Genomic DNA, 288,358 nt, shown 5'->3' with positions numbered 1-288,358 from the left:
ACGGCTCTGCGAGCAATATCAAAGCGCTTTGTCCCCCTGTGGCCATCTAAGTTCGTGGCAGAGTCAAAAACACCTTGTGAATCGTGACTTATAGAAGGAGAGATGGCAGTTGTCTGACACAGTGAGCCATACAAAGTTTTTTCACTACCCAGAGATTAAGTAGCTATCAAGAAGCCCAGGTCATTGGGCCTCATTCTCGGAGGCAGTTGAGAAGAATTTAAGAATGACTTTCTTCTGAACTCCACTTTGTTGGATTTAGGAAAACATTTGCCATTCTCGATAGTTTTCTCATCTGGGATTTCTTCTGAACTTCAGAAGACTTTCAGAAAGCGAAATAGCAGTAGTAAGTTTGCCGGAGTCTTCTCAAATGCGATTCCTCAATGCTATTCCTCAAATAACCACAAGATGGCCCACGCTTTCCGCTTAGACATGACTCGCCTTATGAGGTGCTTTCGTGTGGATTCGGGAGATTCCGACAGCACACGTGTCTATGGTTGCGTGCCCTTATAAGGAGCTGGTGGGGCGTGTATGTATGCAAATTCACTTTCACGAGAACGCGCATCACTTTAAGAAACTAATCCGAAGAAACACAGCTGAGAAGACTTCGGCTGCTTATGAACGCATTTTCAAGCATGCAGGAATGCGGCGGAAGTGTTTCCCCCAGTGGCGGCTCGCCCATAGGGTGCGCTGGGGCTCCGCCCCCCCGCTGACCTGACTGCCTGTTTTTCTTTTCTTTTCTTTTTTAAATAATCTCTCATTTTGAAAAAATAACCTGTGTTAATACAATGATATTGATGATTTTGCTTTAGAATGGGTTTAGAACTCTCCAAAATTATATTTACATTACATTCACTTTCAAGTTCCACGTTTAAAACGTGAACGTTTATCATTTTTGGTGTAGTAGCCAATAGGATGTCTTGCCGGGGCTCCTGGTCGATCAGCCCGTGTGTGCTGTATTTAAGCCAATGGCTCCCCTGTTTCTAGGCAAAAAAGAATACACATCCGCCAATCATCGTCGAGGAATTTTATGGGTTACGGGCGCTGAAGGCTAGAGCCCCTACCTGGTAGGGCCTACCAAGATGCACCACTGCTTGTTAACAGGTATTTTCCATTCTAGCAGAGAAGTGTTAAGCATGGCGACGTCGGATGTAGTTGTGGGAGCTCAGCTAGCCCCAAATTCAGTCAAATCCTTACATCTGCATCCCTTTGGAAGAAGAACTTTTGCGGAAAAGCTAATTGTTAAACAACTCGGACCAGACAAGCCAGAAGTGAAAATAACCCAACAGACGCGAGAAAAGGGGAAAACATACACCAGAAGCTTTTCCCGAGATTGGTTCGATCGAAAGGCATGGCTAGCTGTGGGTATGTCAATGCCATCTTTTGTTTTCTTTGCCTGCTGTTTAAAACAAGTGCGTGTGATAGACAGTTCGTGGACACAGACAGGAATGACAGAACTGAAGCATTGGTCAGAACGCGTTTAAAAACATGTGCGGTCAAGAGTGCAATTTGTTGTTTCTAAGTTGTGAGCTGTTACTGTTTCATACCAGTTAAAATAATCTTTCTTCTCATACTCATACAGCTGCAGTATACATGTCTTTAAAAAAACTAAATTGTTGTAGTAGTTGTAGTAACAAAAAACTGTTGTTCCCTAGTATAATTTATCGTTATGTGTTGGCACTTTCTATTGTTGTGTCAGATTTATAGTTTAAAAGTAGGAAAAATATACAGTCTTCTGATCTGGTTAAAACTCTAAGTTCTTGTTACTTGTGGTGAAAATACTCACAAAGTCCAGCAGACCGGCAGAGTGTGAATCAAGAAGTTTATTCAGTCAGTGCAATACCAACGTCATAAACCTGAGCATGTCTGCAGACAGTACTCCTGATACAAAGAATTGCAATGTCTTATATAGAACTTTTCTGCTGACTAGACAACATGTGCACCTGCTGAACTCTATATGACACTGGAGTGGGTCTTATCAGTACTCCCCAGAGACCTCTAGAGGAGGAGTACTGAGGCCTATGGCGACTCGCGTCTAACATGTTAATTTTAAAGACTTTTGCAATCATTTATCACTGTAGTATCTCATGCTATGTTACACCCATATCTTGGTACTTATTATGAACATTCTATTGATTCATATAGTATTATCATTTTTCACATATTGAACAAAAACTGTGCGAGTCGCATGCAGTCTACATAGGCCGCCATGTTATCGTACTCCTCGGTGTGTGTGTGTGTGTGGGTGTGTGCGCAGGCAGGGTCCGTGGGCGTCTGCCTCTGTACTTCTGCCTGTGTGTGTGTGTGTCTATGTTTCTGCCTGTGTGTGTGTGTGTCTCTATGTGTATGCGCATGTATGTGAGTGAGCGTGTAATTGTATAAGTGAGTAAATGTTTGTTTGTGTGTGTACATCTGTAGATGTTAGTAGGAGTGTGTGGCCAGCTCAGGACTTAATATGAGTGTGTGTTAATCTCTGACTGTGAGTGGGAGTGTGTCCATCTCTGTGAGTAGTTAATAATATACACACAGATAGTAAGATTTAATTTACAGATTTTCCACCACACTATCTGGACATGGACCATAATAAACATGTAACTTGTTCATTATCATTACCTGTGAAACAGTTGATTTCTACATGGCAGATATATTAATATTGTCTTTAGACCATTGGTATTGACTGGTTTGAGTTATTTTATTGGTATAGGCAAGGGGCTGTTTTAAAACTGAGCAGCACTTCTCTGCATCAACAGCTCACGTCTCGTTTTTAATTTATTGGCCTACATGAAATAGCGAACAACAAATTTATCATTGTGAATGATTTGGGATCTCCGGCTGGCCACCCGAAAATGCACCAGAATGCAGGAAATCACATCTACGAAATTCTAAAATTTATGGGGGAGAACCCCCAGACCCCCCGCTCAAATAGCCCCACCAAAAAAAAAAATCACCAGCCGCCACTGGTTTCCCCAACGTTGTTTTTTAGGGAGTCGTGTAAGAAACATTTCAGAAGAATTTCAGAAAATGATCGAGAAAGAGGCCCATTGTTAGTAAGCTGGTAGGCTAACTACCCACACAGTGAAAACCTGCTAGCTTAACATCGCCTGGCATTTTACAATGGAAACATGTTTTGAAAGTTGTTAGTGTACAGCATGTTCATTTTGCTTGTATTAAATCTATCCCTAGCGTCTGCAATCTTTCGACCAGTGTGTTAGCAGCAGCTTGTCTTGTTGAAGCCAGAAGCATACAGCTAACCTGCCCACATAATGGGACAATTATCACCATTATATTAACTGGTGATAAGTAGGCCTTGTTGTATTTTAACTCATTCATGAATGTAATATTGAATAAGAATTGGACTGCGGATGCTGGACCATAGAACACCTGAATAGACAAAAATAGTAACACAGAATGGCTGCCCATGTGGAAAGACTGCAGCAAGGCAGGAAGGCCACGAGACATAGAAAATCTCTAGGCCTTCTCCTCTGAAAAGTTCAAGACAACCGAGAGGAGAAAAGTCAGCAGTGTGAAAACTGTCCAGTCTGCAAATTGTTCGAAACCTTTCAGCAAAAGAGTTCGATGTGGTTAATTCTTAGAAGTAACAAGGACAGAGGTGCAAGGAAGAAGAGATGTGGTTTGTCCTTAGTTCATCTGCCTGATCCCGCTTGTCTTAAGAGTCTGCTTAAGAGTTTTTGAGGTGCTCCATGGACCAGCTCAGCAGCAGTTAACTTCTCTGAAAAAAAGCGTTAAGTATTTTCACACCTGTTTGACTTGAGAAGTTTCTTGAGAAGCTTCTAGAATTTTCCACAAGATATGATATGATCCCTCCGTCAACTAAGCATGGTTAGTGTCTGTATTAAATGGATGAATTATTGTGCAGGAAAAACAGCAGCTTGAAGCTACAGATCTAGAGCTGGGTGAGGATGAATCAGCATCAGGGGTTCAGGTGAGACGTTGAATTGTCCATTTTGGTAAAGATTATGTGGGATATTTTTGTATGTTTAGATGAACATGGATTAACTCATCAGTATGAAAGTCTCACTTTTGGAAGGCAGACCAGGCGGGAAGCAGTAGCTTAGCTACTGACATGATTAACTGGCGTTAAATCAGCACTAAAGACACGACACTGGCACATTCCAAGAAACCCCCAGTGAGGAGGGGGTCTCAGGGGGTCCACACACACACAAGGGTACCCAGTGAAGAGGTGCATGGGTACCCAGCGAAGAGGGAATAAATATGCTGATTGGTTTTGTCAATCAGCCAAACAGAACAGACGACATGGAGATATGGGCCTTGAAAAGGTATGCAGGACGTTCACACAGTGATATGATCCATGGGCATACCCTTATTGTAGCTTATTACACGGCTCTTTTTAATGCTGTAGAATGCTCCATTCACTTGAATGGGGCTTCCCAACGTTCTGCGGTCAGTTATTAACCGATACCTGACCGTTGCTATGCAATAATGGCCGCTGTCAAGGAAAGTGGCCTTTTTGCCTCTGATTCAAATCTTTCGTAGCACTCCGCAAGTAGTACGGTAACTTATCAAGGGAGTTTCAGTGGACGGTTTAGCAGCTGTGTTCTAAAGAATGTTCAACTGTCTTTGAAGTTCAACGTCTTTGGCGAACTATTTCTCTGCTTTTTAACACTACGTATAGTAACAAATACATTGTAAAAAGACACACTGTGATGAGTTATTTTTTTGTTTTGGCAAGTAACCGTATAATAAGCGGGATAATGTATAGAACGCCGGTCAGAACGCAGGTCATTGTTGGGAAAATAAGCCCCTTCAGGGTGAAGCAACACCCCTCCGCTTCGCGTCTGGGTGCTGATCGCCCTGTCGGGCGACAATGACCTGCGTTCTATACATTATCCCTTACTTATCGATTACAATAAAACTTCAGATTCCTGCATCCAGTCTCTGGTCTTCTTTTTGAAAAAAAGTGATGTCAGGGCTCTTTCTTGGGAACTTCTACCTGCTCTTTGATAAATTCTACATTTCCTTATGCATAAAACCTTTTAATTCATATTTAGCTGTCTCTGTCACCTGTGGACATTTTGTGGTCTTGTTTTTAGAAAACAGGCCTCTCTGTTTGGCCTGACCTCTCTGCACGTAGGCCTCTCTGCCTGGCCTGACTTTCATCGGCAGAAAGTAACCCCCTACCTGGCGGCTCCAGAAACCCCATAGTGTTATTTTAAACATTATTTGTTAAATTATATGTTATCCTTATTGGAGCCTGGAATGAAGTAACTCCAACTGCTGTGTGTAGCCTTTTTTCGGAGCAGTAGGCTTGTTTTAAGGATAACAAGCTAAGCTAAGCGTGCTTTTCAAGTGCTCAAGCGTTTTGAGTGCTTTCACGGTTAACCCTCGTAGTTTTAGGCCACACACCTCATTTTGACTTTTCAATACGGAACCAAGTCGCAGTCTACCAACAGCCCTTTAGTAATGTCTTATAGTCAAGATACGAGAAAGGACCCCTAGGGCAACCAGGTGATCACCTAAACGTGCTCCCATCTAGAGAGAGAGAGAGGCAACTCCCTTTACCAAAGCGATCTTCTGGCGATAAGGCAGAGACGATTGAAGGAGACTAATGAATTCGACTTTGTGTATAAAGGGAGGTGGGTACAGTCAGACGCGGGGAGAGAACTCAAACCATTAAAAACTCAAAACCAAGGTTTTGTATTTAAAAGCTTCTCAAAGTTTTATTACAATAAGTACAACAATATAAGCACAAGTTAACTTCTTACTATTCAGATAAATGTGCCTCCTGTTCAAACCAAGTTTCTCACTAAAGATAGTTCTCACGAGGTATTCTAACAGTCTGCACTCAGCTCTATCGTATGACGCTAGAATCTCTACCAAAGAAGTTTCCACCAAAGTCAGAGAGTGAGCCACTTGCGTGCTCCCTTTTTATACTTTTTGCAGCTCTTTGCAGCTCTGTAAGCTACAGTTTTCACCATATTAGGTAAACCATTATGGTGGCTAGAGTCTTGCTTGAAACATACATGTCCTCTGGTTCCCTGTTTTCTCTATTTGAACATTTCACAACGACACTCAAGGCCCCATTGTACATTTCCGGACCCAGCCTGTTCTTTCTGCTCTGCCTCGCACATTTCACTCAAGCACATTTTTAGCACAGCATGTTTTACTCTATCAATGGCTGTTTCCTGGCTTTTATTTTACTTTTAAGCAGTTTCAGCAAGCATACATCTTTATTACATTTTTTTAAAACATGGCTTGGCTTTGTTGATAGTGAGGTATGTTAGGGTTGGTTCTTCTACTGGCGGGTCCATTTCTTTGTGTTTCATTCAACAAAACATATTATGTTTGGGCTACAGATAGCTCCTTTAACTTAGACTTGGGCTTCTGTCACATTTGTTGGATCTGTGTTTTCTTCATGTCTCTTATAAAAACAGCACAAAAGAGCACTAAAGATATATTTAGCATCCTTCCTCATGAGCACATAAAGTAGAGAATCAAATAGGGGGTTCAATGCTATGAGAAATCCACAAATAATTCTCCACTTAAGGCTAGAAGCATGATCAATAATTACAGATGATAATTTATCAATAATCAACCTCACTATATATGGTAGGAATAAGATGGTGTAAATACAAAGAACAAGACCCAGGATTGCCTTAATCTGTCTCTGGTCATAACGAGGTACTGATGTCTTGGAGAGGGCCTTCCATGTCCCCACAAAAAAGAACACCACCAGGGGGTAAGGCAGCAGCAAAAGCACAAGCACAACCTCAAACAAATAGATGCTTGTGATGGTCAAGATGACAGACCATATGCAAACAGCGACAGACACAAACACTGATGTCCTCAAGTTTCGCATATTTCGGTACCTAACAGGGTGAGCGATCATTGCATATCTCTCTGCAGATATACACTCCATGAAGCAAATGTTAAGTGCCACACCAAACATGTAGATCAACTCGAATGTAAACATTACTTTAAGCAAATGCATTTTTCTTAATATACCCAAAATCATTCTGGCAGAAATTTGAATCAGATCAGAAATTAAGAGGTTTATAACATACACAGGAGCAACATCACTGGTTTCGACTTTAGATTGCAATCCATAAATAGCCACGCTTATTACAGGGAGTGCAACAGCGAAAATTAGACAGTGAACGATCAAGGCGATGTTGTAAAAGTGATCTAAAATCACTGTAGGCCCAGTGTTGTTGTATGCTGATGTCTGGTTGTGAAGTTCCTCCATTTCAGTTGGACTCTTTGTCTGTAGAAAGATCAAATTACAAAAGTTCTAGACATCCACAAGCCTTTACTCACATCAACTTTTACACTTCTGAATATATTCATGTGCAACTAAAAAGAAACCACTTAGTTTAAAATGCTGTATTATAAAACATATATACTTTTCCTGGACTGAGAGCATTTCAATGTCCAGAGTCAACATTTCCAATTGTGGTGGTAAAATGTTTGGTGATGCTGTATGCTGCACTGTGGTTATAAGGTTCTTCCTCTTTACAGATAGAACTTGTGCTCCTTGTCTCTAGGCAGATAAATGAGAAATTCTCTTTGATTGGCTGGCAGGTGTCCCAATATTTCTGTAAAACAGGACACCTATAAAGTAGATCAGGTAAAGAAGTTGTACTGGAATCTTAAATTAACAAACATTAACTCTCAACTTTTATACCTTTTATATCATCAGGATATATTTATTTGCAAATAAAAACTTAAAATTGTTGATGGTGTCATAAATTATAAGTGTCACTGTGAGCTCACCTGCAGAAGACTTTACCAGGTGTGTCCTGATGAATGTATCAATGAGGAGCCTTTCAGGGAAGATATTTACACACCACGCATCACCACATCTCGTCAGTCTTCACACCGATTTGAGCTGCAGACACAGAGCACAGTGGAAATGATTTGAATTCTTTAGAAATTAATATGTACTAGACTTGGTCTGTATCTCTGAAACCATTGAAGATTCTTGCTTTAAATGTCATCTTCCATCTTCACCACTCAGAATTGTATAGTGTTCTAGCTGTACAAAAAAAAACAGAAAGTTGCGCTGCAATGCAGGGCGGTTGTATGGTGTTCGTCAAAGTTTTTTTAATTTTCTCAACAATATCATATACTAGTCCCACATGGCTTTTATGGAATAAAATGTTAGCGTTCTTAGGTGGGCGTGTCACTTCTGGGTAGCACCCCCTGAAGTGCGGTAGGCTCTAAGCATTTTTTGGTAATTGCTTGACAACCACTAGTTGGCAAGTTGGCCTCTAGAAGGCGCATGACCCTAGATAAGATTCTTCGATGGATTAATAAAAGGCTGAAATTCAGTGCTTCATTAGCCAATATCTTATGACGTAAAGAGTCAGACTTCACCAAATTTGATAAGCTGTGTCACTACTACATTCTTTTGACGAAGGCCAAATTTCCTGAAATTTCATCCGTAGGGGGCGCTACAACTGACACATTTCAATAGTTGAAAATTGATCAACATTTTTTTGGCAAGTTGGCCATAAAACGAGTTGTGTGATCACTGGATAGTATAAGTAATATAATTGTGTGTGTTCTCAATTCAGGGGGTCCCTCTGCCAGGGGTACCCACTTCCAAGTTGGTAATAAATATGCCAACACTTTTTCAGGGTGTGATCAAGTTTATCTAAATTTGAAGGGGAAACACACAGGCAAACATCTCAGCAGTCAGCCTAACCACAGATGTAAGTACATACTTACTCACTCCAAACAGCAGAAGGCCTAACTACAGATATCAGTCAGCCTAACTACAGATGTAAGTACATACTTACTCACTCCAAACATCAGTCAGCCTAACTTCAGATGTAATTACATACTTACTCACTCCATACAGCAGTCAGCCTAACTACAGATATCAGTATATACTTACTCACTCCATACATCAGTCCGCCTAACTACAGATGTAAGTACATAAAAAATCACCACCAAGATGGAACAAAAAGAAATAAGAAACAAGTTGCAGCTTGCATGATATTTGCAATGTGCTGAGCCTGACAAAACCTGCTGCTACTTTATTTTTGTGACGAACATTCATTTTATGTCATCAACAAGAAATTGAATAAAAGTACATTGACCCTGATGCAGCACCTCATTAACACATTTGACTTGTATGTTATTTCTCATACCAGTTACTAGTTTACTGATATTTCAGCGAGAAGAAAACACACACACACACAGAGACACACTCATTAACACACACACGTACACACACGCAGGAGGACACACAGACTTTAGTATCTATCTGAGTCATACCAAGGGTAGCTTTCACAGGAAGCATTTAGTGATTGACCAGAAAAGATTTGTAGCATCACCCACACTTGCAAGGTGTTAAACATGAGAAAACTACTCAACAGTTCATTTTGCGCAGCTTAAGGTTTACTATAAGTTAAAGTTTGGCTTGTTTGGTTGAAAATATTTTGAGTTACAAATAAGATATCGAGTAAAAGTACATTGTTCTGATGCAAAATATAAGTTTTGCTTTTAACTTGTGAAAAGGCCAATATCAACTTTACAAGACACTTATTATGCAATCTCCAATTGCAACTGGATCAGGTCAGGCAAAATCAAACCCGTACCCTTACAATACACCTAATTCAACTTCTGTGACTTTTTATAAAAAAAAAAAAAAAAAAAGATTATTGTAAGAATCATGGTGAGCTTACCTGTATACAGTTCTCCCAGCTGTGTCTGGTGAAAATGACTGTGAAAAGCCCTCCAGTGAGTATAAACACACTCAACAAGCCTCACAGAAGGTCCTGCAAAAGCCCTCCAGTGAGTATAAACACACTCCACAAGCCTCACAGAAGGTCCTGCATGTGCTCACGAAAGACTCTCTAGAGCCTTCTGGCTTCAGTTCACAAGGATGGTAGAAGTAAAAATGATGTCAAGATGTCACTGATGCCATATCAAACAGGAACAGGAAGTGTTTATCAGTTTGACCTCAGTTTCAGTATCACCATGACACAAGACCAGCGTTCAGGCATGGAGCCAGAGAAAACCTGTTGCTATGGCACTTATTTGAAACACACACATTTACACAAGCTATACTGTACATATACATACAAACACTACTTTTGCTACTAACCGTAATTTCCAGACTTTTATCTTCAGTTTATACATTGATTTTGTCAAATGTCTGCAGTTCTTCGTGCAGCCTATACATGGGAATGCACGGTAACTCTGACAGGTAGAAAAGATCTTTCTCCCTCTTTCACATAGGAATCCCATTTAAAAGAAGATGGGATACGTCATATAGTGTATACATGTACAGTGCTGCTTGAAAGTATGTGAATCCTTTCAGCAGTTTAGAGTTTTCTGTTGTTTTACCATTATTTTTCTTTTTTATCAACACCAGTTTTCCATATATGAAATGGCAGGTTTATGTTTATCAATTGCATGTACTTGTTTAGAGGGAATTGTGTGAGAGCAACAAAACTACATGAAACATGGAATTAGTGTATGTGCAAAAGTAAGTGAATCCCCAGCTGCATAGGTAAAGTAGGTAACAGATTCAGCTTTTCACATTTGGAAATGTGGTGTTTTGAAACACATTTAATTTGTCAATTAAGCAAACCAATCAAATGAGACATCCTTAGGAAAACCACCCAAACTACTGTAGTGCCAAGGTGTACCCACACAGATGCAGAGAGGAAAGGAGATATCCAAGGACATCAGGAAGAAGGTACTGACAGCCCATCAGTCTGGGGAAAGCTATAAGACCATTTCCAAAAGATTCAAGCTCCATCCATCTACTGTAAGACAAATAATTACAAATGGAGGGCATTCAACATGACTCTATGGGGCGGCGTTTGTAAAATGTTGCAGGTTGAAATGTCACTTTTTCAAACATTTAGAGAGATATTCATGTAAATTCATGCAATAATTTTTCCAAGGATAATGTTTGGCAGTAACACAAAGTTGTTGAATAACATAAACGTTTCATCTAAATGTAAATGTTTAATATAAATGTTAAATGTAAATATAGTTCAAGTTCAAAGTTCAAAGTTCAAAGTTCAAAGTACTTTATTGTCATTGCCACAAAGACAATGAGACAGAAGGGGCAGCAACAGACTTCTTCCAGGGCTAAATAATAATAAATATCAATTAATAAATAGATTAATAAATATCATACATTAAAAAAGCAATATACTACATATTGAGGTGCATCAAGTGTTAGAATACAGTCCATGGGGGGCGGTGCGGGCTGGGCCGGGGGAAGATGAAGGGGGGGGGGGGGGGGGTTGAGCTGTTGAGGAGCTTTGAAGGGGGGTGGGTGAGCTGTTGAGGAGCCTTATTGCACAGAGATAAAAGCTCTTTGCCATCCTGGAGGTGCGTGCCTTTTTTGATCTGAACCTTTTCCCTGACGGGAGTAACAGGAACAGATGATGGGCAGGATGGGAAGGGTCTGTGAGGATGCGTTTAGAGCGCTTCAGGCAACGGGAGGAGGAGTTGGAAAAGATGTCGGGCAGCTCTGCTCCAATGATCCTTCCCGCTGTTTTAATCAGCCTCTGGATGGCTGCCTGCTCCGCCTTTGTGCAGCTGTAGAACCATACATTCAGGCAGTACTGTATGTTAGCACACTCTCTACAGCGCAGCGGTAGAAGTTATACAGCAGCCTCTGAGGAAGGTGTTCTTTCCTCAACTTCTTTGGGCCTTCCCCAAAACGGAAGCTGTGTTTTTGACCCAGGACAACTCCTCCGTCAGTGTCAGACCCAGAAACTTAACAGAGGTGACTCGCTCAACCTCTTCACCGTTGATGTAGAGTGGGAGATGGTGATTGTGCTGGGCAGACTTCCGGAAGTCAATGATCATCTCTTTTGTTTTCTTAATGTTGAGACTGAGGTTGTGCTCTGAACACCAGACTGCCAGGTTTCCCACTTCTTGCCTGTAGGCAGCCTCATCGTTGTTGGAGATGAGGCCAAGCACTGTTGTATCATCTGCACATTTGAAGATGTAGTTGGATGGGCAGGAGGGAGTACAGACATGGGTGTAGAGGGTGTATAAAAGTGGGCTGAGCACGCAACCTTGTGGGGCGCCAGTGCTGATGGTCAGATTTGAAGAGTGATGCTTCCCCAGTTGTACACTCTGTGTGCGAATCGTCAGGAAGTCCAATACCCAGTTACACAGTGTAGCATTGAGGTTTAAGTCCTGAAGTTTGGAGATGAGTTTGCGAATACGGATGTAAGTATTCTCTTAACGTAATAAACGTAAATGTTCAGTGTTATATATAAATGTTAAATATAAGTGTTAAATGTAAAATATAAATGTTAAATGTAAATGTAAATGTAAATGTAAATGTAAATGTAAATGTTCAGTACATGTCAGACTTGAAGACTGAACCTTACAATATTTACGGTAATTGGCTTTCATAGTTTTCACGTCATGTCAGAGTTAACAGCATGCAGGCAAGAAATACATTTAACACCTGTCTACCACTGGAACTTATACAGGAACTGACCATCTTTCATTCAAGGTTATTTAAAACCCCCGCTTTAAAATTGTCTGACCTATAGGTAGTAAAATGCCAGACAGTTGTTGATCGGTTGGCTCTTCAAATAGGCGAGGATACAAGCCTGTATTGTGTTTTTATCGCATTAAAATCCGCCCACGTTGTTGCCAGCTGATTCTAGACGTCTTCTGTGTCAACTTTTCTGAGACACGCAGTAAGGTAGCCTTATTTTTGGAGCTTGCAATAAAAGCAGTACTAAAGGCTGTACTACCCATTGTAGTCCCGTCACTGAAAGCTATGAATTACCGTAAATATTGTAATGTTCTGTCGTTCAGTTCTGCCGATGGCGCTGTTCTGCAGAAAGCTCAATACATTCGTACTTTGCGGTATATATACAGTGGTGGCCAAAATTATTAGAACACCTTACACATCTGAGAATATTGACCTTTTTTTGTCTCCGAAACATTATTTAATTTCATAATGTAAATGAAACATGCAGATGGTTGTTCTGAGCACAACAAATATCAGATGAAGTGATTCCTACTGTTTTTATCCACTTTTAACTCTAATATTTGGTACGCCCACCTTTGGCAGCAATTACAGCAGCACATCTCTCTGGCATAGAGTCAATATTTCTTGAGAACTTCAACACTAATGTTATCCGATGCCTTCTGCAACTCAAGCCAAAGGCTTTCCTTTGAATGTACACTAGATTTGTCCAGTTTATTTTCCAACTCGCCCCAAATTTGCTTGATGGGTTTGAGGTTCGGACTTTGAGGGGGCCGGTCCATAATTTTCAATGTTCCAGAAGATTCCTTCTGCCACAGGTCGTACTGGCAATAGTTACAAGAATGTTTAGGGTCCTTGTCCTCTTGGAAAATAAATCCAGGCCCATTAACGCCACTCCCAGAAGGTACTCCATGCCTCACCAGAATGTTATGGTATACTTTCTTATCCATGATGCCATCAATTTCGCCAAAGTCATCTGTTCCCGAGGATTAAATGGCACACCATAATACTACCCCCTCCTTGTCTAACTGTTGGCTAGACACTAATTTTTATATCTCTCCCCCTCACTTTGTTAAACATACACTCTTCGCTTGTTGCCAAACTATTCAAACCTGGACTCATGAGTCCACAACACTTTATACCAATCTTTCGGTACCACTTTACAATAAGACTCCATTATAAATGGTTTATAAATAGGTTATAAATAGGTTATTAATGAGGTTGTAAACCCTTTGTAAGTCATTAATAAGCCCTTATAAATGAGTTATAATCACACTTTTTATACATCGATGCGGGCTCACTATTTCGGAAGATCCCCATCTTGGCAACCCACTGTCTATCCCTTAACTGGCTCCTCTACTAGCCCAATTGCACATTCCCTACCATTCTTGGTATTAGCCCTCAGGAGGGGGGGTGGGGGGTGACAACGTGTGCCCCCCCCCCCCAACATTTTTTTTTTTTTTTTAGTAACATGGGACGCACACTATGGTCTTATCTGGGTTTCCAGAGCTGAAGTAGAACAACATGTTATTTGCTATGTTGTGTCTGGATGCTACTGGATGTCCTAAAATTTCCCTCTGGATTAATAAAGTATCCATCCATCCAAGATCAAGTTACTGCTTACTACTCATTTCAGAACAAATCACCCTTTATTAATAATTTACTAACCTTTATAACGGGCAAAACGGAGTCTTATTGTAAAGTGTGAAACACATGATCATCTAGAAATCAGTTACTTACCTTTATAACTGGCAAAACGGAGCCTTATTGTAAAGTGTGAAACAAATGACCCTTTAGTAATCATTTACTAAACTTTATAACTGGCAAAACGGAGTCTTATTGTAAAGTGTGAAACAAATCACACTTTATTAATCATTTACTAACCTTTATAACTGGCAAAACGGAGTCTTATTGTAAAGTGTGAAACACATCATCATCTGGTATTCAGTTACTTACCTTTGTAACTGGCAAAACGGAGCCTTATTGTAAAGTGTGAAACAAATCACCCTTTATTAATCATTTACTAACCTTTATAACTGGCAAAACGGAGCCTTATTGTAAAGTGTGAAACAAATCACCCTTTATTTATCATTTACTAACCTTTATAACTGGCAAAACAGAGCCTTATTGTAAAGTGTGATACAAATCACCCTTTATATATCATTTACTAACCTTTATAACTGGCAAAACAGAGTCTTATTGTAAAGTGTGAAACACTTCATCATCTAGTAATCAGTTACTAACCTTTATAACTGGCCAAACGGAGACTTATTGTAAAGTGTGAAACACATCACCATTTACTAATGTGTAAGTAAGCTTTATAACTTCCCTAATAACACATTCACAAAATGAACAGTAAGACAACAACAAAGATATTATGAAATCACATTTATTTACACCATTCATTTAAACTGTCTTAACTAAAACTGCGTAGCCCTACTCTATGGTAATTAACAAAAAACAAAATGTCCTTGGGCTCTTAAAAAATAAATAAACAATCTGTATGACAGAGGGGAAGGGCATACACATGGAGTTTGAAAGAGTGTGTGTGTCAGACATAAATAAACTCATTCACACTGGAAAGGCTTTTCTCATATCTTTCAGCAGGCGTCCTAGTGGCCCATCAGGGTGACCAGAGCCAAGCCATGATGACCATTCAAGGACCTTGAGGTGTTCCTCCAACAAACTCTCTGTGCGATTTCCCCTAAGTCTACGCACTTGCCCTTTGATGGTCACCCAAGCTCTTTCCACATGTTGGGTATGACTGCCAGACTGGGGATTCACAAACCACCTGCTGTGGTTTACAGTGTAGTGTTTGTACCCCAGGTTTCCTAGCACGTTTTTGTATGCCCTCCACTCATCACTAATAATTCTACTTCCTGACTTCACATGCTGTCTTATCACAGGGACAAGGTGGCGTCTTGACCTTTTTTCAACTAGTTTCAACACTAGTCTCCGCCTTTTGTCTCGAACTCCCACCATTCCAAAAACCCATTTCTTCCTTCTCCAGGTTCTGCCAAATCGTCCCCGTGCATACTAAAAAAAAAAAAAAAAATCACAACATAATATCAAAAAAATGTACACAAATTACACCAAAAATCTTTGTACAAAATGCCATACTAGTTATCAGGGGCATTGTATAACATCCTTTATTGATGATTATACAAAAATTGTCCATATTGATAACTCCAGCAATACAAATGTTTGATTATCTTGTACAACAGAGCCCAGTGTATAATACAGACAAGATTTTTAAAATATATGAATTATTAAATAGTTCCCATTAAACAGATTTTCATTTAACTGCCGAACATGAATCGCCCAGAAGCTCCCAGACACAAATACTCAATACAAATAGTTTACTTATATTACATTGAAGAAGGTCACAAATAAAAACCTTATTTCTAACTTGTATGTGTTTGTGTGTGTGTGCATGTCCATGTGCAGGCTTGGGTGATAAATGTGCATCTGACAGATGGTTGGTTATTTGGTTAGCACAAAATAGTGGTGTCTTTAAGGAGCTCACATTTTAATCAAACTGGAAAGATACAAACCTTTCGCTGATGGCGGAAGCAGCTCTCATCTATCACAACAAATTCTTTGTGACCACCAAGACACTGTCTGCTCTTCCTTCTGTGTCTGTCCATTGCGCAAATACAGACCCCTCGTATGCGTCTTGCCATATTAGTCAGGGTTCTGGAGCTGCCAGCAATACCATCATCGACCATGTCAATCTGTCTGAGCCTGAGCCCTTGTGAGAATCTGTGGTAGGGAGGAATAATATTTAAAACATTGATAAGATTTCTGTAGCCATATGTGTACTGTAACAGGGTATATACAGCAAGCCTTAAGCTACATTTAATACCTTTTTAATACCTTTTTTACTACTTTCTGATTTTTTAAAAACCATCGCAACACTGAGATGCAAGTGTTAATCAGCGACCTCCCTAATGTTTACAGTAAGTTATTTTTGTTGATGCAAAATCACAGCACAGCACCTGTAAATGAATTTCATCCAACTGAAAAGCGATGATTTTGATCTTTCAAAAAAGGAGCCAGCTCTGATCGTTCTGGAGACTTTCCCATGACCTGCTCTTTGACAGTACCTGAGAACATACCACATTTCTTTTTAAATATACAATTCATATATAATAATTATATATACTGTATGTGTGTGTGTGTGTGTGTGTGTATATTATTGTAGTGATATATTGTACACACGTCACAATGCATTACTTTTAATGAAATGACTTAGACGTGCCTTTCAATGTATTAATCTATACAGTAGTAGAAAGAATAATAATAATTAGATGAAAGAAGAATGATCACGTTGATGATAATCATAGTGTCATGTTGTTCCATTCACTGACATTGTTACGCCATATCACATACCAGATGTATTGGTCTGTCTTCATCACAGATACCATTCTCATCTTGTGGTGGCAGAGAGTGCATCTGAGCTTTTTCTTCAGAAGATGTTTCTTCTGCATCCACTTTATCAGTTTCAGTGTCCTGCGTTTTGTTTGTTTTCCCTCAATCCGGGCCAACAACTTCTTTTTCAGAGACATTTTGCTGAGGGAGTAGACACCGACAATTAACAAGATCTCTGACATACCTTTATGATAACACATTTTTACTTTTGGTATAATTTACATGGACAAACAAAACTCAGACTAGATGAAGTAGATATTGCAAGACAGTTCAACAGAATCCAGAGAAACGTGTGACAAAATTATTTAAACATTATATCATTTTTGTCATTTTATTCTAACATTAAGAAAAAAAATAATCATTTCCATCACAACACAAAAAGGTTTTTTTATATAACAAAATTATTAACATACCTTTATTAACATATATTTATTTAATGACTACTAGCTAGCTGGAGGAATTGAATGAGTAGCCTAGTTAGCATTTCGATAGGGATACATTTAACACCTACCATTTGTTTCTATTGATATGAGCCCACTATACCAGGGGTATCCAATTAAAATTCTAAGGGGTCCAGTTTAAAAAAATGTCCTCAAGCTTGGGTCCGGAGGTCTATCAAACATTTTTTTTATGACCGTTGATTTCACTGATATAGGACTGCATGTGTTTTATGTACCAACAGTCAAGGTGTGCATTATGATTCAGGGGCATATTTAGCCAATATAAGTACTTTAGGCGCTAATAGTATCAGTGTCTGTTTGGTCAACAACTTACTATCAGATCAAATGAAGGTCTACATTTCAATAATATTTCATCAGTGTGTATTGTCGTTTTCCATATTAACATTAAACATAGTGACCAGCATATTCCCTAGCAAAGTTTCAGCTACAGCACTCATGCACTCGTTTGCTCGTTGTTGGGCAGTGACGCTTTTTAGAGCATGCCATCTTTCTCTTCAACCGCGTACTGCAATGAATCTTGCTTTACTTTCCCTCTCAACTCACACGCAGGCTTTTCTTCAGTCAATTTGTCTGCAGCTCGTGCGACCAGTCCCACAGCTCGCAGCTTTAACAGCGAGCCCGTGCTGCGTAGTGTAGGCTATCATCTGATTGGCTACTGGCATTATAAAGTTTAAACAAAAATATAGCCTGCCATAAAGTTATGGTTAATTTAATGTATTTAAAGGGTTTATAAAAGTCACGCAAACATCAGTTGCTAAAACCGCTTGGTCAAAATTATTATATATATATATACATATATATATTATTATAATTTTGTATTTATTTTTTGCAATTGTGTCTCGGTCCTGTCCGCCTATTTCCGACCCCCGCACTATACAAAGATTAAAGATTAAAAGACGTATCAATAAATAGCCTCAGCCGCTGTCAAATTAAACAATGCATTTGAAGCCTGGAAAGTTCCTAGCGAAATTCACATCTAATCACAGTACCCTACGCATACAGAACCTCGTGGTCAGGTGAAAAATATAACGTTTTGCCCATTGACAAAACTGCATCACCACCAACACAATACATACATATCATATAAAATACATGTCATATGTTATAGACATTCTTGCATTTACCAATTTGAAAGTTTATAAAGTGAACCTACCGCAGAGAGGCAAACTTCTTCTGTCTGGTGTGTGGGATGGGTGAGCCCCTCTTGTGGCGCGCAGATGCGATGGACTCGATGAGCGGGAGATTTTTATTTTTTTTTAACCCCTGATCTGAAGCAATGCTTACCCTCTGGGGCAGCGTTACAAACTTAAGACTGCTGCTATGGAAACAATACACGAGCGCTATCAAGACGTCCCAAAATGTTCTTTGGGTTGAGGGGCAGTTCTAAGTGTGCCCCTAGAATTCAGCAGACAGACAATGAGAATAAAATGAATCCCTTAAAAATATGTTTGTGTTGGGGCAATCGATTTATGGTCGTTTTACATTAGGCAAAAAAACGAACCAAAAAAGATTTGGGCGCCAGAGCGAGGTAAAGTAAAATATCCAACCACAGACAATTATATAGAAACATCCAATCACAGACAGTTGCAGCTGCCTGTACCAGTCCCATCCACCGGTATATATAGAGCACACGTCCCCAGGTACCGTCTTTCCCTTTATGTGAGAATGGAGCCCAAAGCGAAAGAGTCATGTTCCGCTGGAACTTCAGCTAGTTCCCGTCCCAAGAGGACACAAAAACGTAAGGTGCCGGATAAACGAGATAGTAAGTTTTCATTGTTATTTTACTATCTAGCCAGTTTATTAAGCTACTCGGTAGCTAGCTACCTAGCTAGCAATCTACCTACCTAGATAGCTACCTAACATTACCAGCCCGCCACATAACGGTAGTTTATCAATTATAAGGTTGCTAACCAGGGTTGGAAATTAACAGAGTGGTCAAATTTGAACTTCACTAGACATTTGCAGGTGGACATAAAAGTTAATTTTAAACCAAGTTGCTATCTAGCTAAAACAAGCTATTAGTAGGGAGTTGTCTGCATTGGAGTTATTTCGGTGGCCACCTAAAGATACATTTCAGTTATAGATTATATCCTTGGCTGTAGCTGTCTAGGGGGGTTCTTATATGAAGTACATAACGTGATCCACTGCAAATATTTTTAATTGCCAAGTACTTTAAGACAAATAAATAACTGAACGATATACAGTGTTTCCCACAGAAATTTTGGAGACTATGGGGGGGGGGGGGGGGTGCGTGGCGCGCACATGTCCGGGCGGGGGGGGGGCGGGGGGTTGGTGGATGACGCGCGGCGGGCGCAGGATTTCGCAGGAGCTTCCAACTTTTGGGGGGGATAAAACCTATTATTTTTCCTGTGACCCAGCAAAACTAGGGGGGTCTGGGGGCATGCTCCCCCATAAGATTTTTTTTTTAAATAACCTTTTAAATAGTGTCCTCTAGTGGGTTTTAGGAAGATAAATTAACAACTTGAGATTTAAAATATGGCACAAATATAAACATATTGAAGAATAAACATATCCTAGATTTTGTTTGGGATTTGTGTGAAGCAAGAGCACCCTGAACCGGGAGAGAAAGCTTAGGAACAGCTACTACACTTTGCCTCCACATATTAATGTGAGGCCTCCTTCTCTGCAATGACTGATCAAAACAAAGCAGAGAAACAGACTGTGCCTGGAGAAGAGCTTGGTATCAGCAGTTGCCTCCCTTTGTTTTAGGAAGAGAAATTAACAAATGTAGATTTAAAATATGGCACAAAAATAAACATATTGAAGACTATAATGGTCTAAAGGTGCTCATTATAGTTAATGTCAGATATCCTCTGTTCAATTTTCAAACTCTCCCTCACTATATTACTTTTTTGATCGAGCAATATTCCATGACACCTGATACGATGCCAACGTGACCGTTTCAGAGTACTTAGCCGAATCTGTTTCTCTGACTGATGTATCAAAGAATGTACCTTGTGCTTGCCCAGCTCTGCTTTTAGGAACTCCTGGGCTATGTTAGCATCCAAGTTCAAGGCTTTAAAATGCGACCGTGACGTCTGCATATTAAGCAAAGGGGTTTTCCATTTCGCTCCGCAAATAATTCCTCCCATTCAGGCAAGAACGCCCGGTGTTCATATTCATACATTCGTTTAGCTCTACGCTTTGCTGGATCCATGGCATTCTTTCAGTAGCTACCGCTAGTCTGGCTAGTAACTCTCTGAGCCTGGTGCACACATTAGAATGTTTCACTTTGGAACATTAACGTTACTTGAAGACATCTCTCAAGATCGAGTGATGACAAAATATACATGAATAAATACCCCCATTCAAATCGGACAGCTTTTTGTCTGTATTTCCAAATATATTGCGAGCAAAATATGCATTTTAGATGGTTTAGATGGCCGGCAACTACTAACTGCTATCTTATCTTCAAACAGAAAGTAACGTGTGCGCATCGGGGCAGAAGTCCGCCTTGCGCATACAGAGAGCAGAGGACAATTGTAAACGCGCGATCATCTAGTGACAAAAATTACATGCCGTTGTGCAAATAAGATAAATAACACTAAGCTATTTATTGTATTTAATAAAATAACAAGCTATAGAGTATAGACCTGTTCTATAGGAAAGGTATCCTTAACTGACTTCCGTTGTGATCTGGCGCTTTATAGAAAATTAAATTGAGCAAAGTTAACCTGACCTTTCAGGGGGGGTGCCGTTTGGGGGGCGGGGCGCCCCCCTTATACAATGATAGGGGAAACACTAACATATCTCAACAGTGTTTTGTTTTCGGCACAGTCGCAGGCAGACAGCCGAACTTCGTGCTTTCATGCAATCCTAATGAGAGCGACACGAACTTCGTCTGAGCAAAAAAAAAAAAAAAAAACTTCATGTGCACGCAGAGACTATGGCGGCCGAAATTAGACTATGGCGGTGCGCCATAGTCTCGTCAATGTGTGGGAAACACTGATATATTAAGTGCCACGCATTGGAAAACAATAACGGGTAAGGGTCGTTGAGGGTTTACATATTGTAAGTGGCTAGTGAGCCCAGTCCTGTACCACGCACGCAGCACGCTCTCACGTGCACACCGACTGACAGGCTCTGTGTGCCTGTCATTCGGGGTGCACGTGAGAGCGTGCTGCGTGAGCGTGGTACAGGACTGGGCCAGTAAAGAGACAGACGGGCACAGTAATATTTTTTTTTGATGGATTTGTAAAGGATTCTGACTTAAATCATAAAATCCCCAGTGATTCCCATATATACAATACAGTATTGAGCTTTATTGTTATTCTAATTATTTCTTTTTTAGGCTCTCCCTCTGACCTAGCCCCTACGGCAACAGTCCTTCTTCAAAAGGACAAGTTAGAGATTCGTCACTTGAAAGACAAACTCGAATGGCAAACAAAAAGGATAGAGGACCTGGAGAAAGAGAGGGACTTTCTCCGGGGACAACTGGCTTCCGTCAGAGGTACATAGCTAGATTTAAATCAGCAAAGAATTTAGTTTTATGGGCATTGTCTTTATACCATGTACTGGGGGAATATATGTATAAAAAAATATTTTAGCCTTCATTTTTAGTACATTAGCCACTGCCATGATTGATGGGCTGTATTTGCCCATATAAATATCACATTGATATTTTATTTTTTTAGTGAAGGAAGAACCAGTTGGGGATATAGGTGTGGTCGATGAAATCGAATCACAATCCACATCATCCTCATCCTCATCAGCCTCATCATCCTCATCCTCCTCATCCTCCTCTTCGCCTAAGAAGCGCAAGAAGAAGAAGAAGCACCTCAAGAAGCACCTCAAGGGAGCCAAAAAGAATAAGGAGCTGAAGAAGTTTCGGCAGCGTGGTAAGTTTTAGCTGATTGTTAAAGGAAAGTGTACAGTTGCATCTCAAAAAAATTTAATTTAATTAAAAAAGTTAAAAGATAAGAGCATAGGCTTGAAACATGGGCATAGGCTTGAAACATGCCATTTTATGTGTAATGATTCTAAGGTGTCTCTTAATGATTTAAATTAGATTTTTTTTATTTTTTTACTTTCCCACAATATTCAATTTTTGTAGATGCATCTGTATGAACTGGTAGATAATGTAAATATCACACAACATGCTGCATTCTCTGGTTTAGATTTACAGTTTGATTTTGGTGTAGAATGGTAGATGGATATGCTAGTGCTTTGGAATATAATTTGATTTGTGGGCACACTAAAGAATACTAGCTGCCTCAGAAATACTAAATATGGGGTTTTGGATATAGATTTTTGGATAGCCAATGCAGCTGGTAAATGTTAAACATTGTAGAACAGATGTATACATTTGTGTGAATTGTTCGACAGCAACCAAGTCCATAGTGTTGAAGTACAATTGTCTGGTATGGTATTCTTTGCAGCGGTATGTTTTTGAGATGTGTGTAATTTTTTTTTAATTTCCTCTCCAGTTCAAACACCAGACGAAATTGTACGGCGGTACAAATCAATCCTGAAAATGTTGCGCAAGACCAAGACCATGACCAGGGCCTTTAGAAAACATAGAATTGACCGCAATACTGTTGTTTCTACATCGGCAATAGGTGAGCTGGCCTTAGCAGCTCCTGATTTATATCAGGAGCTGGTGTCCAACAGGCCAGGAGGTGGAGAAACAGTGTTGGCCTTTGCCAAAAGGTGCGATGCGGCCATTCAGCTGGATGAAGCTGCCAAACTTAAAATAGAGGGGATGAAAGCTGGGGGGACACTGCTCCCCATTAGGAGAGGCAAGCCTGTGCCAAACAAAATTTAATTGTTTAATTTGAATTCTTACATTAGCTTGATTTGTTCGATTTTATAATGTAGAGTTCACACACACACACACACACACACACACACACACACACTCACACTCTCACACTCCCTTCAACTCAGATAAATAGTTTTTATTTTTTTTAAGAGCCGAAGGAATTTTTTTTTTATGTGAATTGCCAGACAGTTTACATTTCAATATTGTTCTTGTGCAAATAAATATGTTTTCCTAATTTCTCTTGTCATACTGTTCATTTTGTGCAAGTTTTAAGCTTACTTAGTCATTAGTAGATGGTGATGTGTTTCACACTTAACAATAAGGTTACCTTTTTCCAGTTATAAAGGTAAGCAACTGATTACTATATGGTGATGTGTTTCACACTTTACAATAAGACTCTGTTTTGCCAGTTATAAAGGTTAGTAAATGATATATAAAGGGTGATTTGTATCACACTTTACAATAAGGCTCCGTTTTGCCAGTTATAAAGGTTAGTAAATGATAAATAAAGGGTGATTTGTTTCACACTTTACAATAAGGCTCCGTTTTGCCAGTTATAAAGGTTAGTAAATGATTAATAAAGGGTGATTTGTTTCACACTTTACAATAAGGCTCCGTTTTGCCAGTTACAAAGGTAAGTAACTGAATACCAGATGATGATGTGTTTCACACTTTACAATAAGACTCCGTTTTGCCAGTTATAAAGGTTAGTAAATGATTAATAAAGTGTGATTTGTTTCACACTTTACAATAAGACTCCGTTTTGCCAGTTATAAAGTTTAGTAAATGATTAATAAAGGGTCATTTGTTTCACACTTTACAATAAGGCTCCGTTTTGCCAGTTATAAATGTAAGTAACTGATTTCTAGATGATCATGTGTTTCACACTTTACAATAAGACTCCGTTTTGCCCGTTATAAAGGTTAGTAAATTATTAATAAAGGGTGATTTGTTCTGAAATGAGTAGTAAGCAGTAACTTGATCTTGGATGGATGGATACTTTATTAATCCAGAGGGAAATTTTAGACATCCAGTAGCATCCAGACACAACATAGCAAATAACATGTTGTTCTACTTTAGCTCTGGAAACCCAGATAAGACCATAGTGTGCGTCCCATGTTACTAAAAAAAAAAAAAAATGTTGGGGGGGGGGGGGCACACGTTGTCACCCCCCACCCCCCCTCCTGAGGGCTAATACCAAGAATGGTAGGGAATGTGCAATTGGGCTAGTAGAGGAGCCAGTTAAGGGATAGACAGTGGGTTGCCAAGATGGGGATCTTCCGAAATAGTGAGCCCGCATCGATGTTTAAAAATTGTGATTATAACTCATTTAAAAGGGCTTATTAATGACTTACAAAGGGTTTACAACCTCATTAATAACCTATTTATAACCTATTTATAAACCATTTATAATGGAGTCTTATTGTAAAGTGGTACCGCTATGTTTAACTTTCTAGGCTTACAATCTGAAACCATTACTTGAGGAATATGGACTTGCTTGAACATTTTACTCTACACTCTGTTGCAGCATATTTGAAGTGTAACGTACCGGCTCAAGGCACGAACACAAAGGGGAGGCCACACAGAATTTATATAATAATATTGATATAAGTTATTTATTAAAGGTTACAAATATATAAGTATCGAGTAATTATAAGCAAAACATGTGGTGAATGTCAGTGTTGTGAAATAGAAACAAAAGATGTAATGTAAAGTCAGTACAAGGTTAAAGCAAAACAAGCGACGCCGACGACAATCCACAATCCAATCCAATACAACAAACTCCACAATCCAATCTCTATCCAATACGCAAATGCAGGTAACCCAAAAACTCTCTCGACTGCCGGCTGATCAGGTGTTTTGTAGCCCATTCAATCAGCTACAACTGTCTCCCATCACCTGCAACACCTATCTCCAATCACCTGTAATGGAGAAGACAGAACAGGCATGCACATACTACAGGGCGGGGCCTAGACCCGCCAGGGTCGTAACAGAAGGCATGTGGAAATCTCAATGCGAAAGCTAGACACTTGATATTACACACAGACCTTCCTATGTATGCTCTGTATATTGTATTAAACAAAACCGTCCCTATGTGATGAATGGTCTGGAAGATATTAAAGCTTGAAAATGGATGAAAACCCATTTTGTGCCATTTTTGGCATGCTATAGCAAAGAAATGACAGCATATACCAACATGAAACTAGTTGTTTTGGAAAGATTAGATATTTGTTCTTAACATATCAAACATTGTTGATGGCGTTCCGCCTCATTCCAATGTGCTGAGAGAGATGAGCGCACTGCTGGCAGAGCAGAGAGAGGAGCTCAGATACAGTAAGACACAAATAGAGACCATGGAGACCAGACTAACAGTAAGTGAGAAGACAGTCGAGGAACAGGGAGTGGATCTCAGACAGACTGAAGCCAAACTGACAGCCAGTGAGAGACTAGTAGAATGGCTTCAGAGTGAAAATGAGGGTACATATTTGGGATTATTTTCTTAAATTAATCTTTTTGCATGCCACATGGAGTTCAGCTCAAGGCCATAATTTACATGTGATGGAGATCATTTCCAAAGACTCTTAATGACTTAAGAATATAATAATCAAGTGCCTTGTATTATTAATTACCTTATATGAATCATGTACTTATGTAAGCAGGAACATTGCTTTTCTGTGTTTCTGCGTGTGTGTATAATTTAGATTATTAGGTGCCACTTAGTCTGCATATGTGCAAGAGCATGTTTAGACCAGAGGTGGTAAGAAGGGTCGAACTGTGCTTCTTCCGACCTTGTGCAAAACTTCCATTCCTGCCTCGGACATCAGAAATCCACCACATGGTTTTCCCTGCTGAAAGCTAAACTTCTGTCTGTATAAACCTTGTGCGGTGTGTTAATCCCTGCTTCACTTTCAGCCTTACAGTGGGAGGGAGCCCGATTGCAATTGTGGTTGCCGTTGTTTGTCTAATAAATATACTTATATGCAGCTCCGAAGTCCTGAGGTAACTAGGGTGAATTTTCACCTAACAACATGTTTTTTTTTATTATGGTTCATTCATTTGTTAATTTCTCTCTCTCTCTCTCTATCTGTGTTTGTATGTTGTGTTCATTTCAGACAGTGAATCTGAACCTCACTGTGAGCCAGGTGGAGGAGCAGAGGGTTTCTCTCTCGGCCTCACTGATAACATGAGGGAGTGAGCATTGTGGTCCCTTTAATAAGCCAACCACTCTGGGCTACAGACATGTCTTCACCGAAACTGGAAATGCCTACATCCCGAATACAGGTGTGACTGTAAAGACAGCCAGGGACGGACTGGCCGTCGGGCATACCGGGCGTTTGCCCGGTGGACCGACGTGCAATATGGGCCGACAGTCCCGATTTAAAAAAAAAAAAAAAAAAAAAAAATCTTTTTTTTTCTTTTTTCCATATAATGGTCTAACCGGCTGGCCCACGAAAGTAGTTCATCAGCGGCCCTATTGACACTGGGCTGGCCCAATCACATCCCCTGGGCTGACCCAACACCAACCCCTTTCGATTTGGACCTGCCTACATAATGCATTAGGACGGTAAACAAACTCAAAAATGTTTTTTCCCCCCATATAATGGTCTAACCGGCTGGCCCACGAAAGTAGTTCATCAGCGGCCCTATTGACACTAGGCTGGCCCAATCACATCCCCTGGGCTGACCCAACACCAACCCCTTTCGATTTGGACCTGCCTACATAATGCATTAGGACGGTAAACAAACTCAAATTTTTTTTTTTCCCCATATAATGGTCTAACCGGCTGGCCCACGAAAGTAGTTCATCAGCGGCCCTATTGACACTGGGCTGGCCCAATCACATCCCCTGGGCTGACCCAACACCAACCCCTTTCGATTTGGACCTGCCTACATAATGCATTAGGACGGTAAACAAACTCAGCCTGGCCCATGGCTTGACAGGTGCATGCTAGTCTGCGGCCCATTGGCTGTCTTCTTTAGTGACTAGGGGCTCGTCCAATCATATCACCAAACACCTTCTACCTTTAGCTTGGTCGGTGCACAGAAACGCACGTTTCGTTAGAATCCTCCAGTCCAAAATGGAGAGAAAGCGAAAAGGGGGTGCAGAGAAACCGCGAGATAAGAAGAGGCTTGCTTTTCAAGCCAACGCTGCCAAATGTGCCAAAATATCAGAAATGTTTGCCACGGCAGGGCCATCATCAGCTCCCGTGGATGACAGCCAGGGAGATACGATACAACGACCTACGGTAAGCTTACTGATCATGAATTAAAACGTCTCTAAAATATGTTTGACTTAGGACCTATGTTCTATGGCCAAGTTCGTTTGCATTGTAAATACAAGACAAGTCTGGAGCAATTACACTGATTTATTTATATGTTTAGTAATTTAATACATAATAACTAGGGTGACCAGACGTCCGGATTTATGCCGGCCAGTCCGGATTTCCAATGCCCTGTCCGGCGTCCGGCGCAGCATCAAACCGGACGCATATTTGTCCTCCTTTTTGGAGTTGCACTGGGCCTAAAGAGCTGCGCTCTAGAATATTTGCCTGGATCGCAGTCTAACACATGATTGGCTTAAAGCTGTGTCTGATTAATATCTGATTGGCTTAAATTCAATTCTAACCCTATATCATTGGTTAAAAATGTAAAAAGGCTCCATGTGCTGGCTACGTCATACATATGCTGCTGGCTACATTGACAGAAACTGTTATTGACATAAGGACAGTTAAAGGCACCCAGTGCAACTTTTGAGGCTTAAAAATAAACATTCAATTTCTAGTCTTTTTTACACGTAGTAAGTTTCAATAACTCCATACCATTACATACCGACATTCAAGCAGCAAAGATGAGACGTTGTTGTGTGGCGAGAACTGATAGAAAATCGATAACAACAACAATCGTCGCCATTTTCTTTATTTTTTTTAACCTACAATAAATAAAGCAGGCTTCCAGTCAATGGAAAAATGGCTTCTCCCCACCGGCGATTGTTGTTGTTTACGATTTTCTCACCACACAACGACGTCTCATCTTTGCTCCTTGAATGTCGATATGTAATGGTATGGAGTTATTGAAACTTACTACGTGTAAAAAAGACTAGAAATTGAATGTTTATTTTTCATTGAATGTTTACATAAAGTTGCACTGGGTGCCTGTAACACACATAGAAGAAACGTGCCTAAACGCCAGACGTCTTTCAATCCAGAGTGGGCAAAAGAACACGACTTTATATCAAAAAGCAGTCGAGACTCCTTGCATGGCTTCTGCATTTTCTGTTGCTGTGACATTGACATAAGTAGTCAAGGTAAACGCGCTCAAACTTTCCTCCTCTTTCTCGTGCCAGCTGCTAATACGAGTGGACATGCTTTCACTGTATCATGCTAGCATACAATTAACGTTGTGTTGCCGTGTGCGTTACCGACAATGTAAGTGTAATTCATGTATCTGCTAGCTTTACTTTCTTTATATTAATGTTTGCAAGCACTAGCTGCTATAACTAGTAATTTATCGCAGACTTGTTCTAGCCTGTATACGACGCTAATACGGAGATCCATTTGTTTTGATATTGCTGGTAGCTTAGAGTTCAGACTGCCAGGCCATTTGTGGTCTTAGAGTGCCACCTTGTGGTATAGTAATGTGACAGCATTGCAATTACAGTGTTGCTGATACACTGATGTGCATAATAGTGAATTATATATTATACATTATTCATAACTGATAGGTTATTGTGTATTTTGTTCAGATATTTATATATTTACGTAAATTAGTACAGATTGCGAGTTATGTATATTTATGTTATATTCTGTATTTCTTTATTCTATAGAAACCACACAAACACTTACAAATACTTCTTTTAATGTATGATTATTCCACTGCAAACACTTAATGCACTTGATCAACCCGCTGGAGGTTAAACACAAATAAACCTGTTTCTACTACACAAAGTTGTATTGTAGAGGGGAGCACGCCAGAGTCCTATGTAATTATTCACAGCACCACGAAATTCCGTGATTCCGGAATTCCGTATTCCGAAATTCCGCATAGTGTCCTCCTTTTTGGTGTTATTTGGTGTTATGGATATGGTCACCCTAATAATAACAGTGAGTGTAACTGAAACTAGGTAACAAGGTACAAAATTCAAGTAACAACTTTAACAAAAAGTAACAACTTTCTACACAACTTTAAAGTGTATGATGTATATTGTATTGTATTGAATTTAGATTAATTAAGACCACCACCTTAACACACAAACTCTTGTTGAACTCATAAAGTAGTAGGTTCAGTGACGTGCGGTGAGACACCTGTACTCTGTAGCATCTGCGAGCCCGTGAATCAATGCTTCGTTGGAATCATGATGTAACGTTGTTGTAGCGGGAATACAGCAATGCTATTTTCTAATTGGCAGGGCATATGTATGATTCTAGACTTCGCTAAGCACTGAAGCGACTGAAACTGTGAATTTTGTCACATTCAGAGAAGTTAACAGGTAAAACGGGAGAAAAATAGGGCGTCTTTAGGCCGTCCTGCCCAAAAGTAGGGCGTCCCATTTCTTCTTAATTTTTAGAAGACTATAGGGCAGATGCCCTTCTAGCTAAAAGCCTGGTTGGTGTAGACATTCGAGAGACCAAAAAGACTGAAAAGGTGTGTTATCGAAATTAGTGGGCCGGTCTGGTTCAAAATGCCCGGGCCGATTTTTTGTCCCAGTCCGCCCCTGAAGACAGCCCATATTCAAACTGTAGGAATCATAATACTGTCATGATAACATCATTGATATTTCCTATAATTATTGTTATTATTATGTTTCCTCTACTGTAGGTGTCTTCATGGCTCCAGTCAGAGGTGTCTACAACTTTGTTGTTTCTGTGTATGGAAATGGTCATGCACCTATACCTTCAGCAGTCTCTCTCCATAAGAATGAAGAACACGTTGTCATTGCTTACAGTCACCAGCCAAGCTGCCATGACAGCCCCTCTAAAGGGGCTTCTCTGCTGTTGTAGCTGGGAGATGAGGTCTATGTGAAGCTGTGGCCAAATGCATGGGTCTGTGACAGCAGTAACCACCACACCACCTTCTCAGGCCACCCGCTCTTCCCCATGTGAGGGAAGAAGTATACTTATGTAGAAGTTATTGGGTGTGGAGTGACTCTAGCTGTGAGAAACAGACTGAATGGAACACACTCCTCTCCTTGTTTCCTACATGGTCACTGGGTGGGTCTGGGAAAGACTTTTAGTGTGATATTAAGTACATTATCCTTGATTGCTTTCCATATATTGTGCTGTTTGTTTCATGTTAATGTACCTTTACCCTGTTAGTATATCAGTGTGGAACTGAAAACACTAATAATGAAATGTACCTTGTCAGGCTATGTCTTTGTATATCTGTATTTTACAAAATAATATATATCTTTAAATGACTAGTTCAAATATATTTGTTACACACTGACATTCATATTTGCCATGGCGAGCCCCTTAGGTGACATCGGATAAAAAATATATAATGCGTGGCCACACAATACAAACTCGTGGCCACGAGAAAATAATGCGTTGCCACAAGATATAGTTAATGCGTGGCCTCAACATAGTTAATGCGTGGCCTCGAGATCATAACGAGCGGCCACAAGATAATTCAGTTTCAGTAGCGGGATGGTGATCGAGCTGTCAGTGATGTACAGTGATGCTATAATGAATAAAGGAAATTATAGTGTGCTTTTTATCCAAGAATAGTTTTGTCATATTGTCATGCCAAGTGTACTGTTGTGGAGATTGCAATTAACGAAGTAGAGAGAGTTTCACGTTGACTACGCAACAGCGTGTTGTTTATTTAATCATACTCCAACAAACTGATACGAATGCCATGTAACGCTGCACATGATAACAACAAACCAGCAGCGCGTCCTTAAAGAGACAGCGTCTCTAAAACACAGAAAGAGATACGGTATGGTGAATTGTGGCCATAGTGTCCACTACAATGTCAATTATAGTGATTTAAAATAAAAAATTAAATTAAATCAATTCAAACTTGTCCATGTTATCAATCAACAGTCTCTGCATGGAAATGAATGTTCTCTCTTTTGTTGGAAGTTCTCTCCTATGAAAAGCGTCTGAATGACTGAATGGAAATGTAACTGACTGCAATAATTATCTCGTGGCCACGCATTATTATTTTGTGGCCACACATTAACTATCTTGTGGCCACGCATTAACTATCTTGTGGCCACGCATTATTATCTCGTGGCCACGCATTATTATTTTTTTATCCAATGTCACCTAAGGGGCTCAGTAATTATTTGTGGTTGAAAGAGGTGTATTTTGTTAATTTGCTGTTGGCTTTAAATGTGTTTACATGTGCTGTGTTAGAAAATGTGTGTGTACACTCAGGGGCTTAACTATATACTACGCAGGCAGGCAGAGCGGTTGCACTGGGATCAGTGGGCAAAGCGGGACCACCATCGATGCGTTTCTCTGAAGTGACTGTTTGACAGTGTCACTATGTTAACGCACCTGTGATCAAAGAGGTAAAATACATTTAGAAGTGTACCTTATTCTATATATCCCCTCGAAATGACAAACTTATCTCTGTCATGGTTTTCATTATTTTGGGGCAGGGAAATAGTCAATAGCAATCTATAACACAATTATATACTTATCCAACATTAACTATGGAAGCTATTAAAAAGATTCAATTCAATTAATAATTTCTTTGGTATTTTTGTCATATACAGATATTTAATGATTGCTGGGTAAAATCTTGTTTTCCTATGTCGATACGATATAGCTAGTTTAGGCGCAAAATCTGAACCTCAAGACCGACAGGCTGACTGACCACAGCCAGAGGCACAGCACATTTGCAAGCTGAACGATGCCTTACAAACATAAAAGTGGTGATGCATGATACGCTTTTTCAATCGACAGGATAGCCAGCCCATTCAGTCTCTCCTGCTCCATGCTGTCCCTCAGGTAGGTCCTAATGAGTTTCAATTTGGAAAAGGATCACTCAGCTGTTGCCACTGTCACAGATGTCAGAAACAATAGCAGGGCAGTGGACACCTCACTGAAGGTGGATGTTACGGAATGATAATCCACAATCAGCATCTTGGCCAATTGGGAGGCTGAGGACTGTTGATCAATCTCTGCTCTAAAATAGGCCCTGAATGATAGGAGTTGTGCAGGAAATGTAATTGCTATGTATGTCCCTGTTGTAGTGGTCAGACAGCCATTTTGCCTTGTCATATAGCTCAACATCGCCTAAGAGCTGACGACCACTACAACAGGGACAAGCAATAACATCTCCTGTACAGCTGCTAGCATTCAAGCTGCCGTGCCCCAATTGAACAGGTTGTTATAATCTCGCAGTCAGGTTGCCGCTGAGCTTCTGTTTCATTGTGTATGTGTTTTTCAGATGTGGGTAAAGCTGTTGTGTGTGCCGCCGCACCAAATCGTGCCTTTTATCAGTGTTTTTAAGAACATCTCAGCACTTTGCCCGTATGTTTACATTACCATGTGTCAGAGTGCTGTCCATGTTTCTGATAGCTTTCTCTTTGACCTGTCACTTTCCCAATACAATAGCCGAAGTAACTAAATTGACCGTAAAATCTATATATTGCATTTTCATTACTTATTCGGATATATTTGTATCAGCTCACTGGTGTCCTTCTTATTTCTCCTTTCCCATTTGAGTTCATACTTGTTGGAAAATCTACTCACAGTCAAACACACACACACACACACACACACACACATACACCAAAACAAACACACACACATACACACATACACCAAAACAAACACACAAACACATAAACATACACCAAAACAAACACACATTATCTTGCGTGCTGTGAACTTCCTTGTGTCTGAAATCACCCCAGATCATTCAGTCCATGCAGGTTCAAGGGGAATTTGTCATAAATACCAGTCATGGATATGAAGATAACTGACTGCTCCCTTCACAGAAATACAATATTATCAACTCTCGCTTCTCATTCCCATGAACAGAGTTGGCACTATGTGCACTTCCTTTTGGCAAAATATGTTCTCATGGTGATACTGACAGCAGTGAACAGGAAGAACATTCTTCAGGTAGATGGAAGCTTTCCCACGGTATGGTTTCAAATATACGGTAAAACTGGCAAAACCTTTTATCACTCTTACAGTGACAGGCCCCATGGCACCATTATTTACCCACTCAAATCGCACACTGAAAAGTAAGGTTTCTTAAAGTTATTTAAAAATACAAGAAGACAGCAAGATGAACACTCAAAACGCAATGGATGCATTATACCTGAACTTACATTAAAGGCTGACTTTCTAATAATGTCCTGTAATCTCTTATAACAACATCGGCTCTTTTGATCATATCAACTTTAAAAAGGAGTGTTGGTTTTCTCTCTTTTCTCTGGTTTTGTTCAAACGTGTCTCAAAGAAAAAAAACTGTAACACTATGTATTTATTTCCTGAGGTTTGCTACCTTACTAGCTAAAGTATTAGTTTTTAATTATGACCGGTGCGGGACCAATTGCCCCTAGGTTTAGTCGGAGTTTTTTTTTTTTTTTTCTTCAGTTTCCCGATTTTCTGTCAACGATTCCCGGGACACTGAAAAACCGGGGTGCACGAAATATGGTGGGCATGTGTAGCCCCACTAGATAAGCGTGGGACCATTGATTTTCTTTTTTTGATCCGTTGCACCCCCGTTGGACTGGACCCCTTTTAAAGAGGATGGGGCGATTCAGTTTTCTGTGAATAAGTCGAAAACCGTAGGGCCTAGGAGGACCACATTTTTTTGTATGTTGGTCTTAAGAGGCCACGTCAACCATTCCACTACCACTTATTTCATGTATAGCGCCACCTAGTTACAAATGAAAAAGCAAAAATGGAGTGTTGTAAAAAATGTTAATTGTAAGTTGACAAGGTCAGAACTGCAAAAAAAAAAAAATCGAAGGTGTGGGATCATTATGACACCCTCTGATTGCACGTTAAGTTTCGTGGAATTCCGTTCACGGGGGGCATGCAATAAATTGATTTATATAGTTATACATCAACTGGCCTGTAGGTGGCGCAACACAGTTTTCTTCGAATATCCCGAGAACCGTAGGGCCTAGGAGGGCCAAATTGTTCTTGTATGTTTGTGTTAAGGGGCCATGTCAACCCCTACCATAACCAGTCATTACATGTATAGCGCCACCTAGTTAGAAATTAAAACACCACAACACCACGTACGTGCGGATGATCTTCACCGACTTCAGCTCCGCCTTCAACACCATAGTACCATCCAGGCTCATCATGAAACTACAGGACCTGAACATCAGTCCCTCCATGTGCAGCTGGATATTGAACTTCCTGACAGACAGGCCACAGGCAGTACGGGCCGGCTAGGTAACATCACCTCAACCAGTCTAACACTCAACACTGGTGCCCCACAAGGCTGTGTGTTAAGCCCACTGTTGTACTCCCTGTTCACCTATGATTGTGCAGCCAATAACAGCTCCAACACCATCATTACGTTTGCTGATGACACCAACATTATCGGCTGCATCAAGAATGGTGATGAGTCTGCCTTCAGAGCAGAGGTGTTAGGATAACAGCCTGCTGCTTAATGTAGCAAAAACCAAGGAGTTGATTGTGGAACAGGCGGCTGCAGGGAGAACATGCTCTCGCCTCTCATTGCCAGGAACAGAGATGGCGCTACATGTACTTCCTTCTGGTAAATACTGTATGTTCTCATGTTCATACTGACACCAATATAGTTAAGTAAATTATCAAATGCATTTTAACTACTTATTCAGATATATTTGTATCAACTCAGCTTTCAACTCAAAAACTTTATATCAACTTGTTGTTATATTTGTAATCGTTCTTGAATGCAAAATCTCTCTCACACGCAAAAACACATACACATATACACACACACACATTTCTGTGTATTTTGAATTTCCTTGTGTCTGAAATATTTGCATAAATATACGAAAATATTTGTTTTTGATAAAAATAACTGACTGCTCCCCTCACAGAAATGCAATATTATCAGCTCTCTCCTCTCATTGCCAGGAACAGACTTGGCACTTTGTGCACTTCCTTCTGCTAAATATGTTCTCATGTTCATACTGACAGCAGTGAACAGGAGGAACATTGTTCAAGTAGTTGGAAGCTTTCCCACTGTATTGTTTCAAATAGACCGTAAAGCTCGCTAAGCCTTTTATCACTCTTACATGTCCTTTCACACAGAGAGTGACAGGCCCCATGGCACCATTCTTTACCCACTCAAATCACACACTGAAAAATAAGGTTTCTTAAAGAGGTTTCTTAATAAGGTTTCTTAAAGAGGACAGCAAGATGGCACTAGTAATGAAACCTACCTCCAAAGACTTTGTCTGTGTACTGTACATAATCAATATGGTTAAGTACATTATCAAATACATTTTCATTACTTATTCAGATATATTTGTATCAGCTCACTGGTGTCCTTATTTCTTGTTTCCCATTTGAGTTGACGCTTATGATATTTGTCATTGTTCTTGAATGCGAAATCTCTCTCACACAAAAACACAAACACACACACAAACTCACACACAGAAATTTTGTTGCGTGCTTTGAACTTCCTTGTATCTGAAAGATTTGCTTGGATTTTAATTAAAGCACCTCACCCCAGATCAATCAGTCAATGCAAGTTCAGAGTGAATTTGTCCTAAATACCAGTCATGATTTCGAAATAACTAACCGCTCTCTTAACAGAAATGCAATATTACCAGCTCTTGCCTCTCATTGCCAAGATGAACACTCAATTCTGGACAAAAAAACTGAACGGATGCAGTATACCTAGGTGAACTTACAATAAATGCTGACTCTAAAAATGGCCAGTAACCTCAACATCAGCTCTTTAAACTTTAAAAATGAGTGTTGATATTCTCTGACAGGTTTTGTTCAAGCGTGTCTAAAGGAAAAAATATTGTAACACTACGTATTTAATTCCTTACGTGTGAGTTTTTGTATTCTAGTTTATGTTTTTGTGATGTAACAGGGCTTAGTGTACCAGCCTCTTCTTGCAGGTCAGTCTCCAGGTGAATTCAGTAAATTAACAAATAAGCCTGGGCCCTTACTGGGAGTGGGGTTATGATTTGGTTATGGTTTTAACATGTCCACAAGCAGAGGCTGCTCATTTGTGAGCAGAATTATTATAGAACGAAAACTAAGACTAAAACTAGCTGTACATTTTTTTTATTGTTTACTCAAATAGAAAAACAAGTTTTCAAAAACATGAAAACTAGATCCAACTACAATTAACAATGTGAAACAAATCAAAAACGAACTTCAATTACTAGTAAAACAGGTTTGTTACCCCCTTGATTAGCAACCGGTTGCTTTACCACTTTGTCCCGGCTGTTTGAATTCTTGAGAGACAAAGCCCTAATAAAATTCATCACAGCATCACATATGAGTGCAAAAGTGGTCATGGAGTTTGACAGCCTGTCTTTAGAAGAATGAAGAACCAGTATAAGCAGTTGTAGAAGTGATCTGATCCAGATAGGCGTTTTGTGTGTTCAGTGTAATAAGGCTCTGATTGGTGAGCAGTGGTAGTGCTCCATCCAGCCTCTGCTCTTAAAAGCATCGCTGTGCTGGATGAGGTGACACTTTCTTCACGGGGACTGAGGACAAGAATATCACCTGCATCTTTCGCTGAGATAAGGTAAGGCCACTGCTCCTCACAGAAACTTAACCTAAACATCACAGCATAACAGTGGTGTTCTGTAGTGATCTTAAACATAACTTCACACTGTGGAGAATATTTCAGAAATTTCACTAATGTATACATGCTGATATAACCATGCTTTAGATGATTTTTGAATTTTTCCTAATATGTGTGTGTGTTTGTTTCAATGTGGGGTGCGTGGCTGTGTGTGTGTTACACATTTAGTTTATAAAGCTGTGTGTTGAGCATGAAGACTCCCGGCGCAGTGCTGCTGTTGCTGTGGTCTGGTCTAGTTGTGGTTGCAGGAGTTGGTAAAGATCTCCAAGACAAAATTGCTGCCACAGCCTACACCCAACAAACCTACCAGCCTGACATCCACACTGTGCTGAGAGAGATGAGTGTACTGATGGCAGAGCAGAGAGTGGAGCTTAGATACACTAAGACACAAATAGAGGCCATGGAGACCAGACTGAGAGCAAGTGAGAATAAAGCAGAAACCACAGAGACCAGACTGAGATCCAGTGAGAATAAAGCAGAGACCACGGAGACCAGACTAAAGGAGAGGCTGGCTGCAAGTGAGAAGAAAGCTGAGGTCATTGAGACCAGACTGAGAGCCAGCGAGAATAAAGCAGAGACTTTGGAGACCAGACTGAGAGCCAGTGAGAAGATCGTAGAGGAGCAGAGAGTTGTTATTAAGGAGCTGGAGGAGAAACAGGAGGAGCAAGCAGCAGCTGTGAGAGCTGTAGGAGGCAGTGTGAACCTCACAGGGAGTCAGGTGGAGGAGCTGAGGAGGGAGAGAGAGGAGGGGAGGGTGTCTTTCTCTGCCTCACTGGTGGCATCTGGAGATGTAAATACAGGACCCTTTAACGCAGCAATTCCCCTGGTCTACAAACACATCTTCACCAACATTGGGAATGCTTACCACCCAAACACAGGTGAGAAAAGCTATTAGTAAGTGTAAGTGTGATATTAATGTACTGTAATTTGTCCTGTCATTGGCTTGAGCTGTTGCCACCCCGCCCGTGTTTTGTAAACAGATGGTCTCTGTCTGGATTTCTGAGTGTTTGTTGCTCTTTCTGTCTCAGGGTTCTTCACAGCTCCAGTCAGAGGGGTCTACCACTTTAATGTCTTTGTGTTTGGGCATTACAGTGCAAAAAGACACTCAGGAGTCTCTCTCCATAAAAACGGTGAACATATTGTCCTTGCTTACACTGACCCCAACACTGGTGGTGGCATGGCAGCCTCCAATGGGGCATCTCTGCTGTTGGAGGTGGGGGATTTGGTCAACCTGAAGCTGTGGCCCAATAGCTTGGTGAGAGACAACCATAACCACCACACCACCTTCTCTGGCCACCTGCTCTTCCCCATGTGAGGGAAGCAGTATTCTGTGTAAAAGTTATGTTGGGTGTGGAATGATGCTAGCAGTGAGAAACAGGCAGAATAGAACACACTCATCTCCTTGTTTCCTACATGGTCTCTGGGTCAGTCTTGGCAAGAATGCTGGTGTGACATAAAGTCAGAGTTTGTACTCTTTGGTTGATCAATCTGTGCTTACTGTCTGCTCTTAGTTAAACTTTTTGTTTTGGTTGGTTAATTTGATTACAGGATTGAATGGTCTGTACGTATTCTGCGGAATCAGGTGTTTTAAATTGTTATCTTCTGGAGGTTTTCCTGGATGTTAAATGACCTTTATACACTGGAAGGATGTTAACATGCATTTGCAGGCACTAGTTATGAAACTTTCCTCTTTAGGTAAAGGTAACTCTCCTTGAATGCTATCTATCTGTTATGCTGTTTATTTACATGTTAATGTCCTTTACCTACTGTAAGTGTGTCGGTGTGGAACTGAAAACATTAGTCATAAAATGTGCTTTGTCAGGCTGTGTCTTTGTATATCCATCTATTACAAAATAAAATACTTCTTCAAATATATTTTTCATGGCTTTAATGCAGCCTTAAGACATCCTACATAACATTACATTATACATAAGCGGTGTAATAGTCATGCATACTGGAAGGGGATGAATATGACTTTTATAGTTCATAGAATAGTCAAACACACATACACACACACACACACACACACACACACACACACACACACACACACACACACACACACACACACACACACACTCACACACACACACACACACACACACACACACACACACACACACACACACACACACACACACACACACACACACACACACACACACACACACACACACACAGGCCTGTGCAGGTCTAATGCAAATGGCCTATTTCAAACTCTAGTCTTAGAGCATGTGTTCATAAGCTCATGAGGGAGTATATAACATTGGTTAGGATCCCCATCAAATCCTTAGATGTACTGCATTAAAGTGGCCACTAGGTGGGGCCAGACAACCAGAAGACAGAGAGGTGCCAGTGTGAGAGTTCAGCAGTGGCTCATAAAAAGCATCCTCTTCCTCTGGCTGAGACTGTGTTGTGTGCCTATGCCTGTGTGTATGTGTCTGTGTGCATGTGTGTGTGTTTGTGTGTGTGAAGGTGAGTGTGCATGTGTGTATGTCTGTGTGTGGAGGAGCCCTCTGGTTTGTGGACTATCAGTGCTCTCTACTGGCCCTCTACTGCTCCCTGCTGGTTGATTCTTTGAAGTGCAGCATTATTTCCTCCTGCTGTGCATTAATACTGAAAGATTTTCACATAAATCAGTATTCTTTTTAACTGTATTGACTGTTCTAAAGTAAATGTAACAAGAATGAATAGGCATTTACTTGTTAAAAATAAAACCCTGGAAAAAAAAGTCCAGGGCTGCAATAATACATAAATAAAAATGAATAAAAAAACATCAACAGCATGTGTAATATAATCACTTCTACTGTACTGTGAGGGTTCTAGTCTTCCTCTCTCCTGCATTTGGTCACAAGTTCTCATCAACATCATGTCTTATGTGTTCTCTGGCGATGCATCTTGGGAAATATCCTCTGGAGTGTCTAATCCAAGCCTGATAGTCTTCATGAGAGGTGTCTCCGCACCCCACATTCATGGCATCCAGTAAAGACATATGGTCAGGTGGGTGGGGTCATATGATTTTCTTTATATTTCTATATGATTTCCGGAGAACTGGGTGAAATCTGCCATCATTCTGAATGGGTTGTTAGGTGTTTTGAAAACAGTTTGTTAGCATTTGAAGAAGAAAAAGAAATCAGATATCCAGGAAAATAAACAATAAAGGAAAAAACAAGTTAGCCACATCAAAAATCCAAATTAAACAGGAGATCAAGAGTATCCAAAAAACGTACGGAAAACCACAGGGTTAATTCCAGCGTGCTGGAACGACTGAAACTGGAGAAAAGAAATCTCTAGACCAGAGACTCTAGACCAAAGACTGAGTAACGAGAATGAAAAACAGACTGGTATAAATGCATGAGTAATGGGGCACCTGACTGTCTGGTGAACATGTGATTACTGTAAATGGCGCGAAAACAGATAAAGACAGGAAGTAAACAACAGGTGAGAGTCTTTGGCGGCCTGTAGAGGGCAAACAATGTCAAAACTCATGACATTTGCACACATCTAATTTGATCAAGCACCTCAAAACGCACCCCAATAGGTCAGCCAGTCACTTGGTAATGTGGAAGTCAAGTTAACCAGGGCCTATGGATGTTTCGCAAACATGTCACCTCATCATTAGCTATCCAACATTATCTTACTAGATTAGGAGCTAAGGGAGAAATTGGGGTTCGCTATATATTTGGAAAAGATGAGTGAGTGTTTGTTTGCTTGCCACATTTGTTTGCATATGGTTACATGTTTATGGTTGACCATGTGATGTTACAGGCTAATTAGATTGCCATTACTCTGGTTTCAGAGGCTGCAGATATGCTCCTTGGCACCTGGCACTTATTAAAGTCAGTTTTATTTGGCACACAGCAACACACGTGCACTTTAGGGTGGTGACAGCACACACACACACACGCGAGCATGCAGAAGAGGTTGGATGTTTGACCTTGATCATTTTTACTACTACTACAGCAGAGGAGGAAACTCAGTCAGCACTGGTGATCAATCAGAGGAGCCGCTCAGCTGTACAGAGATAGCCTAACTGTAAAGAGGGACACAGACATCGATAGGAGTATCAGTAGCATTCAGTATCAACCAATAATTGACATCAGTCATAAATCTGCAAAATCAATCATTTACTAAAGTCAACCCTGTCAGCCTACAGCCCATTGCCCTGACCCTTAAACAGGAGCACTTTACCAAACAACAAGGCAACATAGACGCAATAACTGACAAAAATGTACTTATTTGAGTGTATTATTACCTACTGTAAGGAGGGGGTGTTCAGTAGTGATGGGCAAATGAAGCTTTGGCGAAGCATTGAACCATTAGGCACATTGCTTCAAAAATCGGTTCATTACTTGAAGCTTCAGTAACAGCGACCTCTCCTGGTGAAGTGTCAAGGTTGCAACTAAATGAACCCAGCTAGACAGTGGCAGGAGGTATTAAGACAATGACAATCTAGTGTACAGTGCACGCACCAAATCCCCCCCCCCCCCCCCCCACACTATGTTTGTGTGTGTGTTTGTACACACATGCACCCGTAAACAAAGATTGTGATATATAAATACATTTTTGCAAATAAAGATTCATTATTTTTTGTATATTGTGTTATTGGGGAGAGTGCTTGGGGAAAGGATGTGCTTGGGGATTCGGATGTGCTGGGAAAATATGGCACAGGTTGGGTGTGTTTGTGTAACAACAGTATGGTTGATAGGGAACAGTCAGGGAAGTTTTTATGCTTTGAAGGCGCCTCTATTCAGAGACTCTTGCTAGTTGGTGGCGGCACCTGACTGGTCCGTGTGATGCGCTATGAACCACTCAGCTGGTTCATTCAGAGAATGGAGCAGTTGCTGGTTCGCACGTCATATGTCACGTGATTTTTCCGTACCAAAGCAACCTTCGAAGCAGTGGTTTGATGGTTGGTGTAGTTTATGGTTTGAATCACGTTCCGGCGCTTCAGTGTCAGACTGCCATCACTAGTGTTCAGAAGATTCACCCTTTCCCTGTTCCCTCACACTCACGGCCACGCCCCTTTTCCCAGCCTGTTAATTTCCCCACCTGGTTTCACTCACCCCCAATCAGCCTGATCACCTGCCACCCTGCCACCACCTTTAAAAGGCTACACCTGCATTCACAGCCCTTCTTTTCACACAGACTTGCGCTCTGTTCCGTTGTCCATACCCTCCGTACCTACCATCCTTAGTTTGAGTATGTAGGGTGTTCCGTTTTCCGATTTCCCATTTCCGCGTCGAAAAGAAGTATACCCAAAGGACCCGTATCTGTACTCATAACGGTCAAAACGCTGAGTGTGGAACCAGGGTACACTTTCCACACTCAACGGCCGCCATCTTGTCAACGTAGCGGAAGAGGCGGACCCAGGCAGAGCCGCTCAGCTCGAAAAAGACGAACGCGGGGCTTGTCGCGATCGTAATTTCCGGTAAGTGCACCACGGAGTATTAGATTTGGAACAGCACTCACCTGCTGAGAATCTGCGTACCTAGTGAGTGTGTACTGTGTACTGCGTATAAGTATAGGTACGGTAGGTACGGTAGGTAGGGAAAATGGAACATAGCGATGGACTTCCAAAGCTGTTTCCATGTGCTTCTTCCGTGTGCTAGTGATGGCAAAGTGAAGCTTTCCAGCCAATTGTATTTGAAAAAGGTTCATTCATTCAATGCATCTAAAACTCTATGATGACCTCTGCTGGTGAAAACGTGCAGTATGTTTCGAACCGCCTATATTTTGGCCCAGTCTCTGTGGGTTGAACATGATTGTGAAATAAATCATCTAATACATATGTGGATTCCTATATGAATAAAACTATTGTTTTTCCTGTGTGATTTGTGTCCATGTTTGTGTATTTCAATTCTCTGTACATTGGGAAGAAGTGGAACAAACACTCTGTGTGTCTTTCTGCACCTTTGTGCATGTATGTATGTGTTCACACTAGCAGAAGAATAAATAACAGAGATGAGGAGTGATATGTAAGCAATATAATTTAAAATACCTAATAATGCCTGTGCAGTTTATGGCAGTCATAGTGACTTATGTTAACTGTTTCTTGAATGTGGGAAGTGTTTTACAGAGGAGAGGTCAGTGGGGCAGGGATGGTGCTTGTCGACACGTTTGTCAAAGAATGGCAAGGAAATTGAGGTGCTTGTGAACATCAAAACTGGTTTTTATTTAGAAAAACTATTTTCTCCACAGTACTGGGGTTTAGTCTGTTTCTTTTTTTAGATACAATTTCCCCAGCCTTGGAAAAGACACGCTCACATGGCACAGACGAGGCTGGGATGCACAACAGATTCCGCGCCAACACAAAAAGATGGGGGTATTTCTCACAAATACAATTAATACACATGTATAGTTTGCCAACAACTTCACTAATCAATAGGCTATGATACAGCAAGTCGCCATTATGATCTATCAAACGCGCACATTCCTGACAATTACGCATGGCACACAGCTTTAATATTTTGATGACACTCGTTTATTCTAAAGTACAATGACGAGAACCAAACACCTGGGCCAACATTTGATTATTAGACATATGCAAAGAACTCCATTATTCCATTGGTGGCTAGCCTAAGTAAGGAACTTCATCTATGGCACGGACAGAAATGTTGACTATCAAGGTCAGTTTGTCACTATGTATTTGGTCCATGATAGTAACATTGACAACATATTTGATGATAACAACACAATTAAAACTCCGTTTTTTAATGTGGGGACCTGCTTTGCCAAAGCCTACCCAACCTCCAAATTTTTTTTTTTTAAATGTATAGGCTTAGGCTGCCTATTGCCAACCTTGTTTGGGGAAATCAAATTAAAGTGCTCCCACATCTCGGAGCGACCTCTCTTTGCCACAGGTTCCATTTTAATTGCTCTCTGCTAATTCTACTAACACGCTATGAATAAACTCTCCTGACTCGCAACACTTTCGACCACTACACTTTCGACCACCTTTGAATCGAATTGAAGCAGTCACATGAACGTGAGCTGGAATGAAGCTTCAGACGTCACTGATCACGTGATCAGCAGCAAACGAACTAAGCACCGATACATTTGCTTTGCCTTGCACTGGTTCATCTTACGACACAAGCTTCAAAGCAGGAGGGTCGAAGGTAACAACACTACCGTGTAAGTTGTTTGACCCATGTAAGTAGCTTAATTTGTTGCCCTGATCATCCTCAGTTTGTTTAGTGCTGTATTGTTTAGTGCTGTATTGCCTGTGTATGGCACATGTTGTATGCTGTGGCACCCCTTTTGTTATATGTATTTGTATCTGATTTGTATATCCTTCCCTTCCTCCTAGAAACCACACACCCTCCTACCTTCCCTCCCCACACACCCCTTCCTACCTACCTGCCTTACACACACACACACACACACACACACACACACACACCTTCCTGACATACACCTTCCTGACGTACACCTTCAGTCCTGACCACACACATCATCCTTCCACACACCTTCCTTCACCTGCCTCCCACACACACCTACCCATCCTACAGTCCTAAATAAAAACCCTGCATTGTTACACCTTGACTGGACTGTGTGTCTCATCCACCACCCCCATCGCTCTCAAGCCAGCCACCTTGCACCTCCTCCACTCCTCCTTTTCAGGGGGATTGGGGACTGGTTACAGCATTAGCTACTGTAGGAGAGTACTGGCCTCTGGCCACACACACTACTTAACACAAGACCAGCGGCACATCAATGAGCACCATAAACTGCAGCTACTCTTCCTCAGAAGGATGAAGATTTTTGTCTGGCAGTAAAATATGATTTATGCTGACATAACATCAATAACAAACCAATAACACACAACACCAATAACACACAACCCTGAGCCTGGACTTTGAGCTGCTTTTTAGAAAACAAGACGGCACATGTACTACACATCACGTGCACATCATTTATGATTCTGTTTGTTTGATGAATATCTGCACGTCCCAATGACATCACTTGGTATCATACAACCAGGCTATATATTGGAGAGCAAGAACACACAGTACACAATGGGACAAGAAGTGGAGAAGAAGAATCATCCAGTTTCAGCATGAAGACTTCTGGAGCTCTACTGGTGCTGCTGTGCTGTTGTTTGGCTGAGACGCAGCTCAGAGGAGAGACCATCAGTGAAAATGACATCACTTACCAGGGCCACTATGGTGAAGCAGAGACCAGAGAGTATGAGGTTATGGGTGCGGCACAGAGAACTGAAGCTGCTGCCACAGCCTCCAGCCAACAAACCTGCCAGCCTGACATCCACACTGTGCTGAGAGAGATGAGTATACTGATGACAGAGCAGAGAGTAGAGCTCAGATACACTAAGACACAAATGGAGGCCATGGAGACCAGACTTAGAGCCAGTGAAAATAAAGCAGAGACCATTGAGACCAGAATGACGGAGAGGCTGGCTGCAAGTGAGAAGAAAGCAGAGGGCATGGAGACCAGACTGAGAGCCAGTGAGAAAACAGTAGAGGAGCAAAGAGCTGTTATAAAGGAGCTGGAGGAGAAACAGGAGGAGCAAACAGCAGCTGTGAGAGCTGTAGGAGGCAGTGTGAACCTCACAGGGAGTCAGGTGGAGGAGCTGAGGAGGGAGATAGAGGAGAGGAAGGTGTCTTTCTCTGCCTCACTGGGAACATCTGGACCTGTAACTAAAGGACCCTTTAACACAGCAATTCCCCTGGTCTACAAACACATCTTCACCAACATTGGGAATGCCTACAACCCAAACACAGGTGAGAAAAGCTATCAGTAAGTGTAAGTGTGATGTTAATGTACTGTAATTTGTCCTGTCATTGGCTGGAGCTGTTGCCACTCCGCCCCTGTTTTGTAAACAGATGGTATCTGTCTGGGTTTCTGAGTGTTTGTTTCTCTTTCTGTCTCAGGGGTCTTCACAGCTCCAGTCAGAGGGGTCTACCACTTTAATGTCTTCGTGTTTGCGGATGGCAATGGAAGAACTTCCGGAGTCTCTCTTCATAAAAACGGAGAGCATATTTGCCTTGCCTACACTTCCCAGAACACCGTTCACATGGCAGCCTCCAATGGGGCTTCTCTGCTGTTGGAGGTGGGGGATGTGGTCAACCTGAAGCTGCATCAGAATACCTGGGTGAGAGACACTGCTAACCATCACACCACCTTCTCTGGCCACCTGCTCTTCCCCATGTGAGAGAAGCCGTAGACTGATGTAGAAGTTATGTCTGGTTGAGTGACGCTAGCAGTGCAAACGCAGACAGAATGGAAATCACTCCTCTCCTTGTTTCCTACATGGTCACTGGGTGGGTCTGAGCAATACTTTGAGTGTGACATAAAGTCAGAGTCAGAGTCTGTTCTCTTTGGTTGCTGAATCTGTGCTTACTGTGTGCTCTTAGTTAAACTCTTGTTTTGGTTGGTTAATTAGATAACAGGATTGAATGGTCTGTACATATTCTGTTATGCTTTTTGTTGACATGTTAATGTCCTTTACCTACTGTTACTTTGTCAGTGTGGAACCGAAAACATTAGTGATAAAATGTGCTTTTTCAGGCTTTGTTTATGTATATCTGTCTATTACAAAATAAAATACTTCTTCATATATATTTGTCATGGCTTTTATGCCGCCTGAAGACATCCTACATAACATTTCTCGTATATACTAACCAAGATCAAAGTAAGGGACTAGGACTGCTGTCAAGTAAACTCAGATATTCAACAGATATCATTATGGGCCCATTCAACAAATACCCTGCTTTCACCCCTCTGGCACTGGTACTGGAAGGGAGGTGCAGAGGGTTTCACATTCTCATCTCAGATTAGCGCTAGCTCCCTTAGCACAATGTACTACACATTAGAGGTGTAATAGTCATACATACTGGAAGGTGATGAATATGACTGGAGCACACAGCTCAGTAGTTATGCTAAATTAGGCATTGTTGTAATGATACTAAAAATCAAAAGCACAGACATAAAGGTCAGGAAAGTTGCACAAGGGAAAACCTATATTGGTGGCAAAACATCTTCTCATTTTGTTTGCTGTGTATAACCCCACTGGATAATGTTTGGAGGCCCTCAGTAGAAAACTGACCCAATCCCCTCAGATGGTGACATTCATGTATTGACCCCCTTTCCTTTCCACTAAAACAGCTACATGTGTGTACTATGATAGAATGATCAACTTATACTCTTCCGAAACAAATGGTTCATAGAATGTTCAAACACACACACACACACACACACACACACACACACACACACTCAAACACACACACACACACACACACACACACACACACACACACACACACACACACACACACAGCCTGTACAGTTCTAATGTAAATGGCCCATTTCAAACTCTAGTCTTAGAGCATGTGTTCATAAGCTCATCGGGGAGTACATAACAGGTTAGGATCCCATGAAATCCTTAGATGTACTGCATTAAAGTGGCCACTAAGTGGCGCCAGACACCCAGGAGTCACAGAGGTGCCAGTGTGAGAGTTCAGCAGTTGCTCATAAAGAGGATCCTCTTCCTCTGGCTGAGAGTGTGTGTGCCTATGTTAGTGTGTATGTGTGTATGTGTGACTTTGCATGCATGTATGTGTGTGTGTGTGTTTGTGTCTGTGTGTGTGTGTGTGTGAAGGTGGTTGTGCATGTGTGTATGTTTGTGTTTGTGTGTGTACGTGTGTGAGAGCTGTGCACTGAGCACTGTCGCTGGAGTAGGATCAACGTTGGCTGTCGTCTGTCAATCAGTTATTCAGCTTATTGGATACTGAAGATCCAATTGAGGAGAAAAATTACGTTACATGGTTTTCCATGTCGGATGTGAATCGTGTTTCGGTATTTGATGTGATGTAGCCAAGATGAGATTGAAAAACTCGCTGTGAGAGTATGCGCATCATAACTACTAGGAAATATTTGTGTTGAAGATGAACCAAAACACAGGTATTACAGCATAGTGGAATAAATCAATAAATGTGTTTAAGGAAAGTACACTGAGTCTTAATTTAAGTATACTTAGTATAATTGTATGCACTCATGATTCATGTACTCTAATTCAGCAATATTACGTAATGTGTAGGGATGCACCGATATGGAAATTCTTGGCCGATACCGATACCGATGTTCAAAACAACGATCTAGCCGATACCGATACCGATACCGATACCGATACCAATATTTGTTTATTTTGTTTTTGTTGTTATTCATTCACCCTTTTGTGCCAGGAAAATAATGAAATCATTATCTAAAAAGCAATGTGTTAAATTATGTCAGCCCTTTATCACTCTTAACTTTGAATGAGCACAAATTCAATCAGATTTATGAAACAATCTTTAGTTTAACTAAACTTTATTTAATATAATATCACCAGGCATCAAGACATCATTTCTACTGTAAACAGATGCTTGCAATGCAGCCTTACAAAACACAAGCATAAACCCTTAGGGAATGCCATATAAATTCAAGATTAAAACGAATATAATCAAATATTTTTCTTTAAAAACTGCCTGCCATAAACATCGGCCAGTACCATCGGTGAAAGTCAAGTTTATTACCGATAGGCCGATAACATTAAAAGAGGCAAACATCGGCCGATACCGATGTACGGCCGATGCATCGGTGCATCCCTAGTAATGTGTGTTACAGTTCCTTAACTTTTCCGCCTGTTTATCTGTCTCAGGGGTCTTCACTGCCCCTGTCAGAGGAGTCTACCACTTTGTCTTCTTTGTGTTTGGGAATGGCCATGCATCTACCCCTACAGGGGCCTCGCTCTATAAAAATGACAAACACATGGTATTTGCATTCAGTCAACAGACAGGTCAGTATGTAAAACCCTCCAACAGGGTTTCTCTGCTGCTGGAGGTGGGGGATGTGGTCTACCTGAAGCTGTGGCCCAATGCCTGGGTGAGAGACAATGAGAACCTCCACACAACCTTCTCTGGACACCTGCTCTTCGCCATGTGACTAAACATCAGAACAGACGCAGGGCTTCTGCTGCAGAGAACGGCACGGGTCACTGGTGACCCTCTCCTTGACTGGAACAGGGTAGGCTCCAAGGCAGACTGAAACATTCTACAATTTTACTTTTTTGGTTCATAGATTTTGCTTGCACATGTGAAACCCACTTAACACTTGTCCTGTGATCATATCATGTGATATGTTTGCTTGATGTTGGTGTCCTTGACGTTTTAGGTGACTATGCTGTGGATTATTTACAGGGATTGTAATGGGATGTCAGGGAGTTTTTTTTAATTCATTACACATTTAAAAATCAATCACAAAGCTATGTGTGTCATTGTAAATCATACTCTGCTAAAATAAAGATGCCAGGTTTTTTCCTGTCCTTACTGTACCTGTCTGTAACTGACTGTCCCTTACCTGTCTGTAACTGTTTTCTCTGACCCCTTTTGGATATTAGTGCTCCCTTTGATAACACTGCAGTAGTAGCAGTCTGAAGGGGAGGATTAGGTTGAGTGTCACTGTGTTATTATAGCAAACTCTTAACTTTTCTGCTATTAATATTATTTGTATTATTATTATTACTACTGCTAGTATAAGTTACTAGTTATAATATGTGTAGTAGTGGTAGCATTTGCAAAACTGCTATTTGTAGTTTTGTAATATTTATGGTAGTACATTCTCCCACATCTAGCAGGAAATACTGGGTTTCCCCACTGGGGCTGATAGTGACACAAACTTCCCACATGTCACAATCACATCACATGACGACAATCCCTCACATCCAATTGGCTGAGATCCTGGCCCTTGATTGATAATTAAAAGGAGCACACAGTCCTGTGTGAGAGAGAGAACTGGTGACACACTGCCCTCGTCTATATTTGATCAGCTGGGGCTCTTCTGAACAAGAGAGTTTAAAGAAGTACAAAGTTCGCACAGAGCGCAGAGCTGACACTGGCGAACAGCCCATAGCCAGAGCTGAGTGAAAGCTGTGTGTGTTGAACATGAAGGCTCCTGGAGCTGTGCTGCTGTTGCTGTGGTCTGGTCTGGTTGTGGTTGCAGCAGAGAGTGGAGGACTCCAGGATGAAGCTACAGGTGCAGCCCAAACCCAGCTAACCTGCCAGCCTGACATCCACACTGTGCTGAGAGAGATGAGCGTTCTGTTGGCAGAGCAGAGAGTGGAGCTCAGATACACCAAGACACAAATGGACGCCATGGAGACCAGACTGAGAGCCAGTGAGAATAAAGCAGAGACCACGGAGACCAGACTGAAGGGCATTGAGACCAGACTGAGAGCCAGTGAGAGGACTGTAGAGGAGCAGAGAGTTGTTATTAAGGAGCTGGAGGAGAAACAGGAGGAGCAAGCAGCAGCTGTGAGAGCTGTAGGAGGCAGTGTGAACCTTACGGGGAGTCAGGTGGAGGAGCTGAGGAGGGAGAGAGAGGAGGGGAGGGTGTCTTTCTCTTCCTCACTGGCAACATCTGCACATGTAACTAAAGGACCCTTTAACACAGCAATTCCCCTGGTCTACAAACACATCTTCACCAACATTGGGAATGCCTACAACCCAAACACAGGTGAGAAAAGCTATCAGTAAGTGTGAGTGTGATGTTAATGTACTGTAATTTGTGTACTGTAACTCCGCCCCTGTTTTGAAAACAGATGGTCTTAGTCTGGGTTTCTGTCTCAGGGGTCTTCACAGCTCCAGTCAGAGGGGTCTACCACTTTAATTTCTTTGTGTTTGCGGATGGCGATGGATCAAGAACTTCCGCAGTCTCTCTCCTTAAAAACGGAGAGCATATTTGCATTGCCTATACCACCCAGAACACCGCTCACATGGCAGCCTCCAATGGGGCTTCTCTTCTGTTGGAGGTGGGGGATGTGGTCAACCTGAAGCTGAGGCAGAATACCTGGGTGAGAGACACTGCTAACCATCACACCACCTTCTCTGGCCACCTGCTCTTCCCCATGTGAGGGAAGCAGAAGACTGATGTAGAAGTTATGTATGGTGGAGTGACGCTAGCAGTGCAAATGCAGACAGAATGGAAATCACTCCTCTCCTTGTTTCCTACATGGTCACTGGGTGGGTCTGGGAAAGACTTTTAGTGTAACATGAGTCAGAGTCAGAGTTTGTTCTCTTTGGTTGCTGAATCTGTGCTTACTGTCTGCTCTTAGTTAAACTCTTGTTTTGGTTGGTTAATTAGATAACAGGATTGAATGGTCTGTACATATTCTGTTATGCTTTTTGTTGACATGTTAATGTCCTTTACCTACTGTTACTTTGTCAGTGTGGAACCGAAAACTTTAGTGATAAAATGTGCTTTTTCAGGCTTTGTCTATGTATATCTGCCTATTACAAAATAAAATACTTCTTCATATATATTTGTCATGGTTTTTATGCCGCTTGAAGACATCCTACATAACATTACATGTATATACTAACCAGTATCAAAGTAAGGGACTAGGACTCCTGTCAAGTAAACTCAGATATTCAACAGATATCATTATGGGTCCATTCAACCCATCTCCTGCTTTCACCCCTTTGGCACTGGTACTGGAAGGGAGGTGCAGAGGGGTTCACACTCACATCTCAGCTTAGCACTAGCTCCCTTAGCACAATGTACTACACATTAGAGGTGTAATAGTCATACATACTGGAAGGTGGTGAATATGTCTGGAGCACGCAGCTCAGTAGTTATACTAAAATAGGCATTGTTGTAATGATACTAAAAATCAAAAGCACAGACATAAAGGTCAGGAAAGTTGCACAAGGGAAAGCCTACATTGATGGCAAAACATATTCTCTTTTGGTTTGCTGTGTATAACCCCACTGGATAATGTTTGGAGGCCCTCAGTAGAAAACTGACCCAATCCCTTCAGATGGTGATATTCATGTACCGACCCCCCTTTCATTTCCACTAAAACAGCTACATGGGTGTACTACACACACACACACACACACACACACACACACACACACACACACACACACACACACACACACACACACACACACACACACACACACACACACACACACACAGCCTGTACACTCTAGTCTTAGAGCATGTGTTCATAAGCTCATCGCGGAGTACATAACATAGGTTAGGATCCCATCAAATCCTTAGATTTACTGCATTAAAGTGGCCACTAAGTGGCGCCAGACACCCAGGAGTCACAGAGGTGCCAGTGTGAGAGTTCAGCAGTTGCTCATAAAGAGGATCCTCTTCCTCTGGCTGAGAGTGTGTGTGCCTATGTTTGTGTGTATGTGTGTGTGTGTGTGTGTCACTGTGCATGAATGTATGTGTGTGTGTGTGTGTGTGTGTGTTTATATGTGTGTGTGTGTGTGTGTGTGTGTGTGTGTGTGTGTGTGTGTGTGTGTGAAGGTGGTTGTGCGTGTGTGTATGTTTATGTTTGTGTTTGTGTGTGTATGTGTGTGACAGCTGTTCAGTTACCACACTGTCGCTGGAGTGGGATCAACGTTGGCTGTCGTCTGTAAACTAGTTATTCAACTTATTGGATACTGAAGATCCAATTGAGGAGAAAAATAACGTTACACGGTTTTCCATGTCGGATGTGAATCATGTTTCTTTATTTGATGTAGCCAAGATGAGATTGAAACACATGCTGTGAGAGTATGGGCATCATAACTACTAGGAAATATTTGTGTTGAAGATGAACCAAAACTCGTCTCAATAGTAGGTTCCTAATCTGGTTTCTGGCAAAGGTTGTGATTATTAAGTTCACAACAATTGAAAGCATCAGGTTTTTTTTTTAACTGCCTGTAAATACTTTTTTGGATCTCGGTAAGGGTAGATAAGGGTAAACTTTGTATTGTGCAGTATTGTTGTATTGTGTATTTTATGTCAGAATTGATCATTATTGGACAGGGAATTTCTGCACCAAGTGCTGACTGATATTTGGATTTCTTTGATGATGCATCCTGTGACTTAAAGTGCCCTATACTCAGCAGTTAGGGGGTCCTACTCTAAGGGCCCAGACTCAAACCAGGAGCCCTCTGGTTTGCAGAAGATCAGTTCTCTCTGCTGGCCCTCTACTGCTCCCTGCTGGTAGATTCTGTGAAGTGCAGCATTATTTCCTCCTGCTGTGCATTACGTATTATTCTAAAACTGATTGTTCAAATCCTTGATTGTGATTGGCTAAAATCCTGTAAAATCCAGCACTACCTTACAATATGTAGCCCTATGTACTAAAGTATAAGTAACAAGAGTGAATCAGAAATGCAGCAGTCTTTTCACATAGTCATTTACTTATAAAATAAACCTCCAGGGCTGCAATAATACGTAAATTAAAATAAAATAAAAAACATCAACAGCATGTAAAATATAATCACTTCTTCTGTACTGTGAGGATTCAAGTCTTTCCTCTCTCCTGCATTTGGTCACAAGTTCTCTGGCGATGCATCTTGGGAAATATCCTATGGGTTGTCTAATCCAAGCCTGGTAGTCTTCAGGAGAGAGGTGTCTCCACATCCAACATTCATGGCGTCCAGTAAGGACATCTGGTCATGTGGATGGGGGTCATAACCCTTCCACCTCCACACAGAGGATCCTCTTTGGGGTTTCGGAAGGGAGAGTATGGAGGCAGGAATAGCACTGATATCCTATGATACGCAAGGAACCATACTGTGACTGTAGCAGGGTGGTAAAACGGCACACTATCCCACACAATAACAGAGGTAGGGGAGTTCCTTGCCTCTCGTTCTCTCTCCTCCGCTGGCACAAGTCGTTAAAGCAGGCCATCCAGAAAATAAATGAGCCTCCCTTGATCCATGTTTCCAAACTAAATAATTCCCATCCTCTCTTGTCTGTTTGGTTAACAGACTAGAAATAGTACACCTGGGTGGGCTTTCATCTGAAATTGCAATAACCTGCAATTGGAATGTAAATTATTTAATTTGGTTGTAAATAATCAACAAGGATTTTTTATGTTTTTCTATATGGTTACCGGAGAACTGCATGAAATCTACCATCATTCTGTTTTGAATTTGTGTTAGGTGTTTTGACAACTCAGCTCCTCCGCCTGACTCCCTGTGAGGTTCACACTGCCTCCTACAGCTCTCACAGCTGTTGCCTGCTCCTCCTGTTTCTCCTCCAGCTCCTTAATAGCAGCTCTCTGCTCCTCCACTTTATTCTCACTGGCTCTCAGTCTGGTCTCCCCTATTTGGGTTAGTACAAATAGTTGCATCAGTAACATTTCGACTGAAACCATTTGAATCAGTTTATAGTTGTCGTAGAAAATCCAATCTCACTAGTTTTAAATGAACAATGCTGGAATAAGCATCTCACACACACTCACACATGCACGCACACACACACACACACACACACACACACACACACACACACACACACACACACACACACACACACACACACACACACACACACACACAAATAAACCTCCAAGGGTAAGTAAGGGGAGGGAGATGGACTTCTCTGCATGAGTCTACCTCAGTCTGCCCTCCTCTTCTCCTCACACCTTATTCCTTATTCCATCCCACTGCCCATCCTTTTTCCTTCCTTTTTCTACATTTTTCTACTTTTTTTGACTGGCTACACTAGCCCCTTGGACTGCCTTTCCTTTATTTAAGTATTTATATCACTGTACACTATCCCCACACACACAAGCACAGGACTCTTTGCACTATCCACACAGGCACAGGAACACTTTTGCACTACTACTTTCCACCACTTACAGCCCTGTCACATGTTAAGCACATTGTTATATGTATATGTTATATGTAAACACCCCACCCCCATGTGTACATGTTCCCCCTATGTGTATTGTTTTTGTATTTATTGTGATTTTTGTATTTATTGTTATTCATGTTTGTTTGTAAGTGTAAGCTACTTGGATGACCTTAATTTCCCTCGGGATCAATAAAGTATCCATCTATCTATCTATCTATCTATCTACATTTTAATAAGCTACAAATGATCATTTGTTTTCATACACAGTGCAAAGTGAAACACCATATAGTACAACCATCTGTACATGCAGTAAAATCATCACAGGTGTGACAAAGGAGTGAATGTGTGTTTGTGTTTTCATATGAGTGTGTTGCATGCATGCTAGGTATGTGTGCGAGTGTGTGTATGAGTGTGTGTGAGTGTGTGTGTGTGTTTTTTTGTGTGTGTGTGTGTGTGTGTGTTTGTGTGTGTGAGTGTGTGTGTGAGTTTATGTCTGTCTGTGTGTGAGTGTGTGTGTGTGTGTGTGTGTTGTGGTACCCCAAACTACCCTTGGGGTCCCACTAGAGCTAGGCGGCGACACAGGCCCCTAGGAACAGTTGTCAATGGCATATACTACTCCAGGGCGGTACTTGGCTGCCTTTAGGACCCAGGGGAGCTACCCAGGAGCTGAGGGAAGCCGGCTACACAAATTGAAAGGCCCAGGTGTAACCAATCAGTCAAGGCTGCTACTGAGTAGCAAACAGATAAGAAGGGCCAGGGTAAAGTGGGCATGAGAGAGAAGTGAGGAGGGAGCCACGCGTTGTGGTTGGTGGTTGGTGGTTGGTGGTTGGTGGTTGGTGGTTGGTGGTTGGTGGTTGGTGGTTGGTGGTTGTCTGTGACTATGACTATGTTTGCAGTTGTCTACTTAACACTGTCTTTACCTGCACACAGGACGGCTGAGGAGGTGAGAGGACAGCTGTAGCCATAAGTGCCCGTCCACCCTCCAGCCTGGAGACAGAAGACTTGTTTCAGTTATCGTTTGCCAATCGTGATTTATGAGTTTGAAGTTAATAAAATAACCACCTGGTTCACCAGAAAACCCGCTCTCCTGTCTCCTGAGCCTCGTGGGAGTTCAAAGTGTGTGTGTAGACACCTCCCCATCACATGAGGAAGAGGAATTGCCCATTAAAGGTGGTAAGGTGGCCAGTGTCAGCAGACACCCACCACCCTGCCTCCAGACGCAGGGCCACTGTATCGCCCACCTCCAGCAGCAGAGACACCCCCTGGGAGGTGTTGATGTTGTGGGGGGCTATGTGGTTGGAGGTGGCCACCACGTGCTGCTTGCCGTTTCTGTGGAGTTTGGCTCCAGCTCCGTTATATCACCTCCAGCAAAGCTGTGGTAGCTGAACTTCCCAACATCATGAGAGTGAGTCTCTATTTGAGACTGTTTTTGTAGGTGTTGTGTGTAGTGATGGGCAAATGAAGCTTTGGCGAAGCATTGAACCATTAGGCACATTGCTTCAAAAATCGGTTCATTACTTGAAGCTTCAGTAACAGCGACCTCTCCTGGTGAAGTGTCAAGGTTGCAACTAAATTAACCCAGCTAGACAGTGGCAGGAGGTATTAAGACAATGACAATCTAGTGTACAGTGCACGCACCAAATCCCCCCCCCCCCCCCCCACACTATGTTTGTGTGTGTGTTTGTACACACATGCACCCGTAAACAAAGATTGTGATATATAAATATATTTTTGCAAATAAAGATTCATTATTTTTTGTATATTGTGTTATTGGGGAGAGTGCTTGGGGAAAGGATGTGCTGGGAAAATATGGCACAGGTTGGGTGTGTTTGTGTAACAACAAGTTATGGTTGATAGGGAACAGTCAGGGAAGTTTTTATGCTTTGAAGGCGCCTCTATTCAGAGACTCTTGCTAGTTGGTGGCGGCACCTGACTGGTCCGTGTGATGCGCTATGAACCACTCAGCTGGTTCATTCAGAGAATGAAGCAGTTGCTGGTTCGCACGTCATATGTCACGTGATTTTTCCGTAACAAAGCAACCTTCGAAGCAGTGGTTTGATGGTTGGTGTAGTTTATGGTTTGAATCACGTTCCGGCGCTTCAGTGTCAGACTGCCATCACTAGTTGTGTGTGTGTGTGTGAGAGTGTTTGTGCCTGATTACCTTCAGTGACATTCTTCAGCTGCCGTAGGGAGTAGTTCATGTCTGTGACACACACGTTAACACACACACACACATAGACACACACACAAATATACACACAAAGTCAAAGTCAAAGTCAGTTGTATTATCACACAGCACACAACACCACACACATGCATTGGCGGCGACACAGGACACACACACACACACACACACACACACGCCATGCTGATGTGATGTCGCCAGTGACATTTTCCTTCTTCCTTTAACCCATCCTGAAGTCCTTGTCCTTCCTCATCCTTTCGGGTGGCGACACAGCACACACACACACGTGCATGCTGAAGAGGTTGGATGTTGGACCTTGGTGAGCATTTTTACTACCGCAGAGGAGGAAACTCAGTCAGCAATGGTGATCAATCAGAGGAGCCGCTCAGCTGTACAGTGATAGCATAACTGTAAAGAGGGACATAAACATCGATAGGAGTATCAGTAGCATTTACTATCAACCAATAATTGTCATCAGTCATAAAACTGCAAAATCAATAATTAACAAAAATCAACCCTATCAGCCTACAGCCCAGCGCCCCGACCCTGAATCAGGAGCACTTCACCAAACAACAAGGCAACATGAAAGCAATAACTGACCAAAACTAACTTACTTGAGTATATTATTACCTTCTGGAAGGAGGGGGATTGGGAACTGGTTAGGCTTAGGAAAAAAAATTTGTGTTTCCTGTTTCCCGACCGACCCTAAAAAAACTGCCGACCCTATTTTTGAGATTTCAAATTGGATATTTTAGACACATAGTTTCAGCGTAAAACTAATAAAATAATTGCTCTCTGTGGTTCTGTATGGGCTGTGGAAATAATTTAGAAAAATTATAGTTTGAGATGGATTGATAATTGATATAATTATGTGATATAATTAAGAACCCCTGGTTAAATGTGTTCTTGGTCACATGAATTTGAAAGCTGGACCAAAGTGTTTGATTTAATTCAATTACAACTAGGCCCAATACAAAGATAAGCTGTAAGTGCAGTTTGGAGTCTGGACAGTATTTTTCTCTCAACGCCTCAATAAGTAGATCTTTCCTTCACCAAGGCAAAGGTCGGTGATCTTGGGCCTAAAACGTTTGGGGACCACTGCTTTAGAGGCTTAACAGAATTATGTTCTTTGTGAGATTTGTGAATGCCCGATGGAATGGAATTAATTAGTTTGTGAAATTACTTTTGGATACTTGAACTTTTGAAAAATAATAAACCAAAAAAACTGGAAAACTTTACTCTGACTCTGAGCTTGTGGCCATACCCACGGATAGACGGTTCGGGGGCTCGGTCTGTCACAATTGTTTATAAAAAATGCTTTTTTAAAAAAGATAATCCCTACCAAACTACCCTAATTTTTTCAGGGCTGAAACAGGAAACACACAAAAAAAAATCCTAGGCCTTACACACACATTGGCTACTGTAGGAGAGTGCTGGAGACTGGCTACACACACAACTTAACTCAAGACCAGCGGCATATCAATGAGAACCATAAACTACAGTTCCTCCTCTTCCTCAGAATGATGAAGATGTGTGCCTGGCAGTGAGATATGATTTATGCTGACATAACATCAATAACAAACCCATAACGCACAACACCAATAACACACAACCCTGAGCCTGGACTTTGAGCTGCTTAGTAGAAAACAAGACGGAACATGTACTACAACTCACGTGCACATCATTTATGATTCTGTTCATTTGGCTACTAACTACTTAACAACTTAACACAAAACAACGGTATTAGAGACTGTTTACTTGGCACCTCGTCACCCATTTACACCAACACATGGGGTTACAATGTAAGTTGAACTGATTTGGATATTCAGGTAACCTCATGAAGAGACAGCTGTTAGCATATCTAATGCAGTACACTGGTCAGTGGGTCCAGGTAGAAGGCTGAAGGAGAGGCCTGAGGTCACCAGAAATAAGTGTGTGATTTTTAACTATAGTGATATTTCCTCTGTGTTTAGAATTCAGTGTCACTAAGAGGAGAATAATGTCACCACCTCTGACTGACTAGACTGCTCTGTAAAATGAAACCTAAAGCAACCACACAAGCACACTGGACTACCAGATCAGGACATCTTCATAAAACACAGAATATCAGGCATATAACAAGCACAGCTGACAAACTGTCATCCCAGTCTCTGGAGAGGCAGGTCAATCAGTGATTTTATGACACATCCACACATTGTAGACTGAGTTCAGTGAAGTCAGCAGCGGCACAAGCATCACATCACTGAGCACCATATACTGCAGCTCCTTTTGATGACATTTGTCTGGCAGTGAGATATGATTCAAGCTGCACATGAACTACACCTCACGTGTGCATTGTTTTACGATTCTGTTTGTTTGATCAATATCTGCACGTCTCAATGACATCACTTGGTAACATGCAACCAGGCTACATATTTGAGAGCAAGAACACACAGTACACAATGAGACGAGAAGTGGAGAAGAAGAATCATCCAGTTTCAGCATGAAGACTTCTGGAGCTCTACTGGTGCTGTGCTGCTGTTTGGCTGAGACGCAGCTCAGAGGAGAGACCATCAGTGAAAATGATATCAGTCACCAGGGCCACTCTGGTGAAGCAGAGACCAGAGATAATGAGGTTATGGGTGCAGCACAGAGAACTGAAGCTGCTGACACAGCCTCCACCCAACAAACCTGCCAGCCTGACATCCACACTGTGCTGAGAGAGATGAGCGTACTGATAGCGGAGCAGAGAGTGGAGCTCAGATACACTAAGACACACATGGAGGCCATGGAGACCAGACTGAAAGCCAGTGAGAATAAAGCAGAGACCGTGGAGACCAGACTGAGAGCCAGTGAGAAGACAGTAGAGGAGCAGAGAGTGGATCTCAGACAGACTGAGGCTAGACTGACAGCCAGTGAGAAGACGGTCGAGGAGCAGAGAGTGGATCTCAGACAGACTGAAGCCAGACTGACAGCCAGCGAAAGACTAGTGGAACGGTTTCAGAGTGAAAATGAGGGTACTAAATGACTTATGTTCCCAAATTAAACTTTTTGCATGTCACATGGAAGTTCAGCTCAAGGATATAATTGATATGTTTGGGTTAATTCCTTTCTCTTTCTCTCTCTCTCTCTCTCTCGCTCTCTCTCTCTCTCTGTCTTTCTCTCTGTGTGTGTTTTGTTTGTTGTGTTCAGCTCAGACAGTGCATCTGAACCTCACAGGGAGTCAGGTGGAGGCGCTGAGGAGGGAGAGAGAGGAGAGCAGGGTGTCTTTCTCTGCTTCACTGGAAACTGGTGGTCAGCATTTTGGTCCCTTTAATTTGCCAACCACACTGATCTACAGACATGTCTTCACCAACACTGGAAATGCCTACAACCCCAATACAGGTATGCAAAGACAGAGCCAAGATTCAAACTATAGGAATCATACTACTGTCATGCTTGTATCATTAAAACAATAATAGATTTTGTATAATTATTTTTCTATTTTCCCTCTACTGTAGGTGTCTTCACAGCTCCAATCAGAGGTGTCTATTACTTTTCTGTATTTGCGCATGGACATGGTCATGCATCTACACCTACAGCAGTCTCTCTCCATAGGAATGAAGAACATGTTGTCACTGCTTTCAGTCATCAGCCAAGCCATTATCCAAGTACCTCTAATGGAGTGTCTCTGCTGCTGGAGGTTGGAGACGTCGTCTATGTGAAGCTGTGGGTGAATTCTTGGGTGTATGATAATCACAACCGCCTCAACACCTTCTCTGGTCACATGCTCTTCCCCATGTGAGGGGTCAGTCCTGAACAGATTTTGGTTAGAACTAGTACAGTACTGGTAGTACTGTTGTCTGTCTGTCTGGGGCTTTTTACACCTGACAATAAAATGCATTTCGTATCCAAATTGTATCTATGATGACTAACAAGATTACATTTACACCTAGGATTAATATGCATCTCCAGTGTCCAAACGATATCAATAAACTAAGGGTTTAAAAACACAGGGAGCATCAAACAGGGGAAACATCATTGGTTTAACACAACGAGGGGCAGGTGAACACAAGGCAGACAATATTAAGGCTAATAAACGACAAGAGCAGAAACAAGTGAGCTGCAGACACAGAGACACAAGGAAGAGAGACACATGGCTAAATAAACACTGGAGCGCATGGCAACCAGGAGGAAAACGACACACAAGACTACTACAAAATAAGGAGGTGAATAAATACAAGGCAAATACAAAATAATAGTCAGATAAAAAAAGGAACTGACAGTGACAAACGCGACAGTATGTAGAATGTAGTAAGTGTGGCTAAGGTCAATATAGAGTTATAAAGTATTACAGAACTGTGCTTTCCACAATCAGTATCTAAAATGCTTTAATATAATGTTTTTTTGTCATGACATGTTGTTTGTCCAATCCAACAGTAGATGGGGCTATAGCATTAACCAACCAGAACTCTGTTTACGTATGTAGCCTCTACATTTAAAAAATATACAAACTAAATTCGAATACAAATGTTGAAACCAGCAGATCCACTGTCAATAACATTGCTGTACAAACCCATACAGTGTCATTTATGAAAATGAACCACTTCAGGGGAAACCCCCAACACCCAGATATGCTCCTTGGCACCTGGCACATGTTAAAGTCAGTTTTATCTGGCGCACACGACACACAGCAACACACTCGTGAACTTTAGGGTGGCAACACAGCACACACACACACACACACACACACACACACACACACACACACACACACACACACACACACACACGCGTGCATGCCAAAGATGTCGGATGTTTGACCTTGGTGATCATTTTTACTAAAGCAGAGGAGGAAACTCAGTCAGCAATGGTGATCAATCAGAGGAGCTCAGCTGTACAGAGATAAACATTGAGAGAATTATCAGTAGCATTCAGTATCAACCAATAATTACGTCAGTCATAAAACTGCTAAATCAATCATTACCAAAACTCAACCCTGTCAGCCTACAGCCCAGCGTCCCGACCCTGAACCAGGAGCACTTCACCAAACAACAAGGCAACATGGACACAATGACTGGAAAAAAAATATTATTATTAATGTATTGTTACCTACTGTAAGGAGGGGGATTGGGGACTGGTTACACACACATTAGCTACTGAAGGAGAGTACTGGAGACTTGCTACACACACTACTTAACACAAGACCAGCGGCATATGAATGAGCACTATAAACTGCAGCTCCTCCTCTTCCTCAGAAGGATGAAGATGTTTGTCTTGCAGTGATATATGATTTATGCTGATATATTATCAATAACAAACCCATAACACACAACACCAATAACACACAACCCTGAGCCTGGACTTTGAGCTGCTTAATAGAAAACAAGACGGCACATGTACTACAACTCACGTGCATATCATTTATGATTCTGTTTATTTGGCTCCACCTGCTTAACTCAAGACAGCGGTATTAGAGACTGTTTACTGTGCACCTCATCACCCATTTACACTAACACATGGGGTTACAATGCTAATGTAAGTTGAGCTGATTAGGATGTTAGGTAACCTCATGAAGAGACAGCTGTCAGCATATCTAATGCAGAATGATGGGCAGTGGGCCCAGGTAGAAGGCTGAAGGAGAGGCCTGAGGTCACCAGAAATAAGTGTGTGATTTGGAACGATAGTGAATTCAGTGTCACTAAAAGGAAAATAATGCTCCCCACCCCAGACTGACGACTGTTCCTGTAAAATGAGACCTAGAGCAACCACACAAGCACACTGGACTACCAGATCAGGACATCTTCATAAAACACAGAATATTAGGCGAATACCAAGCACAGCTGACAAACTGTGCCATCACAGTCTCTGGAGAGGCAGGTCAATCTGGGATTTTATGAAACATCCACACATTTAGTTTGAAATCAGTGAAGTCAGCAGCGGCCCGAGCGGCACATCAATGAGCACCATAAACTGTGGCTCCTTTTGATGATGTTTGTCTGGCAGTGAGATATGATTCATGCTGACATCACACTATTTTCACCAATAACACACAACCTTGACAGTGGACTACTTAAAAAAAAACGCACACACTACACCTCACATGGGCATCGTTTACGGCTCTGTTTACGTCCCAATGACATCACTTGGTATCATGCAACCAGGCTATATATTTGAGAGCAAGAACACACAGTACACAATGAGACGAGAAGTGGAGAAGAAGAATCATCCAGTTTCAGCATGAAGACTTCTGGAGCTCTACTGGTGCTGCTGTGCTGCTGTTTGGCTGAGACGCAGCTCAGAGGAGAGTCCATCAGTGAAAATGACATCACCCACCAGGGCCTATCTGGTGAAGCAGAGACCAGAGAGAATGAGGTTATGGGTGCAGCACAGAGAACTGAAGCTGCTGACACAGCCTCCACCCAACAAACCTGCCAGCCTGACATCCACACTCTGCTGAGAGAGATGAGCGCACTGATGGCGGAGCAGAGAGTGGAGCTCAGATACACTAAGACACAAATGGAGGCCTTGGAGACTAAACTGAGAGCCAGTGAGAATAAAGCAGAGACCATGGACACCAGACTGAGAGCCAGTGAGAATAAAGCAGAGGCTATGGAGACCAGACTGAGAGCCAGTGAGAAGACAGTCGAAGAGCAAAGAGTGGATCTCAGACAGACTGAAGCCAGACTGACTGCCAGCGAGAGACTAGTGGAACGGCTTCAGAGTGAAAATGAAGGTACCGAATGTCTGATTATGTTCCTAAATTAATCTTTTTGCATTTCACATGGAAGTTCAGCTCAAGGATATGATTTACATGTGTTTTTTGGTTCATTCCTATGTCTCTTTCTCTCTCTCTCTCTCTCTCTCTGTGTTGTGTTCAGCTCAGACAGTGAATCTGAACCTCACTGTGAGCCAGGTGGAGGAGCTGAGGAGGGATAGAGAGGAGAGGAGGGTGTCTTTCTCTGCCTCACTGGTATCATCTGATGGTGGTCAGCAATTTGGTCCCTTTAGTAGGCCAACAACACTGGTCTACAGACATGTCTTCACAAACACTGGAAATGCCTACAACCCCAATACAGGTATGACTCTAAAGACACGGTCCAGATGCAAACTGTTGGAATCATACTTCTGATATTTGTTTATTTGTATAATTATTATTCTATTTTCCTTCTACTGTAGGTGTCTTCACGGCTCCAGTCAGGGGTGTCTACCACTTTTCTGTATTTATTCATGGAGGTGGTCATGCTTCTATGCCTACAGGAGTCACTCTCCATAAGAATGAAGAACATGTTGTCATGGCTCTCAGTCACCAGCCAACCTACAGTGTAAACCCCTCTAATGGAGCTTCTCTGCTTTTGGAGGTGGGAGATGTGGTCTATGTGAAGCTGTGGCCCAATGCCAGGGTCTATGACAGCTATAACCACCACACCACCTTCTCTGGCCACCTGCTCTTCCTCATGTGAGGGAAGCAGTAGACCGATGTAGAAGTTATGTTGGGTGTGCAGTGACGCTAGCAGTGAGAGCCACAGACAAAATTAAACACTTTCCTCTCCTTGTTTCCTACATGGTGACTGGGTGGGTCTGGGAAAGACTTTAAGTGCGACATTCAGTTGATTTTCCTAAATTGCAATCCATCTATTGTGCTGTTCTGTTACATGTTAATATACCTTTACCTACTGTTAGTATGTCAGTGTGGAACACTGGTAATGAAATGTGCTTTGTGAGGCTTTGTCTTTGTAAATATGTCTATTACAAAATAAAATACATCTTTAAAAGACTAATTCAAATATGCAGTTATATTTACATGGCTTTCATGCCACCTGAAGACATCCTACATAACATTACAGGTGTATACTAACCAAGTTCAAAATAAGGGACTAGGCCTCATTATCATGTCATCCAGAAATAAGAGCAAGAGCTTCTGTTTAGTAAACTCAGATATTAAACTGAAATCATTATGGGTCCATTCAACCCATTTCCTGTTTTCACCTCTCTGGCACTTGAACTGGGAGGGAGGAGCAGAGGGGTTCACATTATCATCTCAGCTTAGCGCTAGCTCCTTTAGCATAATGCATATTACATTAGAGGTGTAATAGTCTTACATACTGGAATGCGATGAATATGATTGTAGCACACAGCTCAGTAGCTAAGCTAAATTAGCCACTGTTGTAAACATACTAAAAAACAAAAGCATAGACATAAAGGTCAGGAAAGTTGTACAGACGTAGGCCATCATTGGGGGCAAAACATTCTTCTCCATAGTTTGCTGTGTATAATCCCACAAGGTAATGTTTGGAGGCCTTCAGTAGAAAAAGGACCCATCCCCTCAAATGATGGTGACATTCATGCACTGACCCCCTTTCCCTTCCACTAAAACAGCTACATGAGTGTACTAAGATAGAATGATGAATTTATACTGTTCTCTTCTCGAATACATAGTTCAAAGAATGGTCAAACACAGACACACACACAGACACACACACAGAAACACACACACACACACACACACACACAAGCCTGTGCAGTTCTAATGTAAATGGCCCATTTCAAACTCTAGTCTTAGAGCATGTCTTAATAAGCTCATAGGGGTGTAAATAACATATGTTAGGATCTCATCAAATTCTTTAGATATACTACATTAAAGTGGACACTAGGTGGCGTCAGACACCCAGGAGTCAGAGAGGTGTCAGTGTGAGAGCTCAGCAGTGGGAACATAAAGAGGATTCTCTTCCTCTGGCTCTCCCCTATAGATGCTTCTCAGACCCTTCTCACAGGTGCAGAAGGAAACAAGTGAAAACAAACGAACAAATACACAAAATCTTTTAGATCCACGCTGGGGAAAATACCTTTGCATGTTCCTCTATAGCAATCTACTTCCACATAAGGTACAATGGGTTAATAAGACAGGAATGTGAAACATTTCATATGTTTGCATTCCTGCTCCTCCTCAGGACGATGAAGATGTTTGTCTGGCAGTGAGATTTATTCTATGCTGACATAACATCAATACCACACCCATAACACACAGCATCAATAACACACCACCCTGAGCATGGACTTTTACCTGCTTTTAAGAAAAACAACACGGCACATGCACTACAACTCACGTGCACATAATTTATGATTCTGTTTATTTGGCTACACACTACTGTAAGAGAGTACTGGAGACTGGCTACACACACTACTTAATACAAGCCTAGCGGCATATCAATGAGTATTATAAACTGCAGCTCCCCCTCTTCCTAAGAAGGATGAAGACGTTTGTCTGGCAGTGAGATATGATTTATGCTGACATAACATCAATAACAAACCCATAACACACAACACCAATAACACACAACCCTGAGCCTGGACTTTGACCTGCTTTTTAGAAAACAAGATGGCACATGAACTACAACTCGCGTGCACATCATTTATGATTCAGTTCATTTGGCTACTAACTACTTAACACAAGACAACGGTGTTGGGGACTGTTTACTGTGCACCTCATCACCCATTCACACCAACACACGGGGTTACAATGTTAATGTAAGTTGAGCTGATTTGGATGTTCAGGTAACCTCATGAAGAGAAAGCTGTTAGCATATCTAATGCAGTACGCTGGGCAGTGGGCCACGGTAGAAGGCTGAAGGAGAGGCCTGTGGTCACCTGAAATAAGTGTGTGATTTGTAACCGTAGTGATTTTTTCTCTGTGATTAGAATTTATTGTTACTAATGTCACGACTGCCTGGCTCAAGGCAGCCCTGACATAAAATGGGTCGACCACACCGTAGTGATTATTTAAAAGGGGTTTATTTACAAGAGTATAAACAATCAGCATAATGTATTCAAATGAAAGTGTCGTGCAATATGTCTAGTGTCACGCCTTGAGACCTCTGTGTCACGAGTTGGGACCTCCGGGCCTCTAGAGGCCGCACACTAGAGGCTTGTGGTTTGATTATGTGTCTACATGTGCTTCCTCTGTTTGTTATGCTTGTACATGTGCTTTTGTTGACTTCCTGTGTCTGTTTCTTTGATTGTTTCCACCTGTCTGTTTGTTAGTTAATTGGGTACCACTTTACAATAAGGGTCCCTTTATAAAGGTTTATAAATGGTTTATAAATGAGGTAGTAAACCCTTATAAACAAGTGATAACTAGTGTTTTCATTAATCTATGCAGGCTCACTATTTGGCAAGATCACCATCTTTCTATACCAACCGATTGTCCATCCCTTAACTGGCTAGCCTTAGTAAACCATTATAAATGAGTTATAACTCATGTTTTCGTTAATCTATACGGACTCGCGATTTGGCTTTCTATAGGCTGCCAACCCATTGTCCATCCCTTAACTGGCTATCCTTAGTGAACCATTATAAATGAGTTATAACTTATGTTTTCATTAATCTATGCGGGCTCACTATTTGGGTTCATAAATGGTTTAGAATTAGGTTATAAATGAGGTTGTAAGCCCTTTATAAATCCTCAGTAAAATATTATAAACAAGTTATAACTCATGTTTTCATTAATCTATGCGGGCTCACGATTTGGCTTTCTATACCAACCCATTGTCCATCCCTTAACTGACTATACTAGCCCCTTGCATAGACTCGTATTCTTTTTTCTGCACTTTCTCTTTGCACCATCCACACAGGCAGCACAGGATCCCTGGGAACCTAAACTGTCACTCCCTACCATTTATGTATCTGTTACTACCCCGCTCCTTTTGAACGTCTTCTCCCTATGCGTATGAGATTTGTATATGTTGCGTCTGTGTGTTGCACAAGTTGTTTATGCTACTGGATGTCCTAAAAGTACCCTCTGGATTAATAAAGTATCCATCCATCCAATATCAAGTTACTGCTTACTATCTTGTTAATGAGTTACAAATGTTTATAAATGGCAAAAGGGATCTTACTAATGAGCTACTAATGTTTATAAATGGCAAAAGGAGCCTTGTTGTAAAGTGTGAAACATATCACTATTTCCTAATAAGTTACTAACCTTTATAACTTGCAAAAGGAGCATTGTTGTAAGTGTGAAACATATTCACGAGTTACTAACCTTTATAGCTGGTAAAAGGAGCCTTGTTGTAAAGTGTGAGACACATGAGCATTTGTTAATGAGCTACTGACCTTTATAACTGGCAAAAGGGTGCCTTATTGTAAAGTGTGAGACACATGAGCATTTGTTAATGAGCTACTAACATTTATAACTGGCAAAAGGGAGCCTTATTGTAAAGTGTGAGACACGTGAACATTTGTTAATGAGCTACTAACATTTAGAACTGGCAAATAAGGTTCCCTTTTGCCAGTTATAAATGTTAGTAGCTCATTAACAAATGCTCATGTGTCTAACACTTTACAATAAGGCTCCCTTTTGCCAGTTATAAAGGTTAGTAGCTCATTTAAGGGATGGACAATGGGTTGGTATAGAAAGCCAAATCGTGAGCCCGCATAGATTAATGAAAACATGAGTTATAACTTGTTTATAATATTTTACTGAGGATTTATAAAGGGTTTACAACCTCATGTATAACCTAATTATAAACCATTTATAAACCCAAATAGTGAGTCCGCATAGATTAATGAAAACATAAGTTATAACTCATTTATAATGGTTCACTAAGGAAAGCCATTTAAGGGATGGACAATGGGTTGGCAGCCTATAGAAAGCCACATCGCGAGCCTGCATAGATTAATGAAAACATGAGTTATAACTCATTTATAATGGTTTACTAAGGATAGCCAGTTAAGGGATGGACAATCGGTTGGTATAGAAAGATGGTGATCTTGCCAAAAAGTTGCTGTGTTTTTAGGTGTTTGCACCACGGATGTGCGGTCAGGGGAGGCAGAGCATGAAAAGTAAAAAATATATATATATGATAAAATAAATGAATATTTCTCAACTGATCTGTGCTATATGTAATTTATGCATGATTCCAATCATTTTGAGCATTTGATATAATAAAATCATTGAATTTGAGCATGTCCTGTTCAAACAGACAGGAGACAGCGAGAAGATGAGGCAGCAACAAGCTCATCTCAGATTGCGCAATCCCTGACAAACTGGGTTGAGCGCATGCGTAGAACCTATTTAGTCTTGCTGATCTGACATTATCAATCTGCCGGAGCTTAAAGTGACGCTTCAAACTTAGCTAGAAGTTATGCTTCTCACCCTCATTTGCTAACATTCCATTGATGTAAAAGGACCACCAGTAAAACTGAATTAAATGGTATGAATGTCTCATTCTTCACATATAAAGAAAAAAAACAGCCTGTGTCACTGTGATGTGTCTCGTCGTCTGACGGCCTGACTGCATTTCTGCCGTTCTCATTCTGTTTTGATATCCTTTTTATCCGTATAGTGACCGCTAACTCCAAATGGTACCTTGTGAGATGGGCTCTAAAGTTTGTCGTATTCCAATGGTACTTAATTTTCATTTGCAGATGGCATACTGTATGTCAAGGTCTTTACTTTTCGCTGTTGAAATCCGGAATTTACCAACACTTTCGATTTGAAAGAAGACGGAGCGTCGTGTACAACCGCTTGTAATGGTGACGCCATTTTCCTTTTGAATTTGCTGTTGAATGCACGACAACAAAGCACCGCAACAAGCGCCACCTTGTGGATGTAATATGCAAATGTGATATTATCAGAGTGAACTCTGAGAAAACAATGGAGAAAACCGAAAAATAAAACACATAATTATATAATTAAATATCGCAATACTTTGCACTACTGTATCGATATAATTGCGTGAGTAAAATATCGCGATACTGAACAGAATCGATTTTTTCCCCCACCACTACTACGACAGCAACGCAGAAGTCTAGAGTAGAGAGAGAGAGCATCCATGGCGAACCCCAGCCTCTTATAGGCCAGCCCATTATATGTTCAGCACTCAGCACCCTGCAGGATAAATAAGCAACAGCTTATAAGGGGCGCAGCCCCTGGCCTGATTAGTAGGGCCGTATCACTAAGATGGGAATAATGACTGACTGGACTGTTCCTGTAGAGTGAGCAACCACACAAGCACACTGGACTACCAGATCAGGAAATCTTCATAAAACACAGAATAGGCACATAACAAGCACAGCTGACAAACTGTCATCCCAGTCTCTGGAGAGGCAGGTCAATCTGTGATTTTATGACACATCCACACATTGTAGTCTGAGATCAGTGAAGTCAGCAGTGCATCACCAGAGTGAAACATCAATGAGCACCATAAACTGCAGCTCTTTTTGATGATGTTTGTCTGACAGTGAGATATGATTCATGCTGACATCACACTCTTTTCACCAATAACACACAACCTTGAACCTGGACTGCATATGAGTTTCACCTCACGTGTGCATAATTTATGATTCTGTTTGCTTGATGAATATGCACGTCCCAATGACATCACTTGTAACAGGCAACCAGGCTATATATTTGAGAGCAAGAACACACAGTAAACAATGAGACGAGAAGTGGAGAAGAAGAATCATCCAGTTTCAGCATGAAGACTTCTGGAGCTCTACTGGTGCTGCTGTGCTGCTGTTTGGTTGAGACGCAGCTCAGAGGAGAGACCATCAGTGAAAATGACATCACTCACCAGGGCCACTCTGGTGAAGCAGAGACCAGAGAGAATGAGGTTATGGGTGCAGCACAGAGAACTGAAGCTGCTGCCACAGCCTCCAGCCAACAAACCTGCCAGCCTGACATCCACACTGTGCTGAGAGAGATGAGCACACTGATGACAGAGCAGAGAGTGGAGCTCAGATACACTAAGACACAAATGGAGGCCATGGAGACCAGACTGAAAGCCAGTGAGAATAAAGCAGAGACCATGGAGACCAGACTGAGAGCCAGTGAGAAGACAGTAGAGGAGCAGAGAGTGGATCTCAGACAGACTGAGGCTAGACTGACAGCCAGTGAGAAGACGGTCGAGGAGCAGAGAGTGGATCTCAGACAGACTGAAGCCAGACTGACAGCCAGCGAAAGACTAGTGGAACGGTTTCACAGTGAAAATGAGGGTACTAAATGACTTATGTTCCCAAATTAAACTTTTTGCATGTCACATGGAAGTTCAGCTCAAGGATATAATTTATATGTTTTTTTTGTTTGGGTTAATTCCTTTCTTTTTCTTTCTCTCTCTCTCTCTCTCTCTTTCTCTGTGTGTGTGTTTTGTGTGTTATTTTCAGCTCTGACAGTGAATCTGAACCTCACAGTGAGTCAGGTGAAGGAGCTGAGGAGGGAGAGAGAGGAGAGGAGGGTGTCTTTCTCTGCTTCACTGGTAACATCTGGTGGACAGTATTTTGGTCCCTTTAATAGGCCAACCACACTGGCCTACAGACATGTCTTCACCAACACTGGAAATGCCTACAACCCCAATACAGGTACGACTGTAAAGACACAGCCCAGATACAAACTATAGAAATCATACTACTTTCATGATGACATCATTGGTTCGATTATAGATTTTGTATAATTATTTTCTATGTTCCCTCTACTGTAGGTGTCTTCATGGCTCCAATCAGAGGTGTGTACTACTTTGCTGTATTTGCGCATGGACATGGTCGTGCATCTACACCAACAGCAGTCTCTCTCCATAAGAATGAAGAACATATTGTTGTTGCTTACAGTCACCAGCCAAGCCACGCTCCTAGCTCCTCTAATGGAGCTTCTCTGCTGCTGGAGGTGGGAGACGTGGTCTATGTGAAGCTGTGGGTGAATTCACAGGTGTATGATGATCACAACCACCCCAACACCTTTTCTGGCCACCTGCTCTTCCCCATGTGAAGGGTCAGTCCTGACGAGATTTTTAATCTCTTGACTTTTCCATTGGCGCGCACATCACCTAAACAAACAGATTGTTCAGCAGAGCCCTCAGGATTGTGTTCAAGATGTTCATTATTGCATCTCAATAGTATAAATAACGTTATGTTTTTTTTTGGGCTGAAATGTTATTTTCTTTGGCAAATAAAAATAACAAAAATGCAAGTAACCAAAGTGAAGCAACAAAACAGGAACCATTGGACAAACATGAATGTTTATGACTTTACATTTGATTATTATTATGACAGCTGAGAAACCTGTCCCATCAATCTAAATCATGGTTATATACCAGTCATAGAAGTGTAATTATAGTCATCTAAAGTGTCATCACAAGTAGGCCTATTGAATGTAAATATATCAGCCATACAGTTGATACAGAGAGAAACTTGAATATTTCATGTAGCACTTTAATGAGGTGTCAACGATAATTAGATCAAAATGAATGCACAGAGGCTTTTAGTGTACATATCGTATCAAAACTGAACTCGATGAGGCAATGCACAAGGCATGCATTCTCTCAGCAGTCATGTACTTGGCTGCTTTAATTTCTGCAAACCTCAAGATGTCACTGTTGTCGGTCTTTTGGGGCTTTTTACACCTGACAATAAAATGCATTTCATATCCAGATTGTATCTATGATGATTAACAAGATTACATTTACACCTAGGATTAATATGCATCTCCAGTGTCCAAACAGAGATCTCATGACTGTGTTCAGCTCAAATCACATCCTTCTCTCGTTGAGGGTAGTGATCCATGGAGATGAATTATTGTGTTGGATCGCTTAAAAAAAATGCTATTTGGAACAACTGCATTTTTACTTGTGTTCAATGTGGTCACAAAGCATCCCTGACCTCATGAGGTGGTTTGGCCGACTAGATTACAATGATGTTTCCCGTTTGGTGCTCCCTGTGTTTTTAAACCCTTGGTTTATGGATATTGTTTGTCTTCCAATGCTGTTTTGCCGTATATGACCTGTTCCTGTTTGTAACCCACATTGTATATAAAGATTTCTTGTTTGGAGTGCCAAGGGGCAGATGAACACAAGGCAGACAATATTAAGGCTAATAAACGAGAAGAGCAGAAACAATTGTGCTGCAGACACAGAGACACAAGGAAGAGAGACACATGGCTAAATAAACACTGGGGCGCATGGCAACCAGGAGGAAAACAACACACAAGACTACTACAAAATAAGGAGGTGAACAAATACAAAATAAAAGTCTGAAAAAAGGAACAGACAGTGACGAACGTGACAGTATGTAAGTGTTGCTAATGTTTTTTGTCATGACATGTCATTTGTCCAATCCAACAGTAGACGGGGCTATAGCATTAACCAACCAGAACTCTGCTTACGTATGTAGCCTCTACATTTAAAAAATATACAAACTAAATTGGAATACAAATGTTGAAACCAGCAGAACCACTGTCAACAACATTGCTGTACAAACCCATACAGTGTAATTTATGAAAACCACTTCAGGGAAAACCCCCAACACCCAGACATGCTCCTTGGCACCTGGCACATGTTAAAGTCAGTTTTATTTGGCGCACACGACACACAGCAACACAGCAACACACTCGTGCACTTTAGGGTGGCAACACAGCACACACACACACACACACACACACACACACACACACACACACACACACACGCACACACACACGCACACACACACGCGCACACACACACACGCATGCCGAAGATGTCGGATGTTTGACCTTGGTGATCATTTTTACTAAAGCAGAGGAGGAAACTCAGTCAGCAATGGTGATCAATCAGAGGAGCTCAGCTGTACAGAGATAACTGTACAGAGGGCCATTAACATTGAGAGAATTATCAGTAGCATTCAGTATCAACCAATAATTACGTCAGTCATAAAACTGCTAAATCAATCATTAACAAAAATCAACCCTGTCAGCCTACAGCCCAGCGTCCCGACCCTGAACCAGGAGCACTTCACCAAACAACAAGGCAACATGGACACAATGAGTGGGAAAAAAAATATTATTATTAATGTATTGTTACCTACTGTAAGGAGGGGGATTGGGGACTGGTTAAACACACATTGGCTACTGAAGGAGAGTACTGGAGACTTGCTACACACAAACTACTTAACTCAAGACCAGCGGCATATCAATGAGCTCCATAAACTGCAGCTCCTCCTCTTCCTCAGAAGGATGAAGATGTTTGTCTGGCAATGAGATATGATTTATGCTCACATAACATCAATAACAAACCTATAACACACAACACCAATAACACACCACAACCCTGAGCCTGGACTTTGAGCTGCTTAATAGAAAACAAGACGGCACATGTACTACAACTCACGTGCACATCATTTATGATTCTGTTTATTTGGCTACTAACTACTTATACAAGACAACGGTATTGGAGACTGTTTACTGGGCACCTCATCAGCCATTTAACCCACCACATGGGGTTACAATGTTAATGTAAGTTGAGCTGATTTGGATGTTCAGGTAACCTCATGAAGAGACAGCTGTCAGCATATCTAATGCAGTACGCTGGGCAGTGGACCCAGGTAGAAGGCTGAAGGAGAGGCCTGAGGTCACCAGAAATGAGATTAGAATTCAGTGTCACTAAAAAAAATAAAAAATAATGCCCCCTCCTCTGACTTACTGGACTGTTCCTGTAGAGTGAGACTTAGAGACACCATACAAGCACGCTGAACTACCAGATCAGGGACTCTTCATAAAGCACAGAATATTAGGCACATAACAAGCACAGCTGACAAACTGTGTCATCCCAGTCTCTGGAGAGGCAGGTCAATCTGTGATTTTATGACACATCCACACATTGTAGACTGAGATCAGTGAAGGCAGCAGTGGGTCCATCACCAGAGTGGCACATCAATGAGCACCATAAACTGCAGCTCTTTTTGATGATGTTTGTCTGGCAGTGAGATATGATTCATGCTGACATCACACTATTTTCACCAATAACACACAACCTTGACCCTGGACTGCACACAAACTACACCTCACGTGTGCATCGTTTACGATTCTGTTTGTTTGATCAATATCTGCATGTCTCAATGACATCACCTGGTATCATGCAACCAGGCTATATATTGGAGAGCAAGAACACACAGTACACAATGAGACGAGAAGTGGAGAAGAAGAATCATCCAGTTTCAGCATGAAGACTTCTGGAGCTCTACTGGTGCTGCTGTGCTGCTGTTTGGCTGAGACGCAGCTCAGAGGAGAGACCATCAGTGAAAATTACATCACTCCCCAGGGCCACTATGGTGAAGCAGAGACCAGAGAGAATGAGGTTATGGGTGCAGCACAGAGAACCGAAGCTGCTGACACAGCCTCCACCCAACAAACCTGCCAGCCTGACATCCACACTGTGCTGAGAGAGATGAGTGTACTGATGACAGAGCAGAGAGTGGAGCTCAGATACACTAAGACACAAATGGAGGCCATGGAGACCAGACTGAGAGCCAGTGAGAATAAAGCAGAGGCCATGGAGACCAGACTGAGAGCCAGTGAGGGATTAGTGGAACGACTCCAGACTGAAAATGAAGGTACAAACTGTCTGATTGTGTTCCCAAATGAATCTTTCTGCATGACACATGGAAGTTCAGCTCAAGGATATCATTTACATGTTTTTTGGTTCATTTCTTTCTCTCTCTCTCTCTCTCTCTCTCTCTCTCTCTCTCTCTCTCTCTCTCTCTCTCTCTCTCTCTCCTCTCTCTCTCTCTTTCGCTCTCACTCGCTCTCTCTCTCTCTCTCTCTCTCTCTCTCTGTTTGTGTGTTATGTTCAGCTCAGACAGTGAATCTGAACCTCACCGTGAGCCAGGTGGAGGAGCTGAGGAGGGAGAGAGAGGAGAGGCAGGTGTCTTTCTCTGCCTCACTGGTAACATCTGGTGCTGGAAATATAGGACCCTGGTCAACTGCAACTCCCCTGGTCTTCAGAAATGTCATATCTAACATTGGCAATGACTACAACCCAAACACAGGTACTGGAAGATCGAGTTATTCAAGGACTTGTTTAGTGTTACTGTTGGCTATATGTTCATCAGTTTGTTTAGAGATAAAGCTAGCTAAAGCTAGCTCACCTTTTGGTGTAACTCACTGTCCTAGTTTTAGGGCAACATTACAAAACAATTAATAATACAAATTTCTTTTAGAGCTATCAGAAAATGTGAATATTTTAAAGCCTTAAGTACAATGCACACTTAGTCTGAAGCCGTGGTACAGTAAAAGCTACACAGCCATAAGAGAATCAGATATTTTGAGTATGAAGAGACAACATGGTAAATAGATACATTCCAAAGGGATCTTTCGAACCCCCTCTTTCTCTCTCGAACATCAAGTTGTTAAGGTGTAAGGCAGAAAGCACTCTGCAAAGACCTTTATCCACCAGGAGACTTACACTGTTTGTATTCTATCAGACACATGGCCTGGCCAAAGCTTAATAATGACCTGCATTCCTTTTACACCTGTCTGCTTGCTACAACCTTCCCCATCGTCACAGAGAGAACTTCAGGACGGTTGTGATTTCCATGTTATCTTGTAAATGAATGTGAATGTAACCTATTCAAGTTTGGTCTTTAATTGATCCTTGTCTGACCATGGTTTCAGTGCAATCTGAAGTACCGCACATAGTTGTACCATTTGAATAGTTTTTACTTTAGGTCTGCATATTAATCAGCATCCAGCACACCAGCCACCTTAAGGGTTACTTAAGCAAAATGGCCTGGTCTCAAGACACAGGACAATACCCCTGCATTGGTTACTTGACCCAAAGGGCCTGGTATCAAGACACAGGACAATACCCCTGCATTGGTTACTTGAGCCAAAGGGCCTGGTCTTAAGACTTGGTTAGTGGAGATTCATAGAAATGGAGATTATGGTATTTGACGCCATTTTATGATAGTTGGTCTCTCACTCTCCGACTCTTGCATTTACCTGTCTCTCGGATCATGCTGTCCGTTTCTCTCTCTCAATCCGTCTCTCTATCTCATCTCTTTTATCTTATTAACTCATTCAGGTTGGGTTTAATTCAGGTTAAACAGGTTGGGTTTCTTAACATTTGCTCTATTCATGGTTTATTAGGTTTATTTGGTCATTAAGTCTATTTGGTTTAATTGGCATCCAGTCTGTTTATGCAATTGTTATTATTTACAGTTCTACTTATCCATTTAGTTTTTACCTCATATTCAGTTTCATCGATTCTCGTAACATTGAAGTTTACTGTTATTGTAGTAATAAACTATTTAACCATTAACCATTCATTTAACCCCTTGTTTGCCATGCCAATACTGTGCCACTAGCTAGATACTGCTTGGTTATATTGGAGGTAATTTAATCATTTAATGGAGTCATATTAATCGTATTTTCAGCAGTATTTACCACCCTAATGTATTCTTCTGCCCCATAAACTTTTAAGCTTAAGCCTTCCAGCCTGGAATTTTTTTGTCAATGTTGTAATGTTGTTTTGTCTGTCTTCATCTGTCACAGGTGTCTTCACAGCTCCAGTCAGAGGAGTTTACCAGTTTGTGGTATTTATTCATGGAAGTGGTCATGCGAATATACCTTCAGCAGTCACCCTACATAAAAATGGAGAGCATGTTGTCATTGCCTGGAGTCACCTAACAAGCGGCTTCTCTGGCTCCTCTAATGGAGCTTCTCTGCCGCTGGAGGTGGGAGATGTGGTCTACGTGAAGCTGAGGGTTAATAAATGGGTGTACGATGACACGGAACGCTACACCACTTTCTCTGGCCACCTACTCTTCCTGATGTGAGGATTCAGTCCTAAAGGGAATCACATCAGGAATAAAAATACACTGTATATACAGATGTCCCCTCCATAAGAATGCACAGAACCCAGGCAGACAGATGGATGGTTGAACAGAGCTGTGAGGTTTGGGCCTCTGTGGGCATTGCTCTCTATTGTTACTTCTCAACTGTATTGAGATCTCATTGTGTTATTTTTAAAGAAATAAAAATGTTGTAAAATGAAAAGAGTGAATGGGTTGTATCATGTTTGAGATCATCACGAGACTTGGAATGTCATTAATGTTCCACCTGAAAGCATCTACACAACACCTTTTCACAGTTCTACAGAAATGAGAGTTTTGGAGACATCCATCCGCCATCATAATTCAGCATCCATCCATCATCCACCATCATAATTCACCATCCATCCATCATTCACCATCTTCATCATCCATCCACCCCATCATTGTTTTGGCCAGCTTGTGTGACCGCATCATTAAAGAAGGGAAGCGGACGACAAAGCTGTAATTTCTAAATGTTATAGTATTTATTCAATCCATACAAAAGTATAATAAAAAGGATACATGTCTGGGGGGTTTAATGTCTGTCTGGTTGGGTGTGAGCAGTGTGAGGGTGGTTAGGAATTGTGTAAGTGTGTGTAAAGAATGTATAGAATGAGGTGTGCTGAGAGACAGCTGTCCACAGGTCCTTTTATCCCCCACACCTCAACCAATCGTCGTCATCCCCACTGTTGCCTGCAGGCCATGCATGGCCACTACACAGTCTGCAGGGGCGCAGGGGGTCGTAAGAGTCACCGAAAGTGTTATACTCCGACAGCCTTCTTGTCAGGTGGCACCATACGATCTGGTTGAGGCTGAGAGCCTCATTGGAGATCCTTTTGGGCTGGTTGTTTAGCCGACCTCTTGAGGTCTTTCATCCAGGTAGGCTCAATCCTGTCAGGTAGCTTCTGAGGCAGTGCATCACAAAGCTACAAGAAAATCACGCAACCATCAATTTCAACATCAGTGAAAACGCCAAAGTATATGGCTCTACTAAAGTACACTAACCTTAAGAGCTTCTCAGCATGACAGAATCTATGGAAGGATTAAAAATACCTACATCCAGGAGTCTGGTCATAGCTGTGCAAGGTCTAGCTGATGTGGCTAACAGCACCGTTGCAATGGCCTCCACGTACCTCAAAGCCTCAGTAAAGCATCTTGCTCTGAACAGTCTCCAGGCATACAGGATCTTGAAGGTCTAAAGAACAAGACCCAAAAATTAAGCTAATCTAGTGTCTGAGAAGGTGGCCGTTATTTTAAAAGAAAGCAAAAAGACTGAGAGCCATTACTTGGACATAGATTTACCAGTGAGAGACAATAGGTATTCATATACAGTATCTCCATTCTCTGGATTGCAGCATCAGAGGCAAACATCTTAAATGGCAGGCTACGGTAAAAGAGGTGGCAGATCTTGTATTACTTAACTGGTTAAGTACTTTCTTGGTTATGGTTGCATGAATGTATGTCTTTATGTCTATTATAATTATTTAAATCCCAGGATGTCTGATTAATTGATGTGAATGAAATCACCAATGATTTCTCACAAAATAAGCCCTTAAGAACATGCACGCTCTCTAAGACTTTTCTGCGTTCTTATCCCAGATAAAAAAAAAACAGTCAGGAATTTCAGAACTGTCCTGTAAGTGGAGTTCAGTTAACTGCTTTCAAGAATGAGGTCCATTGTCCGTAAAAGCTGTTCCTACATTCTCTTGAGTCCAGGCCAGGATCACAAAACTGCACAGTGAATTTCCTGGGCAGCTAGTGGGGATGACCATAGACATATATAGATGTCTATGGGGACATAGATGTCGATTTATTTCTAGGGGGGCGACAGGTGGGTTTGAGGATGTTATTAGAACTAGTTACCTTGAAATAACAAGCTAAAAAACGGTAAAAAATAAATAACTAACCGACCTTCAGAAATGGCAGAAAATCATGACTACTGGTTTACATTATATTAATATAATATTATAATAAAAACCACATAAAGTACAAAACGATTGTTCCATGTATCCAACGTATGAAGTCTCTACTTTATGAAAAATATATAGAAACGAAATTGTAATACAAATGTTGAAACCAGCAGAACCACTGGCAACAACATTGCTGTACAAATCCATACAGGGTCTTTTGTGAAAATGAACCACTTCAGGGGAAACCCCCAACACTCAGATATGCTCCTTGGCACCTGGCACGTGTTTGGCCTTGGTGTTAATTTTAACTACCGCAGTCAGCAATGGTGATCAATCAGAGGAGCGGATCAGCTGTACAGAGATAGCATAACTTTCAAGAGAGACATAAACAACGAGAGGAGTATCAGTAGCATTCAGTATCAACCAATAATTGATATCAGTCATAAAACTGCAAAATCAATAATTATCAAAAATCAACCCTGTCAGCCTACAGCCCTGTGCCCCGACCCTGAATCAGGAGCACTTCACCAAACAACAAGGCAACATGGACGCAATAACTGACAAAAACTAATTTGATTGTATTATTACCTACTGTAAGGAGGAAGATTAGGGACTGGTTACACACACTAGCTAATGTAAGAGAGTGCTGGAGAGTGGCTACACACACTACTTTACACAGATCTAGCGGTATATCAATGAGCACTATAAACTTCAGCTCCTCCTCTTCCTCATAAGGATGAAGATGTTTGTCTGGCAGTGAGATATGATTTATGCTGACACAACATTAATAACACACACAACACCAATAACACACCACAACCCTGAGCCTGGACTTTGAGCTGCTTAATAGAAAACAAGACGGCACATGTACAACAACTCACGTGCACATCATTTATGATTCTGTTTATTTTGCTACACACTACTTAACACAAGACGACGGTATTGGGGACTATTTACTGTGCACCTCATTACCCATTCACACCAACACATGGGGTTACAATGTTAATGTAAGTTGAGGTGATTTGTATGTTCAGTTCACCTCATGAAGAGACATCTGTCGGCATATCTAATGCAGTACACTGGTCAGTGGGCCCAGGTAGAAGGCTGAAGGAGAGGCCTGAGGTCACCAGAAATAAGTGTGTGATTTTTAACTATAGTGATTTTTCCACTGAGATTAAAATAATGCCCCCTCCTCTGATTGATTGGACTGTTCCTGTAGAGTGAGACCTAGATACACCATACAAGCACACTGGACTACAAGATCAGAAAATCTTCATAAAACACAGAATATTAGGCACATAACAAGCACAGTTGACAAACTGTATTCCCAATCTCTGGAGATGCAGGTAAATCTGGGATTTTATGACACATCCACACAATGTATTCTGAGATCAGTGAAGGCAGCAGTGGGGCTATCACTAGTGGGACATCAATGAGCACCATAAACATCAGCTCCTTTTGATGTTTGTTTGGCAGTGGCAGATCACTTGGTGATGTCAGCGCATATTTGAGAGCAAGAACACACAGGAGAATAAGAATCGTCCAGTTTCAGCATGAAGACTTCTGGAGCTCAACTGGTGCTGCTGAGCTGCTGTTTAGCTAAGACGCAGCTCAGAGGAGAGACCATCAGGGTGGTGAGAATGGGAAACCCTCAGGGCTGCGTACTCAGTCCCCTCCTGTACTCCCTGTACACACAGGACTGTGTGGCAACACACAGTTCCAACGTCACCCTTAAGTTTGCGGTCAACACTACCATCGTGGGTCTCATCTGTAACAACGATGAGACCGCTTATAGAGATGAGGTAAGGGGCTACGTAAAATGTGGCCAAGACAACAACCTGTCTCTCAACGTCTGCAAGACTAAAGAGATGAACGCGGACTTCAGGAATCAGCAGGGGGGGGGGGGGGGTCACAACCCCATACACATCGACGGAGCTGTAGTGGAGTCTCCGACTTCAAATTCCTCTGTGTGTTCATCAAAGATGACCTTACCTGGTCCAGGCAAGTGGACTCGGCGGTCAAAACTGCCCAAAAAGCGCCTTAGTTTGGTATGTCTGCAAAGAGAGCGTTCTCTCAGGCTGAATTACTGCCTGGTATGGTAGCTGCTCTGCTGCTGATCACAAAGCCTTGCAGAGGGTGGTGAAGATAGCAGAGGGTATCATCGGCTGCCATCTCCCTTCCGTGCAAGGCATCTACCACACGAGATGCCTTAGAAAAGCACAGAACATCATACAGAACCACAGCCACCCAGGGTATGGACTTCTCACACTGCTGCCGTCTGGTAGACGTTACCGGAGCATCAGGGCACGGACTACTAGACTTGCAAACAGTCTTTTACCCCAGGCCGTAAGGCTTTTGAACCAGCAACACTGATCATGTGGACATTCTATGGTCATCCCCTGGACACCTTTTTTTGGACAGTCATCACCATGTACATTCTGCTCCCCCACTCATACAACTCACTTACCTTACTTACTACATATTTATTTATATTATTTAATTAAATATTCTATTCTACACCCTGGACACTGCTGCTAGCCTTTCATTTAAATTGTAATTGTTGTCACTCTGTTGTCTGTTATATCTTATAAATGTATATATGTATATATTTTTTATTTTGTATGCCCATCTACGGCATAGATGTTGCCTGCCAGGTCACAAGAATTTCCCTGTTCTGATGACGCTTAGCTATTTGGTGCATGTGACAAATAAATCACTTTGACTTTGATATAACATTTGTTAGGATCCCATCAAATCCTTAGATATACTACATTAAGGTGGCCACTAGGTGGAGCCATACACCCAGTAGTCTGAGAGATGCCAGTGTGAAAGCTCAGCAGTGGCTCAGAGGGAACATAAAGAGGATCCTCTTCCTCTGGCTTTCCACCATAGATGCTTCTCAGACCCTTATCACAGGTGCACACAGTTTTGGATAGATGGAATCAAGTAAAAACAAACAAACAAACAAACAAATAAACAAAATCTTTTGATCCACGTTTGGGAAAAAAACCTTTGCATGTTTCTCTATAGTTTATACCAATCTACCTCTGCATAAGGTACAACGGGTTAATAAGACAGGAATGTGAAACATTTCATATGTTTATATTCCTCTTACTCCTCAAGAGGATGAAGATGTTTGTCTGGCCGTGAGATATGATTTATGCTGACATAACATCAATAACACACCAAAAAACACAACCATGAGCATGGACATTGAGCTGCCTTTTAGAATACAAGATGACATATGTACTACAACTCACGTGCACATCATTTATGATTCTGTTGATGTGATGAAAAATGACCTTAGGACATGGCTTGGTATTATATAACCAGGTCACAGAATATATATTTGGCTGAAAGAACAAGCAGCAGATGAGAAGAGAGAAGAATTGTCCACTTTCAGCATGAAGACTTCTGGAGCTCTACTGGTGCTGCTGTGCTGCTGTTTGGCTGAGACGCAGCTCAGAGGAGAGACCATCAGTGAAAATGATATCACTCACCAGGGCCACTATGGTGAAGCAGAGACCAGAGAGAATGAGGTTATGGGTGCAGCACAGAGAACTGAAGCTGCTGCCACAGCCTCCACCCAACAAACCTGCCAGCCTGACATCCACACTGTGCTGAGAGAGATGAGCACACTGATGGTGGAGCAGAGAGTAGAGCTCAGATACACTAAGGCACAAATGGAGGCCATAGATACCAGACTGAGAGCCAGTGAGATTAAAGCAGAGGCTGCTATTAAGGAGCTGAAGGAGAAACAGGAGGAGCAGGCAGCAGCTGTGAGAGCTGTAGGAGGCAGTGTGAACCTCACAGGGAGTCAGGTGGAGGAGCTGAGGAGGGAGAGAGAGGAGAGGAGGGTGTCTTTCTCTGCTTCACTGGTAACATCTAGTAGTGGTGAGAATTATGGTCCCTTTAGTAGGCCAACCACACTGGTCTACAGACATGTCATCACCAACACTGGAAACGCCTACAACCCCAATACAGGTATGACTGTAAAGATACATCCCAAATTTAAACTCTAGGAATCATACTACTGTCATGCTGACATCATTGATATTTTTGTATAATCATTTATCTATTTTCCCTCTACTGTAGGTGTCTTCACGGCTCCAGTCAGAGGTGTCTACAGCTTTGCTGTATTTGTGTATGGAGTTGGTCATGGATCTAGAGGTGCAGGAGTCCTTCTCCATAAGAATGAAGAACTTGTTGTCGTTGCTTACAGTCATCAGCCAACCAACGTTGTTAACTCCTCTAATGGAGCTTCTCTGCTGCTGGAGGTGGGAGATGTGGTCTATGTGAAGCTGTGGCCAAATGCATGGGTCCATTGCAGCTATAACCACGAAACCACCTTCTCTGGCCACCTGCTCTTCCTCATGTGAGGGAAGCAGTAGACTGATGTAGAAGTTATGTTGGGTGTGGAGTGACGCTAGCAGTGAGAAACAGACAGAAGGGAACACACCCCTCTCCTTGTTTCTAACATGGTCACTAGGTGGGTCTGGGCAAGACCTTTAGTGTGACATGAAGTGTATTCTCCTTGATTAATATCCATCTTTTGTGCTGTTTGTTGTTAATGAACCTTTATTTAATGTAAGTTTGTCAGTGTGGAAATGAAAATACTAGTAATGAAATATGCTTTGTCAGGCTTTGTATGTGTTTATCCGTCTATTACAAAATTAAATACATCTTTAAATGACTAATTCTAATATATTTGTTACAACACACTGGCATTCATATTTGCCATGGCTTTCATGCCACCTGAAGACATCCTTCATAACATTACAGGTATATATTTAGCAAGTTCAAATCTGTGAATGTCAAAAGTGAATTGGTTGTATCATATTTGAGATTAGAGACTTCGAGTGACAATAATGTTCCACCTGAAAGCATCTACACATCACCTCTGCACGGTTCTACAGAAATGTGAGTTTTGGAGACATTATTTATTGGTCAAGGAGGTTCATTTAAAACATCCTGGCAGAGATTAGCAATACATTAAGCCTCATTTTGACAGCATGGCATCTTCCCTTTAGCATGTGGTCCTCAATACACCTCTTGGTACTTGCATGTAGAGTGACTCTTGAAACCCCGTAGCAGGCAACAATTACAGCGCATTCTGTCACACTCAATTAAACCTAGTTCACTTCACTGAATTGTTGTACGTACTTGCCTGAACTATGAAAACTTGAGTACATTTCAGAAAACATAATTGCTTTGAGAATAAAGTAGTAAAGGGTATGTTTACTGAACACAGTATTAGTTTGTTTAATAAGAAACTACATTTCATTTTGTTAATATTTACATTTTAATCTAGTGCAATTTATTTCTACTCAGCACCACTTTTTAAACGAATTGCATTTGGAGTACATGAAGGCCTATAGTTTATGCAGACCTAAACCAAAAGGCTTTACATCTTTGATATTGATTAAACGTTATTAGTTGCAGCGAAAACGATATCATGCATTTGTTTTAATTTGAGTTCGGACAGGCCCAAGTTTTTGGCAAAAATTCAGGTACGGTGGAATTAAATCTGGTTAGACCCCTGCTTTGAGAACCCTTCGCACTCAATTTAACTAATCGTGCAGTGACGGGGGACACTCCGATTTGATTGGTCATGCCTTTTCCGTCGTGGCGATGTCAGACGCATACGCTTTTTGTTATCGACGTCTGAAGAATGCTGCAATGTGTTAGCCGGCCGGCCCAGTTGACGAGAACCTCACTTATTTTAAGCACCTGTCGATATTTCACCAACGGTTTTAGGTAAGTAAGAAAGCGCCATAGTTGATGACCATCATGCGAAAGGCTTATTAAGTGTTTGGACACGATCGACTGCTGCTTTTGAACAAGGGTGTATTTGAAAGGTAACCTACCCAACACTAGCAGGCCTAGAGGGCTAATAAAAATCCAGAGCAATGCGTTCAAAAGAATGGATAGGTTAGCCAGCTAGGTTTAAGAAACGTATTATTAGCTCTGGAACCGTAAAAGTTAATCCAGTCATTTCAGATACAAATTTCACATTGGACTGTTTATTGTGTTGTTTGCATAATTATTTCAATTTGATACTTGTTGCTGTGTATATTGCTGCAGTAACATTCGCTAGCTATGCAAGCTACCTTGCTAGCTAGTTCAGCTTAGCTAGTGTTACTATGCGAAACCTAGTGCTAGCTAATGAGCGTAGTGTCCGGGGAGACTGACGTACAACGTTACCTAAGGTTAGCTCTGGCTAGCAAGCATGTTACCTTTTTAAATAGACAATTCTCTTGTCTAAAGCAGTGTTCTCATAATAATGTTAGTGAGACGATGTAATTCCCAGCTAGTCGACCACAGCATAATGTGCCCTCTATCTACTTTATTAAATCAGGTATTTACTGTTACTTTCACATGGGTCGGTGCAAGCTAACTTTACCCATCACTGTGAAGGCGTTTTTGGAAACAGACCAGTTTTAGCTGACTTGCATTTTTCATAGGCAAAATTATAGACACCACTTAAATATAACATTGACTAGATTTAGTTGGTGATTGACACAGTTTAGCGAGCTTTTCCAAACCCTACGTGAATAGGTAGAATGCCGGTAACGTAAGATGAGTAGACGGGGGTAGGTTACATCCTCATCGGTGATAGTGCCTAGCAGCAACTGTTGTTGCCACCTTGATATTTTTAAATACCTATGTAAAATAAGTTTGTACAGATCATTATTACGGCTGATGTCAAACATTACATGTAGGCTATTGAGAGGATGTACCGTCGTGTTTGCTAGATATTGTATATCTTTCCTAACCTAAGTAATCCAAGCAGTTTTACCAGCTCTCAGTATTTGGGCCCTGGTCAGACTGCATTGATTCAATTCCCAACTAAATTGGTAGGCAAAGTGTTGATTTGCTAATGCACCCCTTGTGGAAATATCATTTTAGTACATTGTTGCCGTCACCATAAGCTGGTTGATGTCAAGTAATCAGAAAATGCAGCTTGGACCCTGTGTGGTGGGGTCAGGTTGACACCCTTTCCCCCTCTTTACTGCAGCTTTTTGTCATCCCAGGCTCTCAGCATGACAGACCCGGCCGTGAAGAGGGTTGTGAGCGAAATCATCAAATCACCAGAGGACAAGCGGGTCTACAGAGGCCTCGATTTTACTAACGGCCTGAAAGCCGTGCTCATCAGCGACCCCACTACAGACAAGTCCTCCGCAGCGCTCGATGTCCACATAGGTGGGTACCGCCTCACAAGCCCCCCTTTCTGAAAGCAGTCTCCAGAATAACCTCACTGTCTACACATTGCCGACTGTCCCCTGCCACAGGTCCTGTCTTCCATACTAAAATATTTAGTTGTTTCCCTTAGGTCAGCAGTATTGTGTTTGTTACGCAAGACAGTGTACCACGCCAGAAAAGGCCCCAACCCTATACTAATCAGCACTTTGTAGTCTTCTGTGAAATGTTAGCAGTAGTACAGAATTGGGGAAAAAAACAACTAACATAATTGTCAAGTCAGCTCTGTTCAACACTTCTTAACATTTCTGTACCCTTCAAACACACACAGAGCATGCTTCTCTCCAATTAGTTACTCAACCTCTTGTAGGTTCAGGCCCTTCTAAATAATTCAGGTATTCCCTTTGGACGGTAATTCAGTTGTCTCTTTTAGGTGGAGGCATTCTATTTATGCTTTTAGCCAGAAACCCAACATGCTCTATGAAAACAAGCAGTTCATCCATTTCTGTCAATTTTACAGTTTCTATGCAAAGCCTTTTTCTAAATGTAAGGAAGACTTTAAAAAGCGATATTGGCAGTGAAGCGTTCAGTGAAAATGAAGTGCACACACTGGGAACAGTGGCAGAGTGTGCTGGTGTGGATGTAAAAGGGTTGGGAGAACTATGGAAGTATGACCTGAATTTGTCATCTGTTGTCTCGGATCAGAGCTAAGCTTCTTAGAAAACCAGTCTTTGTTTGTACAGTAGTGTAACAGTTGATGGTTTTCCTGTGGCCTGGCCTTTCACCACAAAGCTAGGGCACTTGTGGAATTTGACCTTTGATCATCTGCCTGTGTGTCAGGAAGTCACATCACATCATAAAATCCTATTATATCACCTACATCAGCTGGTCCACATATTGGAACCAGGTCAATTCCGACTAAAGTGGAAAAACCTCTCACGTCTCTGTCAAGTATAACGGGGTGAAAACCACAGCATTAGCTTCAAACAGCATGAGCAATCCATTGTAGCTGAATATAAGGCATGCGGCATGATACGCCTACAGGATTGTGTGCAAGTTAAAAATCTGAGTGTGTCTGTTGATATTTACCCACAGTGCACCTCTGCCTACCTGCTTTGCTTCTCACTCAGGTTCCCTCTCTGACCCGTGCAACATTTCTGGCCTGGCTCACTTCTGTGAGCACATGCTCTTCCTGGGCACGGAGAAGTACCCCAAGGAGAATGAGTACAGTCAGTTCCTCAGCGAGCACGCCGGCAGCTCAAACGCCTTCACCAGTGGAGAACACACCAACTATTACTTTGATGTGTCTCATGAACACCTGGAGGGGGCGCTAGACAGGTGAGTGAAGTGGTGGCGTCCCTGCTTTGACCTTTTTCTATCTTTTTAGCTGTGTAGCCTACATCCATCCAGGCATTACAGTATGTTGACTTAGCTGAGATTACAATAGCAAGGTAGAGTGTAATAGGCTTTAATGTGATGGCTAGATTTAGTAACCGTTTGCACACGTTGGAACCGTACCAATGTCGTTCAGCTTGTTAGATTTGTAGTGCGGATTCTGATTATGGCAGCCGTGGCGCAGTGAAGTCACACAGCAGTGAGATTTGTTCTAATGTGTGTGAGTCCTGCTAGATGTGTAGGCCCCTACTTGAGGCCTTGATACTGGGTGTGTCTGAGTCATGTTACAGGTGTAGGCCCATACATGATGCCTTGATACTAGGGGTGTCTGACGAATGATTACCTCCAGTGTGGACACCATCTGAAATGTCATCTCAACCGCTTGCTCGGCTGACTATAAAGAGCCACCTGTCAAGCTGCAGGTTTCTACCTGGTTGGTGTGTGCCTTTGTATCTGTGTAGGTGTGAAGCTTTTGAATAAGGCCTAATGTCCAGGACCATCTGGAAGACCTACCAGGCTCTAGTTTTCTACAGTGAATGGAATCGTGTTGCGTTTTTTCCCCCTGACCTGCAGATGCAGGGATCTAGGGTGCTTTGTGCCCAGTCTCGGGTTACGCCCCTGTGGATGACTTTGGGGTCGCATACAGCCTTGCAGAGTATTGTGTGACTGGTCAGTCATCAGGGCAGAGTATTCTTCTGTGTCCAGGATGCACAGAGCTCGTCTAGGTTTCCAGTTTGGAGTGGAACCTCTTTATGCATGATGCTTCATTTCTCTTGGGTTATCAATTTTATCAATAACAAAAAACATTTTTTTTGGACAAAAGCATCTGCTAAACATTGAACTAAAGACTATAACTTCTTAACATATTCTAAAAAAGAAGAATTTTGGTGGAATCATTGGTGTAGTGTTAAATGTTGTGTGCTTTTGTTGTAGTTTTAATTATGGCTTTTGTGCTGCTTACTATTGTTATGAAAGCTCTGGAATAAGAATAGTTTTCAGGGGGGAAAGGCATGGCCTCCTTGATGCCACTTTGCATTATGTAGTGGGTAGTTGGAGACCTGCTGTCACTAATGAGAGTAAGGTTTTCCTTAAAGGTAAATGTAAGCCCCACCCCCCAACTTCAGTGCAAGTGTCTATATTTCCAAAAATCTTCAGCCAGAAATTAAGTGGTTTTGAAATGTTACCTGTGTGTATGGAATTTATTTATTTTGAGACACCATTTCAACATATTAACAATCACAGGTTTGGGGTGTGTGTGATGTTTTATTTTCTTTTTCATATAGTTGTTTAGATAATAAAGGGTGATCCGGTCCACACACACACCTGAGCACTCAGTCATAGGGTTGTGTGTCACGTCAGACTGGTTTTCTCTCACTGTATTTCGAAAGGGCACGCTCCTCGAGTATAGTTAGGAAAGATGGTACATTATTTAGTTTGACTCCAAAGATCACCCAGACCACCTTTGCATAGCCATCATTATGGTGGCACAGATGGGTGTGAGGTGATCTGTTTAACTCAAAGGCAGAGCGTTTTCTCTGTGGTTATGTGTTGAAGCATGTTACAAATGGCCTTTATACCCAATTGTTTGATTTATATTCTTATTTACATGGCAGTTGAAACCTATGCAAATAGTTTTGCATACAGCTGCTATTATGCTATATACATGTGTCATTGGAGCTTAAGCTTCCTTCCTACATTTTGTATCCTAGAGGCTTTATCAACAGGAACACACAAAACAAAGTGTTTCCTTAAATTATCAGTATATAAAAAAAAAAAATGCGTGGGTGTGCCTGAAAAAACCCAGAGCCTAGGTATTATTTGTTTTGTATTGTATTATATGTTCTCCGCAAGGCTACCTCAGTGCACTATTGTACATGCTAATGCAGGCTCTTTCATGTTGGTGGGTCTTTGTCTCATGTTTTTCTACATTGTGTCTGTTGGTCTCTAATTTGGTCAGCTTTTGTGTGTGTGTGTGTGTGTGGTTGTGTGTGTGTGTGTGTGTGTGTGTGTGTGTGTTTTTCTGTTGGTGTATCCTCCCATCAGTTTGTTTCTTGATTAAGTTGACGTGGCCTGTGTGTGTGCACTGGTGTGCGTACGTGTGTATGTCCGTGCAGGTTTGCGCAGTTCTTCCTGTGTCCCCTGTTCGATGAGAGCTGTAAGGACCGGGAGGTGAACGCCGTGGACTCGGAGCACGAGAAGAACCTGATGAATGACGCCTGGAGGCTCTTCCAGCTGGAGAAGGCCACAGGGAACCCCAACCACCCATTCAGCAAGTTCGGGACTGGTAGGAGGCCTACTCTGCCCATCTTAAATTAATAGCAAGTAGGAGCTCAGAACAGTTGTGACTAGTGCTGTTTTTAGACATTTTAAAATATGCTGTTTATTCAGGCTCATGTAGACAATTCTGCTTGGATCATTTGGATTTGGATGGTTCATTTTGGCATGAGGTGAACCAGCCATCATCTAAACCTTACAAGGATGGAAATCTCCCTCAGTATATTTGCGTGGAGGCAGTGCAAAAGCCCTTACATGCCATGACTTGGATTTGGGTGTAATCAATGCGTCTCAACTAGATCAGTTTTATCTCGGATCTGTCGCCACTGGGGGGCAGCGTTGTCACGTCAAGCCTTACCCATGCTCTTCCTAGATTTCAGCTTGAACCAAAGGCATACATACAGGTGTCAGATGCCTGTGGGTTGTGTTGTCCAGCACTTGTTGACGTCCATGATGGTGTACGGATGAAAGCCCACTGGTGTATATACTCTGCAGCTTCTCCCACTCCTCTAAACTCAGAGCCATTTTCACAGCAGTGGAAAAGTGCACATTCAGAATGCATGGCACAGGGGGATGGAAGGGTATCACATAGACCCAATTGTGTTTCAGCGCTTTCATGGTTAAAAACCAAGACAGGAAAAGTCTCTTTAAACTCTTTATGTTAAGGGGAATGAGACTGCAGGATTTCCCAGTCTAGTTCAGATTCCTCTTGTGCTCTGTCTATGAAGGATTATTTACATTTAAGGTAAAAGGTGAGAAAGAGAATGTAGGTCCTCAGAGCAGCCAGCTGGAGGTGTAACGCCTTTGCCCCCCTCTTTTATTTTCAGGGAATAAGCTGACCCTGGAGACGAGACCCTGTAAAGATGGAATCGATGTCCGCCAGGAGCTGCTGAAATTCCACTCCACCTTCTACTCCTCTAACCTCATGGGTCTGTGTGTGCTGGGCAGAGGTGAGCTCTGGGACTGTGTGTGTGTGTATGCGTGCGCGTTTGCAAGCTAGAGACTAGGATAGAAGGCCTACCAAAACCAATTAGCTGAACAGTTTGTTGACACTTAAAGAAAGTGTAACATCTTCATCCAACATTATCCCTTTTGCAAATCATGGCCATGAATATGTTAGACCGACATGGGAGATCACTGATTAAGCATCTACCTTTGGCTAGTATTGGCTATTGGCAGTGTGGACGTCCATAGTTGCCCCTTGACTATTTGTCACCACTGTCTTGTACCTTTCTGTGTCTGGGTGTGTACAAAGACGTAAGTCGTTCACCAGCAAAAAAGTGTGGTCGCATTTTTGAATCCCAGTGAGATGGGCTTATGCCAAAGGACAAATGACATGGTGGATTGCACACAACATTCAGGAGCATTCGCATTAGAAAGGACTGGTTTAAAAACTGTGTGTGTGTTTATCATTTTAAAAGAAAATAGTTGAATGAGTCATTTCCTGCCAACTTCTTACACACTCTATGGTTTGTGCCTCTTAGAGTCGCTGGATGACCTCACCTCCATGGTGGTCAAGCTGTTTGGGGAGGTGGAAAACAAGTCTGTCCCTATCCCAGAGTTTCATGAGCATCCTTTCCAGGAAGAGCACCTTAGGGTGAGCTCCTGTTTGTTTCACAGACGCACAGACGCACAGAACCCCTTTGGTTGTGTTCCTCAAAGTGCCCAATGCGGTTTTAACAGCCCAGCAGAACGGCAGAAAATGAAAATGACTGTTCCTCTTTCTGTTTGTCTCTAGCAATTTTATAGTGTTGTCCCCATTAAGGACATCAGGAACCTTTATGTCACCTTTCCCATCCCCGACTTGCAAAAGTACTTCAAGTCCAACCCTGGCCACTACCTGGGCCACCTGATCGGCCATGAGGGTCCCGGGAGCCTGCTGTCTGAGCTCAAGGCTAAAGGTGAGTGATAGTTTTCATCAATGCGAATGGCACATGGGATCCATACGTTACCTGAACTAGCTGATTGGATGGAATAGCTCAGACTTTGGAAATTGACATGTATTGACCCGAAATGGGCAGGGACTTTTTTTTTTCTTTCTCCTGTACTTTAAAGTTTTGTTATTGACAAGCACCTTTGCGTGCCTGAGGCCGTGTTCTGAAACTGTTTGGGTTTGAATTCTGATAAGTGCTGACGCTAATGTCCTCTGTGGTTGCAGGTTGGGTAAACACGTTAGTTGGAGGTCAGAAAGAGGGCGCCAAAGGCTTCATGTTCTTCATTATAAACGTGGACCTCACTGAAGAAGGACTCTGTGAGTGTTCCCCCTCCGAGCTCTTCGTTTCTCTCCGTATGTGGTTGAAAATGGTTTGATGGCGTCACTATTAACCCGTGGGTGTGTCTGTGCCTTTTTTGCAGTGCACGTGGACGACATCATCTTCCACATGTTCCAGTATGTTCAGAAGCTTCGCACGGAGGGTCCCCAAGAGTGGGTGTTCCAGGAATGTAAGGTGAGTGGCGTGGGCTGTAGCCGTTGGATACCGCAGCCTCCTCCTGCTGCCGCTGGGACTCTCTTTAGACCTCTCTTTAGACCTGTGTCTGCTCGCTCATGCCTTTCTTTTTTTTGTCTTTCTCTTCCTACGCAGGATCTTAACAATGTTGCCTTTCGATTCAAGGACAAGGAGCGTCCTCGGGGCTACACGTCTAAAGTGGCCGGCTTGTTGCACGTAGGTTCCATCATCACGATCTCCGTGGGGAGCTGAAAAGGTTGTAGTCATGGTTACGAGCATGGCTCGGATCATCCGACTGCTGATAATTTGAAGCTTTGTGGGAGTGGGAGGTGTGAGGGCACATAATGGGTTTGTTCTCCCTTTGAGGGCTGAGACGTTCACCACCTGAGCCGCAAGGCTATCGTGGCAGTAGTGTAGCCACGTCTTCGACGCCGTATTTCACCTCCCGTCCACATGTTTGCTAGCTTTACAGAGGTTAAGCAGTTACTCAAGTCTCCCATGTATCATAATAGCACAATGAGAACTGGTAAACAGAGGAAAGGGGAAGTGTCACATTTTATGTTCGTTGCAGGAGCAGAGGTATTAACAAAATATGCCGAGATTTGACTCCGACATCCAGCAAAATTGTTTTGGATTCGCTCTCTCGTCCTCTTATGCTACACCGCACTTGTGTCTCCAGTATTACCCGCTGGAGGAGATCCTGGCAGCGGAGTACCTGCTGGAGGACTTCAGGCCCGACCTGATCCAGATGGTGCTGGATAAACTAAGACCAGAGAATGTCAGGTGGGTGCTGAACTGTGAACCATCCATTCTTTGAATGAAAATATTATGGGGGGAAAAAAATCTCTTCAAAGACACTGCAAGTTTTATAGGTGAAATGTAGTTTTAGGCCATCTTCTATTTATTGGTTGCACATCTGATCTATGTGATCCTTTTTCCAGGCCGTCAATTTCAGAAGTTATTTCAACTGTCCTCTTTCCTTGTGTAACATTTTAAGACCCACATTTTTCAGACGAATGGGTTCTCAGCGCCCGCACTTTGTGTCCTAAATGCTCTGAGGCGTTTTTGCTTCACTCCATCACTGTCAGATAAAGCGCTCTGATGTGGCCTCAGATCAGACACACTTTGCACTAGCCCCAAAACTTCAGATTGAAGAGGTCTGAGGGGAGTGTCTAGCAAGGTGTCCTTTTTTCAAATGTATTCTGGGCCGTTTTGTTGGATCTTTTTAGTTTGTGCCTTGAAATAGGGCTGAGCTGGGAACAGGAAACCCAGTGACCTGGTACGACTTTAAACACAGTTTATTTTTCTTCCGATTTTCAGGAATGTTAGGGGGGAGGGAGGGCACATTCAATTTCCTTTGCAACTTCAAAGGAAAGGTGTGTGTGTGTGTGGATTTTCTTTTGTACTTTTTCCCCCATCTTTTCTGTTGTTGATGGGTCTGGCCGGCCTACAGTCATCCTAACAAGCTTCTTGCCATTGCAAAAAAAAATGAAGAACACTTGCTTTAACGGTAGGCTTTTTCCAAAAGCCATCTCTATCCTAGCAGGCTTCTCGCCTGACTTTTGTCCTGGCTGCCAACATCATCTGCTGGTGGGGCCCAGGCTTGTGAAGAAGCCTGCTCTGGTGAGGACAGGACTGGCTGTGAGCTCATGCCTGCGCGGCAGACTTGGCCCCTGGCCTCCTCGCACAGATGTGCAGATGCCCCTGTAGGAGAGTGTGTGTGTGTGTGTGTGTGTGAAAAGAACCCAGGTGCCAAGTTACAGCATAGAGGTTGTGTGAGTGAAATGTGTGCTCATGCAGACCTCGCTGACTGCAGGTGCAGGACCGTAAAAACAAGTGAAAATGGTGGGGTCAGAAAGGGACTTCAAGGGGAAGACGTGACGTGTCTGTCTGCTATTTTTCTTAAGTTCCATTGGCGATTTTTATTGAGTCTCGAAACCTGTGTGGTCCTCACTGGAGAAATTAGTCCAGGGCAGGGAGAGAACCACAGCAGGGTGTGTGTGTGCCAGCTGGGCCACAGCAGTGTCTGAAGGCAGATACAAATGCAGCGCGGCTCTTCATGTAATCCCCTCTGGAAACCCAGCGGGCGAACCCAAAACACAAGGGGGAGCCGGGTCTCGTAGATGGCTTTAGAAATTGGATCAGCTTTGTTGGTCTGGCCTGTATACAGTTCCTTTAAAAACAACCTATGGTTCCCATGGTAACGTTTCATTTGCTGAGTTGAGCGGTCTCTTATTGGTTTTTAACATTAAATGACTGAATAACTGTCACCTATTCCTCTTTGTTTTTATTTCTGTACAGTAAATGTCTAGTGCAGCTGTGTGTGTGTTTGGGTGTGATTGCCTATGTGCAACATACATATTGGCTGGTCATTTGAATTTGTTTGTTGGATGGAGTTATATCAACTGGCCTGAGCAGACTCCAGTTATTCCCAAGGATCTGCTTGAGAATGTTAAGTCAGCAGAAAGAAAATCTAGCACTTTATGTTCCCTCAATTAGGCCAGCTTCCACACGTAATGTAAAATGTACCTTTAGGGCAACAAACTATATTTTGGGCCGTTTACATTGACATGTACATTCACTATATATATTTTATATTATTTGCTCACTGGATATCAGTCATATGACCTTGGCAGCTCCCTTTACCACTTAAAGTACTTTGTTTCCTCAATAGTTTTGTTGCTGTTGCATCTAGAGTTTAGTTTGCCCTGTGGCATAGACTCCTTGATGGTCATTGATTCTGCTCGCCCAGAATAGTGAGCCAGTTGTTCTGGGAGTTGTCCATTGATCTCAGGAGCAAGATGGCCAGGGCTCACCTCTAAACATAGTGTATCGATCTCACCGTGCGTCATACCACCCCAGTAACCTCCAAGCTCCTCATAATGCATGAGCTCCCTGGAAAAGGAAAGCAGAACAGATCTGGTTAAGGCACTTCTCTGTGTGTGTGTGTGTGTGTGTGTGTGTGTGTGTGTGTGTTTTGTTTCGAGAGATGGACAGAGTCAGTTCCCATGTAATCCTTTTTCTCCCTGCAGAGTTGCGGTGGTGTCAAAGTCATTTGAAGGACAGACAGACAAGACTGAGGAATGGTATGGCACTCAGTATAAACAGGAGGCCATCTCTGAAGAGGTTATTAAGGTAAGCCCTGCCTGGAGCTGGAACTTAATTAGCTTTTTGGTCCAGAACCATTTTTTTTTCCTAATAGACACGTAATCATAACTGCCCAAGCCTTCATTACCCATCACTTAGCTCAGCTTAATGTTTGCCGACTGAAACGGCTTGACGGGTGAGGGAAATGTACCTATGCTTCTGCTTGACATGGCCACGCTGCTGCTGCCCTCCACATCCCAGGGCATTTCTAAAATGGGTAAGCCTTTATGTAGGCTCAATGGCAGCCATTCTTCAATAGTGAGCCATTTCCTCTCCATTTCAATTTTCTGAGGGGAAATGCAGTGTGATTGCTCCCTCATCGGGTCCAAAGCCAAGGTGACTTTGAGGTGTGGGAAGGAAGCTGTAAGAGAGGGGGGGGGGGGGATGACGCACACGCTTACAGACTCCCCGCCTCAGTTTATTTGACGGGGGTTGTGTGTGTGTGCGTGAGGCAGAGAAGAGAAGAAAGCTGGGTAGCCTTGCACCCTCAACCCCCAGTTTCTGATCCTCCCTCTCGCGTGTCTTTACAGAAATGGCAGAACGCCGACTTCAACGGCAAGTTCAAGCTCCCCATGAAGAACGAGTTCATCCCCACCAACTTTGAGATCTACCCCCTGGAGAAAGACGCGCCTTCCATGCCCACCTTAATAAAGGTACGCTGCCACCGCCTCCACTACCCTTCCTCTATCCTCTCACTTCAAGGTTCTTTACAGTGTTTGATGACGGCTTTGTCAAATCCATGACCTTAAGTCTTTGAGACACCGAGACACGGTTCTCTCTCGTTCTGACACACACACACACACACACACACACACACACACGCACGCGCTTTAATTGTTTGGCTAAAGTGACGGCTGCAGTGTCTCAAGCGATTTGTTTGCCGTTGGAAAACGTTGCCGACGAGATGGCTCCCCAGAGCCTGGAACTTTGCAGTGCTGTTAAAAGAATGGAGTTATGGGACGGCAGAAGAAAGGGAATGGGCTTTGTAATATGATCAGCTGGCTATGTGTTGTTTTTCGAAACACAGGAGAGGAATCACACCTTCACTTGTGCTGTGAATCATGATTTCTTCTCTTCTACCTCCTTTCCAACAGGACACGGCTATGAGTAAGGTGTGGTTCAAGCAGGACGATAAGTTCTTCCTGCCCAAGGCCTGTCTGAACTTTGAGTTCTTCAGGTAGGTCACTAAGCAGTTTGACATGTTCACTCTTTTGGTTTCACCCCAGGGAACTTAGACCCACCACATGGAACCTAGACCCATCCCAGGGAACTTAGACCATTCCCAGTCAACCGTCATCCATTGTGGGATTTAGCCACTACAGGTCTAAAAGACATGTTTAGCCTAAGTTTGTAGAGGAATAGTAAATGTCTTTCAATGCTGCATTTAAATCTGAGATCCTAACACGCTTACTGCGCCACAGTTCTTTTCCTTGGCTGAAAATGTCTCCCTTTTGTCTGCATGGAAGGCACCTTGTGTACTAAATGGCTTAATGTGATGAGGGTTTTTTTTCTGCTTTGTTGGGCGGCTGTTCTTCTGCTTGGCCGAGCATGCTCAATCTGTCGCCTAATCTGCTGCCTGCAGTGCCTCTCTGCTGGATCTCACATCGTCCTTTGTGTCAAGTTTCGTTTTTTTTTGGGGTTGTATCAGCACTTACAATTGATGAATGAGAGTAACTAAGCCAAGACAAACAACAAATTATCGAAATAGGAATGTGTTCGAATCTGTTGAAAGTCTCGTTATGTGCAGCTATCTCCTTTTAAAGCAAACTTTTATTTTAAAACTTTTTATATTTGCCCTCTCTACACTAATCGACTTTCTCCTCCTCTTGTCTCTCACATTGTGTTGCAAACACATTTGCAATACCCTGTTACCCTTTGAAGTCCTCTATGTGTTGGTTTGTGTGTGTGTGTGTGTTTGGGTTCACAGCTACTGTTCTTTCCCACAGCCCGTTTGCATACGTGGACCCATTGCATTGTAACATGGCCTATTTGTACCTGGAGCTCCTGAAGGACTCCCTCAACGAGTATGCATATGCAGCCGAACTCGCTGGCTTGAGCTATGACCTGCAAAACACCATCTATGGGATGTATGTAAGTATCCAATGGCCGCCCGTCACTCTTACTCCTGTAGCCAATCACCATCCTGTGTGCTCCAGCAGCACCCACACCCCACTTCTCCCTTTGCGTGGAGTTTCTCAAGCCACTCCTCTGTAGAGACGCGTAGAGTCCCACCTCCCTCTGCCTTCTTATTCTTCCCCCTCACCCCCCTCTCTCGTCACCGGAGGGGCAGGCCTGTCATCCCTGGGAGGTGACCTGAGAGCTGTCCGTGTTCAGGGCCAACCCTCTTGGAGGACAGTCTCTTGGCAATGAGTGGAGGAGGTGGAAGTGCGAATATATACTTCTTAGTGGAGCAGCTCCACAGATGGTGTTAGTAAATGGGTCAGTTGAAGGAGTTGTGACCCATAGAGGCCTTAGCGGAAGCCGCATCTATAAATCAACGCTGACCCCCTTATTCTGGGGCAGGAAAGCTGGTCGACGGGCTGCATATCCATACTCTTCTTATCGCTCGCTTTTTACCTATCCTTATCAAATTCTGTTTTTTTCCTTTCTTTTTTTTCCCTCTGCTTTGTTTTTCATTCCTCTGTTATACCCCAGCAAATATTGTCCTTTTTTTGTTTATTTGGTTATGTTTTTTTATTTGCTTTTTGTTTATTGTTTGTTCATGTTTCTTCTCCGTTAGTCGCTACCTTTACACAGACCCCCTGCACTGCAACATGACCTACCTGTTTCTCAGGCTGTTGAAGGACGATTTAAAAGAGTATACGTATGCAGCCCGCCTGGCCGGGCTAGTCTATGGCATTGCCTCGGGCATGAATGCCATCCTCGTAAGTACAGAGTGCCCAGACTGCCACGCCCCGCTCTTGTGCCAGGGTGTGGGACCAGGGTCCGGGGGGGGTGGAGTTTTAAGCTTGGGAGTGCACAGGATTGGCTTGTGATTGGTTGTCTTGTTCTGGCTTTTTGGAGCACGTTTTCTCTGGCTTTGCGCGCCACTTTCTTTCTTTTTCTTTCTTTGTCGCTCTGTCTGTCTACCTCTCTTTTGATGTCTTTTTATGCTGTCCTCTCTTCATCTACTAGAAAAGAAGCACAATGCAGGAAGTTGAGACTGTCCCAGATGCGTGTGTGTGTGTGCGTCTGGCCTGCGTAATTGCATGGCGTGTATCTTGTAACAGTTCTTCTGTGTAGGCTACAGGTCTGCGTTGTAAGCGCTTGTATAGTCACTTTTCATTAAATCCATTTTATAAAGGTCTATGGAAAAACGGCAGGTTCAGTAGCTGTCACAGACTGCTGCATGTGCTTTAATGGCTACAAAACAACCTGACAGGACCTCCAAGAGAGAGTAGGCACAGAGACACACTCCCAACAGGGGACAAAGAGGATTCGGGAAGGTGTGTGTGTGTGTGTGTGTGTGTGTGTGTGTGTGTGTGTGTTTCCCCCTCCCGTCTCTGCCTGGAGAGTAGTGCTTAATTTGGTGCGACACTATTTTGTCTGCCGCTTCAAGTCAATGTCAGCCAGAGAGCATCATGAGCCTCGTCTCCTCGCCGTGCCCCTTCCGTCCCCAGTCTGTCTTATTTCTGCCTTTCAATCCAACTATTGTCACAGTGACTCAGCAGAAAAACCTCCACTGCACCGAACCGAGCTCATCAGCCCGAGCTCCAGCCGAAGCCGGGTGCTTTAGGAGGTCTGCGTCTGCCCTAGTCCCTTCTGAGGCGGCCTCTGTGTGAAAGGGGTTCTTCTATCCCCCAGAGCCAGTCGCACAAGGCTGAGAATAGCTCTGCAGGGTAAGCGAGGGAGATGGGATGCGTGTCTGCAAAATGGCTTCCAGTGTGACGGGCTCCCTTTAGTTGGTGTCACTCTCAGACTCTTGGGTGTGCTTCTTTTGAACTCTCAAGCTCGGATTTAGCGGGGGGGGATTTGTGTGTGAAGTAATCCTGTCTCTCCTCTTTTCCGCAAATCACGGCTCCTCTCTTTGTGTGTGTGTGTGTGTGTGTGTGTGTGTGAGAGTGAATCTATCTAACATTCAGCATTTTAGGTGGTTTACCCAGTTTAAAATTCTGCTTACAGAAGTCTATTTTGCATTTTTGCATCACTGCATGTCAGTGTTTCTGAAATGAATTTTGTGGAGGGTGTGACTGAGTGGGTTATTTATTTATTTTATATAAAGTTAGATTGCATTACTGGCCTTCACAGGAAGAGGGTGCTGCATAGGTGTGTGAGTTGATGGAATAGATAACTGCAGGGAGGGATAGGGAGTGAGACAGACCGAGGGAGGGATGGATGGATGGAGTTGAGTGTAGAACCGTGCAGCTGGGCTTTGCTGATTCATGGAGACAGGCTGTTTGACATGGTGGAAGGGAACAGGCCTTCAGATAACCTCTACTGTTATCTCCTCAAACAACATACACACACACACACACACACACACACACACACACACCCACACACAGTTTAGCAGTGGATGAGGCTGTCAGGCTATGAAGAGGGCTTAGATAACCGGACAGTGCCCTGAGAGAAACTATGGAGGGATGATGGGTCGTGTGTGTGTGTGGGAGGGGAGTAGGGTCGTCAGCGCTTCACAATGCACCAGTACAGATGGGCCTTCAAGGCTCTCGCTCACAGTCTGAGCTCCTTAGCCTCCTGTCAGGGATCAGGTTTAGGGGGGCAAAGCAGAGGCTCTCAGCCCAGCTCTGTCCAGTCCAGCCGGGGTCGGCACATCACGTCTCCCTCTGTCCCTCTGGATGCCACACGTTTGGCCTGGTTACCACTTGGGAAGCCTTTTTTGATGAGGTCAGCGTTTCACTTTCAATGTGACAAAGCAACTGAGCGGTCTGTGTGTGTGTGTGTGTGTGTGTGTGTGTGTGTGTGTGTTTTAAAGCTATGTGTGTTTATGTTTGACGTGCACACGATTATTTATCCACTCCTCTCAATCCCGCTGGAAGCTGCCCCTAACCCCCTTATTCATCACATCAACACCTCCTATGTCTAGCGCACACACACACACACACACCCTTCCCTTGTATTCTAATGTCACCTGTCTCTCACCCCTGTCTCTTCCTGTCGTGTCACCCAGCTCTCTGTGAAGGGCTACAACGACAAGCAACACATCCTGCTCAAAAAGATCGTGGAGAAAATGACCACCTTTGAAATCGACGAGAAGCGCTTCGACATCATTAAGGAAGCGGTAAGGACTTGCCACCAGGGGAACCTAATTTCCTAGTAGCTTAGCAACCAGCTGAAACCATTGGATAATTTGGATAACTACTTTAGTCATATATTACATATGAGAGTACCGAGTGTGAGGATAGGGTTTGTGTGCTGGTTCTGTAGTGTTTGTGCGGTTCCTAACTAAAGATGCCAGCAGTGACTTAGTGAGTAAGTTCTGATGCTAATACAGTATTGGGTGTGATTTATGCTTGCAGTACATGAGGTCGCTAAACAACTTCCGCGCAGAGCAGCCTCACCAGCATGCTATGTACTACCTCAGGCTTCTGATGACCGAAGTGGCCTGGACCAAAGATGAGCTCAAAGAGGCTCTGGAGGGTGAGGGGAGAGACACACACACACACACTGTCTTCTTTTGTTTGTCCTTTATGAGCTACTGTAGAAACATGACATGTGGATGAAGACCCCCTCCCTATGTAGATACGAAGTACTTATTTAAAGGTAATGAAAACACAACAAATTGTACTTACAGGTCACCAATTATGAGTCCTAAAGTCCATTTCTGCTAATGGATTTAACATTTTTTTTGTATTACTTTTTTATTTATTTAAATGAGTAAAACAGTCTTCATGCAGGCGCAGAACGTTATGTTGGCTGTTTTTAAATTCTATTTAGGCTAGCTTGTCAGCTCGGTCGTTCCACTGATAAAATGTATTTCCATGGTTACGCAACATTAAGTTATACCACTTGTCACGATGAGAGAAACCATTTCTACCAAAGTGAGTGTGTTGGGGTGGATATCGACACAACACAATAAATGTAGATAGTGCAGTTTGCCATTTCCTATCGATATAATTACTTTTCAAACTTTCCAGATTCAAACTTCCCAACAGGATCTACCTCATACATGTTTTGAAATATGAAAGTGCAGAAAGACCATGGTGAGCGCTGAATGATCACAATAGATTGTGTTCTGGCTCTGCAGAGGAAATCGTCCATAATGATTTACGTCATAGGTGCCATTTTCAATTCAAATTCACTCTGTGCAGCCCAGCCGGCGTAGCGCCGAGTGCTAATCTAGACGTCTAATCTAGCCGATTTAATCTCCACATGTAAACACACACATCCCTTCACAGACGGTCACTAGCACACAGTGCAAATCAGGGTGTGCTCCATTCTTGTGACCTCAAAGTCAAAGCCTGAAATTTCTCTCTGGTGGCTGAAAGGGATGAAGGGATATTCGACTCCAAAAGTGAAAACACAGAGTAGCATGGTTGTACACACACTTTCTCTCTTTCACTCTCTCTCTCACACACACACACACAGTATTGTTCCATACATGAGTAACTGTCTGGGCGCTGTTGGTTTTTATGAGGCCCAGTGATGCTGGATTAAGTGCTGGAGCAGATGTCAGACAGGTTGTGTTCTCATGCTTGTTAAACCTCTATAGGCACATCCAGTATCCAGTACATCACTAGGCTGGGACTCAACCCACAGATTGATCCTCTCTGTCTCTTCCATTTATATTTGTTGTTCTTGTCCCCAAATGGCCTGTTTCTCAGCACTGTCCTCTGTTTGTGTGTCCATACATCTGTCTCTCAGCACTGTCCTCTGTTTGTGTGTCCATACATCTGTCTCTCAGCACTGTCCTCTGTTTGTGTGTCCATACATCTGTCCCTCAGCACTGTCCTCTGTTTGTGTGTCCATACATCTGTCTCTCAGCACTGTCCTCTGTGTGTCCATACATCTGTTTCTCAGCACTGTCCTCTGTTGTGTGTTCATACATCTGTCTCTCAGTACTGTCCTCTGTTGTGTGTCCATACATCTGTCCCTCTCCCTCCCTCCTCACCTTTACTGCTCATCTCTGGCTGCCTCTCCGTCACTCTGCACTCTCTGAATCTGGGTCAGACACAGTGTGAATATTGAGTGGCCATCCTACGCAGTCAGGAAGAGCGAGCGAGACGGAGAGTGTGTGTGTGTTTGTGTGTTTGTCTTGTCTGTCAGCAAGTGTGTCTGTGAGGAGACAGTGGCGCTGTCCAAGCAGACTTGGTTGCCCCCCTTTTTCAGACCCAAGCTGATTGCACTGGCGGCAATGCCGATGATGAGTGTGCGCTCTGCACTTGATTAAATGGGTCTGTCTGAATTCTCTTTTGCAGATGTCACGCTGCACCGACTCAAGGCCTTCATTCCGCAGCTGTTGTCAAGGTTACACATAGAGACTCTTATCCATGGCAACATCACCAAGCAGGTTTGTTAATGTGTGCTCATCACGTCAGCACATTAATGAAAGATAAGTGAGTGTGTGTGAGTGAGAAATCAGGAGACGAGCTATGTCAGCTCGTACTTCTAAATCTATCAACAGATACAACAGAGTCCCTGCAGATAGTGTGTGTGTGTGTGTGTGTGTTTGTGTGTGTGTGTGGCCGGCCTAGAAGGTGATTAGGAAACGGTCACCAGAGAGCTTGAGGCCAGACCTGCACTGATTGAAGTTCTCTGAGGCCAGAGCCGACTCCGGCCCAGTGGCCATGACTGCGATTCGGCTGCAGCCTGATGCAGCGTGTGGGGCTTAACAGATTTAATTTCACCGTCCCCGGCCCTCTGCAGTGCCTCGTGTAATAAAGTACCTCGTAGCTTTACTTCCAATGGCACCGAAAACCATTTATCAGCCTCCGGTTGCAGCTGGTAGGCCATATATCACACCATATAAACACATCTGAGGATTTTCAATGCCCCCTGATTACTGAAGCATTTCATGCCAGAGACCTGTTTCCCCTCAGCCTGCATCCTTCATGCTCAGCATACAGGATCCGGAAGGTTCTTCAGGGAGATGAAAGTGGTGGATGACCGTACGATGCCTACGGAATGGCTTCTGAAGAGTGTATATGTTCATTCAGTCACATGAAGTGTAGTGGTGGTTGTTGTTGGCAAATCTTCCAAGCTCAGAGCGATCTGTTGGTGGCAGCTCATTGTTCTGCTTCTCCTTCTCTCCTGCTCGTTTAGTCGGCCTTGGGGATGATGCAGATGCTGGAGGACACACTCATTGAGCACGCTCACACAAAGCCCCTCCTGCCGAGCCAGCTGATTCGCTACAGGGAGGTACAGGTGCCGGATGGTAAGTGGAGCACACTGTCCATCTCTGTTTAACTCTCTCTCACACACACACACACACACACACACACACACAGTTCCAGTCCTCTTAGGTTCTGTCCCCCATCTAGATTCCCCCCCTCCCACACACACACACACACACACACCTGTACCAAGAGAGATTGTTGTGATGTCTTTTCTGAAGATACGGCACAGTTACCCAAGTTATTTGAAATCCCACCAAGTCATGTGCCTCCTTTGCAAACTCTGGGAGAGTTTGTGCTGTCCTCCATATGAACTGCTGGTGAAGAGCATTACCACTGCATCTCCCCTAAAGCCAGTCTCTCTCTAGCTCTCTCCCTGCCCCCCCCTCTAATTTCCTGTGGATTGTTAAACTGTCAGAGCGGTTTTGTAAGCCAAAGAGTCTGCAGAGGAAGGGAATTAAATTGAAATGCATGTTGCCAAATCTCACTTGAAATATAACATCATTGTGGACTTGGTGTCAAAAATTCAAAGGCTCAATTTAATGCTTTAGCCGTAGGTGTCTTTTTTTCAATTGAAATATATCCGTGTGTGTGTGCGCCCTGTTTGGATATTAAACTTGTGTTCATGTGTGTTTGCTAGGGGGATGGTTTGTGTACCAGCAGAGGAATGAGGTGCACAATAACTGTGGCATAGAGATCTACTACCAGACAGAAATGCAGACCACCCATGACAACATGCTGCTGGAGCTCTTCTGCCAGATCATCCACGAGCCCTGCTTCAACACACTGCGCACTAAAGAGCAGCTGGGTAAGAGAGACACACACACACACACGTATAAACATTTGATTTACAACTAATTTAGTTTTTTATTTAATCTTTTTTGACTGACTTGATAAGAGGAGATAAGTATATTTACAATGACCACATTCAGTTTAAAATACAGATCAAACAGTGGAGCAGATTCAGTTTGAAATACAGCTCAAACAGTTGAGCAGATTCAGTTTGAAATACAGATCAAACAGTGGAGTTTACGGCTCCATATTGCAGAGTTGGATGGTGTAGATGTAGACAAAGGTGTAGATGTAGGTGTAGATAGCTTTAACAGTGCTGATGCTTTAAGAGTGCCTGACTGGAAACCACAAAGCAGAGGTTTAATGATGGACGTCCTCTTCATCCTCTGCCATAGGCTACATAGTGTTCAGTGGCCCTCGACGGGCCAATGGCGTGCAGGGCTTGCGCTTCATCATCCAATCAGAGAAGGCGCCCCACTACCTGGAGAGCCGCGTGGAGGCGTTCCTGCGCGCCATGGAGACGCTGCTGACGGAGATGAACGAGGAGGCCTTCAACAAGCACATCCAGGCCCTGGCCATCCGACGCCTGGACAAGCCCAAGAAGCTGGCGGCCGAGTGTGCCAAGTACTGGGGCGAGATCATCTCCCAGCAGTACAACTTCGACAGAGGTGAGGGTGGGCAGGAGGCCGTGAGGGAGGGAGTATGTGGGGCAGTGGCATCAGTGGGCCGGAGTGTGTCTCTTTGTGCCTGGCGGGGCAGGGAATAGGTTGACACAGGGACAACACGGGTGGATTGGTTCTTTCCAAAGGTCCACCCCAGGTCCAACAATGATGTTCTGCAGATGGGAATTTGAGCAGGTTGCCCTTTACCCTGCAATTATTACTTTGTATTTTGACCCAGGAGACCATTGATTAGGTCATCTGTCTAGTATTTTTATTGTTTTTCAGAGATGAAGTTGCATGTTTTATTAGTATTTAGTAGTATTATGTTTTTGTGAGTTTTCCTTGATTACAACTTAATACGATAAACATACAACAATGGATAATATTGTTATAATATATGTAATAGCTTTAAAATACACAACAGTAGCCATCTTAACCATCCTACCATCACTCAGTTCGTTATGAGTGATGTTGAGTGTGAGACATGGCCTAAAAGTGTGTGTTATACAGCCCAATGTAATGGCTTTAAATTAACCAACAGTGGTAAGACGGTAAATCACTCTGATGACCCCAAGAAGAGAATGCAGTATTATAGAAATTACATTTCGTGTTGTCGTGTCGTTCTGATGACTAACTGAGTCTAACTTTGTTTGTCTTCTTCCAGATAACATTGAGGTGGCCTACCTGAAGACGTTGACAAAGGAGAACATAATGCAGTTTTACAGGGTGAGTCTCGCCCACTTTCATCCTTGAAATAACATTGATTTCACATTATGACTAGAGAGGATTTGGCCTGCCTGGTCTCCATGGTGATCTGTTTCAAATCCAGTGCATGGGGGCGGGGGGTGCAGCGGCTTAGGAGTTGCATGTCAATGTGTCTGTGTTTTAACCAGAGTCACATGGACCAGTTTTGGCAGATGTAGGTTGGTAGTATGCCCACCTGGAGTACTGCCTACTTTTTGCAATAAAAGGCCTATTTAGTTTATATAAGTTTTCATTTACATGTGTTGCATGTAGATTTTCATACAGGGAAGGAAACCATGTTTGGTCAGTCTGTTTTAATAGTGAATGTGACTACTCGCATGTGGCTTTGGCCTACTACTGACCCTTTAGCCCGCTTCACAAAAATCTGTGTTGCGTATTGATATTCAGCCTAAAAATACCACGATGTGATTTAAGTCCATATCGCCCAGATGAGTGAGTGTTCGCTTCGTGTGATCCCCTCGTCAGCGAAAAGTATAGAGCTTTAAAATAAATAAATAAACATTTCAGTGCCCATTTTCATCCCATGGCCCCACTCACTCTAATGAATTTATAAGAGCACGGCTACAGTCGCCAAGGAGGGCATTAAAGTATTATACAGCACAGAGCCTTAAAAATATGCCAGTGCCACCATATTTATTACCCACCACCACTTGCACTGAGCGGGGCAAACCCAGCTTCCTGATGAGTTGGGTGTGAGACATGGCATAAAAGTGTGTGTTATACAGCTCAACGTAATGGCTTTAAAATACACTACAGTAGCCAATCACTCTGATGGCACCCAAAAGAGAAGGGCCTCCAGATGAGTTGATTGGGACTGATGTTGAGTGTGTGTTTCTTCTTGGAAATCTGCAGTCCTAGACACAGCTGTCACAGGCTGTAAGACTGCGGTGGGCTTGAGCCCCATGGCCAACACGGCTGCTGAGGGTGCGTGTGTGCGCATGCGTTCGTTTGTGTGTGCGTGGTCATGTCCCCATCATAAATCCTGTCCCAGTTCTCTCCTCTTCCTGGGATTATCTGCCCAAGTCCATTATTTTCTGCACGGAGGAGCACATCCCTTCATTTACATTCACTACACAAATGGATTGACTTTTTTCTATCCCTTCTTTTCTCCCAAATCTCTCTCTCTCTCTCTCTCTCTCTCTCTCTGCAGGATCTGCTAGATGTCGATGCAGCCAAGAGACACAAGGTGTCTGTGCACGTCCTCTCCAGGGAGATGGACTCCTGTGAGTAGAGACATTGCTCTTCCTAGAAACCCCAGCTCTCTTCCTTTCAGGGTGCTTCCACCCTAGAGCCTCTGGGGTGGACTGACTTGTGTTCGCCCAAAGGGACTGGACCCATGTCCTCCAGATAACGGGGGTTGGGTACCCTGGTGCAGTACTTATTTTGTGTGAAAGCCATGAGATTTAAAACCAGAAAGTAAACACCATTGATTGTCCTGCAATAAAGAAATCGCTTTTAAATGTGGAAGAATTAACTAACATGCCGTTTTCTAAATTGCTAACAATCTTAATAGATAGGGAGAAGACAGCTGCGTAGCAACTGGGTGCGGGTGTTTGCAGCTTTGCTTGCAGAGCTGGTTCATCTCGCATTGCCACCTGTCTCCACAAAAACCTTATCCAAGCAGCTTGCATAATTCACGGCAGAGCGGAAATAACCAAATTACCAAAAAAGATACAAAAAAGAAATGGTGCGGCTTTCCATTTTTAGATAAACAGACTATGATTCACAACCGAACAACGTAATGTGAAACTAGACCTACAGGGGGAGGGGGAGGGGGGATTGGGGGAATAATCACACTCTAGTTTGGATCAGCAAAGCACACCAAATATATAAACGGCTTGCACGTCTCCTTTTCTGTATTTCTCATGTGTTGCATCACACTCTCCTCATCTCTATTACCCATACACCCCCCTCAAAAACAACCAGATCTTAAGTATTTTGATTTTTCCTCCGTCTGTCCCAGGCCCAGTGGTTGGCGAGTTCCCCGCTCAGAATGACGTAAACCTGCCTCCCGCTCCCTCTCTGCCCCAGGTAAGCTCCAGCCAAGAGCACACGTGACGATTGGAACGTATGACTGCCTTATAACCTCCTGCAGCAACTGCATGCTGCATTTCAGATTTGTCCATGTGGATTCTCTAGTTAAAGTTAGCTTGACCCAGGATGTAGAAATGAACACTGTTGTCTGATTCAGAAACTAATATTAGAAGACACTGAAGTTTGGAGGATTAACACCTTCATACTCATCATGATGATAGTCCATAGAAAACAGCATGTAAAGAGATGGGGTCGATATTGGTGTCTGGGTCAGTGATTGGTTCGTTGATGTCTGATGATGTGCTTGTCTGGTGTGGTGTCCACAGCCGGTGGTGGTGCAGGACATGACGGAGTTCAAGAGGAGCCTGCCTCTCTTCCCGCTGGCCAAACCGCACATCAACTTCATGGCTGCCAAACTGTGAACACCCACCCCCCCCTCCCCTTCCCTCCCCCAAAGCAGTGTGGGATTGCCTTGGACGCAGGAACCCACCGCCCCCCCACGTGTAGTCCCGCATCACCCTTATGGAACTGGAGCTAGAAGCGCAGTCACTTTGAATGAGCTTGTGAGTTTGCGTGCGTGTTTGTGAATGTGTGTATGTTTGAGTGTGTGTGTGTGTGTATCTGTGTTGAGTATATACTTGGTCGGTTGAGGCTTCGGAAAGTGGAGATCCAAGTCACAGGACTTGCCACTCTGCAGTCCCTCTGACCATAGTCGAGTGTGAGATGTAGTGGCCACAAAGCACTTCAGCTCTATAAAGCGTTTCAGTGACAATGTGAGTAAAATGCACTGACAACATTGTGTAGGAAGTAGAAGATAAAAAAACTAAAAGATGAAATATGCATATCATCATGGCCAGCACACCCCTGGCTCTGGACCCTTGTAACAAGCCACGTGAGGCCTACGTGGTTTCCTTTTCCATCGGTACATTTAGATCGGATGAATGTCGTCTTAGGTTCTTTCTGTTCATAGTCAGCTAGAGACAAGCAAAGGAACCACCTGGAAAACCCAGACTCGATTAAATTGAAGCCACCTCGATTAGTTCAGCCATGCCAGGCCAACACCCAGTGGTACTGGCAGAATGGTTTCCATCTCATTGAGATGTCAGCCTTATGCAGAAGTTTCATCTTAGTACAGATTTTTTGAATTCGGACCCTTTTTTTTTGTATGTAGACAAGTGTTGGGGTGCTTTGAAGAGCTGCTTTTAGACCGCTAAGGAGATCATATTAAATAGTGTCTGGTGTGTCTGTTTTATTATTTGTTTCTCTTCGTTTTATGTCTAATCAGTGCTTTTTAAAGGGGTGTTGTCCAAGCATCTACTCAGGGTGACCCCAATGACTGATTTTATTTGCAGATTACGAATGAAAAAAAATAAACATTTTAAATGCCCATGTTTTTGTTTTTTTTTGTTGGTTTTCTTTGCATATCTCTGTAGGATTTTTCACAAGCTTTTAAAATATGCAGGCCTGGATCAGAAAAGTGATAGCTGGAGAAGGATGTATAACTGTCATAAAACTTCCTTTTCCTTTTCCTAGTTTTTCTGGAAATGCTGGCTAGTGATTGGTCAGTCCCTTGTGATGGGTATCATTAGACAGTGTTGGTTGGAGATGATCTTTGAATTGGTGGTGAAGCGCCCCATTCTGCCCAAGCAGCTTCATCATTTGAGATGCTGAAGATGGACTGGGAGTATGGACCAGTCCCAGGGTTGAGTTCATAGAGAAGGATGTGATTTTGCTGACCCTTTAAAAGTTTTCGAATATAAGAGTGCTGACGTGATCTCGAGCAGTGACCCACCCTCTGTAAATATGCACCTCTTCAAACAAGCAATAACAACAGAAGCTCAGGCCTGAAACTCCAGCCTAGGCAGCGCTTGGTTCTGCCAGCTTCTGCCTCTTCTACACAGCCTACCGTCAGAGAGGTGGGAAGGTTAGGAAAAAAGATCTGGGTGGTTTCGTTTGTAGGCCTCATCTTCTGGTCGCTATCTTCCATTTCCTTCTCGCATTTCGAGCTTTCTTTCTAGGGGTTCTCGTGTGATTGTGCGGATGTTGCATGCGGTCGTGGCAGCGCCATATGAAGTTCACTAGCTTCATGTCTCAGGTGTTAAGTCTTGCCAGACCAGACCACCACCAGTCCGTAGAGTTTCTTTCTTTTATTTTTTTTTTCCTCATACAAAACGAGCTGAAAGCTTGTGAAAGTTCTCAGGCCTCAACAAAACAATAGTAAATGCTGCATCTTACTGTAATAGAGATTTTCGATCACTTGACTGAAACATTTTATAGATAAACATATTCATGTAGGTAAAAAAGCCTGACCTCTTTTAGTTGTTAATGACTTGATTTTTAAGCAGTGCAGCGGTCTACAGCAATCCAGCATCTTACTGCTCTGGCTCCGTTATGTGACGGTCAGGCTTGAGGCATCTGCTCCATTCTTGTCTTGTGGAAGTGTTCATGGCCAGAGCTTATCCATGTGGCTCCATGGACCTCCATCAGTTCTCACTGTGAAGGGTTCAGCCCCAGGTGTGTGTGTTCGACCTCTGAATTATAAGGCCTGTGGAGACCAAGAACATTGTTAAGATTATTTCGAGGATCCTTTTAATTATCCTTCCGCTCAAATGCTTTTGGTGAACAGGGCCCAGGGCATATGTACCACGTGGAATGCTGTGATGTGTTTTTCAAGCTGTTGGGGTGTCAATAGACCGGCTGCATGATGGCCTCTTTGATTTCCGATGTTGTGTCTTGACTCAGTTGGAGGGGAACTGGCCAACAGGACTGAGTTTGTCACAAATCTGTGTTGTGGACCTGACTTTTTTTTTTCTCCCCCACTCTCCGTCTGTGTTTGTGCCTGTAGAAGGGGGTGGTGGATGGAGCATCTGCCATGGGCAGTGTGTGTGCATGATGCTTTGAGTGTGTTGAAGTGAGGTGGCTCCATCTTATTCTCACACGTGTTTATTTGAATAAAAAAAATATATACACCACAAAGATCTTGTTTTAAAGTGTTTGTTTATTTGCCAAATTAGTTTCTATATTTTGTATCTTTGGAAAGGGACCATAATAGCCTTCTCTTGCTCTAAGGGAACATTAATGTAATGGCACTTTGAGCCATCAAGGAGGACAGGCATGATTCATGATGCTGCTCTGTGTATGGTGGTGATATTTAAGGACCTTTTCAGGGAGCACAGGGAGTCACATACTCCTGGAAATTGGGAACAATGAGCATAATTTTAACTCACTTAAAATGTCATGTCTGAATTACATTTTAAACTGGGTTAACTCTCATTTAGAGAATCTGACCACCTAAAACTATGAAGCTCTGGGAACTCCTTTGGGCAATCACCAGAGCAAAATGTATTTTTGAAATAGACTTACTCCCCACAGCACTCTTAAATTGCAGACCCTGATCATTAGAAGCCAATTTTAGTTAACAGGTGCCAAATGATTCAAACAAATGCAACCTCTGAAAATACACAAAGCACACCTTGGAAAAATACATTTATTCACATAAATCAATATGCCCCAAGGTAATAGCTGTACAATGCATACGTTTTTTTTACAATGTCAACATTCAGCTTTTGGCATTATAGTGTAATTGTACAAATGCAAACGTGACTTTCAAATAAACAACTTTGCTGGTGAAAATAATTGAGTTAAAAACAAATTCCAAAAAAACAATGGCATCTAACTTCACTTTTAGCAACCAAGCACATTATTTGAATATGATGTATTAATACAGGTTTCAGTGAGAACATAATGAGGAGTTACTACTGAGAACATGCTAGATTTATTTAGGTCATATGGTCATTATTTTAGCTGTTAAATAACAAATCAGTTTAGAGGATAGTATGAACTAGGCAGTTTGTGGGCAAATTCTCATGGGGTATATTGTAATTGCACAAGGTGTTAAAAAACACAACACCTTTGAATGCAGTGAGATCTGTCGAAATCCTACGGCGTATGTGGTATGGCGATTCCATCCCCACACACATGCACACACACACACAATCGTATGCATTTGTTTTTCTTTGACTGCTACCTTAAATACTTAACATCTTTTTATTTTAAGTGATTGATTACATAAACACTTCATCATATATGGATTGTTTGGGAACAACCAGGAAAACCAGGCAGGAACCAAAGGGAAGTATTTGACAAGGCCTCTTTCCAATCAATCACCATTGAACTTTTGTCTGTTCGTTCTTGTCCACTTCTAGGCTCCTCTTCGGGAACACAGTCGATCCATCCTCATAATGCGATGCACAATTCAACTACCATTCTTGAGCCTTGTCAACATTCCTTTGGGTCAAAAAGAAGGCCGCTTAGTGTGGAAAATGTCCGCTCCTGTGCCGGCTCTCTGTGCTAACATCTTCCGAGTCCTTCTCGAGCGTATTCTTTCGTGTGGCTAGTGTCCTAGCAACAGAAATTGGACTTGAGCCCATGCGCCAAGTTTGGAGAATTCATTTTTTTTTAAATATATGAAAAAGAAATCACGTACCTTTACAAAGTTACAAAATAGGTGCAACAATAACACTTTCAAGGCTTTTTAGACACATTGAGTGCTATTTTCATGTCAACATAGTCCTACGCTTGATCTCTATACAACAAATCTCAGACTGCTAACAGGTGGGGGGGTTACCTGCATTTGGTAGTCTACCTAAATGTGGTCAAAACAGAATTACTAAAGTCCCTTAAAGATCCTTGCAAAGCAGGGCTAAATTCTCAGGTGAAAGTAAAATCATTGTTTTCTGCGCAAATCTGTTCAGACTATCTGTTCGTCACAAGGGCTACACAACACACAGTATTCAACCCCCCCCAAAAAGCAAATGCAAACTTCAGACACTGGGAAGAAAATACTCTGTACGCCTGTGTGTGTGAGAAAGTGTGTTCAGCCTCTGTTTGTTGTGTGAGAGTTCAGCCTGTGTGTGTGTGTGTGTGTGTGTGTGTGAGTGTGCCACAAAGTGGGTTTGAGACGGAACGTATGATGACAGATGATGTACATAGCTACCAGGGTGCACCTGTGATGGTATGAATCTTCTCTTTATTTCATATCTTTTTGCAGCTCACTAGATTAAAAAAAAGCAATGGTAGAGGCAAAGGGAAATATGGATACACACACACACACACACACACAGATTTCCCTTTTCCATGTCATGAACAGACAGAAAAGTGCCATCCCAAGCAGCCTCCTCAAAGCACAAAGGAATACTTCCATCTCGGATCACTGCAAAGTAATTACAAATTATAAAACCAGTTTATTTGTATAATTATTTATAATAAAAAAACAACAACACAAAATCTTTCCCATATATTAATATGTGGTACACCATCATTACTCTTTAAAAACACAGGCCATTAAAAACTGAAAGGAAGAAGAAAACAAACTCAGCTCTGATGGGCCTCAGGGGGGAGACACACAACAGAGGAGGGTCACATTCTGAGGGGTCACACGTAAGTGCGTGTGTGTGTGTGTGTGTGTGTGTGTGTGTGTGTGTGTTTAGTGTCAGGTTGACCACATGTTATTTCTGCCTCTTGGGCGTTTCTTAAGCTCATGAGTGCATGAGGCCGATGCCTTACACAGGTCCACAGCCTGTAGGGAGTGGGCACGACCTCTGGGGAGGGGAAGCAGAGTGAAAATAATGGCCACTTGAGCAGAGCGTCAGTCTGTCTTTCAGGGGGTCCCACAAGGGCCGGCCAGCAGACGGACAGACAGACAGGCAGGCAGGCAAGTGGGCATCCATCCATCCATCTATCCATCCATCCATCTCTTAGTCCTGTATCGTCCTGTCCTGTGACCTTCATGCCAGGAGGCTCCCCTCCTCTCTTAGGTCCCCGCTCAGGCCTCCTCCTGCTCAGGGAAGTTGAGGATCCTGCGGTGTGCCTGCCGCAGGTACTGCTGCTGCTTGAAGTACACCTTGAAGGCTCCCTTGATGGCCACAAATGCGATGCCCCCCTGAGAGAGAGAGGGAGAGAGAGAGAGAGAGATGAGATATGTAGGGTCAAAGATCAGCCCTAATTGTGTTTAACTGCTCCCCCTGGACACATGACACTGTGTGTGTGTGTGTGTGTGTGTGTGTGTGTGTGTGTGATGGCCTCCTCTTGCCCTAGATGAGATAAGATGAATTCTGCCAATTCAGGGTGATCATGGGACAGCTGGAACATGCAGTACTGTGCAGCAAACACGGCTCTCTAACCGCTGGACAGAAAAGAGCCCCACGGTCACAATAAACACGAAAGTGGGCCAGTACTTTGGCACTGACTGAAGGATCGAACAGACAAACTCATTTTACAAATCCAGTTATCTTCAGTAAAAATTAATTTTCAAATCCAATTATCTTCAACAGCATTACTATTTTACCTTGAAAACGGGGAACAAAATGTTTCCCAGGTCACCACAAAAACCATACTGGTCTTGGTCTAGTATCTGGGGTTAGGGGTGTTTTGCTTTCAACAAATTGGACGCTTCTAATGCTGTGTACCAAACCGTTTAAGTTGAAGTGTATCAGGTTTATCTGTATTTTAGTCATTCAGAGAAGTAGGCAGTTTAGTGGACATTGTAAGGATGTGTCCCTGTGTGTCAATGAGGCAGGGGGCATTGTAAGGATGTGTCCCTGTGTGTCAATGAGGCAGTTTAGTGGACATTGTAAGGATGTGTCCCTCTATATGCCAATGAGACAGGGACGTACCAGTATGGTCCTCTGGAGGTTGGAGTTGACGCTGCTGAACATCAGCTTGCCCACGATGGTAGCGATGGTGGGAAAGACGAGGGCACCACAGAGGATCCGTGTGGCGGACACGTGATCGGCCAATGGGCTGGCCTCCGCAGGGATCCTGGGCACCGGGCGGCCAATGCCTGAGGAGGGGGGATGGAGAAAAGGTGGCCATTTTATATTGTTTTGCTTCAGAATGACGATGGAGATGGATTTTAAATAAAAATAAAACTGCTGTTGACAACCTTGAGCTTTGATTTAAGGGTGTTTGCTGCGAATATTTTGTGGTGACATATAAGGTACACGACACTACACTGAATAGAGTCCCATGTATGTATATGAGGATAGGCTGACATATTTCCAGAACACACAGCATCACCCAAATCACAGGACACCCTCAAATAACTCTCATAAATCTTCAGTGGAAGACGAACACTCACACGCCTCATTAAGATGTTTGTGTGTGTGTGTGTGTGTGTGTGTGTGTGTGTGTGTTTGTGTGCGTGCGTACAGGGGAGAGCGTGAGGAGGACCCATGGAACATTATCCACAATATCCATATTCGAGGCAGAGATTGAGCAAATTACAGCATGGAGTTTGTATGGTTTCGAGCATGCTAGCAGATAGGACAGGATGGCCCAAACCTGCTCTCAGAAGGTGTCTGTGTTTCTGTGTGTGTGTGTGTCTGTGTGTGTGTGTGTGTGTGTGTTGGGGGGGGGGGGGCTAAGACTGCATAGGAAAAGGTCAGTGGGTTCCGCTTGAGCCTGGGGGTCCGGTTTCCCTTCCTCAATCACTTGCACTTACTGTCGAGTCCAGTGGAAAAACACCCCCCGAGGCCCCCCCCAAAACTCACACACCCCCACGGTACCTCCAAATGCCTGGTAAGCTAAACATGATGCTTACACACCGTAATAATTTCCCTCATAACACACACACACACACCAATGGCAGCCCTTAGCCTGTAGTTGGATTGCAGGGTTATGGGTTAGGCTGTCTGTGTAAGGCTGGGAAAACCTTCCACCCAAGCTGGAGAAAACACCACTTCAATTGTTTTTGTTTATTACTGTGCACACTGCCACGTCCACATGTATACACACACGGGTACACAGACAAACACGTCCAAGGAGGTGTTCTGACTACGGTAGCTGCGCACTCAAAACACTTAATATCATCCATCATTTGTTAAAACTGCTCAGTGGGGTTGCAAAGTGCTCCAGGTTGGCCCGTAAGCATATGGAGGAGTTCTCCCACTGTCTGTCTCTCTCCCTGATGTGCGTCTGCATGGTGACAGCACTGCCTGAGAGCCTCACCTGGGAAGATCTTGTCCAGGATGTTGAGCTTGCTGGAGTACTTCCTCCAGAGGCGGAGCACGTAGTCCTCCCAGCGAATCATCTTGCCAAGAATCAGCATGACTGGGATGGTGGGCAGGCCGATGAGCAGGAAGAGAGGGTCAGCCCTCTCCATCACGTCAAGGCCCTCCTTGTGGCCCACCACCTGACAAACACACACACACACACACACACACACACACACACACACACACACACACACACACACACACACACACACACACACACACACACACACACACACACACACACACACACACACACACACACACACACACACACACACACACACACACACACACACACACACACACACACACACACTAACCATCAAGCCCTACACCGAATGTTGTGCTCCATCAGCTATGCCAGTCTTTGTTATGGAACACCTTAGAGGCCACTGGGCTTGGCTAAAGTACTGTGATTCATTCACACTCATATTAATGCGCTCCACTCCCTTGATATTTTTACATGATTTTTTTTAGTAAAAGCTACAAAGATATAATGCTCCAGATATGCTCCACATTCATCCACTCTGTTCAGCTAAACAGGCTGCCATCTCTCCAGCAGCACGCACACGACTGGATCAGCAGTGCCCTTGGGTGAGGCTCCCACCTGCATGACTGTGACGGCTCCGTAGGTGACGGCCGTCCAGTAGATGGAGCCAACCATGATGCCAGCGGCGGCGAAGGGGCATGCTTTGGAGATGAGGCGGTCGGCCAGGTCCAGCACGTACACCACGGGGCCTGCAGCACACACAAACACGCGCACAAACACACAATCACAAACACACACACAGTGGAGAGGTTAGAGATAGCTGGAGAGATGCACTGGGCTCTCAACGACAAGCAGAGCCATTAGCCCCTCTTTACACAGAACACCAGGTTTATCCTTTAATGAGCACAGAACATAGAACACCATTGTTGCAGGAGGACGTTATCTCCGAACCAAATATCAATATAATACGTATTTTACGGCTAAGATCACTAGCAACACACAACACTGGCTATTTGACAGCGGGAGTCTCCAGCAGGTGTCAGGGTTTGCCCTTGTGGCAGTTCTGAGCATTAGAGCTCCCCTTGACACTGCACCTGTTTTTTTCCATTTTGATATTTGTATGCTTTTCTATGTATTTATATGCACACACACACACACACACACACACACACACACACACACACACACACACACACACACACACACACACACACACACACACACACACACACACACACACACACACACACACACACACACACACACACACTTCTATTCCGAGCAAACTGTTGCAAAGTACATTTACCCGACCGTATTTCAGTTTCCGAGCACTCAACATCAAGTGAAGCCATGGACCTTGGCACCAGCATCATGCCCTACCTACAAACCTCTAGGGCTTCATGGCATTTCTATAAATGGTGGCAAAGATTATGAATTCATCAGATGCTGAGAAGCAGTTACCTGAGGACACACATGGTATTCACTAATTCTCAAGACTCAGGTCCAGATGCGCGCGCCCACACACACACACACAATGGCACAATCTCACACACACACACACACACACACTGGCACAATCACACACACACACACACACGCACACGCACACACCACAATCACACTGACACACACCACAATCTCACACACACTTCATGAAACATGCGGACTGTGTTTTGGGGCACAGCTGAATTTGGCAGAGATGAAATTCCATCTGCATTCTGCAGGGCTCAAGGCAAAAATAGCTGAGGCTTTGGTGATGATCAAAGGCCTTCTTTGGGTGGAATGTCATATTACTCGTGTATTCTAGAGAGCACGACCTTAAGCCCACTGCTTCTTCTGCATTTGCAAGGCTTCTTTCCCAAAACAAATCAATACAAACCCAAGGGTCTGTATCAAAAGCCTGTGTGTGTGTGTGTGTGTGTGTGTGTGTGTGTGTGTGTGTGTTCTAAGCTAAAGTGAGTATCTTTCAGCCAATGTTATACATGCCAATCCAGGCAACCTCACAAAATACCTCTCATGCCCCTGTTGGCGAATTCTTGTTAAGCACTTAGGGTAAGTTCTCAGAGGCTTGGGTGCTTATCTCAGTGAGCAGACAGAGGGGTTATTAACAGTGCAGAGAACTGATGCTAACCTTCAACTCATCGCATCTATTCCTCCTCCTCCTCGTCCTGGAACAAGCTCACATTCCACTGCGGCTCAAGGGAAAGCATGCAATATTTACGAGAAGGCAACCTGATTTCCTCACTCTGAGGGGGGGCCCATCCGAGTGCTATTAATAACTCCGCCCTCTCAGTCTACTGGGGGGGGGGGGGGGCTGCCGTGTTGACCGATTCGTCGTGGATTTCAGTTCCATTGGTGAGGTGGATCTCCTGGGCAACGAACACTCTGTTCAGTGCACTGCGGCGACGAGGTCACCTGTCTGGTGAAAGGGCCTTGGCTATTAGCGGTGTGAAAGCTGATCGTGGATTGGCAGGTAATAGGAGACCGGAGGGGAAAGGAACTGATGAACGGGATCCAGTTGCCAGATAGGAGCTGACCCGAGTTGCTGACCCCCCAAGAGTACACAACATCCGCACCCACAGCTGGGGATGTGGTTAGCAACGCATTACCAGTGAGGCAGGCAGTGCTAAAAATGGCCAAGATTTGTCCCCGCTGTTGTCCATCACATTAATAACAGACCACGACGCTAATAACAGGAGCCTCAGAGGACTCAGCCCAGGTGTGGACCCAAAATAAAACCATCTGCAGTGAGTCACACAAACACAAAATGCTGTAGCTTCCGTACACTCGCCAGACACTCATCAAACGCCTGAAGAGGCAGCACTGATGAGGGCTTTTTTTTTTTTTTTGGTCAGACTCCAGATTAAAAGGAAAGCAGATTGTGTGGCGCTGTGGTGGTGATGCCTGCGGCTCAGTTGCCATGGTGTTGGAGAACTGCTGTTGCCGTGACGAGCATGAGAGGAGGGGGTCCAAACTGCGCTCAAACCTCTCTTATGTATATTCATAAAGAACGCCTATCTGTTTCACCAGGCAGCAGGCACAAACACGTCTGTCCACGCACACAGGCAAGGTATTGTGAAACTACCTGTAGACTCCTTGGTCCTATTCTGGGAGCCAGACAAGCCAGACACACTGCTGGTTAACCTGCCTGCTTTCCCAAGACCTCCATTTATACAACGGCTCATTCCGGGGATGTGGAGCTGGGGGTAGCCGGAGGGCGCTAAAATAAATATTGTTGTTTATACTTTGGCTTGGCGACAGCCACGAGGCGCTGGGTTAAAAGCGCTCACAAAAAAAGGTTACCCCCAGACTTTTAACACGATGAGTTTCCTAATACAAACAAGTATCAAGATATCACGCCCCTACGTTCACTCAGCCTGGAGAGAACACGGGCACGCTTGTGTGGCCTGAGCCCATCAATTCGGCTGGAGGGCTTTAATCTGGCCTGGTTGGGTCGGGTTGGCGCAATCTCTTCCGCTTTCTCCCTGCCTAAGCATTACGCCATGGCTGGTCCTGGGGAACTGGGTCATGCTTAATGGCTATTGGCACAGGAAAGAGCTGAAGCAGTTTCTTTCAGCTCCTGGCAACACTTCCCATAATTAAGATAATTAAAAATAAAAGAAGGGTAGGGGGAGGGGGGGTGTACTTAAAAGAGCACGGAGCCAATATGTTGGCCTTTTTTCGGGGGGAAAGAAGAAGAAGAGCTGGCACTCTTGTTGCACTCTGCTAGTCTGCCACCTCTGTTGCCAGGGGAAGATTACCGGGAGACTGGCGCAGCGGACTCTACCTGGTATTATGAGCTGAGGCTTGGTCTAATGGAGGACATCCAGAGCCAGACCGCCCTCCTGACGAAGACAAGGATGTGAAACTGCGGATGGATTCCCTGGCAACAGACACTGCATCACCGCATCACACCACTGCCAAAGCACTGAAGGCGTGATCATCATCACAGTTAAAGTAGACATGGACACAGAAGCACCCGAGGACAACCTGGCAGGGCAGACATTCAAGGTGTCCTTGTGCACCGACTAGGGTATACGCCTTCTCATGCCTCTTAACACTTCACACGGTAGAATGACTCAACCAGGCACACACAGCCTTCCATGACGGCATTCAAGAACTCCACAGACAGCATATAAGTGTGGTTGTGCCAAAACATGTCTTTACTGCTCGAGCACAGCACAATGGGCTTGTGATCCGGCGTTTGTCTACGTCACACACAGCGTGATAACACTGGATTGGTGCTGGGCAGTGCAGCGCTCCATGAACCACCCCCCGCCCTGAGGTGCGCTGGAAAAACACACAAGTCACAAACACCAGACGGAAAAGTACACATGTATTTCCCGATGGCGACACTGACACCTTTTTTCTCCTCAGGCATCATGACCTTTTTGAATTGAGTGTTCCACACAATTAAGAAGACATCACTGCAGCTGCTTCTTAGGCTGCAGATGTGCCACTGCGCCCCCTGCTCCCTTAGGGCCATGTGGCCTTTTGGAGGGGCGGAGGGGGTCTTTTGGGGGGGTGGCATCATTTAAGGTGACTCAGCAGCAGAAGTAAACCCAGCAGTCAGTTCATAGTGCCTAGTCTTTTTGCCTAGATTCGTCCCATCTGGCTATTGCTTTCTCTTCATCCTTCTCTCTCTGTTTCTCTTCATCTCTCACCGTCCTCTCTTTTCTGACCTTCCAGAGCCTTCTGTGCATCTTTTCCGCACCCCCACGGTGTCTCTATACTCTCCACAGCACTCTGAAACATAAGCTCCAAGTTTGAGCTCTGTGATCCGGCTCACTCCTTGACTTCAGAATAACACTCACTAGGAGTCGAGAATGATCTAGTGGTTTCTTGCCCTTAGTTTAAGGACATCAAAGCAAAGTGAGCTTACATCTTTCTCTCTCTCCTTTAGTTTGGAGTTGAAAGGGGGAGAATATTGGTGCACTAGAGACACAGGAAGAGGAACAGAGGCAATCTAATTCTGGAGAAAACTCAGGGGGGAGGCAGAGCCTTTTTGCTAGTAAAGTCAGGGCACACTCGTCACAAGATGAGAAGGAACAGAGTGTGTGTGTGTGTGTGTGTGTGTGTGTGTGTGTGTGTGTGTGTGTGTGTCTGTGTGAGAGAGAGAGAGAGAAACATAAAGGGGAAAAAGAGGAAAGAAATGAACAAGGAGAAATAACATTTATATTCTCCACACAACTAATGAAGCCCACAGATTAATAAGAGATGACATCAACACAAACGCCCACCTCTATTACACAAACAGAAGGAAACGCAGGTGTGAAAAAGAAGACCAGAGGATAATTTCTATCCACGGTCAGAGAGGACTACTATAGCCACTGAAGGAAGCGAGAGCTCCAACTCGGAGCCCAGTGCATCACCAAGCCACGGGGACTCATGAACCCTTGTGACGCACACCAACCTGAATTGCCACGCATAGGGCCAACACGCATGATTTCTGGGTCGAGGGATCAATTTATTTCAACAGGCCCGACCCCAATTAAAGTAATAAAGGAAAAAAAAAAAAATTGATAGACAGCACACTTGGAATATTTAACTCCTCGCTTTATTTCTACATCAACTTGACTCTCATTCAAAAATGTTACGGGCTTGTATGAAATCATATTACAGTAGCCGTACCTATTAACTCATACGTTTATAATCACTTCTGAATTTTAAGATATGCATGTTGGTGTTGGTTATTGTTGGTGGTACACTACAGTCTTGTAAATGTAATTCCAGTCACTGCAGGATGCCTTTGCAAGTCGCTTTGGATTAAAGCATCTCCTAAATACCAGACCTTACTTTTGGAAGCAGTCAGGTTTTAGTCAACTATTTTCCCATTGTCTTTTTGCGTATGAGCGCCAGATACAAGTTTATAAGATATAAGAGTTAACATTTTGATGGCTCGATTTGGTAAATAAGGGGTATGGAATTAACTGATTAACATATGGCTACCCTTTAGACCAAACCATTGTGCAATATAACAGGGTGCTTGCAGTCAATTAATTTATCTTCATGCTACAATACTCAAAACAAATAATATATACACTTTCTGAAACATTTAATTGTCTAACTATTCCACCAATCAAAGTCCTCCATCCTTGGGGGAGCTGTGGCGCAAGCAGCAGCAGCCCTGTACCATGAATGGGTCGGAATACCCATGGGGACCCGGTTCGAGTCCGACTCGCGGCCATTTCCCATTCCCTCTCCCGATCTTTCTCCAGCTCACTTCCTGTCTCTCTACTGTCCTATTTGATTAAAGGCATAAAAGCCCAAAAATAAATCTTTAAAAGTCCTCCATCCTTCTCCTAGGCCCAGGGACAGCCGACCCTGATTCCCCCTCAGGAACAGGCAGTAATGAAACAGAGGTGAACAGCGGGTGTCCCCTTTTGATACGACCAAAAGAGCCATTGCTGATGGGCGTTGTTATGGAAACGACACAGTCGTCATGTTCTGTATCTGCACAAAGCAGCCTGGGAGATTAGTTTAGGTTTGTCTTTGTTTAGGAAGAGGAATGACAGAATAAGTGTGTCTGTGTGTCTGTGTGGGGGGTCTGTATACAAAATAAATAAATTAAATAGCTAAATAACTATACATAACTATATAATTGGCCTCATATTTCTTTAACTCCCTGTGGCTGAGAGGCTGTTTGGGAACACAAGGACTTTCATGCCATTTCAGTCCAGTCCCTGGTGGCGGTGGTGGTGCTGACCTGTTGGGCCACCAGCAGCACCCTTTGGTCTGAATGCACTTGCGAAAGAGCAAGCGACGTGTCTAAATGTAGAGCAAAGCGCAACCTCATTGACACAACAACAGCTCCGGACACTGACCTCGAGTGAAAGAGAGAGAGAGACAGGGAAAGAGGGCGATAGAAGGAAAGGGGTGACAGCCCTGGCTCAGTCCTCTAGGGGAGCTCCATGCCCTGGGTCAGGGCACTCTCCAGCAGGACTTGCTGATTTTAGTCAGGCTGCCCTTTTAATAGCTCAGAGTGACTGACTGAAAAATACTGGACTATAAATACTCCGGCCACCATGTGTGCACTGTGCCCAACACCAAGGTGAGGCTCCCTGGCTGACCTCAGCTGCCTAGAGCGGTTTATCTGTACGTGGTTTATCTGTTTTTAATATTAGCCCGAGAGAGAGGGAGCGGGAGAGGGAGAGGGGGTGGGAGAGAGAGAGAGAGAGAGAGAGAGAGAGGGAGAGGGAGAGGGAGAGCGAACTCAGGCCAGTAAAGGTCTCTTGGGGACCTCACACCAACGTGACAAGTCTTTTCACATAGAAATCGAGTCAGGTTTTGCGCACATCCTACGGTGTGCAAATCCCACGAAAGAGACTTGATATCCCATTGGGTCTTTGAAAGGACAGTAACCAATTATATGGAGCAGGATGACATTCATAAACAGCTGTTCACACATGGAGGGGGCGAGACGTGGGGGGTGCAGACAGTTTCATTAGCACACAGGAAGCTAGCCTCAGTCCCAGCTAGCAGATAGAGGACAGACAAGGCTGTCGAGCTTTAGACATACAGGTGTTGATAACGTGTTCGAACAAAGAAGGGGGAAAATAAATTAATCTTCCTGTCTGTGACTAAGCATGCGGGGCTGGGTGATAGGCTGCACATTGGGCACACCGACGTCATGGAAGCCTTTCTGAGTGCGTGGCAGCATCGTCAGCACTGACACTCATTAAAGAGTGTGTGAGAGACATGCTTGGGGGCACCCCGACAGTTTGCTCCACAGCAACTGTTTACTATTATAAACATAGAAGAATTTTACAAAAAAATACAAGGAATACAAACTATCTAATGTATGCTTACTGTACTTTGACCGAGAACAATAGGAAGTCGTTTCCTTGCGTTATTCATTCATAGAAAGTAATCAGTAGTTTCTTTATGATGCTTGTTAAGAAAATGTTAGTTGGTTCACCCTGGATGAAACCCCATCCTAGATAAGCCCCCTGGATAAGAGCGTAGATTTTTGGGTGCATGTTAGCATGTTTTGTGTGTTCTTTTCATGAATCTGAACGACTCATAATGATATGCAATTCAGTCAAGCAGCGTCACTAAAATGAAGGACTGTACCGTTGCCGTACCGAGTTTTGGGAAGACGATGAGGTACTCGGCGTTGCATTGTGGGCAGGCAACTCTGGCCGTTGAGTTGCCACGCTGCTTCTCGTCCACCCAACGCTGCAGGCACGCCTGGTGCACCCACTTAGTGGAGCCACGGCAACGACACGGCCGCACCCACTCCGCCGTCCGGTCGTCCTCATCTGTGGCAAAGCACACCCAGCAACTCCTAAAACACAAAACCCAAGAACACATAAAGCATGAGTAACATTCAGTATTAACACTGTGAAATATTCAAGAACATAATTCTAGGAGTGGGAATTGCATGTAGAAACATGCAACGTTTGTCAGTGTAGAGTCAACACTTAGCACGTGAAAGTGTATAAGAGCCACAACATTGCAACATGTGTGACACATTTACATTTACGGCATGGTGGTGGTCTCCCAAACAACTATTTCATGACACATGTGTCTGTGCATCAGCGAATGGGGAAACTGCATATCTCTATCCTATGTATCTAAATCCTGCATATAATATCTGCCATGGCATTCATTTGTCTGGCGCAGAAGAGGGCCAGGCTGGAAAGAGATCAGGGATTAGATCTAAACATGCCTGAGGAAACTGATCACCTGACTACAACATGGTAGAGCTGGTGACCACGAGAACCACTGGGAATGTCCATCCACAAAACCTGGTCTGTTAAGATGCTAGAATAGCCTTCTTCATAAACTTTTCATTATGACAACGTCATTTCATCAACATGTCTGTTTGTACAAGGGATATTGAAGTGCACCTTTGGAACAGAGAACATCATCAGAAATACCTAAACACTGCAGCCATTAAAGACAGCCTTAAAAGCTTTGTGGCAACACTGTCCATCTAATCTTGGCAAGGACTTCACAGAGAGAGAGGGAGGGAGGGAGAGAGAGAGAGAGAGAGAGAGAGAGAGAGAGAGAGGGAGGGAGGGAGGGAGGGAGAGAGAGAGAGAGAGAGAGAGAGAGAGAGAGAAAGACGTGGGTGAGGAGGTGAGGCCAAAACGTACTCTTTAAAAGTAGGCAGTCAGCAAAATCTAGTACCCCAGTGAGATGGAAAAGATAAAAGCTGGGCATCTCCCTCCTGACTAGGACAATTATCCAGGCCTTTAAGAGGGGGTGGGGGGTTATCTAGGGAGCCACTACAGGTATTGGAAGTTACACCTAAAAATATGCCTGCCATATGGGTTGATGACAAAGGAAAGTCAAAGAAGACCCTTCATATAACCATGACCTAAGGGAAACACACACACACACACACACACACACACACACACACACACACACACACACACACACACACACACACACACACACACACACACACACACACACACACACACACACACACACACACACACACACACACACACACACACACACACACACACAGATAAAATCAATCAATCAGAGTACTACCAGGAAATGTGTCTCTCCTTGCTAGCCCACACAGTTATTGAGCAAACTTGCATAGGCAGGGTTTGACTACTGCTCTTCTTTCGTAAATTGTGACTAAGGTTTATAAGGTTAAACGTGAAGTTACCAAATGCAAAGGAAGTTAGCAAATGTTCTACTCCCAGGGAGAGCACAGCGCTTTACAACAAGAAAGCCAAGGGATCCACTCTGAATAAGCCCAACGGCTAAATGACTACATTTTACAAGATATGGGCTTTCAATTAGCTCCAACATTGTCTCCTGAATTAACCCTCAAGAACTACTTCTACTGCCAATTGCCACTTGACTACCTTTGGCCAGTTCCAGGATTGTGATTCAGTAATTATTGGAGCACTTGGTGAGTCATCTGCTTTGCCCTGCAGCTTCATTCAGGATGAGAGGAGAGGAGAGGAGAGGAGAGAGGAGAAGAGAGGAGAGCACGACCTGCATGATGCCTGGAACTCTGGCTGCCCTCCTTCAAACTGAAGAGACCATGATGGATAATGGACCCTCATCTTTCTATCCTACTCTTTTTCTCACTCCTTTTTTTTTGTTGGTTTTCTTAACTTCCAGTTCCTCCAAGTTCTCCACTCTTAGTTACTGTTCCTTTTGATAGCTCTCCACTCCATCCACCTTAAGGCCTCTCCCCTCCACCAGTCCTTATCACCCTTCTTTCTCCCCTCCCCACCCCTCCACTCGTCATCTCTTCTTTTCTCTACTCCAGCTCCTCAAGGTCATTTGGGTTTGCACTCCATCAGATAGCTGCTTCAGCCAGACCTGAGCAAAAGATTAACTTTGAGGATGCTCAGCCTTTGAGATCTCAGGTACCGGCTTCGCATGCTGCACTGCACCTCTGGATGATAGATCCAAAAGTCCAAAAGCCCACCTCTCAAATCAAAAAATAAATCAAGCGGACTCAGAGTGGGATTAATTCTGTCTTTTTCTTCTTCATTTGTGCATGATGATTACAATGCTATTTTGTCAAGGTCCCTGATCAATCCAATCTTTAAGCAGGATGGGTATAGACTTCACAATCGTTTAGCAGGGATAGGTATAGACTTTGGCACTACTGTAAACAATCTCACCAAACAACATCAACAACAAACCATTATGGTCTGATGAGGAATCTTCACCATGCAGATGGAGCATTCAAGTGACAAAGACAAGATGAGTCCCTTAGAACATCTAAATTACAGGGACATCTCTATGCTGGCCATCATTAGAACTACACAGGCAGCAAAGCAGTTAGTCCTTCTCTCAAGTATCTCTACTGGAGAGAAGTCAGGCTGCGTGAGGGCTTTCCCCCAGTCAACCATCAGCAGTCATGCCTGGCCATCGCCTATGGCCTTTGTGCACTTTAAGAGGTAGTCCGCAATTCGGTTTAGCAAAAGGTTGTTGATATGCGCTCACCAGCCAATCAAATTACACCCCTCCCGGGGGGCACTGTGGCGCTAGCAGTAGCCCCGACCATATCGGGCTTGAGGCCCATGGAGGACACAGGTTTCCCTCCAGTGGTGTAGTCTAGGGTATACGCAGGTATACAGAGTATACCCACTAATTTATCAGTAAGCTTTGCGTACCAACTTCTCAAAACAGGGCGTTTAATCCTGTGCTGTATGGGCTGCTTAAAAAAAATTGCAAAATTAAGAGTTTACCCACAGTCTTCCCACTGTGGGTCTCCACATTGCTGTGACGTGACAGTGAAAGGAGCAGCGAGCATGAGGGAAAAGAAGGAGCAGCGTGCATGAGGAAAAAAGAAGTAACAGCGATGGAGTGAGAGTGAGAGAGTGAAAGCACGTAAGGAGGAGGGGGGGCAGGGCGAGGGAGAGAGAGAGAGAGAATGAGAGAGAGAGAGAATGAGAGAGAGAGAGAGAGAGAATGAGAGAGAGAGAGAGAGAGAGAGAGAGAGCGAGAGTTTGAGAGGTTCACATCTGGCCCCCATATTTCAGCCGTCACACATGGCTGACCAAGTTATTCTTAGGTCCAAGGAGACAAGGATCTAATAGTGCTTCATGGGGTTTCTAGGCCAGGCTCTCTGAAGGAGGTGGGAAGAGGGTGTGTGTGTGCGTGTGTGTGTCCTGTGTGTGTCCTGTGTGTGTGCGCGTGTCCTGTGTGTGCGTGTGTCGTGTGTGTGTGTCTGTGTGTGCGCCTGTGTGTCAGCGCATCTGTGCATCTGCGCGTGTTTGTCAGTGCTTGGTGTGTGTTAGGGCTCACCAAGACGCAGTGTCATCTGCTCCCCGCCCCAGTACACCTGCTAATGCCCCTGCGCCGGCTCCATTGGTGATGCCCCTTGGCTTCAAACACCATGCTTATCTGGCCTGTTTTCACCCAATCTGTCAGGGGATGACATTTAGGTTCCAATCTACATAATTACACCCAACCTTGAGCAGTTGGCATTTAAATAGATGACTGAGGCCATGTTTTTTTTTCCTCAACCTATGTCACTGAGATTAATCACAGCCTCAGCGGTAATGTGAGGGGAAATGTGTTCCAACTGATTTGTTTTGGGTTTTCAGGCAATTTGTGATCAGGGAGAGAGAGACAAATGGTGGTGGCATTTGCTGCTGGAGTCCCTTGCTCCCCAGTGAGTGTTTGCTATTGATATGGAAATGACAGACTGGAAAGTAGGGCATTTGGAAATGGATTCAAAAGAAAACACCTGTCTGCAACTGCTACAGCTTCAGCTTGCATGGCATTATACTTCATGTGAGCCTCTGTTTGTTTCATGTTTTCTCCCTCTAACCTCCAAGCTCATCTCTCTTAGCCGTCTGCTTTTAAACAGATATGCCGCTTTATTGCTCTTAGGAAGACCCAACAACAACAACAAACCCAACAAAGCCTAACGGAGACCTTGACCATATCAAAGGTCAAAAACCTTTTTGAATGCATGAGATGCACGAATTGGCAGAAAGTCAAAAGGAAAAAGTTGTACATAATTGAACACTTTCGTTTCATCACCATATTATTGTGAATACATTTGGCCGGAGCTGGGAAATAATGTCGGAGGTTCGAAATTCCGAGTTGCCTAAAATGCACCATAACATCCGCATTGTAAAAATAGCCTACCTGGTACTTTCAAAAACAATGACGGGTGTTAATGTAGGTGAGCTCCTGCAAGCCATGCACACATAACTATGTTCAGACTAAAGTAAAGATAGTGTGCATCATGTACAACATGTGAACGCTTGTCATGTACAACATGTGAACGCTCGTCATGTACAACATAATAACGCTCGTCATGTACAACATGTTAACGCTCGTCATGTACAACATGTTAACGCTCGTCATGTACAACATGTTAACGCTCGTCATGTACAACATGTTAACGCTCGTCATGTACAACATGTTAACGCCCATCATGCCGGATTTGTTTGTTCCGCTACGTTTTGCTTAGCTGCTAGGCTGCGTCACAACCCCATCCCGCCATGCTGACTACCTCTCTCTTATACAGACAGACATCGATCCAGCTCTGTGACCTCCGGTGCTGGCTTGAAGGCAGAGCAACAATGACCCCCCATTATGTTTGTGGGGGAATAAAGGCACAAAAATCCTGTCTTAAACAGGCTGAAGAAAAAGGACTTTTCAGTACACCACTCTTGATGCCAGACAGCCAGAGATAATTTTCCTAAGCTTTGTCCAGAAAATGTTAAAAAGGAAAATAGGTGGTTTATTAGGCCTTCTACAGTTGCAGATCTGTACTTCCTGAAACCTAAGAAACAGCTTCATGAACAAACCCTACTTGCCTACATACACACACACCCTGGCAGTCTGCCAACCAGTGCCCATGTCAATACTGGGACCACAATATAGATTAAACCATTGGCGCTACGGTGAGGAGAGCAGTTCACTCCGGATGGGGTTGAAAAGGGATTGAAAGCACACTGCCCTCCAGGGGTACGGTTCACCTGTGCTCAGCTGTACCACAGAACATGGCAGTCACTCCTGTTTCAGCATGGTGCTTCTGTGGCGCGTTTCAGGATGTGACTGGGTGTCGGACATGACTGAACCCAATCACATAATAAGGCATGTATAATTAAGAGGGCCTGGCTGTGGGAGCATGCATAATACATGGCAAATCTCTGGCCCTCCACCCCCAGTGTCGGCCCCTGTCTGTGTGTGTGTGTGTGTGTGTGTGTGTGTGTCAGTGGGGGCCTTGCCAGTCCTAACACAGTTACTCATTTGGCCCCTCACTCGGGTTGCTGGCCGATTTTCCATCTTCTGCCACTGAATAAAACATCAGGGCCAGGAGACTGTATCCACACACGAACAGTACACACACAGACACACACACACACACACGCAAAGTACACACACACACACACACACACACACACACGAACACACACACAGTCACAATGTCACATCAGCTCTTCATCCACTCAACCCCAGGCCAGAACATTCTGCTGATTATTAGACAGCAAAAACCAGATGACCAGGGCACATATGAGGGGAGACTCACTGCTTCGGCATATTAGGGCTCACAGACAGTGGCTGTCCCAGACAATTGCAGATTTCCTTCACCGTAAGCACATATCTGTCAAGGACATCTCGGAGACAGAAGAGGGGAACAAATCCTGTGGCATGAATGCAAGACGAGTGGATGACTGAGACGCTATGTGCTAGGCTTTGTGGAGCTGGTAGAACAATGGCTGAGGGGAATATGATCAACTGAAAGCGAGATGAGGGGCAGTGTATGTATATTCATCAGTGAGTGTGTGTGTGTGTGTGTGTGTGTGTGTGTGTGTATGTGTGTGTGTGTGTGTGTGTGTTGTGAATGTGCGTGTAACGCGAGGAACTGGAGGGCCGCGCTGATTGGAAAGGATGAGGCAGATAGCCATGTCGTCTCCACAGGAGCATAGAGGAGAGGAGAGGAGCTAGGCTCAGGGAGACAAAGCCTGGTGTCGCCCTGGTGCTCGAGATTGGCCATCTCCTGTTGCCGTAACCCGGTCCTGGTCCTGACAGCCTATGATACAGGCTGTCCGACACATGATCCACCCCGACGAAACTCAAGCCACCACTGCTTCCCCTCACCATCACAAAACACACCAGCAGATAAGGCACAGACTCACTCACATATACCTCAGTATTTACTGACAGTCAACCTGCGCGCACACACACACACACACAGACACAGGGCCAATGATTTTCTGCGTTAACAGACAGAATTCGCGGAATAGACCATTTGAAACGGAATTGCAACATTTCAAACGGAAACATCATTTTGTGCATCAAAATCGCCCAAAACCCACTGTATTTTACCCTGTAAGACTGAATTTCTTTCAAATAAACACAACAACGATCGCAACGATGAACAAACATTAATTGAAGAACAAAAGCAGTCAGGAAATGTCACGTCTATGCTGAACTCTGCTCCTGCCACGCCCCCCTTTTCAACGGTTGACACACACACACCTTGCTTACAGCCACATTCAGTGACATTAATTTGCATTAAAAAGGCCTTCACATGTATGTAGCTTACATATACATGGTGCCTTTATAACCAGAGAAATGACAATTCATTCTCCTTCTTTAGTGAGAAATGAACACAGTCTCTCTGTCAGGTAGGATTTCCTGTATGACGGAGAGAATATTGCCTTTTCCACACCTTCCAATGACACACGTCACCCCAAGGGACAGAGCAACAGATCATAGAAAGTACTTGGCCAAATCATCGTCACGTTCCCATTCCCATAACACGACGAGGAGGTGATTCAACATTCAACATTCTCCCTTGTGATTCTAACGCTCACTCGAACAACATGCATTTTGTGCCTCACCCACTCGTACACACACAAACACATGTTCTTATCCCCCCCCCCACCCCGAGCAGCTCAGCCACGTAAACACACACTTCTCCAGGGTGGGGGATTAGCAGTGAAAGCGGAGTCCATCTGTGGATGCCTCTTGTATGAGATGACAGACTCAAGCTCCTGGGGCTGGGGCTGGAACCCAGGGTGTTGCGTAACAGCAGCATCAATGGGGAGTGGGGGGGCCGTGGAGAGAGAGAAAGCTCCCTTAATTACTGTGAGAACTGGCTGGAGGAGTGACTAGGTGGGGCAAATGCTGAGAGAGAGAGAGAGACAGAGAGGGAGAGAGAGAGGGAGAGAGAGAGAGGCTGCCTTGGGGCACAGAAGTGGCACCGTGGGGCTGAGTGCTACCCTTGCTGGTAGGAGGGGGATGGTGGCAATGGCATGGTTGGTGCCATCACTGCATTGTCAGTGCCTTCCGTGACTCGCAGTGAAATACAATCGTCTGCTACTGTAAGACCATTATAAATAAGGCAAGGGTAGAAACAGCAGAGAGGCAAATGAGAGAAAGTCGAAAGGAAGAGGCCAGCCTTACATTGGACAGCTTGAACACTTTCTAGTCCCAAGTGTGACCCAAAAAGGCCCCCCCATCCAGCTCTCCATTCCATGACATGACTCCCATCACTGGCAACAGTAGCCCAACTGCAGTCTAACGGTGGTCACACCTCCTGTACACAGTGGTATTATATCTGTGTACTGCACTCTCCACTACATGAAATGATTGCTGCCTTAAATAAGAACTTAAGAAATGCACTGGACAGTGCTGCACCAGATAGGATCAAAAAGAGGTACCAACATAAAACATCACCATGAATAAATAGCATTACTAGTAGGGCTGTAACGATACACCTACCTCACGATTCGATTCGTATCACGATTCTTGACCCACGGTTCGATACACCCCACGATATTATTATTATTATTTTTTTTATTTTTTACCTCGCGATTTTTAAAATATATTTTCTAATTCACATTAGAATAAGTATGAGCTATAAAAAAAAATGAAGATACAATTTATAACCAAATATTGAGGTTTTTATTACTCAAAGCAATGCTGTTGAAAAACATTCAACAAACTTCGGAACCTGTTATCTATCTGCAGAGCAAATGTCAGGCTCATACAAAAACATTAACGTGAATTAATTGATGCTAATACCTAGCGCGGTCTCTATAGGATTTCCCATATACGTTAGCATTAAGCTAACGTATTTTCTACCACAGTAAAACATGCAATACCATGTGATTGTTTTTAGAAAACGAATGTTACGTGATGAGATTACTAAAATGTAGTCTGCATGTCTGCTCAGTTTAGCAGTGCTACCCAAGCAAAGGTTTGAAAAGAACTTCAAGCTTCAGACTTTCTGTTAGGGAAACAGCTTTCTATCTGCCAAGCAAATGGCAGGCTCATGACAACACGCGCAACCTTTGGGAGCATGAACTGCACTGAGTAAATTTTGCGCAACAATTAACCCCAACGCTGAAGCAAGCAGCCGCCTTTACTAGCGAACCAAACTGTTTATATCACGTAACCGCTGAGGGCATGTCGCGGTTCTGCCTCCTCGCATCGCGATGCAGGTTCGTGGCCCAGAGTGTCGCGATTTCTCGGTTCGATCCAATATCGTTACAGCCCTAATTACTAGTGACCAACTTTTTAACTTTCAAATACACAGAATTGCAGCAAGTCACTGTTCTCGGTCATAGACTGATTAATAAGTCCCATTAGAGCCTGGGACATTTTTAGCCAAGCTTCTGCCTCTTAATGTGGAGAATTTCCACAACTCTTTAGTAGCAAAAAACAATTGGGGATGGTAATATCAGGAACACCAGTAACCCATATGATTGGCTCTGCAATAAACCAGCAGTCACGAGGAACTTTGATGGCATCTCTGAGGCAGAACTCTGCATGATTGTAAGAGAGCGCAAACAGTCAACTTGCTGTCTTGACCCTGTCCCAATTAAATACAAATATAAATTGAAACTTTTAGTGTTTCCACATCCTCTCCAGCAACACATCTTTTGAAACTGGAATATTGCCCAATGCATTTAAAACTGCTGTTGTGAAACCACTACTGAGGAAACCAAATCTAGACTACAAGTAGTTTACAGGCCTATATCACATTTACTCTTCATGATCAAGATCCTTGAAAAAGTAGCAGGCATTTCAATCAGGTAAACAACTTTTAAAATTACAACGGTATTTTACAGAAGTTCCAGTCAGGTTTCAAGTGTAATCAGTACAGGGACGGCTCTAACTTAAACTAGTTGATGAACTTAGACTCATTGGCACTGAAAACAAGGTCTCTTAGATGTGAGTGCTGCATTTGACATGATTGTCCTCAACATTTTAATCGATAGGCAAGGAAAATGGTTCAGGAAAATGAGCCACTCAACCAGACACTCACGCCATGTTGCGAAGGCCAGGCACCATATACTGCAGGCAAAAGGTGTTACATGGTGTCTGGAGATCCTGACTAAGGCTTCAGGAAAGATTGTTCTTCAGACAAACCTTTTTATGTATATATCAGAGTAAATAATATTTCTAGGAATGTCATAAAAGATCATTATATATCGATTACTGGATGGCATGTGATTTTCTCTCTCTATATATATTTTTAGGCGTTGATGTATGCAGATAAACATATTGGCAGAGTTTTGGCTTAAGGGCAAAAGAAGCAAAGTTTGGAGTCATATTTGAACATTTGACGAGATGCAGCCGCTTAACGTGGTGGACAGTCCCTTTTTCCAAAACATGATAGAGGAAATTAAACTAACTGGAGTTCAAGGTAGCCTTCCCTGTTTGGCACACATCGCATGTTGAGAAATATACATGAAGATACAGTGGCACAGTCTGGCTCTTTAAAGCCGTCTGAGAAGTGATGACAAATGTGATACATAAAATGAATCATATATGTTATATAAAATGCTAGTTTACTCAAACAGACTAAGTTTGACTAACTGACTCAGTAAGACTAGGCTAACTATGGTACACCATCTCTTCTGTGTCACTGAAAACACAGAAGAATTTTCATCCGATCAAGTTAAATACTATTGGCCTAGTATTTAACACGATATGTGTTATAAGACCATGTTCAAGTCGGGATCAGTAAGATTATCATGTTTTGTTAAAGTCCCTCTCCTGGAGATCACTCTGTGGAATCAATGCAATCCAGCATGTTCATGGTCAAGTTTGTTGTTTTTGTATTATTTTTTGACCATTTGTTTGTTTGTTTAATTTTCTGTATCTGTGTAATACAACTATATTAAAAAGAAGTCCCTCTCCTGAGCCCTTCATGGCATTAAAATGGATGTTACTACACCTTGGCCTCATTTAGTACTTGTGATATGCAAATGGCTACACCTGGCTTCTCCTCCGATAACTCTTGTTTTGATCATGTAACCTTATGCTAATGATACGCAAATCCCCACCCTGCACATTGATGACATTGGTTTCTTAGATAAGTAACGTATGAATCCTAGGCTGTCTCATTCCCTGTTTTGAGACAGTCATTAGTACACTTCATTTCCATGTAAGAAATACTCAGCCATGGCATTGACTTCTTATTTATCTCATTAAATATTTTATATATAAATAAATAAATATATATATACATTTAAAAAAAAAAAAAAAAAAAACAGATGGACAAGGTTAAAAACCTTTACTGTTTATGTCTTTATTTCTGTTCTTTTTATTTAACAATAGGTTAAACAATGCAAATGTCTTTCTGATTTGTGGTGTCTGACTGTCCTCCTGAATTGTCCTTGACCTTGGCATTGCCAGTATTCTGTTCTGGCCAATGAGCTTCAGGTGGACTCACACTGACGTCTCTGGAGAGAAACCACACTGTTGTCTACCATCCAAATAGATATAGAGATAAAACAAGGACTCTCTGCTCAGAGGACAGCAGTAGAACGATAAGGTGGCACAACAGCGTACAAGTTGCTGCATCTAATGAGTGTGGCGTGATAATCAAATAAGTCATCAACTTAAAAACTAGTTTACAACCAATACTCCTGACATATCCTATGTGTGCAGCGCCTAGGTCTGGAGCTAGTTGGCAAGTGAGTGGGTATGCAGGTCAAAGGAGATCAGAGTAGGGCATGCTGACGCAACAAGAGCCCTGTGACAGGGATGAGTGTGGCAGCCCCCACTATTTGCTCATTGCTTTACAAGTCAGCGTCCTGTGTCTCTTAAAGGAGCCCTTAAGCTCCGCCACAAAGACTCCTTTCACCAGGGCTAGGTCACAGGACTGTGGGAATCAACAGGATCCTCCACACAAAGGCCTACAAAGCCACTACAGGATGCTGGCCTACAGCAAGATGGAGCTCTAGTCCTGGGAGCTGACTGAAGCCTCCCTAAGTGCGTTTCCCATTTACCAGGAAACAAACCGCTGTCCACCTCAGGGGATTAGTACAATGGACCTTCTGCCTGGTGAATGCTAGATCTGTTTGGTTCTGATAAGATAAGGTGATAAGAGCCTCTCCAGGTCTCCATAGCCTCCGATTTCACAGAGAATGTTAAATTAACACAGGACCAGTGAAATCACACCACCATTAATAACAACAAAGAAATTAATACATAGCAAATACAGGTGATCGGATATGATCAGTGTCACCTCTATCACAAACTTCCCATTATTCCTCAACAAACATTGGAATGCCAACAAATTGGACGGGCAGTTACTTTATCTTAAGACAGCATTTTCATGAATGCTCATCAAGCAATGCTTTAAATGCTTGATTTTCTGTACAGTAAAGTGTTAAGGTATCTATATACATCTTGAGGCATTGACAGTAGAGCACCTGCCATTTCAACAGTCTTCATGACTCATGTTCTAGCAGTTTTGCAAAGTGACACTTCAACAAGCTTACGACAATGAATTTGATCTGATCTTTCCCTGAACTTATGGATCAAATGACAAGGTCAACGACAGGCTCTAGTAAACAATAACCTGTGCTTTAAAGGGGGGGGGGGCTCTGAAAATAGCCAGAAAATATGTAAAATATAAGAAGTGAAAGTGTGAATTAGTTGTGAGTTAAATTAGGGCTGGGCGATAAAACGATAAAAATAATTATCGAAGTAATGACTTCCCTCGATAGAGCTATCGTAACATTAACTAACTTTCAATAATATCGATAATAATGTCGATAGAGAATAATTAGGAACAGCAGTCCATTTAATTTCTGTGATGCAGCAGGAAGTTGCGGAGAAATGGTATCAGGATGGCCACGGGGCATTAATAAGTCTTAAATCGCTGCGTTGTCTATGGTTAGGTCAGAGTGTAGACTGCGCAGCTAAAGCGTTTACAAACAAGTGACTAGATAGCCTACTAGCTGGCTAGCCTTCTAACTAGCTCTCTAGTCCTGACAGCACTATTTCCACACGCTACACCACGCCCGCTAGCAATGTATTAATTTTACCATACAACGAACTAACAGTTTATGGAAATTAAACGGAGGTCACTTAAACATATTTATCACAGTGTGAGACAGAAAAAAAAAAACGTTGTACATTTACGTTACGTTCTAATATGTGACCGTTAGCACACCATTCATTCAACTCCATTGGTAGCTAACGTTACCACTTATTAGCCAGCTGTGCTGTAATCTGCTGTTGCTCTGATTTTTGGAGGTGGTCTACCTGTTGCTTTGATCGCTAACTTGCCACTGTAACTCAGTCACTGGAATGCTTTGAGTAGTAAAACACGAACAATGTCCTATGTTTCCATTGTGCACTTTTTTTTCGCAAATGTTATTTTCTTGCTGTCGTTCAAATGATCGGAACTTCTTGCTTTGTTTGGGCTGAATCTCGTAGCCTAGACTTGAGGGGATAACCCCACCCCCCGGATTGCGCCACAGCCAGGGCTCCTGTTTATTGGTTTATCATCATATTTTCGCATTACACACATTTAGCCAATGTTCTTAAACTCAACCGGTTATTATCAGACATCAGTTTGTTTACTTGGAAAGATTACTGTATATTTCCACTTTTGATTTGTTTTGAAGTTGAGAAATGTTGGGAGTTTGCAATAAAAAAGAAACATTGAAACCTTTGGTTTGTACAGGCGTTCTTGTCTGAAGCAAATGAAACAGACTTAATTTATATCGTCTTATATCGTTATCGAATGAAAATATAAATATCTATCGTGATTATGGATAAAAAATTTCGCCCAGTCCTAAGTTTAATAACCAACAGTGTTGAGACACATCCAATGGCACTCTCCAATTCCTATTCGTGTCACATCATTACAATTTGGCCTATCATAAGGTGGGTAACAATTTTACGCCGTTGTCATTCGGAGAGTTAGGCTACTTGTCAGATCCCTCAATATAAACAAAACAGCAGTTGGATTGCTGCCCACCCTTGTTCATCCAAGTAGAAACTAGGCTACTTCTCTACAAATCCAGACACAGGATTCAATGCATAACTTTATTTTATGCCAAAAACTGTACTATCAATTTCTCCCCTGTCACAGATTGTATTACAGCAGATTTAATATCCCTCATCTTTCACACACCACACAGACAACACTGCATCAAAGATGTCTCCTGCATTCTTAGTTTTCTATTGTAATTTAGCTCCACTATGTGAAGAAGTGTCAAAAATATATATGCAACTCAAATTGGATTGCATGTCTTTGAACAACATGAATAAAACATGTCAAGCTCTGAAAGTCTAATTTGCACAACAGGATTTTCTATAGCAGGAGCATAAGAGGCGAATAGAGAGGGCCATCTCGGATGAAAGACACAACACACACACACACGTGTCAGAGACAAAACTGAAGAGAAACGCGTAGGTTGTGTCGGACAGCTAAAGGTCAGACAGGATTTAAGCTCTCGAGCTGCCAGTAGAAGACTGCATTGCAGGGGAGCCAGCTGCAAGTGACAGGCTTCGATAAGGGCGTCATGGCGCTGTGTGCTCAGCACTGATACAGACCTGCCTGCAACACATTGATGCAACATACGTCTCCTCCAGGTTATCTATGTTTACAGGGCTACAGGTTTCAGGAAGGGACAGTCACCTAAAAATACAGCATGCTATCAGCAGGCAGCACAGCCAAGATTTGCTTTTAAATCAGCTAGCCTACTTACTAAACAGAAATAGCGCTTACTCATATTAGGCCGTAAGGTGAACACGGTTTTCGTTTCAGCCCGTTCCACTCACTGGCATCTACACAATCTTTAGCTTATAAAAAAGAACGAGTCGTGGTTAGTTACCAAAAAAAAGTTCGTCGCTGATTTTCCAGTCGATTGTCTATATGGCTTTGTTTTATGCAGAACTAGAGACTTCAGAGCGTAATAAGATTTTTGTCGGGAGCCGTGCCACGGTTCGACACGTGATCATGCTACACCAATGAGAAGGCTGCATTTGTCAACAGAATGGAAAAATGGCGGCTCCCGTGCGGTTAGAAACATCGTTAAAGATAGAGGAAAACATCCGAACATCCTCAAAAGTGGGCTAAATTAATTCTAATTAGTGCTGTATAGATAGCCGCGTCCAAGAATAACAATGAGGCAAATATACGATAATGTTATTTTTATGTTAAGTCATTTACATCAAGTTTAACATACATGGGAATACCCATTACTGTGGATCTTGGACTGTGACACCCACCGAAGAAATCAAGGCAAAGACTGTACTTCCTACATCAGCTGAGGAAGTTCAGCACCATCAGCTGTGTGTCCTGACAGCATCACTTGGTATGGGAACTGTACAGCCTGTGACTGCAGCACCGAATCATCAGAGCATCTCTCCATATTCTGCAGGAGACCTACAAGAAAAGACCTACCTACCAGCGCCCAAGGTATTGTAAAGGATTCCTAACATCCTGACCATGGACTTTTCAAAACACTGAGGTCAGGCAAACGTCTCTGCTGCTACAAGACCAGAACAGAGAGACTGAGGAGGAGCTTCTTTCCTCAAGCATTCCTTATCCTGAACACACACAATGACTATAAAACATCAATTACACCTTTTTTCACACACTGCTCTTTAAACTCCCTCTTGCTATTTATGAAAAATATTTCTTGATCTTTCTTTCTTCACACTCGCACAGAAAAAACAGTAGTATTTTTATGTATGTGACAAATAAACCTCCATGTATCAATAAAAGGCAGTAATTGTAAATACCAATGACCATCTGTTTGTTCATTCATTCATTCATTCATTCATTCATTCTTCCACAAATGAAAACAACACTAATGAACCATAAAAACACTCTTTATGAAACATGAAATATGATATATAAAACTGTACAAAACTGAATAAGAAATAACAGATTAGGGACACTCAGTCCTCACTGTTAGTGTCAGTGTCAGGACAGTTATCTTCCAGTTCCTACAGCAACGACATAGGTCAACTATGCAACACAATCCTGCAGAAAAACATCTGTCTGTCTCACAGGCACCTTTGCAGCCACAGTGTATCACATGCAAAACACTGTCAGGGGCCGGATTTCTAGTCATCCAGGTGACGTGCAATTTCCCATTCTCTATTTGCCAACCATATCCAGCAGGTGATGGAGCACTTATATTATGTTTGAGACAGGACCTCATTATTGCAGCCTGGTAGTTTGCCCTTTTGCAGTGCTGATGGAGGGCATCAGTGGTAGGGGGAATGGATAATTCTGGCAAGGCTGATGATGTCATACAGAAAGCCTTGAACCTAGCTTTATTTACATTATCAGCAGGCGACTGATCCTATAAGTGGCATACATACTGGCAAAGAAATGCAAATGTTGACTGCTCCAAGTTTAAGTTAGTACCTAAACTTTTAAAAGCCTTTAGGTACTCATCTTTCTCACATGCAACAGAAAATGTCTTTTTTTTTCCTTTGCCATTAAAGGCACTTGTGGAGTCACACCCAGAAAATGTTTGAATTCCGATCAAGGCTGAACACACACTGGTTCCAAGAGCTGATGACACCTTGGTAATGTCAATGATACATGTCCTGTTGCCAGTCCCTGTGAAAACATATAAAGTGCATGGCAAATCTGTCTGCACACTTACAGCAATGACTGCCACATCTGTAGATGCCAGACAGTGTAGCGGGTTGAAACGGAAACAGGGTTCACCTTACAGCCTATATGAGGATGTGCATGTGTGTGAGTGTGAGTGTGCACACACTGGGCACCTTCACGAGGCTTCTCTCCAGTCTTCTCTTCCACACACACACACACACACACACAAACAGAGTTGAAGACCTTGTAAATGTTTTCCCACATAGTATGTTTTTGCATATGAAAATGCCAGTGAAAATGCCTTTACATATTGTAAACATATAAAAGGTCAGGCACATTTATGTGGACCTTCCCTGCCATGTACTATCAGGTGACGTTTTAAAGACCCAGCTGGCATGAGTATCAACATATGCATTTGAGAAGGGCAAACTTCACACTTCAGAATTCAAGCATTTACATGGCTTTTCTTCACTGTGCAACCGCTGATGGCATTTCAGACTTGATGTCCTAGTGCAGTGTTTCTCAACCACTGGGCCGTTGCACTTATCCTTATTACTACTGTATTTTGTGCTGTGTCTTACTGATATAATGTATTTAACCTTTATTTAATGTTAATCACAATTACAAACGAGGGTCTGACAGGGCTTACAATTAGGTGTGAGTGCTCCAGATCAATGAGGAAAAGTCAACCCCCTCGCTGGATTTCTAAAGTTGGGATGATTATTGTATTTCTGTAATGACTTCTTACAATGTTGCATGGAATTGTTTGTGTATCATCTAAGCCTATGATTTCTCATAGTTAAGATCACCTTAGCTGACGTAGGAAGTACAGTCTTTGCCTTGATTTCTTCGGTGTGCTGGGTGTTCACAGTCCATGTAAGATCGTCAGTAATGTGTATGCCCATGTATGTCAAACTTCTAAATGACTTAACATAAAAATAACATTATCGTATATTTGCCTCATTGTTCTTCTTGGACGCGGCTATGTATACAGCACTAATTAGAATTAATTTAGCCCAATTTTGAGGATGTTCAAGTGTTTTCCTCTATCTTTAACGATGTTCCTAACCGCACGGGAGCCGCCATTTTTCCATTATGTTGTCAAAAAGCAGCCTTCTCATTGGTGTAGCATGATCACGTGTCGAACCGTGGCACGGCTCCCGACAAAAATCTTATTACGCTCTGAAGTCTCTAGTTCTGCATAAAACAAAGCCATATAGACAATCGACTGGAAAATCAGCGACGAACTTTTTTTTGGTAACTAACCACGACTCGTTCTTTTTTATAAGCTAAAGATTGTGTAGATGCCAGTGAGTGGAACGGGATTCATTTTCTAAAGCACTTTTCGTGCTTCACCTTGCGGCCTATATATGCCTGCAAGCGGCATAAAAAGCTTAGCAAAATAAGTTCGCCTCTAAGTAATTAAAAGTAGTGCAGGTGCTCCAGGCCTGTATTATTTCAAGTGCTCCCCTTGCAAATAAAAAGGCTCCACACGTGATCTCATGGGTGGCCTGTCTTGTGAACGTGGTTTACAGAACAGTTCACATGGAGGACTGTACATCTGGCAAAAATGGGAAAGGAAGAAAGCCTTCTCAGTGGAAAAACAGACACTCAGACAAGGTCAATGGGACACAGCAGCCCTGGTCAATGGCAGGAAGGAGGGGGAAAGGGGATGAATCAAAAGCACGCTGGACCATCAGTCATAATAAATGTTGTTAAAAGTCCTCTAAAACTAGACCAGTTTAGATGACGGTTAATGGATAGAAAATAAAACGGCAAGACCATTTGGCACAGAAGAATGCATATCCTTGCCTTTCTGTCCTTTGGGTCATGATTAGATATGCATGACTTTGTGATTGCCTGTCAGTGTAATGAATGATCACAACAAGGAGAGAACTGACCTTCATCTGAAAACTAGAAAAATAGTTAGTACTTAGTTTTTTTTTCTTCCAACAACCACTGTCTAAACTTAAAAACTTTAGAAGCAATGTGTTTACATATGGCTGGAGATTTTGAAGTTCAATCGTTCCGACTGAATATGCACAATAAACCAACAGATGCAACAGGATCCGAATTAAAGCGTGCGCCTGGGGGTCATTAAAACTTGAACACTTTTGCATTTTGTTTCACTCGAGTTGTAGTTTGACTTGCGTGGGAGTAGAAAACGAAAGAGTCTGTCTCACACTGCAACCCCTTGCTATCTTAGCCATGGCCACACACTGATTACGGTTTTTTTATGGGAAAGTGGACGCTTAACACGTTAAATTACTTAACTCGCGTCTAGAGATAACGTTAGCGTCCGACAAGATGTGTGTTTCTGGTTAGTACACTTGAACAATGAAGAAAATAAATAACTAAGGAAAAAAATAGAGCAACTAACTTGGCTAGCTACTATATATGTGACCACAACGTCAGGTCTGTTTTGATCAGCTAAACTAACGTTAACTTAAATACATTGAGGTTTGCTTCTTTATGTGACCCTAACGTGAAATAGAAATATAAAACAAATATTGTTAAGATCTACACTCCACTGTAGCGTTTTATCCAAAGCCCAAATAACTGTGACCTAAGGATGATAAGTTAGCCAAGTCCCACGTCGATGACATCACAGCATTTGTTAACGAAGGCTATCGCTAACACAAACTATCCTAGCCAGCTACAGTTAGCTAGGCAGTGACCATAGGTGACTGCACCGAAATATAGACAAGCTATCATATCATGACTTGAGCTACAGACTAGAACTGAGAAATTAACTCACTGTTATAACGAACGGTGTATTTGCATAGATACATTATCCTAACGTTAGGCATTTTGACGGTCAATCTATTCTGCAGCAGAATAGTAGCTGGAAATGAAGGAGGCGGCTATGTGATGTATCAAGCTGGCTAACGTTATCCATTGGCTGATAGCTTGCTAGCTATGTGGCAAACCTGCTAGCAACTTTGATAAATGATACAGGACCGAGTAACAAACTAGGAATACCTGGCACCAAAAAAATCACTCACCTGTCCGAAATTTGTTGCATTACGACGGCACTCTCCTCTGCCATATCTGTATGAATGCTGAATCCTTTCAGGGCACAACGACTGAAATGCGCTGGGTTCAGAACTGACGTTTGCTTTCTAGGCCTCAATGAATCCGATAAGCCTGACAGCTAGCGTTAGCTAACGTTCCCTAGCTAGCTAATGTTAACGTGCGAACTGTGATGCGAAATGCACAGCCAACCAGTATTAAGTGGAAAACCACTACTCCCGTAACATGAGGCGATTAACAAACGACCATAGTATGTGGAACCGGATTTAACACCAATAGTTGATCGATACTTTGTTTGTTTTGTCTGACCGCTTGACTCCATTAACTGTTCCTCTATGAGGTAACGCTGGGGACCAAGGCAATGCGCACTGCGTCACCAATAATAACAGAGCGTGCGAGGCTGGAGGACGACACATCAACTAGGACTCTGGGATATGTAGTCACAGTTCAGATTTTTCTCCTTCATGAAGCCCAAAATATCAAATTAATGTTCTAAGTCGAGCAGACAGTCCTTACCAGGAGGCACTAAGCCTACTTTGGTTGACAAGCAACATGAAGATACACATATGGCTGCAGAATACATCATACTGCGGTAAGATTTTTAGAGACTTCTGTCTCCGAATCCCCATTGCTCCTGTTAGGCTGGGCTATTTACTTCATACAAGCTATAAGCGTACACGATTCCTTTAATTATATGCAAAGCATTATAGGCTGTGAACTTAGGATGGAATGATTGTCACAAACAAACAGTTACTGTTTAATAGTTGGATTTCCATAGACAATATATACCACGACGTTTATCTTAGTAGCCTAAACAGCCAATAGAAGACGTCTTTCAAAAATAAACGTTCTGTTTGTAGCATCTGGTTAAATCTTGTCCACGTCAACTAACGCTTTAGGCTAACCTAAGGTATTGTATGCATTACAGTCTTGTTATTATTACGTAGTCAATCATTAAGGTGTTATAGCATGAATACTAAGCAGGCTATAACTAATTTTAACTGTTTGACACAGTTCTTGAAGTATTTTAATTAAGGATAGGGGGCCATGTGCGTTTTCTTCATTGTCTTTATTTCCCCACTCTGTTTGTCTATTTTTCTTTCTTCATTCTTTTCTTTCTTCATTTGTAGTCAGTAGACAGAACCGTTGAACTGTCTTACTAACAAATGTCAGTGCAACCGTTGTAATAAAAGTGACATAAAAACTACAATTCCCTTAAGTCTATTCTGTATCATCCATGCGCCGCAGTCAATCAGCTGTTGAGGCAACTGCTGACTCTACCTCGGCAGAAGGGTAGCTCATTTGTCATATCAATACCCAGACGAGGCAAACAGAAATAGCCTTATTTACAGAATCCCAAAAGGTGAACGATAAAGGTAATACCTGCTTCATACAATGGAAAAATATAACAAGATATGCATGTGTGACATAATGTGTGTAACCTGTATTGCTGCAGCGTCGGATTAGGGAAGTGGATACGAACATTTTCTCGAAATAGGTAGTCTATATGTGTTTCTGACTAAGATGTTGTTTGGGACAGACATTAAACCATACATGCGCGTATATTTTAGTCTTTGGGTATATTAATTAGCTTCTTATATTTTAAACTGTCCCTATGTATTGATTACTTTGATGACCTTGAATAGGCAGCTCCTTTGCAGCAACGAGAAAACAGGGATTAACAGTGGGTGGACAGAATATCGTGAAGCCAGTTTTACAGCGGTGCAATACAGGTTATAGTTTAATTTGAGGATAATGAAGGCTATAAAGTGATGCTCGGAATAGCCAGATCACAAAATTAGGTTATGGAAAGCATTGTTCAATGAAATTAGAATCCCATTCATGGCCGAGGTAGCCTAAGTTAGATAGCTGTAGGTCGCAGAAAGATTAATCGTGTTCTCGATAATATCTCATGACCTTGCAGATTATGTTTAAATAGACTCAAATGATCAGAATGGAATGTCATATCCGTTTGGTTTTAAAGTTGCTGCAGTGGCACACGTCGGTGAGCAATTTGAAACACCAAACCGCCTTTCATTGCAACTAATAGCCTATGTCGTTTAAAGTATTATCTTGTGTCATACAAATGACGATAAATACTCCATATGTAGCCTACCTTATTAAGTATGATTTAGATGTATTCACCGAATAACCAAGATGACAGATATCGGTTCGATTTCATCTGCGTGAGAGTGAAATGTCAAGTTGACACCAACAATGCGCTGACAAGCCCATAGCTCATAGAAACTTTTCGTTTTAGAGGGGGAAAAATAATCAGGATGTGCATTTGTGATAAGGAAACCCAAGCCGTATTGACATGTTTTCTGCAACGCTGTGCTATACCATGGGTGTAACCCAAGCACTTGTAATAAATATAGGCTAACCCAGTTGCTCAGCCGCATAAGAGAACTCACAGACTCTGGTATATGTTCAGAAAACGCGTTTAAACAAATGGAGATCTTTCCTCCTTTTACGGTGATATTGCATGCCTATGTCATAAATAACCGGGACCGTCTGAAATTCAGTTAGTGTTTTGGTTGATGTGTTCATAGCCATTGCGTTGAGCCAAAAACATATTAGCCTAGGTTGCTCTCATAGCCTTCTCGTTCGGACCATTTGAACAGCCTGTCCTGATGATAAACGAATATGCGGAAGGATAAGTGAAAGGCTACTTTGACTTCAGCGCTGTTGACAACTCGAAAACTATTTCGATGTTACTCATTTTATTGGCCTTTGGATTCCTGATGCTCTAAAGGAGGCTACCCCGGGTAGCGCCTTGAAAGCTTAATGCGTCAGTGGTAGGGAAAGGTGCTGTGTCTCTTTAACCTTGCCGAAGGACGCAGCTGTATTTATTGACGTATGCAAATTAATTCGGGGCGGTCCTAAAAAACAGGAACAAGAATCGGTTTCACATTGCAGTCTGAAGTTCCGGTGAAAGGGAAAAGAGACGTGGCGAAAATTGGTGAATATCGGCGTCCTCCAAGTTTGTCCCCTCTATAACGTAACAGCTTTGGAGAAAGCTGGAGTCGGATATAGCAAAACCGCTGAATCTGTTCTTGCGGCAAGACACAGTAGCCTAAATGCGCTCACACCGGCAATTTTTGCTAAATGGGTGATTACGGTTTCGCCCTGCAGTCTGCTTTCCCCAGATATACCAGTTGCAATAATAATATCCCGGCGTTTTCTCCGACCAAGCATTATAGCAGCACGACGAGTGTGGTTTATGATATCCTTAATAATAATTCGTCTTTGTTTTTCCCCGTTGCAGCTCAGCAAACCATGCAGGATGATTTACTGATGGACAAAAGCAAAACTCAGCCTCACCAGCAAGATCCAACAAACGTAGACCCTCCTTCTATCCCGACCCCCTCATTGGAAACCCCAACCTCGGAGGAGAGTCCGTCGAGTGTGACTAACCAAGCACCCTGCGCTCAAAACAACAAAGAGAAAGTACCGATGGAGTCGCCGATCCTGCCGGGATTGAGCTTTCATCAGCCGCAGGAGACCGGTGGCACCTCCTTGTCCCCATCATTTGGTAGCACTTGGTCAACTGGAAACACGAACACCGTGGACGATAGTTTTTTTCAAGGAATACCATCGGTTAATGGGACTATGCTTTTTCAAAATTTCCCACACCACGTCAACCCGGTTTACGGAGGAAATTTTTCACCACAGATTGGTATGGCACAATCACCGCACCACCAACAACAGCAAGCACAGCAACAGCAGCCCCAACAGAGGAGGTCTCCTGTTAGTCCCAGCCAAGCCTCTTTCCCCCAGAGAAACGCATACAGTCACCAGACCGTCATGAACAGCAAGGCTTCGGCGTCCTCTGCGTCTTCGTCAGCATGGAATAACCACCAGAACGCACCTTGGAGCACAGGCTCCAATCCCTGGAGCGGGCTCCAGGCAGGCAGGGACCCACGGAGAGCGGTGGGAGTCGGTGTTGGGGTGGGGGTCGGTGTCGGGGTGCCGTCTGCCCTCAGTCCTATCTCCCCGATGAAAAAGCCCTATCCGAGCAATGTCATTGCACCTCCGAAATTTCCCAGACCTGGTCCCATGACCCCTAAGTCTTGGATGGAAGACAATGCCTTTAGGACAGACAACAGCAACAATATGCTACCTTTTCAGGTAAGCTAAATTGTGTTATGACTGTGTAACTGAAGTTTGTGTCGTTTGAGTTGTTTCTGTTGAGACTATGCTGAGAACAGTGTTCATTGACTGAAGAAAAATACCTGTGTAGTGTAACAGTCGGGAGGTTAGTCTTAAGGATAAAGCATATATTTTATGATGTCGCCACGTATTTATGACCGCAGCTATATGGACACCGATTTTGTGGTGTTCCTCCGACGGCTCTTTTAGAGCACATCAAATAACCTGTCTAACTCGTGCAGTCAACCAATATAGTACAAGTTCGAATTTGTTAACGATTAGAAAATGTGATTCTGTAAAATCCTTTATTATTGGGAAAGCAAACTTCATGGGGTCAATGCGCATAGCTTCCTTTCGAACCCACAAACTGCTTGTAGCCTAACACTTAACCTATCAACGAGAACATTTTGTCTCAGTTGATCTTGAATGCGGTATTTTCGACAAAATAACGATCGCAGGAAATGACCTTCAGACCTACAGAACTCTGCTATTTCAGTGGAGTCTATTTCAGTGGATTGTAGCCTCCCTGTCAATTTAAATGATGTGCTTCTACGATCAAATCTAGGCTTATTTTGTGTCTGTCTATAGGCTACTGCATTACACAGTCGAACCTGCGATGACATGACTGAGGCCTACCCTCTGTTATAAGTCAATGCCATGTTGGCTACGCTTATTGAGAAATGCTCAGACATGAATTCATTTGAATACCATAATAGCCTTTATAGTAGCCTAGTGTAACGTTGCGGTTATACATCTTTTTCATTGCATATTTTTTTTCTCTTTGACTTTTCGGTCGAGCTTCGGTGCCGTGAAAGACATTGAAATATGTCACCTCGCAGTATATTGGGCTACTGTACACCACCAAAGGGTTAATGTATTCCTCATCAGTATTCTGCCAGCTCATTCAGGCACGTTTAAAGGGAAAAGTATTTGCCTGCGATTGGCTCACTGAAGACGAGTAGGCGGTCCCTTACCATTGCCAACTTATGTGATTGGTGTTTTTTTAACAGGTTGTCAATAATGAAAGGTTGTAAGTAAATGCTGTCAGTGTTAGGCTATATTGTATGCTTTTTTTTTTATTTCTTCATTTGAATAAAACGCCAATTGCCACTGGCACTATTTTTTATTTTTTTTTATAAACTTGATGCTATACAGAGATGAGCGTTAATAGGTATAGTGTAGGTGTCATAAATAAGTGTTGCCATTGTTGTACTTGTAGAAAGATTTGTGTTGTTTCACAGGAGAATCTAGGCTTCATATGGTATCTTTAAGAAAACGAGACTATTGAATAATGTACAAATCTGTGAAATGATATGGCTGTTAACAAAATTAAGTAAACAGTATAATTATGTCTCATGGCTAGTGACTAAAAGTATGACAACCTGACTCAATGTGTTGGGAATTCGGTTTGTGTATATTATCGATACACAACCTGGAAGTTCTCCCCAGGATTGACTGTGTGGATAATGAAGTCTTATGGGACCCGTTGGTACCTACAGGCTCACACTAGAGAAGCATCTAGGGCCAGCACTGCAGCAGTGTTAAAACGATGAGTCATGGAGACTGTTGAGTAGCAGTGGCTTCTGTCCCTGGGCAGTTAATGCCAAACACATGCAAGTATGCTCACATTCAAGCCTGCCATCCTCAGGAATTGCCTCATATCTACCTGGCACAAGAATGGAATGATTACTTGAAGGCATACAAGCAGAGCATGTACTGCTAAAGTTGAGTATTCTGGTTGAATGGACAGAATTTGTGGATGGTCAGGTGGTTCACTTTACAATGCACAGTAGTACTTCAGCAGAATTAGTCAGGGCTGTACTCAATGTTTCCAGATTGAAGCTGGGTTGACCACAGCTGTGCCCCGCGTTTATTTATTTTTGTGAATGGAAGTTTTACAATTACCAAAACAAAAACAATTAAATCAGTACATTTTGGTGTTCTGGGTGAAAACATACAGTGGCAATGGTTGATTTTGTGGTTATAGCACTATAGCACTGTGGCTTTATTCCCCCGCAGGTTGCTGGTGGTGGTGTGTGTTCAAACTAAAATAATATTTTGTAACCTTGTGCCAGTTGTCTTTCCTGACCTTCCTCTTAGTGTACGGGTTGACAATGGAAGTGTACTGTATTCCCGAACCAGCCGCTCAATCTCATTATGGAGATCTGTCGCATAACGAAGCATACTAAGCCCTGGTGGGGCATTAACCTCAGCACAGGACAATTTCCCAGATGGTGCTTTATTATCTTCTGGGTACTTGCACAATCAAGCTATTTCCACATTCAGAGGGCTCACTCTGGAGTGATGTTGCAACGGCCACAATGGCTGGGACTCATGGTTTCATCTGAAATGCCCCCATGTCCCCAGGCCAAGCTTAGTCTTGTTCATCTACCATTTATACAAAGAGGCAGTTAGAAATGAGAAGGGGCGGGGGGGCTTCAGGAATTAGTGTGAGCTCTTTTAAATATGCTCTTGTGTTGCAAGTATTATGTTAAACTGGGGGGGAAAAGAGGAGAGTGGAGAGGAGAATGAAGCCATGCTAAACGACATGGCTGAGTTCTGACCAAGATCATGTTGTTATGCAGAACCTTCTCCAACTCTCCCTCTGCCGATCAGTTCCCCCCCCCCCCCCCCCCCCCCTCTGTTTTGCAAGCTGAGCTTGTTAAGCTGACACTTATCACCAAGGCACAATATCATGTGGGCCCCATGCTGGCCCAGGGTCATTCTGTGCTGTGTCAGCAGAGGTTAAACCAGGTAAAGACGATGTTGTGTAGGAGAGGATTAAATGAGGAATGCCTCTACCCCTGACCTCTTTGGTGTGCTTATTCTGTGGTGATTGGACATTGTTTATTTCCCCCTCAGTATTTGGCTTATTCCATGATTGTTGTCGTTTTTTACTCCGATGGTATTTTGATGACATTAAAGTCGTGCCTGTGTGTGATGGCGCCCTGGCTTGCGCTGGCCTTTTAGCAGGCAGGGGCTAGAATCTGAAGAATTTAAATTAGTGTGCCAAAGAGAAGCAAGGAGAGAAGAGTCGCATGGACATTCCAGGAGACATCTCCCATCCAGTTTACACTCACATTGGACTCCTTTAATTTCTCACTCTCATGTAGTATTTTGCGTAGAGTTTCACTGCTTGATTGTAGTCAAATGAAACCCAATACTTAAGCTCCGATGGCAAGGTCAGGGATCTCGCATGCAAATCCTGGAGGTGTTTGCATACTCTATCTGTTTTTTTTTTTTTTTTTTTTTTTTTAAAGCAAGGTGAAGTCTGGTGCTTTCCTTACACTTCAGGCCTCCACGGAGTGAAAGTCTAAAACTGAGTTTTAGAAAAAGATTTTGTAGACGTATTCAAAAGAAGACCACTCACTGAAAGAACAGAGGTTTGAAGTATGTTAGTGATAGCGGTTTGAAACCGAGAACTCAGCATTTTAAATGTCCGTCATTTGTACAAAGTGGGCAGATTTTTATCTAGGCCCGGAGAGGGGAAATAACGCTTTTTGAATGCTCAGCCAGTTGTGTGACAATAGCGGTGGTGTGCAAACAATGTGCCTTCCTCTCGCGACTGGGCACAGGAGGCCTCTGCCAAGTCTATAGATCACATATTCACATGCTTTCCAACTCCTCCTCTCGGCCATCACCTCACTCATTCGTTTGCTCTGTTGACAAGTCATTTCACAATTGTTTCCTTTGTGCATTGAAACTGCTGGGTGCAGACACTCTGTTGTTCCTTTGCTTAATTTCTCTCTCAGTCTCATTCGCTCGAATGTGCTCACACACACACACACACACACACACACACACACACACAGTTCTACACACATCTAGTAACAAAAGCAAACACCCATTCCTTCTTTTATTTAATTCATCAGTTCACTTGTTCAAAAATCTTTCATTCATTCCTCCATTTCCTTGCTTCCTATTCACTTCATACATTCTAATTCATTCACTCACTCCACTCTGTCTTGTAGGTTTACCACACTTCTACATAACTCAAACCTGACATAAGACTGGGCACACCATTAAAACTCACTTGTGAACAGATGTTTTCCTCATGATTGATGTATAATCGAGGTAGAGTAGGACCCCTTTTACTGAGTACCTTTCTTATAATATTATATACCTATCCCCTCCCAGCACTAATGCCAACCTACTAAGACCTGCCACAGACTACTGACACTTAGTAAACACTGTTGGAGGTTCTAGATTTTAAGGCACACATGAAATTGAATATGACGGATGGATGTTTCAACTTGGATGTTCTGAGGCCATACCATGTAATGTTGGAAATTGGATGCAGGCTACCCAGCGGGTGCTGTGTTCAAAGGGTTTTGTGTTTGCACACATGGTAGTTTGCCTGTCCACTCCTGCAGGAGGATGAAGTTGAGTCCAGCAGGATGATTGGGAATGCAGTTCAAAGGGACTGTGATGGAAAGGAAGTTTTAATTTTTCAATATTTTAAGTAGAACTATCTTCTTTATACACACAGTTATCACCTTGGAACATGGCCTGTTGTGAGCCTGCAGCTCTCCTATCATCATCAACCTTTTTTGTTACGTTCCCTGTGAGTCTCCACTTCTATTGACAGACATGCTATCGCCCTAAAGTAATTCAAACTGATTTTTCCTGTTTAACAGCTTGATCCGGCGGGGTTGCTGTAAACTTTGTTGCCTGTTAACATCTCTCAGTGTGGTTTGATGGATCTTGAAGTGTGCTGTTGTGGTCACAAACAGATTGTGGTTGATGCCTGTATGCCACTGCCTTTATTGGAGCCCACAGCTGGTTTTAGTCATGGCAATGTGGTTGGTTCTCAAATGGTTAAACAGCTGAAGTCCTCTGTGTTTGAATATTTGAATTTGAGACCAACATTACATTGTCATTTCCCTCAGCAAGTTTACATGTGAGCAAAATCCCTTCCCATATAGCTTCCTGTTACGCTACCATAGTGCCTGGCTTTGACTATCATCTGAGCAAACTGGCTGTTTTGAATTCTTCTCAATGTCTGAAGGGGTGCTTTAACAAAAACATAGTTTTGAGCAAACTGGCTATTTTGAATATTTCTGAACATCTGAAAGGCTGCTCCTAAGGAAACATAGCTTTGTATTTCTCAGAACAGACCCAAAGTGTTGGTGTAGTCTTGGGTGCCATTGTCTACCTGTAAGCGTTTGAACATGTCATGATTGAACGTGACCCTGCCCGTCTAACTGTTCTAACCACGTGACTGTGTCTCTTCTTGTCCTCTCCTTTAGGACCGGAATCGGCCCTTTGATCCATTTAACTTGCAAACTTTGGAGAATTCCTTAATGGATATGATAAGGACTGATCACGACAAAGGTAAACCACACCCAGTCGGTGGCCCACCAATGACTATCGCTGATATTATATGGAGGAATCATTTTGCAGGTTAGGAATATTCACACACCCTCGCTTATTTTTTATTTTTTTTGGCTTCATTAAAATCTTGATTGATCCATTTTTTTGTTTTTCCGTTTGCTCTATTTTGGCTTTTAGACAAGTTATTTTTATTTATTTTCGTTACTGCAGCCATAAATCATTGTGAATTAACCACTGGCCTTACCTGCAAAATTGTACATGTTGTAAGCTACATGTGTCAGTGTTGTGTTTGTAGCTCCTTGCTTCTCTGTCTTCTTCACTACAAACTTAACCTTTTGACCTCATGATGACCTTTTCCTTTCTTTTGCTTTTGTATCATCACTCTGCTGCACTGCATATGAGAAGAAGCTGCACTATACCTGAATTAGTTTAAACAATATGTGTCTGCCAGAAAATCTTAACCGACTGTATAGCCACGCAGATGAGTTCATGTGTTGTTGAGTGATGGTGCGTGCATGTCATGTTTGCCATTTTTTGGTTGTTGGTATAGATTTTTGTTGTAGAAATACCAACATCTGCACGCTGTAGATATAGTCTCTAGTGTCTTCTATCGTGGTCAGGTCTCTGTCAGTCATGCAGAAGGGAGAGATTGAGGAAGAACCTGAAGAAGCCTCTTCTGTTCAATCCCATTAGTTTTCTCACACTACTTCACTTTCGGATCGAATGATTCAGCTTATCTTTTCAACACGGCCCTCATTGGCCAGAAACAAACCCATAGGCAGAGAGAAAATAAACAACAGAGATCTCATTTTGAAAAGTCAGCTGCATTAAAAGCAGCTCGCATCTGATCTGCAAAATGCATTTGGTAAAACAAATAATCTATAATTCAAATCCAGTAATTAATTCAAACAGATTTACCAGTACTTTCGAATCAGCTCTGTAAGAGCCTTCATTTAAAGCCGCTGTTTTTTTCTGAGTAGAGGAGTCTATGGTTAAAAAAAAAGAGAGTTTTAAGCTGCATCCCCTCCTACTGTAGGACAATGGAAGAGAGAGAGATAGAGAGTATATGTGTGTGTGTATGTTTGTGTGTGTATGTGTGAGTGAATGTATGTGTTCACGTATGTTTGTGTGTGTATGTGTGAGTGAATGTATGTGTTCACGTTTGTGTGTGTGGGGTGTGGAGTGGGGGTTGGCAGTGACTTACAGGCCTGCAGGTTGGGCCTGTTGCTCTCTCAGGCCTTAGCTCTGTTTTTCCTGTCCGGCGCTGGGTAGCCTCTGGGTAGCCTCTGTGTTGTTTTGCCTAGAGGTCAGTGGGGTGAGTCCCTCCCTCCGTGCTGACTGAAGGTGGACTCTGGGCGGACGAACAGGGCCGATCCCAGAAGAGGAAAAAGGAATCTGGTTGTAAATCAGCTGGCTGAGGCAGAGGTTGATCGAGAGCCAGATGTGTCCACATTCCAGCCCTGCGCTGTTTACTCCCTGATCCCTGTAAACACTGTGGGCTTCTGTCTGTGTTTGTGGTCTGTGTGTGTGTGTGTCTGTGTTTGTGGTGTGTGTGTGTGTGTGTGTGTGTGTGTGTTTTGTTGGGGTTATTATCTGCTACCATTCATGACTGGTAGTTTCACCTCTTTCTATGATACCCTGAGATGCTAGTCTGCAGATTTTACAGACCTGGTGTTTCCGGATACTGTATACAGACAATGAGGCAGATGCTGATGCTCTAGTGAGACCCTCTTTGCCGGAGAAATGTGTGGAAGATGTCTGAAACGTGAGCTTAGGCCTTTGGCATTTGGCATCTAATTGCCAAAGGTCAGACGAGTTTGCCATGCTCGTCTTCATATCTCTATTTTGTACTCCAGTGAGCAGTGAGTTAGTGTTGGGGGGATGGGGCTAGATGAGTGATGGCAGGGCGAGCACAGTCAGGCTGTGGGGTAACAGGGTCCCCTCAACATGAAGGAGACCTCAAGCCTGGCTAGAATGAGGACTCTGTGTGTGTGTGTGTGTGCGTGTGCGTGTGTGTGTGTGTGTGAGAGTGAGACCCCTCTTCTGACAGCCTTCTGAATGCTCATTAATCCGATTGGACTGGAATGCGTGGGGGAATTAACACTCTTGTTTTGAAGGGGTCGACATGAAGGACTGGGTGGAAGGGCCTACCCTGAACAAATGCTGCCTTTTAAACTAGCCCCCCCCCCCCCTTCCCCACACATCCATTACCACACACTGCAGCAGCTCATGGATTGCCCCAAAGAGGGGTCAGCTCCACTCACGCGCAGAGATTTAGGCCTCTGGAAGCCCAATGTTTGCTGCACACACAGACTCACACACACACAGACTCACACACACACACACACACACACACAGACTCACACACACACACACACACACACACACACAGACTCACACACACACACAGACTCACACACACACACACACACACACACACAGAGACTCACCAACATAGACTCACACACACACACACACACGTACACACAGACTAAACACACACACACACACACAGACTCTCACACAGACTCTCACACAGAGTAACACACACACGGACACACACACGGACACACACACGGACACACACACGGACACACACACGGACACACACACGGACACACACACGGACACACACACGGACACACACACGGACACACACACGGACACACACACGGACACACACACGGACACACACACAGACTCACACACACAGACACACACACAGATTCGCACGCATGCACAGAAGCAGACGTGTATGTGAGCACAATAGCTGCTAGTGTTGATGTGTTGATACGTATGCATGTTCTCTCACACTCGTGCACGTAAACAAATCTGTTTTCCACTCCACCTGGCCCCGTGACTGCTGCGGCAGCTACACACTGCTAATGCCTGCTTTATCTGCTCAACGTGGAGCTTTTAAAAAGCAGAAGGCTTGACATACTTTCCTCCCCCTCTTTGATTGAAACTCTGTGCTGCTCAGTGTTGCAGGACCCAATTAGTGGTGACAAATGATGTGTTTGGATTTACATGAGGTTGGGGAGGGGGGAGGGGGTTTTAGGTGGGGGTGTGCACCGTGACAAAACCCTACTGTTAGTGGAGTGCGGGGTGGCAGGTCTGCTGGGGGGGGGGGGGGGGCAGCTCTGTTTGTTTGGTTTTCTCTGTGCCTTTTCTGGCCAGGTCAGTGCAGAAAGCCCTGAAAAAGAGGGGAAAGTCACCCTTGCAGAGGAAACCTCCTCCACCTCCTCCACTAGGGCTCCTGCTGCCATCTGAAACTTCAAACAGCTCAGACAGGAGAGGACGGGAAGAGCCAGGGCCAGACGAGAGGAGAGGATGCTGTCTGTCAGAGCAGATTTGGCCCGCTGCATGCTGGGAGGTGACCCTCTGGTCCCCGACTGTAGAGTCTGACACACATGAAGGGGCCAGCGATGGCTGACTGACATGAAGGATCAAGGCAGGCACATTCCCTCTGGACCTTGTGGGCAGTGGACACAATGATGTCTTTTTTTAAATGGTAGTTGTCAGCAAGTGAAGCTATAAGCAGTTTGACTAGTTTTTCCGGCTTCTCCCAAGCAGGATTGTGAACCATTCTGAAAGTCCAGAATGGCGCTTGGTGGTGAAAGTTGAAAGTTGAATTTGGGTGGCAAACTTGAAGCTCAGTTGAATGCCGAACTGAAGGAAACACAATTTTATCAAAGTGAAAATGGATGGTTTGAATTTCAATCGTACTTCAGACTTTGATTTCATCCTTTACATTCAGAAATACATGACAACTAAGTGCATCGATGGCTGAAAATGTCTGGATAAAACTTTGAACCTTTTGTGCATACATGTCATGTCAACGGGTCGCTATCAACTGGCTTCCCTTATCTTTAACAGGAAGTGAGCTTGTATTTTTCTCAAGAGGCCATAAGCCTCCCCCTTGAAGTCCAGAGTGGAAACAACAGAGCATGATTCTGCATTTGCTCTCATGTCACAGTTGGAGTGTTAATGTGACCGCAGTCCTCTAACCCTCCCGCACCCCACCAGTCTTGACATGATCGTTTTGCCTCCAGGAGTAGCGTGTCCACACTTAGCAAGAAACCGTCAAACCGTCAGACACCGAGAGTGGAATAATGCCTGTTAACTGATTTACATATTGCGTTACCTGTCATGGGTAGCTCTTGAAACATAAGACTTCACATGTTGGTGTGCTAGTGGAACAGATACGCTCATTATTGTGGTGTTGGCTTCAGCCTGCTGACCTCTTCTCTACAGCTGTGAAAACAAACACACACACACACACACACACACACCCTCACACACACACACTCTATCTCACACACACACACACACACACACACACACGCTCCAGCATCAGCATGAGCAGTGGCCATGTGTCGCCCATGCTGTGGCCCCCTGAGGGAAAGCGGGGAAACTGAGACTGAGAATAGCCAGCCCTGTCTGTGAGGAAATGTCACTTGCACAGCGCTTTGTTGCCATGTCAGTGGAGCCATATGGCCAAAGATATTTCTGTCTTGTGTGTGTGTGTGTGTGTGTGTGTGTGTGTTGAACATAGGAAAGGAAAGAGATTTGTGTGTGAAAGGTTAAGGGTGTGTTGCTCTGGTTTTTATTTTTTTTTATGTTAAGGATGAGCGGTGATCCTAGGCTCTACACCGACAGGCTCAGCTTTGGCACTGACTTCCAGTGTTACAAAGGAACATTGAGTATTGGCGCCCGACCAAATTTCTCACAATGAATCACACATCTCGAACAAGAAGCAAGCCAACCTGCTGAAGGTTCGTTCCGGAAGTTTCCATCAAGGTTTTGGCAGTCTGTCTGCGGCGACTTGAGTCTCGTCTTCTGTTTAAATGGGGCCTGTGAAAGATCTGGTGCACCTCTGATGCAAGTGTGTTTATCTTCAGACAAATGCTCAGATGATGGCCTGTTGAATGCATGCGGTTCAGACGGCTGCAGGTGAATCAGTAAGGACTGATCCTCTATGTAGATTTGTGTGGGGTTTCCTACAAGAACAGACTGATGAAATCGGGTGTGTCCTTGATCCCTGCCACAGAGCTATCCGAGTGTGGCAATACCTCTGCAGTGTGTGGAAACTGAGTGTGTGTGTATCTGTGTCTGTGTGTGAGCGTGTGTGTGTGTGTGTGTGTGTGTGTGTTGCGCCGCAAGCCTCTCACATAGTTATGAACACATGCTGTGTCTTATTGCTGTGGTGTTCATGAACAGTATGCTTCACTGGGGGTGCAGTAGCCATTAGTTTGTTGAGGCCATGCTGTGGAATGGATGTTAAAGCTCTTTAAATGATGGGCCCTCTCTCTCAGTAGCGGTGCTAGAATTGCCACCCTTCTCATAAACCCTCGGCCTCCATTGCCCAGGCCTTACCCTCGTTTAAGTGCACAGGGCATCCCTGCCGAGGCTTGGCATGGGTCAGGGTTGTGTGTCTGTGTGTCTGTGTGTCTGTCTGTCTGTGTGTCTGTGTCTGTGTCTGTGTCTGTGTCTGTGTCTGTGTGTCAGCAAGCGGGTTGGACGGCTACGATCTTTTAACATGCTGTTTCACATCCCATCACTGAACTAGCCAAACAGTCAAATAGGCAGCAGCCTTTGTTCACATTGTGAACCTAACTGACCGTTTTCAGTAAGTTTCGTGTGTGTGTGTGTGTGAGTGGTAGGCTCAGATTAAAATAGCACTTCCACCTGTCCTAGTGTGTGCTGGAATTCAGAATTCACTGACACACCCAGTCTGCAAACCCACACACTTCCCAAACTCCCTAGCACCTACCGAGCAGTTAGAACACCTTTAGGTTGACTTTGCATAAATACAGTGTGAGTGTGTGTGTGTGTGTGACAGCGAGCAAGAGATGCGGATCATCAGTGTGTCTCAAGCGCTCGGCTGCCATCACCTCTCTGCGGGCCGAGGCCAGCCGAGAGCTCCCACACATCCGAGTTCTCCACATTTTTCTGCCATTGTGCGAGCTGATGAGCTGAGCCACGCTTCGCCAGGGCAGGGGGCTGGGCTCACCACAGGCGTGCTGGTGAAACAAGGCGTGCTGGTGAAACAAATAGATGGATGAGAGGGCGGATAAGTGAATTGTGCTTATTACCACAGTGCAAGCCAAATAGAAACGAGCGCGCACACGACACACAAACACATAAACAAAAACCCACGCTCCTCTCTGTTTGTCTGCATCAGAAGCAATTTAGCTGTCAGTCTAAACCAGTGTAGGTGTAATGTACAACAGGCCACTGAAAGCAATAAGGAAACACTGGTTGCCGTTAAAGGGAGAGCCAGAGGAAAAATAGGTGATGTAATGTGTGCTGCATGTTTAATGCCGTTTCCTCCGAGGACTTTGCGTTTAACATGTTTGTTTGTTTGTTTGTCTGTTTGTTTGTTTGTGCTTTCTCTAACAGGACGCATGGGTTTGAATTTTCCACACCCAGCAGCTGACCACATCATGCCTCTGAACAGTGAGTGCAGCTTTTCATTTTAATCATTTTTTCCCCACTCTCAATGTATTGATTCCTCTGCCTTTGTGTCTTTAACTTATCACAGTAGAGTGCAGGATGTGGGGGGAAGAAGGCCATCCTTTCCTTGCTGTCTTATTTGATTCATCCCACACACTGGGTAGCGTGATTGAACAGATACATGATATGTGAAGTTGGTCTTCAGTGACGGCAGGCGCTCCGTGTCATGTTGGCCTGGTAGTGATGTGTGTGTTGAGCTCCTTGAGAACTATTTGTAACATGTTTATAGGGCTGCCCTCGCGGACACGCATGGGTCACCCTATACTGGCCCGCTGTGCCCATCCCTAGCCCCTGCCCCTGCCCACCCTACTCTAATGACGGTGTGAACCTCCCCTCCAACACACCAAAAGGCGTGTACACACACACACACACACACACACGCACGCACGCACACACACACACACACACACTTCAGATCAGGGACTCCGGGACAGTTGCCCCTCATGCCTGAGGGTGAGAAGGCCAGAGGTATAAATAGCAGACCTGTAAAACTATACACACATGCTGTCCTCACAGGCAGGTGGCAAATAAAGCAGGTTCTAGAAGGGGAGGAGGAGGTAGTCAACTTGTCATACAAGGGACACTCATGATTAGGCTGTAGAAAGGGCCTGTGCCAGAAAAACCCCATGCTGACTGGAGCGGTGGGCTCTTGAACCTCCCTCCCCAGTCCTCTATGCCAGGCACCAGGTAGGGAGCTGTGGGCTCTTGAACCTCCCTCCCCAGTCCTCTATGCCAGGCACCAGGTAGGGAGCTGTGGGCTCTTGAACCTCCCTCCCCAGTCCTCTATGCCAGGCATCAGGTAGGGAGCTGTGGGCTCTTGAACCTCCCTCATTAGTCCTCTATGCCAGGCACCAGGTAGGGAGCTGTGGACTCTTGAACCTCCTTTCCCAGTCCTCTATGCCAGGCACCAGGTAGGGAGCTGTGGGCTCTTGAACCTCCCTCATTAGTCCTCTATGCCAGGCAGGTAGGGAGCGAATGGCTGTGTTAGGTTCTTTGGTGGAGCGTCTCTCTCCCCAAGATCACAGGTTTGAGCCCCGCACATCAGCAGTCTGCTTGCCCTAACGCAGGCGGGGACGAGCTCTGGGACGTGTTGAGTAGGGGTTGGAGGGGGAGGAGGCAGTTCTGTTGGCCAGGGGCTGGTGACCTCACCAGGAGGAAGTGGTGTGAGGATCCAGAGCGGAGGAGCGCAGTTAGGGAGCAAATAAACAGCAGGGCCACTTAACGAGCACTTCTCCTCCCAATCTCTCTCTCTCTCTCCTGCAATCCGCCTTCATCCGAGCCTCCGACAGGATGCTCTGTCTGGTATGTAATGAATGGAGGCGAGCTGGAGATCCTCTCCTCTCCACCCCACCTCCTCTCCTCCCCACCTCCTCTCCTCTCGACCGCGGCTGTGGTTTGGCCCCGGTCTCTGTGCCTCGTTAAATCTCCTGACGAAAAAAGGAGGGCCCCTGTGGTCGCTGTTCATTTTTTATTTATTTTTTTCATACATTGACAAATCCACAACAGGGCAGGCCTCTTACTTTCCCCCTCCCTTCTCTCCCCATATATTTTTGTGTTTTATTTTTTGCTTTTTGTCTGGGAGTGACTTGAAGATTTAAGTGTTCAATTTCCCTGTGGTGCGGAGAAGAAGCTGTTGCTGTAACAGAGTGAAATATGCTGTGGCTTGTTGCGTCCCCAATAACGCAGATTACAATCTAACATGCTGTTAGGCCCGGGGGCACTCTTGAGATGGTTAATTGAGAGTGAGCGAGTGAGAGAGAGAGAGGGTGAAAGAAAGAAAGGGAGAGACAGAGACGGAGACACCACCCTACTCCCCTCAGCAGCATCTCCCTCTGGTTTCCCTTTAGGCTTGCGTCAACTTTGAGAGAAGTTTCTTTCTTTCTTTTTCATTCTTTTCCTCTCTCTCTCCTGTCCCTCTGCTTCTTTCCTTCCCAGACTGCTCTCTGTGTAAGAACTGCTGAGGGGCTGAAAGCCGACATGGCGGCAGCAGTAGCAGCAGTTGCAGACTTTAATGAAAACTGGGGAACTGAGATCATTAGACCCCCACAAAGACAATATTTCCCCTCTGACACTCAATGTCACCCCTGTTGGTTCCCTTCATTGGTTTTCGTTCTGTGTTGATGACGCTTCTTTTGTTAGAGGGCTTTTGGAGCACCAGTGAGTCACCCATTTCCCCCCTATCCAACTGTTTCTCTCTCATTCACTCACTCCCCCTGTCTCTTTCTCTCTTTCATTCCGAGACCAGTTTTTCTAGACATATTCCTTTTTTCCCTGGTAAAGGATACAAACACACACACACACACACACACACACTCAGCTGAAGAAATGGCAGTTAGTGTGGCATGACTTGTGACCCAGAGCAGCAGTAGCTGGTTGTTTTCTAGAAGTATTCCACCTTTCCCGGTTAAAGGACACACACACACACACACACACACATACACTCTCAGCTGAAGAAACAGCAGCTAGTGTGGCATGCCTTGTGACCCCGAGCAGCAGTGGCTGGTTGCTGGGCCACGCAGGGTGGAGGGGAATGTGGGTGAAGGGCCCTTCAGAATGTGGGAGCAGCACGTGTGGCCCCAAGGGCCTCTGGAGCGTCTGGGTCTGGTTTGCTCTGCACCACAGGCAGATCTCTCTGTGTGAGTGTGTCTGTCTCTCTGTGTGTGTGTGTGAGTGTGTGTCTGTATGTGTGCACCACAGGCAGGTCTGTGTGTGTGTGTGTGTGTGTGTGCGCGCAACACATGCAGATATGTCTCTTTGTTGACTTGCCCCGTCAGTCTTTTCGTCAGGGAAGACAGTTCTGTGAAGTGGTGTCTCAAAGTGTAAGAAGGGGCACAACCGAAATGGCTGTGTGCGTGTGTGTGTGTGTGAGTTGGTGTGTGTGTGAAATGAGTGACTGCCGGCTTATCTGGCACCACCTTACCTTTGGCCCCATTGCCACATGCACACGGACCTGAATGTGCCAAAGCAAGCGCAATGCGCAGGGATCCGCAGTCATGGTTCTAGACGTGCTAGAACTCGGGGGCTGAAGCCAGCCTGACAGCATGCCTCACTGCCACTTGTTTTTTCCTGCCCACCTGTATCCACCCAATCACACGATGATGAAGCCAGTCCTCCTCCTTGGAAGTGCCCTGCCCATGTGACGCAAGATTATTGCCTGACCGCACTTGGCTTTCTGTGTGTGTGTGTGTGTGTGTGTGTGTGTGTGTGTGTGTGTGTGTGTGTGTGTGTGTGTGTGTGTGTGTGTGTGTGTGTGTGTGTGTGTGTGTGTGTGTGTGTGTGTGTGTGTGTGTGTGTGTGTGTGTGTGTGTGTGTGTGTGTGTGTGTGTGTGTGTGTGTGTGTGTGTGTGTGTGAAGAGGGATAGCCACTAACACTAGTCCTGTTACCCATGACGAAGTTTGCCTGTCTTTGGTTTCACTGTTGCCTTGGTGATCTTTTTTTATTCTGGTTGTCTGCCCACAAAACCCATATCTCTATCTCTCTCTTTCTCCCTCCCAATACCCCCATTCCAAATCCCTCTCCCTCTTTCCCTCTTCCACTCTCTAAACCTCTCTTCATCACTCTCTCTCTCTCTCTGTCTCTCTCTCTCTCTCACCCCCTTCCTCCATCATGTTCACAAGCAGCCAGGAGCTATGGCCGCAGAAGAGGTAACCTTGTCGCCTTTCCTCTGTGTTGTTGTGCTTGCTGAGTGGGATGGGCGGGGCTTGTGGGTGTGGGTGTGTCGCCAGAGCCTGTGATCAGCACCTAGTCTGCTTCTTCTAATTCACGATTGGATGAAATTAAATAATTTCATGCTCCTTTTATTTTTTTTAAGATCATTTGATGAGATGGATGATTTTAAGTATCCGTTATCTGAGTAACTGTATGCTCTTAAAACACTGCTAAACACTTAGCATCAATTAATATCAGCTTTAGTTCCTCTTGCACCTCAATGGGATTTGCTGTGTTTTAATTTCACTTATGTTTCCGTCTTCATGTTGGGTCTCATGTTGTTAATGCCAACAATGAAAACAACTAAAACACCTTAAATGACATTCCTACCCATATCTTCTTTTACTAGCAAATGTCTAAAGTCCTCACCCTTGCTAGTCCGCTGAAGCAGTGTTGTGAGCATGAGGCCTCTCAGATGTGACTTTATAATTTAACATTTAATTTCTTAACAGGTATTGTCAACTTTTTTTTTTTAAACGTTTTTGCACAGAATTTTTAAATAATGCTGCAGATGTTTTAAAGAGAAGGCCGTGCCACCGGAACATTCTCACTTCTTCTGAGACGCCCAGAGAACTGAGAATGTCAGACAGGCCGCCGCTGCTATGTTGAGCTGTGCCATGTTCACATAACCTCTCTAAGACACACGGACGCAGGCCAGTCGTCAGACCAAAAAAGGTCGTAGCAGTCAGTAATTTAGCAGAACATCAATTGAGGTTTTCACCATTCAAGGCTAATCATATTTCAGCATGCATGTGGAGACGCATTTGGCCTTGGAGTGGGATTTGGTTACAGTACAATAATAATAGGCTAGGCTTCCTCTGGCTTTATTGTAATGGTGGTTTTCATTAAGGTCTCATTCCCTGTCCATTTTTGTAGGCATTTTTTCATTAGAGGCAGCAGGCTAAAGGGCCTGGAGTTATTTTCATCTGGTGAACTTTGACCAGTGTTTTTAAATATGTGGACGTATAAGAAAGGCAGAAATGCCCCGGCCAAAAATGGTGAAAATGAGCGCTCCTCGCACCTAAACAAGCAGTAATCTCATTTCCGCCGCACGCCCTAGACAACTTCAAATCTGACCTCTTGGAAGATGCATAAAGATATGATGATTGTAGCATGCTATTGGCTCATAGCATACATTTATTGAACTTACACACATTAATCGAAATAAACAAACTATACATATACAAATTATAATCCATATCAATCAAAGGGAACCGCGATCTGAAGTTGAAATCTATCGGTGGATGCATTTGTTTGATTTGCATGTCTTAGAAAAACAGAAAGTATGACTCTCAACTACGTACCAGATTCCCAGGTCTTGTTGAACTGTGAACTGTCACTCACGCTGAACCAATGCCACATGTTACTCAACCCATTGTTGTCACGCTCACCGCCAAACTTGCTTAAGGCAAAAAACTGTTGTATGTCAGGATATGCACTAATAATTCATACCTCTTCACTCCGCCCCCCCCCCCTTCTCTCAATCTCTCTTTTTTTCTCCCTCCCTTTCTCTTCTTTTTGTCTCTGTCTATCCCTTTACCTCTTCACCTCCCACCGTCTTCCCACGATGCAGGTCGTTCCTCACTGTTCCCTTTTGAAGATGGCTTCCTTGACGACGGCCATGGCGACCCCTCCCTGACGCCAGGGATGAGCTCTCCGACGCGTTGCCAGAATGGAGAGAGGATGGAGCGCTACTCCAGGAAGGTGTTTGTCGGAGGGTTGCCCCCCGACATCGATGAAGGTATGTGTCATTTCACGTTTGGAAAAGGCATTATTCACACACACACAACGGCCTCCATTTTATCTCCTCTGTCCTCACAGGCATTCTGTCTCTGCAGCTGACTGGGGTCTAAGTTGTTTTCACAGCTTCTATGCTTGTTTGTTTTTTCTAAACTAAATTTGGAAAGGAGAACGAATTTTCACAGATGGCATGGTTTATTTTCTGTGTACAGCTGTTTGCCACTAAATGATAATTCACACGCAGCACATCTGGGAAAATACCTCCAAAACCAATACCACCCAACAATCTCAGGTCTTCACCACACACACACACACACACACACACACACAGGGAGACAAAAGGGAACAAACACACACCTATAGCTCAGATCATTTCACTCCCCTCTCTGTCTGTGCGTGACCCCTCACAGAGCCCTGTAGGGTGGCCCAGGGGTTGCGTTACATGGGCTGTTTGGCCAGGCAGGCCTGAGACTGCGGTTGGCCCTGGAGCCTGAAAGGAGAGGCAGCCTCCAGCTGGGCCCATCTCATGATCCCGTAAGGCCCATCTCCCCTCTCCCTTCTCCCCTGGCCCTTTGGCCTCGCGAGGCTGATTGGCTCACAGCGTGGGTGGAAAGTGCGAGCCCATTGGCTGCCTGGGTGGGTCCATCGGGCGGCCTTGCGAGCCCATTGGATGACTGTGTGGGAGCCTGTTGGCTACCCTCATGGGTCTGATAATCGTGTGTGTGTGTGTGTGTGTGTGTGTGTGTGTGTGTGTGTGTGTGTGTGTGTGTGTGTGTGTGTGTGTGTGTGTGTGTGTGTGTGTGTGTGTGTGTGTGTGTGTGTGTGTGTGTGTGTGTGAGAGAGAGAGAGAGAGAGAGTTTCTCTTGCTGGATGTGTGGTGTTGACAGTGATCAGGCAGGAGGGGGGTTGTTGTGAGTGGCAGCAGGGCTGCAGCTGTGGTGGCGGCGAGCAGAAGGAGAGTGTTTGTTTCTGGGCAGATGTGACGGCACCTCCCCCTGGTGTGAACATTGCCACAGGGAGAGACCAGGCTGCTCTGGGGATCTACACACACACGCGCACACACCCAAGCCCTATGCACGGCCACAGAGATTGTTCAAGGCACACAAACACACACACACATATACACACACACACTAGTACTCGCACACAGGAGTGCACACTCTCCCTCTCACATGTGCACAGAGACACACACACACACACACACACACTCACTCACTCACTCACTCACTCACTCACTCACTCACTCACTCACTCACTCACTCACTCACTCACTCACTCACTCACTCACTCACTCACTCACTCACTCACTCACTCACTCACTCACTCACTCACTCACTCACTCACTCACTCACTCACTCACTCACTCACTCACTCACTCACTCACTCACTCACTCACTCACTCACTCACTCACTCACTCACTCACTCACTCACTCACTCACTCACTCACTCACTCACTCACTCACTCACTCACTCACTCACTCACTCACTCACTCACTCACTCACTCACTCACTCACTCTCACACACACACAACCTCTCTGTCACGCGTACACATACCTTAACATATGTTGCACTCAGGGCAGTGCTCTGTCACTCATGCTGTATACTCCTGAGGAAATGTATGCACACACACACACACACACACACACACACACACACACACCAATGCACTTTACATCTTCCACACTCTTCTCGGACGGACAGACACACACACACACACACACACACACACACACACACACAAAAGGCTGGTTTCATAATGCCCACTGGCCGGATGGCAGTGCGATGAGGCCACAAGCACAATGACCACTGTAATAACACAGAGTGTTTAACAACCACCAACCAGTGACAGCCAGCACATACCAGAACCATGACAGCGCAGCTACAGCTATGATCAGTCAATGATGTCAGCTTTTAACACAAAACTCCTTTTCAGCCTGTCTGATCTAATTTCATATCTCATTCGTTCTCTTTGTTTTTCCTCTTTCCCTCAGATGAGATTACCAACAGTTTCCGTCGCTACGGACACCTAGTGGTGGACTGGCCCCACAAAGCCGAAAGCAAGTCCTACTTTCCACCCAAAGGTACAGTAATTGGAACGCTGGAATGCTAACGCTACATCAGGACTCGCAGCTGTCTCCTACCTGACCTTTAGAAGATAACACCAGTCGGCTGCCCAAGCCCTGTGCACGGCCACACACACACACACCCACGCGCACACCCTCCCACACACACCCACACACCCACACACACGGACAGACGGACGCAAACACAGACGCACACCCACACTGTGAATTCTGGAGCCAATCCTGCCACTTCACTTTAATGAGATGAGGATTTGGAGGCAGATTTAGAGAGACCCCATCCACCCCCCCACCTCCTCGTCCCCAAATTACTTTCTCCATCCATCCCTGCTCCCAATCCCCCCCCCCCCCCCCCCCCTTTTTTTTCCAACCCTTCTCTTGGTCTTTCTCTCCCACACTCCCCTCTCTTTCCCTCTCACTCATTCACACACTCAAACACACACGTATTTGACTTACCCCATCCCTAACCCACAGAGACCCAGAGCCTGGCTGGACTCATTTCTCCTACTGTTGGAGGTTATTGCCCTAGCGCCTGGTGCCCGGCTGGAGTGCTGTGTCTGGGCATATGATCTGGTGCTGAAAGTGAATGGGCCCCTGAGGAGAACCTTTGTTTGCCTTCTCCTCAGATACTGTGCCCAGGGTGTGTGCAAACGGATGGAGACCAGGGTGCCCTTGAATACTGTGTGTGAGTGTGGTTGTGTGTGTGCGTGTCTATGTTGAGGTGTTTGTCTCTGTGTGTGTGTGTGTGTGTGTGTGTGTGTGTGTGTGTGTGTGTGTGTGTGTGTGTGTCAACGTTTAATTGAATTGTGTTTGTCAAAATAATGTTTGCCTGACCTGGAAAGACAGTCAGTGTGGTGGAGGGATGCCACAGGCTCCTATGGGCAGGTGATGCGAGCTCCGAGGCAGGGCCAAGCTCTGCGTCATTCCCAGAAGCCTCCATGCGTCAGAGTAGGGAAGCTATTAAGGTCCGCCTGGAAATAGCTGACATTCTTCAGGCAGATGGTAATACATTGCATCTGGTTGAGGAATGAAAAAATAAAATCTTGCTAGTTATGCTGTTCCCTCTTTCTCCCTCTGTTTGTCTGAGCATCTTGGTACTCCCATCTTTGCCCCCCACCCCCTCCATTTCTCTCTCTCTCTCTCTCTATCGTTCTTTCTCTCTTGTGTTCTCTCTCTCTAATACTTTTTGGATGCAAAATAAATAAATAAATAAAAAACACGGGATATTAAAATAGATTTTGTGTTTGGGAGAGAAAGCCCAGGTCTCCTTTTAAGGAAAGTATCTGGATCAAGGGTCAATCCGAAACGAGATGCACACCTTCATCTGGAAGACCAGTCTCCTGGTAGCCACCGGCTCTATAGAGCCTTATAAGGAGGGACCCATGGGGCCACACTGGCCTATATGAAGCTCAATATGATCATAACATACATTTTTAAAACCTTGACTATACATAGGGATTTCAGGGCATCAAGCATGACTTTTTTTTTAAACATTTGAGTGGACACACACATAGTACGGAGGACAGCATGTCGTGTGTGTGTGTGTGTGTGTGTGTGTGTGTGTGTTCGGTGTGTGTTTGTGTTTGTGTGTGTATCGTGCATATGGTTTCTCTATTCCCCATGCTGTAACCAGTGCACAGCAGATGTGGGATCCCTGTCAAGTGGCTGTCAGACTCCATCCTTATTTATTTATTCATTTTAAAAGGGGAGGGGGGGGGGGGGGCGAAAGCAAAAAAAAAAGCAAAGGCTTCTGGGAGCTTAGCGAATGGAAGATGATGCTCTCTTTCCATCCTGGCCCTGGCTGGCCGGGCGCACCAGCAGGGAGTTATACGTCTCGGTGCGTTCATGAAAATCCTGCCGCTCGCCGGTTTGTGTGACTCACTCAGTGGCTCTCAGCCCCTCAGTGCTGGATGTGCTCTGCTCCGCACACTCCAGTCCCTGGGCCTCGCTGTGTGGAGTACACACTCCACTCCAGACACGGGCCTCTCACACACACACACTCCAGATGTGGCCTTAACTTGGCATCGCAGGCTGCATGGGATTTTACATAACGGGTTTTTTTTTTTTTGGTTTAGCCATTCAGCAGGTGTGGGTGGGGTTTGTTTACTGCCCCGTATGGCTTGGGATTGGGATTTAACATTAACGTTTAGTTTTATCATTTAGCAGGATCATTTCCATTCATAATTGAATTGGCAAGCACTGCAGTGACGTGTGTGAGTGTGTGTGTGTCTGTGTGTGTTGGCCATGTAGATCACGGTCGTAATCCTCTTCAGTGTCCGGTGGGTAAACATCTGTGTTGTGTGCTACGAGTGCAGGCAGAACAGTCATGTGTGCTTCTGTCTACCTTGATCTTGCTGCCTGTCTAGGGCACAGGAAGCAGCCTGTCCGCGGAGGGCCTCCAGCCGTTAATGGCGTCCAGTTTGTCGACCAGTTTTTTACTGACTGGTAAGCTTCACAGTTCAGGACAGCTCCCCAAACAAGCTGGTCGGCATCAGAGTGTTTGAACATCCCTGCGTGACGCCCCAATTACAGACCCCACTGCGACGGGGACTGCAGAGGGGACCTGAGGCTATGAGTAGACGTGATGACTATAAAGGCAGTGTCCATCTGGACCAACCAGGACACTGTGCAGTGGCCAGCCCGATTGGATTTCACCCTCAATATCAGTGGAGGACAGGAGAGGACGGTGCAGGGCTTTCCTTGTTTTTTTGTTGCTAGTGGCACAAAGACGAGTCTGCTTTCAATTACAGACTGCATTGGCGTGGTTTACGCACACTGACCAGCTGATTATTTTGGTTGGAGGTGCTTGTGGAAGTCAAGAGGGTGGCTGAGAAGGGAGGAAGCGTCGGAAGCTTTTGTTGTTAGTTTCTCTTTTTTTTGCAATGCGTAGTGTTGTCGTTTTTTTTTAATGACTTGGCCCGGCTGTTTAATGACTTGGCCTGGCTGTTTGCTTTAGTGGAACACATGTTTGTTTCACTTCCCACACTCTCGCCGCTCAACTGTGCCACTGCGGCCTTGTGAGGGAAGCAGTGCGAGTCTGTTTTCTTTCCCTCCCTACCTCCCCTACCCTCTCATTTTCTCCAAGTCTCCCTCCTTCACTCCTTCCCCCGGCAGGATTTAAAGTAGCTGGTATGAAGGTGTCTCTCGATCCGGATTGGAAAGGGAAGATGGATGCTCGCACCAGCGCTCTGGGAATGACTCGGACGGATTGTCTTCTCCTCTCTGGTCCTGGGAGGTCTGGAGTCTGTGATTTACTCCATTCCCTCTAAGCCCAGACAGTGACCTGCTGGTCCGCGGGTGAAACTCGCCTTCCGTTTTGGCAGCAGAAGTTGTAGATGTATGCTTGTATGTGAAAGTGGAGAAAGAGACAGGGGGAAAACTGCTATGTGCAGATGTCAGAATAAAAAGACGTAGGAAACGCTCCAATGCACAGTAGCAGTCTCCTGAAAACCAGGATCTATTTGTTTGTTCAAACACAGGGCAGACATAGAAATATACACACACATATACACACACACACACACACACACACATATACACACACACACACACCCATATACCCACACACATTAAACACACACACATATACACACACACGTATACACACACATATATACACACACACACACACACACACACATATACACACACACACACACACACACACACCCACACACACCCATATACACATACATATATATACATATACACACACACATACAGTATACATACACAGACACAGACATACACAGACACACACACACATATTCACACACACATATATACACACACACACACACATGCATATATACGCACACACACATATATATAAACACACACACACACACACATATATAGACACACACGGACATATAGACATACACATATATACATACAGGGCATTCTTACATATATTTGAACGATTGCCATATTGTATCTATTTTTACACAATCTCCAATCTCCCTTGGCACACTATTTTATATAACTCAATCGTTACCTTGAACTATTTCACAACTAACAAACAATCACGTTCCACTTCTTCGCCCATATCATGATCACAGCATGATGTCATTTACCTGAAGAGTGCGGTTATTGTGGTGAGGCCTCTTCATTCATGGCTGCTCACGGCTGGCTCTTATCACTTTGGAGGGCCGCTGTTTATCTGGCAGATAAGCCGTGAGTGTTTGTCAGGGAGTTCATGTGCAGAGGCCTTGAGGCGCTGGGCGTCCGCAGCTCACTGTTTATGTGCGTGTGAGGTTAATGGTTACCTCTGGCGTACTGGAGCGGGGGGGGGGGGGGAGCTGGGTGGAGCTGTATGTTTGTGGGTGAGAGAGTAGAGAGAGAAGTGTGTGTGTGAGCGTGAGGGTGTGTGAGAGTGAGGGTGTGTGTGAGAGTGAGAGTGTGTGTGAGAGTGAGAATGAAGGTATGTGAAAGTGAGTGAGTGACTGTGAGAGTGAGGGTGTGTGAGAGAGTGAGTGCATGTGTTTGTTCATGTCATTGTTTTCCCCGGGTGCTACTCAGCAGTAAAGCACTGCAAATCTTAGGCACGAGCCACTGCGGATGTGAGCTCTCTCTCTCTCTCTCTATCTCTCTCTCTCTCTCTCGCTCTCTCTGTCTCTTTTTTCTCTCGCTCTCTTTTCTCTCTCTCTCTCTCTCTCTCTCTCTCTCTCTCTCTCTCTCTCTCTCTCTCTCTCTCTCTCTCTAGCCCAAAGTGTGAATAGCGGTGCTATTGGGCAATGAGAGCCCCAGCCTAAGGGGATGGGGTGTCATAAGATAAGGCGTAATCCTATCAAAACAGTCACGTGGAAAAAAACACTTACAGTATTCTTTTGCAACCAAGCTTCCTCCAGAAAGGATTTTTGGAAGGAATTAGCGCAGTCTTTGTGTTACGTAATCCACTTTTAATAGCCACGGCTCCTTAGGTAAAGGTGAGATAAATGGGCTCTGTGTTTTTGGAGAACGTGCCGTTCTGACCTTACGCATTCAAACTGCCCTTTTTCACTTAGCTGCAGTCTGCAGTCACATGAAGTCCCCCATTCACTGCACTCTCCCACACGCTTTCTCATTGGTGTGACTGTTTCATTCCTCACTCGCTCTCGCTCGCTCGCTCTCTCAGAACACTGTGTACCCAACTTTCTGTCTCAGCCTCTCTTGGCTTGCCTCCCTCATTCTCACTGCAGCATGTTAGAGTGCTGCAGGCCCGTGTGTGTGTGTGTCTGAGTGTGTGTGTGTGTGTGTGTGTGTGTGTGTCTTCTCCACACACACACACACACACACACACACACACGTAGATGGGATCAAAGTGTCTAAGTGAAACACCACATGATCTTAAAACGGACAAATGCTTTAAATAAATGTATATGCTGGCAGTAAACTGCAGCAGGGTGAAGCCTGCCCCCATGTCACTGAGAGGGCTCGTGTCTGGGTTTCTCATCCCCCTCCAAACATGGAGGCCAGTACAGGAGCTAAAACAGACCAAGGGATCTCCACTGCTGCCTGGGCCAAATAGAGGGGCTGGCAGGGGAGCCGTAGGGTCGATGGGAGAGGGTAGGCCTTTTTGAGCCCTGTCTAAAGGAGTCCCTGTGATGGTCAGTCTAAGCTCAGTCTGTTTGGGTGAGGTGTTGTGTGACGTGTTGGATACTTGGGCCGTGTGGTGACCACCCTCGGCATGAGCTGACCTGCTGGAAACCTTTACCCTCTCCATGCTCAGGGGCTGGCCAGCACTAAAATGGTGTCCCTTTTTGTTAATGGCTAGGGAGTGGCAAGTTGAGGGTGTGTGTGTGTGTGTGTGTGTGTGTGTGTGTGTGTGTGTGTGTGTGTGTGTGTGTGTGTGTGTGTGTGTGTGTGTGTGTGTGTGTATGTGTATGTATGTGTTGTAGACAAGAGTATTATTGACTAAGCCACAGTGTTGACATTGTTTTTGTACAGGTGCAACCAAGAAGTGTGTATATGGGCTCTAGCTCTTTGAAGGGACGTGTGTGTGTGTGTGTGTGTGTGTGTGTGTGTGTGTGTGTGGTAATGATTGATTACTGTGACCTTAAACAGCCACATATTGGAGTGGGCTCTCATGTCATGGTCCACCGAGTCAAGGGTGTGTGTGTGGGTGGGTGTGTGTGTGTGTGTGTGTGTTAGTCATGGTCCACTGAGCACTCTGCTCAGAGTCAGAAGTTATTTTTTGTTGTTGTTGTTTTTGTTTTTCTCCTGATGCTGTGGATAATGAGTACCTTTTTTTTGTACCTCTTTCATCTCTCTTACTCTATCTCTCTCTCACTTTAACTAGTGTTCTCACTGTCACTCGCTCACTGCAGCAGGCCTCTCCTCCAGCCTCTGCTGACTCAGGCCTTACTGCCCACCCCCCACACACTGCCCCCCCAACACACACACACACACTCAGGAATGCTAAAAGTAAAGCGTGACAGTTGCGCATTCCGGCGCTTTCCATTTCGACTACTGCGCCTGAGAGGCTGAGGAGGCTGCTGCTGCTACATTCTAAATGCAGTCTCCTCAGCAGACGCTCAGCACTCAGTCCTCCTCTCAGCTCGCGCCCTGCCCTGCCTACACGTGGCCTTGCACACCAACTGTGTGCGTGTGTGTGTGTGCGTGTGTGTGTGTGTGTGCGTGTGTGCGTGTGTGTGTGTGTGCTGTGACACCATTATACAAATGTCAGCTAGAAGTGCCCTCCCTATCTGATATACTGTTGTGTGGCCACACCCCCTCCCTATCTGATATAATGTGTTGTGTGGACACACACACACACACACACACACTCACTAATAGCTGCCGAATGTGCAAGGAATTCCAAATGCATATCCAAAGTTAAGATAACATTTCTTTAATTCCTTCTCTTCCTGCCCTTTCTTCCAGGCTACGCCTTCCTGCTGTTCCAGGAGGAGTCTTCAGTCCAGGCCCTCATCGACGCCTGCATTGAGGAGGATCAGAAGCTCTACCTGTGTGTCTCAAGTCCCACCATCAAAGATAAACCGGTGAGAAAAACAACACCCCTGTTTTGCGCTTGTGTGCTTTGGGTATGAAGCATGATGGCTCACCAAAAGATGTAAAATTGGTGAGTTCAAAAACTGTGGAGTGAGCAGCCGCACTGAAGATCTTCCATCTCCCAGGTCCAGATCCGCCCCTGGAACCTGAGCGACAGTGACTATGTGATGGACGGATCACAGCCGCTTGACCCTCGGAAAACCATTTTTGTTGGCGGGGTCCCACGACCTCTTCGTGCAGGTGGGGGATAGGAGGATGGACAGGGTGACCTTTGGAGAGGGAGGGAGGGAGTGGGGCAGGTCACCAATCTTGGGCTTATGATAAAGGGTTCAGTGAATTAATTATTAAATTAAATTAAACATTGAATTAATCTAACACTGTTCTTACCAGACAACCAGTGTCAGAAAGTAATTACAAAAAAATTGATATGGATCTGTCCATGCGCCATTACATTTATTTGTCTGTCCCACAGTGGAATTGGCTATGATAATGGACCGGCTGTATGGAGGTGTGTGTTACGCTGGCATTGACACTGACCCGGAGCTCAAGTACCCCAAGGGGGCCGGCCGTGTGGCCTTCTCCAATCAGCAGAGCTACATCGCCGCGATCAGTGCCCGATTCGTCCAACTGCAGCACAACGACATTGACAAGCGGGTGAGCGCTCTCAAAGTAAATCATTCACAATATTAAAAAAAACTACGGCCTCCTATGATGTCAAATAGAGTTTCTTTGCACCATATGAAGCATTTTCTTTTCCAGAAGAATTATGTCTGTATGCACAGGGCAACATGAGCAACATGAAGTAGAACATGAACGAACGGTTCTTTGGTGCTCTATTGACCTAATAAAGTTACCACACAAACCCAGGACATGTCTGCATTTGCACCCTCACATTTGTTTACATTCCTATACTAGCCATCATTCAATCAGGTCCTTGTCTCTAACATGGCCCAAGACTCTGTCCTATCAGACCTCAGTGTGGTTTTGTACATTGTGACATATACTGGTGCAGCGGGGCCCTAGCTGCATTCTAGCCGCGTGCGTCTCTTAGCCTGAGTGCTCCTCTGTGTCCTCGCTAACGGAAGTGCACACAGACTGCTTGCAAGCAGCTAAACACAGAACGTAGTTAAATGCTACGTGGAGCGTCTGTCCTCATGCATGCGCTATCATGATGGGTCTTGGCAGCATTCGCTCAGCGGCAGTCCAGAGGCCAATCACTGCAGCTTACAATATGTGTGGAATCCCCACTTCATGGCCGCCATGCAAACCATGGCGCTCTGGAGAGCTGACAGCCATTTGAAGTTAGCAGACGGTAGCTAGCTAATTATAGGTCTCTGCCTCTTGCTCAGTGGATCTCCACTGGAGTAGGCTGGCTATTTTGGGTGCATTATCCCAATCGCGTGTAGCATGAGGGTGACTTAGCCGGGCCTGGACGCCTGCCAGTCATCCAAGACTGCCGGGTCTGTCATCAGAACCAGCCCGCTGGGCCTACAGCCGCTATTGTTCAGCCCGGCCCCTTAAAGGCCAGTTTAACCTGCCTTACAGTGGTGTTAGAGAGTGTGTGTGTGTGTGTGTGTGTGTGTGTGTGACCCTTGTAGTGACCCTTGTGGTGGCCCTTGTGGTGACCTTGGGGACTTATCCCAGTTTTCTGCCTCTGAAAAGCAGACAAGGTGTGAGATCCTCACAGGATATCCGTCCTCAGGAGTCTGTGCCCTTTTGTGTATGTTTTGCTCGGCTCAGCGATTGTCACCGTTTGTTCTCCTTAAAGGCACAATATGCAACAATTATGCTTCAGGATTAGGGTTAGGATAAGCAGTTTAACCTTAAAATAACAGCTTTAAAAAAATTGGGGCGCTACAATGACTTTTAATATGGAGAATTGCGTCCGTGCCAATGGCATAGCAGGGTCGATAGGCATATAACTGCCTTCTGTAGTTTTGCCTGCCGATGCCCGCCGACCTGACTTTGATTACCTTCTGCCACTCTAGTAAGTAGCTTATTTGCCGTCTTGCTTAATCTTGTGTTGCACATGATTGATGTTTGACTGTGTAAGGACAGTCGTTGAGTAATTAGTTTGTCATAATGTCAAAGTCAGCACATTTCAAGAGATTTTGTTAGTTTTAGCTGCTATCATACCTTTAGCGAATAGCTATTAATCCTTAATGCACCTTTAAGTCGTGTTCATGTTTTCAACGAGCAAGCTAGCTAGCTTCAGTTCGACGGTCTGGATACACAGATACTGCTGACACCAGCGTAGAACTTTGACCTCTGACACATTTCTCCATCCTCCGCCTGTAATAATCCTCACTGCTTCCCCCTGTGAACTATAAGATGGTCTGTCAAGCGCCACTTAATGACATTTGGACAGCTGCGTATGACATTTGGCCAGCTGCGTATGACATTTGCCCATGAAAATTACATATCTGCATAATTGGGACATTTCATGTCAGGTTGTAATTATATCGTTTTTGAACATATTTAGAGATTTGAGTGTCGTTTTTGGACTCGTTAGACAAAGACTGGGAATCATCTTCATGTGTTTGGATACATGCTATGTGTTTAGTTGATTGCGTGGCATTTTGAGGCCTGCTATATTTGATGTGAGAAGCTGCTGAGGTTTCATGCAGGCAAAGGTATTGCTCCTTTAGACTGAAATTGTGTGTCTCTTTTGGGGTGCGATGACAAAGTCTTCTTTTTTCCAACTCTTCAGTTGTTTATGTTCAGCTGTTTTATGCCTTCAAATCTACCCCAAACTAGTGGTCATTAACGTCTTAACTCCTTCTTAACACCCCTGCTGGGGTATAAGAAGTCTTAGGAGACATGCACCTGTGCCTTGAATAACCCTTCCCTCTTTTCTCCGCCTCTTGGGTGCACAGGTGGAGGTGAAGCCCTACGTCTTGGACGACCAGATGTGTGATGAGTGCCAGGGGGCACGCTGCGGGGGCAAGTTTGCGCCCTTCTTCTGTGCCAATGTCACCTGCCTGCAGTACTACTGCGAGTATTGCTGGGCCAGCATCCACTCCCGCGCTGGCCGCGAGTTCCACAAGCCCCTGGTCAAGGAGGGGGGGGACCGGCCCCGCCACGTGTCCTTCCGCTGGAGCTGATGGGCGGGGGGGGTCGTTAGAGACAGACCTGCCCCCCCCATTCCCCAGAGCCCAGCTAGATGCCCCATCACCCCACCTGCCCTCATCCTCCCCCTTCCCCCCAGTTTCCAACCCACTGACCCACTCAGTCAGCTCCCCAGTCATCCACACTCTATTCACCTCTACCGACCTCCTCCATCATAACCACCAAATCAACCACCACAAATACATGGGTCTTTTTAAAATTCCTTAACTTTTTTTTGTTTTGGTTTCATTTTTTTAAAGAAATAATGCAGTTTCAATGCTCTTAAAGTTTTGCCCAGTGTTTGGTTTGTAATAGGACTAAACCGACAACAAAAAAAAGAATCGTGACAGTTTAGCCGCTCAGAAAATGCACTTTTGCACGTCAGCCCAAACAGACCATCCTCATGTTAGACAGTCCTTCAGACCCGGTTCTATATCTGCCGATCCTCTTCAGGGTTCTTGTTGTCCCTGCCTCGTGTCGGGGTGGGTCTGGGGTTCCCAGAGCACGCTTTCAGGCGAAGACACGAGGGAAATTACACATCTATAAATATATAAATCCTATATTTTGTTTTTATATTTGTCTATCTATTCATGTAGAGAAAATTCATTTTTGTGTGAAAAGAGCATGCACTTATTTTCAGAAAAGGTAGAAGATTGCCCCTATTAAAAAAAATTACCAAAGGTAATATGTAAAAAAATAAAAAATGTAAGTAGGTGGCAAAACTGTAGCAAAATTGACATCTATCCAATATTTAGTAGTTTGGTTCAAAACACCCAAATTAGAATAACAAACCTTATATTTGACCTCCATGTTTGAAAAGGTTAATAACTTATACAGGCAATCAGATACTTCTCCTCCCTTCCCCCTCCTTGTTTTGAATTTAATGGTCTTTGTTTAGTTTTTTTGTTAACGAGATTCATTTTTAGTGTTTTGTAAATGTACTGCTGCGATAGCTTCTGCTGCTAAACCCATGATGTGAGGCAGATTCATTAGTACTTTTGTCAGGCCGAGAGTGTTGAATAGAGTCCCAGTGAAGACACCTGATTATTATTATTTTTATTTTTTTATTTTTAAAGGGACGAGAGGCTGGCATGAGAGGGGGTGGGATGTGGTCCCCTTTGAACCAATCCCTTTTGGCCTGGGCCCAGGGTTAAGGGGGGTGCATGTTTATCTCAATCAGGTTGCTGCATGCAATAGAGTTTTCAGTATCATGTCTACTCTTCAACTCGCCCACTTATTTTGCACAACACAAGATATAGACATAAGACTATTTCCGTCACGGAGCTGGACGCGATAGGGGGCGGTTAGCTGAAATGAACATTCTAATAGGACCCTCTGTGGTTTTGGCTCGCTGGCTGTTTGGTGAGCTAAACCCTAAGTAATCAATAATTACAGTTACGAAATAAAAAAATAGATGTAGGATATACTTTCAAAACAACTGTCTATGATAGGTGAAGTACTTTTTGCAGTGATTGTTAATATAATTGTGCAATTTTTACACAGTATGTAGTTAGGTCTGAGTATGCCTAGAACTGTGATTCGCTTTAACTGTTTTTGATGTCCGACATAGAAGTCCTGTGAAACTTCATAACCAGTGTATGTATACATACTGTATGTCCAAGCTTATGCACGTACAGACACACACACAGACACACACACAGACACACACACAGACACACACACAGACACACACACAGACACACACACAGACACACACACAGACACACACAGACACACACAGACACACACAGACACACGTCTCTCCCTAAATAGTTCTCACTCAAACAAGAGACCTGTGTTCACACACTTCAGTATACATACATTTTTCCAGTACTTTTCTACTAGGTCCTCACATGGACACACACAAACACACACACACACACACACACACACACACACACACACACACACACACACACAGTACAGGAGGTGAGTTTGACTGAGTCTCCTCCATTGACATAATATATGATCATGTCCCCCCCTGAAAAAAGGAGAGAAAAAAAACACAACCAAAGAGCTCACTGAAACCACCAACACACTACCACAACAAGCTGATACTGAGTTGGGCCATTTGTCTGATGACCTGACTAGCAGATGCATTTTGGGAGAAAAAGAAGAGGAGGATTTAATATATATAAAAAAAGAAGAACACTGGCTCTATAGAAAACAAAAGACTGTGTGGAGATTGAGATGAGGGGTGAGATTACAAGCTCTCTCGCAGCTTGCACATAATGTTGAAACACCGTGATAATGGCAGTGCTTCAACATTGCTAGAACATTGTGTGTATTTATATCCAGATTCTTTCCTGCAAAGCTTGAAGTATAGAATAACGACCTGCTAAAATGGTGGATTTTTTTTTTTTCACTAAACAAAAGGCTGAAATGATGGTCAGGGATCGACCACATTGGGTAGTTACAGGATGCAGTAGCTGAGAAGCCCAGTTCTCGTTGCAGAGGAAGGGATTGGTTGAGCTGTGTGGAGGGTGGAGTTTTGAATTTTTCTTCTTTTTTTTTGTTTTGTTCTGAGGACAATCCCCAGAGCTGCTCCCCCCAACACTGCGCTAGACACATGTGTATATCCCGTGCCCCTCTGTCCTAGCGGTGTGAGCCCCTGGTAAACCGCTAAACCCCAACAGTCTTTCTGCTTTTAGTCACAGGCTGTAAGGTTTAAGGTGCAAAAGCTAATCTTTATGTGTTTTTATATTTGTTTCAGTTTCAGGAAGCTTATATAAACAAAACTATTTTATTTTTTTGGAGGAAGATAAAAAACTTAAAAGAGGCAAACCATGAGTAATAATTCTGATCCCTATGAAAGTGAATTCTGGGTGTTTTTGTGATTTGTTTCTTTCTCTACCCAGATGGGTTTTCTATGTTAGTTCCTTCTCTATGAAACACCTTTGTTATGCACTACTCTTTCTATCCGGATAGTTTTGGACAGTCAGTTATATTTTTTTTAAAAGAGAGAACGAGCGAGAGAGAAAGAGAATTAAAGAGATGCGTGTGCTTTCTGACTGACATGATCTTTTGCAATACCTCAATTTTGAAATATAATAGGAGAGAAATTGATATTTTCTAAGTAAGTTTATTCAGATAAAAGAAGTATATATTAATTTAATTCTGCAAGAAAAAAAATGATTTAACAGATGGTTAATTTTATTTTTGTCATGCTTATTTGCTTTTATTTTTAATTTTATTTTTGGAGAAAATGAAAAAAAAAATCCTGAAGGAGATAGAGCTTTATAACTTTAATATAATGACGTAGTTAGCTGAAGTACAGAGTCTACCTTATTATCGCGCTAAAGGAGAACCAGTCCCCTCACTGGAGTACTCACCGGACGTGGTGATGCAAGTAGAAAAGCAGTCCCTGCCTATTCGAACCCAAGAACAGAAAACCATAGTCCCTCAGGTGCTGAGGACATGCAACTGAAGAAATGTTCCCTTATTTTCTATATTTATAATCAATCATTACTCTGACCAGAATTGTGAAAGAGATCTGTTATTGTTTTTTTTTTTAAGAAATTATTTTGTATTATTATTTTATGTTTCTTAAAACTATGTGTTCCCTTTTCTTGATTACCTTCCCCCCCTTTTTTTGGTTCATTTTGTAAAAGCAACATTAACCCTGATTCAGTAACCTGAAATCACTAATAAAGCCAGAGACCTTTGAGAGAGAGAGAGAGAGACATGAAAGATGGAGGGATTGAGGAAAGAATGTTCTTTTATAAAACTACAAAAGATACAAAAGTGTTTAAACTGTAACTTGATTGAAAGCCCCCAAGGTGCATCAAAGGAGTGGTGGCCTTCTGTTCACGCAAGACTTGAATTAGACCCATTTTTTAAGGCTAAGAACCTTCTCTGTTGTAATGTGCAATACTGTTTGTACTGTTTGTAAAAAAGAAGATAAAAAAAGACAAGAAAAAGAGGCGTAAATCTTTATTGCAAATTTATTTTCATTGCAAGCATTGTGATTCACTAAAATCATTTTCTACTGTGTATTTACCTACTCTACATGCTAGTATCTTCCAGTAGTAATGTAGCCTTTGTACTGAGAAATTTTTCATTATTTTTAGAGATTTTTGCAAAAAAGAAAATAATTAAAACATATTTACATATTTTTCATTTTTATTTGGTATTTTCTTTACAGACTTATTTCTCAACCATTAATATAGCTATTCATGGGGGAGACTTTCATATCTGGTCAATGTCATTAATATTATTTTGTATTTTTACTTGGAATAAATTAATTTTATGATGATTCTTAAAAAGGTTTATTTTTTCTTTGTTCATTTAATTTTTTTGAAGCTGAAAACCTTTGTAATATTGTTACTAAAGTGTCTAGATTTTTGAAATGCAAAGCTTTACGTGTTACCTTGCTGATATATTGCTGACATTAGAATGAAAATGATCTTAACTTAAAAAAGGAAAAAAAAACTCAACCACGGAACACAATAATGGTTTGTAATTGAACGTGATCTGGCTACGTAATTAAATAATTGGCAATAAAAGAGATTGGTAGAATGCAGCACTCATTCAGAATGTTTTGATCTTGTGCAAAGCAGACGACATTAATGATCAATTGCCAAGATGTTGTCTCTTCTGCACAATGCCACCCCACTCTGTAGTTAAATACAACCAAGGAAAGACAAAAAAAAAACATCTTTTAGCAGGCCATGGGAGATGTCAAAATCATTTCTGGATCTTTCACTGACCCCCCATGTTCACAGCCTCTCTTGATTCCTTTAAAGCTGCCCTCTGGTGTCGCGGCCTTGAGGCCTGAAGTGATCGTAACTCAGCTTGAATGTATTGCAGGCAGGGTCCATTCGTTCTACAGCGGAAGTCATTCCGGTTCAATTAGTAATTTCAGCTCAACCAAGTTTTCCTCAAACTCCAAAGGCATGACAAGCCATGATGAAACTTTACTTCAATATTATTTGGCTGAAGTACTTTCAATTTTCAATCTTTTGCGCTGTCCGGCCACATTCCCTCAATCCAGGATGGCTTTCTACACCTTCAGGGTGCAGGTCTCAGAATAGTTCCCCTAGTTCCCCTTCCTTAGCGATCGCTGAGAGGTTCCAGGTCTCAGAATAGTTCCCCTTCCTTAGCTCTCACTGAGAGGTTACAGAGAGGTTTTGGCGTCTCCTCTATGGCCGTCTCCATGGAGATTATCAGATCAGAGAATGTTCTGTCTCGCTTGCCCCCTTTTGTATCCTTTTGTACAGGTGGTCCTTCACTAGCCTCACATCTTGTACGATCACCATGGTTACCCCCCTTCCCCTAAGGGCCAGTATTACTTTCATACCACCAAGTATTGATCTATTTGTTCCTTTGTTTGATGAATCCATTTTTTGCAACCAGTTTATAACCTTACAAGTGATAACTGAACGACTGTCACGGGAGTTGGTGGGGGGCAGAAAAGAAATAAAAATTACAAGAAAAAAGGGGAAAATGCAAAGAAAAACCAACAAAAAGCCATGTGTTTGGTGAAGGTGGCCATCTCATTTTCTCTATAAATGTCTATATATTTCATGTAACAATATATTTGGGTAGTATGTATTCACTTCTGTTCCATGGACGTTCTCTCTGGGCAGCCTATAGCCCTCTCAGTCATGTTGTGATTTCAGAAAAAAAAGGAAAACAAAAAAAAAGAAAATATAAAAGGTTGAAAAACTGCTACCCCCTAGCTGTGTTCAGAGACTAACCACTACTTATATAAATGTACCTTTTTTTTTTTAAGATGTATTTTTTTTCCTAATTTATCTTTTTAATTTAAGTGACATTACTGGTTCTATCTTGACACGGCTTTGAGATTGTTGACCTGGACCTATGCTTGTCTGAAGTTGCAGTAAAACTGTGATAAAAGAAGAAAAAAACACAAAAACAAAACATGGAGTGCAATGCTGCTAATGCTTTCTACTTGCTTCGAAGTTTGTAGTTCCAACCTTCATGAGTTCCCCCCTGCCCTACTCCCCTTTTCTGTACTAATAAGCAAAATCTTATTAAATGTAGTTGTATGATGCAGTGAAACGTTTTGTCTTCTTTTGCATGGGTGGGTTTCCTTCACTTCTGCCTGTGGCCTGTGAGTTTCACTGGCAGGATCAATAACGCCTCTCTTTGCAAAGCGCTCACTGATGCTTCCGTTACCCTGACTTCCAAGTTCTCTTAAACTCATACCTCAGATTAAAAGATGCCCAGTCTTCTTCCAAAGGGCCAGGATTGCTTAATTTCAGTTGTGTTGTTTAGATGCAGGTGTCCAGTGACATCATTAGTAAAGTCTGATATGTTCTCATCTCCACCTGCATGAGTGGAGCACATAAGGAGGAACCTTGGAGAATCGCTGCTCTGTGTAGTTCCAAGATGAGGTTAAAGGCACAGTTTATAAATGTAGAAGGAAGTGGGTTCTTTTGCTTGCACTGTATTCAAAACACATGGGCTAGATTTAGCCACTCCCAGGCTCTCTGGTCTTCTCAGCACCTCCTATCTTCCTATAACTGCATTCAGAACACATGGGCTGATTTAGCTCCTCCCAGGCTTTCTGGTCTTCTTGGCACCTCCCATCTCCCCCTGTACCTTAGTAGCTACACTGTTGCATGGCTGGGTGCAAAGCTCAGGTTGCAGATTACAATGCATTCCGCTACATAAATGGTACTAGAAGATGACCGAGTGAATTATTCACTGCACTGGTGCTCATGATGAAAGATGAAGCTCCAAATAGGACTTTACATATGGATTATTAAATTATACTTTATATTATTATAACAAAAACCACACACACACACACACACACACGTTGGTCCAGGGAAGCAGCAGCCGACGCACAGCTCTGATGGCAATGACAGGAAGTGTGAGAAACTGCTTGAAGGTTAGTCACGTCCTCAGCAGCTCCACTGCCTCAGTGAGAAACGTGGAGGTGCTCACAGCAGGTCACTTCAGAAGAAAAGGTCACCGTATCTGCTGTTCATGGAAAGGCCACACATCGAAGCGTTATGACTTTCATTAGGCGGTTTTACCATTGAAGTCGGAATTCATGAAAAACACACGCACAATTTAATTAAATTACAGCCCCCTTGGGAGTGTTGACCTACGTGCAAGGAAAAGGTGTCAATAGAGTGTCAGGAAGAATTTATGCACGTCCAGATTGACTCTCAGAACCAGCATTTATCAACCCTTCTATGACAAATTAAAAGGCAGACATCAAGGCATTCCATCAACCCTTCTATGACAAATTAAAAGGCAGACATCAAGGCATTCCATCAACCCTTCTATGACAAATTAAAAGGCAGACATCAAGGCATTCCATCAACCCTTCTATGACAAATTAAAAAGGCAGGCATCAAAGCTCAGTAGAATTTATTACCATTCTATCAGCTTTTACAAAGGCAAATTACAGAAATATTTACAAGTCTGTCTTTTTGTATAGATTCTGTTGTCGTCACTTCATTTTACAAAAGTCTGGCAATGATGGGGGACCTCTTGGGGGGAGGGGGTTAAGTCCTGGTAGCCCTTTTGCAGTGCATTTCCAAAGGAGGCCGCTGAGTGAGTGGAACTCAGTTTGCAGCCATGCAGTGGATGTCTGGGCGTAAAGTCTTTCACCTGAGCACACCGAGCAGCAGTTAAAAACACCAACAGTGACCGAGGGGGTGGGTGACAGTCATGGAGAGCTGACTGTGAGGAACCTCAGCCGGAGAGTGGGGGGGGAGGGGTACTCATAGCGCCCTCTTTTGGCTTGGAGGTGTCATTTCAGTCAGGGGTCTCCACAACACTTCCAGGGATCTCCTATCCTCCATCAACATGCCTTCAGCACACGGTAGCACCAAAGGCAAGCTGGAGTATGGTGGAGGAGAGTCGGCATACTTTTTTTTGCCAACATGTCCAATCTCTACCCAGACAAGAGCATTACATCACTCTCCACACCCCAGAGTGTGAATCTGTTGGGTTACTGTGCGCCTTGTCTGTGGACTGGGAGTCAATGATTCGAGGCAAGTCCTAATTTAGAAAACGTTCTCATGCTCACTCCACCCAGTGCGAGGGAGGGAATGAGTGTGTGTGTGTGTGTGTGTGTGTGTGTGTGTGTGTGTGTGTGTAAGGGCATTTTAAAGAACTGTTTCGAGAGGTAGGGAAGGAAGGGTGGAAAGAGGGAGGAAGGGTGTGTTTGTACCCTACATCTTAAGTTGTTCCCCACACACACACACGTTCCACACACATACACACAGCACCCTGGAGACTGGGTTGGGGGTGTGGGTCACTGTTGGCAGTGGGGTGAGCCAGGGGGTCAGGGTTACTGAAGAGAGTGCATGAAGCTGCCCAGGTCGTCATGGTTACTGAAGAGAGTGCATGAAGCTGCCCAGGTCGTACTCCGTCTCGTACTGCTGCTGGTCCCACAGGTCTCCCAGGCCGTCCAGCACGGACTTCATGGAGGCCTTATCCGGGTTGGAGGAGGACGGCTCGCTCCGCTCCGCCTTCTCATCCTGCACACACGCACACAAACACACACACACAAAATACAATGAGGACTTCAGCCATCAAACAATGTGTGGGAGTATAAGTGGGCGGATGAGGGCTGATGGTTGGGTTAAAAGTGGGTGTGCGATGACAATGGCTGATGCATTATTAATCCCTAAAAGAAATCTTATGTGGGTGTTTGGGTGTGTCACGGAGAAAACAGGATGGAAGGAAATTACCCACAGAACGGAATTTACAACAGTGAACTCCTATGTCATAGTGTGTGTATGTATACATGCATCCATAAGTACTTTCCTGTTTGTACAACGTCATGTTCATGACACCAACATCATGGAGGGAACACAAAAAGCAGGCACTGTGAGTCCATGTAAATGCATTACTGTGGGTGTGGTGCTTTAACATGGACATCCACACGTAACCCGAGCGATGGCATGTTCACTGACCCGGTCTAGTGTGAAGAGGTTGAGGAGCTGGTCCGTGCCCATGCTCTGGAGGCTGGCGTTCTCCTGGCTGATGATCGTGTTGGCGATGCTCATCTTGAACTTCTGCAGGCCCATGATCTTCTCCTCTAAAGTACCTCTCGTGATCAGACGATACACGTTCACCACGCGTTTCTGTAGGGATTGAGCGCATCACGTCCAATTAGCTTTAGCACTCGTCACACGCGTGTATACATCCATAAACAACTGGAAAAACCAGGAGGCCCCAAGAGTGGCCCTGCCAGGCTGCCGTACCTGTCCTATCCTGTGGGCACGGTCCATGGCCTGCAGGTCCCTCATGGGGTTCCAGTCGTGCTCCACGAACACCACTGTGTCGGCGCCGGTCAAGTTCAGGCCCAGTCCACCAACATGGGTGGTGAGCAGCAGCACGTCGATGGACGGATCGTTGTTGAACCTGAGCGGAGAGGCAAGCAGATGGGTGTGTTGGAGAGGCCAGCAGTAGTACTGGTATGGATGTACGCTACAGCAAAAACAACTACAGCAAGTACAGCTAAAACATCAACTCCAGCTACTGTTCTAGATATGTAATGTTTCTATGACAACTACACATGAGGTCATTGAGACGTGTAAAACATCAACTCCAGCTACTGTTCTAGATATGTAATGTTTCTATGACAACTACACATGAGGTCATTGGGACGTGTAAAACATCAACTCCAGCTACTGTTCTAGATATGTAATGTTACTATGACAACTACACATGAGGTCATTGGGACGTGTAAAACATCAACTCCAGCTACTGTTCTAGATATGTAATGTTACTATGACAACTACACATGAGGTCATTGGGACATGTAAAACATCAACTCCAGCTACTGTTCTAGATATGTAATGTTATTATTCCAACACCAGCTACTGTTCTAGATATGTAATGTTATTATTCCAACTCCAGCTACTGTTCTAGATATGTAATGTTATTATTCCAACTCCAGCTACTGTTCTAGATATGTAATGTTACTATGACAACTACACATGAGGTCATTGGGACATGTAAAACATCAACTCCAGCTTCTGTTCTAGATATGTAATGTTATTATTCCGACTCCAGCTACTGTTCTAGATATGTAATGTTATTATTCCAACTCCAGCTACTGTTCTAGATATGTAATGTTATTATTCCAACTCCACGTGAGGTCATTGGGACATTGAAAGGTTTGCGCTGCGCTGGAGTGGCCTGTACCTGGACACTATGGAGTGGCGCTGGCCCGCGGGCACGCTGCCATCCAGCCGCATGTAGGTGACGGAGGGCAGCTGCGGCTTGAGAAGGTCCTGCTCCACGATGTCCAGCATGCTCTTGAGCTGGCAGAAGATGAGCACGCGGTGCTGCGCCACCACCGCCTCCGTGCTGCCATCCGCTCCACCCACTCCTCCCAGACCGCAGTCCAGTAACAGCTGTGAGAGAGAGAAAGAAAGAAACACGACAGAGAGAAAGAGACAGAGGTGAGCAATACTGCACAGTATTTGTATCTCAAATCCAGCAGTTATACATTAATACTATGCTAACACAAAAGAGAGAACAAACACAAAAAAACATGTTTGTGTGTGTGTGGGGAAAAAAAGAGAAGGAACAGAGAAAACATTCGGTGGAATAAGAAGGGTGTCCCGTCAGCTGCCATGTCATCAGTTTTAAACGAGTCAAACTGAGTGCTGACGTGAGGGCAAGGGGACGTGAGGGCAAGGGGACGTAATCGCGCACCTGTTTGAGGGCAGAGAGTTTGGGCGCGTGCTGCATGTCCCTGAGGCTGGAGTTCTGGGCGTTGAGCTGCTCACTGACGCGCTTGTACTCGGGGTGCTGTGGCGTCAGGACCAGGGCCGGGTGGTTACACAGCTTCCGCAGGTACTGCAGCGCCTGGAGAGGGTGGGGGGGGGGGGAGAGAGTAGATATGTAAATGCAATGGGTCTTCCGAGTTAGGTTCACTGACATACAAAAATAAATGATGGCACCATAGTACTGCAGGCCTGTACTGTAGAATCAAAGGCCTCAGTCCTGTTCTAAGTTCCCTGAATGGGAGTAGTCATAACTACCTCATCTCTGCATTAACACAATTTAACCCAACACACAAAAGCCATATGGCCTTCAGACACACTTCAAAATGTTCCAGCCACGACGGACTCACCTGGAAGACGTGTCCCGTAGCCTTGAGCTTCGGCTTCTCCTCTTCCTCAGGCTCTGTAGTGGTGGAGATGGTGTCGTCCACGCTCACCTTGGCTCTGGACTTGGCAAAGTCTTCATACAATTGGACCTGAAGGAGGAGGAGGAGAAGGACCGCGAGTGAGTAACTGACACTCCACTAACCACAAGGCGAGTTCTGGGGAGTTCCTGCTTTTGAGAGTCCAAACATGTGTCTTCCACAAAAAAAAACTAAGTGGAGAATAAGATTCAGTCTAATCCGATCTGATCCAGGTTGCAGAGGTTAACACTGCAGTTTGGGAGCATGGAGAGAGAACTCGTCTATAACAGCACATTCATCAAGAGTTACACCCTGAACACGACGGAAGTTCACTTCCAGCTGGAAATGCGCATTGCAACTCCTCAAGACCTCCCCTTGCGCACCAGCAGATGTGTTTAATTACCGTCAGGGATCAGCAAGCGGGTGTTTCCGCTCACTTATCAAGTTCAAGAATGTACAACACTGCATTCTTCATGCAACAATAAAGCAGCAGTATACTTTTAGTACACATATATATTTTCAAGCGTAAGTACCGCCACAGTGTAAACCATAGCGCTACATTATGTGTTGTGATCTGAGTGAGCATTGTGCACTGTACCTGTAGGGGGCTGAGGTTGCAGTAGTAGTCCTGGATGATCTTGGGAGGCAGGTCTTGCAGCACGTCCTCCTTCATCCTCCTCAGGAGGAAGGGCAGCACTTGCCGATGCAGAGCCTCCATGGCCAGCACCCCTGGAGACAAAGCAGAGCGGTCAGCTCCGACCAAAGACCTTTTAACGTCACTTTCGCTCTGGTTCCTTTGCGTGTAGGATATGCATTCAGCTGCCAGACTAATCTAACCTATGGTAAATTATCTAAACTTGTGTCTCTGCCTAGTTATTATGAACTAGTAAAGGGTTTCACCAAATCTTGATTAAGTTTGACAATATGTCTTGGGAACTTGGACAAATATTTCCTGAGTTACCAAAACCGCATCATTAACAGCAAGCATCCCTGGAGACACCAAACTGAATCACATTTTTACAAATAACATTCCATGCAGAAGCGTGTCAGCAAGCAGAATACATTTACTCCATAATTTCGGTAGTCAGTAGGAGGAAAAAAAGAGACACACTGGCTGCGTCTGTAGAGGACTCACCTGCCTCCTGCTCCCGAGACGAGCTCTTGGCATCGCGGCTGGCCAGGATTGGTTTTCCGTAGCGGGCGGCAAACTGGCGCTCGGTGCCCAGGAAACCGGGCATGAGGAAGTCGAAGAGCGACCAAAGCTCCAGAACGTTGTTCTACGAGGACCAGGAGAAAACGGAGAAAGATTTGAGAACACACACAGGACGCACACACACCCTGCTCAGGCACAGACAGACAGTTAATATCCTGTACTGAGTTTCGATGGTCCAAATTTAGCAGATTGGAAAGACTTAACTACATCAACAAAACGTAGAACATAAGCCACACACTTGTCTGCCAACAATCTACAGTGAGTGTAAGAGCAAAGCAGAACATGTGAATTCAGGTGGCCTTAGTCCAGTCAACAGCACTCAGTTGCAAATACAGCTTCGATGACCAAACCAGGAAAAGCTTGGAAAAAGGCCTGGCAGCATGCCAAGCAAGCTGGCTTCAGAACCACGTCAAAATCTACGTCACCGTCATGACAAAGCAAGAGTTTGACAAGATGCCAACGGAGAATCTCTCTCTCTCTCTTCTGGGTTCACGAAATATCAATGCCATCCTCTGGCATGAAGAGTGGGAAAGGGAATCATTATTGAGGCTTAATGCGGGTGTAGGGTATTGATCTGGAGTAGTGAACAAAGACAATGGGCATTCTGGAGCTCAAAAGGGATGATCCCCTTTAATTACACATCTGAGGGCCCCCGAGGCACACAGAAAAGGAAATCCACGGCCTTCTGCGAAAGTTCATCTCAGATTCACCACAATCAACATTAATCTTTCACAGCTGCGGCAGTATGTTGCTTTCTATTAACAGGGATATAAAGAGTTGCAGGCCTGTTATTTTCAACTCTTTGAAGTTTGAATCCAATGGCTAAGAGATTTTAGATTCAGGCTCTCTTGTCATCGCCCATTAGGACTATTACAAATCACAGAAAAAAACACTTTTAACTGGTCGATTAAACTTTTCTACTGCCATATGTTTAATCAAATCATAGCCTTGAGGTTTATTGGCCACTGTCTATGAGGTACAATTCTCAAAGAATCAGAGCAGCTGCCAAGGACCTTATACCCTTTTTTTTATGGTTTGGAAATGTGTTGAGTGAAACCACTGAAAAGTTTTATACAAAGAATATACTCCTCATTTTAAACCTAAACCCTCACCACGGAGGAGGACATGTTCTCACCTGGATTGGCGTTCCCGACAGGATGACACGGAAGTTGGCCGCTATCTGCTTGATGGCCTTGGAAAGCTTGGTCTTCCCATTCTTAATGACGTGGCCCTCATCCAGGATACAATAATTAAATTTAATATTCCTGAAAAAGAGAACATTTCTCTTGAATGCACTGGGGCAGAATGAAGAAAGCGTAAAAGTGATACAAAAATAAGTTTTACAAAAGACGGCCAGTGGTGTTACCTAAAAAAGTCGATGTCATTCCTTACGACATCATAAGAAGCTACTACGAGGTTGTGTTTCTTCACCTGATGCTGTAACCTGTGGAGAGGAGACAGTCGTTCACTCTTCACTTCTAATAAAAGATGACAAGAACCAATTTGGATTTCCTACGGGGCTGCTTTCAAAACAGCAACAGAGGCACAACATATGGCTGCCAGTGAGTAATAGCAGAAGTAAACATACCAACGCCAAAACAAACACCAATGATGCTAATCTACTGGTCATCTAATCTCTACTGTATACAGGGTTAACTATAATGAAAAATATCCACTCTTTATTAGGGCTGTCCCGTCGCGCTATACAAACCCAATGGTAACTGACGCAATGCTAACTAAGGTGCTTTATGTGCTGCTTCCCAGACTAATTGGGTGTGTTGGCGTCACAGGCTGATGAAGTGTTTGGGGCCTGGAGCTGACCTTGCTCTCTCTGTTGGAGGTCCAGTGTAGTGCAGGGCGTTCAGGAACTCTTTAGTGCAGAACTTGCCCACCTCGTCCACCCAGTGGCCAGTCAATGTAGGGGGGCACACTACCAGCGAGGGCAGGGGAGCACTGTCTGCAGCCTTGGTCTTGGCATACTCCTGCACCCTACACACACACACACACACACACACACACACAAAAATCAAAATCACCCGGAAACAAACTACCAAGGCTGGATAGCAGTGGTTACAATAACCTGGCGAATAACTGAAATATCTGTGTGGTCTTATGGTGTGGATATGGTACACCTCGTCCAGAGATGCCATACACAGGTACAGGTGTACCTGAGGTAGTGGTCTCCTGCCAGGATGCAGATGGACTGCAGGGTCTTCCCCAGACCCATGTCATCACACAGTATGCCATGCAGCTTGTACTTGTTGAGGAAGGAGAGCCAGTTCACTCCATCCTGTAGGGGGAGAACAGTAAGTTTCAATGCCAAGGACACAAGCTGAAACTTTTATAATGAAGATCTACCGGTCTCTTTGACAACCACAACACCTCCCCTTGCCTCCAATGACTGTCCTAAAATCCTATCTTTAAAACATCGCACGTATCACTCCTCAGGAGTATCTATTTTTAAAACATTGCACGGATGACTCAGAGGTATTCACCCCATACCCTCACAGCCTCTCTTGTATAGCAGATCTCATTCATCACTGAGAGTGTGTGTGTGTGTGTGTGTCCAAAACCCCAGTGTGCTGGCACTCCTCCTGCGGACCCCTGGGTGTGTTTTAACTAATTGATCCGTGGGTGTTCATTTAGGCCGATGGATGCTGGAGCAGTGCAGGACACACTCACACTCACACTCTGCCAAAACCTACTCTAGACGGCAGAGGGGCAATCCGTTTTTGAAACTTTTATATTAGTCATGTCCAAATGCAATTTGTTGTCAGCATCCTCCCCTCCATTCCCTCCGCAGTGTAGTCTGGGAGGCCAAAGCTATTTGTGAGGCTGGCAGAAATACGGCCAGGACTGGAGGCCCAGAAAGTGCCGAGTTGCCTCATGCAGTCAGCATAAATACTCTGGGCCAAGGGTAGACAATGCAGTGTGTGTGTGTGTTTGTGTTTGTGCGCACACACACACACACACTTCTAACATCAAGGCACCCTGCCCATACATATCTGCTTAATAGGCTACAACAGATGTGCACATCACACACATCACGCAGCCTGTGTGGAATGGATTGAGAGGTAGGAATAATTCATGACACGAATTGGAAATTGATGACCATGGAAGCACAAAGTAACAAAACATTTTTTGCGTCAAATCGAAAAACCAGTTTTGGGTACGGCTGTGCAATATAATCTGGTTATAGTTTAGGTAAGATGACGCAGATTTCCATTACGTTTTTGTACAGTAGGATATCATTTTAATATTAATATAATTTATACTTAAATTTCCTCATTCACATCGAATGCCTATCATGAAACACACACACACACCTGCTGATACTTTCTCAGCTCAGCCTTGATGGGCACTGGGATCTTGTAGTTCTCCAGCTTCCTGCTGTCCAGTAGCTGTTCCAGGAAGTGCCTCTCCCGGGCCTTCTGGCGGATCAGGTCATCAGACATGGATGGGGGGTCTGGGATACCAGCCTGGTGACGCACAACATATCATTGAGATCTGATTACGTGAAATACAGTTTATCATACACCATTACACTGTTCTACTGTGAGACCAGCAGAAGAGAAACTGAGCATTAACAAAATGGTTGACTAAACAGGAAGCTACACACAAACGCAATCGGCAAGAAAAAAATATGAATAGTGGATGCTGTGCCTGAGAAATCAGCAGTATCTAAATAATCTAATGAAGCTGTGGCTTTTTGATATTAGAAATGAAATCAGACACTCATAAAGGTAGCCCAAGTGCTGCTCCTATTATCCATTAAAAGTTGAGGTATTCTGCCCCCTTCTGGACACAGACTGAAACAGCTCATTCACACTTTCAGTACGCAGTTTACAAAAATTAGCCACCACCTGTTTGAGCAGATGAAAAAAAGGATTGGGAGTTGCAGTGTCAATGGCTTGTAAGTGTGCAGGTACTTGTCCGTCTTGTGAGTATTTGACTGCAAATACTGGGATGTGCAGGAGAGCACAAGCAGGAGTGTTTGTTCATCTGCAGCCCTAAACTTCCTGTGCGAGTTTCGGTGTGTGTGTGTGAGTGAGAGAGAGAGAGTGTGTGTGTGTGTGTCTTCACACCTCCAGTGGCAGGAGTCTGATGAGCGTGGCGAAGCACTGCGTGGCCATGAAGCGCACGCTGTCGCTGGGGTCACTCATGCGGCCCAGCACGGGGACCACCAGCAGCACGATGTAGGGGACGATGTCCACGTCCAGCTGCTCCATCACACCTGCAGCAGCACATCGTCAAGGAACAACACGCACACACAGGGGGTCATCAGAGCACCAAACACACAAACACAGGGGGATCATCAGAGCACCAAACACACAGGATACAGAAACACACACACAGGCCACACAAACCCACACACACACACACACACACACACACACACATACATCAAATTCTTAACTGCCATTTCACACTGCCAAGGCATTAGTAAGAGCCATTAACTTCCTGAAGGTTTAGATGTCTCGTATCTGCTGTAATCTAGAGACCATAAACACAATGGGGGCGAGTGCTTGTGAGAGGATACAGGCCAGCGCCTCGATGGCTCCCTCCTGCTTGGTGCTGTTGTCGATGGCGCCCAACCAGGGCAGCACGCGCTCCAGGATGATCTCCATGGTCTCCAGTGTGGCGATCTTGCTGAGCACCCCGACGCAGCGCGCAGCCATGTGCCGCACGGCCGTGTAGGGGTGCTGCAGACACAGGCACAGGTGGGGCAGCTGCTCCAGGAGCTACAGGAGAGGAGGAGGAGAAGGAGAGTCAGTGGAGGTAGAGAGAAAAGGAGGAGGGGTGGAGCAGGAGAGGAAAGGAGGAGGGGTGAAGCACAAGAGGAAAGGAGAAGCGTTGACAGGGTGTGTGTGTGTGTGTGTGTGTACCAAGATCAAGATGAAGAGAATCAATAGATGAATATGAGGGGATGAATGAGAGAGAGGGGTATGAAAGAAAGGCAAAAGGGGGAGGATGAAAGGATGACAGAGAGGGGTAGAGAACACCACGTGTGATCCGTTAATGCACTTCCCATTAAATCCTCCCGAGCAAAGACACAGAGAGTTAAAGAACCGCACTCTCCAGCCTTCATAGCAAAACTAAGGACAGATGACAGCGAGCAGCAGAGCCTCTCACAACAGCACAACATGCTCTGTTCCCGTCCCAGTCACCCGTCAGACCAGAAGGCCCGTGTTCTCAAACAGCATCGAGTGTACAAGTGACAATAAAACCGTCACATCTCAGCAGATGTCACATTCTTAGTAGTCACATTCAGCTTGAGAAAAAAAAAAAAAAAAAACTCCAGAGCCGTGTGAGTGGGGAGGGTGCTGCAGATAAGCGCTCCGTGTCTGGAAACCACACTGAGGTGAGCGGTTATGCGGTCGCAGTTGCACTGCAGGCAGGAGTCTACAGAGTGTGTGTGCATGCTGAGTGCTGGAGTTCTGGGACGGGAGTCTCACCAAGGGGATGAGTTGGGGAGCGATGGCCCCAGCCACCACCTCCAGGACCTGCAGAGAGCCCACCAGCTCCTGGGCTACCGCGTCTCCTTTCTCCAGCAACAACGGGACATCTATTCAACGCAACACACAGAGCGCACAAACAAATGAAAAACAGACATAGTACACACACACACACACACACACACACATAGTTCACTTTCATGAAATGTCTTATGTATCCGTCAGGTTTTTCTGATGCATATTAGGTAGAAAACGTCATGCAGGCGGAGCTGATGTCTAAGGGGTCTCACCCAGGCCCTCTCTGCCCTCCACCACGGCTTTCAGGGGGCCAATCATGGTCTCCCACAGGAATGGCAGCGCCACAGTCAACTGCGCCCCGAAGTGCTTGGTGATGGTTGTCAGGGAGAACTCTGCGCCTCTTCGCTGGATGAGGCTTGGTTTCTTGCTCTACAGACCACCATCATTGAAAGAAGAAAAAGAGAAAAAAACAAGATGCATGAGTACGGCGCAAGCACTCAACAGTGAACATGGTGTGTTGGTGATGGTTAAAGTTCACACTGGTTTACCTCATCGGTGTCCATGGTTGCGGTGCTGTTTGGGGCCACGTCGCTGGAGAGGTTCTTGGGGGGTTTGGGCGCGGGGCCTCTCTTGCTGGTGACGGCGAAAGCAGCCTTCTGGTGCAGGTAGAGCGTGATTATGCCCTTGGTCTTGCTCACCATATGATGAGCACCATCCTTGTCAGAGGCAGTACCTGAAACCCAGTAACATCAGAACATGACTTTATGCGTGAAAATCACACTACGCCGCCACTACAGAAGGCAGTTTTAAACGTCCAAGACAAGCTCAATCTTTGCCGCAAAGACAACAATTAACGGACACAGTGCTTTCATGGACCACAGGTCTGTGTGTGTGTGTGTGTCACAGGTCCCTGCACTTAATTTTGTGAAAGTGTGAAAAGAGAACGGACCTCTGCCTCCCTCCTGGCTGGCATTGGCCCCGGCGGGTGCGGTGGGCGTCGGGGTGGGGCAGGAGGCGCTGGGGGTGAGAAGGGGGTCCACGCAGAGGGAGGAGCACAGGTTGCGCAGCACCTTGGAGTTGGGGCAGGGCGTGCGGCCAGCGCACCTCTGCAGCAGTCGGGCGATGGCCGCCGCAGCGTGACCCTGAAACACGGGGAGAGAAGAGAACATTTACAGATCACGATCTACATGGGCTTCATGACACCTTTATGATCGCAGGACACAGTAGCGATTTGAGCCATGAAACCTCTGGATAGATTCATGCAAAATATGGATAGGAAAACATAAACAAACAGATAAGATTGAGTGAGTGAGTGTTAGTGTGAGAGAGAGTGAGTGTGAGTGTGAGGGAGAGTAAGTGTGAGAGAGAGTGAGTGTGAGAGAGTGAGTGTGAGAGAGAGTGAGTGTGAGAGAGAGTGAGTGTGAGAGAGAGTGAGTGTGAGAGAGTGTGGGTGTGAGAGAGAGTGAGTGTGAGAGAGAGTGAGTGAGAGAGAGTGAGTGTGAGAGAGAGAGTGGGTGAGAGAGAGAGTGGGTGTGAGAGTGAGAGAGTGAGTGTGAGAGAGAGAGTGAGTGTGAGAGTGAGTGAGAGAGTGAGTGAGAGAGAGAGTGAGAGAGTGAGAGTGGGTGTGAGAGAGAGAGTGGGTGTGAGAGAGTGAGTGTGAGAGAGAGAGTGCAAATCTGCCAGGCTTCTCCCCAGCAGGTGTCCCACATTCTTACATAGCAGACAGGCAGGGAAACCTCAAAGAAAACACTTCATCACAATGGGCCTCATTTAAGCATTACCTCACTACTCTTGACCACCTGAGCAAGCCATAATTATCTGATGAGCTCCTAATGAATGTCATCTGGGGGCCCACACTAAAGCTTGTGTGTCTCTCCTCCTCCTCCTCCTCCTCCTCCTCCTCCTCCTCCTCCTCCTCCTCCTCCTCCTCACCTGGACCAGCGTGTTCTCCTCGCGGCGTGCCGCCTCCATGAGCGGGCGCACCAGCGGGTTGAGGCGCTCGGGCAGCGGGCCCAGGCCCACGGCGGCGCAGGCGCAGAAGGTGTGCACGCGCAGCTGCAGCCGCTGCCACTCGCTGCCCGCCTCCGCCGCGGCCGCCGCTGCCTGCTGGTGCTTGCCCTCCAGCGCCGCCCACGTCTGGGAGCACGTGTTCACCTCCGCCGTCATCTCTGAGAAGACCGTGGTCACCTGCAGACAGAGGAGGGAGAGGGGAGAGACACAGACAGGAAGACAGCGAGAAAGAGTGAGTGGGGGGGGGGGGGGGGGGGGGGGGGGGTTAGGGTTAGAAAACTGCTAATTAGGTTACTGACAACAACAGCCTCTATAGGCCTTCATTATGTCTAGAGAAGCAATCCCACAGGGCAGTGGAGCAAAACAATTGTGTCTACTCTAAGTGTTCTTTAGGCAAGATCCAATCTAGCGCAGTCATTCCCATTTCCTGCATCTTAATAACGGATCTTAATAAGCTCCTGCATTTGTTTATATTTGAATTCCCTGAAGATGGACAGAATGTCTAGTTCCCGTTTTGGAGTTAGACTTTGGAACTGATGTAATTTAGTATGTGCACTTTGTCATGTTGACAAAGTTCATTCTTAAGGGCTGAAACACACTAAACGCATTTCTAAAGACGCAGACGCTTCAAAATAATCTTGGCAAAGTGCGGTGGGCCAAACAGACGCAGGCGCACCAGGCTGCCTCTATAAAGCGGAGCTGCGTGCGCAACCTGCCTGGGCAGAGTGATGAGCGCAGTGCGCCTCCACGCTGAAAAGTTTTAAGCGCGGCAGATAAAAGCGCACACGAAAGGCGCGCTGTACCATAGGAAACAATGGTTTTGCTAGTCACGTTTTAAGAAACGCAGTTGGTGTGTTTCAGCCCTAACGTGTGTGTGTGTGTGTGTGTGTGTGTGTGTGTGTGTGTGTGTGTGTGTGTGTGTGTGTGTGTGTGGTGTGTATATATACTGTATATAAGACCTTGTGGATGTGTCATGTGGAGAGGTGAATTTCCACATGAGTGTGAACGTGTGTACATGAGATACTGACCAGCTCGTTGGCCTGGTCGATGGTGAGCACGCTGCAGTTGAAGCGCTCGTGCACGTGCAGCTGGGCGTCGGCCAGTAGTGCGATGAGCTGCTTGCACTCGGTCTGCACGCGCGTGAAGGGGATGGCGATCTCGTCATAGTACAGATGCTCCGACAGGATGGCCAGCAGCCGCGGCTGTACCATACTAGACACCAGCTCACTCTCCTGGAGGAAAAGAGATGAAAAGGGAGGAGGAGATAGAGAGGGAGAGAGACATGGTCACATTTTAACTCCAAAATCTAAGCAGGTTATGGGTTCTACATAACATTCTATATATAAACTCTTTGTGGATTGTTTTCAAACTTGTCCAAAAAATTAAGAAATCAATTAAATTAAGAAATCAAAATCATATACTCTTGTGCCCACCCACACCCAGACCCGCACCCGTACACGCACCTTCTGCTCAGCGGCCCACTCACACAGCACCATGGTGACGGCGATGCGCTGCAAGGCAGACTTGGAGTTGAGGTGGAAGAGCAGCAGCTGGGCCAGAGACTCGGCCGGCCGGATCTCCTGGGGTCCGCTGTTGATGCGCGGGTCACAGATGCTGCGGCACAGCACCCCCAACAGCCTAGGAGACGACACACACACAGACACTCTCAGTACAACAGCTACCACAGTGCATCCAAACATTCAAACACAGCACCCCCAACAGCCTAGGAGGCGACACACACACACGCTTCAACAGCTTGCCTCTGTGCATCCAACCATTCAAACACAGCGCCCTGAACAGTCTGGGAGACGACACACGGTCGGTACAACAGCTGCCATACATTCAAATACAATGAAAGCTTGCAGCTTGCATTTAAAATCACGAGCATACGCTATGAATAACTGAGCATAAAGGGAAAGTGAAAAAGACATAAATAAATAAAAAAATAAATAATAAAGTGTGTGTTGACTAACTAAGTCAGTAGACTGAGTGAATGAACGAACAAAACAATTAGGCGACCACCAACACAAAAATGAGATCAGATGCGGCGTCACCTACTTGGCAGCCATTAGGCGCGCCCTCATCACCATGTAGTCGCGGGTGGCGGGGTCTTCGGTCACCGTCTCCGCCCCGGCGATGTACTCCTGCACCGTCTCCTTCACCTGACCGCCTACCTGGTGAGGCTTGCCAGACTTCTCCTGAACGCAGCCAGCAGATAGAGATGGGATTAAAAAAAAATACTAAATTTAAACACAGCTGGTGAGAAGACTGAACACTCTGACTGAGGAACCTGGATTTGGCATACAAATTGTCAGAGCAGTTTAGTGAATCAATCATTCATTTCACTTTAGGCTAAAAAAGCAGTTGCAGACACACTTGAGCACACAACGTGTATGTATGTATGTATGTGTGTGTGTGTGTGTGTGTGTGTGTGAGACTGTACCAAACATGGGAAATCATTCTCACTCACCAACAAGATTTTGTGTGTGAGAATGAATTCCCATATTTATCTTGAAGTTTTTAAGCAAATGACTTAAGGACTCTTTTAATACACTCATAATCTCCAATGACGCTCCAACTACCAATTTATACACTTACAGCTTTGTGTTCACCGTGAGCTCCAAAGCCAAGCAATCATAGCTCAGTCAACTGAACAACATGAGCATCAGGTGACTTCCAATGAGCACACAGTACAACAAATGGATGCTTTAAAGATCTGAAACTGGTGCGGCGGAGACTGGGCTGACCTTTGAGCGAGCTTTGACCTCCAGCAGCATGTTGAGGTCAATGGGGATGTGGGACACCTGCATCATCAGGCAAAGCCACGCCCCCATCCAAGGACAGCTGGCCGCTACCACGTATTGGGGCAAGGCTTGCCTCAAAAGCTCCTCCCACACCTGCAAAACAGACCAATCAGGCATCAGCATACCACAAACCCATGCATCCGTAGAGTTAGAAGTTAGGACTGAAACCTATATCCTGATGCTTTGAGCATTTGAGTAATGTTGCATGGTGAGGCTTTCAGAGATATGGTATGTGAAGTATGACAACCACACCTTGTGAACCAGCTTGTATGTTTATGAGGGCAAAACACTCTGAGGACACTGGACACACATGAGAGTGTTGAGTATGGAAGATGAGGCCGCAATGTAAAGTATAAAACGCGCGTGTGTGTGTGTGTGTGTGTGTGTGTGTGTTGCTTAATGTAACTGTATTGTAGAGTTTTCGCAGACCTTCTGAATAAGATCCAGTATCTCCGGGTTGCTCTCCAGGATGCAGGATTGAAAGAGGTGTCTCAGCATGTCCTGCAGGATGGGGTTCAGCCACACAGCACAGTTCTGCAGACAGACAACGCGTCAGACACACTGCAGACCAGTCATTGCATTTGAATTGTTTTGAACCACATAGTGGCGCTCATGCACGCACACAGACACACACACACACACACACACACCTGCTCAGCTTTCGACAGCAGTGTGAAGAGAGTCTCCAGCGCTGCCTTGCGCACAGATGAGATGGTGTGGCGCAGGAAGGGCCAGACGCGAGGGACCAGGACTGTCAGGGACTCCTGCATGCTGGGAAAACACAGCCGCACATTGACGCGTCTCTCAACATTTATGCCCAGCGGAGTGCAGTGCAGTGCAGTGCACGAACAATGTGCATTTGGCAGCAACAACATGGACCCCAGCAGTACACCTCGGCATGACAACGATGCAACATTTAAGATTGCAAAGTTAGAACACATTTTGAATGTGGACAGGATCGTTCATTAATTAATCATTTAATTCATACATGTACAGTACATTACACACACGGGAACCAATGTTACAGGTCAAGTTAGAACTTAGTTTCCCAAAATGGTTTTCCTACTTGTCTGTTTTCTGCCACTTGATTTCTTTGTTCTGTTTTTGTAAAATTAATGCAGTCCTTTCTTGACTCATCCCTCTCCCACTAACTGCCATGAATTGTCGTGTTTATGATGCCTGAACCCTTAGTGTGAACAAAAAGAATGCAGTCCTTTCTTGACTCATCCCTCTCCCACTAACTGCCATGAATTGTCGTGTTTATGATGCCTGAACCCTTAGTGTGAACAAAAAGAGACAACCAATTAAAAATACTAATGTCCAATGAATGTGCACATCGTTTGACACCCTATTCAGAAAACAGTAATACACATGAACACTGACACCTGTTCTGCTGCGTGGGACATCACATCATAAGGCTTCCAGAGGCAATCCAGCCTGAACTACAGCTAGTCCTTGGGTACAAGTGACCTTGTTTGATCTCCAAACAGTAATAGCTGACTGATGTGTGCCAACTACGCTCACTGGGTGGGTAGAGAAGTGGTAAGGTGGGCGTACTTGCACTCGCGGACTTCTGGGTAGGTGAGAAGTGAGGACAGCAGGGTCATGATGCTGTTGGTGGAGGCGGTGAGGTCATCCAGCTCAAGGAGAGCATCCCAGAGGATGTTCACGATGAAAGGGACCTGTGGACGATGACGTACAACTGTTCAGGACAGGCACAGTTTTTATATGGGCAAACCTCTCCAAAGCTACAAACAAGGCCCTTTACCTCGGGGAGCTACAGGCTAGGGGTACGCGTGTGTCCTTACCTCGGGGAGCTACAGGCTAGGGGTACGCGTGTGTCCTTACCTCGGGGAGCTACAGGCTAGGGGTACGCGTGTGTCCTTACCTCGGGGAGCTACAGGCTAGGGGTACGCGTGTGTCCTTACCTCGGGGAGCTACAGGCTAGGGGTACGCGTGTGTCCTTACCTCGGGGAGCTACTGGCTAGGGGTACGCGTGTGTCCTTACCTCGGGCAGCTACTGGCTAGGGGCACGCGTGTGTCCTTACCTTGGGGAGCTACAGGCTAGGGGTACGCGTGTGTCCTTACCTTGGGGAGCTACTGGCTAGGGGTACGCGTGTGTCCTTACCTTGGGGAGCTACTGGCTAGGGGTACGCGTGTGTCTTACCTTGGGGAGCTACTGGCTAGGGGTACGCGTGTGTCCTTACCTTGGGGAGCTGCAGCTGCACCAGTCCGTCCACCACGGGGATGAGGGCGGCGGCTGCCACCGCACGCACGTCATCGTCAAGGTCCCCCAGACCCTCAGTGATGGCAGGGAGCACTCTGGGCAGCAGGTCTGAGATCAGGTCCTGGACAAGGAGTGCAAACAGAGGTCAGAGGTCAAACAGAGGTCAAAGTCTAAACCCTGACAGAGCAACTCATGTTGCTACAACAGTGCCTAGCAGGAAATAATAAAATCCTGGTATATTAATTATTAAATATATAAAAATATCATGCATATTAAATCCTCACACTCAGTTGCTAGGTTATTTCTAGCAAAAAAATATGCAGTCTTAAACAACAGGCCTGCAATAAATCAGTTTTTTCTAATGTTATAATATTTATAATTTATGTATTTATATTTATAATGTTCAGTTCATTTTGAAACTGTTTGAGAGATGGGAATTCAACTGGATGATCATTTTAGAGGATGTAGTTTGTGGTGCTGTTAAATGGTTCTGAATTAAACACAAAGGGGTTTCTGTTATTTAACCTTGCCTCACTAACTGAAATGGAGTTTTAAAAATACTAAAAACACGCGTCAGTACAATGCAATACAATTCAACAGCACCACAATCTGCAGCCTACAAAATAAACACAGTTGAATCAACAGCAGTGGCAGTTCTACAGGGAGGCCTGGGGTGGCCCGTGCCCCCGTAGACATGTCCTTGGCCACCCCTGCGGCCACCCCGTGCTGACCAAATAAAACAAAATATGAATTTATTATGATTTTACACCAAGCGCCAAAAGCGGTACTAATGCGACGCAACGTTCCACACGGGTAAATTAAAACAGCGCACTGTAGTTTGCCATGTGTGGTGCTTGTTGGAGAGAGGAGCTACGATTTAAATGTTTAGCTCGCTCCCTATGGATCCCTGGGTCTTAAACTTAGGTTGGTAGTCTGCCTGTGCCTGTAGTGGTAATCATAGTGATGATATACAACTGTCTACCGGCTGAGCTGGTGATTTTTCTGCCACATGAAGGCAGAGAAGATTTTTTTCAAGAACCAAAATATGGAAATATCCTATGCCTGTTGACTTTCCCAGATGTTATGTGAATACACAGACATCCCAAGCCTCCCTGAAGTTCCGGGAGTCTCCCGCATATTGATAACGACTCCTTGATGCCCGCAAATTACTTAAAATCTCCCGGAATCTAGAGCGAGCGAGCCAGACCGCGCACACGAGACAGACGTGATCCAAACCGCGTTAACATCTGTGTAGCGCGCTCACGACAGAGAGAAAGAGGGACCTAGAGACTGTGCGTGTGTGAGGCAGTGTGCGTGTGTGCCTCAGGAGCATCCCGATTTACCTGTTTCGGTAAGTCAACAAATGAATTTTCAGTGTGGGCGGGCTTTTATCTCTTCTCCCGACCGAATGAATCAATAATGAAATTAATCAGTTTAGTGTATCTAGGAACAGGGCACAGGGAGAGTGCCCCCCAAAAAGAAAATGTATGACATTTTACAACAGACTATACAAAGGTGTACGTACCCCTGTCTTATAAAAGTAAACCACAATTACAGTCTTGCACACTGTACTATCTGTAACAGTGATTTCAGCATTGCCCATGGTGTGTTAAATGACTGTAAAAGACTTGTTGATCATTTTGTATGGCCCTACCTCTCTTGCACTCATTCTTATAATGTTAAGTTAAGTTATACGTTTTTAAAGTAATATAAGTTTATAATCTTTAAATATAATTTGTTGCGGGTTTTTTATGTGCCCCCCTGGTTAAACCCTGGCCCCTCCTTGGCCCCCCTAGTAAAAATGGTCTAGAACCGCCACTGATCAACAGCTCTCTAAATCAGTTTACACACTGAATATTGTAACCTTCACAAAGAGTTATTGCAGGAAAGAGTTAACTGAAGAGTAACCAGGTGCCAGTTCAACAGCTCAACTTTCATTGTGGTTTTAAATAGAACCTACTGCAATTAAATCGAAAATGTAACACCTCACAACACTGACAATAGAAAAAGTCACTATAGTTTGAATACTTATTCTTCCCCATGTTTGATTGAATTTCTAACAAAAAGAAACAGCCTTACTTTCAAAACCAGATTACCTCACCATACTATGTTGCACAGATCAGCAGCTAGCATCATCTGATTTTGATACAAGTTTTCCTTCGAAGCTGTAGACACTGCAACTTTTTCAGCTATAATGCCGGATGTGATTGGTGAAGAAACGACCAATGATTGTGACTGATGAATTTGACATTTTCAAAATAATTTTGTTCCCCAAGCAAGTTACTAGCCTCATTGTGAAGCATAAGGTCCACTCTTTCATTTGATACCCGCCGTTTCATGTCTACCACTTCAGGAGTGATTCAAACAAAAGTACAGAGTGTTTGGAGATGGATGCAAAGATGTGAGCAGATCATGTTATTTAAAAACCGGATCACTTCACAGTAGTTTGTTGCACAGACGGAAGCAAGTAGCTTCATTTTAAAGGATCATCTATTCTGACATGTGATTCACAACTCAATATGCAATACGAGAGATGAACCAAGAGGAAAGGGTTTAAATTCCAAATGAATTTGGACAAACATTGCGTCCGACACGGGGTTAGAGTTTATCAATAAGCAAGACAGACCAAACATCTGTAGGAGCAAGTCATAACAAACTAAATCAGTGTAATAAAAATCAGTGTAATAAGATATATTCATTTGAAACCATCCTTTATATCGGTTACTTGTCTTGACCAAATAAGGCCTGACTGCGATGACAGATATGGTCGATATGATAAGCTGAAATGTTCAACACTGATGTATAGATGAGGTGCGAGGTGTTGTGAGGTGAGTGGAGTTGAGGTGTTGGTACCTGTCGCACGGCGAGGGCATATTTGATTCCCAACAAGCCCCCATGTCGGACCTCCCATTGGTCTTCGGTCAGCAGCTTCAGGAGGATATCCACCGTCATGGCAACGCCCTTGTCCGTCATGTGTCGCAGAGACACGCCTAACGTTTGGGCGCACGTCTCCCTTACAGGAGCAACCACCTGACAAGAATGCCATAGAAAAAAGGTTTGTTTGTTTGTGTTTATTAATGTTGTGATCAATAGGGACAGTGTGAGGGGCTTGGAAGTGTGCTGATTGAGTAAACATTAAAAAAAAAAAAACACAAAAAAAAAACGGATATCATGTGACACACACAGTGCTGCTTGAAAGTATGTGAACCCCTTGAGTAGTTTAGAGTTTTCTGATGTTTTACCATGAATTTTCTATTTTATGATCACCAGTTTTCCATATATGAAATGGCAGGTGTATGTGTATCAATTGCATGTACTTGTTTATAGGGAATTGTGTGAGTAGCCAAAAAACTACATGAAACATGGAATTAGTGTTTAATTGTACACCTTAAATAACACACACACACCTCATCTGACACGAAGTCTCCAAAGCGGTCCAGGGCGAAGACACAGAGCAGACGGATGACCACATCCTCCAGCCACTCCTGGTGCTGCCGTGCCATCTACACAACACACAAGGTCATCATCATCATCACCATCTTAAGAGCGTGAGCAGGGGCATGCATCAGAATGGAAACACTATTCACACGTCTATTTGGATCTGGGGGAAATGGCGCCGTAAGGCCTGGGTGTCTGAGGCAACAGCCCCGAGTGCTTTATGAACAGTCCCACATCTCTATTATCTTTGTAAAAAATAAATTAATAAATAAATAAATCAGATAGTGGCCCCAGATCTATTCATCGGTCATTCCAATCATGCATTAAAGCCTTCAAATAATATGATTGCTGATATATTATAGAAAAAGTGCAAGTACGTTTTGGGCCTGTGTCATTCAAGTAGCAGATCTACTTCACACTACTTGGCACGCACTCAGTTTGTGTGAGCATGAGCGAGACCGACACAAACAGTGTGAGAGACAGATACAGACAGAGATACACGCTGGTCATTGTTGGTATCTGGGAGGAGGAAGACTTTTATGGAGGAAGAATTTTAAGGAGGAACTTTTATGGATTAGCATAAAGGGCTGCTTTTACATTTTACTGTGACCTTTGTGTAATGAATAGAATGCAAATCCACACTGGACCTGGTTCCACATTAAGGAATCTACACTCTTAAACCAAGACAGACAAAAGAGGGGGGGGTGGGGCTGGTGTCATATAACCAATTTTAAATAAGCCATGCTTATTTTATAGGTGGCACTTTGTTTGTCTGCCGTGTATTGAAAAATACACAGCATTCTGTGGAACACAATAGGACACCAAGCTTCTTTTACACCTTGTGGCAATATGTACATGTGCTGTGCAGTAGTCATGTCTAGGTTAATGTCAACCTCACAAGCTGTATCAGTATCACTGAGATGAAACTTGAGGAGTAGCTGAATCGCTCCTGTACAATTCAAGTTCAACAATCTGCTCAAATGGCACATCCTGTTTGCGGTGGGCCTCCCTCCCTGCCCCACTCCCCCCTCACAGGGTTTTTAACCACATCCTGATTGCCTTGCCGTACCTGTTCTGCCGTGCAGCCGACCAGCTTGCCCCCGCCGGCGCTGTGACATTTGAGCACTTCCCTGAGGCCCGTGCCGGCTCCGTGGCGGACCTGAGAAGGCACACAGACAAACACCCGGCTCAAATATCACCCCCCACCGTGTGTACACACACACACACACACACACACACCTCAGAGTAGAGTGTGTGTGTGTGTGTGTGTGTGTGTGTATGATGCCTCACTGCAAATTAATATCTCTGTTTGCATGAACATTTACAGTGCTGAATGTTAAGTTGTGTGGTGGGTGTGTGTGTGTGTGTGTGTGTGTGTGTGTGTGTGTGTGTGTGTGTGTGTGTTTTGGAGATGGCAGAGTAATTGGTGTTCCTTACCTCCCAGGAGGGATTGAAGAGGTCATTGCATAGCTCCTCACAGAAGCTCTCTAACGGCCACTCTTGTGTCTGTATATAAAAACAAAAAAATTACCAAGTAAGAAAACTTTTACCAAGAAAACACAAATCATTTATGACTAATGGCGTTTCGTGAATAGATTCAGATTTAATTTCAGATCGTCTACCTCTTCAAACAGACCGGAATTATCTGGGACGTTGTCGATTAAGACTTTACTATCTGTTGCCGGTTGCTCGATGACCACATTAGTCGTTTTCCGACGTTTCTCCTCAGGCTCCCCTTCAAAGCTGTCATTACTACAACACACAACAGAATACGGTCAGTCACCACAAAATACCACTTTTCCCAAATCCGACCATTTAAACCAGCCAGATCTACATGGGAAGAGTCACCTTTTCTCATTGGGGTCCATGTCTCTCGATCTCTGCTTGGCCACCAGCTTCGCCATCCTTTTGGCCTTGTTTCTTTGTCGATTGCTCATGCCTGGTCGGAACTCTGAGTCGATCAGCTCAGCTGCCTGCATAGGCTGGAAAACAAGTGGGAAATACTTTAAGACAATATTTCATTTATTTGAAATGAGCATGCTTACTTAACTCACACATTACCAGAAACCTGTCGATCTAAGCCAACCGACTCCCCTGGCCTAGGCAACACTAGGGACGGGGAAAATTATTGTTGCATCGTGATGCCAAGGTGAAATATTTTAAATTGATGCAGTAATATTTATTTATTTATTTGTATATATTAACAATGCAAGAAAATACACATGCCAGCATAATGAATTTAAACAACTTATCCGAACTCATTACACTGCAATATGCAATATAAAGTTAGTTTACAGATGACACTAGTATAGGGGTTTTCAACAGGGGGTCCATGGCCCCCTGGCGGTCCGCAACGGCATTTCAGGGGGTCCGCGACATGAGCCTATGTTTATCAGTTCACCATTGAAATGTTGTATTTTTATAAATTCGCTTTGATATTTCAGCACATTTCCAGATTACTCTTGAATATCCTGAAAATATCGTATTATAGGCAGAATATCTGTGCAGGGGGAGGGGGCCTGGCAGCGGCGGTTACAAACACGCGCCTGCAGGCACATCAGTGGGCCGCAAATTACTTTCTAGTCAGAATGGTGGTCCCTGGGACAAAACCAGTTGAAACCCTCTGCACTAGTGTATTGGGACTTTGTACTTCGTAAATTTCGTATGAAGTTAAATGCTGAACAGTTCACTGAACAGCTCTGTTACGCAACTTTACATACCAGTGCCTAACATCTCTCTGCTCAAAGAATAATTGATGTCGCGTTCCTTGTTTGGAGACCAAAGTTATTAGGATAACAATCAGTTAGATAATCACCTGATTTGTCAGCAAGAAAATCCCTATGAAACTTCGACATTGTGACTGTTCTGTAAGGACATCCTGAGCTGGATTGATGGATACTTTATTTATCCCGAAGAAAGTTTTAGAACAAAGTTCTGCCTGCCCTGTTGCAGTCGATTAATAAATGTATCCATAGGATATAAAGAGATCTACACAGTGCGTGTGAAAAGCAGAGTGTAAACAAGGACAAACTAACGTAAAAAAAAAGCTAAAGAAGACATGGGACAAACGGAGCTACATGGAAAGGCTGCCACTCGCGTCGGCACCTGCGAAGAGCTACACGTGAGGGCAGAACATTAAATGCCTGCAGACAGAAATCGTGTTTTTCACTGGGAAACAAGTATCTTTGGACATGAAGGTGCGAGAAGTTTGTGTTATGTGTTAACCACATGTAAATCTTTTAGCACTCAGCAAGTTTGCAGGATGTGTACACAATGCCAACTATCTGTCATCCGTCTCTGTCAGAGCTCATGAAAGACACCCAGGGAGTGGATTTAATTTACCTATTGACCTAGTTTGGATTTAATTATTTAATCCACATGTAAGTATCTATGTGACACCTCGTGTTTTTAGTCAACCTATTTCTAATGTCCAATCAGTAATGTGTTCCTATGTCCACTCGTAGATATTGTGTTAACTGTAGCAAGACAGGAGGTAGAACATCTGTTGTTTTTTTCTGTGTTGAGGGCCCTCAGTGTCTGCTCCACACCTGGAGACACACTGTTGGTGTGCCATGCATAGTCATGTACACAATTTGTGATGCTAGCCAGGTCCAGTAACATGCTAGTTTGCAAAATTTTAAATACGAGTAATCACCACATCAGTAAAAGAACACATAGCTTTAATACAGCTCTGCTACTTAGTTCAATGCAAATAGACTACTTGCTACTACTTCCGGCACTAGCCAAGTTCTTTCAATACATTTATGTATATATTGGACAGTAACTGTCTTCATAAACTTCTTTGAAAAGAGAGACAGGCTTTTATGTTATGTAGGTGACATTTTATAAACAGCAGTTTTATTTTTCAAAATCTAAAAGGGAAGAGAGTTGAAATCCTAAAACTTTTTAGAAGTCCACTTTAAGGAGAGGACGCAGCCCCAGAAGGACAGCAGCATTGGCTCAGGTGTTCCAGCATGATGGCTTGGCTGAGCTTTAGCACAGATTGGGCTGTCAAAAATAACTCCAACACACACACACACACACACACACACACACACACACACACACAAGCACTTGCACACCCTGCCAAGGTGCAGGCAAAAAAAGGCTGCATGAGGCTGCATCACAATCCAATCTACCAACTGGCCTATCACAGCCCTATCACACATTCTGGTTCCAACACCCAAGCCACCTAAGGGAGCAGTGCCTGGTGCACACCGGGGCTTCTAAGAGCCAGCCCTTTCATAGGACTGTAACAGTAACAGTAATGGGGTAATAGGATCAGGCATTGGTTACAGTCATCCGAGCCTGCCTCTGCTCTACAGAGATATGAGTGACACCTCGGATGTCATTTAGAGCTTTGGCAGTGGGGTAGGGTCACACAGGAAAGCGAGAACACCCACCACGTGGTTGCGTGTGGCTGGCCAGGCGGGCCCCTTGGCCCCTGGGGGTCTGTTGTAGACGGGGGTGGGGGGGCAGCTGCAGTCCAGGTCCTCGTCGTTGAACAGGTCCTCGGTGTCCATGCCGATGGCGGCGCCCATGTCCAGCCCCAGCTTCTTCTGGAGCCGCTTCCTCTGCCGGGCCAGGCGTTCTTTCGGGTCCACCTCACCTGGAGAAGCCGAGGAGGTTTTCCCAAATTACATTTTTTAAACTTTAAAAAGTCAATGTGGTATATTCCACCTACCAATTCTATACCATAACTGGCAACATATTCCACTAACATTGAGTTACCATCACATTACGTAGCACATGGCTGATGACATTTTGAGTTCTTATCAAATCGACTGCAAAGATAAATTCAAAGTTCCCTGACCAAACAGGTTTTAAGCGGCGTAAACAAAACAGCAATCATCCCCCCTGAGTGAAACCTAAGACTTAAACAAAACCACACACACACACTAAGTCAAAGCGTCCGCGTTAGAGGCCTGAGGGAGAGTCTTCTCGCCCACACCCGCCCACTTGCATAATCATGGACGTGGACAATTACACAGGATGCATTTCAGTCGCGCTCAAAGTCAATCCCACAGCGCACTCTTCTGCACCGGGCCTCAGAGAGGGCAGGCCGTGGGAGTGCAGGCCTCTAGGCCACATCCCCACTGTGGTCACACAAATGAACAAGAACCCATTCACTTGTCTTTTGTTAACAGTGTTGGCGTGAGGAAAAGCAGAATTACAAGCGGATGAAGCTTTTCTTCATTAGAACTGTAACAGCAGCCCAAGCACCTGCAGGGGCAGGCCTGCTGACATACTGGGCATGATTACGGGGGGGGGGGGGCTGAACCAACATTAATTATGAAGTCATTTCTTATCATGTTTCCATTCTATTATTGTCAACATTTGCACACGCCTAGTTCCTGCAATAAATGTGATGTTCTCACGTTGTGGTCAAACCTAGATGTCAAGTATGAAGCAATAAAACTGTCATGTTTATGAATCGCTTGTGCAAGACTTTTTTTTTTCTCTCCATCCATTTGTTTGCAAGGCCTTGCCATTTGAGGCCAGAGTTAGCGCACATGCAGGCCTGCATGGTACGACTAAATGGTGCACATTTTCCACACATTATTTGTAGCTGCAGGTCAACATGCTCTGCTGCAGACAAAACGCATACATTTGCACCCCACCCACAGACAGAAATACCACTGACACACAAGCTTAGTAATTTCACGAGGATAACCTAAAAGGCTTGTGAAACTGATTTCATTCACAAAAGCAAAACCCACTTCCACATTCAAGGCGTCTCTAATTGACTAGCAGTCTAGCAGGACGTCTTGGGGCCCTTACCCGACTCGTCTTCCTGGATGTCGAACTCTGCTCCGGCGGAGCCCAGGAGGGAGGCCCCATGGCGGAGCAGGCGGGAGATGTCGAACCTGTAGAAGCTCAGGCGATCTGACGGAGAGTCCTCCCTGGTCAGCTCCTGACCGCTCTCTAGGAGACGCACACAGCAGTATTAGTCACCCAACAGTCCCTCTTTACTTCACAGTCACTTGAGAATAAGTGAATAATATTGTTTGCTCTGGCTGGCTATAGAAATGTTGAATAACATGTGGATTAAATAAATAAAGTCAATAGGTAAATTACATCCACTTCCTGGGCTTCTTTCATGAGCTCTGACAGAGATGGATGACAGAGAGTTGGCATGTAAACATCCTGCAACCTTGATGAGTGCTAAATGATTTACGTGTGGTTAACACACACACACACAGAAGTTTCACACCTTCAGGTCAACTTATGGAAAATTTTGAGAGCAAGAGGATGTGCAAGTCCTGCAGCAAACAACCTTTGAGAGAGCATGCAACCTTTCGTTTTCAAAAACACATTTCACTGACAGCATGAAGCTAATGATTCCTAAAGTAAACCACCCAGCGAGTGGCTCTTGCATATAAATTGTGTTATACAAAAGCCAACAGAGGACTCCAATGGTTAAGTCATTTGCCTTTCAGTATTTACACAGGAGGCGAGCAAGCTGGGTCACTTTTTGTCTTACCCTGTTTAGGCCTGGGCGGAGGGTTCCATTCTGGAATATTTTTGACTATTGCCTCCACAGCTTGACCAGCTGCAATTCTGGTGTCCCAATTCGGACTCCTGAGATAAGTCAAAACCTGCACAAGCAAGAGGGGGAAGAACTTAATGCAACAACACCTACACAGCACTTCATCATGTGTGTGTGGGGGGGGTACTTGAATACTGATGTATTCAAATGAGTGGAACAGAGCGGATGTCTGTGCCCTTTAGTGGCAGCGAGCGCTATAACATGGATCATGAACTCCACATGCCCGCTGGGCCCAGACACAATGACCCATTCAAATGGCTGTGCCCTTTTACACAAAATGTGGGCAAGCCTTAACTTCCCATGAAAGGGTGGGAAAAGGTGGAGACAACACAGTGGCATGACAAGATAAGACCAACCACCGCCGCCACCCAAAATTGCCAACATATTACTTTTTTGACAAGTTAGGAGAGCCTTCCGTGACAAGTTAATGGTGAATAGGAAGCCAACCGCAGAACTAAGGCCGAGTGTGTGTGTGTGTGACTACAGAATAGCTTCAGAAGGTGACTTACCTTGGCTAATAGATTGTTCAGCTCATGGGGATGAAGTCTAACCACATCGCCCAGTTGCTGGGCTGCGGCTTTCCTGGTTACTGGAGTTGTACCAGTGTCTAGCAGAATGAACAGACGTTCAAGCCTACAATTAAAATAATAACAAAATTAATATAGATATTTTTTAAATTCACAATCAATCCAATACAGAAGTTAAAGTGTCAGCAATAAAGGTATTGTCTCAGGCAACAGATTTTTTTTCCAAAATGAGGACACAACACCTTAAACACAGAGGTGCAAATCTCCTAGGCAAGAAAAAAAAAAAAAAAAGATTGTTGATTGTTAATCTTCCAAGAGCAGGCTGCAGCAACCCCTGGCAAAATCAGTGGGCGGATCAATATTATTGGCTTGAGACACTATCATCAGCTCCACCTGCTAATAATAACATCCTGGGCTGCTATCTACTGGCTCTCAGTACAGAATGAGTGGCCAGCCCAGACCTCTGCATCCAACCCATCAACTGCTTACCCCTGTAGCAAGACGCCTTAAGTGACAAGTTGAGACAGGCTAACTTGAGTCTTGAATCAATAACACACCAAGGCAGTGCTTTACTGCACCTACACATTTGCAACCTCAGCAGCCTGCATGGAGCAGTATTCCATAGGGACACTGCTTAATCAAAATGCAACTTAGTGCCAGATAGTGTTTTGTACAAGATAAAACTCAGGAGGATCTACACCAATTTGGATGGTTCAGACATTTTGTTGGAGGATGCATGCAGATGTGCATGTACTGTATTGGAGCACTTCAGTCAGGATGGAACACAAGACAGTAGTACAGCTTTAAGAGGTGGGTGAAAAAGCGACTCTAGGAAGTTATTTCTGGGAAGTTGAGGAGATATATAAATGGGCCCAGAGTATGTGGTCATCTGAAGAATGAAATTTGCCATCAAACCACTTCCCTTATAATGTAGCACATTATTACTCATTGGACTTCCGTCTTTGAATGTTAAGTCAACACACCCAAAGAATATGACGATTCCCTGATAGCATTTGATGAGCATCACTGATAATAGGATGATGCTCATCCCTCTTCCATTCGTGTAAGGTACCGACATGTTAATCCAAAGCAGCAGAGTAATTGAAAGGAATCGAGAACCAACAATTACATGAAAAACTGTAAACTATTAACTCTCAGAACAAAACGTATTCAGGCTATCTATGAATGCAAAGGGATATTACATACTCACACAATTGAAAACTTAATGTAGCCTAAATAAGGTGACAGGTTCAAGAGTACACCCATACATAATTCGTCAGATCAGTTACAGAAGCGGCTCATGAGATCACAAAGAATACTGTCGGCTGGGCATGTCTGCCACATCCAAATCGGAAACACGACTCATCAGATCACCCACAGCCCAAGTTATTGCATTATCTATAGATCAATTATATCTATATCTTGTTGTAATTACTATTTAGAACATAACGTTGTGCCCAAGTCTGCTTAGAAAAGCATACCCAAAAGTAAAAAGGTGGTAACTAATCGCCTCACGTTAAGTCCATAGATAACGACCTGGTAATCTGATTTGAAGAACAGCGTTATACTAACGTTATAACTTATAAGTATTCACCCTGGATTGTTGGAACGTCCAGGACAGTACCGCTGCCGTTATATTTTTGAGGCTACTTCAACACATACATTCGTCACTTTATAGCACTATGCATTAAGCTTGCAGTTAGACCTGCACCTACAAATGGATAAGCTCTGGGATAATGGGAAATAAGTTACATGGTAGATAGACAAAGTTAGGGGAATTAGACATTAGCCGTCACGCAAAGCAATAGTTTATGTTTTGGGGGGAAATCCGCAGAAAAGAAAAACTCCTACACACAGGCCACTGGAATGTAGCGAGCGTTGGTTTCCTTGCTAACCTTGGCTAGAATTCCATGCCTCCAAATGCAAATATGAAGACTACCGTTAGGAAACTGAAAAACGTAGATCGCTAAATACAGGTTTTATTGCACGTGCACAACTCACTCATAAGATTACAGACAAATTAGCTTAGGCTACCCGAAATAGAAACCAACCGCAACTGAATGCTAACCTATAACAAACCAATAAAACGTTAGCAATAATGTTACGATTTAGCCATGTGGCCCATGTCGATTAGGTTCAAACCAACGACAGTCGGAACACGGCCTAGTGTCAGTTCTCGTTGGGTATTGTTAGCTGGGGAGCTTGCTAGCATAGCCATCAAGCTGGTGAGCCTCCCTTGTGAAAAATAACATGAGCTAAGTTGGCTAACCAGCCAGCCAGCCGAAAGTTCTCACCTTGATACGGCCATGGCGATGAATTACAGCTGGAATTGTGATTTCAGAGGATCCGGGGATAGGTAAACAGGCAACATGAATTTCGCAAAGCTTTAATTTAGCTAGATGTTTGATCAAAAGTGTCCAAAGCTCAGTAGCAAGTCCGAAAGACAAGGCCCTGATGTATCACGCACCATCTGAAACAAGACAGTCGAGTTGGTTGCCTCAATTCATGGCTTGAAATTGAGGTGTTCTTGTTTCCCTGTTAACTAAACCCACATGAAGTCTTCAAAACTTATACTTAGATCGCCCTGTGACAATTTTCAACCTTCTGCGCTGCGTCCAGACAGATATTTTAACCTAATAAGTAGGAAAAAGTAATTTTGTTGAACACAAAAGAGAAGCCAAGAGGCTGGTTTTATATGAGGAGCCATCTTGCATTTATTCCTTCCTCCATGGCAGGTCTGCCCTGATTGGTTACATGCTCTGTGAACGACCAATCAAATCTTTAATATAAGAGGAAGCGGGTGGCAAAGAAGAAAACATGACAGGAAATGCGATAACCAATAAAACCCGCCCACACACCTGTCTGTCAACTTGGTCCATGAGGATATCACCATAGGCGACGTGGTGGTATGTTTGAAAGACAGGTCCGATTGTATCCAGCGGTTCCACATATTTTTGTATTCATCATCAGAAATGGAAATAAAAAAATACATTGGCAAATATGTCAGCAGTTTGTAAAAAGCGGACTCGTCAAAACCTTTTTTTTTTATAATTTTTTTTTTTTTTTTTTTTTTACTGTTTAAGGAATGGAGAAATGTTGCATTGATCGTCTCTCTCACACAGATCATCTCGTGCATAAGTTACTGGAGAACAGAACGTTAGCAACTTCAAAAATGATGCTAGTATTATAGCGATACCTTCTCACCGCCCTCTAGTTGTGTAGGCAGCTCAAACGGAATAGGGAACTAAAGGGAACATTTTAAAATGTAACTTTTTGATGATTTGGACAGTGTCGTAACGTAATTAGATAACTGAAGCGAAACAATGATGAACCTTTGTTTGATCGTACAGTTGACTACTATTTTCGTGAAAGCTTAGTCCAGTGCAAGATGAAAGTCTGATTGTGGTTTAGGGACAAGTAACATAGGTTATAGGTTGATAGGTTACTAGATATGACGTTGTAGTTAGTCTAGTGTAGGACTGATTTTTTTGGAGTAACTGAATGAAAATGACTGAGACAGATGGGCCAAGGGACAGACTGATGGAAGAGGAAAGTAAAACGACAGGTGATTGTGTTCCTCTGCGGTACGATAGCCTAATTCACGAATGCCCTGCAGGCAAGAGATTTATCCTCCATGTGTAGCTCATGTGTTTCATCGTGTACAACGGCTAACATATATAGAATAATATATTTATGAAAATGCTTCACCATTTACAACTTCACGTAGAATCAGACAAACTTTCTGTGGAGGAAAACACAAGGGATAGTACAGAAGAAAACGAGAGCGAGGTGAGGTTTTGTTTGTGTTTGAACGGAGGTCTAGTGTGTAATTATTGCTTAATTACTGAAAAGATTTTTAACTGAGGCCTCAAATGTTACTCCACCCATCCTATTCTAAAAGGGGGATTCAGAGAAAGATGCATACATGTTCTTTTGCCATCCATTTGAAGAGGAGGAGAGGAATTCCTCAGCAGAAAGTGTCTCATCCAAGGTCAAACATATAACCTAACAGTTAAAGATGCATAGGTAGTAGAACAGTACATCTTTAATCTCAAATTCAGTTGTTCTTAATTTGTTTTTAAATTGTGCAGACAGATTCAGATTTCATAATTAACATTGAGGATGAAAGTCAGGATCCCCTGGTTCAAGGTTTAACAGTGTATTCTGAAGTGGTTCCAAGCCTTTTGTTTGTACCACTAGATACAACAGGTACTGTAAAAACTAATAAGAATGATTTAGTGAACCTTTAGTGACCCAATATTATTTCGCATTGTAGTTTATTACAAATAGCAGAAGTACAACCTTACATAATTTGATGTAATACTTACATACTTTCATATCACTGTCATCTATTAATAGTCTTGACTTTTTCATACTCTCTGGTAGTGAAGTTTCAAGACATTTTTCCTGAGCGTTTGATGCCCCGTTTTTTGGAGGATGAAGGACTATATGTTTGTGAGAGGCTTCAAATAACTAGGAAAATGTACGACAAAATGTCTCACCGACTTCTTCATCAGTATAAGGTAGTATCACAGGTCCTGCGTTTTGTCTTTGTGGAACACGCAAGAGGGACACCAGTTCATTATTTTAAAAGCAACATTCAAGTCATATTTCACACACACTGTGGTCCATTTTATATTACATATGAAGACTTTATATCAGGTGAGTTATTTGGCATCATTACATAATGGTGTTGCTAGTGATATTTAGGCTATAATCATTTACACAACATAAAGCATACTGAACTAAATCCTACATTATCCAGCACACGCTGATTCAGGAAACCAGATTAAGGCAAAAGATTTCCAACCATCTCTGTGGTATGGGATAGGGTGGCCACTCTGCATGTGAATGATGTGTGTTTGTGTGCTTCCCTTTATTTGTTTGGTGTGTGCCTCAATGTACTCTCTCCCTTGGATGAGTAGGGTCAGTCCTGGTTTGGAGAAAATGGGTGTTTGAATACACTTCCCAACCCGCTAAAGAATTCCTGGCAAGCTAAAATAGATTTCCCATTTCCAAGCATCTCTTCTGATTTGACCACTGAGCACATTAAAGTGAGTGTGTCATACTATTGTACACAGCATTTTTTCAATGTCTGCTTGATTGTAGTCTGTGTGGAAGATACAGAAAAAGTACAGCAATTGTGACATAGACACTGTGTCCTTCTCAATGCTTCCTCAGTTATAATCTCTTAATCTAGGCCAATACCAGGCCTCCAGATTCCATGCGCTCAACACAGCCCATATGTCCATCCCCTCCCCCGTCCCCCCTGTCTAGCCTGTTATGAGTGAACTTGGTGGTGTGGCAAGATCGGAGACCAAGCCCACAACCTGTCTCTGGCAGCTCGACCTGAACCTAATAGGGCTCCAGTTCACACATCACTCCCTGTTCAGTCGTGAGCACGTATTGGCCAACCAACTCCTGGGGCTGTGTGAGAACTACAAGAACCGAGGCAGTATAGACAAGACAACCTACCTACAGGAGAAGGTGCCTCATCTTCTCCTTGAGTACATTCAGTTTACATCAAAACTGAATGAAGTGCTATTGTTTCATTCTGACAAAAAAAACACAAATCTGTGGCTATGAAGTCATTTATCATCCCTTAGTATATTGTGTTTTGATTGGCAGCTTAAGGCATTAAAGAAATCAACAGTGGACGCTCAAAGAGCTGTACAAAGCCAGATCAGGTGAGAGGAGTTTGTTTATTGCAAAGCAGCTGGAGGAGCTGAGGACATGATTGTGTGTTTGAGTCAAGGTGAAATTAATGTGATCTCTGTTCAGAGAGACTCAGAGGACCTTGAGCACAATAAAGGAGGAGGATGTCTTACTGTTGAGGAGTATCATAACCACATGGCAGCGTCTGAAAGGCGTGAGAGATTTTTTTAATTGCGCCAGCACTTCTGTAAAACTGCAGTTCCAAAGGTATGTCTCCCACTAAGACTTTTTTTTTAAAGAAGCAATGTGTGAGGGAACACTAACTTCCTTCTCTGTGAAGAACAACATGCAAATATTCTATTGTTGATTGTATGCATTGTCAGACAGATATCATATGTCTCAGTGTTATTATCTAGTTTACATTTTGCATATTTATTGTCAGAGCGGAGTTGAAACCAGCCAACGGTGATGGAACATCAGGCAGTTACGTTAGTGAAGGAACACCTACTGATAGCGCGGCAGAGAGTAGCAGGGCAGGAGAATACGAGGTGAATGTGGGTGTTTGTGCCGGCTTAATATTATTATTTATTAATATTCTGAAGCCCTTTATATTTCACATCGACATGCATTGACAGTGTTGTTTGGACTTAAATATGATAATTTGAATGAAAGCAGTACTATGGATTTTTATGATCCACAGGGACCTGATTTTGTGGATGATGACCTAATCTCCATTCAGCAATATATGAGTGGGGGGTTGCGAGATGTACTAAACGCTCACACCCTCAAAGACAAAGCAGAAGATGACCTCCATTGTACAGTTCAGATCCCCTTCATTCCTGTTCTTACCATGAATGAGGCGATCATGCCTGACTTTCGTTGTACACGGTAAAATGGGTATTGCATCCAGATATCTTCAAAATGTAATATGACCGTACATATCCTCTGTTTTTTTAATTCTCCCATGTGTCAGCTTTACCGTTTCATCTGTTAGGCCAGAGAAATACAGAAGAGCAGCACTGCGTGAGCGCACAATCTCTGTAAAAATATTTTACAATGGAAAACTTGTCTCAACTACATCACAGTCACCGTTCGACCGTGATTTCAAAGTGAATATCGAGGAGACATTCAATATGCAAGTCACAAACTGGCCGGAAAGCCTGATGCTGGAGGTATATCATGTTCATGTGTGGTGTCATTAGTATTCTGGTTAGTATCAATGCAAAGTACGGATCTGACAAACTGTACTGATGCCCAATACATTTTCAAGGTCCACGAGCATAAGAAGTTGAGGAGCACCCTTCTTGCCAAGGTGTATCTACCGATTCCACACAGAAATGTAACAGCGAGCAGTGCGCCAGTGGAGGCGGCAGAATTCAGCTGCGACCAAACTGTCGCAGAATTCCATGCAGGAGTGGGAAGCAGTGAGTTAAACTGATATAAATAATTCTCAGATTTGCAAACCTGCATTGTGTGCATACTGAGACACTACTCTTGGGATGTTAGAGAGAGGACATCAAAGAGTCTTACCGATGATTGGTGGTGGACACTTGCAAACACCAATAGAAACAATGCAAAGTGTTTGTATTAGTTTGTTGAATTGCTAGATTTTTTGTTTTTTGTTTTGTTCAGTGTTCTCTTCATATAAAAATGAAATTATTAAATTACTATCTTCGTCATTGGCATAAGATGTCTAGACAGCATGAGTCGAAAATTGTATCTTTCAGACGTATTCTTCTTTCTGACCATCGATGATGAGGATGAAATGTGCTTGTTGACCACTGCAAAGCTGTATTATGTCCTGTCATGGGCAGTGGATGAAAGGGGTTTCCCTAAGGCCCCCCCTGCAGATCCAATCCTACCATCCTTTCGCAGGTGGGCTCAAGAGTTTATGCATTGTTATCTTTGCAGCTATTTATAACAGTCTCTCTGCCTAAGATCCAAAGATTAGAGTAATCTCCAACACCAAATCCGATCATAAAAAAACAAATGATACCAGATGTTCCCACAGTATTGACATAGAATATTATATGTTTTAATAATCTAGTGAAGTATGTATTAGCCAAAATATGTACCTCTGGGAGAATGGAGTCAACACTTTTGCTTGACATAAACACTTCTGTCTTTTTGACACTTTAGCACGACAGCGGCTCGGTTAAAGAGCAGACAGTTGGAGTGGCTCAGGAAGTTGCAGTTTGACCCCAATCACCCAGCAAACTCTAGGCTCAATGAACTCCTGAGGGTTTGTATACACTGCACAGACTGACTACATTTTAAAACTAATCTCATCGATGGCCGTTCTGACTAGTAGTACAGGAATGAAGTGCTCTCCTGTGGTACTCTACTCACTATGATTTCTTATCATCAACTCAATAGATCCATGAAGGAGCAGTTATTTAGACAAATTTGTCAAGCAAACTTGCAATGTGTGAATGCCCCTGTCAAGCAGTTTCATAAATGTAAACAGTAAAAAGTAAACATGGATGCTAGACATTTGACCTTGACCTTGCACCCTGTATTAGCTTCACCAGGAGGTAGACCAAATGCAGGAGAGCTCAAATGGTAATTTCCGTCTGGACCCCATGGAGGAAATCTGCTTTGCAAAGGATGAGCAGCTGGACGCCTCCCTACGTTTCAGCCTTCTGCGTCTGAGGAGCAAGCACGCTCCTGAGGCCCTCCTGTCTGGCCCCATCCCCCTCCACGACCGGGACATCACAGAGGCCATGTTGAAGCTCCTGTATGGCCCCGTCCCCCTCAACGACGGGGACGTCATAGAGTCCATGATGGAGGTAGGCATTAAGGGGGATCTGGCTGATCTTTTTTGTAATACTGGCATCTCAGGCGTCCACTCGGTTAATGGCTTTATCATGTCGTGACAGGATGACACAGAATCCCAGTGTGAGCTGTCCAGAGACGAAGGCGACTCCATCTCAGCAGAGAGGAAGTGGTCCATCCGATACTTTCAGAAGGTTAGGAGAAGAGAACGTGACACTTGACAGCCCCTCAATGGTTAATAGCAGGGATGCACCGATATGGAAATTCTTGGCCGATACCGATACCGATGTTCAAAACAACAATCTAGCCGATACCGATACCGATACCGATATCATAGGAAAAGAATGAAATCATTATCTAAAAAGCAATGTGTTAAATTATGTCAGCCCTTTATCACTCTTAACTTTGAATGAGCACAAATTCAATCAGATTTATGAAACAATCTTTAGTTTAACTAAACTTTATTTAATATAATATCACCAGGCATCAAGACATCATTTCAACTGTAAACAGATGCTTGCAATGCAGCCTTACAAAACACAGGCATAAACCCCTAGGGAATGCCATATAAATTCAAGATCAAAACGAATATAATACAATATTTTTCTTTAAAAACTGCCTGCCATAAACATCGGCCAGTACCATCGGTGAAAGTCAAGTTTATTACCGATAGGCCGATAACATTAAAAGAGGCAAACATCGGCCGATACCGATGTATGGCCGATGCATCGGTGCATCCCTAGTTAATAGCAATGTAATTAGAATTATATGTTGTCATCCTAACACAGGTACATTTGCTTTTCACACCCATTCCTGCTGGGAAAAAGGCACAATCAATCGCAGACTTTATTTTTGATTATTTCCCTCCCACGACGTTTCGGTGGATCACTGCATATTTCTGTGATTGTGTGTGAGAGAGAGAGGGAGGGAGAGAGAGAGAAAGATAGAGAGAAAGAGAGAGGCTGCCAGCTTCTTCCCACGTTTAATTTTAGGCACCCACTCCTTACTCTGTGAAAAATTGTGTGAATCTGTGAGAATGTTTTCCTGCGTGTGTTTTAGATTTGGAATTCACCAGTCAGAAGGGTGCTGTATGCACGTCCTGAATATGCTGATAATCTCTTTTAAAAATGCTGTGTGAATATCCCCAACCTACATTCCAGCTTTCTGTGGTTTTTGGAAGGATGTGTGGACTGCATGTGTTATTTACTCTATGTTCATGTGTTCAAGGTGGTCAATGATGCTCAAAAAGCCCTTCACCAGATTGAGAAAAAATACAAGCTGTCTGATATTGTTAGAGAGTACCAGGATGCTGAGGCCCCACTGTGAGTGACAGCCAGAGTTTTTAACTACATCTACTAATGTCTATGGTCTGATATCCCGCCTCTTGTTTCTATTAATATGAATGTATTCAAAACCTTCAGCGATTTAATGCAGACAGTGTGGGTGCTGCTATGAGTTGCCCGTTATGATTCATTCTCTTGCGTCCCATCTCCCCGTCCGACCTCATAGCGCGATGGACTGGGACGTGTTCAGGCCAGCAAGGCAGTTGAAGCCGAGGCGTCAGAAGATGAAGTGTGTCCGTCCTAGCACCCTCTCTGATGGCGACCTGACAATCCGTGTCAACATCCAGAGAGCTGCACACTTACCTGTTCGCCAGAAGACATATCAGTACAGCCCCCATCCACTCCATACTCAAGTTCAATCTGCCACACATCTCGGGCACAGCATACCTACATACATACATACATACATACATACATACATACATACATACATACATACATACATACAGTACATACATACATACATACATACATACATACATACATACATACAAAAATACATACATACACAAATACATACATATATATATATATATATATATATACGTACTTACATGCAAACAAACGTACATACAGTATATTATGTCATCTAAAGGGAATGTATGATATACTGTTTGTCAACAAATTGACAGAACATATCACTAAGATTTAATTTTAATTTTAAATAGAACACTTTACAGTGAATGTCCGATACCACCTCAAGATGATTGAGCAGCTTGAATATGTTATCTTTCTAACAGTCAGATGGAGAACCGTGGAGCCTATTGTGGTTTGTCCAGAGGTAAACAGGTCCTCGTTCGCTGGGAACCTAAATGCACACAGGTACAAACACTCAAGAGCACTGCACCCTGGGACGTGTCTGTCATGTTTGAAGTGGTGTCCCTGAGAGAAAGAATGATACAAATAACCCTTTGTTACCTCACAACGCTGGTTTTGAAGTCCCTTGATTACCATGGCTACAGCCCACAGCCCGTTTAAGTAAATGAAGTGCCGTTTCTATGGTGATTGGTTTCATTTAAATTTTAAAATGTGGGAGTAGGTGTCCTTCGATGATATGATTAACTTGGATCATTTACTTCTGTGTTGATTTGGGAAACTGAGATACTTTGTGTTGTTACTGCAGGATCAACTAGAGCCTTTCGCTGAGGTGAGCTTTCAAAGCTCGACATTCCAGACCTGCAGCGCAGAAGGACCTGACCCGATCTGGAGAGAGGAATTTTGCCTTGATTTTAGGTATGCCTTTCTGATGACACCGTCAACAGCTGGGCTAGACGTAGCAATTCCTCATTCAGACGTGCATCTGTCGATCACTTATTCGACTATGTGTGTGCTCATGCCACTGATCTGTCCTCGTTTGCCTCAGCTCCCCGGATGGTGACTACAGCCACGCAGGTCTTGCCAAGATTCAGGATGACATCATCATCAACATATTTGATGCGGTTTCATTTCAACTCATGGAGGTGTGCAGACTAATGCTGTGTATTGTGAAAGACACCGCAGGGAGGAGATCACGGCGGAGTAGAACTCTCAAATGCCAAACTTGTGCATCAACATCTGGCCTGATATTGCCTATGTCTTTTTTTTTCTGCCCACTGAATTACCTCATAAATACATTACAGAGAGGTTATAATGAAAACTCATCCAGTGTCTCTTTGATGACAGAGAAACACACTGAGGGGCTGTGGGACTCAGACCTTCTATGGCAAACAGTGGCTAGGCTCTGTGAGCATACCCTTCAGGACTCTGCTGCAGAGATCACAGGTACAGTTCCCACTTCAACACCACACCTCAACCAAGTAAACACAGATGTAATGGTAAAGGATAGGGTGTGAAGTTCTATTTTTAAATCACTTCTTAAATTCTCCCCTAAGACATTTCAGACAGCATAATGAATCAGCAGTGGACGTGATCGTCTATGTCATTCACACTGATTGTGGGCATGAGTCACTTTTGAAAGCCACCTCTCACTCTCCCACCTCTGATTTTCTTCTGCAGTCGAGCCCACAGCTGTGTGGGCGCTGTGTTTTTTGGGCACGCTTTCACACACAGAAAGTCACCAAGCACTGCACATATTCATGCCTGTTTATTCAGTGGATTCAAACCTTTATACCACTAAGAGACATAACGGACTGCATTAGTTAGCATGTAGAACATGCCTTTTCTCATTGCTGAAATGCACTGTACATATCTTGCTTACATGTGATGACAACGTTACTGTTTTGGTGATCCATTCCTTTGCTGATTTAGGCACTTCCCTGGATTCACATTATGGTTTCTTTTAGTTGATTTAATTAAATTAAATTATTAAATGATGATTTCAGTGTTTATTCAGTGTACATTATTCACACTTTACCCCCTTTGTAAACAACTGAATTCATTAGTGTCCTTTGTTTTATGCCATCAGATCAGCTGTACTCTCAAGATCAAAAAGGCCCCTTTACTACTGGGCTATGAGCGGCCTAGTAACGCCCCTCACCATGGAAACAGTAAAGAGGAAGCCAGTTACCTCAGTGTTTTTATAACTCTGGACCCACCTATCAAATCTAAAGAACAACCATCAGTCACAGTGAGCATAATGCTGTTTTATTTGTAGTTTATGTTTGTGTGTGTGTGTGTGTGTGTGTGTGTGGGTGCTTATGTGTGTGTGTGTGCTTATGTGTGTGTGTGTGTGTTTCAATGTGACTAAAGCCTCCTCCTCTATGTTTTCCCCTCCAGGAGATTAATCAGAGGCCTTTTTGGCTGGTGAGTGTGACTGTCATTATAAGCATTCACTTTCATTCTCTCTTCACTACAACGTGATGCTAACCACACTGTCTTTTCGTTCCAGTTTCCAACCAACGAAAGCGATGATAATCTAATGTTAGCGCACCAGTTTGAGAAGGCGTGCAGGGCTGTTGGCGAAGGGGTGAGGTTTGTCGGCACTGTAGTGAACAGTGACAGACAGCTTGTCCTGGCCACCAGGTTCTTCAGACCTTTTCCACCTCCAGAAGAGATCCTTAAGCGTGATGAGGATGATCTCGAGAATACGAACCGACTTACTTTGTTGGTAAAGCATGTAACCAGCAGCACACACAGGACTTGATTTTGTATTGTATTGACATTCAAGTAGAAGGTCAAAAAATCCTCTGCATTATGAGGATTAGTGCATTATTAATCCAATGCATATGTGTATACAAGCACACATTCATGAATATTAATATGTATGGGATTAGCTGGGGATTGCATGTAAAAATAGATGTGTGCAGTCCCAAGAGCTACAGCACGATGGAGAAGGAATGTGAGAAGCTAGAGAAATAACAGGAGTGAAAGGGGATTTAGAATCACATGGAAAGACGAGGCTAAAGGGATTCCATCAGCGCTAGGAGTGAAACTTCCAAGTTAGGAAAATGGCTTCAACAGATTCCAGGAATAATTTCCAAAATCTCTGCCCCAGGCACCATAACAAAAACACTGTACTGAATGAGTATATGAGTTATATACTCACATGTTTTTATATATACAGCCGCGGAAAAAATTAAGAGACCACTTCAAAATTATCAGTTTCTCTGGTTTTACTATTTATTGGTATGTGTTAAAGTAAAATGTACATTTTAGTTGTATTCTATAACCTACTGGCAACATTCCTACCAAATTTCAAATAAAAATATTGTCATTTAGATCATTTATTTGCAGAAAAATGACAATTGGTCAAAATAGCAAAAAAGATGCAGTGTCTTCAGATCTCGATTAATGCAAAGAAAACAAGCTCATATTCATTTTTAAACTACACAATACTAATGCTTTAACTTAGGAAGAGTTCAGAAATCAATATTTGGTGGAATAACCTTGATTTAAAATCACAACTTTCATGTGTCTTGGCATGCTCTCCACCAGTCTTTCACATTGCCGTTGGGTGACTTTATGCTACTCCTGGCGCAAGAATTCAAGCAGCTCGGCTTCTTTTCATGGCTTGTGACCATCCATCTTCCTCTTGATCACATTTCAGAGTTTTTTTTATGGGATTCAGGTCTCGAAATTGGGCTGGCCATGACAGGGTCCTGATCTGGTGATACTCCATCCACACCTTTACTGGCCTGGCTGTGTGGCATGGAGCATTGCCCTGCTGGAAAAAACACTTCTCAGAGTTGGGGAACATTGTCAGAGCAAAAGAAAGCAAGTTTTTCTTCCGGGACAACGTTGTACTTTGCCTGGCTGAGGTTTGTAAAAGACCATAAGGATTGAACCAAAGCGGACTGGAGGGTCTCCTAGTTCGTCTTCTCTGATGAGTCCAATTTTCAGCTTTGCCCAACACATGGTCGTCTGATGGTTAGACGGAGACCTGGAGAGGCCTACAAGCCACAGAGTCTTGCACCTACTGTGAAATTGGACTCATCAGAGAAGACGAACTAGGAGACCCTCCAGTCGGCTTTGGTTCAATCCTTATGGTCTTTTACAAACCTCAGCCAGGCAAAGTACAACGTTGTCCCGGAAGAAAAACTTGCTTCCTTTTGCTCTGACAATGTTCCCCAACTCTGAGAAGTGTTTTTTCCAGCAGGGCAATGCTCCATGCCACACAGCCAGGCCAGTAAAGGTGTGGATGGAGTATCACCAGATCAGGACCCTGTCATGGCGTGCCCAATTTTGAGACCTGAATCCCATAAAAAAAACTCTGAAATGTGATCAAGAGGAAGATGGATGGTCACAAGCCATGAAAAGAAGCCGAGCTGCTTGAATTCTTGCGCCAGGAGTAGCATAAAGTCACCCAACGGCAATGTGAAAGACTGGTGGAGAGCATGCCAAGACACATGAAAGTTGTGATTTTAAATCAAGGTTATTCCACCAAATATTGATTTCTGAACTCTTCCTAAGTTAAAGCATTAGTATTGTGTAGTTTAAAAATGAATATGAGCTTGTTTTCTTTGCATTATTCGAGATCTGAAGACACTGCATCTTTTTTGCTATTTTGACCAATTGTCATTTTTCTGCAAATAAATGATCTAAATGACAATATTTTTATTTGAAATTTGGTAGGAATGTTGCCAGTAGGTTAAAGAATAAAACTAAAATGTACATTTTACTTTAACACATACCAATAAATAGTAAAACCAGAGAAACTGATAATTTTGAAGTGGTCTCTTAATTTTTTCCGCGGCTGTATACTGTATATATATAAGAAATAGATGCCTTGGTCTTTCCTCATTCACTCCATTTTAGAAACAGAAGAGAGTAGCTGCTTTCGTGTCTCTGATTCCTGTCCTGCCGAGTTCATCTGAAGTTGGAGACCATGGAGAGATGTGGCTCACCTCTGAGGTATGCTTAACTCCAGAGACCATTTCTGCTCACACCAATGTTGTCAGGAAATATGACATTTTTAAATATATGAGTCACACACTGTAGTGGCAAATAACTGTTTTGGGGTTTCTTCCTTTAAACCCATGGGTCCTATTCCTATATCCTTAATGATTTGCCACCATGGAGAAAGCAGGGGAAGCGTAGTCAAGACTCGTAGCTCTGTACAAGTTACCCAACGCAAAAGGGAGTTTGACTGTATAATGTTGCCGGTTTTATTGCAGAAAAAATGTTACAAAAAATAAGGATGCAATTGCAGTATCAAAGTTTTAAAGTCCAAATAACTGCACAGGCACAAATGGGGACAGCGTGGTTTAAGGCCTCAGCTTTCTGGTCAATGACGGTATTTTGCGTCCCGCCTTCTCCTCGTCATGCCTGTCTGGCAGCCATTTAAAGGGTGGCACCGTCACCACCTATAGAGGGCGCACACTCAAAATTCCATAAAAGGAAAAAAATCAATAAATCATTACAAAATACAAAAACCTAAATGCGGCTCCTAAACATACTTAAGAAAGGTTCTGCCACAGCTGGAGGTGTAAACAATCATATCCACAATGAGCTGAACTAGGCTTTTTTTCAGTACTGAAATGTTGTGAAAATATTCATTGCTCAGTTCCATGTAATGAGTTGTATTAATGTGTCTGAAAACCTTACAGCAATGCCTGGGTCTAGTCCTTGGAAACGGTGTCAGTTTAGCGGTCCTCCTCTGCAACTTCTTTCTGTATTTAGAAGTAGAGGCATATGTTCTTCTAGGTACATCAATTACAGAGGTAAGCTTCTCACCTAAGCTCTAATAAATTGGTTGTGTATGTACATAGGTGTATTTGGACATCTCTACCTTTTCATTCAGTCTTCACAAATGTATTTTGCAATTCACAAAGTATTCTAGTAAAAGGTGAACTAAAGAACTGACTTCTTTGTCTTATTCCCAGGGTGAGAGGGCGTATGTTTTAACCACTGGGCCCTCCGGTGTTATGGTATGGGATCAAAAAGATGGGACCCACTTCGGCTTACGTGAGGCGTTCTGTCCAATCATAAAAGTGGACTGTGTGGTCAACTGGAAAAATGTACAGTGTAAAGAAATAGAACAGAATAGAAAAGCCTTTATTGTCATTGTATTTGCATACAACAAAATGTGGAGCACTGCTCCTGTTGGTGCGTCGAGGGAGAACATATAACATAACAACAACATATTACACAACAATAGTACAAATAGCTTCAAAACATATATGTGAAGAGTTCAACAAAGTGTGGTGGTATAGATTGCATGTTCTTCCCTGAGGTGCTTTACAATAAATACAGTAACATTTTGTTTATACACATGAAAACCCATATATTTTCAATGTTTAGTTTATCTAAGAAGAATTTTGCAGCGCCGTTTCTTTAGGGTGTATGGGGCCAGAGTTCCTACTAAACCAATTTCAGTGTAGGGCGTAAAATTGCATCAGAGATACTCTGGTGGTAATCTTCCCTCAGTAACTGAACATGTTGTGCCTCACTGTGGTTTTGGCACGGCCTGTGTCACCAGAGATAAACAAACATTTATGTTGTCTTGGTGCGTTGTAGGTGTGGTTTCATAAGAACAACGCACAGGCAGTGCCGCTGACGTTTGAGCTGTCAGACGCTTTTTCATGGATTGCTTTGTTCTCGAGATACTCCCAGCCAAAGTCAGCAGAAAAGGTTAGTCTTACCTGCCAATGTGATTACCTGTGAAGCAGTGACACCATGTGGCCACATTAAGAAGGGCAACCAAGCTACAATTGTGTTATCATTTTTAAATTAGTATTTAGACCACACAAATCATTGCAAATGATTTAATAATTATTTTGTTTTTGGAAGCCCCCTGCAATCCAGTATCGCATTCCTCAGTCAGAGCTGGTTGAAGTCTTACAAAGAAGGTCGGTTAAGCCACATAAGTGTCTTTAAAATAACAGTTTCACATAACCTTCTTGAGTAACAACTATGAAACCCAATGCATCTCTCTCTATATATGAGTGTTTGCAGTCATGTGCGTCTTTTTGAGTTGTGTGTTTTTGCTTGAAGGATGGAGAAGCAGCTTAAGCACAGTGTGATGGAATGGCGGTGTCCTCACCTGACGCGATGGAACAGGCGCTACCATACTATCCTCAGTGAAATCCTGCCCAAGTTCGAGATGCTGCAAGACCTCTCCTCCGTGGAGGAGGAGCTACACAGACAATCACAGTCAATCAACATGAGGGACTTCAAGGTGAGGCCCTGACCTCCCACCAATACTCGCTTAATGATTGCTGCTTTAAATAGCTTGTGGTTGAGAGCAGTGAATTTTTTGAAGTTGATTGACAGATCCTTTAAATAATGTGTATATTTCTTTTCACCAGGAACTGTAGAATCACGTGTAAAATGAAAATCACTTTTCACATCAGAGAGTGTTGTGACACTGTTTAGTGCCAAAGTAACATTTCTGTTGGCCGTATTTAGAGTGTGACCGTAACCAATTGTGAACAGCATTGTTATGTGATGGACTACACTTCGCCCAAAACCAAACCTCTACATTAACAAAGGTTCCTTTGTTTTTAGGTGACTGGCATGCCCATTCATATGGCTTTCACCGACATGGATGCTGTGATCGAACGAGTCCGGAACGCCCAGATCCACAGCACAGAGATCCCTGATACAGAGTTTGCGCTCTGTGTCTACATCCATCCCTACCATAATGACATCTTGTCTGTCTGGGTCTTCCTAGCATCACTGACGATACGTCAGAAGGGAACATACTACCAGCCCCCAAGTTATAGTGAATGGTGAGGCACCAAAGTCTGCCTGCATTCATTAGAACACTTCTCTAGCGAGAAGGGCGGAGCTCACTTCGTTTGGTCAGGTTTGAGGCCACACTCGGCTTACTCCATGCGTTTTTTTGTCTATCGGAGAAGTACAGCCTGGGAGAAGACGAGGGATGCCCTTGTGGGAAGGTCATGAGCATAGAAATTATTCTTCTTTTTCTATGTCAGTATTTATACAGACCATCTTAGTCACTGTTGGATGCAATTCTTCAGGTGGTCCGTATCTGTACTGACGGTTCACTTGTTGTTGGAAGTTAAATAAATCTTTTTGCACCCATATTGTGAGTGCTTATAAAGTCTCTCTGTAACATGCTCTCTTCGGTTGATGTCTGAAAGTGTCGGAAGTAGATGCATGTCATCTCAATTCAGCCATTAAAAAATGCTGACACTTTCTGAGAGTAAAAAGAACCCTAGATGACTGTTTGCCATGAGTGTACATGAAAGTGACACAGGGCACATGTCTGTTCGAGATGTTCATAGTCACCCTGCAGTGTTTTTATTAAAAACAAATAACGGATCAAAGTGCACTTGTACGGTTCGCAGGACAATAGTCTACATTCAATGCTTCTGAGGTAGCAGCTCACAGTAAACAACTACACCTACTTGTAAAAATGACTATACACCTACATTTTTCATGAAGTCTGCATTGAAAAATACACTTCAACATAATTAGCATTATTTCCTGGGACAGCAAGGCAAACAAAAACCCACAAAAAAACAAAAAAAAGTTACTATTGCACGTTTGAATGGCCTGATTCTGTACGACTAAGAACTTAACACTGAATTCCCAACACTTCTTGACCAGATGATGCGTTTTTTTGTGGGAGAGAAGAAAAAAGAAAAAAACATCACTTAGCAGCTGAAATGGTTCAGTTAAAGGGGGGGGGGGGGGGGGGGGGTTACTAGCTTGGTACCCATGGCTCCATCTTTTCAACACCTGTCCATTCCTCTAAAGAACCAAAGTCTCCATCACCTGTCAAACTGGGGGGTGGCACAGGTGTACAGTGCGTTCAACTGATAGCCCCGGTTGGGCAGGTTCCCCTTTGGATCCAGCGAGGCCGATATGGTTTGGGCCTGCCCCTGTCCCAGGTTGGCGCTGGGCTGCAGCGTGGTGGTATGGGTCAGGTAGGGGGACGGGCCGTGGGTCTGAGCCAGGTTCTGCTGGGTGTACTGCAGCGTGGGTCTCTGGAGGTACTGGTGTGGAGCAGCGCTCTGGGGTTGGGACTGGAACACCATCTGAGACATTGGGTGCTGGCACTTCTGCTTGTTGGCTTCTTTCAGGTCACCGTCGTGAGCACTGAGAACCGCAGAACAGGGGCAGAGTTACTTTTTGGCATTCAAGAAAGAAAAAAAAAAAACACTGTCTGCATGGACAAGTGTAGCATTTTCTTGATAGGATAGCAGCCTCTCTGAATTACATTTCTAGTTGAGGTCTCTAGTGTTCCAGTTTCTTTCATTTGGATAAAAGCGTCTGCTAAATGACTAAACTAGTGAACTATTACTAGTTGTGTAAGAACTGGCAACGGAAGTTAACAAGGGACTTGCTTTGTGCTCGGCAGATATTGCCCTACAACACGACCACTGATCATAATTTATGCATAGTGAATGCCACTTTTATGCCACTTCTCCACATTATCAACAAAGGCCTGGTTACCCCACAGCCTCATCTCTACCAACCCACCACTGCAAGTATATATGAATGGCAATATAGTATATGATAACTACAAAAGCAGTTGAGGACATCACAAGTGATGCTGCACTGGGAGCGCAGAGGCCTTTGTGTACTCACAGAAGTAACCTCTCCACACAGGGCAGCAGGTGTTCCCAGGGGTAGAGAGTGAGGTGCTGGAGACGGCTGGGCCAAGTAGGGGACAGGCGCAGAATGATGCGAGAGGCCGCCACACAACCAGCCGCCACCAAAGATGGCGCAAAGCTCAGAAAGACATGGTCTGAGGAGAAGGAAGAGGGGTGGGGGGATAGTTTGAGATTGTCGGGAATGACTGAAGTGCCGCTAAAGTCTACCTGCCCCGAGAACTTGACAACGCTCCTGAGGTTGGCATTGAATCCTGACCGCATATGAAAGCTTGCCTGAAACTCTGACCAGATATACCTGTGGTAAGTAGGCTGCATTTTTCTCAATCCACAAAGGCATGAAGCAATGTTGGAATACCGAATGAAGGAGTGGAAATGGTATCAGGGCGTTAAGGGTCCTGATTGCAATCTAAGCAGCAAACTAGATACCATGCAAATCTGCCTTATTAAAATCAAGCACCAAGTAGTATTGCATGCTTCAATGACAGGACAGTATTATACCAGTAATTCACATAATTAGCATTTGATCTCATTCTTTATGGAGCCTGTTTTATTATGCTTATTTTCATTAATCTTAACTATATTGGAGCTTGTCTGTTTGTTGCTTTATGCCACTTTGTTTTCACACTGTTTTAGGGTGGGTGGGTTTGGAGTGGCTTAAATCACGATTGTAACTACACTTGAATAAAAGAAATAAAGTTGTCCTCCGAAGGGGGGGGGGGGGGGTAGTGGGCCAAAATAAATAAATAAATTGGAGCACATCTGGCAGAAATATAAGAATGAAAAACAAAGAAAACAGGAACAATAGCAGTAGCAAATAGTAAATACGGGATACAACAGACTATAGTTTAGTGGTGATCAAAGACATAACTCGAGTAAAGAGGAGCTTTATGAAAGCTGACAGACGGGCAACATGACATCACTCACCCTGTAATGAAACCTCCAGGAAGTAGTCTGCGTACTTGCTCATGTAAAGGACCGTCTTCTCCAGGCAGACCATGGGCCAGCCATCATGCAAGTCCCCCTCGTGGACCGATATTGACAAGTAGTACTCAATGAAGTGGGCCGCCGTGGGAAGGTACAGGTTCCACTGGAAGCTCTCCAGGAGCAGCAGCTCCATGTGGAGCAGCCCTGGTCGGGTCAGAACCAGGCTCATGGAGCTCATGCAACCGAGGCTGTTCAGTGTCTGCAGCTTGGGCACTCGGTCTTCTCTCTCCTCAAATTTGCCTAAAGAAAAAGAAAATTATGGAAGCCTTTCAGTATCAGAATTTAAATGTTGTATGCAATATGGCATGAGTATCCATATTAAATAAATACTAAACCAACTTAATTGCACAGCATGGGTTTATGTTTAAACCCATAAAAACGTCAAGAACTACAATCAAAGTTGTGTGCACACGTTACAAAAATAAACAGCCAACAGAAATCCTTACTAGCCAAGAGCAAACAGGAGAGGGCGACTATATGAAGCTGCTGGACAGAGATGTCGTAGCGGTCCATGAAGAGATCTAACAGATAAACTGCAAGGTGTCTGGCGTTTGGGCATAGCTTGAAACGATTGCTCACTACTGCTATGAGGTCTGCAAAGTACCGCCTCAGGTTGAGCTGTGGAGACTGGACTTTGTAGAGTGGCAGCTTGAGCTCCTGAAAGAGAAACAGACAGGCATGTTTTAATTCCGCATGCCCTGAGAAGGCCAAACTTCTTGACACGTCATAACGTAAGAGGTTAAACATGCTAGCCCATAAAGTCGTTCTTAAAAGGCACGAACGGCATTTTTTAGACGAATACGCTTACCTTGAGGCGTAGAGCCTGATGTATATCTCCTGCAAGCTGTCCTTTCCACCACTGGCCCTCAAGCTCCATTTAATTAAACGTTTCGGGCTGCCTGAAAATGAATCACCGAAAGGCTACGTTAACTTTATGTATTTTTCCTCGCGGAAAACCCATGGCATTTACCATTTGACCTATATTTCCACGTTGGAATTCCATTACTGGGTAACTTCATAAGAGAGTCCTCAGCTGAACCAGTGTCATGATCAAAACGCGTTGGTTGGACGCATCAGAGGCGTACAAGAGTTTTAGTATTAGATTAAAAATAATCAGGCTTTCAAATGTCCAAATATGACTTCAATTGATGGCTCATCCGTTTAAACGAAGCGAAGAGACAATTATCTTGATCTGACCTAAAACTATGCCACCCAGTCTGGGGGAGCTATGAATGGAATGAACGAGTAAGCAAATGCCTTCTCTTGTGAGATAGAAACAATGTATTAGGCTACAATGTAACTTTACAACGTAAAGTTGTTTACTTTATCACTCTCGCTAAAACAGTGCTATAATTACAAACTTACTCCAGTGCTGGGACGACATACGTTGCCTAAGCCTATATTTAGTTAACAGCGGTCGAAGGGAGGATAGTTTACTTTTTTCATCGGTCTGTCGCTATTCACATAGGTCAAACAAAAAGTTTCAAGAGATGAACTTAAAGCAAGACAACCACCAACACTTACCCCACACATGGGCTAACGACTACGTTCGAGAACGAACGTTTTGGGTTTCACACCAAGAGTCTTGAAGAGTATAAAATGTTGACAATAAGCCACGAAGTTTACGGTTTCATTGTTCAAGTTTACAATAAGCAAGATTAGAACACATGGAGTGCCGATCCTGCCAATTGAATGCTCCCTTACAATCCGAGTTTCCCCGCAAACGCCCAATCAGACGCAAACTTACATAGACGTACGAGAAACAAGAAGGGCCGCACATCCAGCCTCCATGCGTTTAGCACACGGTAGTCACTGTTTCATGACTGGTAACTTGTCACAAGACAAATTCAAATCTATAGATAATACCATCCGATTTTTTTCTCTAACCGCCTTTGTAGAACTGCGTTATCCCTATCGAAAAGTTTCACGATGTAGTTAAAATCTAGAACCGCCCCCGTGAATTTGACGGACAGCAAGTTAAGCTATTTAGGAACCAGACAAATCCACCTCATCCAATGAAATGAATCGTAGGCGGATAGGGACAGATATCAGTGGGTGCTCCGAGATTTGATCAATGAATGTATGCAAAACTGGCTCTCGGACTCAGGCACGCCTATGTTTATTCAATAGGCATACGAGTGGAATATTACTAAATACTATTTACATCGTCAGTCCTTTCAGCTGTTAACAGGGTAATTGATCATACTCATCAAACGTTGACTTCCTGTGCAGTCTAAATCTACTGGGCTTTGCTCACCTGGCTTCCTGTGAGGCTCATCAGATCGAGAGATTAAAGTATGAAAATAAAAACATCGAAGTGATTTTGGGGAAAAACTGAAGAAGATAAAATGTAAAATTGTTGTCTGATAATATAGTCTAATATAAAATAATAAGATCATTGAATATGCAGGGTCCCAAGGTTTCCCCAAGCATTTAATTTCACCTGAACTCAAAGTACCAGGTCTAAAGACATAATGGAGGGAACTCTTTGCTGCATGTACAAAATAATATGTGTGTGAGATTGTCTACATCTACGTCAGTGTAACAGAACCCAGTTATGTTGTAATAAACCTCACAGCCCAACTGCCGGGCAGTGAATTCTTTCTTGGCCTTTAGCCTCTCTGTCAGAGTACCTCAATTTCAACCCTAAGATCACTGAGGCCATCAAACAACTACAACAAGAATTCAATAAAGATTTCCATGGTGTGCAATACTATATGATATGTTAAACATCTAATTCGTATTCAATGCATACATAATGAAGTACATGCAATCTTCTGAACTACATGATGCATTGTTATCACTCTGTACACATACTTCTAGTATACATGAGTTGTCAGACCAAGTCCAATGGAGAAGTGAAATAGGTGAAATAACACAGCTAAACAATAATGTAAAATCTTGCCTTGCTAAGCAAAGGAGTTCACTGAGCTGTTCACTGGCTGTGTTATGGTATTCTGGGCATTCTGCCTCAGAGTGTAATAGCAGACATTCACAAACTCTAATCCAGATGATAGGGTATATTATACGACACCATAATGACAGAAATGTTAGAAACTAAGATCTAGATGGTAAATTACCCTAAGAACCTCATTGATCATTGATCATAAAAAAGCAAGTAGATATTCTATCCTTACATTATGGTATTCATAAAAGGCTTACTTACTGCCATTATGCCTGTAACCATATGACTTAAGCTTCTGTAAGGAAAAAGCGCAACTGAGCTCTGGTTTCATTATAGTTTTATTTCCATTCCATTCTCAGCAGGAGTGAACCATTACCACATTAACCTTGTTTGGCCCTGCAGTGTAGTGGACTCCAATGGAACTCGGCAATGCCTCACACGTGGCTGTTCAGTGTGATCTACTAGCTAGAAATTACCTAGTTAAATAAGCTCCTTCTTGTAATCAGCAATATCAATATTTCAATATTAAATACACTTGTGCATCAAATAACAAATAATCACCATAATGCAAAAAGGGCAGGTGCATTCAAATTTAGAGGCATTTATAATTAGCCTATGCTGTTGTAGTTTTAAAAGCATTTTTTTTTTATCCAAAACGACTCCAAACGGTTGTTCCGTAGCCTATGGGGTGGTGCATGATAAAAGTAGAATTAAGATAAATGTAACACAACGTATGGCGTAGACCTACAGTCAATGGCATGACCCCAATGATAATTCATTCCCAATCCTAAAGCATTAGCAAACATACCCCAGACACACTTCTTTGATGTGACGAAGCGTTGTATTTGCTAATCGGCTTATTGTAACATTGAACATATTTAGCTAAACGAACCAATACACATTTATGTCTCACTGCGTTGTCTATACTTTCCCATGTACTGGATTGTTTCTGTCGTGAGAGCCTGTTGAAGCACCCCAGCTATGCACACTGAGCTGGCATATTACAACTGTTATAAACTGAGCAGATAGTTTGAAAGAGGAAGCACGTGTCATCTGAATAACAAATCCCCTTCCGAGTTGTTGGCTGTAGCTACCAATACACATTGACATTCATAACGGGGCTATTCCTAAAGCAGCACATTGTGGCATGCAATGTTAAGTTAGTTTAAATGGTTGTTGGTGTAACTCTTAGTAATTCGCGCTCATCAGTTTGGGACTTGAAAAGATAGAGGATTTACTGCACTTGTTTCCCGACTTCAATCATCCCCGGATTGAGGTGTCATGGCCGCTGTTTACTGAACTGCAAGTTTAGGAAAGAGGTAACGTTAAGTCATTACATTGCATGATGGTTGTTAAACATGTTTGTGGAATAACTACTGTTAATGTTAACTGCCACAATTTTCGGCTGTAGTCGAGCCTGGGTGATTTTGATTCAGCAGACTAGTCTAGATGTATTAGGGAAGTCCATTTGTAGCTAACGTGAGGCGTTTTAGCTTTAAAGTGGATTGTTTGAAGCACGTCCAGACAGTCAATACACACGTTAAAGATCAGTGCTTCTCTCGAATCATGCTTGAACATACACGCATAGCAGAGAATGAAAAGTAGACTAAACTCCTAAAACTGTTGAGTTCTATGTAGTTAGTAGGCTATATCAGAATTACAAATGCAACATGCGAGTATGCGTGTAGCAACTATAACCTAGCTGTGGGCAACAGTAAACTTTCAAATAAACTAACGATTCTGTATTTTGCCCGGTGAAATAGCAAAAATGTTTGTCGCGAGAAACCATTTGTCGAGAAACTGTGAATACATTTCTTAACTGAATTTTATGTTAAAGTATCACAATACTGTCTTCCATATTAATTAATTTTAACTGGAGGCAACGTACAGCATTTATAACATTTCTTGAGTAGGCTACCTTATACTAGTGTTTCATTGTAGTGTCTACATTGATAAGAGACTTGAGACTCAATATTCCTATTGTTGACTGTAAGCATTCCTTTTATTACAGCAATATAGGCTTGTATCAATGAAAATGGAGATAAACTTCCCTTGTCCACAAATACAATTAATAACACAGTAACAATGATTGAATTGTTGTTAATCATAACATCTTAATTCATGTGGAACGGACCCCTAGCTCAAAGGCATTTGACTAGACCTGTATGAAATCACTTTTCACATTATAACATCCTGTTTGTTTATAAATGCTCTCTTCTCAGACTTTTAAAGTTACCATGGAAAAAAACTTCAAACTGGAGAGCCACTACGCTGACAATGACAAAGGAAACTGGTGCAAAAGACTCCGCTCCAGGAAAAGCGCTGCTCAGCGTTCAGTTTTGGAACAAGCTGATACGCCTGAAAACAACAGCATGCACAAGAGAGACCAGTCTGATTGCAAGATATCTACCCCACCGTCCCCCAAAGAACACCAGAATCAGCGCGCAACAGGCGCGGCCCAGCACACACCCACACCTCAGTGTGAGATCAGCACAACGTCCAGTGAGCCGAAGCCGAAGCCGAAGACAACTAAAGCAGTTAACAAAGCGAGCTCTCTATCTGCTCCCCCTGGTGACGGCTTTGATATCCCACCCAGTGGTCCCTCCCTGCCTCCGGGGCATCAGGTTTACGAAGACATCAAGCACACACCCCCGCAGGTGACTAAAGACCTCAATGCCCCTCACAGCCTCAACGGGGTGTTTACCTGTGTGAGGTGTAAGCTCTACACAAAAGATGTGGGGACTTTTTTGCGGCACACACATGATGTCAAGCATGAGCCGCCGCTGCCTGAGAACACCAAAGATGGGTGCACGAGCCAAAGCGGCGATTTAAGCAGTTATCTCTCCCTCGCCTCGGCATCAGTGTTTCCCCTCAAGTATGAGTTTGATCAGAAGCCGCCCCAGAATGATTACCTTAAGCACATGGCAGCTGTCACCAGGAAAGGAAAAGAGAGAAAGTACTTCTGGAGGAATAAGGAAATTCAGCCAAAGGTGGAAGTTGATGAATCAGAGGGACTTAAGCTTCATCTGACAAAGCACCCAGTAGAGTCAAACTCCTGGATGGCTCGGGGGTTTCTCTCTCTGTCTGGGGAGGGGATGCTGGATGAACATGGCCTTCTGATGAAGCCGGAAAAGACTCTAGAGGCCACCAACCAGTATCTTGAGAGGAGGACTATGTCGGCAGAAAAAAGTGGCAAGAAGTTAATGATAAAAGAAGAACTAAAAAACAACAGCCGACCCGCTACGCCAGTCTCACTGCTGTTACCAAAAAATGGCACGCCATTGCCTTCAGAAGCTACTAACCCCAGCAATAACGAGCTGGCTGTTCTCATGGAAAGGAATAATATTTCCATCCCTCCCAATTGCACCACTGAAGTTCAGGGGTTCAAGATGGTGGATGGCAAAAAACATTTGGTGCTGAAAGTCATACCGGCAGCAAAGCAAGAAATCACAGATGCAGTTGAGCCAGCACCATGCCCCACTGAACACGTTATGAGCAACACTATAACTGAGCCTCAACAATTCGTCCAAACTGATCCATCCTGCTCTGTAAAAGACCACCAGAAATATAATGGGAATTCAGCACACAGTGCAATCAGCACCGATTCTCAGCTGTTAGGAACCGAGGATTCAAACCGTAGTCCCTTGGAACTTGCACATGTTCAATGTGAAGACCAGGGGTTCTGTGATGGACCAAATCAGGGATGTGATGACAATCCTTGTCCTAATCTAGATGTGGATGAGGACAGTCACGAAGCAGGTGACGATATGCAGAACTCAGTGCAGGAGGCGATGAAGCAACAGCTGTCCAAAGAGACACTCCTCAAGCCTGTCAAGGCACTCACAGCCTCGGAAAGCACCTGTGGTCTGATGCACGAGACCAACCAGGCCCCAGTGGATGAAACCCAAGCTACCGTAGACGTGATTGATGAGTGTCTGTCCCCAGCTCCAGAAGGAGATTCCAGCGCAGAATCCGATGGAGGGTTTTCAAATTCACGATCTCCTCCAAAGCCAGACACACTTCCTGCCTCTCCCCCCTGGCCACGGGGGGACGGAAAAGAACATTCCCATACCGATGACTGCACAAGCATTATGGACACCGGGGAATCTCACGTCCCGGAAAATAACGCAGATGGTTCTGAGGTCTCTGGAACAGCTGAGTCAGTAAAACCGCAGCAGGGCTCGGACCTTTCTATGCAAACCACCTGTCCTCAGAACAGTGAGACACCATGTTCTGTATCGTCTCCTGATGTCATAGCACAGCCTATTACTGCACTGGGAATCGGTCATCCTCTTACTTGCACTCAAGGTTAGTGTTGTGGGTGGTTCTGATGGTATATTAGCATCAGAGAACACTAAAATGTGCTAGATGTGAGTTTTTTCCTCAGATGCACAATAAAGAGACTATAGACACTCGTATATGGGCTTATAGAAATTATAGCATTTTTTTTGGAAGCCTATGCATTTTTGTTTATTTTGTGTGTTACTAATGTTTAAGGTTTAGTAATTACCTCACCTGATTGTAAATTTACACATTTTAAAAGCTTTTAATGTGTAGATGTTTGGGAACTTTGCCAATTTTGTTGTGCCATTAGAATTACACTGTCGTAAGTCTACAACATATTTATTTTTGGACAACAAAACTGCTGATGAACCTGTACAAAGGAAGCATTAGGTGTCCCATGTCATCTGTGATCGTGAAATCTGTAGTATTACACTCTAAAAATGCATGTGTCCTATCTCAAGCTGGCCTTACTGTCTAAATACCCAGTTTAAGATATTCAACTAAAACATTTCAAAACATGCCTTTATTCTTTATGACTTTATTTATATAACTCATATTGCGAATAATATATCCCTCCATGTCATTTCAGATGCAGTGGAAAAAACTGGCTCACAGGAGTTGTCCCCCCTAAGGACTGAAAAGCCGGTTAATAACAAGAGACCCAGGGAATCATCCCCAGATCGCTCCGAAGAGGGACTAGTATGCAAATCAAGGAGGGACGTGGACTCAGAGCAGGGTGCAGGTTCTCCCACGGAGGCTGGTTGCTGGGAGCCGTCTCCTCGTCACGTGGAGAAGACCCTACGCCTCTTCCCCTTCAGCTGCATCCAGCTCATAAAGAGGCCGCAAGGAGACCAGCCCGTCGTCGTGCTCAACCATCCCGACGCGGACATCCCCGAGGTGGCCAACATCATGCGAGTTGTCCACAAGTATGGCGAGGAGGTCCAGAAAGTGGTGCTCTCTCAGAGGACGCTGAGGGCCCTCTCGGACTCCGAGTGCAACAGGCCCTCGTCCACGTCCATCGGTGCCTCTCTCTCCCCTCGTCGGGTCGATCCCAGCAAGACGGTCAAGGAGAGGTTCTTGCTGAAGCTGAAGCTGAGGAGGTCGGGCCAGAATGCATACCAGGTGGTAAGCACAGGGAGGCATATGTCTTTTCGGTGTTGGTTTTGTGGCCGCATGTTCACCAAACAGGAGGATTTCATCTGCCACGGCCAGAGGCATCTAATGGAAGCCACCGGTGATTGGAACAGCTGGTTTAAGAGCTAATGAAAGAAGATAAGCTTGAGCTTGTTCCCCCATATGATGTTGGTCCGTTATGTTAATTCAGAAACCTCAGGATGATTACACGTAATGGTTCAGTGTGGGAAAACCATATAGTTTCAGTTACTTGGGAGATGGAGATTTGGTTGCCCTAGTCAGGTAGTCTGTCCTACCTCGCCATAGTTCTCAAAACCGTGTAGAACTGAAGAGAACTCAAAATGTGACTTGAATTTGCTTAGGCTAATGAATCTCCTTATTTATACCACAACACAAACGTTGCTCAAGTTTTGTGGTACACCCATTCTATTTGCTTGATTTAATTTATTGTCGTAAGCCATTGACTACTTTTATGTCATTTTGTGCAGTTCTGCTTTGTCTTTACACTCAGGAAGCCATGAAAAGGGCAAAACACTGTAGTCACATCCTTAAACAATCCCTGTCAATAAGTTGTGCTAATTTAAATCCCCTAAAACACTGGTGCTGGAAATACACCACCATGTTAACAGACTGTTCCTATTGCATATTTGTATGTGTTGTTTATTTTTTTTAAATTCTTTCTCTTCTGTAAAATAGTTTTATTTCCACATTTACAAAAAAATTGAGCTTTAATCAAGTAGATAGTAATAACTATTAGGCCAGAGGTCTATGGTGCATTATGTTTGAGTAATTGACAATCAGCTATCTGCTAAACCTTTTTGAATCATGAATATTAGCATTTATTTTATGATGCAAAAAACACACAAAAGGAACTACTTCTATTATGAATTAAGTGAAACTACTAACTTAAAATGCTCTGGAGATGATGATCTTGAGGAGATTGTAGTGCTTAAGCATTAAGAAACCTGGAATGTTTTTTGTCACCTCCAGCAGATAACTAAATGTTGTTCTATGACCAAAGTCTATGTTTAGATCACATTGATAATGCAATAGGTGAAATATATTCAGGGAACACCTTCCAAGTAGCTGTGTGTGATTAATCCATAGCTCTTCCCTCTTTGACTTGAAGACGATGTATTTATTTTTGCACTCTGATAATTGCAGCACTTTTGAATAGGCTGAAAGTCTTGCCATGCATGACCTTATTCAGATGTGAAATTAAGATTCAAAGATCTATTATGTTGACAAGTGAGCCATGTACCAGCAGAAGCTTTATATTATTATCTGTACAACAGAAAATGACAGTCCATGCACTGAAGAACCTTTTGCACTGAGGAACACTCTTGACACTCTTCTGTCCATAACGCTGTATGATTTGGTCAACAGCTGTCCACTGTTGAGGGGATCTAAGAGGTCTTTTTGAAGTGCCTGAAATAGACTGAACTCAGTGATTCTTCTTTGTACCATCCTCTTATGTCATGCTGTTTCTGGGCATTAAAGTTCTGTAATACATTTTGTAAATCTGCGTGTTGGCTCTTCTATACTGTCATACATTGTTATGTAGCTCCTTCAGTTATACTGCCATACATTGTTATTTGGCTCTTTTAGTTGTACATATCGGTGTAGTGTTTGTGTAACCAGAACTTCCTTAAGTCATGATCAAAGTAATGATGTCAGAAATTTATAAATTGAAAAATGTCCCTGCCCAGCATAAACATAAGCATAAAAACAGTACTAACAGTGCACTCAAATTTGTATACACTACATAACCAGATCGGCACTGGTATTCCTATACATCTATGATATATCAATACATCCAATACAAATACCCATGCTTCCATGTCATGGTCTGTGCAATATTGAGCAATATTCTGGACTATTTCTGTACAACACAGTTAATCTGCACGTGTTGGCTTCCTCAGGTAAGCCGTTAGAGCCATCAGGAGCCTGGCTGCTTCTGGTCTTTGCTGGGGCTTCAGCCAGGACCTCTCAGACATGGGAGGGGTGCAGCAGCTTGGTGGAGTCTTTGGTGTTGTTCTGGCTGTCAATCAAAACCAGAGGGTTGCGCTGGTGGTTTTTGATGATATGTGAGACGGAGCTGAAATACTTGAGGGGGAAGAAATGAGAGGGATGGTTAAGCGTAACTATTTGTGCAGTAACATTGGCACCAGCCACTTCTGATCTCTAATCACACCTGATATCGTAAGACGATGCCAATTCAGGCTTAAGAGTCATTAAACTTAAGTCGTTGGCACAACTGAGACATTTAGGACCTTATGTTTGAGGTGAGAATATAAATATAGTTAAGTAGTAAATGAAAACTACCATCCAAATGTACTTTTCTGTTATTTATTAAGTTAATGAGTGATGCATAGCCATCAGATATTTTTTTCAATTATTAAAATAATGCACAAGAAATGACAGTGATATCCATGTCTGCTGATGCCCACCCTACCTCCTCTCCCGACTTCTCTCTGCCCAGTGCCCAGCGCTGAGAGGCGGGCATGAAGCGGATGGGGATGTTGTACACACGGCCGTTGTAGAGCACCACTAGGGTGAAAGGCTGCTTTGCATCTTGCCCTGAGCTCTTTCTCACCAAGTATGCCCCATCCTGAAATGATGAAATATATCAGACACAGCAATTCTGAACAAATTTAATCTCAACTCTTCTGCATGCAAATTAAATGTATGTAATTTTCTTTGTTTAATTCAAGCAATGTCCCAATATAATGACTGGTTAAGCTGAATATACTCATCTGCATTCACCACTCAAAAGATGTAATTATGGTAATAAGGAGTCCTTTAAAGCAGGGGTTTTCAAAGTGGGTGCTGTGACGCATGCTCAGGGGTGCCGCGGAATGGCCCAAGGCTTGATCATTTAATGACATTTAAAAAATATATATATCAATTTCAAAATTCATTTCATTGTAATTATATCAATAAAAAAATGTACTTGCAGCACAAACAACAATAGGCTACAGTTTACAGTTGATTCAGGGCGTAACATCAACAACAGCTCTCTCGTTGACTTTGTTCGTTATTCCGTATTGACAGCAGATAGAGAAGTGCAGATAGGCGCAATGGATACGTTTTTAAAAGAGAGTGCATCCATCTCCACAGTAACAGACATCGGAATTGAATTAATCAAATAGAAAAGTGAGCCATTATAACGACCCGTACCTCCAGTATGGGTGTGGCGAGGTGACGTACCCCACACTAGTATGACTGTTCTGCAGGGAGACGTTGGCTAATGCAGCCATGGTGCCTAGCAAGTTGGCAAAGCACCTGGAGACCAAGCACCCGACACACCAGAACAAAGACATTGAATCATTTGAAAGACAAAGAATACCACACATAGCGAACGCTTTCTACCGTGCGTGTGTCTGAGAAGGCACAAAAGGCTATTTTTTTAGTTGCCGAGTTGCTTGCTAAATCTAAAAAGCACACACTTCAGAAAAAAAATCCCCCTCTGATAACACGATCAAACGTCGCATTGATGATATGTCGGAGAACATGGAATCTGTACTGAGTGAGAAACTACGGCTAAGGGGGACATTTGCGCTTCAAATAGACGAGTCCACTGATGCTAGTGGCCTTTGCCAGCTGGTCGCTAACGTGAGATATGTGGATGAGGACACATTTACAGAGAACTTTATTTTGCAAAGAACTGGACAACCATGCTTAACCTAATGGGACACATGTGCCCGTCTTTTACTGCAGAGTTTGTTAATGCGAGGAGGGATTGTGGACAGTGCAACACCTAAGGCAAAGGCTGTCAGTTGAACAGGACCTCTGTGTTGCACTGTCCACAATCCCTCCTACACCTGAGGCAAAGGCTGTCAGTTGAACAGGACCTCTGTGTTTCACTGTCAACAATCCCTCCTCGCATTTACAAACTCTGCAGTCAGAGACAGGCACAGGTGTCCCATTAAGTTGATACGTTGTCTGTGGAGATGAGAATAACTATATTTTTGTGAACTTTATATTGAATGTTTGTTCCTGCTATGTTTTGTTACTGCCAGCTAATTTCTCTATTATTACCAATACGTATTTTGGCTGTGATATAGTTGTGAGAGGGACAGACTTTGTCTGTTCATATTCTGTTCACTATTTATTCAAAAGTTCTATTAAATGAGTTGAATTAAAGAGAGTGGTTCATTTGAATCTAACAAGAATGAGATAAACCTCACTTTCTCAATGTAATGCCTTTAATAAAAGCAGTTATAGCCTATTCAACATATCACAAGGTTAAATCAAATGGCAAAAAGAACAAATATGACATAAAAAATAGGGGTGCCGTGGATGGAGAGAAATATGTTTAGAGGTGCTGTGAGCCAGAAAAGTTTGGAAACCACTGCTTTAAAGAATCCAAGTGGCATTGAAATATGTTAGAAAGCTACCAGAGAAAACAGAGAAGTATTCATTGAAATATACAGATCGGACTTGCCCTGTTTGAACGTAACACAGCTTCTTCAGCCATCTTGCGGTCACATGTGCTGCTAAACCAGGGTTTCTTATAAACACCAGCTTTCTGAAAAGCAAGTAGAAGCTGAATGGTTATTTTAAATAACACATGTGTTTGTGTGAGGACGCCTTTTATTGTTCGTGGGCCCTGTGTCTATTCTGAGAAGCCAACTGCTGACCCGGCAGTTATGCACACTGCAAGTTATGACATGACTAAAGTTATAACTCATTCCTGAGTAGGTCAGCACTCTAGCTGTAAATACTATGGGATCACTGGTGCCAACATAAAAATGTCAACATAGTACCAACATGAAAGTTATGATTATCAGTCCAAAAAAGGTATGACCATCAATCGCAAATTCCTTAATAAGGGAGGAATGTCTTTAATTAACAAAACCAATCGCAACATGAACTTGCGAATTCTGACAACACAACTGGGTGACTGTTACTGTTAATACAGAGGGACAGGGTTCTTACCTCCTCCGATTCTCTGTGTCCATTCTCTGCTACTGCCGGGTGTTTTAAAAGGGACAAAAAGGATTTTTAACAAATTCACCAAAAATGTACACCACAAATCAAATGATTTATCACAGGGACCACGCTGAGAGTGTAAACCAACACTCTGGATAACCTTAGGTGAACCAATACAACACGTTTTACTTGGATTTTCTGATATGGTGTTAGATAATGATGTAAGTCCCTTACTCACCCTGAGATAAAGAAAACCTGTGGGCGAAAGTGGAAGAAACATAACTTTAACTTGTTTAGAAAAACGAAAGAGGAAACAACAAGACTGCACAGAGAGGCGGTGCTCCCGGCATCCTTATGTGTTTTGGTCTGTGCCCCAGCCCTACCTGGCTCTGTGGAAGCCACGGTGTGGGGAGAGCGACCGCGGGTCTGGTGGACCCGGCCGGCGTGGGGACAGTGACCGTGGCTCTAGTGGACCCGAACGGATTTGGGATAGTGACCGTGGCTCTGGTGGACCCGACCGGCTTTGGGATAGCGACCGCGGCTCTGGTGGACCGGGCCGCCGTGGGGAGAGCGACCGCTGCTCTGGTGGACAGGGCCTTCTGTAAGATGTGGCTAAAGAACAGAGGCATCAACAGGCACTCGGATCAGTGCGTCACATAATGGGGTGGGCGCATGTGAACAGTGTGTGAGGAAGTTTTCATAAATTGAGGTTTTAAAGCACAGATCTATCTATTTTTTGTTTGTTTGTTTGTTTGTTTTCACCAAATGTATCAAAGTTTGTCAGTGTGTGTGAATCAAAGGAGGTCTAAGGTCACAGTAAACTAGAGCTACTGATATTGATGTGGGTTTGTGCAGACTTGTAGGTTTAGAGTTCATTAGTACCTTCATGCTCTCTGGCTGGAATGCTTCGTTTCTGAAACATTGAAAAATGAAAAATAAGGCTAAAATCCACAAACAAATATATAAATGTATTATATAGATGAAAATATACCAGAATATATACCAAATACATACTGGTCTTTGCGGCACATTTCTCCTTCTGAAAGACAGAATAAATTTAGCGCAATGATGCTAAAAGGAAAGAGAGTCTGCAGTTGTGGTATCTTACATGTGTTCTTAATTCTTAATACATACGTTTCCCTTGGTAGAGGCAAGGGCGGGGTAGGAGCCAGATTCTCCTCTGACTTCACACTGACGTCTAAAATGACACGTGAGACAGCGGTCAGTGAAGGGAAGTGAAGGCTTTACCTGATTATGTCAATGCATATGATGAACTGAACACATGCTGATGAATATATGACCCATAGGTCTCTTATAGCATTGGATGAATAAGAAAGAGAAAGAATATAAAACTATGTAGAACAGATTAACACAAGCTCATTCAATGATTTTACTATCTAAGAAAAAAAAAAATCCCTACTTTCAACTCCTTCACAGATTTCATATTCTTCATCACCATCATCTGGTTCCTGTTGGGACACAAGAAGTAAAATGCAAACGTCAGAATAAACACAATTCTCGTGTGTTAAGTTAAAAACACAGACTGGACTGTGTTGCCTAATGCAGACTATATATACTATGTATCATTTATTTTGTACAGATGCATTTTGAAGCCCTCTTCGGTTTCCAGAACCATCAAGCAAACACACACACACACACACACACACACACACACACACACACACACACACACACACACACACACACACACACACACACACACACACACACACACACACACACCATTTAAGTATGCACCCAAATGAATCACAGGTTGTTTTTTATCCATTTATCATTTTTAATCATACTGCTCAAAGCATGAGTGTCAGAGGATATACTTACTGGCTTGGGTGGAGGTGCTGGCTTCCTAGTATGTCTTGGATGACAAAAGCCACAAACGCATCAGAATGCAGGCTCACACCGCATCGTTAACATGATGAAACTCACAGAAAAACATGCTCTGGTGTACTGATTTGGCTGATTCAGTTTGGTCATGCCATGCAATAGTTAAGTTCCTCATTTTGAACTGTGCTATTTCTAAAAATGGTTCCAGTTACACAATCTGAAAACATTCGGTCATGATAATCAGATCAATCTACTATAAGACAGACAACGTTGCGCTGATTTACAGATTCAAAGATTAAAAGTGGGTTCTAAAGGAGGTTAAATGTATGGGCCAGAGTTATCCTTAGCCCTGTGGTTAAAGCAGTGCAGTACCGTGGGCTGGGGATAGGGGGAGTCCTCTGAGGGGGAGGCTGAAGTTGAGAAGGACGCCTGTAAAAGGAAAGCCACACACCAACGGTTAATGCTGATATATTCACAGGCAGTCTTTTGTTAATATGCTGAGATAGGAATAGCGGTGGAAAAAGCAAAAGTTGACAGGGTCATGAGGATTGAGTATCACTATGTCCTGGTGGGAACACAATGGCAAAGCATGTCGTCAAGGAAACCGTAGCATGCAGTCTGATTACACACAACTAGCCCAAACTCCTAAATGATTTATTAGAGAATTTGAGTGTATTTAGGATACTTAATATTAACATTTTAGTCCTAGGTCAGTAGTTTGTATACAACGTATATATGACTATTTTAATGACTGAGTGATGCTCAATAAATGAATGAATGTTCACGATGACATTTGACATAATGTGACACAATGTGTAACTTCTCTGCTCTGATGAAATCAGATATGGTGGCATTACTGACCTTGATGACGCGAAATGATCCTGTCGAGAGATAGACACAAAGCAGAATTAACAATATAGTAACTATGAACATTTAAACATTTGGAAAGTAAAGTATTACAACTATGACACTGTAACTGAATATCTATTCCACATAATTGTGCATAACTGTTCATAACTGTTCACGACCACTGAAACTGTCCCATGTATTGTTAGACAAGTTGTGAACTGCACTTGACACTTTTCAAAAAATGATACTTACATCGATATCGGGAACCTCATATACATCTAGAGAAAAAACATTATGTGCATTACCACTCTAGCCGCTGAAACAGTAGAGCATTGCCCAGTCAGATTGATGTAATACTATGGACCATCACTGAGAGCTGACTGGATCCCACATACAGTATGCATCAGTCACTGGACCTACCTGTAAATGTGCCTGAGTTTGCCACACAACTGGACCTCATTGGCTCGTTTGCTTGGCTCACAGCAGTGCCTATAGAACCACAACAACAAGGCGACAAAACACAACTACAGTACAGACTTATATAAGCAAATTATTCTATAATTCTAATTCTAAAATAATCTAAAAATTCTGTTTGATTTCCGCATATACTGCTTCTGATGTCCCCTGATCTGTGCATGACTTACATTCAGTATTTTCGGAGGGCTCTACGTAGTCTTCATCAGACTCTACCTCTGGCTGGACGTAATCCTGCAAAGAAAGGGAGACCATGAGTATCAGGATACTGTTATACATGCGCTCGTGTCATTATTTGTTCATTAGTATAACAGAAAAGTCATATCAGATGGGGGAATGCTTTGATCTTTTAAACTGGAACCTTTGAGTTCGAAGAGCTGGACTGCATCCAACAACATTCACAGAAGGATCAATGTGGTCATATAAACTTGGTGAAAAACACATTGAGCATTTACACCCTAGGTCTTAAAATAATAGAAAGTGGATCATAGAAATGTCTTCCATTAATGAAACTTATCCGAGTTGAGAAGTATTGTTTTCTGTATGTGTCTATGAATGTCCACTACCAGCTTGCATCCCTGTGTACGCAAGCCAAATGGCTAACACAACCTTGCACAACATGCACTGTGTGATTGCAGGAGCAAAATATAGCACTATTCAACACACTAGTTAAACGTAACAACTACTGTAATACATGTTACCTCATTCAAGGCAATTGCTCTCCTCAAACCATTTCAATAAACTTAACTGACGGTAAGCCTCTTAGGAAAGAGACATTCTGTCAGAATGAGACAACAGCTCCTGTTACTTTTCCATTAACAACACATGAGAAAAATATTCATGACGTACTTGCAAATTGCTGCTATCTAGGTTATACTATCATGCAATGGAAATAGTTCAAATATCCCCCCTTGCCTCATCCTCCTCCTCTGGTCGGTCCCTGGAGGGGGGACAGGGGGCCCTGGGCCGTGGCGGCTGGAGAGCAGTGCGTGGGGCTGGGCTCACTCGCATGGAACACCTGTCTGGAAATGAGAAGTGGAACCACGCAAAAAAAACAAAAACAGGAAGTGTAAGGATGACTAAAACGGCAAGAACACTGCAGAAACTCTCCCTCATGCTTCACCTGTTTTGACATACATTTTACAGCCGAAGTGAGTACTCCTCTGTGCAATATCACTTGATTCACAATTGTATCACCTCTCAATAGTTGCATTATTTCTAAATTGACAAGTGGAGTGTTGCCACTTATGAACAATCAAAAACAAATACTTTATAATGACTTTATTGAAAAATGCAGGCCTCAAAGAAGAAATCTGTGGTTATTGAAACAAAATGTGGTATGCCTGTGATCTCCAATTCATTTAAGTGCATGAACACGGTTATAAAATTACCAGAACTTCTGTGACAGTTCCAAAAGTGGGAAGGACATTGCATAATGTCAACCTTTACGGACAGCCGTCAAAAATAAAACCCTAACCCTAACCCTCAGATGGGGTCTCGTATGTTTGGCTATGAACTATGAGTGGGTATGTCGACTGCCTTGAATCCAATAGAACGCCTTAGGGGTATTTAAAAGAGAAAGGGAGGGCAACATAATTCCTCCAGCAAAGACCAGCTGAAAAAAAGGTCTTTGAACAATTGGCCTACCAACCTCATCATCAACAGGCACTGACTGCGGTGCTATGTCAGAGACAGGAAGATCGAGACCGGTCAAACACTGACTGTACATTCATTCATGTCATTTTCTACAGTTTCTTAAAAAGGTATTAAGGTAAACAGACGCAGGTATATCCCTGTAGGGATCCTTTCCATGTTGTCATGTTATAATAAGATTTACAACCTGTCAGAGGCAAAAGCCAGCAGTTTACTTTGACCTGCTGGCTTGCCTCACAGGATTCTATTGTATAGCCGTTTTGTGGTTGCCAGTTTTAGCGTTCTAACTCAATACTGGACTGTTTTCATTGTCAATTGTCCTAAGGTTTGGATTTTAAAATATCTAAAAATAGGGCCCTGGTTGAAGAATGTGTAAATCTTGACGAACATGTCTAAAAGAGATATTTTAGGAGCCTATCGGACTCGGAAAGTCAGTGCAAAGTCTCAGTCCCACATCAGGCTGGTTTAACGCTGTTGCTGGCATAGGAGATATCATACCTGCATACTCCTCTCTCTGCATGGACATGGAGGAAGTGGGGGTGAAGAGTCGCTCACATGGCGGGGGCTCGTAGTTGTCATCATTCTCCCCCGCGGGGTCCATATATGTGTCACTGTCCTGCAATGTTGGAGCGACATCCATTTTACTATGTGTTGTCACACTAATTATGCTTTTTCTCCCGGAAAACAGTTACTAAAATATTTAGAGGGTTCTATATGTTTCCAACGCAATGCAAATAGATCATTTCTCAGGATGATTTAGTGCGCCTGAGAATTCGTAGCATTTTAGAGTTCTGTACTGTACCACTCTGTACAACATTAGAAGTATAGCAAAGCACCATGAACTTACAATATCGGAACTGGTATTCCCATCACCATTGTCTCCTGCATACACAAACACAACACAGAGCAAGTGGTCAGTGTTTCACTATTCCACCCTAGTGAAGCAGCTACTTTTGATAAGAGTTGATGCTTCACTGTCTAGTTTCAGGGCAGTCACTTTGTGCTGTGGAAGAAGAAGAAGATAAAAGTGAAAGTCACAATGAAACAGTGAAAACAAAATGGGGAATGCTTTAGTCTTGGGGACCTGAATCAAAAGTGAAAATAGATGAGGGGGGGGGGGGGGGGGGGTGTGAAGAGATAAAGGGATGCAGAGAAAGAGATCTAAGCTTTGATTACAGAATATAGTGTGGAGATTTACCGGAAGGTACATTCCAAAAAGCTTTCCTGTGCTGAAACCATCCATTAAATAACAGGTCATCATTTTGAAAACTATCTCTTTGTTATGATTAGTCGTAGCGCAACCTGTCTTTGGGACATGCCTCTTTGATGTATTTATCCAGTGCTAGACTAATCTCAGTCACTCTTAAGTACATTTTATGTATATAGTTCATTTACAGCAGATGTTATACCTACAACAGGAACATTTAAAAACCACAGGACTTGTACCAAAGTAGTTTCCAGAAGAAAACCAATGAGGTCAAAGGAAAGAAAGGGATTGTCATTGATTGTCTACCTCTATAATAAACATTCCTCAATACGACCGTGCTGTTAACAAACATTCTTTTTTGACATACCTCGGTAGTCTCGGTTGGGTAACTGTGGGGGTGCCTTGTTTGTCATCCTGCAACAAACACATACACACATTTGTGGACTTTGATTTGATTTTGTGGACAAACGTAAGAATCATATAAAACACAATCAACAGACAACATCCAGAGAATGTGGCCAGTGGCCAACTACAGAAAAAAAGTGGTGCCGATCTGTGGTCATTCCAGCTCATACAAACAGAAGTCAGATGCATACATCCTGCTTTTGGGTTAGTGCGTCTCTAAAAGGTTCCTTCATGAGTTACACTGCGGTGGGGCGAAGATGCAAGCATCTATTCTGTTTCACAACTAAGTTAACCAACGTCGACATGTGACTGTTGTGCACTCCCGAGAGACAAAAATATATAGACTGCGCGTGTGTTTAGTGCGAAAGCACGACTGAAACGTCATTAGTGAGGCGAAGCGGTGCAACACTCTAGCCGGAGATGAACAAAACAAGTGCAGCAAAACTTTCGTCCAAAAAGGTCTAGGCTCATACCGGTCAAGTGTACTTCTTCCAGTTTTGCGAATGACCGCAGCTTGCTCATTTTGAAACCTGTAGTCAGTGGGGGAAACAAGCAGACTTATAACTAACTAACATACATTTTAAAGAAGGGCTGACCCATGGAAGCAGTATTTCTAGAAGGTGTCAGTGAAATAGTGGAAGAATGGTATTCCTAGCATAAATGAATCTGGTCCATGGCCAGTCAAAGGCTGATATTACAACGGGCAACATTTTGGGCAATATTAAGAATAACAATACTAAGAAACAATAGCTGGACATTGACTGGCTGTACCATCGAGCCTCCAACAGCAATCCATCATCTAATATCGGCTGCTCTGTGTTGGCTAGAGAGACTTGTGGACTCCTCAAAATAGGCACAAAGTTGTTTAGATAAGCCTTCCCAAATGTTGCTTGTTATCAAGTTATCCCACTGCATATAGCATAATCTGTTTTATTTATCCCACTGCATATAGCATAATCTGTCTTGGCGGAATAGAGGAGTTATCCCACTGCATATAGCATAATCTGTCTTGGAGGAATAGAGTGATGCAACAGTCTGCATATTGCAGTCTGAGGTCATCACTCCCACCATCAATGTTCTAAGAAATAAGGGCTTTCATTTAATGGCCATTGTGGAATCCACTTAATCCCAGAGTAACTTTGTAAAGGTTTGACAGAGAACCCTCATCAACTCAATGACATGACCTTCAATGCCCTTTCTGTGAAGAAGATTTTGTGCACAACCCTTTTGTCTAAGTGTACGGCGAGATCACATTCAGGCATAATAACATGCCAAGGCAAGTTCAACAGTAAGTACAGCTTTCTTGCTCCTGACTAAAGTGGAAGTGAGACCGCAAGGCTGAAGCCATCTGTCTGAAGATGTTTCCCTCCCTCTCTGTCTATTTTCGAGACGTCTCTGTAGTCCACCCACGTTGTAGCTGTGTGTGTCAAATTTGATCTTTCCATTCTGAAAAAGAGGAATAACGTCTTTGTTTCGACCCTTAAGCAATTGTGGGCTTGCCGTCTCCAGAGTAGATTGTGTCTCTTTCTGTCAGACCATCTACCCTCTATCTATCAATAGATTTAACTTTTACTCAACCAAAACAACCAAAACAAAGACCTCCAGCTAAATTTAAATGAAGTGCTCTGCAGCCCCTTCTCATGTATGACCACATGAGACCCTAGAGAAAGTCACTGACGTCTGTGTGTGCAGGACTGACCACTAAAGATACTTGTAAGGAGTTTGTTCACAACTTATTAAAAATCTAACTGATTGCTGACAGTTAAGGCAATAGTCCCTTATATATCATCGGAGTGTGACACATCATAGGACTTCTGAGATAGCGCTTGCCTTTTCAGTCTGTTGAAGATACTGTCATCTTTCTTTTTGATGTCCTGCACCATCTTCTGCAGTTGTCTGAAAACATTAAAGCACATTGAAATCTCATTCTGACATTTCTGTTACAAACTGCACTAAAAAAATAGATAACTAGCTCGCTGTGACATATACATAGATATTTTGTATTAGATAGATAGAAGTTCACAAAAAGTTGAAGAAACAGGGATTATATTAAAGTAAACATTAACCAAGTTTGTAATGATGTATCACAAATTCCTACCGTAGTTTTTCATTGGCGGGAGCCACTATTTTGTTCAGTTTATCCATAGTCAAAAATTAGCATGGGTCTCGTGTGTTTAGCGTCTGCTGGCCCACAGCTTTGATTGAAAGTACTGAGTTGCCGTTGGCTCATGCGCCAATAATAGGCTACGGGTAGACATACGGCACACGCGATTGGTCATCACCAGAGCATGTCACTGACAGATAAAGAGTTCTTCCTGGACAGAAGCTATTGCCACAGTTACAATTTGTATGGAACACGGGCAAAAAGTGACATCCATCACAGACGGCGTATTATCCCCATAAATCGACACAATACACTCTAAAAAAAACTGCGTGTTTGAATAATGGGGTAATGAGGGAGATCATTATTTTTGCTCTGTTTTCTTTCTTCCTTTCTTCTAGTATCAAACTATAATTAGGCTACGACAAAGCAAAACGTGCGCAGAATGTTAAGTGTATTTAGTAGGCTATATAGCGCAGTTACTACTAAAAAATATTTTAACAATTGCGACTGCTAGACGAATTCTCTAATGGAGAAAGACAATCTGATATCTCATAGGCAGTAATATTTCTCACTTATTAAACGTACATAGCAAAAAAGTTGTGCTGTTTGTGTTCCTGTTACTAAATAGCAAACACCAAAGTGACAAGTTTAATAACCAGAGAGCACATGCATTTTATGGGCAAGACAACAGCGCCAATACCATTCTTACGGATATTATGGTATTTTAACAGAGCTGCTGCTCACCACGGCAGGGGATTTTCACTCCTTTACGTTGCACATTGCACATTCACTTTTGCACACACCTGCACTGTATTTATTTGCATTTTACCCCTTACTTTACTTCTTTATATACACTCTATTTATATACACATCTGTTTCCATACTGTGTTCTGTAGTACTTATGTTATGTGTAGTACTTAGTGTGTTTCTATGTTTTTATGTTATGTGTAGCACTTACTTATTGTGTGTGTATGTTTGTGTTTTTATGCTTTTATGTTTACTGTGGTGCACCTAGGAGGCAGTCAGACAAGCCTTGAGAAAAGCCTTACAGGAGTGAGTGACTTACGGTCTGTGCTTTGGACTAAATCTGCTGAGATCACGGTCTGAAAGATTCTGTGAAAACAGAAAGCAAGAGCTTAAAACACACTGTTTATTTCTGAAAATACACAGCACGAAGAAGCATCACAATTTCCTGAGAAACTACACCACCGTATCGTATTCTTTCCCTTTATCTTTCAGGGAGGCATGGACTTGCTTACCATGTGCTTTAGACATACACTGAACTTATTTGGCCATACTAAAAATAGGTGCATATTGTGAAAGTTCCCTTTTTCCTGATCAGGAGGCGTGTAATGTTTCACAGACATTTTCACAATGACACAGTGAATCATAAGAGAATGTGTATGCATTTCTAAGAAAAATGTTGTGTCATTTGCCCTTTTGTACGGCAATGCTGGATGTTGCACATTTTGAAATCATCTGTGTGTGTATGTTAAAATTGTACATTTTTAGGAACAAACCAGCAATGTATTTTGAATGTGAAGAAGTGCCCCATTTTCATGACTTGAGTGGCAATCAATGCTGCCATACTTATAAATAACCACAAGATGGCTCTACCCTATAAGTAGTTCTATTCCAGCACTGAAATTTTGCACCCCCACAACCAGCAACCTCCCCTTGTCCTATTTGGACTAGCCATAAAAACTTATAACTAACACTGGGTATATGAAACTGATGGCTTTGTAATATCTCCACTGCATGTCCATTTGAAGCACCTTACATAACCTCTGGCATAACTAAACCGATTCTATATTGCCTCGTATAGGTTACCCCTTCATGAATGTTAATACATTATTTTAGGGTTTCTTTGATGGGGATAGAGTCAGCCTCATTTCTGGAACAAGGGATTACCGTGAGATGATTAACATAAAAATATGCTCTAAATCCTGATCAATTATGTATTCTCCTCTAAATGTATAATTTATTAGGCGAGGCCACCACAGGTCCTGTCTCTGTACCTTTTCTCTTGCTTTTAACTTGCAGAGTTCCATTTCATTCTCCAAATGAGTGGTTGCAATCACTTTCATCATGCTGGAAGTTAAAGTGCCAAAGTGACAAATTGTTCTCAGAGAAGTAAGCTGGTGGAAAACCACAGCTGTGGTCTACTCTAGTGGAACACAGATGTATTCAACGGTGGAATCAGGAATCAAAGCCTATTGACTCGGTAAGTGACGTCCAGGATTGAGATAGATGGGAAATGGTCAGTTTACTTTCTCTTTCTCTCTCTCTCTCTGATACACAGGAACATGCACACCAAGACACAGACAACACTCATACAAACATACCTATCACACCACACCCACACTGTTTTGACCCATAGGCCACTGCATGAAGTGGAGACCAACACCAGAGTTTACAAAAATAAGGGTTTTATTAAAAAAAAACTAAAAAACATTTTAGCTCAAAATCTATGGGAAGAATATCAAAGGCTCCATGCCTTTTATGCACAGGTGTTTCCATGCGTCTACAATAAAGACATTTGCGTTGCGTGGCGGCTGCGTTACTTATGTTACAAGGTTAGAGCATGCACACTACGAGCGCAAGACACACGTCTCAGTCGTGGCTCGAACTACACTGCGGCCACGCATCTTTTAGAGTTTTGGCACAGAGCCTACTTTTCGCGCGTGAAGTATGCAGTTGTCAGCCGAAATAGACAGTGAAAGTGAAATAGACAAATATAGACAGGTTAGCAGTAGCCGCACCGCAGCAGACACACAATGGCAGGGTGAATACACACACACAACGTAGCTTACAATAGATAGCTGGCTCAGACACCTCGTAAAATCCCCTCAGACTTATTTTTTAGTTACAATAACAGGGTTTTTCTCTTTTCTGTCTATTTCTCTGTAGCTTTTAAAAGTAAAACAAAGTACTTTTTTATACAAATAGGACCAATTACGGAGTTTGGTCCGCCATCTTTTTTTTATTTATTTATTTGCGACACCCACCAACTGACGGAGAACTATAAATGTTCAAGAGTCCATCGAAGCAACTTCGTGACCATGCAGTAACGCAATCGTAGAAGCATATTTCGACCTCTAAGCTCATACACCACCCAAAGACTCTTGCACTACCACTGCATGGCCAGCTGGGGTTGCAGAGGGGTGAGACACATTCATACACAATATAAAACTCAAGAAAAGAAGCAGGTTAAAAAATGAAAACATCTGCTTAGCCTTTTGACACTGAATGAAATATCAAGCCTTTCGCTCTGTCGAGGCTGAATTATTTATAGCTGAGCTCACCTCTGGTCTGACAGGCAGCCCACAGCCCAGCAACCATTCCTGCATAATGAAAGTCTCTCTCTCTCTTTCTCTCTCTCTCTCTCATAGACACACTCACCTCAGACACAAGTAATACTATAAAAAGGCACTTTTTGTCTTTCTCTCTTTCTTTGTTCCATGTCTGCCTGGACTGTTGGCTTGTAGGTCAGTCAAATCAAGGAAACGAAGGTTGAGGAAATGAAGAATAAAAAAACCCTAGGAAAACATGAAATATAAAATACATTCTCACGGCTTTTTAGACCATTGTGAAACACCCACAGCATCTCGTACACCCCTGCCCCCTCAAAACAAACAAACAAAAACCCATCGTGTAAGATTTAGGAATGTGAATTTAACACTTGCTCTGTGGCTTCTAGGTGACCTTCCTCACACAGTACTCAGGGTCTTTAGCAGTCCCTCATTAGGCCACCAGTCCTGCTGCCATATGCCTGACGACTGACTACACCGTGTTGAACAAGGCCATGCAGTGCTTGAACGTCCGAGAGAAAGTAACGTCTTCATTCTCAAACTCTGTGGCTGCCGTCCAAATGCAGAACTCAGGCACAGATTGTTTCCCTCCCCACTCTCTGTCACACTGTGTATATTGTCCACCTGCTCATGATGGCTGCCCTACCCACAAGTGGCCAGATGGTTTAATGCATCAAACCACAAATAAATATGCCAACTCAACCCGAGCTGGCCTCGCCGCAGGATGGTGGGGTGAGATGAGCCCCCCCCCTCTTGACAGTCACCAGACACACTGCTGCAGCCCAGCAACACTCAGCCCCTGCCCCATATGGTGTCTACGGCACTGCCCGTCCCCTCTGGGTGTTAAGACTCTGGGAGTTTGTGTGTTATTCACCACATACTCAATTCTGTGACGCCTTGACATTTGCAGAAGCTACTTTGAATTCCCTGTGTACTGCAGCAAAAAAACAAAATCACATTTGACAAGAAAATTCTGAAGTTAGGGGGCCCAGGTGGACTTGGATTCTATTACCTGGCTGATGCTGTCAATAGGCCTGTGCATATTTGAGATCAGAGCAAGTTGGTGGAACATCAAAGCTCCGTGTTTAAAATTTTCATCAGTATAATCGATTTACCTAAATCTCTGAAGGACTTATTCCCCTTCCAAAAAAACTAATTAAAGCTAGACATACCACGCAGTGGCGCGTAATATGACCGGCGCATTAAATGGGGGAAAGAACAAGAATTAAGTGAAATAACACGAGATTTTCCATTCCAAGAAAAGTGTGTTATATTGAATGATTATGTTTCTGGCAACAATAGACTTAAAGGTTTGTTGTATATCTTAATCTGAGTGAACATTTAAGGAACTATAGTTTGTAGATGTGGCGTGTAAAGCACTCCCTGTGAGTTACATTGTGCGTTTTTTGCAAACTGTCTAGTGAATATGAAGATGAGTGTGACTTTATGACGGATAAATTATTGTGTTATTAATTGCTAATTTTGAGCAATTTGTGAAATTTACATGTATTGATAAACAATAATAGGAACTTCATTGTATGTTACCATGTGTCATATGGTATTAGTTGAACTGGTCTAAAATGGCCTGTACTGGTTTTAGCTGGAGAAAATTGAGTTCACAAAGGTCTCTGAAACGTTCCAGTTGGTATTTAAATGGATACAACTCTATCCACCACTCTCTCACAGGCCCTCAACACACACACACTTTGTATGCACCAGCCCATACATATTCATTGACAATAACAATTTGAAAATATTGAAATAGAGGCAACAATTAGATTTATTCAACAATTAACAATTAGAAATAATGTATTTGTTTTAGGTCATTTGATTTTTTTCAGAGACATACTACCCAGTTCTTCAGCCAAATCTGGCTGTGGCGAACCTTTTGCAAGTAGCAATCTACATAGCCTATTTTATTCAAGAGAATTCAACTTCAACCACTGTAGCAAAAAATGAAATTAAATTTAAAATGAATCTTTCTTCATATGAATGTGTACTGTTACTTTTTATGTCATTAAATTAAATGAAAAATTTAAAATAGAAAATGAAACAACAAATCTGGTATGTGCAAATGCTTGGGCACCCTTCCACTTCCCACAGATCTTTATTAAACTCAATAGGAAAAAATGTATGGGAAGATCTTACACTTGATGTAACTTTTTGGTGTAATTTATTATCAGGCTGCAGCCTCCCCAGATAAACACATGTGTCTTCCCCACTAGCCATCCGGGATGCGCCCTACTGTATGTAGTTCTGTGTTACCTGGCTGGAACACCTTGCAAAAATGGAAGAAAGCTTTTACAGCATGACATTGCCAGCTATACTGCCAAAAGACACCAGTTAGTGTGCTGGCAAGCTTCTATCAGTGTCATTGGGCTGCTTGTGCTGTTTGCAAAGTTTTTTGCATGCCTTTTAGATAGTTAGCTTGATCATTTTTAAACAGTACTCCTTATGGCTGCTTTAATGGAGAATAGTGAGACTCTTAGCTGTCTACAAAAGGCATTTGCTGAAATATCAGCCAAAGGGGTGTTGCTAAACTTGGATTAAGTAGGGTGCACAATCCTTTTCACATACCACAATGTTTTTAAATGCATGAAATTAAAAAGTAACACTGCATTTACATTTGCAGAAAAGCTCATTTTGCTGCAGGGCTTATATACTCTTCTTTTCACTTCAAATATAAACATGTCTGTACGTAATTTCCACAAGGTTACCTTTCCAGGGTTAACTCCTTGGCTTTTGAGCCTGTTATAAACCTTCCCCTAATTAGATCAGTTCCGCAGGACCTCTGGCCCCAGATGGCAAGGCAAGGTCCTTGCAGAGCCAGAACCTCTAATCCAGCTCCAGGCCCCTGCTGAAATCCAAAATGGATCTTAGAGAAGAGGAAAGAGAAAATGGATGGGAAACGAAGCACTAGTACAAATAGATGGTGATGGTGGAAGCTCCCCTCCACTTTGCTTCATAGAGTTCTTTGTCTCCACCTCGTCCAGTATATCCGTGTAACAGGACACCTCAGCCTCAGTATCCTATACTTACAACAGGACAGGTTTTTTTTAGAATACACCTTCTGGTGATGCTTGGATGAGGAACTCAGTGCACAGGGGTTCAGCTTTCCAGAGCTCTGTCCAGGCGATCTTGCAAGGTTCTGCATGCTCCCATCTGGTACAGACGCCTTGTTTGTACAAACCGGCCATTTTGCTGTAGCGTTCTTCCTTCACCTCTCAAGCTTTGTTGTAACGTGGTTTGGGAAAACTATCCGGTTCTTCCCGCCCCACCTCCACAGCGTCTGCCAAGATGTTGTGCCTCAGCTGTGCTTCCACTCTGTCAACCACTACCTGTGCGTGCCACTACCTCCCGGTCTTTACAAGGGGTCCTGCAGAGGCAACTTAAACATTAGAGGAGTCTCAGTATGTCATAGGTCCTCTTTACCAAGTGATGTTGAATTCCTCTGGTAGGGCACTGATGGGGAGCTGCAGCTTGGTGGAATGCCCATACAGGCTGGTTGGGTCTCGTGGGTTACTTCTTACACACTTCTCCTTCACGCCAAACTGTTCTGAGCCTACGCCCATTATGATGGTGCATGTAGTCTGGGGTTATGTTTCAAAAGGGTTCTTTCAACAGATTGCTTGGGTGCTCCCTTGAAGGGAGCTGCAGTTTGGGGTGCTAGCCCTTGCTGCACTCGTTCCGTCTTTCTGTGCTGTCTGCTGTCTTTCCAACGTCACTATTCTATTCATAGACATCATCCAGTCTTTCCTGGAGGTCACTGGCTGAGCCAGATGTGGTAGTTTTAGAATACACATTGTGCTGCTCCTTGGACACATCCTAAGTGATCATAATAATACGTTTAAATATAGGCGCAAACAGTTTCTATCTGGATCCAAGCAGAATGTGCAAGCTGCGATTTCACTGCTTCAACGGATGAAAGAGGAGCATTTGATTTTTTGGCAATGATACGTTAGGATTTAGAGACCGAACCATGTCAGGGGAACATGATGTAGCGGCATCTTATAGCTGATTTGTTTGAAATTAGGTACATATTTTCTACATGCCATTATGAATTTCATTAAAATTGGTCACATACACGGGTTATTGGTTACTCAATTTTACCTAACCGCCGGTGGTCATTTTTGTTGAACAAGCATGTGTGCAAAGCTAAATTTAAGCTAAATCGGTTCTTGAGATTGCAGGGCCCCCTATCACCAAGGAAACGCACAACTAGGGACACAAACCTTCTGTTTCTATCAGCCATGTGGGGCTACAACTATATCAAGTTTCAAATGTGGATTGGTGAAGTCTAAAAGGAAATTAATACCTAGAGTTAGATAACAATCTCGTTTTGCTGGTGACTAGCAATAACCAGAAACTGGTGACCATAAACCTTTAGGACCTGTCCAGTTTAATCCATACATTAATACAGGTGACCCACTTTCATCTTGGTAACCCCAGTCATCTTGTACAGCCTAGGCTATTTCACGCTGCTGTATTCGGAACATTACTTCTTCGTATTGCACAATGACCAACCGCAAAGTAGATGATATCGCTGACCAAAACACCACATGCCAAATTAATCAATATACATATCCCTTGAAAATTTTGGTTCACTGTTAATTCTTGATGGAGATAATGTGTCAAGTGCCTTGTATTAATATATTCCTTGGATGAATCATGTGCTTATGAAAGCAGGAACATGGCTTTTCTGTGTTTCTGTGTGTATGTTTAACTTAGATTATTAGGTGGCACTTCGTCTGCATATGTACAAGAGCATGTTTAGACCAGAGGCGATAAGAAGGGTCTAACTGTGCTCCTTCCAATCTTGTGCAAAACTTCCATCCACGCCTCGGACGTCAGAAAACCACATGGTTTTCCCTGCTGAACGTTACACTTCTGTCTATATACACCTTGTGCGATGTGTTTATCCTTGCTTCACTTTCAGCCTTGTGCTGGGAGGGAGCCCGATTGCAATTGTTGTTGTTGTTGTTGTTTGTCTAATAAATATACTTATATACAGCTCTGGAGTCCTGAGGTGAATTTTCACCTATCAATTCTGATATGTGTTCTTTCAGGAGCCTACAGACAGAGGAAGCACTGGCTAAAAGCACTTCACTGGGATTAAAATAAAACATTTCCCTGCTCTACATTGAATCAAATATTTGAAATGAGGAAGCAACACTGTGCAGTAACAGCTTGTTGAATTCCCAACCATACAGGCAGATGAAACACTCACTGATAAGCTTGTCAAACAAAGCAATGACTACAGATGATGAAGGCTTTGCTCATGTAATGTCTTTCTTAAAGCTGTCAGCATCTATTTTTGAAATAAAAAAATCCTATGTAGTCAAGCGTTTACAGAAACAGAAAATGCAGTTACATGTAATCACACCTTAAATGACCACATTTTCCCACATGCAATCAACTGATTCCTTACCAGTGAACCTGCCAAAAGGATCAAGGCCCAAGACCGAGGCACATAGAAGATGAAAGTTGAAAATAAAGACATGAATATTGAAAGTAAAAAAGCCTGCGTCTGGAGGAGGAAATTGCATGACACAGCAGCAGTAATGCAACAGCGGGATTTGCATGATTTGGAAACTGGAACTTTTACTCTTGGGTGTAACTTCCCTCACACATCCTAAGCTGTGAGATGCTCTTCTGGTCTTTTCCCTCCTGTATCAACACTTAATTGGGTTCTGAATATGCTCTAATCAAAGGTAAACACCGGTAAACTACAGATTTATTGAAAGAAACAAAAGGTTTTGGTGACACCATGACAGTCTTGGACTGCATTTGTGGGTTAGATCAACCTTTGTCAGAGTACCTCTAAGGAAGTGAGATCCACTCATGTTGGTTATTGTAATAGGCCACTGAAAAAAGCCCTCGGCCCATCTGACAGTAGGCTTCTTCTAACACTTCTATGGCTACGATTATAGCTACCAGAACTGTCTACTTTTTTGGAATTATTACCCACTCATTATACATGATAAAGTCTTTTAAAATTAGCAGCACAAATTAGGGCACATACCATAAACCGACTGCCATCCATCTTCATCCTCCCCACCATAGTAGCACACTCCCTCATCCCGTTCTGTGAACAGCACAACACACACTTAACTAAACGGTTGCCTACAGAGTCTAACTGATTGAATGAATCAGTTACATGGGGATCATGTGTCCCAGACTGAAACCTGTCCGTGCCATTACACAAAATGACAAACACTCCTCATAACCTGCTCTTTTAACGAAAGTAAGGACCGCCGACACCTTAATTAGGAGCTGTCTATATCACTGACCGGCTAGCCTCCTTGATACCACAGAAACGTTTAACGTGAAACACGGTCAAGAGCCTTTCGCCACTCACCTGGTTCAGGAAGGCGGCCACTTCAGACGGGTCCCAGCTCTCACACTGCTCCGTGCTCGGCACACTCAGGGCCATGGCTGTGGTGGAAGAAGAATGGCCCCATTGCTCAGAGTTGATGGGCTGTAGGATGCAGTCAAGAGGAAGTGTCATATCTCTCTTCTCTTTATTTACTAGCACCTCCCCTGGGTGGACACACACAAGTGCACACACAAACACACACACACACACACACACACACACACACACACACACACACACACACACACACACGCACACACGCACACACAAGCTGATATACACAAGGCAATATACACAGAAGGAATACACACTGAGAAGAGGTCTCCCCAACCATTATTGATCATACTACAGAGCGTGTAGAGCAGTGATCTGACTACTAAGAAGTAGGTAATAAATAGATTGTGATCTGTAGGCTTTTGAATTAGTGTGGATTAACACAACAAAACACAAACGTATGTTAAACCATGCCAGTGGGCGTTTTGGTTCTTAGCTGTCCACTGTGCATGCTGACCAGGTGAGATAAGCCCACTCCAGACTAGGGTTGGGTACCGAGAACCGGTACCAATACGGCACCGGTTCCATACAACCGATACCTACCCGGACCGAAATGCAACGCAGATTTCGGTGCTTCCTTTCGGTGCCTGAGCAGATATTTTTTTTTTTTTTTTTTTTTTTTTAATTAAAATTTTTATAATTTAACAAAACTAGCGATAGCTAACGAGAATTAACGTTAGTGGCGTAGATCTTTCTGAGTACGATCTGTATACTTTTTTGTGTTGATAACAGATTTCGTGGGGGGGCACATATAAAACTGCTCCATCTCCCAATATAGACTCTCGCCTGTGTCGCTCACGCTGCATTCCGTATGGGACTAGTGGAAACGGGATTTGTGTTGAGGAGTTGCCATGGTAATGGGTTGACTTGCGTGTGGTTTCGGTTTCAAGATAAGTGTGGTTGTTCTAAGCAGAAGTTGGATACGCTTTATTAAACGGAGAGCTACCGTCTCATCCAAAGATATTCCTTCTCAATGTGAGTTCTTAAGAGAGCACTAACTTGGACGCTACAATAACATTGCAACAGTCTGACAGCGAAGAGCAGGCAGCCTTGCACAGAGCAAGCACAAACAGAGCTAGCCATCAATATAACGGAGAAAATGTCGAAAGGTAAACGATCAAAAGTGTGGCTGTATTTCGCACAAAAAGATTCAAACAACGCGACGTGCAGCATATGCAACAACAAAATTGCGTGTTTTTGGTGGAGAGAACTCAAGAGGCCCTGAAGCTAAACTTTTAAAGGGGCAGTAGGCTACACATTCACGAAACCAGTGGGTTTAAATAAATGCAAACTAATTAATATTTGTTTTACTCTGAAGGCAAACATGCTCATATTTCTGCAAAAGTATTAATGAAGTGTGAAGTGTGTGTACAGAGTTTATGTATTTATTTATATTTATTTAAGTATACTGTAAACAGTTGTTATAAGTTAATATATTGTTCATAGTTTGAAGTTAAAAGGTTTGAAGCCAAGTGTTTTGTATTTATTTTTATTTATAGTATACCTCAAACAGTTAATATATTGTTACATTTAAAGAAAACTATTTGCCTTGGCAATAAATAAGCCTAATGTCTTTAATTAAAAAAAAAAAAAAAGTATCGGTTCTGGCACCGTTTAGGCACCGGTATCGTTTTAAAAGTATCGGTTATGTACCGGTATCGGAAAAAACCCAAACGATACCCATCCCTACTCCAGACACAGTATGCAGAAAACCAACAGGAAATCAGTGGTCCCCTGTCACACATAAAATTGTGCAGGCTGGGTAAAAATAGGCTGTTTCTTCTCGTAATGGTGTGCTCTTTGTTCAAGACAAACATGACTAATACAGCCGAAAGAGTCTCAGCTTAAGACTGAAGTAGTATGCCTTGTGTGTTACCAAAGGTGACAGACGCTGTAGATGCTGTTCCGAGGCCTGAAACAGACCACACAGATGTACAGAAGGCTGATATGCCCATACAAGGGATGTCATGTACTGTAATGGCATGTAAATACTGTAACAGGCACTGTGGGGCTGTGATACAGTACGTTTGGGAAAGACATTCAGACTTATTGTGGTGTTAGACCACACTCATGGAAATTACTTACTTCTGCTTGTCCGGCAGATACTGAAACCTGAAACCTTATAACAGAACTACCTACAAGGGATCTGTCATGGACAGAGAGTTCCTGCCTGCGGGAAGTTTCTTGAAGACGCAACAGAGATGTTCCCATCAGCTCTTTTGCTTTTTAACGTGAATGATTTAGAATCTTCATGTCCACCCAGAGTCAGTATTTTTTAAACATGGTCACAATCAGAACTCTGGAAAATGGTGGCCATTTCAGGAGTAAATGGCAAAGACTGCAGTAAAGTGTAGTAAAGTGCAGTACACTGGACACCAGCTTTCCAGGTTCTTTATTAGTATATTTGTCACTTATAGTTAGTCAGTCCACAGTGAAGGTGCAGAGATAAACAGACAATCTTTGTGTCACACTTTGTTTTAAAGTGGGTATATAGCAGAGGTTTTTCTCATATATTCTCACATTATTTTTTCAGGAGAACTGTTTCAATTAGAAACTTCTGATTATATTTACAGAATAAGCAGGGTTGACAAGATACATATGAGAAGAATCTGTTCTGAGTGTTATTAATGCAAATTAAAAAAGGATTGTCGAGAATTGAATTGTCCCCCATTTTGCTGTGTTTAGAGAATTGTCGAAAAGTCAGTGGTGAACATTATATAATTATGTCTTGAAACCAATGGGGCTCTACAGGTGCAGATGACATTTACTGAAAAGCTCTAATATTTCAATAATGAAATAACTTCAAATTGAATATTTGAAGTAGCATTGAAGGCAAGGATTTTAGAAAACAGGGCACACGGAAACTGATAGAGAAGATTAGAGTTGAGTTAAATAATACATTTAGAGAAATAGGATAGGAATGTTATGGGAAATAAGCAGGAAGTTTACATATTCAATTTGTGCAGAAGAGTTTCAGGAAGAAATTAGTTTTCTTGGCCAGTGAGGCATGAAACTTCCAACTTTAAGGGACATAAACAGCTTCGCAAATGTGGCGGAATTGATTTCCAAAAAGGTGGGCATTTCTTTCATTACACAGTACACATTTCTAAACATTTAAACATCCCTTTGCTCAGTGTGTGGTGTGTGTGTGTGTGTGTACAACAATGACAAACCACTCTGGAACAGAGTTGTTTTCCCTTAACTAGGGCAGCATGACACTACCTCCCATCAGTGAGGCATGAGGCGAACTCGTTCTTAGACTCAAGAGGGGAGAAATGGTATGCCTTCAATGAATAATAAAGCATCTCAGATCAAGGCGATCCCTCGGTGAAAATATAAGGAATTGAGATTATGTAGTTTATGAATCAAAGGGGGAGATTCTTCTCACTTGAGAGCTGCTTTGAGAAAAGTAAAATGAGATATTTCAACTGGAGGCCACAAAGCAGCCATTACAGTTTCAACACCCTTTAATGTGATTCATGTCCACCAAAATATTTAGTTTTTTATAGTTTGCTTTCACAGCACACCTTCACCAGAATGCATCGGTTACTATCAGTGCCACACGCGGTGTGATTGGTGTGCACAGCAAGCGGTTAACTGTAAGCTAGTTAGCGCACTGGTTCACCACAGCTCACCACAACTGGTGCCTCTTTAGGCAAGGCAAGGCCACTTTATTTCATGCACATTGGGCAACCCAATGTGCTTTAAATATACAATAACAGGACAGACCATAAATAACTAAAAAGACTGTTAATAACAACAGTAAACTCACCTTATGTGGCCTGTGTTTAAACCGCTGGTTGGATAAATCATTCAGTTTGAGACTTTTTTTTCTGAAATTGCTTCAGCCCAAAAGAGACCCTGGCCTCTCTCCGCATCTATACCTTGCAGGCATTGCTGTGCTCTATAGTGTGATTATACATGTTTTTTTTTATGGCAAAATCAATATTTTATCAGCAGCGGTGAATTTGTTTATAGCTTTTAACAAAGATGTAATGGTGGACCATCCATCAGAGAGGAGGCCAGGGTGAGGTAATGAGTCTGTATACCTCAGACAGTACATGAAAAAGAGCAAGTTATTTTTTTCAACAGTGTCCTTGGGCCAGAGCCAGGAACATGCTGTTATGAGAGACAGAGAGACAGTGAGCAAACGATTACAGTAAACCGGCATAGTGAGCCCTTAGTGACAAGCTATTAAGACATTGACTGTCAGCATTACAGTCACCAATACACACACACACACACACACACACACACACACACACACACACACACACACACACACACACACACACACACACACACACACACACACACACACACACATATACACAATACACACAGAGAGACACACACACACACACACACACACACACACACACGTGCATTCACACACAGAGAGAGACACACACACACACACACACAGACACAGACACACACACAGACACAGACACACACACACACACACACACACGCACACACACGCACACACACACACACACACACACACACACACACACACACACACACACACACACACACACACACACACACACACACACACACATTTATATATTTTATGAAAATGACTGGACAAAATCAGACAAGGACGTGATTACTTTGCATCATCTATTTTGAGTCTGCAAAATGCCAGAAAGTCTCTCAGGCAAATGCATCCTTTTGCATGTGCCTGTTCAGTTCATGCACACACACACACACACACACACACACACACACACACACACACACACACACACACACACACACACACACACACACACACACACACACACACACACACACACACACACACACACAAACACACACACACACACGCGCACACACACACACACACACACACACACACACACACACACACACACACACACACACACACACACACACACACACACACACACATACACACACACACACACACACACATTCATTAGTGAGATTCCCTCACAGGACTCAGGCCTTCTAGCTCAGGGTGGGGCCAAATCCAAAGAGCCAAACTGGAAATGCATAAATCATGTAATCATTCAAAATGAATAATGAAGCCTTTTTGGATGGGAGACATATTATCTCAGCAGTACAGGCAATACCATGACATGAATGACATACATTGGAATAAATTGGAAAAATGGCTGACTGACTTGACGTCTGGAACTGCAAACAAACAAGATGGTTTAGCTAGTTTTAAACACTCTGTAGTGGGTTACTTGATAAATAATAGGAATAATATTAATAATAATAACAATAATAATAATAAACAATCGCTACTACTATGAACACACTATTCATTGAACCACTCCAGCACACTCCTTACGAATACAAGCAGACCATTAAGCATCTGTGCTACTGAGGCATATGGTTGGACTGGACAAATTAACTTGGTAGACCTATGGTAATGACGGCTATCTTGGCACTCCTATGGTAAAGACAGCTATCTTGGCACTCCTATGTGAAAGACAGCTATCTTGGTACTCCTATGGTAAAGACAGCTATCTTGGTACTCCTATGGTAAAGACAGCTATCTTGGTACTCCTATGGTGAAGACAGCTATCTCGGTACTCCTATGGTGAAGACAGCTATCTTGGTACTCCTCTGGTAAAGACAGCTATCTTGGTACTCCTATGTTAAAGACAGCTATCTTGGTACTCCTATGGTAGACAGCTATCTTGTCATTGAGCTTTCTTACCCGTCAGAAAGAAAGAGAGGGAAATGGTCTGTGCAACATAACCCCATAGACACAGCACTGCTCCTGCATCTGTTGACCTTGTGTCGGGGAATGGTTTGTTATTATTTAATTTCTTTAACCATTTAAATTCCTAGGCCCACTTTGCAGCAGAGGAAATGTACTAGGCAGTAGATGGAAAGAAATTATTCATGTACGATGATACTGTGAGGAGAAAGGGCTGTAGAAACCTGGATTGGAACAATTGGAAGTTAACGACTGAAGGCAATAAAACAACTCAGTTCCTCAAAGTAAAGAGTTGGGTCAGTCATTAAAAACAGGGAAGTCCAACAATGTTCTTGTAACACTTGAGTCTATATAAGACTATAAAGACAGCCCCACTAATCAGATTTGAGAAGTTCTAAAAGTGAACCCTTGTCACAAAGAGACCAGTGATGAGTGGATGGAGTATATATAAGGCACATAACTAATGTCATAATAGTGTTATAGTGTTATAATGTCTTAATTCATATCACTTTTTGGTTTTATTAATGTGATAATTCGTATGAGAAGGAGTAACATGTAACTGTATAAGTAAGGCCTGGATTTACAATGCATGTAGTTTGTGTTTTGTTGTGGTTTAATTTGTAAAAATGACAAGCTGGTCATCCATTAGCTGTTGATTGATCACGGGGTGCCTGTTCTAGTTATATGATGAAAATACATCCAAAGGAAAATAAAACATAAACAAAACAAGACGACCCACCAATGAATCTTTGCAGTCTATTGATGTTGGCCTTTTTTCATTTGGTGAATTATCAAAGGACGAGCGTGCGGTTCTGAACTAATTAAAGTGGGGAGTCCAGATGGCTGCGTTCCGATCTGAACCCAATTAGGTCCAGAATGTTGTGGCGAGGTGGCATATGCCATGTGGGCTGCCGGACGGCGCTGTGGGTATCCCAAGGTGAGCCGCACCTCAGACTCCCAGGGGCCCATGGCCTGGAGCTGGTCCACGTAACAAAATTAGGGTTTGACAAATTGAACGAAACCTTCTCCGTGAGATCGCCTGGGTTTTGACACACCGTTTGGCGAATGGATGCCTATGAATATGCAGGTGATCCGCAAGTGATTCTGTTAGGAACACAAGTGCGCTGAAAATGTGTCTAAACAGTCTTGAGAACTGACTGATAGTTTTTACGGTAGTCCTGTCACTAGGTGCTTTGGAGAAAGGCACACCGCTGTCTTCACCAGGCCTTTGTTTTGGCAGTTACACACCACTCCACAATCACCAAATCGTAGACACCTGTCACCAGAATTTCCTGCTTTCTGTTGGAGGAGCCATCTCAACTGTCACATTGTGTTTTTTTTGTTCTCGCACTGAAAAATAAGAGACTCCTGGCACCAAGGCTGGCATCGTCTGGAGTGCATCAGAGGTAGCACTGAAGCGTGACATGAATGCCAGGCGACAGAGACAGCCTAGAAATCAGAGAGCCTAGGAATCCTCCAGGAACCTGGGAGTAAGAGAGAGAGAGAGAGAGAGAAAAAGAAAGAAAGAAAGGAAGCAAAAAAAAGGGACAGAGGAGAGGAACGAGAAAGAGAAAGAAAATTATGTTTCACTCTAACACCTTGCCCCCTGTGAGGAAACGTCCTCGGCCTGAGGACTTCGATGTCCAGCGTCACCAGGAGGTGAAGTTTGCCATGGTGACCCTGTTCATCGTGGAGAGGAGGATGGGCCGCAGCAGGAGAAGCTTCCTCACCAGCCTGGCCAGATCAAAGGGCTTCAGTGTGGACGACGTCCTCAGGTATGTCCCTCAAGTCCCTGAAGTTTGAAGTAGAAATGCTTAAAACCAGAGCAGTTATCTTTAAGCATTACTTTCTCTGTCTTCACTGACTCACTCCTGATTTGATGTCTGAAAAGCTGGACCTAACCATATATTTATGTTCCCTAGTTGCTCTGTTTATGGATACAACATGTACTGAAATTATAATATTTGACTCAAAGATTTAATCGAGAATGAGGGGGAGAGCTTTATGTGACCGTGATGGTTGGGTGAGAGCTGCGTTCAGACACAGGTTTTTTATTTCAAAGTGTTGACCTCACATGACCTCTACAGAGCAATAAATAGCAAACCACATGTTTCAAACAAAACATGAAAATCTCATTTTAGCATCTTGTTTGGCGTTTTCTGAGAACAATAATGTCATGTATTCAGCAAGAGGTCACGTATTCAACAAGAGGTCACATATTCATGATGATGACTCAGTCACACCAGCAGTGCCAAGGCAAATTATCCATCACAGTCACACACACACATAGTCACACACACACACACAGTCACACAAACACACATACACACACACACACACACACACACACACACACACACACACACACACACACACACACACACACACAGAATGGGAGCATTGGAATGGGAACATAATGCATTTTCTGCCAGGGGACACTTAACACCCACCATGCCAGACCGGAGTACAGGCACTACTGGCACTCAGAACCTCTGCCAGCCCTCCTGCAGCTGAGGGTGTGTGTATGCCTGTCTATGTGTTTGTGTGTGTGTGTGTGTGTGCATGTGTTTGTGTGCATGTGCATGTTTATGTGCCTGTGTTTGTGTGCATGTGTTTGTGTGCCTGTGTTTGTGTGCCTGTGTTTGTGTGCCTGTGTGTGTGTGCCTGTGTGTGTGTGCCTGTGTTTGTGTGCATGTGTTTGTGTGCCTGTGTTTGTGTGCCTGTGTGTGTGTGCCTGTGTGTGTGTGCATGTGTTTGTGTGCATGTGTTTGTGCACATGTGTTTGTGTTTGTGTGCATGTATTTGGTGGGGTACGCTGGCACCACAGGGAGTTGTACGTGTGGAGGTGGGGGTATTTGGAGGGTAGAACTGCTGCCAAAAGTGCTCCATTTGCCACAACCCAGCCTAAGACATGGCAACATTCCCAGAAATGCAGCTTGAGTTTGTCGAGCTCCTAGAGTTGCACACACTGCTCGATACACAGCTCTTTGAAGCCAACCGCAGGAAACAGACCAGCCATTGCCACAGAGAAAAAAAACTGACAACTTGTAAGCTGGTAGAATTTGATATCAGCCTCTGTTTGAGTCCTTTTCTCCCTGCGCGGTTGAGGTCGCACACACACACACACACACACACACACACACACACACACACACACACACACACACACACACACAAACACACACACACACACACACGAAGGAACACTCAAAAATACATACACAAGCTACACACTGTGACAACAGAATGTTGCAGCTTTGTGATAAGGCTGTAATTGTACATACAAGTTTTTTGAAACTTTAAAGCTTTTTTTTCAAAAGGTGTATCCAATAGTTGACAGTAGCAAATGAGAGTTCGTACGTGTAGATTCAGTGGCTTGACATTGTAATGGTTCTATGAAACAAGTTTACAGGAAGAGAAACAGAAGGACAGCAGCAATGCCAGTGGTTTATTTATGATCTAAAACAATATAGGAAGTGTGATTGTGGATATGGGGGTTAGAGGGAATATGTGTTATTGTGAATGACATCAAAGCTGTGAAGCATAATGTCAACACAGCTGTAACAATGACATGTAGCCCGAATGAACTCTATTGCTTTTAGGCAACAACTCAACAAAGTACAGAAAAATAACACAAATGTACAAGTATTAAAATAACCATATACAACATATCATACAAACAAACTAACCACCTAACAAAACACAAACTGGCAAAAAGAAAAAAAAGTCCTTCCGTCTTTGACATTTAAAAAAAGAAATATCTGTTTTCTCCCCCCTCCCATGCGCCATCCTTCATTCACGGCAAAACCAGGTGGACACCGAGCGCTCGCCATCTGCAGTCTCTGCTAACAACTCAAACACACTGTTGTTGCCTCTGCTGCTGACACTGCTGAACAGCGCTTTCAGACGAGACAAGAATACAGAAATAGCATCCGTCTGGGAGGATCGGTCGTGAGGGGTTTTAACTGCAGATCACATAGTCAGTGCTACATCATGAAATTTGCCACTCCTGTTTTAATTGCCGATTTTTTTACACTCACGACTTCAAGATGAATTGGGCTTCATTTTTGTGGCGCGACATATCATGTTTTTGCTCATGAGACTTTTAGGAGTTTCTGGGTGAATTGTAATTTAATGCCCCACTTAGGAGTCTAATGATATTTGATAGTTTTCCAGCTGTCTGCAACCGGCCAACACTCCTTAAATAAAACTATGCATGTGTCTGGTAAAACATTCTCTTTTTAAATCGATTACTTAATTACCAGCACAAGTCTCAATTAAAAGACCTGTCAAACTAAATCGGTGACCTATGTGGACTTGGATAGCTTTCTTGGACCACTACAATCCTATACCTCCACACCTCTTCATTCCTTCGGGTGGCCTTGAGCTGGCAATTGGCTTCAGTTGGTTTAGTTCCTCCCCCTATGTTTTAATCCTGCCTCAATTAAAAGGTTATAACATGGATGCATGTATGCATGAAATTAAAACGAAGCATCCGTTTTCACAATTAGTCTCCAATTGACCTTGGTTCCTCCTCTCTAGCAAATCTTTTGAGTTGCACTTTGTGTGATGTGGAGTTCGTCATTAGCATTTGCTATGTGCAGTTTCAGAGTTAGCATGGGCTTTTATCTGGGGTCAAACCTGAAACAGAAGTGTAGCAACAGAAGGACTAGTCGGTCCATGAAAAATTTAACAAAAGAGAGAATGAGTCAGTCAGCCAAACAGAGAGAGAGAAATACAGAGAGAGAGAGAGAGAGAAAGAGAGAGAGAGACAAAGAGAGAGAGAGACAAAGAGAGAGAGAGAAAGAGAGAGACAAAGAGAGAGAGAGAGAGAGAGAGAGAGAGAGAGAGAGAGCGCAGATAGCAGTCAAAGAGAAAGAAAGCAAGAACAAAGATATGGAACATAGGAGAAAAGGTATCAGAGAGAGAATGTGTCATAAATATTAATGGAGATCTATTTATATTTAGCACTTACAGAACTTACCTTGAATATACCCTAAAGGATAGCGTGATTTACCTTGTTCACCTCCCCATGCTGGTGATTGATTTCTGGAGGAAGGGCACAGAAACCTGTGAAATCCTGCACTCCAGCCTCCAGAGAGCACACTGAGGATAGCTCCGACCGCAGCACGGCATAACACTCTCTTAGCAGGACTCTGCTGATGGAGACAGAACCAGCTATGCTTTTTCTGAAGGGATAAATCACTACTGCTAGTTTTGACTCAACGTGCCGACACATCTTTTTTTTTTTTTTTTTTTTTTTTACAAAAATGTAATAAATAAAAGAAACAGTTGTTCTGCTGTCATCCAGTAGACCTGCTCCAGAGCCTCTAGCAGATAGCGGCGCTTTAGATCCATATTGTTCACTATCAATCTGCACTTTTTTTTGTTCATGTGTTCTACTTTAAAGGTTTTTAAGAGTTTGCTAAAAACTGATATCAGGAGCTCAGGTTGCTGAAGGTAGCGCAGGTCTGAGCCCCTTAGTGAGCTGAAAGCCCTCTGGGTTTCCTTAATGCTCTTTCCATTCATCTCCAATACATATGGAACATCAAAGGCTACGCCTGTAAGGAGATATATCTCTCTATGGTCTAACAGTAGATCTAGTGTGTGTGGGTGTGTGTGTGTGTGTGTGTGTGTGTGTGTGTGTGTGTGTGTGTGTGTGTGGGTGTGTGTGTGGGTGTGTGTGTGTATTTGTGTGTGTGTCTCTGTGAGTGTGTGTGTTTGTGTGTATGTTTCTGAACATGTCATTGTTCATGTGCATATCTCTGGTTGAATGTGTTTCTGTGTGTGTGTGTGCATATGAAGGGGCAGCTGTGGCCTACTGGTTAGGGTTTCGGCCTGGTAACCGGAGGGTGGCCGGTTCGCTCCCCGACCAGTAGGAAAAATGTGGGTGGGGGAAGTGGTAGAGCACTGCTCTCCCATGCCCACATCCATGGCTGAGGTGCCCTTGAGCAAGGCACCTAACCCCAATCACTGCTCCCCGGGCGCCGCTGAAGGCAGCTCACTGCTCTGGGTTAGTGTGCTTCACTGTGTGCCTCACTGTGTGCTTCACTACTCTGGATGGGTAAAATGCAGAGACTAAATTCAGAGTGTGTGTGTGTCACTATCTCTGCCGTTAAAACAGTCACTAGTCACTAGGGCTCCATTTCCATATCTCTGGTTGAATGTGTATGTGCGTGTGTGTGTTTGCATGCTTGAGAATGTGTGTATACCTGTTGCTGTCTCTTCACACGTCAGCCCAATTAGTAAGCATCAGCACCTCCAATTACATCTCCTGTGCTCTGTGGGAGTCCTGGGCAACACAAGGGTGTGGTGTTTTGGGCGGCTGGTGATTTGGGGAGATCCAGGTACACCAGGGACCCCTGTCCCACTGATTCCCCCCTCCCCCATTCGCAAAGGGGAGCCCCACTGTGGGAGTAATTCTGCACGGGTGAGCGCCCTGATTGGTGCAGTAATTAAACAGTGATGAAACAAAGTGTTCGGGGAATGGGGAATTTCAGGCTGCTTAGCTGGTGGGGTGTGTGTGTGTGTGTGTGTGTGTGTATGTGTGTGTGTCTGTGTGTGTGCTTGGTTAGGGTGTGTCTGCCAAGAGCTTGGTGGGGTGCCTGATCCCACACACACACGCAAGGACACACAAATACACAAATACACACAAATACACACCTGCACAGACATTTGTTGGACCTGTTCTAATACTGTCGAGAAGCCGGGTCTCAAATGTGTTGGATACAATTCAGGTGTTGGTCAAATTAAGTTCTCTCAGACACAGCCACAAATTCATTCAGGTATAAGAACCGCTCAAATCTCTATTGGATCAAGAGAAGGCAGCCCTTCCTCTCTGAATGCAAAATACTACAGTATCCATACAGATGAAATAGCTGAAGTAGAGACTGTTTGCTTTTCTAAACACAACAAAATAGAGGATTCCATTGCCTTTGAAGCCTGAACAAACAACAACAAATGCATGTACTTATTTGACCATCCCTTTTGTCCCTTTAGTTTTATTTGGACAAAGGCAACTGCGAAATAAATCTATGTACTGAATATAGAAATGATAGATATAGAAATTGAAATATCAATCGGCCTGCTAGACTAGCTGCCAAAGTGAGAGGTGCCATGGGAACCGACACCTGTTCCCTGACTGTGCTCTGGTCTGGTCTGTGTGTGCAGCACTGACTGTGCTCTGGTCTGGTCTGTGTGTGCAGCACTGACTGTGCTCTGCTCTGGTCTGTGTGTGCAGCACTGACTGTGCTCTGCCTTGGTCTGTGTACACAGCACTAAGGTGACCCACGTCATATCAGAGGGGAACCAAGCCAGTGAGCTGTGGACCTGGCTCCGCGCCCAGACTGCCCCCCCGGTCGCGGACACGGAGGTGCTGGACATCAGCTGGTTCACGGAGAGCATGAGGGCGGGCTGGCCGGTTGTGGTGGAGAGCAGGCATCGCATCCAGGTGAGGCTCATTCTAGTTGATGATGACAGGAAGGTGGGTTTTAGGTCTGCCAGCTGGCAACTGGGCTGATGGATCTCCCTAACTGATGCACTTACAATACAACAGTCACTAGGGGGTGCTGTAGGCCCATAGGGAGAGGTCTGAGGGGTTATATAGTGCTGATCATGTGTTTGATATAGGAAATAAATGTAATCGGAACTGTGATCGATGTAGACGCACTATACCCACAATACAATGGTATAAATTAGAATTTCATTCCCACTCAAAAATACTTAATGAAATAGACACAACCCAAGGTTGGTATATAATTGGGACAGTTTGATTTGAGGGTAATTACAAACAAAAGATGCAGCATTTTCTCAGACACTCGGTACTTCGACCTGTGTGCCCTCGCGTAACGATGGAAACAGAATCATCCTCCCGATGGCGCAGTAGGCCCTATCCCCGTGGAGCACGAGGCTCGCTCGGGGGTCTGCCAGGACCAGTAGATCACCTTTCCCTGGACATCTCTATGAGGCTGCCAAAGCATATGACCGTTAATACATACATATTAATGTGCGCACAGTATTCATCTCTAATTGTTCTGGGTAGCAAAGGAACTAAGGATAAGTAGGCTTTTTATTTATTTATTTATTTTTAGGTTTAGCTTGTGCTTTGAGGCCACCAACGCCCCCTTATCCACTGTCCTCCCAAACTCTCCCTGATTTTCAAATATGTATAACATGACCTGCCTCTCCTCGCTGTCTGTGCTGTAGTGTAGACCACGCTATGTTTACTCATTTAGTACTTTCATCATAGCCCGCCGGATGGCAGAGAGCGTGTCCATAAACGCTCGATCACAGCGCGGATTTCCAGTGGATATGTCATTACGCGACAGATCTAATGATGCGGCATTGACGGTTATCGACCTCTCACTGGCGGCCGGCGCGCCCTTTTCCCACGGCTTGCATGATGCATTTCCTCTCAACAGGGAGCAGACACCAGACATACCGTGGCATTCATGAGGTCCGTACAGCCGATAGATTCGCTTTATGAGATATGAATCAATTTTTAAAAGCCCGACTAAAGCTGTGGCGCTTGCGAAATTGAATATGAAAACAAGCTAAGCGCTGCACTGGCCTGTGCTGTTAGCTCAGGCTGCAAACGTTTGCTGTTTGAAAAGAGATGAAAGTGCAAGTTGTTATGTGCTGTACAGGTTTTGTTTATATATCTACTGTATTTACTAGCGTGAGACAATATCCCAAGTGTGGGGATATCTGCTGAGCAGCTCTTCGGTGCTTCGCCAAATTAAGATCATCAATCTTGAACTGTATGGGCCTGTAATCCCATCAAACTCTGATTGGTCCGGCATTAATGATCTCGTTAATCGAGGTGAAGAGGCTCAGTCTTTCCAAGTGTAGACTGTTAACCTCTGCGCACGTGCGTATCTGTGCGAACACGAACAAACACACCTGTCGGGTAGTTTCACACGAGTAGTTCCACGTTGTTGGAAGGAGCTGCCTAGCACTTCCAGAGCAGGGGCGTCCCTCTCTACCTTTAAGAAGCTCTTGAAGACCCTATTCTTCAGAGAGCACCTCCCTTCCCAACTTGCACTTCTATTTCTTATGTAAAGTAGTATTTATTGTTACAGTAGGTCATTGCTCGTAGCTTGATTGTACAAATTGCTGAATGACAAATGTACATCATGTAATGCAGAAGTGTCAGATGTTTTCTTTTCTTTTCTTCTTGTATTTGAAGTACCTGACCCAGCGCCTTCATGGCATGCAAAAGGTTGTCACCATTTTCTTATCCATTAAATAGGCTATAGACAATAGATTAACCCACAAAGACCTATCGTGTCCTCTTAGACCTTCCAAATACCACAGGCTGTGGGATAAAAAGCAAGTTGGAACAGAAACAACAGTTTAAAAGTTACACTTTGAAGAGTTTTACGGTGGCTGTTGGGAGATGTAAATAGCATGATTTGTATTCTGTTTTCACCTTACCTTTCCCTCTGTGCAATTTTGGTATTCATTTTAATAGCTGTAAGAGATGTTATCCAGGTCTGGCTCAGAAATGGAATGCTTCCCAATTTATATTTTTTATTTTTTAATAAATAAACTCTCTTGGTGCATTCATTTCTAAAGCGCTTTTCTAATCCCAAATTTTCATCATGATTTCCTGTAACAATTCTGAAGGTAATTTTCACAGTCACAGTGATCCTCTCAAACTCATAATTGTTCCTGTGTGTATTAATATTACATGTGTAATCCTTTTGATGCATTACAAATGGGGCCAACAGTGTGTCTCCAAAAATGAAATGGCAATTTGCAGAGAGCCAATTGGATTAGGTCTCTCTAAATTCTTCATGTCTCAGGTAACGGGAAAGAATTGATTTTGATGCCTTTCATCTCAGCATCGAGGGTCATTAGCTTGCCTTGTTCCCCCTTGCGACCTCATGCACTAGATGAGGCTTAAGTGGGTTGAATTTGTAAGCACTTCTCTTTCTCATTGCAGAAACTCTTTTTATTTGTTAGATGCAAATGTTTTTTTTTTTTAACATTCAGTTCCATACTTTTTTCCCCCCGGTCTAATTTATTCAGTGGATGTGTGTGTGTGTAGACATGACTATAGGCTGATGCCAATCAGTGCTAACAGAGTTCACTGTCGGATTTTCGCCAAGTCTGTTTGCTTCCGTCAGCATCCAGTCTCAGTTTAGAAATAGTAGTAAACTGCACTTGCAGCCAAACTGCTCAGTGATACGGAGAGACCTGCTGACCTCAGATCATTTGTGATATGGATGGATTCAATGCATGCTTTCTAACACAAGAATGCATTCAATGCAGGCTTTCTAACACAAGGCTGTATTTAATGCATGCTTTCTAACACGCTCCAGTGTGATGTCTTCACAGGATCCTTCTTCCCAGTTGCAAGTGGGTTTGCCAAGCACTTCAGAGTCGACTGTGTCTCAGTACGCTTGTCAGCGGAGGACAACCCTGGACAATCCCAACAAGATCTTCACGGTAAAGAGGAGAAAGACGAAGGATAAAGCTACTGAAAAGATGTCCTCATGTGATAATTGCATGCTAATCCACTTATGGCTTCTGCAGCCTACCTCTCCCCATTTCCAGTCTGAGAGATTGGCTTCCACACATGCACACAGACACACACTCGCAAATAATTTTTCTTGCTCACTCTCACTCACCTACACTTACGCATACACACACACACACACACACACACACACACACACACACACACACTCTGACTGTCTCTATCTCTCTCACACACACACACACACAAACGCACGCATCTGCTCTGAATCAGGCACATTAACCCACAAACGAGCAGCATCTGCAGGTAGGCTGGCATACCATGGGGAGCAGCATGGGGCAGTGATGGAGGTTGGCATGGGGTGGGGTGGCACCACGGGGCCAGGAGCACGCCAGCCAGCCCGCCGGCTGGCCGGGCCTCTCGTTCATTTCGAGGATGCGGTGCCTACCAGCAGACCCAGCTGCGGCCCAGCTGGAACCATCTGCTCGCTGACAAGTCGGACAGCCAAGGCCGCCCAGCACCTTGTCTGAGTGCTCCAGCAGGCACAGACACGGGCTTGGAGATGCTGTCCGAGGTAATGGAGCCTCTCCGTCTTGCCAAGAGGGATGGAGAGAGGGAGCAGGGATGGAGAGAGGGAGAGCAGGGATGGAGAGAGGGAGCAGGGATGGAAGCGGGGCGGTAATGAGACTGCATATGATGCGTGTGAGGTATTTGGGCCATCAGTGTAGTGTGCTGCATCCAAATTACACCTTAAAACACGACACACTTAAAATACAAGTACACCCCCCCCCCCACATTTAGCCAAGCCCTTAGTTACTCCATACATTAAGCCAAGCCCTTAGTTACTCCATACATTTAGCCAAGCCCTTAGTTACTCCATATATTTAGCCAAGCCCTTAGTTACTCCATACATTAAGCCAAGCCCTTAGTTACTCCATACATTTAGCCAAGCCCTTAGTTACTCCATACATTTAGCCAAGCCCTTAGTTACTCCATACATTTAGCCAAGCCCTTAGTTACTCCATACATTTAGCCAAGCCCTTAGTTACTCCATACATTTAGCCAAGCCCTTAGTTACTCCATACATTTAGCCAAGCCCTTAGTTGCTCCATACATTTAGCCAAGCCCTTAGTCGCTCCATACATTTAGCCAAGCCCTTAGTTACTCCATACATTTAGCCAAGCCCTTAGTCACTCCATACATTTAGCTAAGCCCTTAGTTGCTCCATACATTTAGCCAAGGCCTTAGTCGCTCCATACATTTAGCCAAGCCCTTAGTTACTCCATACATTTAGCCAAGCCCTTAGTCAGACACTCCATACATTTAGCCAAGCCCTTAGTTACTCCATACATTTAGCCAAGCCCTTAGTTACTCCATACATTTAGCCAAGCCCTTAGTTACTCCATACATTTAGCCAAGTCCTTAGTTACTCCTTACATTTAGCCAAGCCCTTAGTTACTCCATACATTTAGCCAAGCCCTTAGTTACTCCATACATTTAGCCAAGCCCTTAGTTACTCCATACATTTAGCCAAGCCCTTAGTCGCTCCATACATTTAGCCAAGCCCTTAGTTACTCCATACATTTAGCCAAGCCCTTAGTCACTCCATACATTTAGCCAAGCCCTTAGTTACTCCATACATTTAGCCAAGCCCTTAGTCGCTCCATACATTTAGCCAAGCCCTTAGTTACTCCATACATTTAGCCAAGCCCTTAGTTACTCCATACATTTAGCCAAGCCCTTAGTTACTCCATACATTTAGCCAAGCCCTTAGTTGCTCCTTACATTAAGCCAAGCCCTTAATTACTCCTTACATTTAGCCAAGCCCTTAGTTACTCTTTGAAATGTCATGACACAAGGCATGATTCATTTGTTTTTCTGTGTTCATCGCAATTTAACTGATTATAAAGGAGTCATGTGTTTACAGATTGAAGGCAATATCTCAATTATCCTGTATGACAGATTAGATTAGATTCAACTTTATTGTCATTGCACAGAGTACAACTGCTGAGACAACGAAATGCAGTTTAGCATCTCACCAGAAGTGCAAAATAGCGATAAAAGTGCAGAGTATGTGCATATGTAAAGTGGGATAAGTGAAAAAAATAAGATACATACAGTAAGAGTTAGGTATGAAATATGAACAGAATTGGGACTAGCAGCAATTTAGGTAGGAAGTGTAGATAGATATGAAATATATAAAGTGCAGGTGTAAGTATTAGAGGTGGTAATAAGTAAAAAGAAGTGAATGAGGTAGTAGGAATACAATGAGGGGGGGGGGGGGGGGGGGGCTATCCCCGTGGAGCAGAGTTCAGTAGGGTGACAGCCACAGGGATGAAGCTGTCTGTGGCTGGGGTGTGAGCTGTCCTTGGCGATGCTGCGCGCCCTCTGCAGACAGATGCCTTCAATGTAAAGTTCAAGGTTTATTTCAACCCTACTCAAAAGGTTGGTGTGACTATGCATGGTCTACTTAATGTGTACTTAGTGTTTTGTACATGCAAACAAACGAGTGAACACCATAACAAGAGTATTGTTGGTAATTTAAATATTTGAAAACGCACCCTTTCAGAGCAAGAAGACAACAGTTAGCACGTTGGCAAGCTTCTATCAGTGCCAACTCGGTTGTTGGAGGTATTTGCAGGGTTTTGCATGTTTTTGAGTAGTTAGATAACTAGTTTTAGACCAAAACTCCTTACTGCTGCTTTACAAATAGCAATGCTTTGTGTGTCTTGCTTATAAAACAATTAAAACAGGACCTGTCAACTGTTGAGCTAATAATGAACATTTCAACAGTCACTATATAGTTAGCACCAGTAAAAGTTACAGCAAAAAGTAATTATGTCCATACTTTAAACTCGGCATGTTATACTTTCAGGGACATAAAACAGTGCTGTATGTGTGAAAGTACCATAATGCATGTGGAATTTAAGGGGAAAGAAACACAGCAGTTATTTAAGGTGTAAGTGTTCCATGTTAAGGGGACAAATTGAGTGGTTTTGCGCCTTAAAAAATGTAAAAAATCTTGCTGAAAACGGATCATTTTCCACGTAATTGTTTTTAAGGATAATAAAAGGAGTTTATTAAGGGGTTTTGTTTTGTAGTGATATGAAGATGGATACTGTTAAGAATGTGAGGGAAGATATTATAGCACGTTTAAGAGAGAGAAGGGTTGGGTGTACGTTGAGTGTACGTTGACCACTAACATTACCACTATGTCTCCAAAACAGTGTTGGAGCTTGTTTGTCAATGCAGAACATGTTTTCCTCTGCGGCTGTTTTTCAGCGCCATCGCTGTGTTATCAGGCTGACTGGCCAGTAATGTGGACAGATTATTCTTCTCCTTTTTAGCAGGGTTCCATTTAGGTATTTTCTTTTCGTGATTCGACCTGCGCTGTCAGAATGAGCAGGAGAGGGGGAGCGAGAGAGGGGGCAGAGGAAAAGAAAGTGTATTAGGAAGAGGAAGAATAGCTAGGGTCAGAAGGGGAGGGAGGCCTGGGGGTGCCAGAGGGAATGTGATAACGGGGACGGGGGGAGGGAGGAGGCCAGGAGAGGAGCGAGGTGAGAAGAGTGGAGAGGAGCGCAGGAGCGAGCCTCTTTTTCCCCAGTCGTGTTACAGAGAGCTGTCAATCAAACGCTCCCAAGGCTCGCGCATTATTGATTCATTCATCGGCCTGTTTCCAGCTTCACCTCCCCAAACGCGAGCATCACGTTCCCTCTCTCCTCCTCCCGCTCTCTCTTTCCTTCCTTTCACTCCTCGCTCTCCTCTCTCCGTCCGGCCAAGCACTTGTCTTCCTTTGTTTCGCCAGCATGTCTGATTTGCTTTATTCTGGCGGGAACGTTCTCCACCTCCTCTTCGCTTCCAGAGACTCCCAGCTCCATCTGTCATCGCCCTGCCGCCCCTGCCGCTCCCGCTGTGGTCACTCCAGATATTGACATGTGTCACTGCCATGATTGACAGCTTGCATTAGCAACCCTCCTGACACACGAGATGGGCTGCTCAGAGAGGGGCTGCGGGGCTTGCCACCGCACTCTAATTGGAGGGAGGGAGGGGGGGGCGAGAGAATGAGAGATCTCCCGTGTTGTTTGCCTTCATCATTGGAGCTCTGGGGAAGTCTCGCCACGGCTCTGACAGCGGCCCAGAGAGGGCTCAGGCGTGCTTGACTAATCTGGCCGTGTCCAATCGATCGTCATCACAATCCAGGGGAGCGCTATGGCAGCTATGCTCATACACAATATCTACAAAGCAGCATTCCCCAGATGAACAAAGGGAAATACATTCTTTGGCTTCTCTTGAGCTTTTGCCATTTCTTTTTTCTGGTTCTGCCATCGACATGAAACAAATAAATAAAACAAACAAGCAAATTAAGGGTAGAATTAATGGTTTGCTTCACTGATTCATTTTAAGGAGGCGCGTGGGTCCAGCGAGGGGGAGCCCAGTGCTAGTTAAGTGATTTCAAAGTTTTCATCAACTTCAGCTGCATCTGAAGACCAACTCCTCTCTACTCTCGGAGGACAGTGAATGACAACAGTGTTTGCTCTCCAAGTCTGAAGGCACTGCGGGGGGTTCTGTGCTTCATGTGACAGTCAGTGCACCATTTCCTCTCAGGCTCAGTCACTTTACCCATTTCTGTTGACATGTTAGTTTGTAGTCCACTTAAATGTTTATTTTTTGTGTTGCACTTATTATTACAGTCTGTACATTAGATCTTGAGAGCACAAGGTAGTCTTGTTTGCAAACACTTTTTTTAGTGCAGACATTGCTTGTTGATCCTATTTTTGTGCTATCAGGTTATAGCCATGTGCCTTTAAAAGAATGCGTTTAGGAGATGCAAAGCTGTTTTGACAGACGATGATGCATACCCAAGTTAATAACTCACAAGGTTCAAAGTTCTACAATTTGGAAAAAATGAGTCCAAAACTTTGCCATGGAGAAAAGCCACAGTCTATAACCTATGAGATGAAGTTTTTGCTAAGTAGTCATGGAGTGATGGTGATATGCCCCTGATTCTGACCGTGACTGCAGGGAGAGTGGCGGTGAGGAGAGGAGAGGAATCATTGAGTCCCAGATGTGATGTGATCTGAGCCAGCAGATGGTTGTAGAGCTGTCGGGCTCCTGTGTCGGTGCTGCGTGGATCCCGCATACAGCTGGCCCTCCCAGCGCAGCAGGACCCCGGCCTCTCAACCTCACCATTAACAGCCGACTCCATTCATTATCCATCACTGCCATGGGAGCCTGAGCCCAGTGGGGAGTGTGTGTGTGTGTGTGTGTGTGTGTGTGTATGTGTGTGTGTGTGTGTGTGCGCGTGAGTGAGGGTGCGTACGTGTGTGTGTGTGTGTGTCTGTGTGTGTGTGTGTGTGTGTCTGTGTGTCTGTGTGTCTGTGTGTTTATGTATGTGAGTGTGTGTGTGTGTGTGTGTGTGCACGTGAGTGAGGGTGCGTACGTGTGTGTGTGTGTGTGTCTGTGTGTCTGTGTGTTTATGTATGTGAGTGTGTGTGTGTGTGAGCTAGTGAGAGTGTGAGTGTGCGTGTGCGTGTGCGTGTGCGTGTGCGTGTGTGCGTGTGCGTGCGTGCATGCATCTGAGTCTGTGAACTGATGAATTTATGTGAAATGCATGGGCCTTTACTAGTCCTTGGCATTAGAGTATGTGTCTGTGTGTTCCAGAGAATCTCTCTGTGTGTTTTGAAATATATGTCTGTGTAGCCTGAATGAGAACTATGTGTGCTTTTGTTTATGCTGACACGATCACGCAGTGCCTCGGCCCATTTGTCCTACCCTGAAAACGTTCGCTACAGACCGCCGGGCGCTCTGCGTGGGGCGTGTGCTTCACTGACCCGAGGCCTGCCGCCTGGGGAAATCTCATTTGGCCTTGCCCTGCTGGAGGTCCCCGGGTCTCTGATCTCCTAACTGGGGCAATGCCCCAATTATAGCCAGGAGAGCCGACCTTGGCTGAACTAGCTGGTTGACTGACTGACTTTAGTGGCTTAATTCGCCCGTATGAGGTTAGTCACACACGACTCGGTCAGGAAGTCTGTGTTTGATTTGAGATAAGCCGTTGTATGGGGATCATCGCGCGAGCTGATGCATGAACTCAAAACAGAGCCAAGTCTAGCCTCATTAACCACTTTTTTTAGTGCTGTTCAGGGACACAATTCATTTTTTTAAAAGCCAATTAACCATTCCCATATAAACTCCACGATGATCAGAAAATAAAACGGGATATCTTGGAGACCTCTGAGTTGTATGATAATGGCTCAACGCAGCACGTTATGTTATAGCATCGCCAACATACAGCAAGTATGATCTTGCATGATCTCAAACATATATCATTAGATTCGATTCGATTCAGCTTTATAATCATTGGGCAGAGAATAGGTAAGAGGACACTGAAATGCAGCATCTAACCAGATGTGCAAAAATACAGTATTATTTAGGGTGGGAAGGATAAGTGATGGTAGGGATAGGCGCGCTCAACTTCCAAAAAATAAATGCGTTTTCGGGTGCGAGTGTGTGACTAAGCCATCGTCATCATCATCGACACACTGACGATGGCTTAGGCCGAAACGTGTCTGGAAATAAACTGGTCTGAATAGGAATGAAAAAAGTTTGAGAGTGCGGTTTTATTCTACTCAAGGGTAAGTGATGGACAGTGGAGATTTAGAATATACAAATATCACACATGTACATATTTTGTATTATGTATATACAGAGAGGTGGACAGAGTAAGAGAACAGATATTGCAAATAGAGGGTTGTATGTTAAGTTAACGGTCAGGTGTTTAGCAGATGATTTTATCCAAAGCGACTTGCAGTGACACCTTGTGGCTGGGAGTCAGACCCGGGTCTGTTTAGAGGGCGGTGATGCTAACTACTGTTCCACAAAAGTATGAACAGCATATTTACATTTGGTTGTATGTTGAGTATAAACAACATATGTACAGCTGATTACATGTAAAGTAACATCATTTGGACAGTGTATGTGGTTCAGACTGTGACAAATATGAATAGTGCAATTGAAGTGCTTGTTAACGTACTGCTTGTGAGAGTGAGTGCAATCATGCTCTTGCATTCAGGAGTGGTGCTCCTGTATCGCCTGCGGATGAAAGGAGTATGAAAGATCTCTGATTAGGGTGGGCGGCGTCCTGGATGGTTCTGGGTGCCTATGCAGTGCTTACGGTAAATGTTCCCGATGATAATTGGGTGATGGTCAGTGCTTGTGGTAAATGTTCCCGATGGTAACTGGGTGAAGGTCAGTGCTTGTGGTAAATGTTCCTGATGGTAACTGGGTGATGGTCAGTGCTTGTGGTAAATGTTCCTGATGGTAACTGGGTGAAGGTCAGT

The 288,358-nt window shown here is 43.6% G+C and overlaps 8 protein-coding genes and 1 pseudogene across 18 annotated transcripts in view; 4 read left to right on the top strand and 5 right to left on the bottom strand.

Moving 5' to 3' along the window:
* Positions 1-6,346: 6,346 nt before the first annotated feature.
* Positions 6,347-11,817, bottom strand: LOC308373526 (G-protein coupled receptor 4-like; annotated as a pseudogene). Its single transcript has 3 exons — positions 11,649-11,817; positions 7,750-7,799; positions 6,347-7,240 (listed from the first exon to the last, which is right to left on the bottom strand). The product of its transcript is annotated as a G-protein coupled receptor 4-like (transcript).
* A 7,203-nt stretch (positions 11,818-19,020) lies between these two features.
* Positions 19,021-23,140, top strand: LOC308373525 (uncharacterized protein; the record flags this gene model as incomplete). The annotated part of the gene is made up of 3 exons (XM_080849099.1): positions 19,021-19,117; positions 22,011-22,214; positions 22,803-23,140. The coding sequence occupies 3 exons, from the start codon at positions 19,021-19,023 to the stop codon at positions 23,138-23,140; spliced, it is 639 nt and encodes a 212-aa protein (XP_080705225.1).
* A 61,690-nt stretch (positions 23,141-84,830) lies between these two features.
* On the top strand, positions 84,831-110,374 carry ide (insulin-degrading enzyme). Of its 3 annotated transcripts, none has more exons than XM_080848961.1 (25): positions 84,831-84,952; positions 86,214-86,398; positions 87,526-87,733; positions 89,905-90,074; positions 90,892-91,014; positions 91,549-91,661; positions 91,803-91,965; positions 92,223-92,315; positions 92,420-92,511; positions 92,647-92,727; positions 93,191-93,294; positions 95,544-95,646; positions 96,189-96,311; positions 96,753-96,835; positions 98,399-98,543; positions 100,787-100,897; positions 101,136-101,256; positions 103,035-103,126; positions 103,879-103,990; positions 104,590-104,757; positions 105,137-105,409; positions 106,068-106,129; positions 107,319-107,391; positions 108,132-108,199; positions 108,529-110,374. In XM_080848961.1, the coding sequence occupies exons 1-25, from the start codon at positions 84,867-84,869 to the stop codon at positions 108,622-108,624; spliced, it is 3,048 nt and encodes a 1,015-aa protein (XP_080705087.1). In that variant the 5' UTR covers positions 84,831-84,866; the 3' UTR covers positions 108,625-110,374. The 3 variants fall into 3 exon arrangements, with proteins under 3 accessions (XP_080705087.1, XP_080705086.1, XP_080705088.1); XM_080848960.1 differs by lacking the exon at positions 98,399-98,543 and adding an exon at positions 97,605-97,749; XM_080848962.1 differs by lacking the exon at positions 98,399-98,543 and adding an exon at positions 97,605-97,749 and having other exon boundaries at positions 84,853-84,952; positions 86,230-86,398.
* Positions 110,375-111,675: 1,301 nt separating this feature from the next.
* Positions 111,676-143,891, bottom strand: marchf5 (membrane-associated ring finger (C3HC4) 5). Its single transcript, XM_080848971.1, has 6 exons — positions 143,543-143,891; positions 124,330-124,532; positions 116,864-116,994; positions 116,210-116,393; positions 114,877-115,043; positions 111,676-114,143 (listed from the first exon to the last, which is right to left on the bottom strand). Exons 1-6 carry the CDS (start codon positions 143,584-143,586, stop codon positions 114,027-114,029), a joined length of 846 nt encoding a protein of 281 aa, XP_080705097.1. The 5' UTR covers positions 143,587-143,891; the 3' UTR covers positions 111,676-114,026.
* A 126-nt stretch (positions 143,892-144,017) lies between these two features.
* cpeb3 (cytoplasmic polyadenylation element binding protein 3) lies at positions 144,018-183,202 on the top strand (the record flags this gene model as incomplete). Of its 8 annotated transcripts, none has more annotated exons than XM_080848964.1 (12): positions 144,018-144,162; positions 146,839-147,701; positions 152,212-152,286; positions 152,972-153,125; positions 159,459-159,515; positions 163,191-163,217; positions 164,855-165,022; positions 167,015-167,104; positions 173,969-174,087; positions 174,223-174,337; positions 174,570-174,751; positions 176,974-183,202. In XM_080848964.1, 12 exons carry the CDS (start codon positions 144,123-144,125, stop codon positions 177,199-177,201), a joined length of 2,118 nt encoding a protein of 705 aa, XP_080705090.1. In that variant the 3' UTR covers positions 177,202-183,202. The 8 variants fall into 8 exon arrangements, with proteins under 8 accessions (XP_080705090.1, XP_080705091.1, XP_080705094.1 ...); XM_080848967.1 differs by lacking the exon at positions 144,018-144,162 and adding an exon at positions 146,515-146,532; XM_080848966.1 differs by lacking the exon at positions 144,018-144,162 and adding an exon at positions 146,565-146,682.
* Positions 183,203-184,647: 1,445 nt separating this feature from the next.
* Positions 184,648-215,173, bottom strand: btaf1 (BTAF1 RNA polymerase II, B-TFIID transcription factor-associated). Its single transcript, XM_080849380.1, has 39 exons — positions 214,874-215,173; positions 212,562-212,685; positions 211,987-212,101; positions 211,284-211,427; positions 209,906-210,111; positions 207,351-207,484; positions 207,125-207,254; positions 206,940-207,008; positions 206,572-206,661; positions 205,472-205,567; positions 204,918-205,094; positions 202,045-202,185; positions 201,395-201,519; positions 200,488-200,608; positions 200,267-200,371; positions 199,781-199,930; positions 199,092-199,231; positions 198,497-198,671; positions 198,062-198,265; positions 196,956-197,210; positions 195,973-196,165; positions 195,572-195,756; positions 195,296-195,452; positions 195,006-195,115; positions 194,090-194,291; positions 193,635-193,783; positions 192,876-193,028; positions 191,718-191,839; positions 191,371-191,538; positions 190,916-190,993; positions 190,685-190,814; positions 189,472-189,613; positions 188,935-189,065; positions 188,283-188,408; positions 187,862-188,014; positions 187,346-187,557; positions 186,400-186,559; positions 186,109-186,279; positions 184,648-185,670 (listed from the first exon to the last, which is right to left on the bottom strand). The coding sequence occupies exons 1-39, from the start codon at positions 214,885-214,887 to the stop codon at positions 185,521-185,523; spliced, it is 5,607 nt and encodes a 1,868-aa protein (XP_080705506.1). The 5' UTR covers positions 214,888-215,173; the 3' UTR covers positions 184,648-185,520.
* A 16,295-nt stretch (positions 215,174-231,468) lies between these two features.
* Positions 231,469-234,924, bottom strand: ccnj (cyclin J; the record flags this gene model as incomplete). The annotated part of the gene is made up of 6 exons (XM_080849401.1): positions 234,823-234,924; positions 234,107-234,197; positions 233,745-233,955; positions 233,239-233,538; positions 232,289-232,448; positions 231,469-231,796 (listed from the first exon to the last, which is right to left on the bottom strand). Exons 2-6 carry the CDS (start codon positions 234,173-234,175, stop codon positions 231,469-231,471), a joined length of 1,068 nt encoding a protein of 355 aa, XP_080705527.1. The 5' UTR covers positions 234,176-234,197; positions 234,823-234,924.
* Positions 234,925-243,604: 8,680 nt separating this feature from the next.
* blnk (B cell linker) lies at positions 243,605-264,837 on the bottom strand (the record flags this gene model as incomplete). Its single annotated transcript, XM_080849419.1, has 25 exons — positions 243,605-243,727; positions 244,077-244,232; positions 246,069-246,152; positions 246,563-246,594; positions 246,795-246,811; positions 246,940-247,168; positions 247,439-247,469; positions 247,571-247,595; positions 247,691-247,754; positions 247,977-248,025; positions 248,399-248,432; positions 248,774-248,830; positions 249,263-249,282; positions 249,503-249,528; positions 249,671-249,739; positions 249,895-249,958; positions 250,640-250,746; positions 251,876-251,993; positions 252,225-252,259; positions 252,952-252,998; positions 253,463-253,519; positions 254,820-254,885; positions 256,160-256,206; positions 264,427-264,489; positions 264,763-264,837. 25 exons carry the CDS (start codon positions 264,835-264,837, stop codon positions 243,611-243,613), a joined length of 1,689 nt encoding a protein of 562 aa, XP_080705545.1. The 3' UTR covers positions 243,605-243,610.
* A 6,602-nt stretch (positions 264,838-271,439) lies between these two features.
* Positions 271,440-288,358, top strand: part of dntt (deoxynucleotidyltransferase, terminal) — a gene marked incomplete at both ends in the record, with an annotated part of 74,001 nt that continues 57,082 nt past the window's right edge. Inside the window, 4 exons of the mRNA XM_080849098.1 lie at positions 271,440-271,525; positions 272,152-272,313; positions 277,814-277,988; positions 280,880-280,990. Coding sequence (XP_080705224.1) covers positions 271,440-271,525; positions 272,152-272,313; positions 277,814-277,988; positions 280,880-280,990 — 534 coding nt within the window. The remainder of the gene's footprint in view (positions 271,526-272,151; positions 272,314-277,813; positions 277,989-280,879; positions 280,991-288,358) is intronic.

Source organism: Sprattus sprattus, assembly GCF_963457725.1.
Source record: "Sprattus sprattus genome assembly, chromosome: 12".
NCBI lineage: Eukaryota > Metazoa > Chordata > Actinopteri > Clupeiformes > Clupeidae > Sprattus > Sprattus sprattus.
Note: the sequence above shows the minus strand (reverse complement) of the source record. Positions and strands in the feature narration are given on the sequence as shown.

Coding starts and splice junctions, on each gene's coding strand:
- ide (XM_080848961.1), top strand. CDS start 84,867: ATGCTGCAATGTGTTAGCCGGCCGGCCCAGTTGACGAGAACCTCACTT. Junction 92,512..92,646: donor GGGTGTTCCAGGAATGTAAG/GTGAGTGGCGTG, acceptor CTTCCTACGCAG/GATCTTAACAATGTTGCCTT. Junction 96,312..96,752: donor CCATGCCCACCTTAATAAAG/GTACGCTGCCAC, acceptor CCTTTCCAACAG/GACACGGCTATGAGTAAGGT.
- marchf5 (XM_080848971.1), bottom strand. CDS start 143,586: ATGGCAGAGGAGAGTGCCGTCGTAATGCAACAAATTTCGGACAG. Junction 124,533..143,542: donor ATGCAACAAATTTCGGACAG/GTGAGTGATTTT, acceptor TTTGTGTTTTAG/GAGTTGCTGGGTGTGCTTTG. Junction 116,995..124,329: donor CATCGTCTTCCCAAAACTCG/GTACGGCAACGG, acceptor TGTGTGCTGCAG/GCCCCGTGGTGTACGTGCTG.
- btaf1 (XM_080849380.1), bottom strand. Junction 198,266..198,496: donor AGTGGGCCGCTGAGCAGAAG/GTGCGTGTACGG, acceptor CTTTTCCTCCAG/GAGAGTGAGCTGGTGTCTAG. Junction 187,558..187,861: donor AACTCTCTGCCCTCAAACAG/GTGCGCGATTAC, acceptor TCTCTCTCACAG/CTGTTACTGGACTGCGGTCT.